Here is a 288358-nt window from a genome sequence, read left to right as displayed (position 1 = left end):
CATCGATGGAGGAAATGAAACAGAGACGTTGAGTCACTTCCCTGAGGTCACACAGCCATAAGAGGCTGAAGTGAGACTCAACGTGACACACGGAAGCTGCTGCTCTAAAACATGCTTTGCTTTAAAGATGTTTCATTTTTACTGACTTTGAAATTCTGAAAAGTGCTAAGTTCCCCTGGGTCCAAAAGGAAAAAAAATAAAGAAAAAGGGCAATGAACGAATCTGCATTCCCTCTCCTTCCCAGCTCCTCTGCTCGACCCCCACCTCCATAGGTAACACTTAGCCATTCAGTGGTAACTGCAGAGAAGCTAATGATGCAAAGAGGTATATACTATACGCTGTTTGAACCTTGCTTTACTCAGCTAATAAAGCTCAGAGACGGTTCCTCCCTGTTGCTGAGGGCTGCAGAGTAAAGTATTCCCATTATACGGACGGTGCCAGTTTCTTTAATCAGCTCCTGCTCATGGGGGTTTAGGCTGTTTTCACTCCTTCGCTTTTAGAAACAATGTTGCGAAGGATAACCTTGCACAAAAATAAGGTCCCACAAGTCTCCGTTTATCTCTAGGACTGCTGCTGGGCTGCAGCCCAGCTGGGACAGAGGGTTTCTGCATTTGTAATTCGGACAGATACTGCCAAAAGACCAAGTTCCAAAGTCCCAACCCCAAAACCCTGGGGAGCCAAAACCCAGGGCGGGGGAGCGGAGAGCTGGAGAAGTACCGCCTCCTGGGGGCGGGGTCTGGGGGCGGAGCCAGGCCAGGGGTGGGGCCTGGAGGGCGAAAGACCGCCTCCCCGCGCTGACTGGCTCCCCTAGTCCCGCCACCATCTCACCATCTCAGCAGTTCCGCAGCTCCGCAGCTCACCCCACCTGCTTCCTCTAAATTTTCCCGTGATGGCTTAACTGTCATGCTAGCACGTGGCCTTAAACGCACACGATGAGACAGCACACAGGAGACAAGACAGAGACACACACAGGACAGCAAGACAGAGGGGGCGAGTGCCAGGTTGTGTTAAAAATGAGCCAAATGGGAAAACATGCCCGGAAAGGGAAGCCTTCACCATCCTGTGCGTCCCCCACCCAGGCACACCATGCAATGGGGCAAGGCGTCATTGACTGGACTTTCCCTGATGAGCTGAACTGTTAAACAAGACACCGAGCTGCCTGACCCATACCTTGGGCACTTTCTAATCAGGAGGGCATTCGTGGCAGCTCGTCCCTGGGCCAGGACCCCGTGCAAAGGGTTTCACATGCATTATCCGGGTGAAGCCTCCAGCCACCCATGAGGTCAGTTCTATTATTACCCTCATTCTCCATCCTCCAAAAGAGGACACAGGTGAGGTAATCACCAAGCCCCACGCTCCACAGAAAGTATGTTTGGATCATCATGGCCATAGATCATTAGCAGGACATTTGAAGGGGCTGGGTAATGGGGCTACAAATATTTATTTGGAGCACAATCTTAAGGCAGATCAAATTCCCATCCAGACACCCACCTCCTGCTGCAATAGCTCTGGGGACCAGGAAGGCTTGGTGAGTGAGCGGACAGAATATCCCAGCTCTTCTTTTATGATAGGCACCGATTTATTATTTGATCAAAGTAATGCATGCCTATGGCAGGAAAGTTGGAACATATGGGGAGAAAATGAAATGGATCCATAAACCCACCACCCAGCGGGAGCCTCTGCTAACGTCATGGGACAGCAGCTGCCAGTCTGTTTTCACCACGTGCATACGTGATAATACGTTCATGGGAGTAGAACACATGTGCAGAAAAGAACACGGTTCAGAAACGTAGAGCTTTCCGAATTTTCAGAGCACCACCTCCCCTGTAACAAGCATCCAGATGGAGAGACACACCATGACTATGCATGAGTTTTCTAAACAAAATCAGGATCCTATGGTGTTGTGGCTTGAATTATGTTCCCCAGAAAGCAATGCTGCCGTCCTGACTCTGGGCACCTTATTTGGAAATCGGGTTTTTAAGGATTGTTGCAAACTCCAGAAGCTAGAAGAGACAAGAAGGGCTTCTTCCTCGAGTCTTCAGAGGGGAGCACAGGCCCTGCCAACACTTTGATGTCAGACTCTGAGCCTGCAGAGTTCTGCGAGAATCAATTTCCATTGTTTGAAGCCCTGCTGCTTTGGTCAATTTGTCATGGCAGCCTAAGGAGACGAACACGTATGGGGTTTGATATTGTTTCTGGTTATGAAAGTCCTAGGAGTTCACCACTTCTCACCTGAGCACCTGCTCCAGCTCCTGGACTGACAATCTAAGAACGTCACCTGCAGCTGGCTGTCCGGTGCGGACATCTTGGATGATGTCCCCACCAAAAGCCCTTCGGTGGCTCCTCAGTGTCCCCATGGCCTGGCTCCTGCACCCTCCAACTTCATTTTATACCTTGCTTCCTGTCCAGCCGCGTGGGCCATCTTTGGTCCCTTCTCCGTTCTGTTGGCTGCCACAGGGCCTTAGTACGTGCTGTGCCATCTGCCACAGATGCCCCCATTCTCCCTTGACCTGCACCCTGCTCATCTTCACCCTCCAGATCTAAACTCTTTCCTGCCCCCTACATCATGTACCCTTGTAACCCTAGAGATCTTGTGACTTCTCCTCACGGTGTTTGAGGGAGGGGCTTCCAGGACACTCAGCTAGCTTCCCTAGCTACCAGAGAGGACACCCCCTCCTTCATCTTCCACTGGCCCTGGGTCCCCGGTACCCCTTCTAAATGTCTCCTACATCTCACCCCCCCACCCCATCAGGCCACCTCTTGGCATTATGGGAGCGTCCCTCGGCCCTCTCGCACACTCTGCTAAGAACTCTGTGTTAGACACACCCTGCCCTCTTACTACAGGGTCCACGGTGAGGTTAGGGCTTCAAGTTTTCCCAAGTACCACCAGTGGGGACTTGTTTTAAGTTACCTAAGTCACAAGGTCACTGTCAGGCTCTGGGACCAGATAGGATGGACTATAAAATGCTCAATGGGCACCATGAACATTTGGAGTTTTGTCTGGAAACCCAAAGGCCTGGGGTGGGAACACAGAGCTGAACACATCATCTGTAGTGTGTTTAGGGTTCAAGTTTGCCCCGGGTTCATATCCCTAGAAAGGCAGTAAAGGGTGGCGTACTTGGCAGAGGTGGAGGGGAAGCCCTGGTCCTGGGGAGTACACAGCCATGTGTGGTCTGCGATCTCCTCTCCCTCTGTCTAGGGAGGCAACGCTCCCAAGAACAGATTGTCAGGGCTGGTTTCCCAAGCGGAGAGGCAAGGGCCGCCTCCCTGCTAACAAGATCGGGCAGCCCGGAGAGGGAGGCACTCCAGCGGCAAGTCTGTGCCCGTCTTGGGCAGGGCCCCAGTGGAGTAGAGCAAAGCTCAGCCCACGTCTGCTCATCCCTGTGCCTCCCCAGGGAAGGCTGCGCCCAGCAGGGCCGAGAGCAGCGTCAGCACTCAGTAAATACCTTGCGGATGGCTGACTGCCCGGCTGGGCTGAAGTATGGCTGGCTGGTCGAGCGGATGGACAGAAGGACAGAGACATGGATGGATGAATGGACGGGGAATGGATTAGTGAGGGTTGGATGGACGGACAGAGGAGTAGACACATGCATGAAGTCAAGAATGGGTGAGTGACATACAGACGGATGAACAGATGAATGGATGGATGGCTGGCTGGCTGATGAATGAGGGACAGATGGAGGTACAGACCGACAGACAAACGGATGACACTGTAAATCTTTAAGGACAGAGAAGGAGACTTTGCAGGTCCGAGCTGCACAGCAGGTGTGATGGCAACAGCCCAATCTTAAGGTAAGCCACAGCACCCGGCTGGCCGCCCACTGTGAAGAGTGATTTGGGCAACTCACACCTCGGGGACACGTGGACACTGTGCCCACACCCTCCCAGGCTTGGTGTGCGCTGCTGCTTCTGCCTAGACCACCCCCCAACTGCCACCCCCCAACTTTCTCCACCCCCCAACTGCCCAACTCCCGCTCGGTCCTTTTTTGGACTCTTCTGGGGCTTTCCTATCTCACAGAAGACCCCCGAGGGGCCCTCCTCTCTCTAACCAGGCTGGGACCAGCTCCCCCAGTGACCACGGCATCCCTCCCGGGATGCACAGACCACCCTATTTGGTGATGGTCCACTCACTCCCGACTCCCCCTGGGCTGTGGGTCCCTTGAGGGTGAAGAACACACCAGACCAGAGGAGGGCCTTCTGGTCCCCATTCCTGCAGCCACACAGGCCCTGGGAGCAGACCAGAAATACAACCCCCCACCTTGGTATTAAAAAACAAAATCAGAGTCACAGAAGAGATGCAGGAGCAAAAAAGAAAAATACAGAGCTTCCAACATGTAGCTCCAAAGAACGGATAAGCTCCATATTTATGTAAGGTATCACATGCAAAAAGAGCTGTCAGAGGAGTCAACTCTGTGAATCCCATCCTGAGAACCACCTTTCCTACGTGGGGAAAGGGGCCTGAGCCGAAGGGACTTGCCCAGGGTCATACCTGGTACTGGGCCTGGGGCGAGGGCTGGGACCCCAGGGCGGGGGCCTCGGCTACCGGTCCCCTCATCCGCTTTCTGGCCACGAAGTGGTTTTCAGGTTGGGAATCTGGGTGGTTGGCCAGGCCTGCCCACGTTGGGGAAGACTCATGCCCCAGCACAGAGGGGACAAGAAGGCTCAGAGAGCCTAAGTCACCCACCCGGACTCACACAGCTCACAGTCGGGTAAGAAGAGGCTGGCTGGAGAGATGGGCAGGCCTGGAAGACATCAGGCCAGGCAGAGACTTCTAGGGTCCCCCCCCCAAGCATCCCCCGGACCACGTGGGAACTGGGAAGCCTCAGATCGTGTGTGTCTCTCGAGTGGTGATAAGAACGGCCATGCCCATCACGTTAAATCCCACAGTCAGGCCCCAGGGCCAAGATGACCGAGCTAACAACAGAACACCGGCTCCATCCATCGGGGATGGAGAGAGGGAGGGGTTGACTGCTAAAGTCCTGGGGCAGACCCTGCCACCCCTCCTCTCCCCGGAGGCTCCCACCCCGGCCCCTCCTCCCCGACTCCTCTGGTCTGCTCCCTGCTCGCCTCCGACATTCAGCACCGATTTCTGCCTCCTCTGCCCTGACAAGGAAGGGTGTCAAGGCCACGGGCTTTGGAGCTGGAGGGGGCTGGGCTTGAACCCGGAGGCTCCCTGGGAGGGGCTCAACAGTCGTGAGGCGAGGGCAGGCTGCTCAGAATCTGCCCCCGCCGGCCCGGCTGAACTCCTGCTAGATGCTTCCCTTTCAAACCATAAGCCCGTACGGCCACTCCAGAAAAGAGCTGGTCCTTGTCTTAAGCACTGAACATAAATGCAGACATTTATCCTGAGTGGGCACTGACCCCAGATAAATGAAAACTCGTGTCCACACAAAAGTCCGTCGTGGACAGCCAAGACCTAGAAGCAGCCGACGCTCCCGCACCCCCCGCCCCCCAACAACAGACGACCGGTTAAGCAGACCGTGGTATGTCCCTGTCGGGGGTTACTACCCAGCCCTAAAAAGCAGGAAACTGGGGCGCCTGGGTGGCTCAGTGGGTTGAGGCCGCTGCCTTCGGCTCAGGTCATGATCTCAGGGTCCTGGGATCGAGTCCCGCATCCGACTCACTGCTCGGCAGGGAGCCTGCTTCCTCCTCTCTCTCTGCCTGCCTCTCTGCCTACTTGTGATCCCTCTCTGTCAAATAAATAAATAAAATCTTAAAAAAAAAAAAAAAAAAAAAGCAGGAAACTGCTAATCCACAGAACAACCCCGTTGGCTCTCATGGGCATGACGCTGTGTGCAGAAAAGCCAGCCTCCTGGAGACAGGCTATAGGATTTATAAAACATTCTGCTAGGACAAAATTAGAGCAAGGAGTCCAGACACCACTGCCAGCGGCTCGGGGACAAGGCGACAGGGGGACAGGGCGGCAGGTGGGACACCATAGGTGATCTTTACAGGGAGAGAGTAGCTCTGTTCCTGACCACGGTGGGGGTGCCCTGAATCTACACACGGGACAAAATGCCAGCCACACACACACACACACACACACACACACACACACATGCGTGCCTCTTACCAATGTCGACTCGCAGTTCTGATATCAGGGCGTAATCACGGGAGGTGGGACCATGGGCAGAAGCTGGGTGAAGGGTGGTCCATGGGACCACGCTGCATTCTCTTTGCAATTCCCTGTGACTCTATAATTATTTCCAAATTACATTTTTAAAAAATGACACACATGGTGTGATGTCTGCAATTTGCTTTCAAATACTCTAGCCCAGTGCGGGAGAGAGCAAGAGAGGGAACCCAGAAGGTGGGGAGAGACGGCTCAGCCTTGCCAGTGAGGACGCTGCAGGGCGGGGAAGCGGAATCACTGTCTGGTCTTCCTGACTTCCTGGCATTTTTGAAGCTTTCCATAGTAAAGATGGTAAAGGAAAAATGCTGATATGCATGGGCGGGGTCTACGTCTGCCCCCACGGCCGGGCGCAGGCGAGAACAAGGGGCACTGACTCACGGTCCGGCTGCAGCCCGGGAGCTCGGCCAGCCGGCTGTGTGTATACATGCTCACCAAAGGAAATAAATAACGCTTAACCACCATTGTGGAATTTGGCCACGCCAGGTCACACGTTTGTCAGGCCATCTGGAGGGCAGGGCAGGGCCAGAAGGGGTCCCGGTCTGTTTGGAACTCCTGGAGAGACAGAACTTTCTGGAAACTGGGATGGGGGGTGGAGATGGCTCCTAATGGGGTGTGTTGCGGGGGAGACTCCCAAGAAGAGGTTGGATCCACAGCACAGTTTCCCCAGGGGGTCCCAGGGTCTTGGGGCTTGGGGAAGGCTGGAGAGGGGCGTGGTCCCTCAGTGTGCCTGGGGGATGGGCGCGGCCGTGACTGTCTACCCCACCTCATCTCTTCAACGGCATTATGACTTCAGGAGACTTTTAAGTGATGCCTTGACCTTGAGGGAGGCCACTTCTTGCTCTGAACTTCACGGGTCCAGCGATGGCACGCATGGTAGTGTCCTGGTGAAGGTCAAGCGAGGTGGCCCCAGCCATGCACTAACCGGGCACGGCCCTGAGGACTTCACTGTGGGGCACCATCACCAACCCATCTGCCCAATGAGAAACCAAGTCCCAGAGAGCTTGAGAAACTTGCCCAAGGTCACAGGGACACGCGCAGGTAAGCTCAAGGATCCAGATGTGCAGGTAAGTTCAAGGCCCTCCGTCGACGTTATGATGACGATTTTAAGTTTTATGGCATGTTCGCCACTGAAGCAGGTGCTGGGAGGGAGAGAAAACGTCTCTCTGTTCCCATCCGAGGACCTGCCCACGCTCAGCCGGAGCTGGAAAAGTGAGGCCAGGCCCCACCGGCCAGTTCCCAGACCAGGCCAAAGAACGCAGCTCCTACTAGGAAGGGTCAGATTTGGCAAGCTGGGGTGGAGGGGCACAGACAGGGGGTCCCCAGCCTGGCCCACCACAGTGACTGGCTTCTCCATGTCACATGTCACAGAGGAGCCGGAAGGTGGGTGGCAGTGGGCCTTCAAAGCCAAGGGGGGGTGCTCCTGGCTGCCAAGCTCAGAAACAGTGCCCGTCCCTCATCACCAGGCTCTCAAGCCTCTACTTGCCCCTCTGTACAATGGGGCTAGGCGGGACCACCCAGGTATTTGGAGACTCGGCCAGTGCCCCTAACGCCCCCGAGCCATCCAGGACTCTCCTTCCCTCCTGATGCATTTCTTCCTCACAAAGAAGAAAAGAAGGCCACAGCACACAAGAACAAGAGGGCGGTGTGCAAGGAAGAGATGCACAGCTAGAAGCATCTAGAAGGGACTTCTCCAGCCCTGAGGCCGGTGGGGACAAGACTGTCGGCGCTCAGGGTGAGACCCACCTATGCTGGGGAAGGCGCGCTTCCCCCCTCCCTCTGTCCCCCCTCTGCAGGGGTGCAGGGGCTGATGCCTGCTTGGAAATTCCATCATAGGCCCTACAGTCTCCTGCTGAAAAGCCCTGAGGCCCTCCGGGTTCACGGGCACTGTCGGCCCGGGGCACTGAGTCACGGAGCACCTCTGTCAGTCGTTCATGACTAAGGAAGCCGGGTGCACGTAGGCAGCAGGCCAACGTAAGGAGAGGCCATGGGGACGATCACCCACGCGTCCTGAAGGAAGGCCCCAGGGCCAAGGGAGCCCCGGGTGGCGTGAAAAGCCTTCAATTATTGCTGATGACAACCTCCTGGCCAGCTTTATGGGGCAGTTAATGGGGAGTCCGATCCAGACAGTGAAGAGGTTCCTTGCGGGATGAAAGGTCAGCTGGAGGGGGGTGATGGGACAGGGATGGAGACGACTGGGAGAAAGAGACAAACCCACGGACCCGTCAGCATGAGAAATCCAGAAAGACCGGTCTGGGCCGGAGGCTGGCAGGTGCTGTCCTTCCGGCCCACACCCACCGCCGGCAGCCAAGGCTTGCCAGCACCCGCCGGTGGGGTGACCATGACACCCTGGGCTCCCGGCACATCTTGTCCCCTCCAAGCCCTACCCCAGCCTCAACGGCCCCCTCCCACAACACAGCCTCTCATTGCCCCCCCCGCTGGAAGCGTAGACTCCTATGCCCTTAGGGATCTGGTCAGAGATCCAGGAGTGCAGGAGGGCAGGTGCCCCCAGCCCCGGGCAGCCGTCACTCAGCTCCTGCTGGGGTTTGGTGTGCGGGAACGGGGGTCCAGGGCTGCCAGAGTTTTCTGTTGTGCCAGCAAGTCAGAAACCTAGATTATTTTTTAACCTTCATTTCTAAACATTGCAATTCCAAAATTACAGAGAGAAATCTAGGTGCTGTACGAGCCGCATGAAACTTGCCCATAACCTGCTCTGCCCTGGCCTCAGATGAAGTGGAAGCCTCGTGGACCCGCCTCTGGTCACCTTGCAAGGCTGCTCCCCTCAGGGAATCAGGACTGCGAACACCAGCGCCAGGATACAGCCAGGGGTTCCCAGCACCCCGCCCCCACCCCTCAGAAAAGCATCCCAGAACTCCCCAGGGTGAGGGGACTCAGTTCCCTGGGGCCCCGGAGAGCCTCTTTTCAAGTCATGCAGCACACACAGGGCTCAATTAACTGCTTTCCTCTATCCTAAGCCGCTGCTGATCCGATCAAAGCATCCAGAGAGACAACAAACATATGCACAGTAGTTCAAATCCCAACTCATCCCTGAGGCAAGTCGAACATGATGCAGCCCCCCCGGCAGCCTCTCTGAATTCCGCCCCCTCCTTCATCTCACTCCACAGCAGCCTCATGAACATTTCAGCTCCTGAATGTGCCAAACTCCCTCCTGCCTCAGGACCTTTGCACGTGCCATTCCCTTCACCTGGAAGGCTTTCGTAGCAGATCTTTCCATGACTTGAGTTGGGGCTGTATGTGGATGGGGGACACACATCTCCCAGGAGACCCCAACCATACTCCCTTATAAAGTGACACCTTCACTGGCTTCAAGCCACCCAGTCAGGCCAATATCACAGACTCTTCCATATCTCAGGGTCTTGGCCCAAGCAGCTCCCTCAGCCCAGGAAGCCAGTTTCCACTTTGTCCCAAGACCAGCTCCTTCTCAGACATTTCCTCCCTCGCCCTTTCCACTTCCCCTGCTGCTCCCATTCCAGTCCCTCTCCAAGTAGGATTAACCCCTCTGAACCCTGCCTCAATTCTCCCCTTCAGGCCTCAGTTCCAGAGTCACCTTCCTTCCCAAACTCTCCAGGGCAGGCCTCCCCAAGATGCCTTCCCGGTGATTCTCCAACCCTTTGCATTACTTCATTTTCTTCTGGAACCCACGGCTCCCTGACATGATCTTGTTAATGTGTCCCTTTCTCTGGTCTCCCCTGGCAGACTTGGACGAGAGCTCCACAAAGCCCGGGGCTTCAGCTGTCTCCTTCCTGCTACATCCCCAGGGCCCCTCAAGCGACCGGCCGTCAGCGGGCGCCAATAAATGCGTTATGTCCATGTCTCTTAAACAGGCATGCTCTTTGGAAGGCGTCCAGATTTTGGAAATTATTCTCATCTGAGGGGAAAGAAATACATCTCAGAAGCAAGAAAGTACCATGTCTGAAGGATATGCCTCTGGTACACTTGCATCCCACAAGGCCATTCCCGTGCTATCCACGGTTTGTGGGCACACTGTGCCCGGTGCCAGGCCTGGCTCTATGCTGTGACCCCACTTTCTGGGCCATTCCCTCGGCAGAGGCTGAATATGGAGCAGGAAGCAGGGACTCCCCCGCCAGCCGCCTGGGGCCCACGTCCAGCTGCACGGGCTCTGCTAACACTCTCGGGCAGCAGGTGGCATCTTCCTGATCTTTCGGACGAAGAACCTGGGCTCAGGGAGGCCCAAAGGGCTCACATCAGAATCATGGCTCAGTGAGCAGCTGTCTGTCCCCTGGGCTGTTATGGGGAAGAAGAAGCAGGGTCAGGAGAAATCAGCTGGAAGCCAAGAAGCCTCCACTTCAGGTCCCACCGGAGGCGGGGGAGAAGCTTCCGGTGGCCCTGCCTGGTTGGGGGGTGGTGCAGAGGACCCGCTGCAGTGTTTTCATCCACATGCACAAGCTGTGAATCAGCAGGGCCTGGCACAGGGACCGCTCAGCTTGCAGGCCCAGCCGCTAAGGGATGTAACCTCTGCCCTCAGGCCCTGGGAGGAGCTGCCTGCCTTTCTGGACAAGCCCCAAACTCAAGAGGCACTAGGAGGGTGAGTCTTTTCTTCTTGAGACCTCAAACGGCAGCGTCCCTCAGACAGAAAGAAAGGCATGAGGCACTGTCTGCAGAAACCAGAGATTTTGTGAATGACTTGAGCTAGGAGCAGGGAGGTAGATACATGGTGTCCAGCACCCCAGAAGGGCAGCTCGCCCATCTCTCAGTTGGCCTCAGACTTACCCCACCTATAAAGCAGCAACAGTATCAGTGGCTTCAAGCCATACAGCTGGGCGGACATCACGGCTCTTTCATACCCCAGGACCTTTGCACAGGCTGTACTCTCCCCCTAAAACACCTTCTCTGCCTTTGTGGACATTTCCCTCCTGAAATTCCCTGACCCCTCTCCAGCGCCCTTCCCTGGTAAGCTAGCCCCCATGTATCCAGTGTCAGCTCCTCTAAAAGTAGATCCCATTCAGCAGGCCATACCTCTGCACCCCTTGGCCACGTTCCTGACAAGGTTATGTGTGTTATGCCTATGATGGAAGGACAGCACATTGTATGGCGTATGGGGGATGGCACACCAGGGCTTCGTGCATCCCAAAGAGCCACCTCTCAGCCAACACCAAATCCATGGGCTGGGCCCCAGAGAGCCCCCTCCTTCCTCCCAGCCTTTACCTGGGGACCCATCCCCTAGAGTGACCCTCAGAGTGAAGCGCTAAGAGGGCTGACCCCTCTGCCCAGCCAGAGCTGACCCTCCTTTAAGACAGTCCTTGATCCAAAGGGTCTCCGTCCCATTTCTCTGTCTTCTGGATGCCACAGTCCGTCACCCGAGCTCGGCACAGGCCAGAGCCAAGGTGGAGAGGAGGGTTGGTGGAAACACCACTTTGTCACCTCCTGTCCCCCAAGGGTAGCACCGGGGCTCTCCGTACACCCAAAGGCAAACACCTGATGTCTGGACAGACTCCCACAGGGCGTGTGAAGGAAGGAGGGAGGAAGACCCACGGGTTGAGTGTCCAGAGGCTGAACAACAGCAAACCCCAAAATACACACTTCTCCGGAACTTACTGGATGCCAAGCCTTGCTCGAGGTCCCTTTTCCATTTTGTGGTTTCTTTTTAATATATATATTTTTTATTTTTGTGAGAGAGATAGAATGTGAGCTGGGCGCATGGGCAGAAGGAGAAGGAGAGGCAGGCTCCCCACTGAGCAGAGAGCCCGATGCGGGGCTCGATCCCAGGACCTAAGATCATGACCTGAGCCGAAGGCAGATGCCTAACCGACTGAGCCACCCAGGTGCCCCTCCATTTTGTGGTTCGTTCCCCAGGAGGCCTCAGAGAGACTCGGTGAGGAGGTGGCAGAGCTGGGACCCCAGAGCCCAGCAGTTCAAACTCTGTGTAAACTGGGTGACGGCTCCCACGCCCTCAGCCCTGAAGTCCTGCCAAGGAGACAAGAGAAGCTCCACACCTGGGCCAGGCTGAGGCCCACACAAGCATCGGGGAAACCCCGAGGGGAGCTGATGGAGACCCTAAGGGCTTCCCCAGAGGTCAATAGAGGGAATCTTCTCGGGGGGGGGGGGTGCCCACGGAGGGGCACCCCAGGCCCCAGACCCACATGAGGGCCACGGGAGCTGCTAGCCAAACTGGGTGGGTGTGGCTGAGTGGCGGGCACGGGGCCCAGCACACGGTCACGCTGACCTCCAAGGCAGGCCAGCTGGGAGTCAATCTTTCCAACCCCATCAGCAGAGTTTGGCTGCGGCTGCCGTGGGAAGCCTGAGGTAGAGGAGACTATGGGTTTTTGCTTCCAGCTGCTTCCAACAAGACCACATTTGCCAAACTTCATCTCTGGCTCCCCAGCTCTTTTGGCTCTACTATATTCCGATGTATTCTACCCACCATCACTTACCTAATACCTTTCATGATAGGGTCCCTTAAAATACACACACACACGTGTGTATTTCATTTGAGATGGAAGTGTTCTAGCACTCCCTGGTGAACTCCTAGTCCAAGAGGCTATTTATACTCACCCTCACAGTTTTACAGGAAAATAACTATAAAGATAAAACACAGCTCACCCATGTGCCCTCAAAGCATCTTACACTCACCAGAAGAACCCATGCTCCATTCTTTCCAACTTCTGAGAAAGAGGCTCAGTCACTCCCTGCTTAACGCACGGACCCCAGAGTCCTTGTTCCCAGGCTTTCCAAAAAAAAAAAAAAAGAAGAAGAAGAAGAAGAAGAAGGGGTGGAGTGTTCTGGAACATTCCTTTGACCTTCCATGCAGCCGGCATGAGATGTGGGGTTACAACCCTGAGTACCCCCATGTGTTCCTTGGGAAGAGACCTTGAAACCCCAGTCCAGCTGGTGTTAAGGTGTTGAGTAGAAAGAATTATGCCTGGATTAGAAGCCAGGGGCCCTGGGTTTGAGCTGCTGCCTGTGAGTAAGTCTGTGTAGGACTCTGAGCCTGTCCTTCCCCAAGTCTGGGCCAGCACAGCAAGCAGGACTAAACCTCCCAGAGGGGATTTTACCTCCCTAAAGCTCCAGGATGGCTGGCAGCTGGTCTTGGGCCTTCTATAAGGCACAACGATGACTAGCAGTGCCCTCCCCATTCCTAGACCAAGTGGGGAGTGTTTGCACGTCACCACTGAGGGGCACGGACAGCACCATTCATGCCCTGCCCCCCCTGGAAAAATCCCAAATGTTAACAGATTTGGAGCTGACACAACACTCAGGGGTTGGAGGGAGGACTGTGCAATCAGGACCACATTTAACAAATGAAAATACCAAAAGCCCAGTTAAATTTGAATTTCAGAACATGCTTTTAGTGTAGGTATATCCCATGCCATGTTTGGGATATACTTATACTAAAAAAATTTACTCCTTGTTCAGCTGAATAACTGGGTGTCTTATATTTTCTGTGGCAACCCTATTTAGGACTCTTCCAGTCCATTGTGGGAGGAAATTCTCCCCCATCCCAGGACACAGATCAAGAAGCAAGCCCCCTTGTTGGGGCTGCCCCCTCATATCCATGTGGGGGAAGGCAGCAGCCAGTGCACAAAGGAAGCCAGGAGGAAGGCTCAGGGAGCAGGGCTTTGCTGGGCCTGGTGGGGTGATCACTCACTTGCTGAGCATTCGTGGACCCTACATGACACCAAGCATGCTTTAAGTACATTAATTCTTTGTGTCTTTACAAGAAAGCAAGGTCAGGTAAGGAACTGAGGTCAGAGTCACTTGGTAACTGTCCGAAGCTGGACTCGAACCCAGGAGGCCTGGCTCCTGGTGGGGCGGGGGATGGAGGGAGCCCTTCGGCGTGCACTGCTCTTTGTTAAGGTCTTCATGCCCCTCACCTTGCCAGGAAGGGGTCGGAAAGGTGGTGACTACTAGTGATTAATACGTATTTAACCTAAACTTTATGGGTCTGGAAGGGTGCCCTGATACCCATTGAGTCTGGGACAGGAATGGCAGGAGCCTGAGGTTGCCTGTGGCTCCCCAAGGACGCCAGGCTAGGATGCCACACTCCCTGTCCTGGTCCCCTTCGCACCAGATTCTGCTCCTTTTAGGAATGGAGGAGTCGTGAAGTCAAATTACACAGTGGGGCCGTGCAACCCCACTGGGAATCCAGTCTGGCAAGGAGGGGGTGCAGGTCCCCATCTCCCTGCACCCCCCACGCCCTGCAGGCTGGGCAAGAAATCCTCGTCAGCCCTTGGGGGACACACACAGCCCTCCATCCCTGAGTCTCGCTGCCTCTGGGCTCACACTGCTATGTTTAAGGCAGCAACTTTAATGGTTGGGGCCAGGGAGTAGGAGGAGAATGGAGGCCTGGAAGCTCTAGGAGCTGATGGACCCCCGCCTGGCATTCTGTAGGTGACCCTGAACCCCAAAGTCTACTTTGACACCCTCTAGGGAGAGCCAGGGTCTAAGTCAGGGGTCTAATAAGGCAGGCTTGGAGGCTTGTGAGGTAGATAAGCCCAGGGTTCGGGAGGCCCCTCAGTGGAAGGGAGAAGGGCCAGGGTCAAAGGCTAGAGTACCTCCACCCTCCCTAGCAGGTGTCAGAAGAACAGACCCAGGCCCCTCCATTCTGACCATAATCCCAGGCCAGCTGGGGCCCAGAGACACCCGAGAGCCCTGAGGTTCCCTCCAGGCCCTCCCCAGTCACCCCAGCCAAGACCTCAGGCTCCAGAAAGAGCTGACTCAGCGGTCCAGGCAGAGACCCTGTGGGGTCTCGCCAGCGGGGGGCCTGTGCTGGAACCCAGAGATCCCAGATGCCTTCCTTTGACTTGGATCCAGAATATAAAAAGCATTCTCACAACTCAGTAATAAGATGACAAATAACCCGGTGGAAAAATGAGCAAAGTACTGGAGGAGACAGTTCTCCAGAACAGGTGCAAAAAAAGTTCAGCGAGCCCATGGAAAGATGCTGAGCTATGGGCATGGCCGCAAATGGGCAGCCCGTTTTGGGGGAGGTAGCGGTGAAAATGTCATACAACTAGACTGTGATGATGGCTGCATAACTCCGTGACTTTACAAACACGTGTGACTTTTATGGGGTGTCAAGTAGACCCCAAGAAAGCTTGTGAAAAAGGAGTCCCAGAGGCATCCGAAGAACCCCCCCCGTCCCCCCTCACCCCAGGCCAACCCCCTCTGTGTGCGTGACCCCCACGTGCTGCCTTTAAAGCGGGATAAGGGGACCTTCCTGGTGGCGTGGCCACAGGGAGGGGCCTGGCTGCCACCCCTCCTCCCAGACCCTCTAGAGGAGGACAGACCCGCAGGGAGGAGGCTGGCAGGGCAGCAGAGGGAAGGGTGAGGAGGGAGCACTGCTCTTTGGGGAACCAGCTCCTACCGATGCTGCCATAGTCATTCAGCCAGACGCTTAGGGCCTGGGTGTCATCGGAGGGGAGCGGTGCAGGGCGGGGAATGGGACCACCAGCAGCAGGAGCCCTCCTCGGCCCTTCCTCCCCCTGGGGCAGGAGTTCTCCATGTGGACCCTCCATTCCCAGGCTCCTGGAGCAGACAAGACCTCTACCCTTCATCCACGACGTGCCATAGGGCAGCAGGGCACCAAGCCCCCACTTGCTCAGCGATATGGGGCATGAACAGGGCAGAGCAGTGCAGAATGAGCCCAGACCCCAGAGTCAGACCTTCTGAGTTCCAATGCCAGCACGGCCACTACATGCTTGTCCAATACCCAGCAAATTCTGTCACTTCCCTGAGCCGAACTTTTTTTCTCCAAAAAGGGCCATAATACAAAAAAGAGGGCCTTCCTGGTAGACTACGGCGAGAATGAAGGGGGTAGACATGGAACTTTCCGGAATCCCTCTCTCTTTGCATCGATCGCCTCTGGACATAGGAGCTGGTGCACAGCAGGGCCCAGAGGCGGGACTGGAAGTGTAACAAGGCACAGATAGGTCTGACCGACCCCTGAAGTTGGAGAGCTGGACTGGGGAGGCGGGGGGACACGGGCTGCTTTTTGCTTTTCTCTACCCCGTGGAAAACTGGCCCCTCGTGTGAAATGGCCCGGAAAGCAGCTCCTCCAATCTGGCATTTCCTCCAACGGTAAAACCGAGGGTTGCCCCTGTGATCTTGCCATCCCGGTCCCGGCCCAAGAAAACTCACATCCACGCAAAAACTCGGACGGGCACGTCCCCTACAGCTTTACTCATAGGAGCCAAAAAGCGGAAACAAGTCAGATGTCCATCAACAGCTGAACAGATGGACCAGACAGTACATCCGTGCGTGGAATACTGTCCAGCCACGAGAGAAAGCGTCACGTCCTGAGACATGCCCCAGCCTGGGTGGATCCTGAGAACCTTACACCGAATCGAAGAAGCCAGCCAGAAAAGGCCACATACTCCGTGATTCTGTCCCATGGAAGTGTGCATAGGAAGATCTAGGAATCAGGGAGCAGAGGAGTTGGTTGTCTCCGGCTGTGCAGGGCGGGTAGGGGGCGGGAAGGAGGGGCGGAGCTAACCTGTACGGAGTTGTGTGCTTGTTTTCCTGAGACATTGAAAATGTTCTAATAGTGATTATAGGGCCGGCTGCATGTATCTGTGAGCTTACTAAGAACCAGCGAATTTTACTTTAAGTGGCTGAACTGTATAGTATGTGAATTACAGCGGACTTTCAAGGCCACTGGGCCCAACTCTGTCCCTAGAGACAGCAGACTGGGGCCCAAGGGGAAGCACTGTGCCCAGGGGCAGTCCAGCCTATTGGTTCAAAGGAAGAAGGCTGGGGGGCGGGGCATGTGCTTCCCCTGGGATGGGGGAGGTGCTGGGGAGACAGGAAGGGTAGGTGTCCCTTGGTTGAAGGCAGGTGCCCCGTCCCCACTCCAACCCTTCAAGCAGCCCAGGGTCCTTTGTCTCCGCCAAGATGAAGGGACAGGAGGCCACAGTGTAGATGCCTTACGTACAGAAGGTGGGGTCCCTCCCAGGCATGCCAGGTAACCCCCTCATTGTATAGAGGTCGAGAGAGACACGGAGGGGTGATAGGCCTCCCTGGGCCGAGGTCACAGAGCAGGCAGGACACAGCCCAGAGTGCAGCTGGGTCCGTGGGATCCCAGTTCTGCAGATAAGAGGGGCCCCCTGCTCCCAGGCTGGGAGCGGGGAGGGGACACTGGCCACAGGCTGCTGGAGAGGGAGGGGCAGGGACCTTCTCCGCTGAGCCACCGCCTTGAGCTCTAGGGGCCTCTGCATCTGGGCAAGAGCCCCAGCAGCCCTCTCTACCCCCTCGGGTCTCTCAAAACAGCCATGGGATTGGGGCCTGGGAGCCCACACCTCTCCTGTCCCCACCATCTCAGGGGTCGGAGGCCAGTCTTCTCTCTGCACTCATTCTCTCCACGGGTCCTGGGCCAGTTCCCCACGTTTAGATCCTGTCCCTGCCCAGTGCAGCTCTGGGTAGGTTGGAAGGAGTAGCCGGGGTGGCAAGGGGGGAGGCGGGGGTTGGATGGTTCCTCCTGTGACCTCCCCCGGTGCCTGTAGGGCTTGGGGTCACACCTCTCACCTCACAGGGATGATCCCATGAACCCATTCCCAGGACACATGTCAAGGTCCCTGCCAAGGAGTGAGGAGGAGGTGTGAGCTTGAAGGCAAAGTCTCCACAGTGGGGACATCATTTAATCAGGCCATTTAATCAGGGCAAATCATTTAATCAAGCTGCCTAACCCATCCCAGGGGCAAGAGAGGAGGTAGAGACCTCCAGACCCATCAGAGCTGCCCTTGACTCTGAACCCAAGAGCCCAGAGGGACTTTGTGGAAAATGGGGACACCTGTCAGATAGGCCTTTGCTGTCCCTCTTAGCCATTGCTTGCCTTGCATGGATCCATCTTACCAAACCAGACCCACCAGGCCACTCTGCTTAGCAAGCCCTCACTGGCTTCCCAGCACCTGGCACTGGGGACACCTCCCTCACCCTCACCCCTATTTCAGCTCTAGGGACTTGGCCCTGAACTCCCATACTCTGATGCCTCCTTGCTTCAACCTATGCTTTTCCCAACTGCTCTTTCCTCTTTTTTGCCCAGAACATTCTATCCAGTTATCACACCTCAGCTCCAACCCGATAGCAGTCACCCTTGATGGCCTTGGGGAAGGTGCCTTCATCATCTTTCTTTCTTTAGCCTGGAAGATCATGTCTGGACAGAGGTGTCAGCTGAATACATCATCTGAATGGCTTGGGTGCATGATTTAACTAGACCCTCACAATATGGATCCAGCATCCCGATTCCATAGTCCAGAGAAGAATTTAGAGACCACGTAACAGAGAGTAGGCAGTAACTCTAAGAATGTGACTCAACAGATCCATGGACTCAAACAGAGTCTGGAAAGAGACTCGGGACCTCAAAAGAATTTAGTTTGCAGGAGGGTGGCCTCTCCAAGCAGCCAGGAAGGGATTGATCGTGCCATCAGCCAGTCTGGAAACTGAACACAGTGAGATTTCTACTCCACTTAGAAACAGTCATCAATAATCCCTCCATTACTTAGAGACACATTGTCAAAGCTGAAAGAAAACAGACACACCAGTGACCATGAGCACACCTACTACTCAGGTCTTGGCTTCTACCTACCATCTCTTCTTAACTGAGCACTGGGGCTCTTTGGAGGAATGTTTGACTCCAGACGAACTTAGGCTATCTTGTACCCACAAGTGAGAAAGCCATCAAAGACAAGAAGAAACAAAATGGAGCTTTTGAACATCACAAAGAATTGGGACTATAATGAACTGTAATATATTCCGGAAATAAAAATACCTGTGTCTGCACTGAGCCTCAGTACTCACCGATCTGCTATTTGCAAACTTACCTACATGCTGAAATGTATTTGTAATCCCCAAATCAGGACACTACTTTCAGTCATTCTTGGATATGCATGGATTATACATTTGGGTCATTGGACTCCTGGGTTCCCAGCCGAGGTTGAACAAGGCAGCACTCTGCCTTCTTGCTATGGCTCTCACAGTGTGAGCAAAAGTCTTTTCTGTGGTCCTTTGAGTGCCATGCTTTTCACATTATTCTGGGGTGCTTAACATGGCCGTTGGGCTTAGGATATTGAAATTTTATTCTTGAGGGTAATAATGTATTCTTCTCCCACAGTACAGTGCACTGGGCAAATAGATGGGCTTCAGTCCAACTCCTGGTCAGAACATGGTGGCTATGATTCCCACCATGTTAGGCCAGGCCTTGTGCAGGGGGCATTGTGTGCCCAGCGTCCAGTTGCCCAGGTCTGCGCCTGCTGGCTGGCGATGGGTGACCACAGGGAATTGGCTTCACCTCTCTGCACCTATCTGTGATAGGATTGTCATGGTGATAAATCATAGTACCCAAATCCAATAGGACCATTTGAGGATTAAAGGAGCTAAGGCAGAGGAAGGGGTTAGTTTAGGTTGGCAGAGAGAAAGGGCTGGATACCATTATGGGTTTAGAGATGCAGAAAGAACAGGGCAGCTTGCCACAGGCTGCTTCTGACCAGCAACAGAAGGCAACAGGGCTAGGAAGTCCCCTTTTTAAGAGGGATGGGGCATATACACAGACATACACATACATGTGTATCTACATGAGGAATCTATCTCCGATTTATGGACAACCAGTTCTCGTTACTTAGTGGCAGATTCTGTATTTGTAAAACTGCCTACTCGTTAGAATTTATTCACAGCCCCAGAATCAATACTGGTCGTGCTTTGTGGTCCTTCATGGGCATGTACAGAATGGCAAGAAATCTGACTGCCCCCGTCCCCATGTGCACACACTCAGCCAAGGTTGAACAAAGCCACACACTGCCGTCTTGTTTCGGCTCTTACACTGTAAACAAATGTCTTTTCTGAGGTCTGTTCAGCGCCACGGTTTTTGCATTTTTGCATGTGTGCTTGTTGTCGGTGATTTCAGTATTCTAAATGGTCCCTAAATGCAGGGGGGACGTGCTGCCTAGTGTCCCTGGGTACAAGCAGGTGGAGATAAGCCTCGCGGAGAAAATCCTTGTTAGGTAAGTTTCATTCGGATGTAAGTGACAGTACCATTGGCGCAATTTTCACCAATCAACAATGTCTATTAACTAAGGTGAAGACGTTGTCTTTAAACAGAAACACACACGAGAACCGGGTTACGTATTGATCCGTCGACAAAAATGTAACCGGAGGCTCAGAGGAACCTAACCCGGTATAACCCCTAAGAGCAACAGCTCAGGGTTTGCTAACCCAGCGTTTGCAGGAAGCGGACGGACTATAAATACCGTGAGTAACAAGAACCAACTGTGTATGACTGACCGTTCCTATTATGCAGATGAGAGAACAGGCTTGGAAGAATTCACTCCCTTTCCAAGGTCACAGGGCTAGCTGTCCTCAGACGCAGGATTCGACCCCAGCTCTGCGGATGCCGAGTCTGCGGCCCCTCCCCCCAGAGCCCAGGCATCCGGAACCTTTAAGGGGTGGGTTCCACTTGACTGCTCAGCCGTGCTGCTGTCTCCATCTGGAAACACCTACAAGGTGTCGAGGGAGCCTTGTTCCCTGGCTCGGCCACCAAACAGGTGCCAATGAGGGTGGGGGGCAGCTGCTGGTTGGTGGAGATGCGCGTACCAGCAAAGGAGCCACATGGGGAGCAGTCACAGATCACTGACTCCCAGAGGGTGGCCGGGGGTTAAGGGAGGCTCAAAGAGGCTGGATCCGAACCCTGAGCTCCACGGGCTGGCTAGGACCTCAGCCCAGCTCCTCAGTGCCCCAAGTCCCTGGTCTATGCAAGTGGGGTTAACTGCACCTCTCTGAGGGGCCAAGAGGCATACCTGGGATGACAGCTCACCTTGTATCTTAGAGGCCAAATGATGCCCTGATTCAGGCGCACCTCTGAGTAAGCTTGGGGAGAGGTGCTGGCCTTCCCCCCGCCCCTGTCCATTTCACAGATCAGGGAGCCGAGGCTCAGTGCCTTGTGCCCACAATGCATAGCGCTGGGGTTCCAGCTCAGGATGCTTCCCACCGGGCCTCAGCACTCCTGCTGGACTCCCGTGGTGTGAACACAGGATGGGGAAGACACACTAGGGGCAGCAAGACCCTCCAGAGGACAGAGAAGATGATCGGAGGGGGCCTGAGTCTATCACAACCCCCCTTTTAATTTTGCCAGTTTCTTACTGGAGCCTAGAATACAGGGCTGGGCATGGCCTTGGAGGTAACCGTTCTGCAAATGCTTGCCCAACCCCTACCATGTCCTAGGCACTAGGCCGGACAGAGTGATGGTAAGTAGGGCTGCTGCCTCACTGCCTGTCCAATATAGTCTGTAAATCCCCATGTGCGGGGGGCTCTGAGGCCAAACAAGGACACTCCTTCCTTGCAAGTAGAGCATTAGAGCAGTTCTTTTTTTTTTTTTTTTTTTTTTTAAAGATTTTATTTATTTATCAGAGAGAGAGAGGGGGAGAGAGCGAACACAGGCAGACAGAATGGCAGGCAGAGGCAGAGGGAGAAGCAGGCTCCCCGCTGAGCAAGGAGCCCGATGTGGGACTCGATCCCAGGACGCTGGGATCATGACCTGAGCCGAAGGCAGCTGCTTAACCAACTGAGCCACCCAGGCGTCCCAATTAGAGCAGTTCTTACCTGCAGAATTAGCAGGCCACTGGGAGGAGACAGTTGCAGAAAGGTCATGGTTGAGGAGAATGTCTGCTAGTCACACAGCAGAGGGCAAATGAGAGGAGTCGGCCGAAGGTGTGCACATGTGAGAGGCGAAGGCATTTTCGAGAACAGGGCTCAGCAAGCTGCAGCCCCCAGGACACACCTGGCCCGCTTCCTGTTTTTTATAAATAAAGTTTTATTGGAACACAGTCCCACCCATTCATTTAAATGAGGCCTGGGACTGCTTTCTCTGTTGCAACGGGAGAGTTGAGTCATTTGTATAAAGACCATATGGCTCAAAGAGCTTGAAATATTTACTATGTGGCCCTTTCTGGAGAGAGCATGCTGATGCCTGTTTCAAAAGGTACTGGTGTGGTCAAGTGCCATTCTCTGCCATCTCTCCAGCACCTTAGCCTGGTGCCCAGCCCAGCAGAGACAGTTCTAAAGCAAGAGGAACCTGCTAATACATCGTTTTCTAGTTCTGTTCATGGGAGCTCTTTTCCAGCACAGATTCAAAAACACATCTTCCCAAGTCAGTAAGTGTCCAGCCCTTGTCAGAACAATGGGGGAGAGGGAAGGGCCCCCACCCAGCGTGGCCCTCACCTCCTTCTTGGCCTGCCTGTCCCCTGGTGTGGCCGATCTCCTGCCCTGCCCTTGGTGGCCTGGGGCTGTCCTGCAAGCCCAGCCAAGCCTGTGAATCATCAAGGACTGACTCACCCTCCGTCTAAAAATACATATTGTCTCATGTTGGCGGGCACGGCTTTGATCGCTGTTTGTACTCAATCTGGTCTTTCTCTGCTTGACTTTTGAGCTGTTTGCAGGCAAGGCCTGGATTTTCAACACTCTGGGTTCCCGGGGTCAGGTTCTGTCTGACCTGTGAGAGGAAGAGCTTGGGTCCTGGGTGCACATTCTGTGTGGTGAATCATTTCCTGTGTGACATTGGATACATTGCCCAACCTCTCTGAGCTCTCAGGGCATCATTTGTTGCCCGGATGAAACAAGAAAAGCAGGCACGGCCCACTTTTTTCTATCTGAGTCTGGGGAGAGGCAAGGACCTGCCCACTGACCCCAGGCTGGATTTTTCTCTGCCAGCGAAATCATTTCACATCATTTCAGCATCCAAGGAAATCAGGAACCTGAGCCGACACCAAGTCCTGGATCTCGGTGCCAAGCACTGGGGAAGCTCCAGTTACAGAAAACAAGTGGAAACCACAGGCCCTGGGCCGAAAGTGGAACTAATTTGGGAGGCAGCGAGGAACAGTGGAATATAACCCAGAGCCTGGGAGGCAGATCTCCCCTGAGCCAGGCCACTGTCCAGGTGGGGAGTCTGGGGCCCCTCGGAGTTCTCGACCTCGTCCCTGTGCGGAGGGCAGGGGAGAGAGCCGGGGCCGGGATAGGACCCCACCTCAGGATGGCTGGGTGGTGATTCAGAATGTGGGCCTCAGGCTGGAGCAACTTCGATCAGATCCTGGCTTCTCCCCTCCCCAGCGCTGTGTGACTGGGGGCCGGTGCCCTCCCCTCTCTGAGCCTCAGCTGCCACATCTGTGAAGTATAGGAACTAGGGGTGCCTCCGCCATAGGATCGCCATGCAGGAGGCTTAGCACGGTGCCTGGTACAAAGAAAGCCCTCAGTAACTTATAAACGTTGATACACAGCATGGGGGGAGGGGCCGGGGGAGGGGGCAAAGCCCGGCAGCATCCCCCCCCACACACACACATTTTATTTATTTGTCAGGGAGAGAAGAAAGACAGCGCGAGAGCACAAGCAGGGGGAGCAGCAGGCAGAGGGAGAAGCAAACCCCCTGCCCAGAAGAAAGCTGAACACGGGACTCGATCCCAGGACCCTGGGAGGAAGGCAGACACTTAACCGACTGAGCCACCCAGGCGTCCAGTAGAAAACAAGGCAGAGGGGCGCCTGGGTGGCTCAGTGGGTTAAGCCGCTGCCTTCGGCTCAGGTCATGATCTCAGGGTCCTGGGATCGAGTCCCACGTCGGGCTCTCTGCTCAGCAGGGAGCCTGCTTCCCGCTCTCTCTCTCTCTCTCTGCCAGTCTCTCTACCTACCTGTGATCTCTCTCTGTCAAATAAATAAATAAATAAAATCTTTAAAAAAAAAAAAAAAAAAAAAAAAAAAAAAAAAAGAAAACAAGGCAGAGCCAAACTCGCCCCCAAAAGAAAGTGAATAGGTAATGGTATAAAGTACGAGAAAATATATACTGGCCTCTACCCCCGTTTCTGGCACAGAGCTCCGGAAATCTAGTAACTTCCTAGGTGCTAAAAGCACCAGGAACATCTTCTTGGTTCTGGTGGAGCGACTCGGGGTGGGCTCCTGGATGTTAACAGCCTGGGAAGAAAAGCAGGTGCTTGGCCTGGGAGCCAGGGCAGGACTCGACTCTGGCAGGCGGGGGTCGGCAAGGGCGCTGAGCAGCCAACACCTGGGCAGAGGCCTGACTGTGAACTGGACACTATGGGAGGAGGAATGGGGGGCAGGTTCCAGATGAGGGGAGCAGCCCTGCAGAAACACTGAAGCAAGACACAACCACAGGAAGTTCAAAGGGCCAGGGTCGGGCCACATCGGGATTTTGCTTGATGTCAGCCATCCCCGGGGAGCAGATCGAGGGTTTTTGAATGGGGCCCCCGACCCCGGAGAAGGCCTTTCTCTAGAGCACAGGGCTGATGCAGGTGGCCCTCCATGGGCAGCCCCTCCCAAGGTCACGTGCAGGAACGGCCCCGCTTCCCCTAACTGGCAGGGCTATGGCCACAGACCACTTGAGGGCCTCCCGTGGCCCAAGATCAAGACTGAGCTGGGCTGGGAGGGGTCAGCTCGGGACAGTGGACTTGAGGAGCCTTGGGGGGATACCCTGACTCATCCTACAGAGGAGGAAAGGGAGACACAGAGAGGAGTCACACCGGGGTCACACGGTAAGTTAGTCTCATTGGTTCGTTCTTCTGTTCCTCCGCCCAGGAATCATTTGCTGAGCCCGTACAGTGTGCTCCGTCCTGGACGAGCACCAGGGAAAGGGAGGTGAAGGGCAGGACATGGTCCTTGTCCTAAAGCTGCCCACCCTCGAGAGATGAGAATGTGGCAACTGACAGAGCAGCCTGCTCCCCAAATCCCCCGCCACCCAAAGGGGTTCCAGCTTACCGCCTGCCCCTCCCCCGGCCTGCTGATTTGGGGGGTTTGTGTTTGGGGGCAAACAGGTCACACTTCCCCCCCTCACCCAGATGCACAGACATTGTCCCAGCCTCCTGTCTTGTCTCCAGAAGCCTGTCTCAAATGGGGCGGTGGCAGCGGAGACATAAAGCATCGGAGACAGAAGGACGGATGGAAGGACAGATCACAGCAGCAAGCCCCTCCCATTCACCCGCCTCACTCCTCCATTCCCGGACATCACCTAAGAGACTCTCCAGTAGGAGCCGGGCCCATCTCCAGTCCTCTCGGCGGTTGAGCCTCTGACTCTCTAAGAGCGGGGCAGCTGTCCCCGAGTGATGCCGACTTTGCTAGTGGAAGGGGCATTTAAGGCACAGGTGGAGAGGTTGGGAATGCACCAGAATGGATGCGGGCAGGTTGCACGAAGCCAGGTTGCCTGTCTCCTGAAAGCTTTATGAGTGGGGTGGCAGCAGGAGGTGGTGGGTGGGAGCCCCTATTCCCACACGTCTGTCTGAGCTGCCAGCCCTGACCGGGCGAGTCAGCACAGGGATGGACCGGCCCTGGGTGCAGGACATCTCCACGACGGTTCCAGCATGGACAGCACACACCTGCATCGGCACCATCTCCTCCTCCTCCCGCAACAAGGGACCTCCCTGGCTCCCACCTATTGCCACTGTCCATCTCTCTCTCAGCCCCAAGGTCCAACTTCAGGGGCAGCAGGAAGTTTCTGGGGGGAGTGACCATACTCATGTCCCTGGGACAAAGACTTCCCGGGACCTGGGAATTTTAGTGCTAAAACCAGGACAGTCCTGGGCAAACCAGGACCTTTGCTCACCCTAGCAACTGCCCTCTGGGGAGATCTGAGATATGGGGAAAGGGCTCCCGATTGCCAGATTACATCCCCTCCCTTCATTACGCTGCTGCCGGTGCCTAGAATTCTGCTGTGATCGAGTAAAACTTTCCAAAGACGCCCCTCCACGCTGGGTGATCAGGAAAAGGCCAACTAAAATAATGACATTCGATTTTTTACTCATGCGTTTGGCCCACATGAAACATTTGCTAACAGTAAGTATTGGCCTCCGTGTTGGGAAATGACCCTTCGTTCCGGAGGACAGGCGAGGCAGGCACATCTTCGCCCAGGCAGCTCCTCTTCTGGGGGTTTCCCCGGAAGAACGGGAAGAACATTTGCATCAGGAGAGGAGTAAAGGAATGCCCCCTGGGCGTTGGGTCCTGACACGTGGTTGAAATGGAGAGGCGAAATGAAAGCACCCAGACGCGTGGAGACCCATGTTGCAGGATTCCATTTACATGAAATACCCAGAATTAGGAAGTCCATAGAGACGGGAAGCAGAGGATGGGGTTGCCACGTGCCAGGGGGTAGAAGAGAATGAGGAGGGACTTCGTAGCAGGTATGGGGTTTCCTGGGGGGAGGGGGGTGCGGTGATGGAAATGTCCTGGAACTAGACAGAGGTGGTGGGTACACAGCATCATGAATGCAGTAAATACCACTGGACTGTTCACTTTCAAATGGCTAGGGTTTTTGTTTTCAGATTTATTTACTCATCTGAGAGTGAGACCAGGTGGTGGGGCAGAGCGAGAGGGGGAAAGAGAGAGCCTCAAGCAGACTCCCGGCTGAGTCTGGAGCCCAACACAGGGCTCGAACCCACGACCCTGAGATCGCGACCCGAGCTGAAATCAAGAGCGGGACACTTAACCCACTGAGTCACCCAGGCGCCCCTCCTAGTCTTCCTCGACACTGAGGCTAAGCCAATCGGCCCAAGGCCCCTGGCCAGGCCCTGGGAGCCCAGTGACCAGGAGATAACCAAAGAGCTGATGCTGAAGCGTCTCATGAGGAATTTGCAAGGGAAAGGATACGGTGTCTGGGATTTTCTTCAAATCCTCCAGGGGTGTGGGGTGGATAATGAGGACAGGGAAGAAAAGGATTGACGATGGAGAGGCCAGGCTCCGGGGAGCTCATCGCGTCACCCTCCCTGTTCGGTGCTGGCATGAGATTTCCCAAGTAAGAAGTCCAAACAATGTACCAAACGGTACCAAAATGCACCCAAAAAAAAGGACACAAAGATACGTGATCGAGGAATGGAGAGGACAGGCGGGAAATGGAGTGTAGGAAGGCATTAAACAAATCAACCACACAGGTCTGACAAGCGTCCTAACACGATGTTGGGGGAAAAGCAGCAAAACAAAGTTTTTTTGTTTTGTTTTGTTTTGTTTTGTTTTTAAAGCTTTCAGTGGGCCTCACTGTCTCCAGAACACCTCCACGGGGCTCAGCGCCCAAGGCACGCACCCTCCAGCTGGCCCCGACCCCAGCCCCGTGTTGTTGCCTCGGGGATAGGAGGGGGTCCTTCCTGGGGGAGTCTAGAGGCCTGGAGCTTGGGAGATGTTGCCTTCACCCCTTGGGGCTGGAAGGTCACTTTAGCGACTCCCAGATTTGGGGTGGGAGGGCACGGCCTGGTCAACCAACATTGCCCGGGGGCTGCCTCAGGCTCCAGGAGCAAGGCCCCTCTGTTTGCACAGGAGCCTCTCCATCCTGCGGGTCATTCATCACTGGTCCAGACACATTTCCTGAGTGCAAGGCCCTGTCCTGGGTGAGGGCTTATGTCCTCAATGGAACCCCTCCAGAGACAAATGATCTGACCAAGCACTCAGAGGGAACCAAACCCAGGACCCAGAGCAGCAAAGCTGGTCAACACCAGCCTGGTCGGCCGCGTGCTGACTCCCACTGAGGCCCAGAGGAGGCCAGGGCCTCTGCACAGGAGCGACCGCACATTCCAGAGCCCTCCCTGGGCCCCTGCCTGGCCGAGCAGCCCCTTGCCTGTCCTCGGTGAGCCCGCTGAGCCCCCCTGCCCTGAGAGGACACCTCATCAGAGGAAAAACAAGGGCAACAGAGAAAAGACAAGCATCTACTCCCCGGGGATCCAGGCTGTGGCTGTCATTCAGAGCCTGAATCTGGATACCTCGGGGAGCACCCAGGGTCAAGATCTGGGTCCGCACCAGTCTGGCCACCAACACAGCTGCCTTCTCCTTAAGCAAGGCCCGGGCCCAGGGACTTGCTCAGGCTCTCGGTTTGGCTACAACACTGGAGCCGTAATGACCCCCCCTTGACCCCCCGTGGGCGCGTAGGTGAGGAACCTCAAGTACAGAGAGCTTCAACAGCTTGCCCAATGTCCTGCAGAGCGAACCCCTGGCCACGACCTCTATCCAGAGAAGGTCATCAACCCTTCGGAGCCACTTTGCATATATTATCTTGTTGAAATCCCCAACCGCCGCAGGAAGGAAAAATTACCGTCTGCATTCTAGAGCAGGACACCAGACACTCGGTAAAACCAGAGACAACTCAGCGCAGGGTGTCGGGGGAGAACAGCAGGGACCCCCCAACTCGAGCAGCACCCAGCCTCCTGCCCTGGTCACCGTCCCCACAAACAGCGACTTAACCTAAGACCAATGTATTCTCTTACAGTTCTGAAGGCTGGAAGTCTCCAACGGAGGTGTGGGTACAGCCGCGCTCCGCCCAGGGCCTCCAAGGGAGAATTCTTTCCGAGCCCTTTCCAGCTTCTAGAAGCTCCCGCGTGGCTTGGCGGGAAGGGAGCGCCTGGCTCCATTTTCCAAACTCATTTTTCCAGCCTCTGGTTCTGTGTTCACCACCTCTCCGAGACCTCTCCTCCTGCCCTCCTGCCTCCTTGTCCAAGGACCCCGGGGATGACGTCCCGGAGCCACGGGGAGAATCCAGGTGTGTGTTCTTATCTCAAGACCCTTAATCACACCAGCCACCCGGCAACACCCCTTTGACCAGGTGCATTAACCTAGCCCCAGGTGCGGGGAATTAGAGAATCCACGAGGACCTTGGCAGATACTACCCCTCACACTTTTAAGGGCATAACAGATCCCTGGGAAATCTTGTTAAAATGCAGGTTCCGGCTCAAGAGGTCTGGAGTTCCAACAAGTAGCCCGCTGATGCTGATGCTGATGCTGTGGTCCAGAGGCCACACAGTCAGAATCTAGAAGGGTCTACAAGCATCCGTGTAAAGGGCCTGGTCATAGCCATTTTCAGTTTCACAGGTCCTCTAGTGTCTGTCGTGGCTACTCAGCTCTGCGGTCATAGGCCCAAGCAGCCATGCACCATAAAGGAATGGTCGTGGCCGCGTGCCAATAAAACTTTATTTACGGACGCTGAAACGTGAATTCCGTGTCGTTTTCACATGTCATGAAATGTGATTCCTCTTTTGCTTATTTTCAACCACTTAAAAATGCAAAAACCACTCTTTGTTTATGGTCCGTGCAAAGCCAGATGCCTGGCCAGATCTAGCCCATTAGCCATCATCTGCAGACCCTTGATCTGGAATGTTCGTTCCAGGAGGGTGTGGACTTCTGTCTTGTGTGCCTAGCACCAAACTGCTGCTCAAAACATAGTTGATGCTTGCGAGAGCAGTTCTCTCGTGTGGTCCCCATAGCTACTCGGCCCAGGTGATGGCTTTGCAGAGGATGTGGTGATGAGAGTGTTTTCTCTGGATTTATTGCTGGGGAGAACGGCACAGAGATGGGGTGTCCCAGGACACGCAGCTGGCCTCCTGAACGATCCAAAAGCACTCTGGCCCCATCTGTGGCCTCCCCGATGGCCAGCTCCGTGGGACAGCCTGCAGGCTATCTCCTGGGACGTTCTGCTCCCGGAAACAGCAGGTCAGGGGTCCTTCACACAGCCATTCCCTGAGCCAGGCTGCATGGAAGCTCTCGTCCGGGATGGAAAGGCAGCAAAAACCCCTCTCCCTTGTTTAGGACGAGCAAACACCCAGGCACTTCTGGCCCGGGAACCAGACTGAAGCTCCACCAGATCAGAGCCTGGTAAGCAGACTGCCTTCAGGGGTCAGGCTGGTAACGTCAACATGCGGCTGAGGTTGAAACCATAGGCGCCAAATGGCCGCATTGTCACAAGCAGTGACAGCTTCCAGTTGGGTGTCTTTTTAAAGCTCTCTGTGGCCAAGAGAACACATCAGCTCAAAAGCCACCAGGTATGTGGCCTCTCGATTTTACAGAGAGTGAACTCTCACCCCAGGACCTTTGCCCATGCTGTTTGCTCAGCCTGGAATGCTCTTCCTGGCCCATTAGTGACCTCCTTCTTGTACTTGGAGTCCCAGAGAGCCCTTCCCCCACAGGCACCTTACGTGTCCCTTATCACACTCACTACCTTACATTTTTGTGGGTGATGATTTGACCTACGTCTGTCTATTCTCATAATAGTTTCCTGCGGCCGCTGTATCAAATGACCATAATCGTGGTGGCCTCAAACAGTGGAAAGTTGTCTCTCACAGTTCCGGAGGCCAAAAGTCCAAGATGAAGGTGTCTGCCGGGCTGGTTCCTCTGGGAGGCTCTAGGGGAGAATCCATCCCATGACTCTCTCCGGGCTTTTGATGGTTCCTGCCAGTTCGTGAGTTTGTGGATGCATCACTCCAAACTCTGCCTGTCTCCTTCCCTCTGTTTCTCCTCTGTGTCTGTGTCGGCCTCAGATATCCCGCTCTGTTCCGAGAGCACAAGTCACTGGGCTTAGGGCTCATCCCTCCAGAAGGACCTCATCTAGGTTTCTTAAATTTGTTACATCTACAAAGATCCTATTTCCCAATAAGGTCGCATTCATAGCTGCCCGGCTTTGGGATGTGAGCCTATGTCGTGGGCCACTTGCTCAACCCTTTTTACCCTTCTACACTGGCAAGTCCATGAGGCCAGAGACCGTGTCCACCAGTATACCCCTGGGACCTACCAAAACAGTTTGGTAGCCTCACATACCTTCAGTGATCAACAGATACTTGTCAGAGGCAGGACTGGCTATGAAATCTATGGGGCCCGGTGCAAATGGAAACTCAGAGCATCTTTTTACAGAGGTAACAGGGATTTCAAGATGGCGACCGCAGAGCGTTCAGCCAAGCCCAGGGCCCTTCTGAGGGGGGACCCCGGTGGCACACCCATGAAGCCGGCCCTGACTAAATGAATGATGACAATGAGAGTCTCGAGTCACTCTGGAATGACTCATGAAATCCTCTGCAGCCCAAGGTCCAGGTATGGATCCCGACCTTCTGTCTGTTTTACAGGGAGCGAACCAAAGCCTGGGAAGTCAAGAATGTTCGAGATCAGATGGAATCAAGCTGGACCCAGTTCTTCCGACCCCGGATCCCTCTCCCACGTCACTGAATCTTTGGCAGGAATGTTCTCTGCTCAGCCCTCTTAATTGCGCCCAGCACCAGTCCTCACACAAGCCAAGGACACTTCAAACCATGTGCAATGAGAGCCCTGAAGGACCAGAAGAAAAAAAAAATTGTTGGAATTTTGCCCACAGTTAAAATTAGTCACAGGCTTGGCCTGAGCATCTGTGTCCATCAGAGCAACGTTGGATGGGTACTTACCCTGGAACCCCGTGCGTAAGGGCTACCTTAGCCCCATTTCACGGACATGAGGCTTGAGGGCCGGGTCAAGTGCCCCAAGGTCACTGCCATTGGCTTCCAGTTCCATCTGACTCTAGAAGCTGAGGTCAGTACCTCGCCGCTTACAACCCCTCGACAGTAATGCCAACACCTGAGTGTAAAACCCACGCGGCCCCTTACCCCATGTCTTAGGCAAGGAAACGAGGCACAGTGTGACTCATCGTGTGACTTGCCCAAGGTCACACGATCGGCAGGGGGCTGATTTAGAATTTAAACCCAACCCATGCCCTTCTGGGGTCCTCGCAGCTGGCTCACTGCTTGGCGACACCACTCACAAGGCTCACATGGGGTCACACGAGGCGGCAAACAAGGCAGATGCTACTCCCATCCGTAGGAGACACTGATCCAGTAGGCGGCGAGGGTCTGGGGGTCAGCCTTCCCCACAAGTGCCCCCTCCAAGGCGAGTCCAAGGCAGGGGTGGGGGCGCAGGATGAGGAAGCCCTTTGGGCCGTATGGACGCAGCTGTGAGCTTGGACAAACGGGGAGGGCTGACAGCCGGGGTTGGGGGGTGGGGGTTGGGCAGTGAGGGTGACCTTGGCCACCTCTGTCCCGAGGCAGTGGAGACACCGCCTACCCTTTGAAGTGGCCCCAGCTGCATACATAATGTGGCCTTTACTGCTGAAGTCTTTCATCAGCTGAGAATTTCTTCTCTGGAAAGGGGCCAGCTTCCCACTTGCAGTCTTGGGGGCTGGGATGAGAATGACGTCGCTCAGGAATAGCCCGGCCCAGGATTCCTTGGGACACTGGAACACAGGGTCGCAGCTGGAGTGGTGGCTCATTCTCTCCCAGCTCTGGAGGGAAGAATTCCTCCTCCTCCATGCAGCCCGTGGTGATTGCAGCAGCCCCTGGTCTGCCTATTGTCGGTTGGTGTTTCTCCCTGGGAGTGTCTGTGTCCACATTTTCCTCTAAGTATGAAGACACCAGTGCTCGGTCTTGGCGCCCATCCCAATCCAGCACGACCTCATCGGAACTGGATCACCCTTGCGAAGCCCCTCTTTCTGGGTCATATCCACAGGTTCCAGGTTGACATGAAGTTGTAGGGGCACACTCTTCAACCTAGTAGAATCCCCCCGGCCCCAGAAAGGGATACACCTGCACCATGCCTGGATGGTGGGTCAGACGCTGGGCCCCGGTCCCTGCCTTGGCCTCTGCTGTGGTGGGTGAACCGAGGCAGGAGGAGCAGTTGATCAAGGCCTGCCAGTGGCCAGGGCGGGAGCTGACGGTGAGGGACAGCACAATGGCGGTTAGTGTTACAGCCGCTGGCCTCCTTTTCTCCTCTTTGTGGCAACTGGAGGATTTGCCCTGTCCCTACTCGGGGCTCATGAACTCTCCAGAGAGAACACAACTCCTAGCACAGGGTAGCTGGGCCAATCAAAGCAGTACAGCCCATTGGACAAAGGAGTTGGCTCAGAACTGGATATAGAGCCCAATCAGCACCAAGGAGACTCAAACAGGGCTTCTGTTGAAACTTAACCCTTGGGCAGCTGAGAAGGTGGCAGCCCTCTTGGCACTATGAGGATGGAAGCTGCATTTATGTGAAACCACCTCAGAGAAACGTAGAGCCAACAGATGGGCTGTATTCCTCCCTCACCCCCTTCCTTCTCTTTTCTTTCTTTCTTTCCCTCTCTCTTTCTTTTAAGTAGGCTCCATGCCCAACATGGGACTTGAACTCACAACCCTGACATCAAGGGCTGCAAGCTCTACTGACTGAGCCAGCCGAGAACCCCAGCAGATAGGACTCCCGATGGCCCCGTCGAGTCCTTGGATCCAGCGATTCCTGAAGCCACATCTAAGCCTGCACCGGGGAAGAGAACAGAAGCGCGGTGTGAAAGCACCTTGAACCTCAGTATTGACGTAGAAACGAAGGTCTGGTGTGCTTGGGCAAGTTTCCCAAGGTTACTGTTCTCACTCTGTAGCAGGCACTGGTCTAGACAAAGTTGGGTCCCTGCTTAATGGGAACAAGACAAGGAACAAAGACAGTGTCAAGGAACAAGGCCACTTGGAGCATTTTAGTCCCCAGGCATACCCAGGAAGAAAGGACTCGAGAAGGGGGACTCAAGGCTGCTCCTGGACAGCAGAGGGACACCAGGGATAGAGCGGGGGGGGGGGCGGTGATAGAAAAGGACAGGCTGAAGAGAGGAACAGCCCCCCACCAAGACTGGGGAGGGGGCTGGGTTGGCAGAGGCCCCTGAGAGAACGGGGGTGGGGTAGAGTGAGGGCCCGTGGTACTAGGTACGCTCTGGTCCCCACAGTTGTTTCAGGAGCCATGGAGGGCTCCTGGTACTTAGAGTCGGAGCACAGAACGGTCTCAGTGTGGGTTCAAGACGAGAAGGCCCTTCCATGCATGATCAGGAAGTCCTGAGACTTCCTCCCAGTTATAAGGAGTGAGGGCAGGAGCCCCAGTACTAAACCGATGGCGGACCGAAACACATTCCACTTGATTGAGAGGAATAAAGGACTGACATTCCGTCCATGCTACCCAAGCCATCAATGGGTTCTATCACAACCCCAATGGCATCTTTTACAGAAATGGAAAAAATAATCATAAAAATTGTTTGGAACCACAACAGACTTCTAAGAGCCAAGGAATCCTGAGAAAGAACAAAGTGGGAAGCATCACCCTTCCTGATTTCAAACTATACTGCAAAGTCATAGGAATCAAAATATGTAACCAAAAAATATAATGCTGGCAAAAAAAAAAAGAGACATGTAGATTAATGGGACACACTCAAGGGCCCAGAAGTAAATCCTCCCGTATAAAATCAATGACTACTGGACAGGAATACTCAATGGGAAAAGGAAAGTCTCTTCCATAAACAGTGTTGAGAAAACCAGACATCCACATCCAAGAGAATGAAACAGAGCCTATCACACCACTCACAAAAATGAACTCAAAATGGATTAAAGGTTTAACCATAAGAACAGAAACCACAAAGCTCCATAGAAGAAAACACAGGGAAAACCCTCCTTGACACTGGTCTTGGCAATGATTTTTAAGACATGACCCCAGTGGGTTAAAGCCTCTGCCTTCGGTTCAGGTCATGATCTCAGGGTCCTGGGATCAAGCCCCACATCGGGCTCTCTGCTCAGCGGGGAGTCTGCTTCCTCCTCTCTCTCCCAGTCTACCTCTCTGACTAGTTGGAATCTCTATCAAATAAATAAATAAAATCTTAAAAAAAAAAAAAAAAAGACATGACCCCAAAGGCACAAGGAAGAAAAGCAAAAATTACGGAGTGGGACTACATCGGACTAAAAGCCTGCACAGTAGAGGAAGCACCAAACAAAATGAAAAGGCAGCCTATGGATGGGAGAAGATATTTGCAAATGACACATCTGAGGAGTGGTCATTATCCAAAATATATAAAGAGCTCCCATGACTGACTAAAACACAATCTGAGGTTAAAAATGGGCAGAGGGGCACCTGGGAGGCTCAGTCAGTTCAGCATCTGCCTTTGGCTCGGGTCAGGATCCCGGGGTCCTGGGATGGAGCCCCGCGTTGGGCTCCCTGCTCCGTGGGAAGTCTGCTTGTCTCCCTCCCTCTGCTCATTCTCCCACCTTGTGTCCTCTCTCTCTCTCTCAAATAAATAAATATTAAAAGATAAAGATGGGCAGAGGAACTGAATAAACATTTTTCCACAGAAGACCTACAAATGGCCATGAAAAATGGTCCATGAAAAGATGCTCGACATCACTGGGGCACCTGGGTGGCTCAGTGGGTTAAAGCCTCTGCCTTTGGCTCAGGTCATGATCTCAGGGTCCTGGGATCGAGCCCCCCATCAGGCTCCCTGCTCGGCGGGGAGCCTGCTTCCTCCCTCTCTCTCTCTCTGCCTACTCATGATCTCTGTCTGTCAAATAAATAAATAAAATCTTTAAAAAAAAAAAAAAAGGCTGCTCGACATCACTGATCGTCACGGAAATGCAGATCAAAACCACAATGAGATATCACCTTGCACCTGTCAGAATGTCTCCCGTCACAGAAGACCAGAGATAACAAGCGGTGGCCAAGGACGTAGAGAAAAGGAAACTCCTGCACGCTGTGGGTGGGAATGTGCGTCGGGAGGGGGGAGGGGCAGCATGGGAAAAACCGTGCAGGTTCCTCAAAAAATTAAAAATAAAGTTACCATAGGATCCAGCAATTTCATCTCTGGATATTTACTCATGGGAAGTGAAAGGGGGTATTGAAGACATGTTTGCACTCCTGTGCTCTCTGCAGCTCTCTGCACAGGAGCCCAGACAGGGACACAAAGTGTCTGTCAACAGGTGAACAGCTACAGAAGACGTGGTCTATGTCCACAGGACAGAATATTATTCAGCCATGAGAAAAGGCAATCCTGCTCTTTGCAACAACATAGATGAACCCTGAGGGCAGGATGCTAACTGAAGTAAGTCGGTCAGTGAGCCTCTGAAGACAATGAACTCACAGAAACAGAGTCGAATGGTGCGGAGTAGGGGCTGGGGGTAGGGGAACGGGGGAGATGTCAAAGGTTACACTTCCGATTATAAGAGGAACATGTTCTGGAGATGCAATGTACCACATGGCGATTATAATCAGTAACACTGTATTACATACTTAAAGTTGCTAAGAGAGTAGATCTTAAATGCTCTCAGTACAAAAAACAAAAGGTGACGTGTGACGCGATGGGGCGCCCTGCAGGTGGTCGAGAAGCCATGAGGGTCATCATTTTGCAACCTGTATGGGTATCAAATCAACACACGGTACACCTCAAGCTTCTACCATGTTCTGTGTCAATTCCATTTCAACAAAGTTGGAGCATTTCTGAAATAAAAAAGTTTTTTTTTTTTTTAAAAAGGACTGTGACATTTAAGAAGAGCACGTTGGTGGAGTGAAATGCCTTCATCTAAGTAATGTTGGCGGATCCCAGCGAGGAGGCTGCTGGCTACTCCGTGCCCGGCCTCTGGACCCTTCCATCTGCCTGTTCTGAGCGAGGAGTCAGCTTTAAACACACGCACAAAACACTTAGAACAATCCCTGCCTCACAGCACAGCCACATAAATGTCTGTCTTTATCGTCACTGTTATGGTTCTGTCTAGCACTTTGCAAGCCTCAGGTGAGAAGTCCTAGTTTTGGTAAAACATCAGCGCTTCCTCCTGGGACAAACATCTCTTAGAGTGCTGAACATTAGACAGAATAAGAAACCCAAGTCTTCTTCTAGATGTTTAAGGAGGAGAATGTAAAGATGCCTTGGTAAGTCCCTGAAATGTTCCCCCACTAACCTCCCTCCTTGGGCCACGGACTGAATGGACGCACGGCCTCCCCCTGCCCCACACTCCCTTGCTGTGTGCCGCTGCTTTTAGAAACCACATTCGGTGGCTACCCACTTCCTCCTGCAGTCCGCAAGCTGGTGCTTCCCTTAGAAACCGCTTCGGGCCCTCTTGCTTCACGTGGCCCATGCTGGGACCCACGCTGGGACCCACCGCATGAACAAGGTGAGTCATCACTTTCTCTCCCCACCAGATTCCCCGGAACAGCCCCAAGACAGCCATCCGCCCAGATCCCTACTACCTTGTAGTTAAGGCGGACTCCCAGGATGAAACCGAAGAGAGAAGAATATTCCAGCTTCACTGCAAACACATGACCACCCACGACACGGAGAGATGGGCAGGTGCAGAGCGTGGGCTGAGGGAAACCTGGCTGAGAGAAGGAAACTGTCCCCAGTGAATCCTGGTAAGCGTGGGGTCGCCCCGAAAGGGGCACACTTCGACCAATGACTTTCATATGTGCAGCTAAGTTAGCTCTGGGGGTTTAAGGCCACCTGCTGAGGTCTGAAAAGGGGAGGGCTAGGAAGTTGTCACCAGCTAAGTGCGGATGCCAGCGTCACAGGAACGCAAGGAAATGTTGCCGATGGACGACACAAGATCCCCATCGTTAGCCAGCAGCCAACTCACTATGTCTTTTGAGTATATCCAGTTCCTAATAGAGAATACAGTGGCGGAGCGCGGTGTGAAGGGAAAACAACCCCCAAGTACCAGTGTGCAACTCTGTCACTAAGCTGAAGAACAATTAGTTACTCATCGGGAAGACTCAAGCGAGACACATCTCCAGCTCGCGACTGCTTAATCAATGCTCCTGCTCTTTATCGGAGCGAAAGCGTTAATTTCCTCCTGAACACTCCTCTCCCACCCAAAGCCCCCCATGCACACGCGTGTGCACCCCCCACCCCGCCCTGCACTCATTCACACACAGTGCTTTCTGCTCAGTCCGCTCTGTCTTCCAAGAAGAGAGGGTGTTAAAACACCCCATGCGTCATTTTTTGGTGACAACTTCCTAAACTCGAGAGTGCTTGGTCTCCGCATGCTTAATCTCCTCGGTGCACTCCGGACTTCTTGAATTAGGTGCATGCGGAGACTGCAGCGGCAAGTCTCTGCCCATACAGCGCTCACGTCGGTTGAGTCCCTCTGCGTTTGATAGGCAAGAACCTGGTAAGCTTTTGCAACCTCACGCTCAAAACGTATTTCAGTCAATTTCTTAAATTTAAGAACATTTAAGAAATTTAAACTTAAGAAATTTAAGAAAATGTGAACACGGCATTAACTACGAATGGTGCCCCACATATGCACCCATCTGCCCCCCTCCTAGTGATTGGAAAGAGATCAGTGCTTTTATGAAATTCAAAGGACTGGTAAAGAAGATTTTTAATAATACAGCTGAGCCTTCTGTGCATCTTTTATTAAGTTCTTGTACACCCTGGTTCACTAGTAAAAATAACGAGCGAGAATATTGGCATATTTTATCTTCCATTATTATGGAAGGAGATTAAGGAAAAAAGTCTTGGGGCGGGGGGTGCCTGGGTGGCTCCGTGGGTTAAAGCCTCTGCTTTCAGCTCAGGTCATGATCTCAGGGTCCTGAGATCGAGCCCCGCATCATGCTCTCTGCATAGTGGGGAGCTTGTTTCCCCGCCTCTCTTGGCCTGCCTCTCTGCCTACTTGTGATCTCTGACAAATAAATAAATAAAATATTTTTTAAAAAGTCTTGGGATTTGTCCCTTTTCCCTCCCTCTCTCTCTCTCTCTCTCTCGAAAGGCCTTGGTCATTGGGAAACCATTGTGAAAAACGGAGATTTCATCTTATGTGAAATCATTTGGGAGTGCCCCTTCTTCCACAGTGGGAAAAAAAAAATCCTTACATCCTGGGGCTTATAATTTAAGAGGGGGTACTCAATTTTTGCCCTAGGTAGGTGCACACATTACCGTGGGATCCGGGGGGGGGAACTCTCTAGATTTTTCTCCCAGTTATATCCCCAGGCGCTGTAAGGACTTTAGGTCTGTCTAGACAGACAAGAGGAAAGGTCCTCCAGAGCCCAAAGGAAAACCAGTAAGAAATAGGTAGACGCTCATTCACTCAAAAACCACCTCACATTCCATAAACCTGACCTCTGTCCTCTTGGAGAGAGAAAATTGGGTTGACCTAGTGCATTTTTTTTTTTTTTCTAAATCGGAAACTCTATAAACGCTCCATATCCTGGGCTCTGCCCCAGCTGTAGCAGTGCAGAAAAATGGGAGAGCAGAAAGCTGTAATATCACTCTAGGGGGGTTCACACTGTAAAAGAGGGGAACTGGATTACGCCCCTTTCCCTCCGAAATCTTAGCACTCTGTGAGCCCACCAGCTGGCTTGGGGACCTTTGGTTTTGCAGGCATCATCATGCTACTGGCTGGATGTGGTGGAACTGGTGGGGGGCTGAACTGTGACGGGGAGAGCGAGCCAGGGAAAGTCACATAACAGACACAGCACAGCTCTAGATTCTAGATGGCAGCTCCTCACTGATCATGTCTCCTTCGGTACTTCCTCGGTGCTGGGTGATTGTAGACTTATACCTCATTTCATCCTCACTACAGTCCTGTGAGGTAGGCACAGGTGGCAGTGACTACTGATTCTTCCAACTCCATCTCCCCTTCCTTTGGACTCCTGGAACCCCGGGAACGTGTCTACTTGGGGAACTGTATGAGTTGGCTATTGCCGCATAACAAATAAGTCCAAAACTTAGCACTGAAAACTACATTTTGTGTTTGTGGGTCAGTTCTGTGGGCTCTCTAGACCAGGTAGCTCAAGAAGTTGCTGTCAAGGTGTCCACCAGGGCTGTAGTCATGTAAAGGTCCATCCAGGAGGATGTTCTTCCAAGCTCACTCATGAGACTGGTGGATTGAAGGCCTCTGGACCCCGCAACCTGTTGGCCAGAAGCATTGGTTCCTTGCCACATGGGCCTCTCCGTAGGACAGCTCACATGGCCGCTGGATTTCCTCAGAGAAAGAGAGGGCATCCAAGGCAGAAGCCACCATCTTTTTATAACCTAATCTCAGAAGTGACCTCCCATCACTTTGGCCAGAGTCTACTAATGAGAAGGAAGTTACAAGGTCTGGCTCACACCCAAAGGAAGAGGATCATACAAGGAAATGAACACCAGGAGGCAGGGATGATTGGGGCCATTTATATTTTAATTTATTTAGTTAATTAGGAGGCTCCACACCTACTGTGGAGCCCAACACAGGGCTTGAGCCCACCACCCTGAGATCAAGACCTGAGCTGAGATCAGGAGTCTGACATTTAACCAGCTGAGCCCCCCAGGAGACCAGAAAGTGGAAGTTTTATGGTGGACTTCTGGGGTGGCTTCTAAAAAGGTGAGTCGGGATGTATTTCCTCTTTCTTGCAGGCTGGAGCTCTGGCAGCCACCTTAGACCATGAGTTGACCTTTGCAATGGAAGCTAGCACAGAGAGACTGAAGGCGTCCAGGTCCATGATTTCACAGACCCATTCTACAAGCTTTGCCTGCCTGACTTGGATGTCCTTTTTGTCGGTTTGTTTGTTTTGTTTTTTGTATATATCCCTTTCCTCTTTTTTAAATAGGCTCCATGCCCAGTGTGGGGCTTGAACCCACGACCCCACAATCAAGAGTCAATGGCTCTACAAACTAAGCCAGTCAGGTGCCCCTATATCCTCATTCTTAATTAAATTTTTAAAAATCTGATTTGAGTTAAAATATGCATAACATAAAATTTCCCATCTTAGCTGTTTTTCAGTGTCTGGTGCAGGGGTATCAAATACATTCACACCGTTAAGCAGCTATCACCACCACCCATCCCCAGGACCCTTCTCATCTTACAAATCTGAACCTCTGTACCCACTGCATACTAACTTCCCATTTACCCTCTCCCTAGCCCCTCACATGTCTTTTACATGAGTGTCCCAAACCACAGCATTCAGACCTCCGTTGCGCACAACCGAACTGGTTCCCAACACTGAAGTATTATTACCCCCATTGTACAGAGCAGAAAACTGAGGTTCATAGGCACCTAGAACTTACAAGGCCCAACGCAAGTAACTAGTGGAGCCTGGGCTTGACTTCTATTTTGTTTCATGCCAAAACATGTCACTTTCCCAATGCTTCTAGAGAGGCATTGGCAGAGGGAAATCATCGGAAGTTCTTGCCCCATCTTCTAGACAGTTTGCACCCCGTGAAGTCAAACAGAAGACAGGAGTGGTGTGTGATCACAGTCCCTTTGCTAGGTGGCAAGCGGGAGTGGCTGGTTTTATGCGTCGTGTCCCCCGTCTCTCCTGCGGGGACACTCAGCAAGGAACACCATGGGCCGGGTTTGGTTGGTGTTTTGGGAGATGTTCCCAATTTCAGAAAAAGCGATAGAGAAGGCTGGAAAGAGCAAGAAGTCTGACCAACAGACGGTCCGTGTTTGAAGCCCGCGCCCCAGGCTGCGGGCCCTGTGCAATAACGCCCTCTTGGCTCAGGGAAAGACAGACTCAAAGGCTCAGAGGCACAAGGCCACGTCTTCTGGAGAAAATTCTCATCAGACCCCCACGAGAATCTGAGGGAAGGCTCTGGCTGACCGGGGGCACGCCCGAAGCAGGGAACTCCATTTCAAACCAACCCCAAGACCTGCCAGACAAAGCAGACTTCCGTCACCTCAGCATCCCCACGGCCTTTTCTTGGGTAAGAACTTTCTCCTCCTTTCTTTTGCTCCCCCAGAACACTCGCGCTGTTAATGAACCTTCCTGGATGGATGGGGAAGGTGGACTTGCCATCAGCCTATCAATGAGCTCTAGGTCGATGGGAGCTGCCCCAGGGGCTGAAAAGCCTTGACTTGCTCAAGCGAAGCTGCACCTGTCTGTTTTTACTCTTTGCATCCGTCCTCTGTGAGTCTGCACACCGGCAGGCTATTTTCACGGACTGTGGGGTCCTTCCTGTACCGAAATATTCCCCGTAGCGGTCAGGGCTCTCAAGACAGCAAAGGACAGACACATAGCTCTGTGTCTGAAGGGGGAGAGAAGGTGACTCAGTGATGGACCTCACTGGAAGGGAGAGGGTGGATCCCCGCATCAGGAGCAAATGGATCTAGGATCCCCATGACGCCGTCTATAGTCACTCTCAGACTGGGCTGTCCTTCTCCACTATTGCAAATGGGATTTCCCTGGACACAGGAAAACAGTTGCAGCCAACTCCAGTCACGTTCTTCCCGCGCAGGGCCCCAGACAGGCAGGGGACTCTTCCCAGGGACGCCACTTCACAGGGAGCGACTGACCCATCTCGGCGGCGGGGGGGCGGGGCACTCTACCTGGCAGGCTGGCAGGGCCAGGGTTGTGTGCCCACCTCCTGTGCCCAGCTAGGAGGGAGGGGAGCTGTGAAAGGTGGGTCCTACCAGAAGTACAGGACAGCTCAAAGAAATGGGGTGCTTCCAGGAAAAAAAAAATAAAGCAACCTGTTTCTGGGTCAGTCTAACACTGCCAATCTGGGGAGGAAGGTTTGGCACGCTTGCAAGTGCCCTTCCCACTCCGATTGGCTGCAGAAGGACCTCTCAACATGCTGCCACTCCTGAACCAGGCGGGGGGCTCACCCCTCCTATCCGCCTTTGTTTTTTGCATGGGGGATTTTTTTAAAATATTTTATTTATTTATTTGACAGAGATCATAAGGAGGCAGAGAGGCAGGCAGAGAGAGAGGAGGAAGCAGGCTCCCTGGGGAGCAGAGAGCCCAATGCAGGGCTCCATCCCAGGACGCTGGGATCATGACCTGAGCGGAAGGCAGAGGCTTTAAAACCCACTGATTCCCCCACCCCAGGTACCCCCCCACTTTTAAAAGATTTTATGTATTCATTTGAGAGAGGGAGAGCACAAGCAGGGGGAAGGGCAGAGGGAGAGTGAGAAGCAGACTCCCTGCTGAGCAGGGAGCCCCCTATGTGATGCAGGGCTCAATTCCAGGACCCCAGGATCATGACCTGAGCCAAAGGCAGACACTTAATGATGGAGCCGCCCAGGCGCCGCTGTCTGTGCGGGGATCTTAACCATCAGCTCTGCGTTTCCCTGGGACAGATCCTGCCATTCTGCCTGCAGGCTGCCCCAACTACGGCTGGGCTTTGTCTGTTGGCAGAGAGGGACCCCCCACCACCTTCCATCCAGTCCCCACCTAAGCCTTCCAACAGCTGTCCTGTGCCCTCTGAAGATAGAGGAGCTGCTTGTAAGCTGCTAAGTCCAGATGACATGCAACCTTTCCTCTCCCTCCAGTAACTCTAACACCAAGCCCCAGAGGCATATCCATGGCTCCTGGGCACGAGGAGAAAAGGGAGGAACGTGGAGACCCCATCCATCGCCTGTGGGCAGAAGGGGCAAGCAGGTCTGATTTGCCTGATGGATCCGGCTGAAGAGTCATGGGGTCTACACTCATTTATGGTTTTCCCCCCCAAACTGCTTGGGCCAAAAGGTAAAGTGCCCCTTTCTGGGGAGCCCTACTCTATCGTGACCCCGCATGAGTCGGCTGCTCCCAGCCACCTCAGCTGGCCAGGGGCCGGGGGGGGGGGGCAGGGGGATGTTGAGGACCACCCAGACGGCGCTCGGGCGTGGCTTCCCCAAGGTAATGGGCAGCTGATTGACCCTGACCGTGGTCACTGCCGCTCCCTCACTCTCCTAAGACAGTGGCCTCTGTGCCTAAGAGAGGAGCTGATGAGCATGGAGCACGGGGGCGGCGGCAGCGGGCTTCCAGGGTCAGGATGGACCTCAGGAATCCATCCTACCTCATTTCCTTCTTTCATGATCAGATCCTAATCCCAAGAGGCTGTAGGCTGGTGTTTTAAAGGAGGGTCTGCAGACCGCCTCCCTGAGCGGTCCTGCCTTTGATCCCTGCACGCTCTACCCTATCTTCTTAGCCTTGTCACCACCACCGCACACCCCCCCCCCCCCAGGCAAAGCGGAGAATGAACACAGCGAAGAGGTGCTGGTCCTGCAGACCCCGGGGCAGACGACAGCCCCATTGGGCATCCAGGCACTGACTTGAAACCTTCCGTGGATGGGCCCCGCGTTGCCCCCTCCCGGAACCACGGAGGACAGTGAAACCGCAGCTCTGCCCAAGACTTCACTTTTCAATGGGGAGCTTTTCTCGCTTTCTGTCCTTGGTGCCGGGGGGCCGGAGGGAAGCGGAGGGAGAGGGGCCGAGCCTTCCCAAGTCCCCACTACGGCCCCCTTCCTCTGTGGAGGGGCTTCCAGAATTGAGCCATTTCTCGGCCCACCGGTCTATTTTCTGCAGCAGGGCTGGCTGCCCCGTGCCAAGGCTTCTTACCACAAATAGAACCTCGGAAAGGGCTCGCTGGTTTCCTCTCACATTTCAGCCGGCTTCCATGGCCCCAACAGGGACTATCTGGCGTCTCTTCTGTTTTGCTGTGACTGCAGGCACCTCTCGAGGCTCTCCGTGGGGATGCCTCCAGGGCAGCCTGGCTTCTCCGCTCTGGCCTCGGGCACAGCCCACTGCTGCTCCCCGGAAGCTGGCAGGAAGCAGCCAGAGCGCCAGCGTGGGTTCCAAGCTGTAGGCTAAGCGCTCAGTCAGATGGTGAAGGACGAAGCACGGGTGTCTCCACTCGGTGTCCCTGTCCCCTCGGACCCCCGCCCTCCCAAGTGCCTCCAGCTCCCACCAGTCCTTGGAGATAGGATTGGAGAGCTCCTTGCGTGAAGTACCATAGAACTCAAGTGATCTACCACCGAGACACCCGCCAGGGGCTGTCTGCCATTGAGACACTCTAGAAGCCATCTCGCAAGAGGTAGTGGGACATAAACCATCACCCCACTAACCTGCTAGGGACCATCAACCAGGCCAGAGCGACATGTGCCCCAGACCGGCTTTGCTGTGTCAAAGCACAATGCTAACCAGAAGCAGGGGAAAGCCACTTCTTGAGGCACTCACTACAGAGCCTCAGAAGATTCCAGAACAAATGCAAACCCAATCATCTGAAAGGTTCCTTCTCTCAAGCCCTGGGGCCCTGGAGAGCTCAGTCTCTGGCTCATAGACTGGGTTCAAATTTTAGTTCTACCACTTACAAGCTGTGTGACCGTAGGCAGTTTAAGTGCACGAAGCCTTCCTTTTTCCCTCCCAGTGGAACAAAAGGAATAATAATAATAATAATAATAATACTGCACCTGGTACATAATAAACCTCTAAGTACTAATAACAAGTGCCTACAAGAGCCAGACCCTTAACGTGAGAGTAACATTTTCCACATGGTTCAATTATGCACCTAAAGATGCAAACCAGCTAAAAGATGATGACTTCTAACGTAAACAAGAGATGGAAGTGACCTTGCCCTTGGATAAGCTCCCAGCCCCCACTGATTTGGTTTATAAAGTGTGTGCATTTCCCTCACAGTTGACACAGCTTTCCCAAGATCCGTGGCTCCCAGACCTGAGCAGGCACCAGAAATAGCCAGAGGGCTTGTTTCCAGACGGCTGGAGTTTGTGACTCAGTAGGCCTGGGGTGAGGTCCAAGAATTTGCATTTCTAACAAGTTCTCAGGTGATGCAGATGCCCCTGGGAACACTGAGCTCCAAAGACCAGGGACCAGGGCAGGGCAGGTCTTCCCGCTCTGGGCCCCCCCAGGGCTTTGTAAGTGGAATGCTTGGCTGACACCCTAGGTGGGTGGGCGTTTTAGACACCACTGCATCCAATGTGGATGCCTTTGGTAGGATCCCCAAATGGAAATCGCTTTGTCCACACGTAGGCAGAGCCTGTATGATGCTTCTGCTCCCGGATGCTGTAATCTCCCTTCCAGGAAGCTGTCCCCTGAGACGTTGTCTAAGATACGGACAGAGTCTTAGGATCACCGGTGGCTTTGAGGAAGAGGAGGTGACAGGTCTGTGTAGAAGTCTCTATTCCTGGGGCGCCTGGGTGGCTCAGTGGGTTAAGCCGGTGCCTTCGGCTCGGGTCATGATCTCAGAGTCCTGGGATCGAGTCCCACATCGGGCTCTCTGCTGAGAGCCTGCTTCCCTCTCTCTCTCTCTGCCTGCCTCTCCATCTACTTGTGATTTCTCTCTGTCAAATAAATAAATAAAATCTTTAAAAAAAAAAAAAAAAAAAAAAGAAGTCTCTATTCCTGGAGCTGGGGATGGACAGGTTGCACCCCAGTGCCCTGACTCTGGGTGCACACAGGCCATGCATGGTGAGACGGCCACCCCGCATCCCTTGGCACGGGTACAGCCATCATTTCTTTATCCTTCTTCCCCGTGTCCTTATGCCCATCATAAGGACATAAGCCAGGGTCAAGCCTCGGCTAGGCACATGGGCACTGAAGTCAGACATCCTGGGGTTTAAATTCCAGCTCTGCCATGTCAGGGCAAGTTACCCAGCTGGCCTGGCCCTCGGTTTTATCTTCGGGGGAACATAAAGCACCTACCTACATGTCCAGACATCACGAAGCCCTTAGAAGAAAGGATGTTCCTCATACCCATGTCCCATTACTATCACAGAAAACCAGACTGGGGTAGGAAGAAAATTCACTTTGGAAAAGCCAGAAACGGAATCCTCGAGGAGGAGCGGACTTCATTTGAAATGCAAAGTTCTGGAGAGCAGGGCTTATGTGTTTCCAAGGAGGAGACTCTTGGTTCTTCCCGTGTAAGTGAATGATGGCAGCCAGATGGGCAAAGACCTGTTATCTGGGAGGGGTTGGCAGGGGTCCAGCCTGACCCACGGGAGACTGAAACTGAGCTGCCATCCTGGTCCTGGTGGGTAAGGTTGGGTCTGGGTGACCCCCCCGGGGCAGACCTGAGCCTCACAGTGGGCTGCCTCCCCTGTGTGGTTTCTCAAGCCCGGCTGCCTGTGGAAAGGCTTCCAAGTCTAAGTGGGAGGGAGCGGATGTTCAAGGTGGGGGTGGACAGCGAAGGCTCTGAGGCTCCATGAGGTGGGGGGGGGGTGCCTTAGTTCACTCCCCACTAAGAGCAGGTGCAGCTGGACCATGCAGAATGCTAGGGTTGGTAAAACCAAAACATTCCCAAGGAACCTCCATTTCCCCCATAGACATAGCCTTTGACCGCCGACACAGCCTAAGCCCCTGGGGCCACAATCATCTGTCAAGGTGACTTGTAGGCACGGCGCCCCATTCCACGAATGGAGGACCAGCTGCCGGGTCCGATCAGCCCTTCCTGAGTCAAAGGAACAGTGCTGGGTTTCCAGATCCTTCGGGCTGAGAATAAGGGGCTCCTGTGTGTGCATGAGTCACACACACACACACACACCGGCCAGGTTCTCTGGCTCCAAGCTTTCTGGTCTCGTATTTCCCTGCGTTCTCACTTAAAAGAAACAGGCAGGGAGGACGTTCAATCTTCTGTCCTCTGAAACACAATCTAAAGCACCCCCCCCCCAAATGGGGGGTACTATTTCTTTTAAATCATCCCTTCTTTTTTGACAGAAATGTCTTATCTAAACCATTTCCATCTTAAACGCCCCTCTCAGCTTTCTGGAATGTTCTCCGCAGGCACAGCCACACCGACCAGGTCCACTGTCCAGCCGAAAGGGAAGGCGCCAAGAGTCAAGCAACAGAAGACAAGACTGAACCACTCTCATCAGGGACCAGATGACTCAGGAGGACAGGGTGGCCCACAGCCCCGGGGAAACATGGCCTGGCCTCCACATATCCTATTTCCCCTCCTCGACAAAATCAGACGCATCGATTTCCCCCATGAATCATTGGGGGAAAAAAGATTTCAATTGAAGTCATGAAACTTAAGTTGAGAGATTAAAAAAAAAAAAAAATCATCCGAAAAGATGGCACTATTTTTAACACTCACTAGTTTCCCGGGTCAGGAGAGAGTGGCCTGGCCTCAGCAGGAACCAAGGGTCAGGGCATGTTCCCCTCCGCATCAAGGGAAGGGCACAAGCAGAAAGGATGGGCTCCTCTCTGTGCTGCTGTTCAGCCAGAGTTAAGAGCTCCCTTTAAAAGTACACACCCGGGGACGCCTGGGTGGCTCAGTTGGTTAAGACCCTGCCTTAAGCTCAGGTCATGATCCCAGGGTCCTGGGATCGAGTCCCACACCAGGCTCCTCTTCCAGCAGGGAGCCTGCTTCTCTCTCTGTCTCTGCCTGCCACTCAGCCTGCTTGTGCTCTTTCTATGACAAATAAATAAAATCTTAAAAAACAAAACAAAAACACACAAAAAAAGTACACACCCTGGGAAGCCTGAGTGGCTCAGTCAGTTAAGTGTCTGACATCTGCTCAGGTCATGATCTCGGGGTCGGGATCGAGCCCCGTGTTGGGCTCAGTGGAGAGGCTGCTTGAGGATTCTCTCTCCCCTCTGCTCTTCCCCCCCACTCTCCCTAAAATAAATAAGTAAATCTTATAAAAAATAAAATTAGAACAATAAAAGCACACACCCTAAGACCCACCCTTGCTATTAGGTCAACAGATTTTTGCGCCAAAGTCACCAAAGCAATCCAATTGGAAAGGTCTTCACAAATGGTTCTGGTGTAATGGATATCCACGTGGATTAAAGGGACTTCGACTTCTGCCTCACGCCTTACAAGCAAAAATTAGCTCAACGTAGATCACAGACTGACTCATGAGCCCCGGAACTCTAATGCTTCTACAAGAAACACGAAAGATACTCTGGGATAACATGGGAGTTTCTTAGAAAGGACAGAGATACAGCACGGCATCCCTATGGACAGGTCCCAAGAAGCAAGGAAAAAAATGCACAAAATAGACTTCATTAAAACTAAAATTCACAGGATGCCTGGGTGGCTCCGTCAGTTAAGGGTCTGCTTTCGGCTCAGGTCAAGTCCCCCATTGATGGTGGGGGGGGTCCCTGCTCAGTGGGGAGTCTGCTTATCCCTCTGCCTGCTGTTCCCTCTGCTCGTGTTTTCTGACAAATAAATACAATCTTAAAAAAAAAAAAAAAGAAAGAAAGAAAATTAAATTCTGCTCTGTGAAAAATACTGTTAAGAAAATAAGTTTCCAGGAGGTTGGATCCTGAATGTTTTCTCAACACCAAAAAAAAAAAAAAAAAAGTGATCCTGTGATGTGATGATCCTATTGGCTATCACTCTGGTGGTTATTTTGTTACAGTGTATGAGTTTATCAGGTTAACACACTGTACGTGTTAAACTTCCATCATGCTAAATGGCAACTGTAGCTCAATGAAGCCTAGAAGGAAAAGAAAAAAAGGCAGGTCACAGTGGGACTAAACATTTGCAAAGTCATTGTCAGACAAAGGCGTCTGAAAATATAATGAACATCCACAACTTAATAACAGAGACATAACCCAATAAAATGCAGGCAGGAGAAATGAACAGGTAATTTACAGATGCGTATGTACAAATGGCCAATGAGCATATCATCATCCATCATCACAGAAATGCAAAGAGAAACTGCAGTGCGATACAGTGTACACCCACCAGGAGGGCTACAGACCTACGGCACCAGTACTGGAACTCTCCTGTGTTGCTGGCGAGAGTGGAAACCATAGGACCACTTTAGAAAGAGACCTGGGAGTTTCTAGCATGTCCCCAGCAGGTATATTTACAGTAGCCCCATACTGGGAACAGCCCAAGTGTCCACCAGCTGGGAGAATGGATAAACAGACTGTGGTTTATGCACACGGGGACACCAAAAAAAAAAAAAAAGAGAGAGAGAGAGAACTTCTGACACACACAAGCATGAGTGAGTCTCAAAAACATCGTCCTGAGAGAAAGAGGCCTCACCAGAGAGCATGCACTTCATGATTCTATTTCCATGAAGTTCTAGAACAGGTCAGACTCATGAAGTGAAAAACATCCATGATGGCTGCCCCCGGAGGGTGGCAGTGGTGTTGGGGTTGACTGCAAAGACGCAGAAAAGAAATATTCTGGGGGGTGATGGTTTTGTTCTGTATCTTGATAGTTCAGTTGCATTTGTCAGAACTTCTTAATTGGTGCACTTAAGATTTAAGCATTTCACTATATATTTTATCGCCGTGGAGCGCCATCGACAAATACATATTAAACTCCGGCTAACAGCATGCATGCTTAAGTAGGTGGTAAGGGAGGGCGCCCATGTTTATGACTCCCTTAGAAATACATCACAAGGGGCGCCTGGGTGGTTCAGTGGGTTAAAGCCTCTGCCTTCGGCTCAGGTCATGATCCCAGGGTCCTGGGATGGAGTCCCGCATGGGGCTCTTTGCTCAGCAGAGAGCCTGCTTCACTTCCTCTCTCTCTGCCTACTTCAGATCTTTGTCTGTCAAATACATAAATAAAATCTTAAAAAAAAAAAAAAAGAAAAAGAAATACATCACAAGCTAGGCTGAAGTGATGAATGGAGAGATGGCTGATTAAGTAATGGTACAAATACGCAAAATGGGGGCTATGCAGTTGGGGGTGGGCTGGTAAATGGGTGCTCACTGTTCGCTGAACAATCCTTACAACTTCTCTGCATGTTTGAAACTTTTCACAATAAAATATTGGGGGGGGGAATATGAAGTGGTAAGAAAGGACAGAGCATAGCACCCAGTCTCCACACCGGCTCTGAATCAGAGGACCACAGTATGATTTTCAGGGAAACACTGAGGTCCCCACTTCTAAGCCCACCTCTGGGTTTGGCTCAGTGTGTAAGGAACCTGCAGTCACAGCCCCATCCTCAACATAAGCCCCTGGGCCTCCGTAGCAAAAAGCCGAAGCCCATCCTGGGGTTTTATGCCCAAAGAGGCATTCAGAGAGCGTGCGTGCGTGCGTGCGTGTGTGTGTGTGTATAGCGGATTGACGGCCAACCCACTTCAACCGTTTTGAGTCATTTCATCCAGCTGGGAAGAAAATAGGGGTGTGAACGTGGATGAGGGGTCCCCCAGGTAATCAATTCTAAGCCCAATCCCATGTGACTATGCCTGCATTCAGCTCCAGGTGACGGAGGATACAAATGGGGTTTCAGATCAAGAGCGTGATCTTCTGCCGTAACTGTGATTTACTGGGCACGTGTGTATGCTGGGCATTTCACGTGATCTCATTTGGTCCTTGCACCCTCCTGTGGGGCAGGTTTACCATCCTGGTTTCATGACCCAGGTCATGGAGGCTCGGAGAGCATGCGTAATGCGTAATGTGTCTGAGAAGCCCCAGCTGGAGCTGGGATGCCAAGAAGCCTCTTTTCCAGAAAGCCCTCTTCCCCCTCCCTCTCCCCTCCCTGGACCCGGAGACACAGGTACAACCTGTATGTGTCTAAGACGCCTTTTTTTTTTTTTAAAGATTTATTTATCTGACAGACAGAGATCACAAGTAGGCAGAGAGGCAGGCAGAGAGAGAGGAGGAAGCAGGCTTCCTGCTGAGCAGAGAGCCCGATGTGGAGCTTGATCCCAGGACCCCGAGATCCAGACCTGAGCCGAAAGCAGAAGCTTTAACCCACTGAGCCACCCGGGCGCCCCTAAGATGCTTTCTGACCAGGGAGAATTGGGCTTTGGGGGACAAGGTGGCATTTCATTCCCTGAGGGCAAGAGGCTCTCCCACGGCGACCCCGCACCGTGCAGAAGGTGGTGAACCACCAGAGACTCTGCGTTTCCACGCCCATTACAGCCCGCAGCGTGCTTTCCCTCTTGCTCGAGGTGTTAGGGTGTTGGACACCAGCTGTTTCTACCCGTAGGTTTCGGTGACTCAGCACCAGACCAGCAGCGCCCCTGCAACCCTTAGCCTCCGTCTGTCTCCATCTCCCTGAGCACCACCCCATGGAGTCTCGGAGCAGGGACAGCTCAGGAAGGGGTGGGAGCTGGTTCCCGAAGGGTTTGGCTTTGCAACTCTGCCACAGACTGCTAGGTCAGGGGAAGGAGGGGAACTGTTCAGAGGCTCGAAGCTGGGAAAAGTGAGTGTCTCACTCATCTGAATATGCAAGCCGCCACGGATCCCAAAGGGCTCCATTCCATCCACCATGACTGGATACGGACCCTCCTACGCGGTCATTTTCCACGGGGCTCAACCCCAGCCCCCGGCAGCTGACTCACTCATGAAGGTATAGGGTCAGAGGTTAAAAAAAAAGAAGAAACAAAAATTCATGAACATCAGGCTTCGTGACTTACCAGTGCTTTTTAGGGGTGATCTTTTGAGAGAAACATATCCATGTAAATTCATCATTCACTTACAAAAACAAGAAAAAGGAAAAAAAAACAGAATCCTACGAAAATTCCTTTAATTTTCATCTTTCGGAAATACATGTTTCATTTTTTATTTCCATGATACAAAAAATGTTCAGTATCTAACAATGATCTCTATAAAGCAGACCTACTGACAACAGATCCATGAAATTCTGTCGCTGTTGGGATCGATGTCAATAGAGGAAGGGCTGGTATGCATCTTCTGTGGTTTCAAGCACACGCACACACACGCATATGTGCCACTTCATCCCCAGACACACACACACACAGACACACACACACAGACACACACAGAGGACGAGCAGGTTGAGATGCGGGGGAGGGAGCGCCGCACTACATGTAAAAACAGAAGATAACTTTTCGTAATTCATACAGTCTGCCATGAGAAACTCACATCTTGGGGCAAAGGACTCTAAATAAATACGGCCCGAAGGCCAAGGCAGAGGTGACGCTCCCCTACAGGTGGACAGCGGGAGACTGTTTCCTTCTGGAAACAGTGGCTTGGGCGCTCCGTATTTTCCGGCAGATGCAGGGGGAAGCAGGCAGATGCGAGTGGGCTCTCCATCCATCGGGAGACGAGACGAGCCGCTGGCCAGGGAGGCCCCTGCATCCAAAGAGAGCCCCGCGGAGCGGGGAGGACTTCAACCCCAAACTCATGCTCATGACCACAGCGCCCGAGAATGTCGGTGTTTTGCCTGGTTCACAGCCGGCGTTTCCTGCCCGGTGGATTCTGAAACATGCGAATGTTCACGGTGGGGAAGGGCTTCACGCAAGCGACAAAGGATCGACGGGTGAATGTGCACATTCCTGAAAGCCTACCACCGCGCTGAGTGGCAGCAGACACTTTACATTAAAAGGGAAGAGAAGAGACATGGCCACAAAAATAAAAACTGGGTTTGTTTGTTTGTTTTTTTCCAGGACGCATACTTGGTTTCCAAGCCCTCCCATACCACGTTTTATTAAATTAAATACAGTATGGCTTCCGAATGTGCTGGCTGGTTTCGCCTCAGCCACAGCCCCAGCGGTGTGTTTCCCTCCGGCCTCGGTTACCACGTGTCGGGGACTTCGAAGAGCTTGGCCGGGCTGTCGGGGATGCCTCCTGGGGGCGGGAGGTGGACAAAACAAAATGCGGTGAGCACGGAGAGGATGGCAACCAGGGGACCGAGCAACCAGCGCGGAACAGAGTGCCAAGGCCAAGGGCCAGGCTGGGCAGAGCACGCCCACAGACGGACTCTGCCCATGGGCAGCAGGGCCCAGTGGGCCCCACAGAAATGTCCCACGGAGGATCAAAGACATGTCTCCCTGCTTGGATGTCTCCATTTACTTCCTGGGGGTTAAAATGTGGATGTGCTCCTATGTCTCGGGCGGGGTGGTGGGGGAACATCCTGTACTGGCCCCTAGCCACCACACTGGGCACCCAGTTCATTTCACTTTTTTTTTTTTTTTTAAATTAAGAAAGTTCTATGCCTAATGTGGGGCTTGCACTCATGACCCCAAGATCAAGAGTCACATGCTCCACCGACTGAGCCAGCCATGTGTCCCTCGGTTCGTTTAATCCTCATAAAAGCCCAGCGCAGTTTGGGGCACCTAGAGGGGTAGAGTCGGTTAAGTGTCCAACTCTTGGTTTCTACTCAAGTTGTGATCTCAGGGTCATGAGATTGAGTCCCACATCGTGCTCCGTGCTCAGCACAGAGTCTGCCTCAGATTCTCTCTTCCTGTCCCCTGCCCCTCCTGCTTGTGTGTGCATGCACTCTCTCTCTCAAATTAATAAGTTAAAAGAAAAAAGCCCGGCACAGTGGTATCACTACCTGCATTTTACAGATGCAGAACAGGCTCAGGGAGGCCAGATATGGTGACCAGCGTCACACCGCCAGCGCGAGGCTGACGGGAACGGGATCCTCCCACCGCATCCGGAGCCCTGCTGCATCCCGGGGCTCCAGGTTTCTCTGTGCTGGGTGCTCTGTACCAGCACCCAGAAGAGAAACCCAAGGGGCTGGTGGCCTTTTCAGAGAAGCTGACCAGTAGGAGGGTTCAGAAACCCCCCAAAGGGGCCCAAGAAGAAGCATGCAGCCATTTCAGAGTTCGGCAACACCCGCTAAGTGTTGATGGGTCTCTTTGGTGACAACAGTTTCACCCGGAAGCTGGAAGCCCTTCTGCTCCGTTCACGCCGTTCCCCGTATCAGCAGCGGTACAGTCGGGTCAGGGCCTGGACCAACCGTGTCCGGAGCTGAGCAGAGGGGAATTAAGTCAGGGAAGGGAGTGGCCACGATGGAAGCGTGACAGCCCAGGCGCTCCTGCATGGGTGGTGACGTGCATTACTTTTTACTTAAGCAGGGTTGGCCGGGAAAATCAGCAAAGCTAACCCCAGCTGCTCACACTCCAAGATTCCAAAAGGGGGGAGAGGGCTCGGCTGCTGCCTAAAATGGTAACTTTTAAAACTGGAGGAGGTGCAAGGTTCTGCAGAGTAGGAAATCACTCAGCCCAGAGTGGCCACCTCAATGGCAGGAATGTCTAAAGATAACTGGGTCTGAACACACGAAATAACATAGGATTTCAGCCAACACGAGAACTCCCATGGGTGATCACGGACTGAGACGAAGTCCAGACGGAGAGGACGAGGAGACTGGGGAAGGGACACTTGGGAGGCTTCTGTCCCGTGTCATACCGCTTTGTTGGCACTCCCAGCAAAGACTGAGATGGTTCTTGGGAAGTGAAGAGGGACACGAGATGCTCCCACGTGACAGACTCCTAGGATCCAGTTAGGTTATTAGAGAACGAAACACTAAGACACTCCCCTCTGCAGAGCGAGTAAATCCTGCAGATGGGCCGGGAAGAGACATCACAGGCCTGACCTTCTCAATCACACACATTCATACAATAGCTGATTGCTGGGGTGGGGGGTTGGGGGGGAGAAACACCCATAAGGGCATTTTTATAATCTACATATCAGAGAAACATCACAGCAGTCAATCAGCTGTTTTATAGGCTTTGTTTTGTCTTTTTTTTTTTTTTTTAAAGATTTATTTATTTATTTGAGAGGAAGAGAGAAAGAGAGCATGACTGGAGGGGGAATTGGGGCAGAGGCAGAAGCAGACTCCCCGCTGAGCACAGATGCGGGGCTCGATCCCAGGACCCCGGGATCATGACCTGAGCCAAAGGCAGATGCCCAACCGACTGAGCCACCCAGGCGCCCCACCAATTAGCCATTTTAAAGGTTAACAGCCACAATGCTGAGTGTGGGGAAGCGAAACAGATTCAAACTAGCTGTGAGGGAACTCAAATGAACAAAAAAGCTAAGCGGCTGAGAGCAAGTGCACTGTCATACTTATGGCAGCACCTGCTGTCCGCTGGATGGGACGGTGTGCGGGCGTGGCGGCCCCCCAGCAGATGCACAGGAAGTGACTCGGTGAAGAGCGGGTGAGAAACAGCGGAATGTGCAGAAGCTTTGGATAAGCAAGCCAGGCTCGGCCATTTGACTAGCTGTATGGCTTTGAACAACGTTCCCTGGCTCATCTCTCAGCGGCGTCGAGTACTACGTCCTGTTGTACATGCCTGTGGTGGTACGGCCGAGTCCCTGGCACATGGCAAGTTTGTTGTGGATGTCAGGTCCCTTCCTGTTAGCAGTAAGGTGGCCCAACACTGAACACGGTTGTTCTCCAGGAAGCTGACAGCCTGCTATCAAGATGATCCTGGTTTTCATTACTAAAATGTGCAGCTGCTGAGCAACAATGTGTCCAGAGGAACCAGAATGTTAAGAACCATCTAAAGGAGACCCAGACCAGAGGAAGCTGGAGGTCACTGCTGGTGTTCTTTCTAGCACTTTCCAGAAAGGGAGTGCTGCAGACTGAAGAGTCAGTCTCAAAGCTGGTGGATAAGGAGCTAGGTCTGTTTCAGGGAGCTTGAGGGCAAAGAATTATTCTGGAACAATTTTTCTTTTTAAACAAATATTTGAAGACGTCTGCTTCCTGTCAGGATGGATCTCAATGCGTACTTTGGAACATATGCGAAAATCACCTCAAAATGGACTGCACATCTCACTGTAAAATCTAAAACTTATAGAAGAAAACACAGGAGAAAATCTCTGTAAATCTGGAGTCAAGCAAAGATTTCTTAGATGTGATGCAAAGCCATAATCTGAAAAATGTTAAACTGGATTTCCGTAAAATTTTAAACTTCTACTATTTGAAAGTTACTATTAAGAAAGTGAAAAGAAAAGCAGAGTCTGGAAGAATGTGCAAAACACCCAAAAGGATTTGTATCCAGAATATACAAAGAACTCTCAAAACTCATGGAGAAGAAAACAACCTGATGAAAAAAATGGGCAAAAGATTCAAAAAGACGTTCCGCAAAGAAGAGATCTGGATGGGAAACAATCACACAAAAGATGCTTAGCATCATTAGTCATTAGGGAAACTCAAGTCAAAGCCCTATGAGACACCACTACAGGCCCAATGGAATGGCTAAAAGGGACCACTGGTACCAACACTGGTAAAGGTGCAGAGCCACCAGAAGCCTCGCCGGCCAACGGCGAGAATGCACCACAGTGCGGCCATCTTGGAAAACACTGAGCCCGTTTCTTAGAAGGGGAGACATGCACTTGCCATGTGACCCAGCAACTCCACTCTTTGGTATTTACCCCAAAGAAACAAAAACTTAGTTCATACAAAAACCTGTTGGCACATGCTTACAGCAGCTTGATTCTTAGTTGCTAAAAAGTGGTAACAACCTAAATGCCAATGGGCAAAATGGATAAAGAATGATACATCCATAAAACAGAACACTACTCAGCAGTAAGAAGGAACTGATACTGAAATAGCAAAATGAATTCTCAAATTATTAAGAAAGAAGCACATCAGTGGTTGCCAGGACCTAGGGGAGGGAGGAGGGATGGGGCGTCAGAGAATCTTCTGGAATGATGCAAATATTCTCTCTCTTGATCATAATAATGGTCATATGGCTGTACACATTTGCAAAAACTCATCAAATTGGGCACCCGAAAGCGACGACCTCCTGTAAGTAAACTATCTTAATAAAGCTGACCCTGCAAAAGACCAACAAAATTCTACTATAAAATATTATGCTGATAATAAAAATCTGACCAGGAGTTTTTTTTAAATGGAGAAAGAACAGGATACCAAACTGACTATGAGGTATGATGTCCATGATGTATAAAAATGACAAGAAGACTAAAAACACTTGTTACTGGATTATCAGCCAACCATGGGGTTTGATTTTCTTCTGTTTTTCTGCATTTTATAGGTCTTCAAAGTGAGCATGTTATCTTTATTAACAAAACGACAAAAGAAAGTAAAAAGTGGTCAACGCGAAAGGTGACCGTTGGGGCTTCTTTACCCTTCTTCTGTCCAGAGCTGAAAGGGACAGATTCTACGAGGGAAGACATTTCTGCCCTCTGGTAAATCCAGAACAGCGTCTCAAACACTGGAGATCTGCCATTGTATCATTTTCTGGAGTGGAAATCTGTAGTGAGAAAGATCCTGGGGGGAGCTACACAGACGTATTCAATTGGGAGATGCTCCAGCGGGCCCGGTGAAGGGGCGGTTTCCCACACCAAGAAGGCAGAGCTTCCCGGGGTGGAGGGCTGCCGGGGGAACAAGGACTGAGCAGCAGACTGGCCCACCACACAGCACAGAGGCCACACGGAGGCTGTCAGCCACATTTTAATTGAGGGCTTCGAAAGTTCCTTGGCTACACTTCCTGAGCCTGGATGGTCAGCAACTGCAGACTGCCGCTCAGGTCCTAAATTTTCATACTGTAACCTTAAGGATGGAAGCTTGAAAAGTTCAATGGATTCCTCAAGACTCCAATGATACTCCTGGTTCTTGGCAAACATTTTAAGGGCTGCTATGTTGTGTTTTCAGTGGAAGAAGGAAAAGACTTGTAGCAGCCTCTCTAGGACATGACACAAAAAATCACCAGGAATCGTTGGCATCTTGGGCACTTATCTGCCAAAGCTAACAGGGCATGAGAGAACTCTGGCTACTGGACCGTCTGACGATATTTTGAGATTGGGCAGTCTGGTCAGCGACAGGACACTGAAACACAATTCACTCATCAGCAAGAACGAGTGTGCTATGGACACCCGTCCAATAAACCCTGTCTGGGGAACATCACCTAGGGGTACTTCAGTGCAGCCCGAATGGCACACAGAACTCTGGTTCTTTACCTACAAGTAGAGAACGTACCTTGAATTCCCCCGAGGAAAAGTAGATAGCGCCACCAATTTAGCTAATCCTACTAAATAGAAAAGCAACTGGCTCGTGTTCTATGTTTGTAGCCTGGACACTGGACAGAAACAACACTTAGGAGAAAAATATTTGCTAAGTATATAATATGTACATAGTAAACTCCTAAAGAGAATGGTCGCTTGGGTCCCATGACTTCATCATGAGCAAGTCCAAGTTGGCAACTGTTTCCTGCTCTTGACCGGCTGCCAGAAAAGCCATCTTTATGTAAAGGGTCCTCCGCTTCTTCTAAAGTTTGGATCAATTTCACATACTGCACAGTGATACAACGTGGGGATTCCAGATCAGACCGCCCTCCCCAGTGCCCCCAGTACCAGTTATACCGGACTTCGCAAGTCTGAATTCTTTGGACCTGTTTCCTCTCCAGAAATTGGAAATACTGGTATCTATTCTTGATCGGGTTTTTATACGGAATAGACAGTAAAGGAGGCTCCTGGCACAATGCCTGCTACAGGATATAAACTAGGAACAGTCAGTCATTCCTTTTGCAATTTAAGTCATTCTGCTAGCTGAGAAGGGGTCTAGGACTGAGCTCTTAATGCATCTTCGATATTAAAATGTATAACTAAGACAGACGACACTGTTACGTGTGGGATTTACTGAGCACCAACTGTCCCCGGACTGCTACAATACACAATATTCTCTGGTCCGACTTTTTGCGACTTCCTCCTGGGAAAACAGAAACCTCCCTCCCAGGTCAAACAGTGTCTTTTCTATTTCTCATGCCTCCGCCAACCCAACACACCTTCATGAATCACCTGCGGCCCTGTCAAGAGACTCTGGCCAGGAGGAGAGCTCAGACAGGACGCCTGAGAACCTGTCTCTGCAGGTCAGACTTTCCCACGCCCTACCGAACTGTCCCAACAGATGGCTGCCAACACCCCAACTGGGGCGTCACAGCTCCTGGAACCCTCTGAACCCTTGAGTGCTTCATACAGACCCTACATAGGTCCAGACCTTTGTATTCTCACTCACTACAGGACCTTATGACAGTCAGCGAGCAGTCAAAACTGGTCAACGCCACAGGCTCAGAGCCTGGTTACCTCACCCGACATCCTGCCGGGAATAGTAGCGCTAAACACTTACAATAATACAGCCAAGAAGGACCTGTGAAACTTCTAGCTTTGTGCTGCTGCAAGGCCTCACCCGGTGAATGGTGCCCCAGAAGCACCATCCGCTCCACTCTCTGATTCAATTAAAAGCTGTCGAGATGTTTCTCTCTTTCTCTTTTAGCGGGACTGACAAAGAAGTACAAAATCTATCATTTTTTTTTTCTTTTTTAGCTCAAATCTTGAGGCCGTGACAGCTTTCCTGTCAATGGGAGGAAAATAAAAACCTATTTTAATGACAGTATTATACATTCGAACCCCCAAATAACTCACAGAAAGTTTTCACTTAGAATGATGAAAGTTATAAAAGGAGCTAATCTATTCAGGCAGTCTATTATTAGGTATTTTAATGTTAATACCTGTAAGATTATGCTGAGATAGAGGAGGGGGAAAATACCCTGTCATCTTGCGCCTGAGCTCTAACAGATAAGCTGAAAAATGCCGAAGAGACTGAGACAGGAAGGGAGGGAAGACAAGAGAAGACCCCACCCCCCAGCACGCCAGCCATGACCTCTAGAAGTCGTGCTGACATTGAGCGCGGAGGCTGGTCGAGCAGACACCATGCCACCGTGGTGAGAAGGTTATCCCAGGTGAAGACTAAGGGTGTCACAGAATGAAACCTTCCCCGGTGCCCCATTTAGGGAACGGAAGGGAAGCAAGTCAAGGAGAACACTGGGATTCAAGGAGGCAGCGGAGAGAGTCCAGGCTTCAAGCAAGCAGTTTGAGTTTTCAGTTAAAAGTTAAGCCTCAGCGTGGTGTATAAAAGCATATGCAATATTTTTGCTGCCTCTTTGGTTTCACTAGTAACAGTGAGATTCAGAAAACTCCCTGCCGTCAGATCGGGCCACATGTAAAAGGAAGAATTAATCTGAAACACAGTGAAGGCTTAGCTTGGGTATGAATCAAGTCCCGTGGCTTCCCTACACCTTCCTTTGATCTGACTGTTGGTTCTGCTCGCTGGGGAGACCAGCCTGCTGTGAGATAAAGGAGAGGGGCCCTCCAGGCGGGGTCAGCAGCCCTCTTATCCTGGGCAGACAGGCAGTGGCGGAACCGTGCAGGAGAACACCTGCTCTCTTGCAGGACAGACTGAAGGACTCTGTGACCTTGGGCAAGTCACGTTACCCTTCACGCCTGCAATCTCTTAACTGTGAAACAGACCTTGAGGACCGCCTCAGAACTTTAAAAGAAAGAACTCCCACCCAGTGTGACATGCCCCGCTGGCCCCGAGGGCTTTAACTGTTGTCCCCGACAGCTGTGGGAGCCGCTAGGTGACTGCTGGATCTCCCCGGCAGGGAACTGGTCCGGCCGACCATCGAGACCTTCCGTCATGTTGCAGTCCAGCAGTGCAGAGGGCCTGAGCACAGGGGATGAGTTTGGTCATGAGCCGCCTCCCCCCGTGCCATGGCATCTGGGTGATGGAGAGAGTGTGGGATTTGGCCTCGGGCAGGCCCAGACTTACCTTCTGGTGCTAGCTATATGGACCTACGCGTGTTTCTAAACCTCTCTGAGCCAGACACCTGCGTCCCTGAGACAGGATGATAATCCCCTACGTCAGGGCTTTTGTGAGAAGGGGAGGGTCCCCCTACAGCTCTTCGCACATACTAGGCTCTCAACAGGGTAGCTTCTGGTTTCCTTTGCTCCTTATGTAATTCTGCGTATGAGAGAGAAATCCGGGCTGCCTGGCAAAGTTTTGCTGGGAACGGTGAAAACGCTGCCACTGAAAATAACATGTGTAGGAGGAGGGCTCTGTGCAAATTTAAATGCACATTTAAGATACTAGACTACTTACACACATCAGCAAAACCTCTAAACCATGGAGGAAAGGGAGAGTATTACCAAAATGGAGTAACCATCTTTAACTGAGAAGGCCCCTGCCAAGCCCTCCTCTATCAAGAGACAGGGCTTTTTAGGGATTCCTTAAATTAAATGGATCCTAAAAAGCATCTGGTCCCGTGGAAAACTACAGCAGTCCCCCTCATCTGCGGGGGACACAGTCCAAAACACGCAGTGTGTGCCTGAAACTTCCGGTAGTACCAGCCCCCGCAGACTCCATGTTATTTCCGGTACATCCACAGCTGTGACAAGGCTGAATTGATAAATGGGGCACAGTAAGAGATGAACAAGCGCTAATAACCAGAGAGAACAATGACAACAAATGTACTGTCACAACAGTCGTCTGAACTGGTTTCTCTCAAAAAAAATCTTACTGTCCCGGACTCACCCTGCTTCTTGTGCTGATGTGAGATGATCAAGTGTCCTTGTGAGAAGACAAGTGAGGGTAATGACAAAGGCATGGTGATCTAGCCTTAGGCTACCAGTGACCTTCTGGTGATATGTATGACGGAAGGATCCCCTGCTTTCAGACTGTGGTTGACTCTGGGAAACCGTGGATAAAGGGGTTGATGGCAGGAGTGGGGGAGATTACTGGACATGGGCTTTGCCACCAACCGAAGCCCCGCCATCATTTCTCCCCCCAAACTATGAGTTTCTAGAGCATTAAAGAGTACACAACCCCAGAACTCTACTGAGTTCTTCTACAAACCTGCTGGTGAAAGGTCCTTCTTCATTCTTTTTAACTTCTTGGCCTTTTTCCTTCCCTCGGAGACGGGTTCTGCACAGGACTCTGTGGGCTCGAGCTCGGCGTCAGAAATCTCCCCCGATACTCTGGCCTCCAAGTCAGCTTCTGCTGGGCTGGGACTCAGGCTTCTCTTTTCTACCGTGCCGGTGGCTGTAAGACTAAAACACACACAATGGAATGACATGAAAGGTGTTGAGAGTAACAGAAACACTAGCCTATAGAATGTCTTCGCACTCTGAAGCTTGTTACCACTTAACCAGCAGCCAACAACCCGGGCGGCTGCCACCTGTACGTGACTGTTAAAGACCTAACTGTTAAAGACAGTTAAAGACCTTAAAGAACCGAAGTCTGAAGGTTTCCCGTGGCGACAAGCTTATTCAGAAGCAAGTTCTGTGTTATGTTTGTGTAGAGACACAGACGAATCTGAATTCTTCTCAGCGCTTCCAAGAACGAAATTTTTTTAAAGATTTTATTTATTTGAGAGAGAGAGAGCATTAGTGGGGGGCGGGGGAGGGGCAGAGGGAGAAGCTGACACCCTGCCGAGCAGGGAGCCCGATACGGGGCGCGATCCCAGGACACTGAGATCATGACCGGAGCTGAAGGCTGAGGCTTAACCCACTGTGCCACCCAGGTGCCCCTTGAAGCACCAAATTTTCAAGAAAATTCTTGGTTTCTGTTTTTGTGGAGCTACTACAGTAGAAGAGCAGACTAGAAGAGTAGAGCTGCCATAATAAAATAAGAGTTCTTGGTGGTACCGAAGCGGAAGACGGCACTGTTACCCTCACGACTGCCTAATGCACGCACAGCACAACAGACGAGTGCGTGAGCGTGTCAGCGATCACGTTGCTCGGCATCGGACTACACTGACAGGGCGTGGCCCACCTCCACAGAGTTCTCGTCTGTTCCAAAACGGTGACTTGTCAAATTTATAATTAAACCCGGCTTCACTTTGAAAGCTTCATAGGATGTGACATGTTGAATTAAATCCAATTACATGTCCTGATTTTTCCTTGAGGAAAAGTATGTTCCCTGAAATAGAACTTGATGAGAACAGAGACCGCGTGGCCAATGTGAGTCCTGTCTCCTCTAAATGGGTCCTATAAATAGATTTTTTAGGGTGGCCCCCAATTTATGAGAAACATCTAAAAATCAAGTCATTCCACCTAAGGGAGGCCATTCGAGTACAGCGAGGGGGCGGGGAGCGAGCGAGGGTATGCCCCTGATTAAGCCTCTTCTAAGGAAGTGCATACTTAAAATGTTACATATAAAAAAACACTCTGGCTTCCCAGTCATCCCAATTCCAATTCCTCCATGTAGTCCTGCACTCCCATCTCTGTTTTTTGTACCTGTTCACTCATGTGAAGAAAAAGAATAAACTGTTTTCCTGGTGGTTCTTAAAAGCCACAGGAGGCAGAACGCACGACTCTTACAGCTGGCTGGTCTGCCTCCACCTGTCCTCTTCACATGTATCATACAGACTTCTCCGAAGCATCTCTTTTATTGAGGGGACACAAGGAAAAGGGGAGAAAGAAGTAATATTTGGGGGACATTATTAAATATGCATATGAAAGTTTACTGTTTAAAAACTGATTACTACCTTCAAAAGGTTTTCTTTTTAAAAACATTTTATTGGGGCACCTGGGTGGCTCAGTGGGTTAAAGGCTCTGCCTTCGGTTCAGGTCATGACCTCAGGGTCCTGGGATCGAGCCCCGCATTGGGCTCTCTGCTTGGTGGGGAGCCTGCTTCCCTCTCTCTCTCCCTCTCTCTCTCTGCCTACTTGTGATCTCCATCTGTCAAATAAATAAATAAAATCTTTTAAAAAATTTAAAAAATAAATAAAAAATAAAAACATTGAATTTATTTGGGGGGACAAAGGGAGAGGGAGAGAGAGAGAATCTCAAGCAGACACAGGGCTCCCTCTCATGACTCTGAGCCAAAATCAAGAGCTGGGACATTTAACAGACAGAGCAACTCAGGCACCCTACCCTTAAAACAGTCCTCTTAAAGACAAAAATAATTTTGGCTGGTTTCTGAAAATCTGGAAAATTCAAAAAGTGTCAGAAAATAATAAGGACCCATTGTTCCACCACAAAAGGGGAACAGGCCTAAAAATCCCTCTGTGTTGTAAATCCTGGAGCCTGCTAGCCTCTAAGATGTAAATGTTTAATGAAAACTCAGTTGGGACTTCAAGAAAGACAAGGTCCAGAAATAGCCCCAACTGCATATAGAAATCTAGTGTACAATGAAGGTTGTATTTCACATTACTGGGACAAAGATGAACTTTAAAGAAATAGTGTCGGGATAACTGGAAAAGGATAAATTAGACCCCAAATTCCTCACTTGGTACAAAAGCATAAACACCAAACAGATCGGATATCTACATGCCCAGAATGAAAAATGGGTGAATTCCTCAAAAATCTGAGTGTACAAAAAGGCTTTCTCACTATGACTTGTAATTCAGACACAGTAAAAAAAAAAAAAAAAAAAAAAAAAAAAGTACCAATTTGATCTCCTAAACATTTTTTTTTTTTTTTTTTTGCACAGTGGTAAGATAAGCCAAGTCACAAGACGAATGAGAAACCAGGGAAAAGTATCTGTAGCGTAGATCATAGATAAAAGGTTAATGTCCCTGATACACAAATAACTCTCAAACTGGAGAGAGTCAGGGCAAAGCCACAAACTCACTGTTAGAGAGAGGAGTGTGGCCACATCTAACAAAACCCGGTATTTATTTACCTTTTGAGTCCACAGGCACACTTTTCGGAACATGAAAGACACAGGTCCACCAATGAACAAATACATACGCGCAGGTCATTCCCTGCAGCCTTCTCTGAAACTACAAAATATCGCCAAGCCAAAATAAAACGCCTAAATGTCGAGGTATCGGAAATTGGTTAAATAAACTGTGATACGTATAATCAGGGAAGTTATGAGCCATTATAAGAGAGAATGGAGACCTCAAAGATCAGACAGGGAATGACTTCTAGTAAAAAACAAATAAACCCACAAAAAAAAACAAGGTGGGAAAAAAGCAAAGTGCAAAAGAGCCATTTATAAACCCAGTGCTTGCACCTTCAGTAAGGAAGGGGGAAGAACTCAAATCCTGAGGTCTTCAGGGGTTTGCTTCTGTTGCTGAATGAGTGACGCCAATTCTGAAAATACCGAGATGTGTTTCAGTACCGAGCAAAGCCGTAAACACACGGATGTTGGAAGCCAGACACACCAATACTGGGGTGTGGGAAGAAAAGGAAGAACCCTGTGGAGATGAAATGAAATGGGAGACATACTCAAGATTTTAACATAAATAAGTATGTGTCTATGTGTGCACTCATGTTTGGGGGATGTATGTGTGTATATCCAAGCATTACCACCGAAAAGGGCGTAGAAGCAAAGAAACCTCAGTAGCAGTGAGCACATCTGGTGTCCACATCTTAATTTCTAATACCGTACTTTAAAAACAAACAAACAAAAAAACAAAACAAAACCCAGAGCTTCCAGAAGAACTGGCTGATTCCACAGCTGGGGTTACTGGAGGCCTGAGATGAGACTGGAACATCTTGCGATATGAGAAAGCAGGAAAGTGCTGAAGATGTGCAGAGGCGTGTTACAAGGACCGAGGCCCAGCTGGGAAGGGCTCTCACTGGCCAGGTATCAGAGCACCAAAGTAAGAGGCAGTAACAGGTTCTGAACTGAAGAAATAGGAATCCATGTGTTTACGTAACACAGGACACAAAGGGAGGGAGAGGGAGGAAGAAGAGCTCTTAGGCGGGATACTGACTCGGAACCAGTAATGGGGAAGAGAAATGGAGCTGTTAGCTGACCCCTCTGCAACCCTCCCATGAAGGATGGTTGAGGCAAACGCGCCGGCAGCTGCTCCACACGGGGGTTGTTCTGGTGGCGAGGAGGATATCTGCACGGTCTGGAAGTGTCTCCCCTCTCCCAGGGCCTGCACTGCAGTCAGGACTGTGGAGCTGAAATGTCACCATGAAGAAATATCAGACAAACCCAAATGGAAGATATCTTCCTGAAAAAGAGCGGTCGGGGAGGGGTTGGTGTTCCTCAACAGTGTCACCGTCCTAAGAGACTAAAGGGATATGAAAACTGGATGCAATACGTTATTATAGACTGGGCCTTATAATGGGGGGGGCAGTGATGCAGATAATACGAGATCAGATACTAAAATGTGGATATGAGCAGTAGAGCATCGTATCAATGGTAAATTACTATGGCTGGGTCACTGTACTACAGGTGTGTAAGGAAATATACTCTTACTTAGTGGACTGAGGGACAAAGGACCATGATTATTTAATTCCCTTTCAGGTGGTTCAGGGGGAAAAAGTCTGTTTGGGGTCAAACTAGGAGGTCACATGCAGAATTTTGCTACAAGCATAAGGAACTGATTATGCAGCCGGTGGAAATCAAATTCTTCTAGGGTGACTATCTCCATTAACTTCTTCTTTTCAGTAGGGAAGGGAAGAAAAAAAAGGTTGCTAAGGGGTGGTATTTACAAGTTCCTGCAAACACCTGTAAAACCACAAAAATCTGGCTGCCCCATGAAGTTTCCCTCTCTTTCTTTTAAATGAGGGCATTCTTTACATGCAATGAAATTTGCTCAATTTCTGGAATTGCATACAACCACGTAAACACCAGAACAGCCAAGACACAGAACGGTTCCCTTTAAGAAGATTCCTTGTGCCACTGTGCACTGAACTCTCTTGCCAGCAAACACGGATCTGCTTGCAGACACTATATTCTGCCTCTTCTAGAAAGTTCACACGAATGAAATTGTACAGTATTTAATCCTCCGTGTTTGCCTCTTTTACTTCACATGACGCCCTGGGAACCAGCCACACAGCTGGTGGTCCTGGTATTTTACCCCCATCACTGAGTTGTCGTATTTCCCGGTACGGCTATACCACGATTCATTTACTCGTTTACCAGTTGACGGACATTTGGGCTGCTTCCAATATTCTGCTATTGTCAATAATAACACTCTGAACATCTGCGTAAAGGCTTTTCTGAGTTTTATTTTATTTATTTATTTTTAAAGATTTTATTTATTTGACACAGAAAGAGAGATTTCAAGTAGGCAGAGAGGCAGGCACAGAGAGAGGGGGAAGCAGGCTCCCCACTGAGCAGAGAGCCCGATGCGGGGCTTGAACCCAGGGCCCTGAGATCAGGACCTGAGCTGAAGGCAGAGGCTTTAACCCACTGAGCCACCCAGGCGCCCTAAGATTTTTTTTTTTTTTTTTTTTTTTAAATCACGGTAAAATACACATCACAGAAAACTTGGCCATGTCAACCACTGCAAGCACACAGCTCAGCGCTGTTAAGTACACTTCCAACGTTGTGCAACCACCACGACTCTCCATCTCCAGGACCCTCTTCATCTTGCGAAACTGAAACCCTGTACCCATTAAACAGTAACTCCCCATTCTCCCTTCCCCCCAGCCCCTGGCAACCACCATTCTTTCTGCCTCTTTGATTCTTACTCGTCTGAGTATACTTACTGAAAAATATATTTACACTTACTAAGTATTACTTACTTACTCGTAGAAGTGGAACCACAGAGTATTGTCTCTGTTTGTGACTGGCTTATTTCATGTAGCACAACGTCAAGCAAGGTTCACTCATGTTGAAACAGGTGTCAGAAACACCTTCCCTTTTACGGCTGAATAATATTTCATCGTGCGGATATACCACATTTTGCTCATCCATTTACCTGGCAGTGGACACCTACCCTGCTTCCAGACTTCAGCTGTGAAAAATACTAATAGGAACAGGGTGCACAAACAACTCTCCAAGACCCTGCTTTCCATTCCTTTGGGCATATGCCAAGAAGTGGAATTGCTGAGTCACATGGTAAGTTTGCTTTTAGTTTTCGAGGTAGCCTCCTGCTATTTTCACAGCAACATTCCCACAAGAGCGTATGAGGCTCCCGTTTCTCCATATCCTCATTAACACTTGTTCTATTCTGGGTTTTTGATGGTAGCCATGCTAATGGCTGTAAGGTGTTATCTCATTGTGGTTTTGATATGCATTCCCCAGTGATCAGTGACGTGTAAGAATCTTTTCATGAGTTAATCGGCCATTCATTTATGTTCTTTAGAGATACAGCTAATGCAAGTTCTTTGCCCATTTTTGAATTGGGTTGGTTTTTGTTGTTTCTGTGGAGTTTTAGTTCCTCATACATTCTAGATAGTTATCCCTTATCAGATATAGAAGTTCATTTTGTATATGGTGTGAGGTAAGGGTCCAACTTCATTCTTTTGTGTGTGGATATTCCATTTACCCAACACCGTTTACTGGAAAGACGGTCCTTTCCCCATTGCACGGTTTTGCCATTCTTATTGAAAATGATCTGACAGTTCATGTGAAGGTTTATTTCTGGGTTCTCTATGCTATTCCATCCACTCTATATCTGTCTTGAGGTCAATAACACACTGTTTTGGTTACTGTAGTTTTTTTTTTTTTTCAAGATTTTATTTATTTATTTGGCAGACAGAGATCACAAGTAGGCAGAGAAGCAGGCAGAGAGAGAGGAGGAAGCAGGCTCCCCGCTGAGCAGAGAGCCCAAAGCTCCATCCCAAGATCCGAGCCAAAGGCAGAGGCTGGAACCCAATGAGCCACCCAGGTGCCCCTAGTTACTGTAGTTTTGCAGTAAGTTTTAAATCAGCAAGTGTTATTCATCCTCCTAACCAGTTTTTTTTTTTTTTTTTAAAGATTTTATTTATTTGACAGAGAGAGAGATCAAAAGTAGGCAGAGAGGCAGGCAGGAGAGGGAGAGGGGGAAGCAGGCTTCCTCCTGAGCAGGAGTCCAATGTGGGGCTTGATCCTAGGACCCTGAAACCATGACCTGAGCTGAAGGCAGAGGCTTAACTCACTGAGACACCCAGGTGCCCCCAAATCTGTTCTTTTTCAAGATTGTTTTAGCCATCTAGGATGCCTTGGGAATCCATAGGAATTTTAGGATGGATTTTTCTATGTCTGCAAAAAAATGTCACTGGGATTTTGACAGGAATTGCAGTGAATACATAGATCACTTTAGTCAGCCCTGTAATCTTGATAATATCAGGTTTTCAAATTCATGAACCTGGGGTAGGGGGTGTCTTTTCATTTATGTAGATCTTTCAATTCGTTCAGCAATGTTTTGTAGATGGTAGGAAAGAGCTCTCTCCATTCTTCTCTTCTTATAAGGGTACTAATCCCGACATAAGGCCCTCATCTTCATGGCCCCAGCTAACTCTGACTACCTCCCAAAGACCCCATCTCCTAATTCCATCAAATTGGGGATTAGGGATTAATATAAGAATTTGGGGGTGTGGGTGCCATGATTCAGACTGTAGCACAAGTCCACTAAAATTTTTTTTCTATTTTTTCTTCTAGAAATCTTAGAGTTCTAATTGTTACATTTAAGTCTACAGGTCATTTCAGGTTCATTATGTATATGGTGTGACTTAAGGGTAGAAGTTCAATTTTTGCATACCACTATGCAATTGTTTCAGGTTTATTTGTTTGTTTGTTTGTTTGAATTATTTATTTATTTTTTTGGAATTATTTACTGACAAAATTAACTTCGCCTATGCTTTTGTCAGGAATTTTTAAAATTTCCAAATTCCTGAAAGTTACTGATCTTCAAAACTTGAGACCAAGAAATCAGAATTCCTCAATTGTAAATTATTCTGTATTTTTCAGAGCACTTGACTTCACGTTTTTAAATAATGAGTTATAATCATAAACAATCAATCACTTTTCTGTGACAGGATTATATTTAAAGTTTCAGGGGTTAGTTCTGTAAAATATGATATAATAACAAGTATATGGTTATTATTATGAATCATACACTGCAACAAAATTATGTTATTTCAATAACATGCAAAAAATAATCTCTACTTAATATAGGCATTTGGTAAAAGAAAACATTAAAAGAATAAAACATTAGCACTGAATGACTGCCCAAAAAACATCATTTAAAAATTGTAAGATGGGGCACCTGGGTGTCTCAGTGAGTTAAGCCTCTGCCTTCAGCTCAGGTCATGATCTCAGGGTCCTGGGATCGAGTCCCACATTGGGCTCTCTGCTCAGTGGGGAGCCTACTTCCCCTTCTCTCTCTCTGCCTGCCTCTCCGCCTACTTATGATTTCCATCTGTCAAATAAATAAATAAATAAATCTTTAAAAAATAAAAATAAAAATTGGAAGAGGTTACAAATATTTAAAAGCTTTTTTTTTTAAAGATTATATTTATTTATATATTTTTGTAAATATATAAATGTCTGCAAAAAAATGTCACTGGGATTTTGACAGGAATTGCAGTGAATACATAGAGCCCAATGGAGGGCTGGAGCCCAGGACCCTAAGATCATGACCTGAGCCAAAGGCAGGGCTTTAACCCACTGAGCCACCCAGGTGCCTCTTAAAAATTATCCTCAAGTGAGATTTTAAAACACACAAGTATTAATTGCTTGGATTAAGTATTAATATTTGTCATAAGACAAATATTCCAGATGTAGAGAAGTTTCTTTCATGTTGTGCTAATGTTGGTCATATGGTTCTGAGTGTGTCCAAAGCAAATACAAGTTGGGCGTTAGACTACATATGGCCCCATATATGCTCATTTCCTCTTTGAGGGATGAACATATTTTGTCTGCTTGCCCTGATTTTGGTTTGGCTGTTAAAAATGATACTGCCTGTCCTAATTCAGATCTCAGATGAGCTGATTTCACATCAAAGTGTTCCAGGATCCTTGTTTACAGCCTGCCTTTGCATTTCTTCTGTGAAAGTAATTACAAAGAACTATAGCCTTAGGGCAAATAGCCAAACACGAAAACACCACTGGATTCTATTAAGATAACGTAATATCTGGGTATCCTAGCAAGGTTAACAGCACTATTACTACACAGAAACATGTTTCAGAACTGCCAATTGAAAGACTGCCCCCAAAACTTAGTATTTCTTGGAACGAGATTCGCTGGATTTTCATAAAGTGTACTAATATGTGTAAAGTCATTACTAAATCTGTGTTTACAAAAATGACCCATCAGGAGTGGCAGACAGGGGTACAAACATATATATTTAACAACCCGCCAGCAGCAAATAAGAAGGACAGATCTGGTCGTGGCCCCTTCGCTCCCATACCCTCTGTCCTGCTGACCGTAACCTTTGGACACCGATTCCGCTCTTCCTTTCAACGTCATGTCCATGGGTTCCTTTGAACTGGTAATACCTATGTTGGTGGTTAAACTTGAACACCCACAGATTTTCTTTCCCTTTATCCTGATTTCTGGACGGATTTTTTTCTCACATTTTGGAGTGACATAAAGATCCCTAGAAATGTCAGGAATGGATTCCTGCATGGGGACGCTGCTGGAAATCAAGGGATCACTAATGTGTGGTTGTGCTTGGGGCACTCAATCCTGTTTTCGTTATCTACTTATCTTTCCTGTGCGGGCACCACACTGTTATTATACCTGTAGCTTTACAGTATGTCTTAAAGACAGAGGCTAAGTCCTTCTGTCTGCTGGAGGGTTCACCCTGCTGGATAAAAGAGCCGCCTTTCATTTTAAACATTTTTAAAGATTTTATTCATTTATTTGACAGACAGAGCTCACAAGTAGGCGGAGAGGCAGGCAGAGAGAGAATGGGGGGAAGCAGTCTCCCTGCTGAGCAGAGAGCCCGATGCGGGGCTCCATCCCAGGACCCCGGAATCATAACCTGAGCCGAAGGCAGAAGCTTTAATCCACTGACCCACTCAGGCATCCCAGCCACCTTTCATTTTAAAGGGTTGCCCAGTTTAGAAAATTCTCGTTTGATACTTCCAGATGACCATTCTAAGCGGCATGTGGGCTTTTATTCCCATTTTACAGGCAAGGTCCCTCACCCTCAGTGACTTGTTCCCAGTCAAATAGCTGGTTGAGTAGACCTGAGACAGTCTTCCAGGTCCGGGTTCTTGGCACTGCTTCACGGCCTCTCCACCACCCAGTCCCATGTTCCAGGACCAGTTCTTCCTGTGAGGTCTTACCTCAAAAGACCCCCTCCGAAGGGCTTTCCCAGGCCCCCTGCAGAGACCAAGCATCCCTGATTCTCCAGCATTTATCCCTCTATTTTGTTTTCCTCCTATGACTCATCTCTGTCTGTACTTCTTACTCACTTCTTGTTTATTCTCTTCCTCTCTGCCACCAGAATGTTCGGCAAGAAAGGGATCTCGTGCTTCTTATGGGGGACGGGGCTTCTCAGGACCTGGCCAGGGGCCACCAAGTCAGTCAGGCCTCTGCAGTCAAGGTTTGTAGAGTGGATGGAATAGATGAAATCAGTGAATGCTTCCACCCCAAGAGCAATAATGCAAATGACAAACAGCAAACTGCTTATTTCCTCCTGAATTATATGTGCTATTAACAGGGTTTACATCCTAGTAGACAGTCAACTTCCCCGCAACCCTGCTAGATAAAGCTACGGGAAAGTAGGAATGTCCCTCTGTGTACAAACTACCTCACAAAGCAAAATGAACTGGAAAAATCTGGGGAAGTAGGAGCTAGAAAATGCATTTTTACTGTTTTCCCAAACTCGCATACTGAATTCAAATACCATGAGCATGACTGTTCTGTGTTTGCGGGCATGATATGGGTCGATAAGGGGAGGATGTTTGAGAGCCTATGCTCCATTCAGAAGGCAAGGCCGTGGAGACGGCTGATGAGCTGTGACTTTCATGTCTACCAAAGAATTTGAATTGAAAAGCAAAAATAGGATCAAATAAGGTATGCCTGTATGACAGCTACCCGGGAATAAAGGGTTATCTCTTGCGGAATGAGAGTCAGGGGAAGAGTAGGGAAAGAGAAGTCATGAGTATGTTGTGTAAGACTGTGGCTCTGGCCTAGGTATAAAGTTTATTTTTAAATATGAGATTGGCCTAAATAAAAGAAAAAATTGTTTCTGGGTTCCAAAAAATCAGTGACACTCGACTGGAACTTTTTGCGAGAACCCGATTTGAATCCGGCTAAACGATCCCCTATTGCTAACTCACGTTAATACAGGACAGCAAAGATAAATGTATGGTAAACATGAGAGAAATTAATACTAATTCCTAAATAAGGAACCTATACTCAACACAGAATTAGTTGAAGCTGAACTCAGAATATCTGAAATTTTCAGAGGCTAGGATGAAATTTACTTTTGCACTAAAATTTACTTTTGTCCCTGATGGAACGGATTTACTAAGCAAATCAGTAATGTAATAAAAACAAAACAACTCTTCCCACAGCAAAAGCCCAACTATTTCAGAAAATAAACTGCTTTTAAAAACTTTCCAGGAAGTTAAACACGACCAGTTGGACACACATATTTATCTGTAGAGGGATATAAATAACTTGACAAAGGCACAGAGAATAGGAGAGGCGGCATCAGAGGGCAGGATGTTAGCTCGTTTTGGAGACGACAAGTAGAAAGAAGAGTGCCAAAGGACTTTGCACAGAGGAGGAAACAGAAATCTAAGTGTTGTGTAAAAGTCTGATTCACCCAACAGAGCCCTGCAAAGTCTCAGCAAATAACAGGCCCCAGATTCCTGAAACAAGTAGGTGATAAGCACTGGGGCTACGTTAACAGGAGGAAGGGCTACACTAGGGTCCCCACACCCAATCTTGGGAAGCCAGGGGGCCAGCATTCCTCCAGGCCAGCAGCAGCTGGACAGGAGGTTTACTCTGTGGAGAAACTGACCCTCTCACCGAGGGACCAAGTCCGACAGTGAAGAGTAGGCCGAGTAGGGCAGTAAGAAGCAATGAACGCGGCAAGCAGCATATCCTACATACTGAGAATGGGGGCCTCCAGCTTCCTTTTGCCATTCAGGACCCAAAGCACCAGCAGTCAGGCTTACGTTCCCCAAGCTGCAAGTCAGAAAATCAATGTCTAAAAAACCTTGAACTCTTACAACTAATATCACACTTAATGCAGAATGTTTTTGTCCTAAGATAAGGAATAAGACACATATGCTGGCTCTCGCTATTTCTACTTAATACTGTACAAAAAGCCCTAGCCACAGCAATAAGACAAGAGAAAGAAATAAAATTTATATGGTCCACTGGACAGTGAGAAATACACTTGCCTTTACTTGCAGCATATGTGATTATCTAAACAGAAAGTACCAAATAGCTTATAAAAAGTATTAGAACTGGGATGCTCAGTCGGTTAAGCGTCTGCCTTCAGCTGAGGCCGTGAACGCAGAGTCCTGGGATTGAGTCCCACATTGGGCTCCCTGCTCAGCTGGGAGCCTGCTTTTCCCTCTCATGCTCTTCTTGCTTGTTTCACAGAGAGTGAAACTTACTCTAATAAGTAAAGTCTTTTAAAAAGAAGTTATTAGAATAAGTGAATTTAGTGAGGTTCAAGGATACATGATCAACACATACAAATCAACTGTATTTCTTTATGTCAGAAATGAACTGGAAATTGAACTTTAAAATATATGATTTATGGGACGCCTGGCTGGCTCAGCCTGAAAAGCATGAGGCTCTTGATCTCGGGGTCATGTGTATACCCCATGTTGGGTATACAAATTACTTTAAAAAAATAAATAAAATGACTTATAATAGCATCAAAAAGCAAAATACTTAGCGACAATTCTAATAAAGCATATGTCAATTTTACATGCCAAAAACTACAATAAACTGATGAGAAAAATCAAAGAAAACCTAAATAGGGGTAAAGTAACACCACGTACATCAGTTGGAAGATTCAATACAGTTATGATGTGAATTCTCTCCAAAATGGTCTACAAATGCAACATAATCCCAGTAAAGTCTTAGCAGGGTTTTAGTAGAGATCAACAAGTTAGCCCTAAACTTCGAAAAGTGAAAAACAAGGATGAAGGGTTTAACATCTGATTTCAAGACTCCCTATAAAGCTATAGTAATCAAGACAGTGAAGGGGTGCCTGGGTGGCTCAGTAGGTTAAAACCTCTGCCTACTTGTGATCTCTGTCTGTCAAATGAATAAATAAAATCTTAAAAAAAAAAAAAAAAAAAAGACAGTGTGGTACTGGTAATAGGACAGATGGAGGGGTTCCTGGGTGGCTCAGTCAGTTAAGCGGCTGCCTTTGGCTTGCATCATGGTCCCAGGGTTCTGGAACTGAGCCCCACATCAGGGTCCCTGCTCAGCGATGAGTCTGCTTCTCCCTCTCCCCATGTTATCTTGCTCACTTTTGCTCTCTCTCAAATAAATAAATAAATACATACATAAAATCTTAAAAAAAAAAATAAAAAAGGATAGATGTATAGACCAGTGGAAAAGAATGAGTCCAGAAAATGATCTACATATATATATATATATATATATATATATATGGCCACAGGTTTTTGACAAAGAAGTCAAAGTAATTCAACATAGAAAGGACAGTCTTTTCAAAATATGGTGCAGAACGAATGGATATCTATATACCAAAAAATGAATTTCAAATAGATCACATACCCAAACATAAAACAAAAATATTGTAAATGTGACAGGAAAAATAAGACAATCTTTCTGACTCTAGTTCAGGCAAAGAAAGATTTCTTAAGTATATCACAAAAAAGCACAAGCCATAAAGAAAATTAGAAGCCTCAGAGAAAATATATGTAATTACAAATTACCTCCTCCTCACCTCCTCACTCTACAGGGAAAAGACATCCGTAAGATGAGCCTCCACACCCAAAGCTTCTTATCCCTTTTTAGTCCATTTTTTTTTTTTTTAAGATTTTATTTATTTGACAGAGATCACAAGTAGGCAGAGAGGCAGGCAAACAGAGAGGAAGAAGCAGGCTCCCCGCTGAGCAGAGAACCGGATGCAGGCTCCATCCTAGGACCCTGGGATCATGACCTGAGCCAAAGGCAGAGGCTTTAATCCACTGAGCCACCCAGGGGCCCCTTTTTGGTTCATTCTTAAATAATGACGGACAGCTGAAAATAGTCAAAATATTTGAAGAAAATCTTCGACATAATATACAAAACCCTAAACAGACTAACACACAAAGAAAAACAAAACCCTGAGGAAACAGAGACAACATAAGGAGCTAAGAAAACTTTAAAAACTACAGGCAGTCTTTGCTTTGCACAAAGTATAGATACAAAAAAATGACTGGACATGCCTACTGTATTAGCAAGTCAATGGATAAACAGAAAAGCCAAGATGTAGCAATAGTTACATTACTTGGAGAAAGTATCAAAAGAAAGAGTTGAAAGAGGTTGCCTCTGAGGGACAGGATTACTGTAACTTTTTATTATAAAATTTGTCTATTATTTGGCTTTAAAAAATGAAGTTCATGTATTTCACTGAAAATATTCTAAAAGAAAAAAAAAAGTCAAGGACTTCACGAAGATCTGCGTAACACTGTGAAAAACCCTTATACCAGCAGTATATCAGTACTTGTCTGGTTTTGTTAAGTGGGCACACTCAGCTCTGTTAGACTCACTGGCCTCATGACTTCTGGGTAAGACCTGCTTTTCTGACTTCCGAGTTCTCCTCGCTGAAGAGTCAGGGAGGGTGCATAAGATCACCTCCAAGTGTCTTCCTGCTCTATGAGTATATGGCTTTATCAAGGAACACTTCTGCTCACACAGTTACATATGGGATGGATTTTCTTTTCTTTTCTTTTTAAAAACATTTTATTTATTTGACAGAGAGAGATCACAAGTAGGCAGAGAGGCAGGCAGAGAGAAAGAGGAGGAAGCAGGCTCCCTGCCGAGCAGTGAGTCGGATGCGGGACTTGATCCCAGGATGTCGTGAGCCAAAGGCAAAGGCTTAACCCACCGAGCCACCCAGGCGCCCCTGGGACGGATTTTCTAAAAAAATCTAGCTCAGGGTGTCTGGGTGGCCCAGTGGGTTGGGCCTCTGCCTTCTGGTCGGGTCGTGATCTCAGGGTCCTGGGATCGAGCCCCACATCAGGCTCTCTGCTCACCGGGGAGCCTGCTTCCCCCCTCTCTCTGCCTGCTTGTAATCTCTGTCTTTCAAATAGATAGATAGATAAATAAATAAATAAATAAATAAGAAAATTAAAAAAAAAATCTAGCTCATTTCTTCACCAATGCCCTATAATCTAGACTAGTTTTCAATTTACACTTCCATTCATCTGAATTGGTACATCAAGTAGAAATGACAGCTAAGAAAAAATTCAAAACCAGTTACCTAAACATTTATAGCATCAACATCTTAATCCTACATTTTTTTTTAAAGACATCTCATCTCTTTGAGAATTGCTATTTTTGGTGGTTTCTGTTTTTCTTATAAACCCACCAAATCCAACCTGAGAAGGAAAAGAAAAAAACAAAAAAACCCCATAATGTCAGCCGAGTTTTAGGCTCAAATTTGGAAGTGAGCTGTTTCACAGATGATGCAGAAGTACGTAGGTGGGGCTACCCGATTCACGAAGGACCCGACCCTTCCTTGCTATGTGGGCACTCACCTTTCTCAGCTGCCCACCATAGCCAAAATTATCCGAGCTAACAGAGACGGAGAAGCTGGAGATGAAAGAGGAAGATTAAAAAAAAAAAGAGAGAGAGAGAGAGAGAGATTTTCATGTGTCATTCGTTCCTGGCTTGTCTTTAGCAAAGCAATAGCCTGACTTTATGTTGTTCAAAAGGAAAAAAATCAGTCTTTAGGGACTTTCCCAATCAGAAACTCAGTAGGAAGATAAGTTCCCAGAGTGTTCCGAGTTCTCTGGTTCATTCATTTATTTACACCTGTCTCTGAGTGACGGTGGGGCTTCATTGTTAGATGCTAGAAAGCAAAGATGAATAAATAATACCGTTTCACTTTCTACGGGAGTTCTCAAGGCAGAGAATTCCCAAGGTTCTTCCCAGGTGGCATGGAAGGCCTCTCAGAAGGCTCTTCTGATGGTGGGGAAGGATCACAATTGGGCGTATGAGGAGGGAGCAGACACGCTGGGAACAGCACACATGGAAACTGGGATGAGAGAGGTGACCACCCGAATCCGGGTTCTGTCATTTACTGGTTTGGGGACTCCAGGCAGCTTCCTGTACTTCCACCGAGTCTCAGTCTCCCTAATTAAGAAACATGTTATTATAAGGATTAACAAAAAAAATGAAGCGCCAACCGCATAAATTACAGCGCCTGGCATGGCAGACTCCTGCATGCCAGCGCCTCCGCTGTTCCCTCCCTGGCCTGCTGGGGGCATGTTTCTGGAGAGGATGCCGATCCGAGTCATCAGAGGCAGGGGTCCAAATCCTTGGAAAGAGCCAGGCGAGGAGGAGAGACAGAGAGAAGGAAGAGTGTGAACGGGAGGCACAAGCAGCCTGTGTGGGTTATATGGGCTAGCCCCGAGCTGCAAGGCAAGGGCAAGGGCAAGGGCAAGGAGGGAGGTTTTCCAGCGGCCTCCCCAGGGCGCATGAAGCCATCCACTGCCACTTATGCATGGGTGCCTGGGACCTGCAGACCAGCAGAATCCAGCCCAAATGCCCTGCTCTGCTGGAAATGCACACAAGGCTTCTGGAAGACACGGTTCCATTTTTTTCTCCATCATCCTAAAAACTTCAAATATACAGAAAAGTTTAAAGAAGAGCATGGTAAATGTCCATTTAGCTACCACTTAGGTTCTAGAATGAGTTCTAGTTTGGGATTGAAGATTTGAAAATGTACAGCCCATTTTAGCTCTTTTGCATCTGGGAGAAGGGCCACAAAAGGGAGGACGTGAGCGCTTCCATCTGGCACGCGTCCATCCGGCTCTGGCACGCGTCCATCCGGCTGCCGCAAGACCCGCCGTGCCACTGAACAAAACGGAATCTGCTTCAGAGACCCCTGCGTGGACAAAAGGCAGCACCTCGAGTCTGCAGACAGCATTTACACAAAGAAGCACCTACCAGCACAATGACAAACCCGGTTCTGGGCCACAGCATCCATTCTTCATCCTTACACCCGACCCCCCCCCCCCAAGTAAATACCAACCTCCTCTTGCTTTGGCTCGCTGAGGATGGACTAGCGCAAGTAAAGAGTATACAGTGACAAAAAAGTATCAGAAAAACGTTACAAATTTCTACCTCTAAGCCATAGATCTAGACAATGTTACACATGTCATAGTTGATTTCAGCTAAAACTACCACAGAAAATACAGAAAGAATCCTAACTGCGTAACTCCACCAGGAAATCTGTTTTCCTACAGTTAACGGACATGTAAAAAAAGTAGCACCTCAGTGTGCTACCTAAGTGTGCGGAGGGCAAATTCAATCGTTAGCACCATTAAAAAAAATTACACTCTTCCGTGAAGGTAAGTACGAATAATAAAACCCGTTCTTACAAACACAGATAATTACTTTTAATTATGGTGGATTAAAGAAATAATGGGAAAATACAAAAAGAAAACATTAATTCTCAACTATCACGGCCGTGAGGACAGGTGAATGCATTTCAAGACATCAGAAGTCATCTAAGTGCCAGGTGCTACTCAATGGAGCTTTCATGTTATTTAAAATAAAATCTTTTTTTTTTTTTTTAAAGATTGTATTTATTTATTTGACAGAGATCACAAGTAGGCAGAGAGGCAGGCAGAGAGAGAGGAAGGGAAGCGGGCTCCCCGCTGAGCAGAGAGCCCAATGCAGAGCTCAATCCCAGCAACCTGGGATCATGACCTGAGCCGAAGGCAGAGGCTTTAATCCATTGAGCCACCCAGGTGCCCCTAAAATAAAATCTGCTTTCAAGTTTGAGGTAGAAGAAGGCTTTTCCACTTTCGCTCTGGGGCTTCTGTCGGTTTCTGCAGCATTGTCACTCCAACCTCTGGATCTGTTCAAGCAGACCCTCGTCTAAGACTCGATCCATCTGGGTGCCAGACATGGCAGCCCATCCAACACATGGAGACAGGAAGGCCAGATCTCAGGAGCATAGTCCGCTCAATTTACCAACCTCTCATTCCACCTTGAGCACTTCTACGTCTACAGACATATTTAAATCAAGTCTAAAAGAGATTAGTAACTGGAAATTATGAACTCATCCACTCTTTTTCTTGGTAATCTGTCATTTTCTATTCACATTTTTGAAGTAGTCTACGTCTGTCACCGGCACCCTCCCTCTCCTGGTTAAGAAAGGCTTTGAGTCAAACTCTGCTCTAAGGAGCTCCTGGGTGGCTCAGTTAGTTAAGCGTCTGACTTGTGGTTTTGGCTCAGGTCCTGAGATGGAGCCCCACATCCTGCTCCGTGCTCAGTGGGGAGCCTGCTTGAGACACTCTCTCCCTTTGCCCCTCCCCTCAAAAAAAAAAGAAAGTTCTACTATAAAAAACGTATTCTGAGTAGCCTTCATCTTCTGAAAAAAATTTTAAATTTTATTTATTTGAGGAAGAGAGAGGGGGCATGAGCGAGGGAAGGGGACAGGGAGAGAGGGAGAAGCAGAATTCCTGTTGAGCAGGGAGCCCGACACAGGGCTCGGTCCCAGGATCCTGAGATCATGACCTGAGCCGAAGGCAAAAACTTAACCAAGTCACCCAGGCGCCCCCCCCCCCCAATTTTTTAATTGTGGGGAAGATAACACATAACAAAATTTACCATCTTGATCCTCTTAAATGAGTTTAGTGGTGTTAAATACATGCACACAGCACTGCAACCAAGCTCTAGCACCCTGTCCATCTGGCAAAACAGAAACTCTACACCTATTGACCAACAGCCCCTCACTGCCTCCTGCCGCCAGCCCATGGTGTGTCCGTACCCATGTGCGAGCAGGCGTCAGAACTTCCTTCTCTCTGAAGCTATTTCCACTGTATGTGTCAACCACACTTTGTTTATCCAAGTTCCCTGCACCTCTTTTTTTTTCTTTTTTTTTTTTAAAAGATTTTATTTATTTATTTGACAGACAGAAATCACAAGTAGGCAGAGAGACAGAGGGAAGCAGGCTCTGCTGAGCAAAGAGCCTGATATGGGGCTCGATCACAGAACTCTGGGAGTCATGACCTGAGCCGAAGGCAGTGGCTTTAACCCACTGAGCCACCCAGGTGCCCCCTTGCACCTCTTTTTATATGATTCTCAGGAATCCTACTGACCTACCTCCCGTGAGAGAAAAGCAGGGGGTCCTGACCTGCGGGCCCATGAGAAGTCCGAGGGCAGAGACAAGCTAGATCAGGGCATCTCTCCCTGACCCTGGCCAGGTAGATGGGACAAGGGACACCTGTTAGGAGTTGCTCCTGTATCTTGGTTTAAAAGGGTTTATGTCTTTCGGGACATTCTGTGGTAAATCTAATTCACCTGGTTAATTATTCCGTTTTATTAATAACTACATAACTTTTCAAATTCTGCATTTTATATCAGCCATACTCTAGCTCACTGTTCATTCCAGGATCTTAAAATACTCCCTTCAGACCAGAACGATCCTTTCTTCCAACTGTTCAGATGTGGAAAGGAGTTAAGTGGGAGGGCTGAGTGGAGGACCGTGATCATTTGTCCTTAGTTATTGCAAAAAATCACTTTGAACAGATGTTAGAGGTCTCCACCACCTTCGCAATCTGAAATTAGCACAACCCTCAGAAGATACTTAGGCCCGGCCAGAATCGGCACAGCGGAGGGGAAGGCAGCCGATGCGCAGGAAGAGCTCTGTCTATGGCCGTGTCAGCCCCGTGATTTGCAGCAAGACAAGTCCCCCCTTCCTGAGCTGGCCTCTGAGCCAAACAGAACTAAGACTAAGAATGCCAGCTAAGCCCCCTGCGGTTCTTCCTCAGTCCCTTGTGAGGACAGAGAATCACTAGCCCTCTTGCGATGGCATCTCAGGATCTCGACCATGGTTCCTATTGCCTTTCCCTGCAGCTGCGGTCCCAGGCTGAGCACATTTAACCTGTGACCATCTATTCTCCCCGTGAGGTCCTCTGCCTCTGGACTCGCTGCAGAGCCTCTCCTTAACATTAACTCATCAACCGATCAAAGCCCAAGACCACGGGGCACCTGGGGGGCTCTATCGGTGAAGTGTCTGTCTTCAGCTCAGATCATGATCCCAGAGTCCTGGGATCGAGCCCCACATGGGGCTCCCTGCTCAGCGGGAAGCCTGCTTCTCCCTCTCCCTCTCCAACATGTCCATATTCTCTCAAATAAATAAATAAAATCTTAAAAACAAAACAAAACAAAGCACAGCCTAAGACTGGATTCTACTAAGGGGATGACCAGTGTTGAGCACACCAGAGGATGGCACTTCCGAGTTTCTGATATTGGCCTGTACATCCCAGTATCATTTCTGTTTTTTGGATTTAAAAAAAATTTTTTTTAAGTTAACCATTTTACATTGGTGATGCATGGGACTAGACATCTAAATCCTCGCCCACAAAAAGGTAAGGTTGAAATTCAGAGATTTTAAACTTAGGGTTTCTTTAACACAGGTTTTTTGTTTTTATTTTTGTTTTCAAGAAAACATAATTCTTTAAAATGAGACAGCGTCTCTCTCAAACACGCAAGCTCACAGGTAGCTGTGCCATGTCCAGAAGAGGCAACTTCATGCAGGGGCTGTGGATCCCTAACACCCATAAGTAAGAATTCTGGGCAACTCTAGCTAAATTATTCAGCTTCCCTGAGACTCAACTTTCTCATCCTTAAATTAGGAATATCACCAAAGGCTTCACCGCATCATTAGATTTTCTAAAAAAACATGTAAAGCAACTAGCACAGTGCCTGGAATAAAGAATCTGCTTAAAAAATAGGGGCACTGTCTCGCTTTTCACGTTGCTCCAGAAAGCAGGCAGTGTGTCTGTGAGTTTTACGCCTGCAGACTGGCGGCACAGAGGTGGTGATGGGAAGGTGGGAGAAGGTCAAGGAATGATCCCCTCAACAAGACGATGGGTCGTGAATTAGTTTTTCACAACACATCTGACATACGATATTTGTGAATTTCTCCAGGAGGTGGATCACTGAAACTAGGATGACCCACCCAGACCTTGCCGGTTAGTACATTTTATTAAGAGGTTCAAGAACACTAAAACCACCTGCCATATGAAGAATCATATTTCACCAGAAGCAAAGTAAGAGCAGCTTCTGAGGCACGAGGCCTAATGAAAAACAGAGAGTAGAGAAAAGGATGTGTGGTCCATTCCCATCTACCTAACAGGAGGGGAGGGCATACATATGTAGTTGCTGCGTAAATTTGTAAAAATGGAAGGACTGACTAAAAACCAATAAACCTGGTTGCCTCAAGGGAGGGAGGGACCAAGCTGGAGGAGGCAGGGAGAGAAGCTTTGGAGATCTGACTCTGGAACCACACAAATGGTCTATGTAATTACACAGCAAAACTGACTTGAAAAAAGACAATCCCTAAAGTTAAAAATGAAACAAAGTTAAATGTTTACTGAGTTGGTAGCTTAACTATACAAAGAGGAATTATTTCAAGTGACTTTAATAGTTTATTTTTTTTTTTTTTTTTTTTTTTTTATTTTTTATTTAAGATTATTTATTTATCAGAGAGAGAGAGGAGCGAGAGCAAGCACAGGCAGACAGAGTGGCAGGTAGAGGCAGAGGGAGAAGCAGGCTCCCTGCCAAGCAAGGAGCCCGATGCGGGACTCGATCCCAGGACGCTGGGATCATGACCTGGGCTGAAGGCAGCTGCTTAACCAACTGAGCCACCCAGGCGTCCCTCAAGTGACTTTAAAATCAAGTTATTTTGACTGTTCATCCCTACTCCAGGGGAAAAAATTACTGCAAAACAGTTATTTTCAATAATTACATTATTTATAAGGATACGGTCATAGTTATTCTGAAATTATTATCCATAGTGGTATAAAGCAAATAAATACTTACTTTAATATCATTAAGTAATTAAAAATTACATTACATTAAAATTACATTAAAAATTTCAGTGTTAAGAAAAAAAGAAACTAAAAGTAGTTAAGTACGTCCTGCAGTCTAACTAGAATTGGAAATATCAGTATAAACTAAGGTCTTTCTTTTATGATTTTATTTATTTGACAGGGGGAGAGAGAGAGAGAGAGAGAGAGAATGTGCGAGCACACAGCACGGGGAGCAGAAATCAGAGGGAGAAGCTGATCAGGGAGTCCGACACGCGGCTTGACCACGATCATGACCCGAGCTGAGGGCAGAGCTTCACTGACTGAGCCACCCACACGCCCCAGGATAAACTAATTTTAAAAAGAAAAAAGAAGGAAGGAAAGAAGAAAGAAGTCCTTGCTAGCCCTTTAAATTAAAAAACTATAAATAACAATGAATTCAGCATCCATAAACACAGATTATAGATTAGATAATAGAACCCAGATTATAGATTCTAAATACCATGACCCATCAAAAGGAACTGGCCCTTTAGAGAAATGGCTAACTCCACAAATAAGGTAGGAAATGTAGAGAAGAGCCTGGAATAAATACCAGAAGTTAAAGAGGCTCTTAGAGACGACTGGAACTGTCTCAAAGGACTCAAGAGTCAACTCAAGAGTCAACTCCAATTGTTCCCACTGCTCAGAAACAAGATAATTAGAGCATCAAAAAGAAGAACCCCATAAGTGTACTAAAACATAAATATATATATATATATATATATATATATATATATAAAACATAAACATATATATATATATATATATATATTAAAAACCTCATGATTTAAACAAAACAAAATCTCATTGCTCACTTTCAAAGGGGACAGGAAACTAATTATTCTGGAAGCTGGTTTTTAAAAGATGTGTGTTGAGGGGAGAGATTAAAGAATTTATTCTGCTTTTTCCGTACAAACTGTATCTCTGGGTGACTAAAGAGATGAGGAGAAACTCAATGAGATGCAGGAGGAAATGTACATCACCATCTATGAAATATTCTTGCCATTACTTTAGCCCTGAATCTGATCAAGTTTACAGATCTTGCTACCAGTTAATGACAAATATAGCAGTCAGGGAACATGCGGAACAAACTTAAAACAATGGTCTGGAATATGGAAAATCCTACAGAGCTAACAGCCTAGTTTCTGAAGCACGGTGGGGGTTGTGGGAGAACCCAGTGAGAGAGGGAATTCACAGATCTAGAGAGATGAGATGCATCAACAAAACGTAACATATGAATTGTGTGGAAACTAGAGCTCGAACAAAACAACTATTTTTTTTTTTTAAGTGTGAGCAGGAAATCTGAATACCAGCTATCTGATATTAAGGAGTCATTGTTAATTTTTTCTTTTGTTAGTGGCACTGCAGTTCTGTTTTTAAGTGACTGTTTATCTTTTAGATACATACGTGCAGAGACCTATGGCTGAAAGCATATGCCAATCATACGTGCAGAGACCTATGGCTGAAAGCATATGCCATCGGTGATTTGCTTCAAGGTCATGTGAAGGGAGGAGAGAAAGAGTACTAATGAAATAGGACTGGCCACTCGGTGACAGGTGGCAGACACACTGTGAGAGCTCACTAGCTAGGACTTTGTTGTATTATTTTCCCTACTTTCGTATATATTTGAGATTTTTCTATAACGAAAGCTTTGGGATCTTTTAAGCAGAAATCCAAAAGGCCTCTCTTCTGCTTCCTGAGATATTGCTTTTAAATGAAAAGATACAAGCTCTTCAAGGTTTTCTTAGGTGGTGTGGTGACTAGAGTCAAGAAAATTGTCCCCTATGTGGTATGCACCTAGCTGCAATGTGAGTAACATCTCCCTGGAAGACAGACCTGGGAAAATGCATAGGGGAGACGTGGTAGAAAGAACAGGGCTCCGCAGATAATTCTGGTATCAAATCCATGTCTTCGCCAAGAACGGTTTAATCTCCCTGAGCCTCTGGGAGATGCAGACAAGTCTCACCTCCCTGACAATTCTGCTGTGAGCATTGCAAGAGCTAAAACATGAAGGACCAGGGTGCACCTGGGTAGCTCAGTTGGTTAAGGGTCCGACTCTTGATTTCGGCCCAGGTCAGGGGATGGAGTCTTGTGTTGGGCTCCACACTCAGCATGGCGCCTGCTTAAGATTATCTTTCTCCCTCTGCCTCCCCCTCCTCCACCCACACTTGCTCGCTCTCTCTCAAAAAAACAAAAACAAAAACAAAAACATGAAGAACCTAGCCTAGAGCCTGCACTTAAAACTGGCACTTAAATATTTATTCACTCACCAATTCACCAAACATCAGAGGATCTAACTCTGGGTCAGACTCCAGGTTAGGGGTGAGAGATACAAAGACACAGAAACCGGGAAAGCAGATTAGCGATGACAGTGGGAGGAGCAATGTATTGAAGGTTCTGAACAGGTAAAAATTTTTGGACCTAGAATTCCATATCCAGCAACATTATCAATGAAGGTGAAATAGACACATTTTTATAGCATTTACTAACCATACACTACATATGCAAAAGAGGAAAGAAATCAAAGTCACCCAGGGAGAAGAAAAATACTTCCCTCAAAAAGAAAAAATTCCCCCACAAAAAAGGCTGGGGTATTTAGAAGATTCTCGGTTGGGTAGCGAAGTTTTAATGGCACAGGAGTACACTTTCTTCCCAATGGGCCCAACTGCATTTCCGCCATCATAACATTATACAAACTGGATACCTGCTGCCCCCTCCTAACACTGACTTCTCAAGAAGCACAAAAGAACAGATCCAGAAAGACAGTTAACAGTGTAACTAATCATGGTGAGAAGAGAAACAGAGAGAAACACAGTGTGGGCACTACATTTACACTTCTTTACAGAACTGACCCAGATATATTGGTCAAAGTTGACAAAACAAGAAATGTATAGCTTCCAGGAAAATGGTCACTAGAGCTGGAAGAAGAGTCAGAGAGGGAGGACCCAAGGTTCTCCCCCAACCCCTTCATTTTATATTCTCCTGTTTTAAAGATTACACGCATTTATCACTTTAGATTTTAAAGATTACGTGCATTTATCAGTTAAAAAGTGTCACGGGAAACACCTTCTCTGCTAAGATACATTTAACCCACAAGACGGACACTGAGTTTGCCAACACTTACGCTTCCCAAATACTGGAAAGTTTCTGAGGTGGCTGTGTTAGAGAATTTCACCAGTCCTTGCCAAGAACAGAGGCTCTCTCCAAGGAATATGTACACTGGAGAGACGTCCTGTGGTTAAGATAAAGACACAGAAGACAAGTTTGTTCCTAAGCTTCCTAAGCTATTGAATCCAGGAGCCAACAAGAGTGCCACAGCAGGGGCTCCCCCACCCCCACCCTCTCCGGAGAGGCACAGCACCAGCTAAAGCCGAATGGAAGGAACTGCTGGTGGCCAGAGAGGTGGGGTGGGGAGATGGACAAAAGGGTGAAGGGGATTAAGAAGTACAAACTCCCAGTGACAAATCAGTCAGAGCGACAGGACAGGACGGACAGCGTAGAGAATACAGGAATACTGGAATAGGGCTGCATGGTAACAGATGGTGACCACACCTAGCGTGGGGAGCCCTGAGTGATGTAGAGAACTGTTGGATCCCTGTATTGTTGTACACCTGAAATTAATATAATATTGTGTGACAACTCTGCAATTAAAAAAAAAAGTTAAAAAAAAAAGACAAAGCTGAATGAGGATTTCTGCAGCAACGTCACAGAGCCGGGGCCAAGAGAAAAGAAACAAGAGGGGTGCCTGAGGGGCTCAGTGGGTTAAAGCCTCTGCCTTTGGCTCAGGTCATGATCCCAGGGTCCTGGGATTAAGCCCCGCATCCGGCTCTCTGCTCCCCGCTTCCTCCTCTGACTACTCGAGATCTCTGTCAAACAAATAAACAAAAATCTTTTTTTTAAAAAAAGGAGAAAAGAAACAAGAGATGGTCAGCACGGAGCTTCCGAAGGCACTCCTCAGTCCCCCGGACAGCAAGCAGCCACCGGGGTGAAACGGGTGGCACTCAGGCTGCCGAGACAGTCTGAGACAGTGAGGGGCGGGGGAGAGATCTGAAAGCCAGAGGCAACCCCCTCATAATCCTCTCGAAGTCACAGAAACAGGATACAATGAAGGTGTAGACAGAGGACACAGGACAGAAAGGGCTGAGTCTGACTAAGTTCTGCCGCAGGCTGGTGGTTTCTAACTGCGTTGAAATCACGGGGAGAAGCAGCTTCTGAGACATTCTGGGATACAGAGGGCTGGTGGGGATTTAAGAGGCAGTACCCACTGAAGCGGTCAAGGATCTTTTCTTCATTTGGTTGCTGCTTTATTATTTCAGTGTCGTGTAAGGCTTTCGTGGGCTCACTTGTGACACTGGCTTACCTGATCGGATTTTTATCATGCACTCCTCATCTAAACTTCTCCAACCACAGGCATTTTCAAGACTCGCAGTGTTAGGTTGGGAGCAAACTACTTGCTACCTGAGGAGAGAAGCAAAGGGTCTCTAGCGATTCCAGCAGTTCCCTCCGTGTGCTCTGCCCTGTGTATGGTGTCAAAACATTTAGAATTTCAGAGCCAGAAGGGATCTTAGCGTTTCTTTTCCCAACAAAATGCCTCATTTAAGATGAGAGAACAGAGGCAGACACTGGGCTCTGGATGGGTGTTTACTGAAGGGAAGAGCGAATGAAGTCGTTTCCAAGGTACCACGAGAACCTGAGCTAGAACCCTTGTCTGCTCGCTGCCTGGGGTCAGTCCCCGGGCCTCGCCATGGCTTCTGCTGGGATGGCCTCTTTGTTTCCACAGGGGCAGCTCCCCTTTTTGCCAATGTGATATGCCCACTCAGTCACTCTGGGAAAGCACTAGCCTTCTACGACAGTCAGGTGGAATCTGGAAACCATAACTCCGATGTATGCTTTAGCGTCTCCTACATAAGCAGGAATTCCCAGGAGCGACAACATTGTCAAGGAAGGCCACAGTGGAGTCTCACAGACAGAAAACACGAGAAAGAAGACACCAACCATAGGGCTTTCCCCAACAGTTGAAAAAAGGCCAACTGTTAATAATCTGTAGACACGACTGACCAAAATCTCTTGAGGGCAAAATGACTTTAGAAAACTGTTTTCTTTAATTAGAGAACATTCTTTTTTTTTTTTTTTTTTTTTTTTTTTTAAGATTTTATTTATTTATTTGACAGAGAGAGATCACAAGTAGGCAGAGAGGCAGGCAGAGAGAGAGAGAGAGGAGGAAGCAGGTTCCCTGCTGAGTAGAGAGCCCTGTGCAGGACTCAATCCCAGGACCCTGACACCATGAGCCGAGCCAAAGGCAGAGGCCTAACCCACTGAGCCACCCAGGCGCCCTGAGAGCATTCTTAATAAGATGAAAATGGTAATACCACCTGTCTTTCAGGGAAGGTTTTAAGCTTCTGCCTATTTCTGGGGACTAAACACCTACTAGGGAGATTTTAAATATTTTAGCATCCACCGTAAGGAAGGATTCTTTGAACACCACGCTAACCTGTATTTATTCAGAATTCATGCCACCCAACCAAAGCTGCTCCTCAGGCAAATTTACGTCTGGCCCAGTTTCCCAGAATCTAAGCCCTAGTGTGGTCCAGTTATTGATTACAGGCTCCTTGAATATTCTGGACACCGAATCCATCACAGACAAGAAAAGAAGCATGTGCCACCATCCCAATGCAAACAGCGGAAGCAGGTGTCCATTTTTGCCCGCACAGCTCCCAGCCCTGGGGAGAAGCTCGACTGCGGCAGCAGCGCTCCCAGGGTCTCAGAGTCCATTCGCCAAAGCTGGGAGAGCGGAGGTTCCCGCAGCCTTCCCCAACCCCGAAATCTGCACCGTACCTCTAATGAGGAAGGCTTGCATGTTTGTGTTTATACTTCTGTCGTTTTCACCATAGTTCAGCCCCTTATTTTCTTCAGAAGTATTAATTGTTTAAAAAAAGAAAAGGAAAGGAGAGGAACCCAAAACAACAAGTTTACAGCATATGGAGAAGAAACACAGACAAAAGATCAGAAAGGATGGGAGGGAGGGGATGGAAAGAGACCACCGTCAGGGTCCCAGGTTGGCCAGGAGGGGTGCGATTTTCACTTGAAGATCTGCTGTGATACAGGAAAGGGGCACATGATCATTTCTAGAGCAGTGCCTGGACAGCAGAAATACGTGAACCACAAATGCCATTTAAAATTTTCTAGGAGCCACCATTTAAAAAGAAAAAAAGTGAAAAGGATCCAGTGAAGTTGATTTTAAAAATATTTTATTTAGCCTAATAGATCCATAATATTATCATTTCAACATGTCATCGATTCTTCAAAATCTGATGTGTATTTCAAATTGACAACACACATCAGTTTGGATAAGCCACACGCGAAGTACTCAACAGCCACAAGTGGCTGGTGGCTACCGTACTGGAAAGGGCAGTTCTGCACCTGGGGTACACCTGGGGTCAGCACATTGTTCTGTAAAGGGACAGAGAGTACACAGAGTTTTGTGGGTTTATGGTCTCTGTCCAACTACCCAAATCTGCCACTGTAAGGCAAAGCAGCTAGAGGCAAGATGTAAATTAAGAAGCATGGCTGTGTTCCAATAAAACTTTATAAAAATATATGGACCGGATCTGGCCAATGAGCTCTAGTTTGTCGGCCATTATTCTGGAGCAAGGACTAAAAAAACAACACAAAGAGGTAAAAGCAAAAAAGTCAACAGAGAAGATAAACAGGATGCTAACATATCAGCAAGTAATAACTCAAACACACGTCATTCAAAAGGCAACAGAAAAAAAGAAAAGAGGGACAAAACCCAAGCAGGAAAAATAGAAAACAAACCAAGATGGGAGGCAGACCTATCTGTATCATTCATTAGATTAAATGTAAAAGAAAGGGGTTGTCAGAATGAATAAAATAGCAAGACCCAAGTATATGCTGTTTATAAGAAACGTACTTTATAAAGACAAGTTACCAGTAAAAGGCTGAATAAAAATATAGTATGCAATCATCAAGGATAAGAAACAAGAGTGCCAATATTAATTACCAGACAAAATAAATACCAAAAAAGATTATTACTAGATATCAAGAGGAATACTCCATACTGATGAAAGGGGCAATTCATTAAGAATACACAGCAATCCCGGGGCGCCTGCATGGCTCAGTGGGTTAAAGCCTCTGCCTTTGGCTCAGGTCATGATCCCAGGGTCCTGGTATTGAGTCCAGCACAGGGCTCTCTGCTCAGCAGGGAGCCTGCTTCCTCCTCTCTCTCCCTGCCTCTCTGCTAACTTGTGATATCTGTCAAATAAATAAACAAAATCTTAAAAAAAAAAAAAAACAAAAACATAGCAATCCTTAATAGACACACACCTACCAAAAAAGCTGCAAAATACATGAAACAAGAAATTGATATAGTAAAATGGAAAAACAGATTTACAACCACAGCTGGAAATTTTAACCCCTGTCTCAGTCGGTGAAAGAAAAAGTAGAACCCCTCCCCCAACTCCCCCCAAAATCAGTAAGGATATAGATTTGAGCACCATGAACCAATGTAACCTGAAATGGCAATAATGAAATGTTATACCCATTCAAGTGCACGTGGAACATTCAGCAAGACAGACCATATACCGGGCCATAACATCAAGGTCAATAACGTCTTATCTTCCGGGTCAAACAAGAAAGCACAAGAAAAATTAGAAAATACCCTCTAACAGAAAATAGTAAAAAGACAACCTATCAAAATCTTAGGGATGCAGCTAAACAGTCCAAAGGAAAATTTATAGCTTTAAATGTTGTTTTTTTTTTTTGCTTTAAATGCTTTTATAGAAAAGAAATATATAAAATCAATGAGTTAAGTTCTCATGTTAAAAAGCTAGACAAAGAATAACATTAAAATACAAAACAAGAAATAATAAGAACAAGGATATAAATAAACGAAAAAAAAAAAGAAGACAAAAAAAAAAACAATAAAAAGCTGAGAGAATTTGAAAGAATGAACTGAATTAACTGATAAGCACCCAGCAAGGAAAAGAGCGAGTAAACACATATTACCAATAAGAGAAAATTTTAAAGGGACATAATTATAGATCCTACAGACATAAAAATTATAAGGTAACATTTTGAGCTAATAATTTTATGCTAACAAATTCCGCAATTTAAATGAAATGAAATATTCCTTGAAAAACACGAATTACTAGAAGTGATCCAAGAAGAAACAGAAAATCTACACAATCCTGTAACTATTATAGAAACTGAGTCCATAATCAAAATCATCTCACAAAAAACTTGTCTTCACTGGCAAACTCTACCAAAAACTTAAAACAAAAACAAAAACCACCCTATACACACTGCTGGAAAATAATAAAAGAGGAACGTTTTAACTATTTTTATGGGATCAGCATAAACCTGATAACCAAAACTTGAAAAATATTTAAAAAAAAGAAAAAATTCCAATCTAGTATTTCTCATGAACGAAAAGATATAAAAATACTTAACAAAACATTAACACATCAAGTCCAGAAGCACACAAGAAGGATAATACCTCAGGATAATCCAAGTAGGATTTTTAAGATTATTAAAGATTTAATTAAATTAAATTAATCAATTTTAATTGATTAATTTAATTTAATTTAAGATCATTAGGATTATTAAGGATAATCCAAGTAGGATTTCTCTCAGGAATACAAAATTATTAAGTGTTTAAAAACCAATTGATGGCATTCAAAATACTAACAAAATAAAGGACAAAAACCATACAACTTAAAAAGATACAGAAAGGGCATCTGAAAATATGTGACATCTATTCAAACTTTCAGTAATGGGAAATGGAAGGCAACTTCCTAAACCCAAGAGAGGACTAACGAGACGATCTAAGGCCCAAGTTTCTGGAGAAACACTGGACTTCCCCCTCTCTATTACTGGAAACAAGACAAGGTTATCTACCCTTCCCACTTCTATTTTTCAATAGACCAGAGGTGCTGGTCAGTGCAATCAAGCAAGAAAAAGAAAAAACATTCAGAACGAAAAGTAATAAAACTGTTGTTAATCTGTTGTTAATAGCATGCCAAAAGGATTGTGTGCCTAAAAAACCCTGTGGAATATTAAAAGAAAAAAAAAACTATCAGAATAAGTCAATTTTAAAAGGTTGCAGAATACAAAATTGATAAACAACAGTTAATTTGTCTATAGAGAAGCAGCAAACAATTTGAAGATGAAATTTAAGAAATTTACATTTACATTTACATTTAAGAAATTTATAATGGCAACAACAATGTAAAATATGTAAGAAGAACATTAACATTAGACTTTTGAGACTTCTACAGTAAAAACTACAGAACAGGATGAATGAAGAAAGAGGTAAGAGGACTGTAAAATTTGTGTGGAATACAAAGGATCTAGAATAGCCAAAACAATCTGACAAAGAATAACAATGTTGGAGGGTTTATGCTACCTGATTTTTAAGACTTACTATAAAGCCACAGAAATAAGAAAGTGTGGTATTGGCACAAGAACAGGAATAAAAATGATTGGACAGAACAGTCTAGAAATAGACCTACACATACATGGTCAATTTATTTTTGACAGAAATGCCAAGTCAATCCAATGAGGGAAGAGAAGTCTTTTTAACAAACGTTCCTGGAACAAGTGGATATCCATATTAAAAAAAAAAAAAAAAACTAAATCGTGACTCCTATCTCATTCCATATACAAAATTCATTTGAAATGGGTCATGATTTAAATGGAAAAACTAAAACTATAAACCTTCTGGAAGAAAACTGGTACAACCTTAGAGTAGGCTAAGATTGAACCATAAAAGAAAAAAAAAAAATCATAGACCTGACTCCATCAAAATTAAAAATATCTGCTCATCAAAATCACTAACGAGATGAATATGCAACCCCAGACTCAAAAAACACATTTGCAGCACATACATCTATCTGACAAAGGGCGTGTCTCCAGAATACATAAGAGAACTCCCACGGATCAACACTAAAAAGACAAAAACCCAATGAGAAAATGGGCAAGAGGTTTACACGGCCACCTCCAAAGGAAGATATGGAAATGGCCGGCCAGCACACAAAAAAGGTGATCAACATCATCAGCCACCAGAGAAATGCAAATTAAGACCACAATACACTACAATACTCATCTTGTGCTGTATACAACGGCTGAAATAAAAGAGAGAAAGCACTACACATTGGCAAGGACGCAGAGCAACCAGAATGTTCCCACCATACCAGTGGGGTATAAAATAGTACATCTGGTTTAGAGAACCGTTTGGACGTTCTTATAAAGTCTAACATACACACACTTACCCTGAAAACCAACAACGCTACTCTTAGGTACCGACTCAAGAGAAACAGAAACATATGGCCATAAGACACTTTTTATAGCAATGTTGGCAGTGACCATTACATGTTATAGCAATGTTTGTAGTGACCATTACATGTTATAGCAATGTTGGCAGTGACCATTACATGTTATAGCAATGTTTGTAGTGACCATTACATGTTATAGCAATGTTTGTAGTGACCATTACATGATAGTCTCAAACCAGAAACAACCCAAGTGTCTACCAGCAGGAGAGGAGGTCAGTGTTGTATATTTATACAGTGGAATACTACTGAACAATGAAATAATAAATTCCTGGTACACACAGTATCAAGGGTGGGTTTCAAAAAATGTTAAGTGAGGGGCGCCTTGGTGACTCTGTCGGTTGAGCGTCCGACGCTTGGTTTCGGTGCAGGTCATGATCTCAGGGTGGTGAGATCGAGCCCCAGGGCCCCATGACTGGCACAGAGTCTGCCTGAGATTCTTTTCCCCTCCCTTCCCCTCTGCACCTCCCCCAACTTGGGTGCTCGCTCTAGAATAAAGAAAATCTTTAAAAAAAAAAAAAAAAAGTTAAATGAAAGAAGCCAAACACAATACGATTCCCAATATGATTCCATTTTTTATAAATTCCAGGAATAATCAAAAGTAATACATAGTCACAGATATGAGAAATGGATGCTTAGGGCAGTAGAGGGTTGGGGTTGCTTGAAAAGGGCCACAAGGAAATTGGTCTATGTCCTGCTTTGGGTAGTGGATACATTGCTGCATAGAACTCTTTAAAACTCTGAACTAACATTTTAGATCTGTTCATTTTATTGTATAGCATGTCTTGATTATTAAGTAGGCTTCACAACCATCACAGAGCCCGATGAGGGGCCCGAACCCACGACCCTGGGATCACAACCCTAGCTGAGACCAACAGTCAGAAGCTTAACTGTCCCAGCCACACAGGCATCCCATATCTCAATTTTTTCAATCTCTAAAAAGCCATTTAAGGGGTGCCTGGGTGGTCCAGTGGGTTAAAGCCTCTGCCTTCAGCTCTGGTCATGGTCTCAGGATCCTGGGATCGAGCCCGCATCGGGCTCTCTGTTCAGCGGGGAGCCTGCTTCCTCCTGCCTCTCTGCCTACTTGTGATCTCTGTCAAATAAATAAATAAAATCTTAAAAACAAAAAAAAAGTAAATAAATAAAAGCCATTTAAAAAGCACAGAGGGCAATCTTTTTTTTTTTTTTAAAGATTTTATTTATTTATTTTGACAGAGAGAAATCACAAGTAGGCAGAGAGGCAGGCAGAGAGAGAGGAGGAAGCAGGCTCCCTGCTGAGCAGAGAGCCCGATGCGGGACTCGATCCCAGGACCCTGAGATCATGACCTGAGCCAAAGGCAGCGGCTTAACCACTGAGCCACCCAGGCGCCCCACAGAGGGCAATCTAAAACATTCACAGTGATTGCTTCTGGGTGATGGGATTTGGCTAATATTTTCTTCTGTCAGTTCACACTTTTCTAATCTTTATCACTTTCTGTAATGAACTTTCCCCCGTTTTCTATACCCTGTGGGTCTAACCCTGTAGAAGGAATCTGTGCAGCAGTAACTTCTGGTATGTTGTGGAAAGTGAGAAAAAAAGTCTTTCTCAAAAGTCAGATTTAGGACTTAAAATCCCGTGAGAAGCAGGAAGACAAACTATTACTGGAACAACTCTGCCCTTTTAATTCAACAGCTGAGAACTCTTACCTGTTGGTGTGGTAGTAGTGATTCTGCAGAGCGTAGGACATGGACTGAGTCTTTAATCGTTTTCTCTCAACCTCCTGCCAGGTATCTTCTGTCCACTTCCTCTTGATCTGCTTCTCCTCGTGTTTTTTCCCTACATATTCGGCATAGGTCTGGATCCGATAGCTTTCTGCATATTTGCTGGTATTGACAGCTACAAGGAAAAGAGGAAAAAAATCCGTATTAAAAAGTTTGGCCTAGGGGCCAAAAATGAAAATGAAAGCGGTTCTGACAGAGCTGACCACTGTGTCAGAAACTAAAGGTCTACCCTTGGTCTGTGCCCGGGGTTTTGCCCATGTGGTGTCTCATCCCGCAATTCCTCCATTTGCAGGGGAGGCAGTGCCTCAACTCACGAGAAAGTGGGGGCACAGAGGAGGAGTGGCAGTCACCGGCCAGCCCGTAGCTCAGCAGCAGGGCTGGGTGCAAACCCAACCTGCTCCGACCCTAAGGCCACCGCCCTTCTCGTCACTGCACCGGACCGCGAACTCCGCAAATTCAAGATATCGCCACCATACTTGAGGCTTACCTCTTTTCCTTCCGCTTTTAAAGGCTGCTAATTCTCTGTAATGTGCCTCTGGCTGGCAGGAGCATTTGAAAGCCGGAGCTTACTCCCTCCCTGGTGTTAATATTTCACCAAGGCCAGGTCAGTTTCCTTATAGTCTTTGCGGCCGGCTCCTTGGGAGACCCAGGGGCGGATGGGCAGCCATTCGCTGGTTCTGGCTCCTGCGGTTTGAACATACACTCTCCTACCCTGCCATCAGACCACCGGTTACTACCCACAGACCAGTGGTGAGACAGTGAGAGTCTAGCCGTGCTGGTCGGGGCCATGAGGAGCAGACTTGGTACCCGGGCAGCTGCCCAAGCACCATGGTGTCTAAAACAGTCTGTGTACCCACTCCCAGCAATGTTCTTGGTACAGAGTCGTTCTCCCTAAATACCATGTGGATGAGGGCATGGCAGAATACAGGCGGTGACAAGCCTGCAGCCCTTAAGCACATCAGTACGAGGCAAGGGACTCTCGTACTGCAGCAACCTTACATCAGAGGGCAAAACAATTAACTGCATGAGAAGCAGAAGCTCTATGGATCCAACACCTGACACTTTTCATCCTCGCTCCAAGTAGACCAGATCTGCCTAAAACTTCCAAGCACAACTGTGGTTCACAGCATGTCATGCCCTAAATGTTCAAGCCATCTAAGGAGCAAAACAGAACAACCGCCACCACAAAACAAGAAGAAAAAAAAAAACCTCTTCTCTTTAAAAAAAAAAAAAAAAAAAGACAAAGTTTTACTAAGAAGTTTGTGTAACTTTTCAAATATCCACTCTAGAGTTAGAGAGAGAAAAAATGGGGTGGGGGAACCCCAGCATATTACAGAACTTCCCCATTATACAAAGTTTCCCAAAGAAGGAGAGTGAGTTACTGAAATGTGAGCTCAAAGCAGCGAGCTCTGACTCACTCCCGAGGAGATAAACAGAAAAAGCATCCAGCTCTGGAGATGTGCGACTGACCCAAGTCGCTCCTCAGCTCAGAACCACAGAAACAGGATCCTTTCTCGAAATCTTACTCCTCGGGACTGCTACTTTTCTTGCTTTCAACGGTCCACATTTCTGATTTTCCCCATTCATATAACCAGACGTCAAGCACCCATGCTTCTGCCCGGCAAGTGCTCCCTGTCCCAGGGACCATGTTCGATATTCGGTAAAACAAGACAAGATTTCCATTCTCTTTAGCTTATCCCGTCACCCGCAAACTTCACGCAGAGGTGATTTTCCGTAAAGCATAGGACTGTCTGCAGGGCTAAACTATCAGTGCGATCCATAATGAGAACCCACAGATTCTACCATTATTATTTGGTGCTGATTGTTGGCAAAGGAGCATCTCCTGGATTTTCCTCTCGAAGAGCCAGTCTTCAGTCCAGCAGGTTTACTCTGCGGGCCGGCCCCAAAGGGATGACATCTGCAATAATCCCTCGCTCAAGTTTCCCTTGGACTCCCAAAGTAAAAGAGGAGGCTTGAATCAATATTCCCCATGAAAGCAAAGGTGATGATAGGGTCATAAAGGAGCCAGGATGATGTGTTTAACAGTATCCGGTTGTTTCCAATAATGGAGCTCGCAGCCCCACGGACGAAGTTACAAACAACTCCCTAACCACGGTGGGGAATGCATCCGAGCACATGTGGAATTAGGATCACTTAAAAGGGGAAACAAATAACAACCCGCTTTTCACCGCTGGCCTTCACATGGTAGTCATTCACCAGCATTCCTTCACGTCCCAGCAGCTCTGGAGCTCTCGGCCTTTAATCTGGAAGCCAAGCTCTGGCTCCAAGCCATCCCTCCTCGAATGGATGAATCAGCAAAATGAATTGGCTGTCAGCTGTGTCCTCCAGTGATTCCAGCTCGCCTGTCAGAAGCAGCATGTAGCAGGCTGCCTGGTAACACTAACCTTTTCCAAATTTGTCAGGCAGATGATTCAAAGCCATCATTCGGCCGTACCACTTGGTTAGAGCCTCTGGGGAAAGGCACATGCCGACGGCCCTCCGGGCTTCCAGGCAGGTGAGTGGGGGCAGCTCTCCTTCTGTGGCCTCTCCCACTCACGGCTTCCCCACGCCAGGTCTGTCCAACCCCCGACACACTCACCCATGACAACATTTCCTCTCCACAAGGTCCCCGTGAGAAAGGGACACTCTAATCACCACACAGATAAAGAGACTGAGATCAGGGAAGCTAGGCTGCTTGCCTAAAGTCTTACAGGTAAGCCACAAAGCCAGTTTGGAACCAAAATGTGATTTTTAAAAAAATATATAATACTGTCACGGGTCTGCCATATTTTTTTTTTTAAGATTTTATTCATTTATTCGACAGAGAGAGAGAGATCACAAGTAGGCAGAGAGGCGGGCAGAGAGACAGGGGGAAGCAGGCTCCCCGCTGAGCAGAGAGCCCTATGTGGGGCTCAATCCCAGGACCCCAAGATCATGACCCGAGCCCAAAGCAGAGGCTTAACCCACTGAGCCACCCAGGCACCCCTCTGCCATATTTTTAAAAATGTATTTACATGTTCATTTAGACTGACAATTATCTTCTAAGATAATTGAGAATTTTAAAGCATTACTTAAAATGTTTTACTTTCTTCTTTTTTTCCTAAAAATTAAGAACTTTCCATTACTGTGAGGCAAAGTCTCTCCAAATAAGTTGACAGAGATACATTATGATTATGGACACGATGACCTAAGATACAGATTCCTTCTTCAAATCACCTACAGATTGACAGTGATGCCAATAAAAAGAAATTCTGCATTTTAATAAAACATTGAAAAATTAAAAATGAAATTTAAAAAAATCTCGACAGAAAAGAGAGCAGGATTAGTAAGGAACTGGGGGAGGAGATCGACTGCAAAGGGGATAAGGGAATTATGGGGATGACGGAGCCATCCCTTATCTTCACTGTGGTTGTGGTCACATGTACAGAAATTATACCCCAATTATTCTGTGGAATTGGCAGTGTTAACTCCACAAGTTAAACAGAAGAACAAATGGGCCAACAATGGCCCAGACCTTTCCGAAAAAGACTAAAGAAGGGAGACGCTGCCTTGCTAAGCTATGAAAGCTTACTGTAAAGCTGGAGTAACAAAGACGGTGTAGCAACGGTACAGAGAGCCACGATCGGACTGACGAGAGAGAAGAATCTAGAAACAGACGTACGCATCTGTGAAACTTTTGATTTTTGACAGAGACAGCAAGACAGAGACTGTGGAAAAGGGAAAAGTTGGAAAAATTGTTTATCCATAGGAAAAAAAATGAAATTGGACTCTTAGTCACACCATACTGAAAAATCAACTCCAGATGGATGAAGAAGTAAAATGTCAAAAGCAAACTCTGAAAACTTGAAAAGAAAATATAAGCGAGTATCTTTCTGAGCTTGAAGTAGGAAAGAATCTGTGAAGATACAAAAAGTGTTAAGCGTTCAAAAAAGGTCAATTGGTATGACTCCATGAAATTAAAATTTTTGTCCATCAGCAGACACTTGAGAGTGAAGACAATCTAAGAACTGGAAGAAGATATTTGTTAACGCCTGGAACTGGTGAAGGATTAGCACCAGAATCCATAAAAACGCCTACAAAACAAGAAGAAAACCCACAACAACAAAAAAAATGGGCAAAGACATGAAAAGCATGCATAGTCATTTCATAGCAAAGGAAGCATATAATGCCAATAATTACATAAAGGGATGCTCAAGCTCAGGCAAAGACAAATTATGAGAACAATATCATTTTCTACTTTACTGGCAAAAAATTTAAAAGACTGCTAAGAGCAATGGCTGGGAAGATGTGAAGGAATGGGATTTCTACTGGTGTAACCACTGTGGAAAACAACTTCGCAATCTCACTTAATACTAAACATTCACACATCCTACCACCCAGCAGGTCCCCTCATGGACATATATTAATACATGAGTATTATAATGTACATATAACAACTTTGTTTTAAAGAACACAATGTTGACACTATTCGAGGAAGAAGGAAAGCAGCAGTCCAAATCTCTACCAGCAGATGAATGGAAAAACTGCTATATTTCCACAATGGAGTACTGTCTCACAGTAAACGTAAATGAACTACAGCAACATATAATAAAATGCAGAGATCTTAAGAATACGACAGTGAATGAGGAATGCAAGTCCCAGAAGTCTATTTGTAGTCTGACACTCTTTTTATTACGTTCTGGAACAAAAATCAAACAATATATCCACTATATCCAGGGAGGGTGGTGGTGGTGGTGGTGGTGGTGTAGTGTGTATGTGTGTGTGTGTGTCAGAGAGAGAGAAGAAAAAAGCAAAAAAATCATCAACACAACTTTCCCCTGGAAGGCAATCAGGAGGGTGAGAGGAGGAAAAGCAACAGACAGCCGTAATTTATCAGCAATAGTTTAGCTATTCAGTTGAGTAGTGGTTTCACAGATGTTCATTACATCTTAAACAAACAAATTCTTTAGGTTTTCTGTTGTTTATCCTGTCCAACTACTAAGGGCCGTTTCCGGTACAGACGGTCTACGCTGGAAGATGTCTGAAAGACGAGATAAGAGTCTCTCCAGGTTCAATGACCCCAGTGACACGGTGGTGCCTGCAAACCATGTGTGTGTGGCATGGGTGGGACTTCCTCCAGAAACAAGGCAAGTCAAGGCCGCCTGGCCCTCTGCAGGCTGAGATCAGTGGGGAGCGGTGGCAGCCGAGGCAGGGACACCCCCCAGCCCTGCGTGCACTGTCTGCAAAGGCCCCCTGCAGCCGACACGAGTCTCGGTGGTGCCAGATGCCGACGCTCAGAGCAGTCCAGCCCCTATAGGCAGGAGAAGCACTGACTGGAGACTTGCTCTGCCAGCCACGGGGTTATCCTGATGGCACAGGAGAAGACAGACCTATGTACCCAGCAGCAGGAATGTCCACAGGATGACCCAGAGGCCGAGGGCGGCCTCTGCCAGCTCTGTGGCCGCAGCCCTGCTCCTGGGGCGCCAGCGGGTGCTTTCTGGAAGATGCTTCTCCTTCCCCCTCCCACAGCCGTGGGTTAGGCCCCTGCACCCCATGCTGTCTCTTGGGGTTTTCAGCCCACGCCGGGGGAGGGAGGGTGCCTAATGCTTTGTGTGTGTGTATTTATCTAAATACGAGGTACTGAATACGAGTTTTGTCATGTTCCAGATTATTCTGATCAGGCTGGGCTGGTAACAGATTGAACACTTCTTCCCTTTTACCAGAGAGAGAACGGCAGCTTTGACCTTGGATTCTAGTGAAAGCCAACTTTAAAATCTTCAAAGGAAGGCGCTCAAAACAAAACAGAACATACTCCACTGTACAGGTCACTAGGAACATTCTCCCGTGCTGGTGACTACACACGCCCACCATGGATGGCAGACGGCAAGCAGAGCCCGGGGCGCTTGTGGGAAGGTCCAAGGGCAACACGCCGCAGCAGGGCTGCTCTCCTGTGGGTCCCAACAGGTCAGGGCGAGCTGGCCAGTCAGATGGCCTCTGCTTTCCCCTCTGCCATCGCCCCTTCCCCTCCTGAGCCTGGTCCTTTCTTAAGTCTCTCTGAGAAGGCGCCAGCCCGCTAGGGTGCTATCTGGCCCCTTAGGAGCAGGCCACCTCATTCCCCACACTGCCCCAACACGGCCCGCACTCTCTGAGGGCAGGACCCACGCCCAGCCATGCTCGTAGCTCTGGAGTTCTACCATGGATCTTTTGCAGGAGGTTAATCTAAGATTATGGTGGGAAAGGGAGCTGCTCAGAAGCACAGCTTTTGTATCTGTTGGCATCCTCTGGCCATGCAAGAGAGAAAGTTCAGAAACGCTTTGGTTAAGAAGTCTGTGTTGAAGCCTGAGCTAGTGCATGAGAGCTCTGGACTGCAAGCAAGGAGCTGGCATGGACTCTGAAGACAGGCTCTGCAGGGCAGGGACAAGCGGCACACGTGGCCGCGCCTGAGCCTCACCCGGATGCTGGGGAAGAAAGGCAGGAGCACCCCTGACAGCAGAGACTCGGAAAACTGGCCAGCCTGCCTCCATCACCCAGTGAGGACTCAGGACCCTGGTCCCCTCTTCTTCCTTCCATGCAGTGGGCCCTGCCCCAACAGAGGGTAATTATTTAAAAAAAAAAAAAAAAAAAATATATATATATATATATATATATATATATACACACACACACACACACACACATATATATACATACACACATATATATATTTTAAGATTTTATTTATTTATTCACTTGAGAGAGAGAGAATGAGAGAGAGAGAACAGGAGAAGGGGAGGGTCAGAGGGAGAAGCAGACTCCCTGCTGAGCAGAGAGCCCGATGTGGGACTCGATCCCACGACTCTAGGATCATGACCTGAGTTGAAGGCAGTCACTTTACCAACTGAGCCACCTAAGCACCCTAAGGATATTTTTCAAAATTAAATAAGTTCTACACCCAGCGTGGGGCTCGAACCCACAACCCCAAGGTCAAGAGTCGCATACTCGCTGAAAGAGCCAGCCAGGCGCCCCGAGGCGAATTATTTTTTTAAAAGCACTGCAGCTGAAAGAAAGAAAAGGAAGACACTGGAACGTGCTCCCCACCCCTGAGGATGGACAGACAGAAACACTGAGGGAAGAAGCAGAAGGCATGTGATCCCACCATCTCTGCCTCCCGGAGGTCTCCCCCAGAGCCTGACACACAGGATGCCATGGCACAGAGACATGAGAGCGCCACAGAGCCCCCTCCCCGGCACATCAAGGCTGGGGGCAGGTGGCGGCAGCCCCGCCTGTTGACAAGGCTGAGAAGAGGAAGTGCGTGTGACCCTGGTTCTGCCACCTGCAGGGCACACCCACGACGGCGTGACCCCCCCACATCCGTATCATCTCCACAATCAAAGACACGCTGCTCCCACCCTCATTTCACCTCCCAGTTCTCTAACGAAGGCTAAGGAAGTGGCAACGAAAACTCTCTCTACAAAGTGGATCAAGGCTGGTGTGCAGATAGGATGTTTACTTAAAGCCTATATTAAGAAAGAGAAGCAACAAAGCCAAGTGGGAAAACCAAAGGTTCCCAGGCCACAGGGGCCTGGGTTCAAATCCTGCCTCACCGGCCTCCATGGCTTCATTTCTTTATCCGTAAAATGGGCTTCTCTACTTGTTCTCTAAGGCTGCTAGGAAAAGTGGAGGGCGTGCATGCAAAGATTTTAGCACAGGGCCCAGCACATGGTAGGTGTCTAATTAATGAGGCTACTGCTGTTCGATCACAAAACCTATAGTTCAAACAGAAGTGTGCCTGAGCCAACAGAATACATTCCGCGGCTGACACAGAACCTTTGAGCTAGAAGTCACCTCACCTTGGTGAGCCCGAAGGGAGAGGGCCATGCATAACTCGAGTCTACCAGAGCTCACAGAATACCCCTGTCACGCAGACTGCAGATACAGTACAGCAAAACCTTTCCCATGCGAAAGCGCGGAGAGAAAATGGAAAACACGCAGACCAGTACGTCAACCATGCTCGACAAGTATAAAACCAAGAAGCCTTTAAGTATCCTATTTTCAGAAAAGTACGGAGCCAAAGTCAGTCGAATCGCTTTCAGGAACTCCAGGGACAACACCATCGTCAGCCTTACAGACGTTCATCTCAGTCATTCATTCAACAAACGCTGGGGCTCGGTAATGTGCAGGGTATGGGGGCGGGGCAGAAGTAAAGGGACATCCTCTGCCCCGAAGAGGCCCACGGTCTAGAGGAGAAAAGGGGAGGGAACAGACTGGAAGCGATCACCAGGCAGGCCAGAACCCAGGCATGGTGCTTTTAACATGAGCAGGGGCAGGAAGGAAGGACAAGCCCGAACTAGCAAAAGGGGGACTGTGAGGGAGGGGTTGCCAGAGAGGCTCTGAGCAGCCCCGAGGCCTATGCCAACCACCCTAGACGTCACTGAGGAACACTGCTCCCACTAACCAGCCTGGTGGTGCATTTGTTCTCTTTTCAGAGTTCCTGGCTGAAAAGTCGATGAGAAGTAAATAAAGCCACCATTTACTGAGTACTTACTGTCTGGAAGAACTATGCTAACTGCTTTACAACAAACAAAGGTACTTAGATCTCACTTGGTCGTTTATTCGTCCATCCGTTAGTTTATGAATACAGACACTGACAGATTAAATTCTCATCTGTTCATTCATTCATCTGTCCATTCATGGGGGAACAAACACGCCATCCTCAAGCCTCGGCAACGGGGGCCGTGAGGGTGGGTCAGAGACACAGGCCCTGTGTTCCAGGGAGAGGGCAGTGTACAGAGCGCCACACATGGGCTGAGGGTTGGAACTGGAGAGGCGCTCTGGGGGCTCCCCGAAGAGCCGGTCAAGCCCAGGACCCAGGGACCCATTCCCCAAGGAAAAGATCTTCCCTGAGATCTGAAAGGTGGGAGAGTGCTGGGGGTGGGGGCTGGGCTCCAGGTAGAAGGAACAAGAAGTAACCAATGTCTGAGTGAGGAAGTAGGACCAACATGGCAGAGACTGAAAAGGGGGTCGGAGGAGCCCTTGGTGAAGCCAGAGTCAAGGTCACAATACAGAAGGCCCATGGCCATGCAGTGTGCGGTGGGAGCCACCGCCGGCTGTTCAGTCAGGGGGAGGACATGATCTGACACGTGTTCCTCCAAGGCCACGTCCCTGAAGACGGAGACGGAGACGGCCCAGAGTAAGAGAAGTCCTGAAAGAACTCCAGGGAAGGCCAACAGTTAGTCACCGTGCACATGGGGATGAGCAGGCATGGGTGCCTGGGAAGCCACGGGCTGAGGAGGCGGGGGACTGATCTAGAAAGGACGGTGCCATGGAATTCAAGGAGAGGGAACAGGCCGATGTACTGAGTGGCGGGAAAGAGGAGGGGAGAGGCTGCTGGCTTTATGGCACAGAAATTACGGGAACCTTAGCAAGAGGAGGTCCGTGGTGTGAGACCACTGCGGGACAAGAGTGAGAGGGGACACGGCACAGGTGGCACATGCACAGCACTCGACTTTGCAGAAGGAAAGACCACCAGGGGCAAAGGCGAACCGGGATCTGGGGAGTTTTTTGGAAAGGTGGGAGGGATGGGGCAGGTTTCCGCACTGTCGGGAAGAAGTCCATGGGTGAGCAGAAAGGATAAGGGGCAGCGCGGGGCCCTGGAGAGGAGATGGGGCCCGGAGCACGTGGGCGGATCCACTTCTCAGAAAAAAGAGTTGTGGGTGCAGAGCCTGCTGGATGTGGGGGTAGGAAGTTACCCCTGGAAGCTGGCTGTTTCCTGGGCAGGAGGACTGGGTCTTCCTGAGAGCCCCGGGGCTGGAGACTGGGAGAGCAGGGGACGAACGGGCCACGGGCCAGTTCCCGACGAGGACCCAGCCAGAGAGAGCGGCCTTCTGTGCAATGTTACCCATGCGCCGCGCTGCTTCTCCGCAAAACAACCCCACAAGTTGGGCAGTAAATTCTATTTTTACAGGCCTCCCTGACTTTGATGCCATGCTTCTGACTATTTTAACCTACCCCTCAAGGCCATCAGCAAAGCAGCTGCTCTAAACCAAAGCCAAACACATACACAAAAGAAGGTCTCAAGGACTGACAGAGTTCCTTAAAAGATGGTGTTGTGATGTGCAGAAGAAAAGAAGGAATTTTAGGATGGGTCCAACAGGAGCAGACAGACTTCCAACAGTTTAGAAGTGAGTTACCTTGGGGCGCCTGGGTGGCTCAGTGGGTTAAGCCTCTACCTTTGGCCCGGGTCATGATCCCAGGGGCCGGGGATCGAGTCCCGCATGGGGCTCTCTGCTCAGCGGGGAGCCTGCTTCTCCTCATCTCACTCTCTGTCTCTCTGCCTATTTGTGATCTCTCTCTCTGTCAAATAAATAAATATAATCTTTAAAAAAAAAAAAAAAAAGAAGTGAGTTACCTTGAAGTGGGGAGGAGAGAGAGAGAGAGAGAAAACGTCCCCCCCTTTTTATTTAAGACAAAATGCACAACTGAAAAAAAGAATTGGGAAGCAGTCCCAAACTTACTAGTCCCCCGTGAACCTGACAGACAGTGTCAAGCCCTAAGTAATTTATACCATTCTTCATACTTCCTGGGAGAAAATCAAGATTGAGGTCTCAACTACACAGGAACAATTTAAAGTAAAATCAAAGACCTCCTAGATTCTGCAGAACAGCAGATCCGAAGCGGCAGATCCTAAAGGTCAAGAACACTGAATAAATCCCACTCGAGGGGAGACAACCCGAAGGTCCGTGCGTGAGTTTTGCTATTACATAACAGCATCCTTAAGGTCTGCCCACATCGATGAGGAAGAAGGACAAGTGAAAAAGAATCACGGTTTACAGCACGGTTACGCTATGCAAAGCGCATTATTAGCTCTCACCCTAATATGTTATCCTATATCCTGTATTATCTTAGTATCTTCACGGGCTTGCACACACGCTCTCTCAGCTCTAATCCTACCTCCACAGAATAGCCCCACTGTGAATACGACAAAACGGGGCCCTAGACGAGTGCCTTGCCTGACGTCACAGTGCTAGCTAGACCGTGGACATGGCCAGATTCAAGGCGCTGCGGGTACGCCACCACTGAGGGAGAGCCTTTTGGGCTCTAACGGTAGCGTACCACGTGCAAGGGGTTTCACACTACAAGAGCATCACCAAACAATTCCCACCTGTTCTACCCGCAACCCACTCTGAGGTCTTCTGCTCTGTTCCTTTCTACCTTCTTTGTTCCTACTGGTGTCCACCAGCCTTGAGTTCCCGACCCACGAACGGGCCCTGACCCGAAGCCTGAAACACGCCACGGCTCGCTGACACCCACCATTCAACGTGGCATTTCAGTGCGACAATGCGCTTTGTGTTCTAAAAGGTTAATCCACAAAAGAACTTTTAGGACACAACGGAGTCCCCAGCCAGAGCCTCCATGTAACTGAACCGCAGCATGCGAGGAGAGGCTGGATCCGCAATCAGAGTGTAGCAGGTTCTTTGATCCGGACAAGTTCTCCCCAGCAACACTCGGGATGCCAAAGTGGGACACGCACCCGGTAAAAAGGGACACCGTGTATGCACCGTTGACGCTGCTTCTGGTGGCTGGTTGAGCTGTCACTGAAGCATTAAATCTGTCACAATATTAGTGCTAGGGTGATCAAGTATCAGTGCTCCATCCTTTCTGGACTTCCCACGGCCACTGTTGCAAAGACAGTGCAGCTACATTTTCAGACTGAAAAGTTTCAACCGGGAAAAGCTTAAAGTCCTCTTGTTTATGAGCCGACCAGAGGATGCGGGTGAAGTGGTGCAGCAGTATTTACACTTTCATTAACGGTCTCTGCTGGATGTTTGGAAGCAGTTCTCATTTGATAAAGGAATTTACTTAAACCTCCTGACTCAGCTTATTCATTAACCAAGCGAAACCCCGAGGGGAGGAAGGGACCTGGAGAGAGAGAGAGAGAGAGAGAGAGAGAGAGAGAGACACAGACCCTTATCAGCCAGGCAAGGCCGGGCTATCGCACCTGCAAGGTGAGTCATTCCCCCCGGGAGGGGGGGTGTCAGCCTCCCAAAGCAGCCTCTCCCAACCTCGGAAGGGAGTCACCGGATTCCGCAGAAACCTTGGCTGCCTCTGTGCTCGGTTCCCTCCTGTTGCCCTGATCACCGCCGCTCTGGCGCTCTGGGGACGACGGGGTGATGCTACCCTGTGACCCAGAACCCCCTCCCCAGCTCTGCCTTTTGTCTCCTCCTTTCTCCACCCCTGCAACGTACCTTAAGATTCGGAACATTATGAAATCGACTCGCCTCTTCAGTGCCCCCAGGACACCCCACACAGGATCTGTCACCCCCAGAAAGCTTCCCAAAATGCCAACAAGCCTCGCTTAACATTCAGGCCAGCCACCTCCAGGCCTCCTGGCCCTGTGATGACCCTTTGTAGAGGGAGGATCACTTCCTAAGGAAAGGAAGGAAATCTTGCCTTGGGACAACGAAGCACGTTTGTTGTAAACGGCAAAGCCTCACTTTAGAAAAGATGTCTCCAAAAAGAATCACACACAGTAATTAAAGTTAAGTCTCATTTTCCACCTCAATTTGACTCTTTACTTTGCTGAGATGTGCCCAACGACTAATTTATGTCACTGGTAGGGCCCATCTCGAGGCTACACACTGAAACCCTGAGGATTACTAAACATGCCAAAAGGGCCACACGAAACTGAACGAGGGTTATTTTGATTTTGATTTCAGTCTCGGCTTTTAAAATGGTCCTTCTCTTCCTGCATCATTTCCCTCCCTTTATGTTACTCCATCTCCTCCCCACAGACTTCAGGATTTTAGGGGGACTGTTCACCTCTTGATTTTCTATTTGAGTCTCGTTCCCTGTTACATGGGAGGCTGGGGCCACCAAGGCTCCGTGGTCAGAACAGACAGGGTCCGGGTCTGTCAGGAGCTGCTGAAGCCGACTCGGTGACATTTCTCTCGAGTCAGGCAAATCTGTCTATACACCAGAGAGCTAGCGGGAGAAGGAACGAAAGGAGAGAGAGGATGAGAGGGCCAGAAGGACGGGGAGATGGAGGGGGCGGGGAGAGCAGCTTCCCCCCATCTGGTAAGTGCTTTCAGGAGGTGGCGCCGCCCCAAATCCAGAGAAGTAACGAGTTCGTCACTGCTCCTGAACACTTACAGAACCTGTGAAATTTTCCTGCTAGCAGGAGAAAAAGGCGGATTTTTTTCTTAAGTGATATTGGCACTGTAAGCTTTCCTGCCTCGAGTTGCTAATATCTCTTAAGTTGTTCTAAATACTCATTTCGTTTTCTATATCCTGAGGAGAAAGTAATGTAGATCATTTTGTCTATTTGGACGACCAGTGCAAAATCAAACTGGTCAGATAATGTAATCAAGTCTTACATTTATTTATTTGACAGACAGAGATCACAAGTAGGCAGAGAGGCAGGCAGAGAGAGAGGAAGGGAAGCAGGCTCTCTCCCGAGCAGCGAGCCTGATGCGGGGGCTCACTCGATCCCAGGACCCTGGGATCATGACCTGAGCTGAAAGCAGAAGCTTTAACCTACTGAGCCACCCAGGCACCCCCAAGTCTTACATTTAAAAACATTTACATGGGGACACCTGGGGAGGGGTGTCAGTTGTTAAGCCTCTGCCTGGCTCAGGTCCTGATCCCTGCATCCAGGGATGGAGCCCCATATCAGGCTTCCTGCCCAGCAGGATCCCACTCCCCGTGCTTCTGTTCCCTCTCTCGCTGTCTCTCTCTCTCTCAAATAAATAAATAAAATCTTAAAAAAAAAAAATAAGAACATGCACATGAATAAAAATAAAAGAAAAAAGAAACAAAATGACTACTTATTTAAATAAATAATAAAATAAGTTACATGAAAAAATTAATAGAATGGCAGGTATCATGACCTCACTACGCATCAAAGCATTTTGGAATGTTCTGTAATGTTTTATCTTAAATTTCCCAACGACCCAAGGATTCTCCTGTAACGTCAAAATACTTGACACAAATTAGGAAATTGAAGAACAACTTCGGAAAGTCATATATCCGTACAGAACATGGAATGCTGGACAACGTAGCATCCATGGATTTTAAAAAGCACTTGGGGGGCACCTCAGTCCTTTCAGCATCCAAGTCTTGGTTTTTGGCTCAGGTTGTGATCTCAGGGTTGGGAGATGGAGCCCCACGTCGGGCTCCATACTCTGTGCAGCTCTATTCTGAGATTCTCTTCCTTCCTCCTTCTCCTCCCCCCTCTGCTCCTCCCCCTGCTCTTTGCATGTGCTCTAAAATTAAAGAAAAATACAGTAAAGTCCTTTAAAAATAAATACATAAAAGTACTCGACACATTCGCTTTTCCCTAGAAAAACAGCACCATCCTTTAAATCATAACTGATGTCCCACCACTCATGTGTCTAGCACCGCCGCCGTCTCCAGTTAAAACGTGTCAACTCAAGTATGTTTGTGTAGTGGCTGAATTTACTTAACCCACTTTTCCGTAAAACTACTTTATGATTTTAATAAAGAAAAAGAGGACTGTGTATTAGCAGCTTCCCTGGGACTCACGTGGAAAGCTCCACGGAGCCCATTCTTCCCAGCAAGCTCGTGGACAGTGCCTGGGGCCGGGCTGGGGCAGCAGTTAGAGGCCTCCGGCCACAGGGGAAGAACAAGCCAGACTTGCTTCTAAGGCTACGAACGGATTCGTCAGCATCAGTCCCACAGCAAGACGGTGCACAGCTCTACGGCAGACTCAGGGTAACAGTACACAGGCCTGAATCACAATGATGTCATGCTGACTACCATTTAAAAAAAAAAAAAAAGAAAGAAAAAAGAAGAGAAGAGAGAAAAGAAAAGAACATGCTTTCAATAACTAACTCCCACTCGAGACTTGATTTGGGAGTCAAACTGCCGAGCTTCTACTTTCAAGTGATAAAAGAGAACGGAAGAGACGGTGAACGTTATAACGCAGGCAGAGGCAAGAAAACTGAAGAAGTCGGCCTACATAGAGCCCAGGGCATCTCCTACTCCACCCTGAGCCACTGGTCAAGGCAAGGGCCGAGACAGGGCTTCTGGGTAGAGCAGGTAGAAAACAATCCCCACCGACTCACATGGCACATTTCATGAGAATCCTCAAAGGAGGGGGTTGGAATGCTGCGTGCGTGCCCTCCGCAGCTCACAACTGGTCTCCTCCCCCTGTACACACTCTCCCCACAAACCCGCTCCCTGGGGAGCATGTCAGGTGGCCTGGGAGTCACAGGCGAGGAGCAGAAGGCACACTGATGGGGGCACGTTCTGTCTCTGGCTCAAGCCAGCGCGCCCCTGGCATTCACTGTGGCTGCCGGAGAGCTGGGGCCCACCCTGTCCTTGGTTCCCTGGATGCCTTGACTGAATGCTGTTCGGGTTATTTAAGGATGGGGGGGGGGGAGGCGGGAAAAAAGTGTGATAGCTTCATGAGTTAAAAGATTTTAATGAAACGGTATGAGCCAAGTGGCCCCAGTCATTCTGGGGAGGGACAGTCATCGCAGGCCTGCAGAACCGCCATGTCCCCTCCCTGGACCACTATTCCTTCTCTTGGAGCTGGGGTGCTCTCCACACTGGCTGCAGGGCGAGCATCCAGCACTGGTGGGTTGCAACAGTGTGCATGTGTGTGGGGAGACTAGAGGGGAAAACTGCATTTGTCCATATGACCCTGGAAAATGTCCTCTGGAAGGTGCTGCCTCGGCATCCCTCGTGGCTGTGCCTCCCGCCCAGTTGGGACACGCTGTGTTCCTTCCTCTCGCACACACCAGAGGCAGAAGGCGGTTTGCACGGGAGGCCCACGCTACTGAACACACAAGCATGAGCCCACAAGGTCTTCCATTGGCAGGGGGCTCACCACGGCCAGAACACGAGGTCTGGCAGTCACCTGCGGAAGGAGATCCGTATCTCCCGTTCCATCTCCGACTCACTTAGGTGCACTTTCACTGACTGGAGGGACAAGCAAAACCAGTCCCGCTACCGAAAGAGTAACTCCTCCAAATGAGTACGTTTGAATCCACTCGAGCTGAAAAATGGCAATGATGCAACTGCGACTGGAACCCAGGGACTGTACGATCCACGCCTTGGGCCTGTCTTCCCATCACACACACACCCAGGCCGGTTCTCGGAAGACAAGGGGCCGTGCTTCAGTCATTTCGCGTCACCAGTGAGTGACATTTCTGCAGGAGATGGTATCTAACAGGGCTAGTTCCCGTGGTTTCTCGACAGCCCTGCGCCCACAATCATGGCAAGCCACTGAATAAGCAGCACTGGACTTCTAGGGCATGGACTTGACTACTGGAGATCGGGGAGGAAACGTCAAATAATTAATCTGATCATTTAAAACATTTTAATATTAAAATAAAAGAGATGTATTATAGAGTGGAATTTTTAAAATTTGTGAGAATGGTTTAAATAAAACAGGGGACTGCACAGAATTTCCAATGCCTCCTTTCTCTCTCCTTCCACCCCACCCCGGTCCCCAACGCCCTTGAGCGGTCTACCTGCTCTCCTTTGGTGTTAAGGGTATTTAGTGGAAGTTCAGAGATTTAATAATGTTCTCCCGCAAAGGCCCTCTGTAATACATATTAGCTGAATGAATGACCAATTCTCTTTTCTGGGAGAGTGAGAACATCAGAAGGAGGAAGAAACCCTCACTTTCTCTTCTTGGCAGCAAGGAGCTGAATGTAATGTACACACAGAGGAGTTTACACAAGACAATTTGTACTCTAGATTCGTAAACGACATTCACGGAGTTCTAAGGAGTTCTCTACGGTTAGAAGCAGTTGCGGAAAGAGCTGACTGGTACAAGAAAAGGGTAATGCAGTATCTGTTTTTCCAGCAAAAAAGCCAGAAATGGATGTACCGTGGATAAGCAAGGAGAGGCAGGGGCAGCCCACGCTGTGAGGGTGTGCTTTCACAGTTCCAATCAGTCTGACTACAAGGGGTTCTAACCCACAGGTGTGTGGATACGATGGGAAGGTGGGAATCCTTGTCCTACAAGCTCACACCCTGGCCCCCACTGACTTGACCGGTGTTCCTGGGCTGGGGGTAAGGTCCCCCAGCATCAGTCAGCTCCCGTGACCGGTCTGGACCAGGGCCTGGGAGAACTGGGGGCAGCTGGGGCCCTGTGCACCAGAGGGGCAGTGAGCACGTGCTGAGCCTATGTCCCACGCAGGGCACCCTCACGGTCTAGAGGGGAAAACTGAAACCTGCTGACTGACTTGCCCAAAGCCTGGGAGCTTCTACGTGGAGAGGAAGTGCATTCAGTCACTCTACCAACCGAGGAAAATGATGTCAGCGAAGCGGCCGCACACTGGCCACCTACGCTTACTTTTCTCGGAAGCAGGGAACACAGGGCGACGCTATCAGTTCCTTCTTGTGCTTTCTTCAGCAGACAGTCCACAGGCTGTCAGGGAATGTTCTGACTACATGAGAAGGGGGTTAGAGACACTCATATCCTTTGACCTAGCAATTCCTCTTTTAGGAAACTAGTCCATGAGAACAATTTGAAATGAGAACTGATTTTTTTTTTTTTTTTTGCACGAAGAGGTCTAGAGATCAAAATGTACACACGTACATTTTAAAAACCACAGGGGTGCCTGGCTGGCTCATTCGGTAGAGCATGAGACTCTTGATCTCAGGGTTGTAGGTCCGGACCCCACACTGGGTATAGAGAGTACATAAAAATAAAATCTTAAAGAAAAAAAAAACAACACAAAACCATAAACAAACCTAAATGTTTTACCGTAGGGTAACAGCTAAGTAATCTGGTATTCACAGTCACTAAAAATTATGCCTTTCAAGGGGATAATAACCAAACAATAGATGATCAGTAAATCCTCTGGCTAGTTTCTGGACAAAGTAACTTGAATACCTAGTTCACAAGTTATGACACTGATGCACTTGTACAAGTAGAGGCTGATCATCTAGTATATGTGAGCTGCTACTTAAGACATTGAAAATCTATTTAGAATAAAAATCTCTGTCGTGTTCTATGGGTATGTTCACTTTGAGATAGTTCACTGAAAGGTACATTTATGTCAAATGCACTTTTCTATATGTACGTTAAACCTCAATTTAAAAAAAAAAAAAAAAAGGTCAAATCTTGACTCCCCGGAGTTTACATTCCAGAGGAGGACACAGACGCTAAATCAAAAACCGAAAATACACGATGTCTGCGTAGCGCTATGGAGAATGAGCAAATAAAGATACAGAACACCCAGGTAAAGCTGAATTTCAAATAAGCACCAGAGCATTTTTTAGTGTTAGTATGTTCCACACACTATTTGGGACACATTTATGCAAAATCTGGCAAGCCTGTTTACCGACAAGTGTCTTTAGAGCAAAACTCCTTCCTGTTGGAGTAAATAACTTCATGCTTCAAGGAAGACACAAAAAGGAGAAACTGTAAGAGAATAAACCAATTGCTGTGACTATGGAAAAATGCAAAGCTCTGGGGTGGCAAAACCGACTTACGTGAAGAACTACACAACAAACTGCGGCAACTGTTCGCAAAAACAAAACTGAGAATTAATCTCTTTAGGTGTCCACTTCTTCTGGGCAGTGAAGGGGGAAAATCATACATGTGTTTCACATTGTTATGAACATTTTAGAATAGCACCTAGGACCTAATAACGAATGGCTCACTAAATACTGAGAATAAATAATACTCATAATAAAAGTATACTTACAAATCAGTAAGAACACACAATTCACAAAATAAGAACCAATGAAGCGTCTCACAATAAGTTTAGCGCTGCTTTGACAATGTTTACACTGAAATGAGTGACATCCTCCCATGGTTAAGACCCCCAGGCGCCTACTAATCACAAAGGGGGAAAGCTGTAGGGGAGAAAGGGAGGTCACCCTTTACCCTACTCATCTAACAAAACACCAGTAACTGTTTAACAAACGGAGGTCACATGCCTCTGGACGTGATGTGCTGAGAACACATCACCTACATAGAGGCACTCCCACCGAAAGTACTTCCTCTAAATCTCATCATGGGACAGACAATGCACACAGAAGGACCCTGCAAAACAATGGGCCTAAGCTCTTCAAAAATTGTCCATGTCATGAAAAACAAAAACAGCCTGGGGACTGTTCTAGATTGAAGAACACTGAAGGGCGGTGGAGACAAAATGCATGATTTTTACTGGATCTTGGATCAAAAATAAAAATAAAAAACCATTAAGAGACATCAACTAGGACATTTGAGGAAATTTAACTATGGCCTGAACATGAGACCAAACCACTACCACAAATATCCTACAACAGAGAATATATATACACATGCTGATATATGTATATGTTATGAATGTTTGTGCAATGTGCATGTACACACGTGTGTGCACGTCTGTGTGTGCACATGGAGTGAGGGGGAGATAGAGCAGATATGAGAAAGTTGCTATCTTATCTACAGGTTTGAAATTTTTCAAAACAAAGTTGGAGAAAATGATAAAACAAAATGCACGAGGTCCATTTGTAAAGAAAAAGAAAACAAAGAAAATGTATCTTCCCTCAGTAATCAAAGAACTGCTGATAACATTAAAAAAATAAATAACACTGTATGGATTATAAACTGATACAATCTTTGCACAGGGCAATCTGACAATATGAGAAATTCTGATTTTAAAACTTTTTTTTACAACAAAAAATCATGGGGCTTCTGAGTGGTTAAGTTGGTTAAGCATCTGACTCTTGATCTCAGCTCGGGTTTTGATCACAGGGTCATGAGTTCAAGCCCCATGTTGAAAAAAAAGAAAAGAAAAAAAAGGAAAAAAAATATGTCATAGACAGGCCAAGTGAAATTCCAGAGAACTGTAATTCTGCATTTGGAGTTCCTCCTTCACACAACATTCTTGTGCCCAAAGAGGTTCTGAGAGTGTTAATTACAGCATGATAACTGAAATAAAACCTAAAAATTCTATAACAGTACTGTTGGGTAAATTATAGTATATTGACCTGATGACTTATTTAACTAATGCAGCCAGTTTTCACAGAGTTAAAATAACTTGAAAAAACTTTTCACAACTATTAATGAAAAAAGCAAAGCCTAAAGTTCTGTCCAAAGTATGGTTATACCCACACAAGATAAAGAGGCAAAATATGGGAAGAAAATAGGCCAGAAGGTCATCGTGATTATTTCTAAGTGACTACTTTTTTTTTATTCTGTGGGTTTGTTGTGTGTCTCTCCTCAGTTTTCTACAATGAGCATGTATTCATTTTATTTTTTAAAGTATTTTTAAAAATAAAAAGATAAAAAAATCGGCACTCTTAGACCTGAAACAGTGAAATTTTTGTTTCTGTCGTTACCCAGTCAGATGATCTGAAAGCTGAGTGCAGGGAACACAGGCTCATATTCCTACAGTGCTGTCCTCTGTGATAACTAGGAGAGAGCCCTATTTAAAAAGAAAACTTTTTAACTAACCGTGGTACAGCAAAGTTTCTGAAAATTATAGAGGAAGGTTATGAGTTATAAATAAGTTTACACATATCATTACTAATAACGCTGAAATGCTATACTCAAAAGGACTGATTTAATGCCAGCCAAGACCAAAATAAATGCAGTCCTCAGATTTTATTTAATTAATTTGATGTCTGGCTATAGCTCAACCGCAAAAATCCTGATCGAGGCACAACCAAAATTCCACAATTCGTTTCATTTATGACTACCAGCTTAAGAGATCACAGAGTGAATGGAAATCCCACTCTCATTTCTGAATGTATGCCCATCAACATTTTAAACTGACAATTTCTAACTTCTGAGAGAATTTAAAAATGACTCTTGGAGTAAACTGTTCTGAGAATAGGAAAATTATCTGGGGAATCCAGGAGGTAAAAATTCCAAAGAATAAGCTAAATTACAAATAAGTAAAAATTACTCTGAAATAATTACAATAAAACTTGTAATAAAACAAACCACGTAGTGGACTTGGCCCTCCTGAGCCTCACCTCTCGAGAAAGCCATCTTCCACTGAGAAGGAAACCTCTCCTGGCAGGCCATAAACTGCCAAAGAAACAGTAAACAACGTGTCAACCCAACTGTTTGACCTCACAGATTAGCCCCGGATGTGGGAACTACACAAGGACACCAGCAGAGAGATGGGCTCAGACTTCCAGCCCGCACCTAGGGAACGCCCCCATCAGGCTAGCCATGCTGCCATCCCACAGAAAGAATGAACAGTATGCACCTAAGAGTTACTGAAAGGGAGGGGGGGGGGTGGAGAAAAGGGGAAGAAAAGGCTCTATTCAAAAAATGTGATTTAATGCATTATTTAGTAACTTTTTCCTGGGTTAGAAGAGATTATTTGGATCTGTTGTCACGAATGGTAAAGCAATAATGTAACTTTCAATCCACTTTCATGGCAGTGAATATTTGGGGGACGGCAATTTTAAACCCTTAACCCCACCCATCGCGTAAGAGCTATCAAACAGATATCAAATTATACACGCTGATCATTATTGTTATGATTTAAAGCTCACAAACATGAAGCTTGGTCAAATATCGTCAATATCAAAGAGCACTTGAAAAGCATTTTTATTTATAATATTAACTATACCATTGAAGTGTTAGGATAAAATGTATTAAAACAAATTACAGAGAATCTTACAGCTAGAGCAAACAAATAAAAAGCTTACAGAAGCTAGCATTTCAGGCAGAAACCGGTTTCACATGAAAAAGTGGCTTTTTTAACCCTTGGCAGGGGTATATGTATTTTTCTATTCCTGAAGGAATAGAGATTCTGGCAGTGAATTTCCGTAGTAAGGAAGAATATGGTTAAGCATCCTTGTTACTTCTGACCCCCTAAGAAATGGGCTTCACTACTCTCCAGAGTTAAGACACACAACTAATCACACTAATATATTCCTGAATTTTCTTTCAGCTGAAAAGTCTAAGTCCTCATCCAGAGCCAATAACGTAACAGAAACACCCCAACAAAACAATGACAAGAAAAACTGGTAGAAACATTTCTATTCAGAGGAGATTCCCAGAAATTCAACGATTTCTAATTTAGCCTACTTGGTGCTGCCACAGGACATTTCAACCATCTCTGATGCCTAAGACTCTTCCCTAGAGCAGAGAAGCAGCAGCAGAGGGCTGGGGATATGTTAATTTGTGAGGAAAAGAAAAGGTCAGGGCCATTTCCAAACTGGGGGTAATAATGGGTTTCACCAAACAAATTTCAACAAAAAACTGCAGAAAAACAGATATTCTCCTAAAACTATAAAATGTCACCCAGAGTAACTCTTAATGCATATACCATAGCCAATTGTGTTTCTATCATTTTCACAAATTCTAGAAGAAAATGAAGGCTGGGAAAACTATCTACTTAGGGATAATTAAGTCCCTGTATAGAACCACAAATGAAGTAGGGATTTATGGACATTCACTTTTTAAAAGCACAAGAAGATTAATCTGTATGATATGAAGAAGAGGAAAAAAGATGATCAAGGCAAGCAAATACGGCTTAGTTAAAATGACAAAGGAGGAAACCCAAACCTACTGTTGGACTCAGTTTCTTTCTTTCTTTCTTTCTGTCTTTTTTTTTTAATAGATCCTTTTTCTCCCCCTTCTGGTTTTATTGATGTAATTGACATATAACATTGTATATGTTTAAGGTTTCTTAATCTATCATTCTGCTTTTCCAAAGACCACAGGAGGTCACCACTGCATTTGAAGCCTTGGGTCTCCAAGGACCATCCCAGAGGAGGACCACAGCATGCCCCGCAGTTACCACTCCTCCCTCTGAGACTTAACTAGGCAGACAATGCTTATCATCTAGCCAAGCTTGCTTGTCTGTTATGATAAACCAGGAAGAAGGAAAGCCGAGAGAAGAAAATAATCTATACATAGGGCAGATGAGGTAGAAAAGAACTGTACCACAAAGGAAAAAAATCTATTCGTCAATTTCAAAAGTTCTGAACTCCACCCAATTGGGAGGTTGGGCAATAAAGGTAGTTTCTGGATCACCGCCCATGTCAAAAATCAGATCACAGGTTCTTACTCTTATTTTATCCCCCAATCTATACAAGAATTTCCTTTGAACTCTACAATGGTCTTCCCTTAGTTTAACAAAAAATTTAAATATTCACTGCAGCTCTCAGGCAATAAGCACAGAGCTTGCTTATCTCCACGAGTTAACACAGGGTGATAAGTCCAAGGTCCTACTATCTTTTAAAGGTCAAGGATGAGATAGCTTTGCCTGTTCTAGCAACATGGTCTATACCCCTAACACCCGGCTCAGAAATGAATGCTGTTGTTCACAAAGGAGGAGGGAAAGAGAGTCCAGTCACATTAATACAAATATATTCCCGTTGCTAAAAAAAATCCCAAGCCACATACTATTTGATAGTTCATTAAAAAAAAAAAAAAAATTCTGGTCTAGCAGCAGATGAAATACATTAGTCAGAGAGGGCAGCTAATAAACACATCACACGTAACATCAGCTTGAATCAATGCACTGAAATCAAAACAAAGATGAGATCGAGACTTCTCGGCTCTTCTCTGCCACTGTAGTTACTACATTTAACAGATTCAAGTTGAGATCCATGGACCCGAAGAGTTAAATGCATCTAAAAACTAATCCTGAAAAACCTTCAGGGTCTTAAAAAAAAAAGCGATTTTCTTTTTTCCTTTTGGAACGCATAAATTTAAAAGCCATTAACTGTGTACAAAACCCAGTAAGACAAATAATTTTGTCTCCCACTCTGTAGGTAAGAGCGACCCTTCAGCGGGGCCAGGCCTGTGCTGAGCGGTCACTAGTCGTCCTCTCAATCATCTTCACTAATCCTCCGAGGCCTGGGACAAAGCAGATACTGGGAATGGGGCATCCCTGATGTGCTACAGGTGGGTAAAGATTCTAGAGCAAAGATTCTAGAATGGATTCTGTCATTAATCATTATAATTCAGTGCAGGATGTCCTATAAAATCCTGTATTTACTACACACCTTGTGATAGACCCTACGGTCTAAGTTATGACCCAACTTACACGGCTGTGACTGATACCTGTTTGAGGTAGTTCAGAAAGAGCAAAACCAATAGTTTGGCCTCAAGGCACCGCTTGGTGTGGCCCTGCCCAGCGGACCGCTCCCGTGCTTCACTCGCCTTCTTCTCGTTCTGTTGAACTGAACATGGCAGCCTTGCTCTCTCTGGCCACTGAGCCTTTGAAAAAGGTGCTCTGTCTTTCTAGAACACCCCTCCCCAAAGTCACAAACCTCGTACTCAACTGTTCCTTCACTGTTGAGCTCGAAATTCTATTTCTCAGAGAAGCCCACCCCGAGTACCCTGGAGTAGCTCTGGGTCTCCTGCTCTGCTCTCTCATACAGCACTTTCCACACGTTGACTAATTTAATTTCTCCTCTCCCACTGGACCAAAAATACTCCGTGAGGTTGGGGCAAGTGTCGCTCACCTCTGTAGCCTCAGCGGCTAGGCCAGTGTCCAGCATATACGCACTCATTCAGTAAATCTCTGCATGCTTAGTGTGTCGGGTGCTGTTCTAGGCTCCGGGGAACTTCCATGAGACTTAGATTCTATTAAGGGGAAACAGATGGGGGGGAAAGGGGTCTAGACAAAATGAAAAACCGAACAGTCATGGTGGTAAGTCATGGTAAGGCAAGGAAGGGGGCAGGGATGGAAGTTACTTTTTTTTTTTTTTAAATAAGAGACTCTTTTTTTTTTTTCTTTTTAAAGAGTTTATTTATTCATTTGACAGACAGAGACTACAAGTAGGCAGAGAGGCAGGTAGGGGTGGGGGGGCGGAGCAGGCTTCCGCTGAGCAAAGAGCCCAATGTGGGGCTCGATCCCAGGACCCCGAGACGAAGGCAGAGGTTTTAACCCACTGAGCCACCCAGGCGCCCTGAAGAGTTACTTTTAAATGGAGTGAGGCAAGGCGAAGCATCACAAGGAATTTCTGAGCCATGATTTACAGGAGGTGAGGTCAAAGTGTGAATTACCACACGTCGAGAGAAAGAGCCGGGTGGAGGAAGGAGCCAGTGGAAAGGCCTACAGCAGAAGTGCGCCTGGGATAAGCACAGTGGACACTCAGTAATCTGTTCTATATGAATGAAATGGCTCAAAAAGAGCTACATGAAGCTGGGGTGTCTGGATGGCTCAGCTGTTCAGCGTCTGCCTTGGATTCCGGTCATAAGCCCAGGGTTCTGGGATCCAGTCCCGCCTCGGGCTCCTTGCTCAGCGGGGAGCCTGCTTTTCCCTCTCCCTCTGCCTGCTGTTCCCCCTGCTCGTGCTCTCTCTTGCTCACTCTCTGTCAAATACATGCGTATAAAAACGTATTAAAAAAAAAAAAAGAGCCACGTTAGGTCAAACCGTTAACTATCACAGCTGCCAAGGTGAAGCGAAGTCTTCATCACAGAACTCTTCTGCTGGTAGTAACATGCCATGTGGTCCACGGAACTACTGTCCTTACAGAAGACATTTGAGGGGACCCTATCCCCTCAAAACTGTGTCACTGTGTTGGTCGAATTCTAAAACACATACATGCTCCTGACTCTCACGGCTCAGACATAAGCATTTCATACATAACCTGAACCCATGTAAGTGCAGACGTCCGCTTCCTCTGTAAACATGGTTTCCTCTGTAAACCATGTCCCCATGAAATGGCTGTAAGTCACCTGAGGTAGCGAATTCTAAGGTACACTTCCCTGCCGTTAGATCACTGGGATTGACAACCGAGCTCAAATATGTGTACAAGAACGTATTTTATTGCCAATTTAATGTTTCTTCAGGGGGTTTTTTATAGTAAAAAGAAAAAGAAAGTAGAGCCAAAATGAGTAACAGAGAGGATTGTGTTCAAATCCCATGGGAAGTTATTATAAAGAAGCAGCAGAAAAATTATCCTTATAGTCAGTGAAAGCGCGCCAGAAAGGCCTGCAAAAGACATGAAAACTGTACCTAATATTTTGAAAGGAACTGAAGGAGTTTAAGAGCATGATATAATACGTAAGGACACAATCACAAGCAGAAAAACTCAGAAATGAGGAGATAGTACTCAAAAGAACAGAACTCGGGAAAGAATTAGAGAAGAAATGCTTTCATAAGTGAAGGCTAAATCAGAACACAAAAATGAGTGAATGCAGAATGTCTCAGAAGAGAGAAGATGAAAAGGAGGAAAGATCTTAAACCAAAAAGAAACACAGAGATTAAATATGATACAGAAGAAATGTGACACAGAAGACAGTTTAAAAAAAAAAAAAAAAAAAGACAGACCCTAATGGGTTTAAGTTCACACAGACAGAAACAAAAGCAATGGTAAAGAACAATGCTCAAAATTAGAATTTAAGACAACTTTGCTAAAGGAACCGGAAAAAAAGACTCAGTATTTACAGCACAGGGAAAAAACAGACCGCACACCGGGGAAAACAGATCCCAGACAACTAGACTGGAAAAACACATTCTAATAAAACTAGTGGACATTAAAGCAAAAAATCTCCTAGGCACCCAGACACAAAGAATAAGTCATTTAAAAGAGGAAAAAAAAAAAATCAGCTTGCCCTGAGCTCTGTGAACAGCACGTCACCCCGGAAGTAAACGGAATACCATGCTTAAAATACTAAGGGAAGAATATCTGAACCAGTGCTTTTTTGTATACAAATATGCATCTAACTAAACTGGCTTTCAAGTATAAAAGCTATAGACAAACCAACATGCAAGAATTCTGCGACATTGTTCCCAAAAGCCACACCAGAGAACAAGCTTCGCACAAGCACACTGAAGGAGCATCGTCGTAGGTACATGCGACATTGTGTGGGCGCGACACGGAGAGTCACCTGTAAAGCTAAAACTGATCGATGGTTATGGGGGACAGAGTGTCACGCAGAATGGCTGTTGGCTCTGCCCGTGCAGATGCCGTCCGGGTACTAGGAAAAGACAAGGGGAAAGCGAGGGAGGCCATGAGGGCAGAAAACGAGCACTGTCTTCCTTGCACTTGGTGTTGGTGAGTAAAAGGGTATTTCTTCAGATCAGATGCAGGGAAGAGTGAAGGCAGGAAAAATAACAGATTAGTAGCTCATTTCAATATCGCTCACAGTAGGAAACTAATAGGCAATGACTAAAAATAGGCCAGATAGGGGCACCCGGGTGGCTCAGATGGTTAAGCATCTGCCTTCGGCTCAAGTCATGATTCCAGGGTCCTGGGATCGAGCCCCACGTTGGGCTCTCCGCTCATGGGGGAGCCTGCTTTTCCCTCTCCCTCTGCCCCTCCCCCTGCTTGTGTTTCCTCTCTGTCAAATAAATAAAATCCTTAAAAGGTAAAATAAAATAAAATAAAAATAGGCCAGACAGAAATATTACATAGTATTATTGCAGCAGAAGGCAAAATGGCCAAAAATTCTGCCTTCTTTTTACGTGCACCCTTTGCATATGGCTTTCCTGCTCTTTCCTTCAAGAGTGTATTGTGCCTGGGTGGCTCGGTCAATCATTAAGCATTTGCCTTCAGCTCAGGTTATGATCTCAGGGTCCTGGGACCGAGCCCCTTGTTGGGCCGAGCCGGAAATAAATAAATAAAATCTTAATTAAAAAAAAAAAAAAAAGAGTGCATTTACTTCTCCCTTTGAATCCAAAACTGTCATGTGACCCGCTTTGGTTAAAGGTATATTAACAAGAACAGTGCACACAAAGGAAACTAACAGATGATAAAACAAGGAGGCAGCTACGGAAACACAGTGGGATTAGAATATGGTAGCCCTCAGAACAAAGATGTTAAGCTGGGCTAAACACATACACACACATACCCCCCCCCAAACAAAATCTGAAAACACAGTAATTAAAGGAGAAAGAATAAATAAAACAGACCATATAGAGAAAGACTATCCCTATAAAAGCTTGTGCATATACATATATGATAAATAATGACAGAATTGAGGAGGTTTTTAAAATAGCTATCAGATTGTACATCCCTCAAAGGAAACACTCTAAGCTAAAAAGAAATGAAAAAAAAAATTAAACTGTCACACTGCTGGTAACTGCATTGGTTTGGTTATTCTGAAACTGCTGGGAATGTATTATGGGAAAATGAAAATGAATAATTATATGGTATTCTATTTCTACCATTCCCAGTATCACTGAGAACCAAGATTCTTGGTATAGGAAAAAGAAGATATATATATGTAAGACAGACAGAGGTTAAATAAAAAACTTGTAGTCCTAATATTGAATAAGAAATAGCAGTTTGAACTCATGATGTATGATCTGAAGGAGGGAGAACAACAAAGAGAAAATAGATTTTCTTAGCTCTATCAAAGGCTCAGAAACAATAACCAACTCAGTACCGTGACGTGAACACTCGAACACCCAGACTGTGGTCTTGAAACAGTATTTTCATGAAAAGCAACCAGAGCTCCCTGGAGAAGTGCTGATTCCAGGTCTATAACAGAAAATGTCCAATGAGCCTTGGATCATGTTATCATACCACAGGACAAGTAAAAAGGACTCAGCCATCCTACAGAGGCTCTCCCTTGCAAAGCTGAGACCACCGGATCATCATCAAGGGTCAAAACGGCCACTGAGGGGCGCCTGGGTGGCTCAGTGGGTTAAAGCCTCTGCCTTCTGCTCAGGTCATGATCCCAGGGTCCTGGGATCGAGCCCCACATCAGGCTCTCTGCTCGGCAGGGAGCCTGCTTCTCCGTCTCTCTCTCTGCCTGCTTCTCTCCCTACTTGTGATCTCTGTCTGTCAAATAAATAAATAAAATCTTAAAAAAAAAAAAAAAAAGGCCACTGATGACATCGCACTGAAGATACTGACAAGCCGTACAGCCATGAGTTCATAACGATACTAAAACAACTTACTGGTCACCCTTGAGAATTCTAGTAAATTGACCAACTTTTTCAAGAAGCAATAAATGAAAGGAAAGAATCAAATATATACTCTGCTTTTCCTATCCTCATTGCAAGTCACAGAGAAGTCAGAGCTTCTCTCTACAGATGCATTCCAACAAACAGGACAGAAATAGAAAAGGAATGCTGGAGTTACAACATTGCCATATACCGACCCCTAATGAAGTAACGGGTCTAGGTTGAAGAGGAGGACACGAGAATACGTAACACAACACAAGGGGATGCAATCGGTAAAATGAGGACTACAGGAGCCTTCAGACAAATGACCCTGTTTTGTTTTGTTTTTTTCAACAAATGAAGAGGAAGACTCTGTAAGAGAGACCTGTAGATTTAAGTGACACAAGAGACATTTCAACAATCAGCATGTGTGGCCCTTACATGGATTTTTTTTTTTAAAGATTTTATTTATTTATTTGACAGACAGAGATCACAAGTAGGCAGAGAGGCAGGCAGAGAGAGAGAAGGAAGCAGGCTCCCTGCTGAGCAGACAGCCCAATGTGGGGCTCGATCCTAGGACCCTGGGATCATGACCTGAGCCGAAGGCAGAGGCTTTAACCCACTAAGCCGCCCAGACGCCCCCCTTACAAGGATCTTGACTCAAACAGAAAAAGTCATGTTTGTAAGATAACTGGACATTTTAACAGTAAGTGAATATTTGAGGATATTAAGATAGAACTTATTTTTTAAGAGCAATAATACTGTGCCTATGTTTAAAAAAAGAATCTGTCTTGGCAGCATACACAATGGAAAAAAAATATATATATATATTTTTTTAAACCAGTGATTACGATATGGTATCTAGAACATGCTTCAAAGTAAGACAAAAAGGGAGCGAGTGGGGGCGCCTGGGTGGCTCAGTGGGTTAAGGCCTCTGCCTTCAGCTCAGGTCATGATCCCAGTGTCCTGGGATCGAGCCCCACATCGGGCTGTCTGCTCCGCAGAGAGCCTGCTTCCTCCTCTCTCTCTCTGCCTGCCTCTCTGCCTACTTGTGATCTCTGTCTGTCAAATAAATAAATAAAATCTTTAAATTAAAAAAAAAAAAAACAAGGGAGAGAGTGGGTATTAGCAGAGACAGAGACAGAACAGGACTGGCCGTGGTAGTGACTGAAGAGCGAGGGGTGAGGGTACAGAAGGATTCATTATGATACTGTTTGTTTTTTTTTTAAGATTTTATTTATTTGACAGAGACACAGCAGCAGAGGGAGAGGGAGAAGCAGGCTTCCCCCTGAGCAGGGAGCCTGATGCAGAGCTTGATCCCAGGACCCTAGGATCATAACCTGAGCCAAAGGCAGACGCTTAACGACTGAGCCACCGATGTGCCCCGTATTGTTCTGTCTTTGCTGGGTTATCTTTAAAAGTTTTCTGCAATTAAAAAGCTCACCCAGACAACCAGACCACAGGAGCTTGCGTCAGAGAGCCTAGAAGAATTTTCTACAGCCCAAGACTCACCATGGTATTGGCCTCTCCAGTAACAATGCTGCAATGCATTTCCCTTCAGTTTTCCAGTCTAGTTCCCCAAAGAGCTTAATTAACTAAGGTAAAAGATTTGTCAAAACGTCATTTTCGCTCCTTAGCTCTCCCAAGAGCTGTTAGAACAACACACTTTGGCAAACCAAAGCATTCCCTTTTCTTTTTCACATGAAAAAGGAAAATAGAGCACTTGATGTGCAATACGCTAAATTCCTCCCCCAACCTCCGCTGCCAGAATAATCCAGGCAAGGCCTGAGCATCAGCTAAGACACCCCGACCAGAATCTGGCTCCCCTGGAACATGAGCACTTGTGGGACGTAGGAGCTCAAGTAATAGATGGGGAGTCACCACATTCCCCAAATTGAGCTTTTGCAGCTGTTTTTTGAGAGCAAACCAGGGTCGCCAAACAATTCGGTGGCCTGCGGGTCCCATCCCCTGTCGATGCTCCAGCACAACAAACATGCGATGTGCAGCAAAGCCTGGACAGAGTCACATGTCAGTTAAGGGAGCACATGGAGCGACGGACCCTTCATGCACAGTCACAGAGAAATCCTGCTGTTTTCCGTGTGGAATTTCTGTTAAATATGACATAGGGGCAAAGGTAAAGTCGTCCAGCAGGAGAGAGCGAGAAAAGCCCGACACCAACATTGTAAGATCTACGGCCACGGACGCCACTTACACTTCAGAAAGAACCAGGGAGAACTCGGCCGGGTGCTGGCGACGAGGCGGATGGAGCTAAGACACCACCAGGCAGTTTCCTCCCGCCAGGAATACACAGGAGAGTCAGAGAAAGGAAACTAGCACCTTTCCTCCCACCCCAAATGTAGAGCTGAGCTAAAAGTAAAGAAAAAGAAATCCTTAGGGGGTCAGAAATCAGAGAACTTAAAGCCCAGGGTGAAGGAGAGAAGCAGCAGAGGCGGTGCTGGGGGGCCGAGACCTGGGAAGCAGCCCCAACACCCCGAAGCTACACTAAGGTCCAGATGTGCACAGGCGTGCAAGGGGCAGAAGGCTGGACCCAGAGCCCCACATCGAGCTGGGCACGCAGAAGAGCTGCCTTCTCCAAGGGAAGGCTGGGGAGGGAGAGGGAGAGGGTTTCGTCTCCTGGAGTCAAAGAACAAATCTCGGGGACAAAGGAGAGTGGGTAAAGCTGGGTTTTAATCTGCAAGGATATAGGAGGAAAAAAAAAAAAGAAGGCTCTCAGGAGTGGGGGGGGGGGGGTCCCCAACAGGGCTGCCAACATGTGCCTCCAGTAACAAACAGTCTCTTAATTAGAACTAACCAGGAAGCCTGCAATCTTATCATTCCTGCGGCGGTTTGGTTTGGGTAAGGACTGGTGATAACATCTTTAATGGCTTACTTCTTTCTAGGGTCTGGTTATTCTTTGTTGGTCACAGGTGACTGTCATAAAAAAAGACCACCTCCCCCCCAACCCCAACATACACACCTAGGGTAGGGTGGTCTGGTGTGCTCCCTTATCTCTAGTTTCTTTACATCTCCACATTTTTGGGATTTCTGTGAGCTTGATTCTGAAGCCCCCTACCGGCTCTCTCCCTACTTGACCCGTCTGTCCCTTACTCAAGGGGACAAAGGAACTCACTAAGAGGCCCAGAGAGGTGGCAACCAAGTCTGACCCTGCCAAAGACTGCAGCTGGGAAGAGAGGCGTCGTTGGTAAGAGAAACTGTACCAAGCCTGCTCCACAAGTGGGTGTTAAGAAAAAGAACCAAGCACAGTAAATAGTAAAGATAGATTGACCAAACCCTCCATTTAAAAGACAGATGTTCTCAAACTGAAGAGATGCAAATTTTAATCTGTCATTCACAAAAGACACATCCAGAGCAACTCAGAACGGTTCAAAGTAATATGAGAATGGACAATACCAGCCAAAAAAGAAAAACTTGGTAGCAACAAGTTATCTCAGACAAAACTGACCTCTGGGCAAAAACCAAAACGACAAATCACCAATGAGAACAGCATTCAGCTACCCAAAGCCAACCCTGAGAGAATTACAAGGAAAAACCAACCGTGTCGAAACCACAGTAGGAGTTAAAAAAGACAAACAAGAACAAAAACCCAACTGTACATTTAGAGATCAAGCAAACAAAAGCAATCAGTAAATAAATAAAAGAATAGAACTACATTATTTAACAAGATGGCTCTCCTGGACATACGGAACCCTAGACTTCCCAAGTAGAAAAATGACACTTTCTTTCCAAACACTCTGGGAATTTTTGTTAAAGCGAACCAGTTGGGGCGCCTGAGTGGCTCAAGGGGTTGAGCCTCTGCCTTCGCCTCGGGTTGTGATCTCAGGGTCCTGGGATGGAGCCCCGCATGGGGCTCTCTGCTCAGCGGGGAGCCTTCTTCCCCCCCCCCCCGACCCCCCCGCCTGCCTCTCAGCCTACTAGTGATCTCTGTGTCAAACAAATAAGATCTTAAAAATAAATAAATAAATAAGAACGAACCAGGTCATAAAGCAAGACTCAGCTAATACCACAGACCATCCTAACCACCTTCTCTGACATGATGTGAACAGAGCCAGCAACTCCGGGGTGAGGGCTGGGGTACAAATTAGAATAATTTTCACTTTCTCTGAGCACAGAGAAGCCTACCTTCCAGCTAACCTAAAATGAATATTGTATCTATGTATCGAGGTAACCGCTACAGGGAAGGCTAGATACTCACACCGAACAAGGAATTATTATGACACAGTATCAAAGGCAGAGCAGCTAACCACAGGAGGGAAACAAAACCAGCCCGGCCCCAGGCTCTCCTGGGAGTGCTGCTGGATTAAGGTAACAAAGAAGAAAATCATTCAGGGGAGCCCAGAGACCGACCTCTGGAGCTGGTTCTAACCTGTGAGTTTTATTTAAATTCTCTTTTTTCTCAGCCTAAGACACAGGAAACATTTCAGGAGCTGTTGTTTCCCCAAGGCAACTACCTAGTTAAGAATTCTTTGTTTTGTTTTTCCTTATCAGTAAGCACTCAAAAAAGAGCTGAGGCCTGAAGGCAAACCAGTCTATTATCATAGCTGAGGTCCATCACTGGCCGTTTAGATAATCAAGATTCATTACCAGGTACACCTTCTTGTCCAAACATGAATTATGAAAAAAGATCTTTATTCCTAGAGGCAGCTGTTCACTGCTGCTGCTAAATTACAGCATTAAGAGCCTTCGATTTATCAAGATAAGAAGCCGAAGATCAAGCTCTAACAATCACTTTTCAAAACACTAGCAAGCAAGGCAGGGGGAAAAGTTCCCTTTATTCAAATGAGAAATCCAATGGAAATTTAGAGAGAAGTCTTTACATTCACTTAAAATACTTTACGGAAAACATTTTCTCTCCACTTACATGTAATTTCCTGAACATTATTCCCTTAAAATGTCTCTGAAGCAATATTAAAACTGATTATCAACTGGTTGTAAAAATTTCTCCAAGCGGGGAACATCAGCAAAGTATAGTCATCGGTGCCATTCAGATCCTGGCCTGTGATCGTGATGTTTATCTTTCCTTATTAGAATCCATTAAATCTTTCTATTACCAGATACCATGATTGTATCCTATGTATAGAGAATACATATATATTATGTATTCTTTAAAATATATCCTTTATTTATATATAAATAAATATAACCCAATGTGGTCTACGTGATGACAAGGAAGAAAGATCTAATTACACGAACAAGGATGTAAAGGAGACTTTAAACAATGACAGATTTTAAAAACAGTCTATGATAGGTATTTTTCAGAACAAATACTAACAATTTTTTTAAAACCAGCACATGGGGGGGCTTGAAGTATTTCCCTGTTTCTACTGTCTGACGTTATCCAGAATACTTAAGAGATAATCTCCTCACAGAATTTCAGTTTGAAGACCTCTGAAGAAAGCATCCAGATTAAGCTCCTATACCACTCTAACTACAGATGAGGAAGGAAATGCACCAATGGATAAAGGCTGTTCTCCACCAAGAAATGAAACAGATGACACCCTCCCCTCTGAAAGATAAGGATGTGTCTGGGAAAGTCTGGCTTGAGGTTGGCCAAGGCCTGTCAGTGTCCGTACTTAATACTGATAATGGTTCCATCAACGCTGCGGTCACAAAAGAGGCACCCCTCCCCTTCCGAGACAGAAAGGCAGGGCACCCAGTCATTCTCAGATGGAGGTCAGGTGCTCACACACCCCGTTCAAAGGGAAGTCAGTGCGGCCATCTCTGTGGAAACAGCTTCCAGGCACATGAGTGAAGGAGGTGGTGAGCCGGCTGGGTGATCACCGCAGTAGAGGACGGTCCAGCTCGGTGGGTCCAGCACACTCGAAACTGTCCCTCTTCAACATCCACCTGTTAAGGGGTCCTGCAGGTCAAAGGACAGGTCAGAGCTGTGCCGTGATTCCTAGCATTTGATTAGCTCGACAGACCTAAAAACAACGCTTTCCTTAAAACGTAGGCTCCACTAGCGAAAGCCTTCTGGCTGAGAAGAATAAAAGAATCCTCGACTACTATTTGCTCTTAGTCCATCTCCGCTCTTTCCTTTTTCAAGAGACAAGGTGCCAGTTAAAATGAGGCTGAAACGAAGAGCCTGGCCAGGTAAACCTCAGATTCCCAGTTTTCCCAAGCCTCACCATGTGATGGAAACATTAAGATAGAAGCTGATGACCAGAGGGTTGATAACAAGAGAAAGAAATACAGACAACACCATCTTTGATTAAAGTCAAATTCAAGGCACAAGAATTAAAAGCAGAGATGTTCAAGATACAATCGGCTGTAACAAATCTCGATCCTTTAGCTAGACAACTATCATTTTTCTAAAATGATTAGTCATAATAAACTGAGGATATGGCTCCATGTTCTCATGTCCCCCAAGAAAGACTCTTTGTCTTCTCCATTCACCTCCCTGTCTGCAGACGCTCCAAGTGGTGTGCGAGCCACCCGCCAGGCTGCGTCACTAGGACAGCCCAGTGCTGCTGACGGACAAGAGCCCCATGGCTTTCTAGAAGCTCTACAACAGGTATCTGTCCTTGAATCACAAACAAAACGCAGGCAGCCCTGAGGCCTCTGGGCCGAACCCCCTGAAGGAGAAAGGCAGACAGAAAGGAACAAACAGTTGTGTCTCTGAAGTCCGGCTCCTGCGGAAAACCAGGGTTAGAGACGCGAGCCACATTTTCTTCAAGCCATCAACACGCACTCCTGCTGCATGTGTGCTCCCGTTTCATGATACCTTATTGGATATTCACTGTTGGTTCGTTACTGATGAATTTGCCAACAACAGCACTGTTAACTCGTGCATGGACAAAGTGTATTTGACACCGGTGCGTTCTCCATAAGGCACATCAGTCTTCTGGTGCTCAGGAACATGGGACAGCATTTGGGCACCGTGCTAGGGTGATGGTGGGGGTGATAGTGGGGTAGGGGTGGGGGTGGGGGGCTGCTGCAAAAGGCACAAAACCATGGAAACCGTGGTCCTACAAATTCCGTGAAAGGGCACTTGTTCACAGCCTGAGAGCTGTGCCGTGAAGGCAGAGCGTCACCTTGGCCTTGCTCCACCTCAACTGGGCAGTGTGTGCGTCGGGCGGCTCAGACGCTCGGCCTTCTGCGCATGTCCGTGAGTGACCGCAGAAGCTCCGTGAGTGCTGATTTTGAGGTTACGAAAACATTTTAACGAGTAGGTAAATGCACAAATGCAGAATCTGTGCAGAACGAGGACTGCCTGTACTTTCAAGACCATTCCCAAACCAGATTCCCAAACCGAGTCTGAGAATAGACCCACAGACCCTACCTTAGAGCAATCTTACAGACTTCTCTGTGTCTACGAATCCGTAATCCTCCCATGACTGATGATGCTTCCCCCGTTAACAGAAAGCTGCCCCCATAAGGAGTGAAGTGGACCGACCGAGAAGGCTCGGAGGGAGACCCCTAACGGCAAGAAAAAGAGGAGAATTAGAACGGCAGCCCAGCTGTTGGGAGCCATGGGCAAGAAAAGGGCAGACGGCTGAAAATCACTGTGGCAACGGGTCTGGTCTTTTGTTCGGTCGGCATGGGCAGGAGATTTCAACTGGAAGCCACTTACAGCAACAAGCATGGCCTCCCCCCGAGGTCCACGTGCAAACACCAAGAGGTTTTGTACCCAGTCTCCACAACGCTGCAACGCATACTTTAAGTAAAATCAAGGGAGCAATATTATTTTAATGGCTGATTTTCTGAAAGGGGGGACAGAGGGAAGAAGTGAACACTGACTGAGCAGCTAGACCCAGGCACTGTGCTGAGAACATTACCTTTACGACCTCCATCCATTGTTCCCAGCCCCGAGCAGCAGATTTTCCCAGCGGCTGAAGGCTCAGAGAGGTTAACTCAGGCACCCAAGATCACACAGCTTTACTCCAAGTCTGTCATACCATCTGGGGTTCTTTCAAGTGGTTAAAACAAACTGAGAGATTGGCTCAGGTAGTTCAACTTGGTTGAACTGTCCATTAAGCACTGAATTGTGCACAGTATTTCTTAGAAACATCATGAGTCTTCCTCTAGATACTTAGATCTTTTCCAAAAAAGAATAGGAAGAAATGTTTTCTGGGATGCCTGGATGGCTCAGTCAGCTAAGCCACCGCCTTCGGCTCAGGTCATGATCCTAGGGTTCTGGGATGGAGTCCCACATCGGGCTCCTTGCTCAGCCGGGAGCCTGCTTTTCTCTCTCTGCCTCTGCCTGCCACCCTGCCTGCTTGTACACACATTCTCTCTCTGAAAAAAAAAATAAATAAATAAAATCTTAAAAAAAAAAATGCTTTCTGTCTATGGAAATGCCTCTCATCTCTATTCGTAAGTCTTCAAACCAAACCACGGGAGACTGCGTAGGTTGGAGGAGATAATGGTGAGGAGGTGACCTCCAGCTGACCCATGGGCTGGCTCCCCCCAATCAGAGGATCTGCACTCACCCCCTTCCCTGCCTACTGTTCCCACAGCGGGAGCTGTTCCAAGGACACAGCCTTCAGACAGGAAAGTGGTGTGGAGACCATCTGGGCAGTCCATGGGACTGAACCCCATGGAGGCCTCAACATAAACTCTGAAGACTCTGGCCAGCAGGTGCAAGCCTGAGACAGGCCTCGGATGGAAGTCCCCTTGCTTTATTAAACCTGCTGCCTCCCGGCCTGGAGGGGTCAGACTCCTTCTGAGGTCTCCCCTTGTCCTCTGAACACGGGAGACAGTGTAGGAACCAATACGGCACCGAGTAGATGTGATCCTCCTGCCTTCCCAGCAGTGCCACTATACCCCTGAGCGAGCAGCCTAACCAAGGCTAACCTGGTGGCGGGTCTCCCCCGCCCCGGATTCTGAAGCTTTGATCCCACAAATGTCCCCTGTTGCCTGTCCAGTGACACACTGCACGGGGCTACGCCGTGAACACCACAGCCTCAACGTGCGCACGTTACTTGGCGTGAATGAGCATTTAAATGACAAGTGTGACTTGAGGGAAAGGGGGCTTGGCTGCCGACACGACAGCACCACCTTCTGGCTGATGGCATGCTAGTTAAGACACAGAAAGTCACTGCCGCAGTTTAAAAGCACTTGAACTGTTCGGTCATTAATCCAGAAGGGCGGCAAAGGAGAAAATTCAGTTTTTTCACAGAATCCGAACAACGTTTGTGGTAAGTAAACTCCCTCAGAGACCAACCCCAGAACATAAAAAATGTTAATGGGAGGTCACTCCTGAGTGTCATTCTGCTTCTGGACACGATACAGTCACACCCAGCCTCTCAGCTCTCCCGACTGCGGAACCTGTCAGGCCCGCCCAAAGAAATGCCTTATCAGGGCCCCCGCATTCACACCCATACCCTACTGGGCGTGTAAGAGAGGCCTTCCGCAGCTCACACACCACGGGAACCAAAGCCCTCTGCATCCGACCCTTTCCAACGACATCTTCCCCGGGTAGGGGACGGCAAGTGGGGGCATCAGGCTCTCTTGGGTCCTAACAAGCTGAGGGAAAGACGGGAGCGCTCACGATGACTCAGCATCTGCACGTTTCCCCCCAAGTACAGGACTCCTTAGAGAGATGGTGCTAGAGATGGATCTCGGGCCTGAGGTACACTGGGTTTCAGACCACAGCTGCTGCCACAGCTTAAGGGTCCAGACCAGGAGACCCCATCAGTGGAGAGACAGGACGGCCACAAGGAGCCTCAGCACTCTCAACGATGTCCCAGGCTCTGCTGCCAGAAGGGACCCCCAAAGTCAGTTTCCAGGCCTGCTCTCTTCAATGCCAAAGCCTTACCCCCTGGTCAAAAAGGGGCTGGGGACGCCAGCTGCTTCCTGACTTTACTCGTCAGATATGATACCTGTGCTCCTTCCATGAGGAGGCCCGCGCAAACAGGGACGGACAGCATGGTGGGATGTTCGAGCAGATTATCCCCTTCTTGGAGAGAGCATGGAAATCTCCTGGCCAGGGGAGATGTAATGTGAGGGAATGAGCATTCTTCCCAGGGGCCGGCCACATGAAATCTCCCACTGCGAATTGCTCTAGAGAAAGGAAGCACCTGAGGATCAAGGTCTTTGTCAGAGCTATGCCCACTGCCTCCCATATACTACTAACACCTGCCACGGTGCTCAGCATACATGGAAGTTTCCTAAAGCCCATGAGTTCAAACCTTCGTGGCCACAGCCTACAACGAGACGTTTTTATTACAACCTGGGGCACAAACACGTACATCCGTGTGCACAGATCTATACCTGAAAAAGGTTACATGCAAAAAAGCAAGCCTGCCTTCAATATACAGGACTCACTCGGAAAGTTTCTAACTCTGTCCTTTTATAAAAATGCTGGTCATACTCACTAACATGATCTCACAACCCGCTGACAGAGTCAACTACCGTCTGACGAACACTGGCGGACACTGTCGCCAACATCCACTCGGATTCCTACTTCTCGTGCCCACATGCCTGGCTCTCTTCCCCGCCCTCTCTCATGGACCACACCAAGATCTCTCCTCCAAGCCTCCCCAGCCCGCACCAAACATCTTCCCAGATACCAAGGATGTGAAATTACCACCGCAGCCATTCCCCACCAGCCTGGTCTACTGAGTGAGGGAAAGCGCGTGGGACAAGATTTGGCTCAGGCCCCTGAACATGAAAACACCTGCCATCTGCATTCTTTCAACTGGTCATTTACCCCCTACCTTGACTCGCTTCAGCCACGTTTAGCTGCTTATCAAAAGATGGGTCCGTCAAGCAGAATTTCTTTTTTTATGATCTTGTTTGTCAAGGGATAATTTTCATGAATGCTAAATTAGGAACTGAAGTGCACTGTCACCAATTCTTGGAAGCCGATGGCCCATTTATTACTCCATGTAGCATTTATAGATGTGACAGGTTCCCAGATAAATTCAATTTGGCCCCAGTCTCTCAGAGAAGGCTACGAGCTAGAGTAAATGCAAAACCAACCTTCTAGACTTTTAAAAATAAATAGAAGTTGTTCGAATATGTCCATCTATTTTTGCCTTGGTGCTATAATGCCACTGGGCGACTATGGAAGAGAGCCACGGGGCTGGGGGAGGGGGGAAACTCGGACAACAACCCAGCTTTCCAAAGGCTGCTCCTTGTTTGGTCCACAATCTTGACACTCAATACCTGGAAATTCTTTCAAAAGCCCCATACTTCTAAAAGAAAAGTAGTTAAATGTAATATTTTATTTTTGAAAACGTCATTTAATTAAAAAAAAACCCGCCATACCAATATTACAGCAAGGTTTATGCAGAGGATGAAATTCAAACTCCTCTTTTTAACACACAAATTCTGTGTTTCTACCGTCTAACCACACACACCCCCGCCCCAACCACACGGACCCTCTGCTCCAGTCCTACCAAAGGATGTACTATTGGTCCCTCTCTTCACCAGGGCTTTCTCAGCCTTCCTCCACCAGGCCACCTCCTGGGATCAGCACAGGCATCACCTCCTCCAGGAAGCCTCCTGGGCTGACCCTTCTCTGCATCTTCATGCCAGTCTGGGTGGGTTCTCCCTCCCTCATCACAGCACCGAGCGTGTGCTGTCCAGATACCCGTCTGCATCGTTAGACCATGAATTCCTTGAGTGCAAAGACTATTATTTTGTCTCTATTCCCCATCTAAATTTAGTCCTTCGGTTTCTTCAGCAGGAGACAGACAAATATTTATGCGAAGCTTAACACTGCAGATTTCAAAAGAGAACCATCTTGTTAAAAACCTTGCAAAATCCCTTCATAATTATTCTCTTCTCTGTTGTTACTATAAATACACTGAACACAGACACTTAAAGGTACCTAGCAATATACAGTGATAAGTCAGTAAGGCTTACACACCATGTAAAACACAATTACAAAAATGCACCCCTAAATGTGACCCTGCTCATGCTTCAAAGATACAAACTTACTTCGGGAATTAACAATTACTAAAATCAGTGGGTGTCCTACATGCAGCTCATATTTCTTTAAGCTATATAATATGCTGTCATGATTTATTTCCCTTCTATTAACCTCTATGATAACAATACAGGATTTGTGTAGGGGGAAGAAAACCCCAGTTTCAAAGTTTTATTCTACTGTGTCGTCTTTTCTAGGTTCCTTTTCTCAGTACTACAGCAGTTTGCTCCCTGGCATTTGATGCAACGGGAAAACAAATCAGTTTCCTGCATTTCTCCAATTAACGTGGGAGGACAAAGGGCAATCCCACTAGTTAGGCAGTGTGATTTGTTCTAAGTTATTTTAAGCAATGTTTGCTTTTTATAATCCTCCGACATGAAAAATGCCAAGTAATGCCTAGATATACTGACGTGGGGTGTAGAAGTTCAGGCAAAATCATCATCTGAAGTGCTAGGGTCACCACAACCATCAATTATAAGTTACCCAACACTCCGGTGGTCTAGCATTTTCTGGCATTTTTGCTAAACTTAACAAAGTGACATCCATCCTGTTACTAAAGTGATATTTGGGCTTCTTTCCAGGACAAAAGAGGGCAGGTTGCAAAAGTACCCAGCGCTGGAAATCTTATCATTAAAGAGCATGTTTCAAAACTGTTTCAAATTCACCCTTTCAGAAACAGGAGATTTAAACCAAGAAGTTGAAGAAGGAAAATCCAAAGAAACGAATTCCAGGAATTTCATGATTAGAGATAAGATACCGCAAAATAACCACAGTCAGTCATAAAAGAAGTTTCAAAGGCAAGACATTTTCTTTTGCTCTGCTCTTGCACATACAAAAAAGCAAGTAATAACGTTTTCATCTTAAATTTAAATACTTTAACCCCTAGGTAATACCTGTCACTCTACAAACTAACTAACTAACTAAATAAATGGGGGGGCCACAATAAACTAAAACTACCTATAATCCCACCACCCCAAGAGATTCACTGGTAATGTTTTTAGTAACAAAATATTATTTCTAATTAGCCACTGAGAACCCCCAAATCATTTCACTTCTACTACTTCCAATTTGCTCAAACCAGATTTATTTCTTTTTTTTTTTTTAAAGATTTTATTTGTTTATTTGACAGACAGAGCTCACAAGTAGGCAGAGAGGCAGGCAGAGAGAGAGGGGGAAGCAGGCTCCCCACTGAGCAGAGTCCAATGCGGGGCTCCATCCCAGGACCCTGAGATCATGACCTGAGCCAAAGGTATAGGCTTAACCCGCTGAGCCACCGAGGCGCCCCGATTTATTTCATTCTTTTTTAAAAATTTTTATTTATTTTTATTTTTTAAAGATTTTTATTTATTTATTTGACAGAGGGAGATCACAAGTAAGCAGAGAGGCAGGCAGAGAGAGGAGGAAGCAGGCTCCGCGCGGAGCAGAGCCCAATGCAGGGCTCGATCCCAGGACCCTGGGATCATGACCTGAGCCGAAGGCAGAGGCTTTAACCCACCGAGCCACCCAGGCACCCTGATTTATTTCATTCTTAAAAACAGATTGTAAAACACAGAATCGTGGATGAGGAAACAAGGCAAGCGTGTGAAGACAGACACAGCTAACCTACTTAATCAGCCAGTTCACTCTTTCCGGTGACAGAAACGACATCAAATGGCCCTGGAAGCCTCCAGAATAAGAATCAGAGACATAACGTTTACACTGAGCCCTCAAAAGTTAGTCATCAGGGGCCTGGAAGCAATCAGGCAGATCCAGGTCAGCCTTCAGTCTCCCACTGCCACCCACATTCCAAAAATTTACCGAGAGCGAACTACGACTGTGGTACTAAATCAGGCACAATGGTCCTTGCTTTCCAGAGTGTTCTGCATAACCCTAAACAGTATACACAATGAAAATATCAGCAATCAAACCTACCACTGCATTCCAGGATACACAAGATTATCTGAGTGCACATGGAGACACATATATTTGTGGTCATACAGATTCAGTATGTCTATGTAAAGGTGCCAATATAATTAATTTGTTAAAACATCAGTGAAAAATCTCAGGGGGCTTTCTGAGTGACGCTAACAAATGATTCTAAAGCTCAATCAGAAGAATAAATAAAAGCTTATTTTGGAACCGGAATCAAGAGTCCTAAAACTGCTTAAATTAAATGCCCACAAAGAGAACTGTTAAAAGAACCGTAAAACAATATACAAAGTATACATTAGCTTAGATGAAATATATACTTAAATACCACAACAGAAAGGTAAACCTCCAATATTACTGCAATTATCTTCATTAGTAAAGAGAGGGGCATGGGATAATATTTTTAGTTTTCTGTAGTTTAAAATTTTTCTAGTAACAAAAATAAATCATCACTGTTTAATAAGAAAAAAATAAGTTGTTTTTAGTTTTTTTTTCAAGATTATTTGAATCTAATGATTTTGCTTCTTCAGAATTTTTTTTTTTTAAATGAAAGATACAAAGACTAAGTAAGGTACACAGATGCTCTTTAAGGAATTTAGGGCGCCTGGGTGGCTCAACCAGTTAAGTGTCTGACGTTGGCTCAGGTTGATCCCAGGGTCCTGGGATGGAGCCCCATGTTGGGGGAGGCAGGGGGGTGGGGTGCCCTGCTCAGCTGGAGGCCTGTTTCTCCCTCTCCCTCTTCCCCTCCCTCCTGCTTGTACTCTCTCGCTGTCAAATAAATAAAATCTTTTTTTAAAATGTAAAAAAAAAAAAGAATTTGAAATAATAAACTCTTGTCATCCCAAACGGATATAAATGCAATGCATCCATTAAAAGAAAACTCTCCCAGAAAACCGTGTGACAGCACGAGAAATGCTCATGACCTAATATTAACTAAAAAATCATATCCAAAAATGCATCTGAAGTCAGATTCCAACTGATATTAAAAAGTCATGGGTGGCTCAGTGGGTTGAGTCTTTGCATTCAGCTCGGGTCATGATCTCGGGGTCCTGGGATCAAGCCCCGCATCTGGCTCCCTGCTCAGCTGGGGGGGGGGGGCTGCTTCCCTCACCGGCCCCCCGCCTGCCTCTCTACCTACCTGTGATCTCTCTGTCAAATAAACAAATACAATCTTTAAAAAAAAAGTCATGAAAATACTTATCTCTACAAAATAAAACAAATAAAAAAGAAATATGAGTCAAAATACTACTAATATTGATGTCTAGGTTGTGAGACCATGATTGAATTGTTTTCTTCATATTTTCAAGTATCACATTTTCAATAATGAACTTGATTTAGTCTAAATCTGGGGGCAGGAGAACAGAACATGAGCAGTTTGCTATGAATGATACAACAATTAAATATGACAGATCTGCTGAATATTCTGACAGTGCAACACAAAGCTGACATTCTTAGATCCAGAAAACACAGCCTATAGAACACAAACATCAAACCCAACGCCCTGGACCAGAAACAAATTAACGGAACACAAAAGGTCAGCCTCCAGAGCACAAACACGCCATTTCTTTTTCTTTTTTAAGATTTTATTTACTTATGTGACAGAGAGAGAGATCACAAGTAGGCAAAGAGGCAGGCAAACAGGGGGGTGGGGGGGGGCAGACTTCCTGCTGAGCAGAGAGCCAGATGCAGGACTTGATCCCAGGACCCTGAGATCTAGACCTGAGCTGAAGGCAGAGGCTTAACCAACTGAACCTCCATTTCTTTTTCCTGGCTAGGTTCTCACTGCCACAGAACTCATTTTGTCACTGCTGCTTTAGCGGTGGTAATTACATTAAGAACATGGGAAGCCGTATCTGAAGTCAGGAAGCTTTCTGCCCCATTCTCATACCAGCTCATGCTCTAAAGAACACTAATTAGGGGGAGTCCAAGTTATTGTTATTCTCAAAAAAATCTGCCTGATACAGATTTCATAGGACAGATGTGTAACACTGCTAATTCTCAAGATAAAACACACAGGGGAATTAGGAAAACAAGAAGGCTCTTAATACTGTTAAAATTTTCCACAGTGCTTTTTGTGGATTAAGTGACTTAGAGGAGTTTAAAAAAAAAAAAGAAAAAAGTCAGCTGCTTTAAGTTTTCATCAAAAGATACATACACAAAACACAGACATTTACATGTTTCATTAATAATTATTTTCCTTATCAATAAGCCACTACTATAAAAACCTTGTGTATATAAGAACAAATACATTGTTTCCAGGATGCAGCACTTATGGCATGAAAATCCTGTATCATTTAAACACACAAGTAAGTTATCAGCCCCTTCCTCTAAAACAAGCTTATTTCATAGAACCCTTATAAAGTCCTGTCACAGTTGAACTCATTTATCCATTGCTATATTTATAATCAAGGTAATTTTTGTAAACCAACACTATGCAAGGTTTAAGATTAGGAAAATAAACATGAAAAGAAAAAAACATTCATTTTTGGTTCTTTCTCGAGTGTTTTGTACATTTCCTCTTTGACAAAGATAAATATACAGTAATGCACTAGCCAACTATGAAAAAGACCACAAATAGAAACAAAGATATCAAATGCTTGGTCTGGATTTTGTCTATTGCTATGTATGCCTACCCAAAAGGAACTGAAACTGAAGTCAATTTTAATTGGCTAAAAGAGGTAAGTCACATGGTTTGGTTTGGTTTTTAATGCATTAACATGATATTTTCTTAAAATGTTATTTAATGAACAGAAAGAGGTAGTTTAAGCATGCTATAATATGGCAGAAGTGTTACATCAAAAGCAGATACTGTAAGAGCCACAACTGGAAAGCACAGGTAAAGCTGTTCTGCCTCCAGGATTGGAAAGATAAGCTAACAGGTCAACTTTTCTGTTGATAATAACTATAATCTCGGGGGGGGGGGTGCAAAAATGAAAACAAAAACAAGTATCTGAGGACTCTGAAATATGGACAGAAACAGGTATATTTTGCAAAGGAGTTAAAAATTGGAGGAAGCTGGGGTACCTGGGTGGCTCAGTGGGTTAAACCTGTCTTCAGCTCGGGTCATGATCTTGGGGTCCTGGGATCAAGCCCCGCTTCAGGCTCTCTGCTCAGCAGGGAGTCTGCCCACCCCCTGCCCCCGTCTATCTCTCTGCCTACTTGTCATCTGTCAAATAAATAAGTAAAAAAAAAAAAAAAAAAACTGGAGGAAGCAAGCTGACATGAAGTAAATTTCCTAGGGTCTTTTTGTGTGACTATGCCCTAAGGGGAAACTGAAGTGACAGGGGCATGGGGCAACAACTGTAAAAGTCCTATGTCTTTCTGGTAGAAGGAACCAGAAGCATGAGGCAACCAGTGGCAATAGAGTGGGAAAGGAATCCTAGGACAGAAGAAACCAGAAAATGGCAACTCTGAATTTGGTGCATAGACTCAGCCCATGTGTCTGGGTGACCCTTTACTTAACCGTGCCCATGGCAGACCAAAAGCAGTCTGAGCTCTGATCTGAGTCCCCTCCCACTGCAGACATGCAAGAGTTTGCAGTCTGAGTTTAAGTAAGTTAAATGCTTGCTAAAACTTAAACAAAAATACTAACACTCTTCTGCGGGAATAGAAGTGATTGCAGGGTGTCCACAAAAGAACATTCACAACGTCCAGGAAACAACCCCAAGTTATTTGACACATGAAGAGCCAAGAGAACAGGACGCAGTCTCAAGACAAAAGTGATCAACAGGTGCCAACACCTTGGTAATGCAGATGTGGGAATTATTAGACAAAGACTTTAAACAGGCGATTCTAACTATGTTCACTGAGGTAAAAAACAAATAAATAAATAAAATCTTTATTTTCAAAAAAAGAAAGAAAAAAGATCTCCTACATATAGGTAACTGGAGCCCCCAGGACAAGAGGCAAGAGAATACAGGACAGGAAAAATATATTTGAGTAATGTCTCAAAACTTTCTAATCTGGTGAAAGACATAAATTTACAGATTCAAGAGGTGCCTGGCATGAAATGTGAAAACAGCTCAGTCCATAGAACATCTGACTTTTGATCTTGGTTGTGAATTTGAACCCCATGATGGGTGAAGAGATTACTTTAAAAAATATATATAAAATCTTTAAAAAAAATTTTTAAATTAAATGTACAGATTCAAGAAGTTCTGTCAACCCCAAGAGGACAATTACAAAGAAAGCCATGCCAAAGTCCATCATAGTGGAATTGCTGAAAACCAATGATCCAACGACAAAGAGAAAAATCTTGAATACCCACATTTCTCTATGGCAACAAGGAGGCAAATGACTGTAGACTTCTCATGAGAAACCATGGAGACCAGAAGATAGAGGAACATATTTAAAATGCTAAGAGAGAAATCCAGAATTCTATTTAGCCAGCTAAAACATCCTACATGGATGACGGCAAAATAAAGACATATTTCAGATAAAGGACAACTAAGACAATCAGCCTGCCACTACTCCAGCACTGTAATAAATACTGATGGAAGCTCTGTAGGCTGAAGTGAGATGATACTCAAAAGAAACTTGGGTCTTCAGGAATGAATGAAGACAATACCTAAAATGAAAAATGTCAGGGTAAGGAGAAAAGAATTCAGCCTTTTAATCTCCTAAAATACACAGGACTGTTTAGAACAAAATTATAACACCACTTCGTAGGATTTATCAGGTATGCACATATTACATATATGCCAATACAGCATGAAAACCAATGGGGATCGGAATAAATGGCCTTATATGCATCCTAGGTTTCCCCATTGTATGTCAAGTGGTATAATATGAACTCTAAGTAGACTGTGAAAAGTTACAGACGGTTGTTAAAATTTCTAAAGCAACCACTAAAAAATATTGCAAGGAGATGGCATTAAAAAGGCAAGAGAGAAATTAAAATGGGATTCTTTAAAAATTTCAAATAATCCAAAAGAGGACAGGAGAGAGAAAAATGAACAAAAACAGACGGAACAAAGAACGAGCTTTAAAATGACAAAAGCATGTAAATAATCACCATACACACACACACACACACACACACACACAGAGGTAAATTGACAGTACTAGGAAAGAAAAGGAGGCGGAAACAAAAAACACAAAAAGGCCAGGGGTGCCTGGGTATCTAACTTAGCAATAATGGAATTACAACATGTAATTTGTGGGATGCACCTACAGCAGTGCTTAAAGAATAATTTGCAGCTTTAAATGTTTGTATGAGAAACAAAAAAAAAAAAGGTGAAAATCAATGAGTAGGAAGAGTCCTGGCTACATCCAGAACACTAGTTGGCCGGGAGTGCTGGTGCACCAGAGACGAGAAGGTACAACTGAAAGTAAGAAATGGGGAAGACTTGGGGCCCCTGGGTGGCTCAGTGGGTTAAGCCTCTGCCTTCGGCTCAGGTCATGATCTCAGGGTCCTGGGATCGAGTCCCGCATCGGGCTCTCTGCTCAGCAGGGAGTCTGCTTCCCTCTCTCTCTCTCTCTTTCTCTCTGCCTGCCTCTCCATCTACTTGTGATCTCTCTCTGTCAAATAAAATCTTTAAAAAAAAAAAAAAAAGAAAAAGAAATGGGGAAGACTTGCCAACTGTTAGAATGCTGAATGTCTTCCCAGCTGGAAAGAGGTGGAAGCTTCATGGGCTCAAGGTGTTTAAGTACACACTTGACCAATCAGAGACTGAGTGCTAAGCTGTACTGACCCAGGGGCAATCTCTAGAAGGCCCAGGATAAAAAAATTCTACAAAGAATTTTTTTTTTTAAGCTGACTCCATGCTAAGTGTGGAACCCCACATGGGGCTTGAACTCACGACTGTGAGATCAAGAACTGAGCGCAGATCATCAAGAGCAGGACTCTTAGCCAACTGAGTCACTCGGGCACCCCTGGAAAAAATTTTAAAAATCAATCACGGATGGTTCTACCTCTAGAAGTGGGAAGAAGAAAGGCGAAGTAAACCCAAAGCAAATAAAAGGAAGGAAGGGGGGTGTGCATGACTGGCTCAGCTGGAGAAGTACACTGTGTACCTTTTCATTTTGGGGTTGTGAGTTTGGGCTCCACGTTGGGTACAGAGTTAAATAAACTTAAAAAAAGGCGGGGTGGGGGGGCGATGCCTGGATGGCGCAGTGAGTTCAACAGCCGACTCTTGGTTTCGGCTCAGGTCAGGATCTCAGGGTTGTGAAATCCCGCCTGTATCGGGCTCCAGGCTCACTGTAAAGTCTGCCGGAGATTCTCTCTCCCATTCCCTATGCTCATAAGAGACTTTCTTGCTAAAATAAATAAACGTTTTTCAAAAAAAGAAAGGGAAAAAGAAAAAAAAATGGAAACCCAATAAATGAACAAAAACAAACAATACAGAAAATGAACCAAACCAAAAGCTGGTTCTTTGCAAAGACCATCAAAATCAGTAACCCACAGGGGCGCCTGGGTGGCTCAGTTGGTAAAGCGCCCGCCTTCAGCTCAGATCATGATCCTGGGGTCCTGGGATCGACCCCCCACAGCGGGCTCCCTGCTCAGCAGGGAGTCTGGTTCTCCCTCCCCCCTGTCCCTCCCCCATTTGTGGATGCTCACGGGTGGGCTCTCTCTCTTTCTCATATAAATAAATAAATAAAATTAAATTTAAAATATCAGTAACTCCCAACTACTGTGATGAAGGAAAAATGAGAACACAAATCACCAGTATCACATGTGAAGTAAGCAGTTATCACTACAAATTCTGCAGACATCAAACGGAAAAATGCACAGATAAAGTTTAAAGTTGTAAGCACTTTTAACAAAACAGCGCTGAACAATCGCCTTGAGTCATAACCACAACTTAATACTCATCTGTTCAGCACGAATAAAAGCTGTGCTTCTAAAAGTACAATTTAATATAAACACAAGCACAGCACCGTACCCTAGACTGAAGTGAAGCACGTCGCTCCCTCCGTGCCCACACATCGTCCTGAACAGGTTCCTCAGGCAGCATTATTGGGAATTTCTACAACTACCTGAATTTGTGCTGCCTTTACAAAATAATTGTCAGGTTTCTACCTCTTCTGAAGTGCCTCTATCAATCTCTGCTTTTTTAAAACTCTGGTAGTATGCTGCAATTTCCAGCTTTCAAAAGAAATGAAAAGGTTATTTTTCTCGAGCTATTCATATGAAAATTTCTAATACATTTAGGACACTCTAAAACACTCAATGACTAAACATTGAGAGTATGACTAGAAGGTCCTCTGACTTCTAAAAAATATTGCTGGGGCCCCTCTCCTATTTAATAAAGCTAAGTTAGGAATACAAATCTTAAAAATGAAGGAGCTATGCAGATGTGACCCTTAGAGATGATTTCTTGGACACCTGGGTGAGTCAGCTAGTTAAGTGTCTGCCTTTGGCTCAGGTCGTGATCCTGGGGTCCCGGGAGCGAGCCCCACATTGGGCTCCCTGCTCAGCGGGAAGTCTGCTTCTCCCTTTTCCTCTGCCCATGCCCCCTAATTGCTTTTTTCCCCCCCTCTAATAAATAAATCAAATCTTAAAAAAAAAAAAAAAAAGGCTGGGGCGCCTGGGTGGTTCAGTGGATTAAGCCTCTGCCTTCTTCTCAGGTCATGATCTTGGGGTCCGGGGATCGAGCCCCACATCAGGCTCTCTGCTCAGCGGGAAGCCTGCTTTCCCCCTTTCTGCCCACCTCTGCCTACTTGTGATCTCTCTCTCTGTCAAATAAATAAATAAAATCTTAAAAAAAAAAAAAGGTGATTCTTACTTCGCTACTTTGAGGAAAATTCTCAAACAGTGAGACTAGGTGATGTTCTCCATGGTCATGTACTATCTTATCTGAAAGGTTACAAGGGAACAATGCTGAATGCATGGCTGGTATGGGCTATCACCATCTGAACACCCCAAGGCCACAGGAGCTCTCGCCTCAGCCTTGGCAAACAAAGAAACCAGCAAACCAAATGGCACTAAGCAGAAGTTTTATTTTAAATTAAATTTTTTATTTAAATTTAACTTAACATAAACTGTATGATCAGTTTCAGAGAAGGGTTTTAATAGTATAGCAAGGTTCCCTAGAAAAAGAGAACTTTCCTATTCAAGATTCTGAAAGTGGTTTTTAAAAAATCTTGATTAAACTTAGTACTATCAAAAGACAAAGACAGGTGTCAGGTACTTACATGTAAATCAAAAATTAGTCTGTAACAGCGCCAAAGAAGCCATTACAAGCTCCTATATAAATAGGCACTTAATGATTTTTCCAGTGTTACATTATTGATCTAACAGGCCCTTCGTTTCCACTGAAATGAATAAGTAATTTGTTTAAGAGAACATTAATAAGGTTTGTAGCACTTTAGATATGCAGGGTCTCTCTCATCATTAGAATTACCACTATCAAAAACAGATTTTCCGGGGCGCCTGAGTGGCTCAGTGGTTTGGGGTGCTGCCTTCGGCTCGGGTCATGATCTCAGGGTCCTGGGATCGAGCCCCGAGTCGAGCTCCCTCCTCCGCGGGAAGCCTGCTTCCCCCGCCCCTCTCTGCCTGCCTCTCTGCCTACTTGTGATCTCTGTCTGTCAAATAAATAAATAAAATCTTTAAAAAAAAAAAAAAAAAAAACAGATTTTCCACTGTCTTTCAATGAAACATCTGCAAAATTTTAGAAATCACGGCAAAAGACCAAAGACATCAGATATATTCATCCTATACATGAAGGCGTTTCTAAGTCCTAACAACCTTGACTATGACTTACTCATTTCAGTGAACATTTACCGTCCTCGCTCGTGTCAGCCGCTACTCGGAGCACTGAGAACACACCCGTGAGCTAGACGTCTGGCCCCTGCTCTCAGAGAGTTTACAGTCTACCAGGGAAGAGAGGCAAACAGGGTGTGTCGGCAAAGGACGTCAGGACAGCAAAGAAAATGGGACCCAATCCCCTGCACAGGGAACTAGTGGGGGGGGGGGGCACAACCAGAGAAATGAGTGTGTAAGCTGAGATGGGGAGGGAAGTGGGACGGCGCCCAGCTCTGAGGGAAGAGGAGGGCAGAAATCTAAGGTGGCATAAGGCAAAGAGAAGTAGGGTCACAGGCACAGCACGCACAAATGGCCAGGGATTTATACACACAGTTGTCTTTTGGGGGTGCCTGGGTGGCTCCGTCGGTTAAGCATCTGCCTTTGGCTCAGGTCATGAGCCGGGGCTCAGCGGGGAGTCTGCTTCTCCCTCTCCTTCTGCCCCTCCACTCCACCCACCCCCAGAGGTATACGCTCTCGCTCTCCAAAAAAAAAAAGTGACTTTTGTGTAAGCGATGACGGCGGAAACTCAGACTTGACCAGTAATGCTGCATGTATCGTATCGGGAGACAAGAGTCATCTATTTCATCTCGGAGGAAAAAGGTAGAAAGGTCACGATTTCATCCCAGCCTCTTTGCCATGCTACCCACTCCAGCCAGGCTGCCTTCCCCGCACTAGAGAAGGAGTCAGGGGGGAATATGATGGACTCAATCACGCCTTCAGGGGAATGTCACATGCAGGCCAACAATCACACGGCAGGGCCCCTGTGGCAACGTGATTCTGCAGCGCAGCTCCCGGATTTCAGGTGTCACGGAGTGAGACACTGAGCTGGAAACTACGGGTAAGGAGCCTTTCGGTTCCAAGTGAGGGAGCTATCGTCACAGGACAGTGAATGTGGTCTGGCAGCAACATGAAAAGAAGCAATGACCCCCACACACATCAACACAGAATTATACTCGGACATGCAAGCAGGCACCACCAGCTAGGGTCGTACAGGTTTCCAAGCACTTTTACACACTCTCATTTGTACAGGAGCTTGGAGGCCCTAGCATTTGTCAAGCCCCTGCTTGTGAAGGGCCAGCTCCCTGCTGGGCACTTAACGTTTGCGACTGCATTTCACAAAGTAACCATCACCGCCTCCACCTCTCAGCCAGAAGCCTGTGGCTTGGATAGTTTACGTAATCTGTCAGAAGGCACACGGTGGGCAGGTGGTGGAGGCGAGCTTAGGCCCCGGGGCAGTCTGGCTTCCAGGCCCATGCCATCTCCTTCCAACCCAAGGCAGAGTTTCAATGCCACCCACGTGTGACCAGCAGGAAGGCCAAAGGGTGAGGCTGAGTGGAGGAGGTGGGACTGGACCTCCAGCCAGGAGTTCCAGTTCTGTGCCCTTGCGGCTGGCCACAGGGCCTCTTGCCGAGCTCTTGGTCGCAGAGTCCCTTGCCCCTCCCTGAAGTTATTGTTGGCTCTGTAATAATCAGTCCCTCTGGGTGCCATCTCATCGGTCTTTCCAAGGATCGTAGGGGAGTGGATCAGAGAAATAAGCAGATAATGAAACATTTAACTAGAGACATCACTCACGTAACACCAATTCTTGGTGTCATGTCCTCCCCAAAGTATATCTCACGCTGAAATCCACTATTAAGTAACCATCATAAAAGTTCAAACTAGACCAAACTAGACTAGATTATATATATATATAATCTCATGTAATTCTAATAATAATCCCAGTAAGTACTATCATCCTCAGTTTCAGAGATAAGCAGAAGCATCTCTAGGTTAAATAACCTGCCCAAGGTCACACAACTATGTAGTATAGCAGCATGATTCCAGAGCTTAAGCTTTTCATCACAACACAGCCTATATTCCTGCAATGGTCACAGAATTAAGAACAAACACCAAAATACTCTGATCTGAATGTGTATATATGTGGAAGCTTTCATATATAATTACTCATATAGTTACATTCTCAGAATTACATAATTTTAGTATGTTATACTACTACTACTAATAAAAAGATAATACATAATAAAAAGATTTAGTATGTGATACTAATAATAATAATAAAAAGAAAAAAATTAAGGGGCTCCTGGGTGCCTCAGTCGGTTAAGCATCTGCCAATGGCTCAGGTCATGGTTCCATGACCTGAAACTGGGCTCGAGCCCTGTGTTGGGCTCGCTGGCCAGTGGGGAGTCTGCTTCTCCCTCTCCTTGTGCCCCTCCCCCCTCACTCATGCTATCTTGCTCGCTCACAAATAAATGAATAAAATCTTTAAAAAAATTAGACATATCACTTTACAATGTTATCCCTCCTACACTATTAAGTACCAGAGAAACTTGAAATCTATTTGAATAAGTGGCTGAACATCACATATTTTATTCAGTAACTTTTCAACTTAAGGAAATAGAACATTTTGAGATGGTTAATGACAAAAGTACGCAGGGTCCAGTAAGACATGTGGTGCTCCATCTTTCTACCATCCTATTTATTTTTTTTAAAGCTCTTATTTATTTATTAGTTAGAGTGAGAGAGAAAGAGAGCACAAGCAGGCAGAGTAGCAGGCAGAGGCAGAAGGAGAAGCAGGCTCCCCGCGGAGCAAGGAGCCCGATGTGGGACTCGATCCCAGGACACTGGGATCATGACCTGAGCTGAAGGTAGCCGCTTAACCGACTGAGCCACCCAGGCATCCCTTTACCATCCTATTTTAAAAGCAAATAACATATCCCAGTTTATTTATTTGTAAAACAAGTATTCGATATAAGTGTAATGAAATGAATAGACCCCACAAACTTCTAAGTAAATGGGAGAAGCGTGGAGATGAGTGAACGGTGGATACAGGTATCACCTTCTGGTGTTCCCCATTCCTCTCAATTTGCTATTTCTTTCTTTCCTTTTTTTGTTTTTTTAAAGATTTTTATTTATTTATTTGACAGACAGAGATCACAAGTAGGCAGAGAGGCAGGAGAGAGAGAGGAGGAAGCAGGCTCCCCGCTGAGCAGAGAGCCCAACTTGGGGCTTGATCCCAGGACCCCGGGATCATGACCTGAGCTGAAGGCAAAGGCTTTAACCCACGGAGCCACCCAGGTGCCCCTCAATTTGCTATTTCTAATTCTCAAAGCAAACCTGCAACTTGAGTGCAATGAGATGGGAACAGAAAAGAGGTAAGTGAAGAAACATATTACATAGTGTATCTAATGAATTAATAAATTTGTCTTTTTTCCTCACCTACACATGATACTCACTAATTTTCTCCTTTATTTTAGAGACAGCTCTAAAGACAGCAGGCAGCAATGCCTGTGAATCAGCTGAGCGAACTCACAGTATAAAAGGGCGAGCTCCCACTTTAATTAATACACAAAGCAAATGTCCAAAGCACTTACCAATCTGTACTTGTTCGGGCTGGCTGAGAGAAACAAAGGCTGATGTGTCATCGATCCAGGATATCTGAATGTTACCTGCAGTGTTGAAATAAAAATAAAGGGAACATCTGACCAAGTATATCACTATCAGACTTCATCTGCACATCTGATATATTTCAGAATATGTGTCAAATTTAAACAGAGATGAGGTGCTGGTTTAAAATTTGATCAAAATCTCAGCATTAAGCATAAAGCTTTAAAGAAGCTTTAAAAATGTGTTTTAAAAATAAAAGAAAGATCCTTCTGGATTAAATCCTGGGGCACTTGATATTTCAGCCCAATCTCGTGCCAGAGCTGGCAATTTCTTTCCTATCAAGATCACAACAGGGGTGCTTGGGTGGCTCAGTCAGTTAAGCATCCAACTCTTGGTTTCGGTTCAGGCCCTGATCTCATGGGTCGTGAGCCCCATGCTGAGCCCCACAATGACTGGGCTTTGCACTCAGTGGGAGTCTGCTTGGACATTCTCTCCCTCTGCCCCTTCCTGTTTGCACACTCATGCTCTCTCGCTCAAATAAATAGATAAATCTTCTAAAAACACATCTTTCTAAATTTTTAGAGACACAAACTCTTAAAATCATGAACGAGAAACATAAAAGGAATCAATGTAGCAAAAAGTACGAAAAATTCCACACTGATGTCAAGGCCAGGTGAGGAAAATAGGCAGCAGAAGAGGACAAAGGAAAAGAAGGCAGCAAAGAGAGAAAACTAAGATGGGCTGAAACAGAAAAGCCACTGAGAAGGGCAGAAAGCAGTCTAGTGAAACAGAACGATTTTCACATGAAGGGACAAATCCTCAAGCAAGGCTAACAAGCTGCAGACAGAACAGAACAGAGCATGGGAAGGAGTGGGTGGTGGGGCAGAAAACCAAAGGGAAAGCAGACGCCTAATTGTTTGACTACTGCTCTTCTTGAAAAAACACGGGAAGACTGGCATTATTAAAAATGGGTAAACAGGGGCGCCTGGGTGGCTCAGTGGGTTAAAGCCTCTGCCTTCGGCTCCGGTCATGATCTTGAGGTCCTGGGACCGAGCCCCCTGTTGGGGGAGCCTGCTCTGCTCGGCGGGGAGCCTGCTTCTGTTTCCTCCTCTCTGCCTAGTTCTCTGCCTACTTGTGATCTTTGTCTGTCAAATAACTAAATAAAATCTTTAAAAAAAAAATGGGTAAACATCAATGGAATTTATTAGTGAAAAAATGTTTCAATTCCTAAAAAGATTTCCAAGGCTACGAATGCTTACAAACTGCTGTCTCATTGTCACAGGATAATAACTCAATTCCTGCTGCACAGCAAGGTGCCATAATGACTTTCTCCATTACAAAAGTCACTCCTCTACCTTGTGTGTTTTAGATATATAGTAACAGTGAATGTGCCCTAAATAGTTACTATGTGCCACATACTATTCTAAATGCCTTCATGAATCAGCTCATTTAATCCTCATGAAATGCTTATTGCCATCATCATCGTCATTGTCACCAATGAGGACACAAAGGAACAGAGAGGCTACTTGTCTGATATCATACAACTGATTCTTTTTAATTAAAATGAAAACAAAATTCTATTCAGAGCATCCTACTTAATTTAGCCAATTAAAGGCTGACTACATAAGGGTAAGAACTTAATAATACAAAATGAGAAAAAAAACAGCAACAACATCAAAAGCTCTCAAAAGAAATGAGCTGTGAAATTCAACTGCATCTCTAGATCTGTATTTAAATTAAAAAGCAGGACTAGAATTTCAAAAGTTGTTGAGACTGTCTGCAAAGACCAGGATAACTTTCCTGAAACATACCCGCTTTCACTTACTTTTCTTTTTTTTTTTTAAAGATTTTATTTATTTATTCGACAGAGAGAGATCACAAGTAGGCAGAGAGGCAGGCAGAGAGAGAGAGAGGAGGAAGCAGGCTCCCTGCTGAGCAGAGAGCCCGATGCGGGACTCGATCCCAGGACCTTGGGATCATGACCTGAGCCGAAGGCAGCGGCTTAACCCACTGAGCCACCCAGGCGCCCCTCACTTACTTTTCTAAAAATTGTCTGTAAAGTGTTTTACTTATGAAAGCTAATAAATATATGCTTATTTTAGAAAATACAGAAAAGTTGGGGCACCTGGATAGCTCAGTGGGTTAAGTTCTTGATTTCGGCTCAGGTCATTATCTCAGGGCCATGAGATTGAGCCCTTCGCCAGGCTCTGAGCTGGACACAAAGTCTCCTTAATAGGCTCTTCCTCTCCCGCTGCCCCTCCCCTCCTCTTTCTTTCTCTCTCTGTCTCTCTTTCCCTCCCTCCCTAAAAAATAAAAATACAAAAAAGCATAGAGAGGAAGAAAAAAAAAAACCTATCTAAAACAATCAGTGATAATAGCATGAGGCTTCCTTTCAGTCTGATTTCTATACAAAGAGTTAAAAAAAAAAATCAGTTATACAGAACTCTACTTTGTTTCTGCTTTTTACACTAAATGTTAAAACAAAAACACTTTACCATCTTTTAATAAACTCTTCAAATATTTTTTAAATGGCTACATACTAGCCTGTTGAGGCGGCCCATAAACATTTACTAAATAGTCTTATTATTGGCTGTTTGTGCTGCCTTTACTTTCTCCAAGAATTTCTAAAGAGAACAGCTTGAGTACTTCATTTGTTAAAATAAACAGGCACTGCTGAAGACTTATAGTCTGAAAGACTTTATAAACGCTAATCAGAAGATGGTTCATCTCAACCTATCACCTGACCTGATAAAAAGGAATTAGAAGAACTGCCCTACCGCATACATAACTCATCTCTTGGTCCTCTCAAACATCTGCGTTCCTCTACTTGGACTAGTCAATGTCAAGCAGTGACCGCCTGCCCTTATGAAAAAAATCATCTCTCCGAATTTTATCTTAAAAACGATTTATCCTCAGCCTAGGTCTATTTTCCATGGTCGGCAGTAAGGGCAGTCATAGTACTAGTATCCTGGTTTCCGTGGAGTAATAACAGCACTCCAGTGTGGGGTGCTGTCGAAAGTTCTTCACATCATGTTAGTACAAAGATACCAACATACCAAACCCTGAAACATTCCAGGAGTGAAACTAAATCCTTGCACAGTAATATTCATTCATCCAAGGTGAAGCTGTCATTCAGTATACCTATCGCCACCCGGACAGACCAAAAACATAGCAAAATCCCAAAACCACATAAGGACTTAAGAGTTACTTACCAAAGGCACTGAAAAGTTGGTAAAGGTCGCTGGTTTTCCACTCTTTGGGGAAGGTCACATGGAGAACATGATCCCGTTTCGGTTGCACTATGGGACAAATTTTGGATAAGAGTGAAAAGTGAAAAATACACCAGGGGTTCTTTAATGAAACTATCCCCCAGCTAACTTGAGGAATTGCTAGGAATGACTCATGATTACAAAACGAAACCTCTCAATGTATTTCGAGTTAGCTTCCACTGGGGCTCTGATACTTTATAGAACCCACAACGGGTTGAACCCTGACAATTCTACATGGACCATCTTTGCTCATGAAGTTCTCATGAAAATTATTTCAAGGTGGGGATGGGCAGAAAGGCTGCTTTGTTGAAGACATTTCATGAAACACTTAACTTTCTGCTATTACTCTAGTGGTCCACGTGTTTATTCAGCGCACCATCCAAATCCAATGGACTGAGTTTAAGGAGCGGGGCAGTCCTGAGTCACAGTCTCATGTTCTAATCTCAGACCTGCCACTGAACGATGCATCTCAGAGCAAGAGACCCAACCGCTCTAGCCACTCATAGCTATGTATCGGAAACGATGATATTTAGCTTGCAGAACTGTTGCAAGAGGAGTGCATCAAAACAGATGTCTGATCTCAGGGGGAGGGGGGAGACATTTGTGTGGTCCGCTTATCACGGCGATGGCTGTTACCAACAGGCACGGCTCACCTGTTTCTATACCCCTCTGGCATGGATTTTAAGGCAAATAAACCAAGGCTAGAAAGAAAGTAATGGAAAAGAGTGGGACAGCAAGGAGGAGAAAATAGGAAATAATTCAAAGCAGCAGCAATCACCTCCCAGACAGGCCTTCCAAGATTTTCAATGAAAAAGAGAGGAAAAAAACCCAAAAACCCACCATATATATATATATATATATATAATATATATTATATTATATATGTATATACGTACATATATATATGCAAATAGCCAGAAACTAGAGAACTTATGGTTACTGACAGAGCTAGCCATCTCAAAATTTGTTATGCATATTTATTGGAAATTATGAATCTAGAGTTCGAGTGAAAACGAACTAATGAAGAGAAGATATATATTCTTTTAAAATTCAACTCATGCATAAACTGGAAAATATAAGTAAAGAGATGAGTTAATCAAGACCCAAGGGTACCATTAACTTAAGCATACTATTCATATCAACCACAAAATCACTGCCTGTTTTTAAGTGAATGAAGCTCTTTCTTCAGTAATACTTTTCTTGTTATCCCTTCCAGACCACACACTTCAATGTGCAGATGCCATGAGAAAATAAAAATTCACTCACAGTCTGGGCCTTCCAAGTTTAGATAGGGGATATCCATGACTCTCATAAGAAATAGCCTACAAAAAGGAAAGAAAAACAGGCGATGGGTAAATTTCTATTAAAAACCTGATACAGGCATCTATTAAATTCTTTACTGATGGTTCTTATTTATATCACTCCATTCCTGAAATCATTTGAAAAAGCTCTTACGATTCTCCACAAAGATCTTTTTCTAGAGAACTAAATGTTATAAACAGGAAAAAAAAAAAAAAACAACCAATCTTTGGTATTCTGAAAACCTACAAAAGTTCCTGGCAGTCAACAGCTAATGAATGAAATGAGTAATCAGAGTCAAAAGAAAGTCTTCTTCAGGTCTGCTCATTAGTCAAGGGAGACAGAGAGAAAACAAATGTTACAGAATACTAACCATCTTTCTGACTTCTGAACTGTTCCCACAAATTATAAAGGGAACCCCTATGATTGCTGTTTTGTGAGCTGAGAATGATAGCACAGACACCTTTTTTTTTTTTTTAACTGAAGTGGAAAGTCACCGGATAAATACCAATCTCATTGGGTGAATTACACAGTCTGAAATAAGTGACTGACCATCTCAGAAGCTCATGCTATTACTGTCGTTTAAAACATATTAGAAGCACAAAACAAAACAATGTTTGGTAAAGAAAGCTATTGCACTAATATAAAACATACATCAGTCACTTTTTGTATACCCTCCAAAGAAAAAGCTACAGAAGCTCTTAAAAGGAGGACGTGTAAATTACAACTCTGTAATGCCATTCAATTTTATTTTTTTTTAATTTGCAAGATTATGGACAAAGTATCAGGCATTCTGTTGTTTGCAAGATGATTTTAATACGTTTTACTCAGATGACAATACAGAGTACGTTTCTCGTAGAGACTGCATTATACAGCAAATTAAAATGGTAGTAAGAGCCCAACAAGCAATTAGTTTGGCTTCACTGACCCACAATTAAGGCACATTATTACCAGGCACTCAGAAGCCAAGCAGGGCATGCTCTAGTTTACAAACGGAATCATCAGCGTAAATAACAGTGTTCGGTTAATGCCAGAAAAAAACGAAGTCATGGTACTCTGTGGTTTAAGAATTGTTGCCTGGCCTACAATTTAATCAACCAAATCCTAAGGCTAAGAAACCAATTTTATTTTTAGTTCACTAATTTACGCTCAAGCATACTATTCTGGTTCTGGGATCCATTGTACCCAATTCAATCATTAATACTGGTGATGCCAGAAGACACTAAGACCTACAGAGCACCCAGCACCAAGGAGTTTCTCAGCAATGACAGCTACAACTACTACTGCCAACCAGAACCTGTGAAGTTATTCCTGGGTGAGAAGGCTCACCCTTTTGATGCTTCACAAAATTTTCAATTTTCCATTTAGTAAATTTAGAGACTGTCCCCCAATTCTAAAAACCAAGTAAATAAAAACCCTTAATTTAAAAGTTAATGGAACATATCGAGCACCATAAAAATAATTTAATTTTTTTACCGTAACCTCAACAGAGGAATAAAAGCTGAATCGACAAGTTCATTGCTATACCGTCAAATCCCCCCGCAAATCAAAATGGACCTCAAGATTCAGTAAGATGATTGGGGGCTGGGGCGGGCAGTAAATTATAGTTCATCATCTCAAAAGAGCATTACACAGGGGCGCCTGGGTGGCTCAGAGGGTTAAAGCCTCTGCCTTTGGCTTGGGTCATGATCTCAGGGTCCTGGGATTGAGCCCTGTATCTGGCTCTCTGCTCAGCAGGGAGCCTGCTTCCTCCTCTCTCTCTCTCTCTCTGTCTGCCTCTCTGCCTACTTGTGATCTCTGTCAAATAAATAAATAAAATCTTTTTTAAAAAGAGCATTAAACAATCCAAGTTAACTATGAAAACTTCAAAGTATTTTAGGATTTTTGTTCTACTTCTGTAAAAGTGATATTGGAATCTTTTTTTTTCTTTTTTTTTTTTTTTTTAGTTTTTATTTAAATTCCAGTTAGTTAACATACAGTGTTATATTGGTTTCGGGTGTACAATTTAGTGGTTCAGCACTTCCACACATCACCCAGTGCTCATCACCAGTGCACCCCTTAACCCCCATCCCGTTTCACCCACCCGCCCCCTCTGCCTGCCCCCACTCTGGTGACCATCAGTTTGTTCTCTAGAGTTAAGAATGTGTTTATTAGGGTGCCTGGGTGGCTCATTGGGTTAAAGCCGTTGCCTTCGGCTCAGGTCATGGTCTCAGGGTCCTGGGATCAAGTCCCACATCGGGCTTTCTGCTCAGCAGGGAGCCTGCTTCCTCCTCTCTCTCTCTCTCTCTCTCTGCCTGCCTCTCCATCTACTTGTGATCTCTCTCTGTCAAATAAATAAATAAAATCTTAAAAAAAAAAAAAAAAGAATGTGTTTATTAGTTTGCCTCTCTTTTTCTCCCCTAAGCTGCTTGTTTCTTAAACTCCACATACAGGTGAAATCATATGGTGTTTGTCTTTCTCTTACTGACCTCATTTAGCATAATACTCTCTAGCTCTCTCGTGGGAATGCAAACGGGCGCAGCCACTCTGGGGAACAGTATGGAGGTGCCTCAAAAAGTTAAAAACAGCACTGCCCTATGATCTGGCACTACTAGGTATTTACCCCAAAACTCCAAAACTACTAATTCGAAGGGGTTCATGCACCCCGATGTTTATAGCAGCATTATCCATGATAGCCAAGTTATGGAGAGAGCCCAAATGTCCATTAACAGAGGCGTGGATAAAGAAGATCTGGTGTATGTGTACACACACACACACACACACACACACATACACACATATATGTATACACACACACACACATACATATACACAGTGGAGTATTACTCAGCCATAAAAAAGAATGAAATCTTGCCATTTGGAACGGCATAAATGGAGCTAGAGTGTATTATGGTAAGCGAAATAAGCCAGTCAGACAAAGACAAATACCGTATGATTTAACTTATATGTGGAATTTAAGAAGCAAAACACGCGAGTGAAGGAAAATGAGAGAGAGACACAAACCAAGAAACAGACTCTTAACTCTAGAGAACACATGGATGGGGGGGAAGGGGGAGGAAGAGGGACAGGGGGGCCGGGCATTAAGGAGCTCACTTGTGACAGGCACTGGGTGAGACATGAAAGGTGAGTCACTCTACTGTACGCCCGAAACTAGTGTTATACTATAGGTTAACTGGAATTTAAATAAAAACTTTTTTAAAAGTCCCAAATTTTATACTACAAATATAGTTTTGTAAAATATTTCTCATTAAACTAAGAAATAAAAATACCCCTCCATCCCCATTAAAACCAAAAAAAAAAGCCAAAGATTTTGGAAAACTGAGCTTTGTTTTTTAAAATTCCTCTTACTATTACTTTTTAAACTGAAAAAAAGAAAATAGGGCCACCTGGGTGGCTCACTTGATTAAGCACCCAAGTCTTGGTTTCGACTCAGAGCATGATGTCAGGGATGGGAGATCGAGCCCAGAGCCAGGCTCCGCACTCCACAGAGTCTGCCTGAGATTCTCGCTCTCCTTCTGCCCCTCACCCTGCTGATGCGTGCTTGCTCTCTCCCTTCCTCTCTCCCTCTCAAATACATATTTTTTAAAAATAAAGAAAGAAAAGAAAGGCCACCAGAACGGAGAGGTCCAGGGGAAACACAGATACCCTCAGAGACGCACAACTAAACATGCCCGTTAAATCAATCTTGTGTGTCCTGTGCACTATCTCACCTGCCACGGGCAGAGCGATATAAGGTAAAATCACATGTCCAAGGACGCAATTGCTTGACTTCTTTTTAAAATACAGTTTTATTTCTAAAATCATGGGACCTCACTAGTAAACTGAGAAAATCTGTTGTCTTATAAACAGCACTAAGAATTACACTTTTGGGGGTGGCTGGGTGGCTCAGTGGTTTAAAACCTCTGCCTTCAGCTCAGATCATGATCCCAGGGTCCTGGGATCAAGCCCCACATTGGGCTCCCTGCTGAGCAGGGAGCCTGCCTCCCCTCCTCTCTCTCTGTTTGCCTCTCTGCCTACTTGTGATCTCTCTGTCAAATAAATAAATAAAATCTTTAAAAAAAAAAAAAAAAAAAGAATTACACTTTTAAAAGGAGAACTCCCGGGCACCTGGGTGGCTCAGTGGATTAAGCCGCTGCCTTCAGCTCAGGTCATGATCTCAAGGTTCTGGGATCGAGCCCCGCATCGGGCTCTCTGCTCGGCGGGGAGCCTGCTTCCCTCTCTCTCTCTGCCTGCCTCTCTGCCTGCTTGTCATCTCTCTCTCTGTCAAATAAATAAATAAAATCTTTTTTAAAAAATTAAAAAAATAAAAGAAGAACTCCCCAACTGAACTCACCATATCAAGTGTCTCGAAACTTTTTTTGAAGGGTATCTTTTGGCGCCCAACACACAGACAATTTGTTTTCTAAGATTTCATCTGAATTTCACCACTGACCAAAATAAGTAAAAATCTGTTCTTAGCTAAAAGACTCAATAGATTTTTTCTTTTAAAGTTAGTTAATTCCACACTATCTTCTTTGCTTGCTCAACGCTTTCACTAAATAGAAACCCCTTTCAAATAAATTATTAATAGCACTGCTCACTCCTCCCCAATGCCTCCATGTCTGGGCTTTAGAGAGAAATGAATAGTCCTGAGCCCTGGGGGAACACGCAGACCAACTCTGTGTGTGACTTGGCAGCCTGCGCCTCTGGAGAAAGCCCTGCAATTGGGAAACCGACCCTAAAGTTGTAGCTGGGCGTCACTGGAATGGAACCAAAGTCAACTCCCCATTGGCTTCCCACCCCAGGGCCAGGGCTGTCTGGAAGCCGCAGCTCTGGGCACATCCCTGCCCTTCTGAAGCAAAGTTGCATTTCTTTATATGCATGCCTCCTACAGACTGGCTGTCAGAAGGCCGACACCTCCCTGAGAGGTTCTGATCAAAGACCTCACACAGGGATCATCTGTGCGACAATGTCCACCCGCACCCAAGAGGGAACGATCTGGGCAAGCAGGGAGGCTGGAAACACACGGGAGAAAGGTACGGAAGCGTGCTTTTGCACAAGCCTTCAACTGCAGTTATTAGAGACATGTGGACCAATACTTGCACCAAATGGTATTTCTGTTGTAGTAAAGATCCCAGATGGCCCTGATTCAGTGGCGACGTGACAGGGTGGGAGTCTTGCCACCTTCCCGCCAGCCTTCTTGATGAAGTATTATTTCAGCACTTATTGGCTAAAAGGGTTGACACTAACTCTGTCGAAGATGAAGATTTAAACTTGTATTTGATACAGTTGCCAATTTTACACCAAGAATCTCGCCTAAGAAACCATAAATTCCAGTTCACATTCTAGACACCGCGAAACAAAGTTTACCCTTTTGGGCATCAATCAGGTTTTTAGTTTCTACAACCATATGACTGATGATGCTGTTAATCTCCGTTACCGAACATGTCTGGAAAGATCCAACAGTAAAGCACAGCAAACCCTTGAGCTCATCGGACTGGGTAACATCAGGTCAGCGTCTTGAATGGGTAGCTCCCCAGCATGAGCTGTGCACAGTGCCTTTATCTCCCACATGCTGCGTGGCACTCACAAAAAGCCACCTGCCAATGTCCTTTCCAGACCTGGGCAGCATGACACTGTGGCCTAGACTGTGTGAGAAGGCTTGCTGGCCACTGAAGAATTCCATCCCAGATAGAAAACTTCTTAGGAGCCCAGACTCTTGAGCCCTTATCAAAAGGCCCAGATCAACAACATCGGCACCACCGGGGAACCTGTTAGAAATGCAGATTCCCAGGCCCTACCTGAGATGTGGGGACTCAGACACTCTGGGGACTGAGAATCAGAGAGTGAGCAGAACGTGAAAAGAGTATGTTCAATGTTGTGCTGCCGTTAATAACGATTCATTAATCAACCTGCATAATAATGACCAAGATGTTGTGCCAACTTCCCCAAAAAGCATTAGTCTTAATGATTTGTTTACACTGAATGAGTCTGGCTTAGAAGAACACAAAATTATCCAAATAGCAAGGACTACCTCAGAATCCAGGAAGCAATAAGTGAAGTCTTCTACTGCTCCCTGAAACTAGGAGCTCAACTGTGGCAAGCAATTAGCTTCTCTGCAAGAGATAAATTGGGCGAAATCACTGCTGACTACTTTTGTTCTCGTTTTTAAGAAGACAGAGAAAAAAGATTACTAATACCACTCTTTTGGCAACTCATTGCCAAAGTCCAACCTGGCTCTGGGAATTGGTCACAAATGATCACCTCTAGCATCACACGTTAAACTTCAGCACTAATGCAGCACCAGAGACCAGCAAACCCTTGCGTAAATAACACCTACGACACTAATGAAAACACCTCTCACCTTATCAGGTGAGAACTGTCTGACCTTACCAGCAAGTTTCAGACACTGATTCTGGCAACCACAAAGCACACGGGGCTGTTCTAAGAACTACACTAAGATCAAAGGTCATTCTCTGGTGACACAACAGCTTGCCTTGGACTGTGCCTTATCTGAACCATCCCCCAGTTGTCTAGCGAATAAGAACCGATTGCACAAGGATGCCAGTGTTAACCCATTTTATGCAGCTAAGCTTAAAAAACAAAGAAGGCAAAAGTGATATTCAAAAATGCACACCCAGTAAGTCCCAAAGGTGATTCAGGAACACTGCTCACGAGAGGCTCAGATCTCTGGGAACGGAAAAGATCCTTACAGTTCTTTAAGATTCTGCATTATCACATCTATGTACGTTATCAGTGATTCTACTCGGAAATGAAAGAAAATACTTAATTCTGTTCTCACAGCAGCATGCCTTCCGGTGCTATGTTCGGAGGTAGAGAAAGAAAGCGAATCAGAGTGGTGTGTCAATGGTCACTTTTTAAAAAAGCAACTAGCAAAAAAATGGTCATGCCCATTTGTAGTGCGGGGAAGTGCTTATGGACCAGCGGTCCAACCAAAAAGGTTAGGTTTTAAGTGGATCACGCGATAGCCACCCGACAAACCACTGAACACCACCCCACATGACGCTGGCCACTAGTTTTAACGTCTTTCAAAAATTTACTATTGCCTTTTTCTAAGTTACAAAATGATAGAACTAGTATACTCTCAATCAGTAAATGAATTATATTGATGTTAATTAGTAAATGAAACAGATAGAGAAAACACACTGCTAGGGCATTCATTAAAATGAAGGGATTTGGGGATGCCTGGGTGGCTCAGTGGGTTAAAGTCTCTGCCTTCGGCTCAGGTCATGATCTCAGGGTCCTGCAATTGAGCCCTGCATTGGGCTCCCTGCTCAGCAGGGAGCCTGCTTCCCCCTCTCTCTCTGCCTGCCTCTCTGCCTACTTGTGATCTCTCTCTATCAAATAAATAAAATCTTAAAAAAAAATAAAATAAAATGAAGGGATTTTGTGGGGGGTGGCGGCTAGGGGAATTACGAGTGGGTATTTTGTTTCAATCAGAAAAAAGTGCATATATGGGTGTGTGTGTGTGTGTGTGTGTGTATACCTATAGATAGGTATCATATATAGATACCTATATATATCTATATATATATATATACCTAGATACATATTTTTTTAAGTATGAAGTTCCTGATTAAAATAACAATATTTATCATGATATGTTCAGCTTCTTTGACCCTCTGGTGTCTGCAGGACAGGTAGATAAGTACTAGCCTCATCGTACCAGGAACTTTCGAGAAAGCAGGTTTTTCCAAGTTCAGTGGGTTACCTTTGGTCAGCAAAGAAGCAGAGAGACAGGATACAGACCCAAAGCCTCTCACTACTAGCTCTACACTAATGCCCCCCACCACCTTCTGCTGGGTGCGTCTCACATGTGGCTTTTAACCTGAGCTGTTTCCAAAGCCTCGATGTGAAATGGCGAGGCTGGAGTCCCAGCAGAAGCAGAGACAAGTCAGGGAAAAGTCAGCTTTTTAGTCTTCAATCAGCACCCAAGCCCCTAGTGGGTATAAGTGAAGCAAGAGCTTACGATACAAGCTTCCAGAAACATTTTTTGGGGGCGGGGAATGCTCTAAGGGCTGGCTGAATGATAGCAGAGCCCAGACACGCAACATGAGGCTGCCGTGTGAGCAAGAGCCTTGGGTAGGGTGAAATTTCAAGGCAATGGGAATGATAGGCAGCAAGCAAGGCCGAGCTGTGCGAAGTGAAAAGGACCTTCCCACATTTGCAGTGCAAAAGGAGCTGCTACCCTGGGGTGTCAGGGCATTGGGCTTCCTAGGCACACCGGCCCCACACACTGTGATCGCCCTCAGGAAACCAGCGAATTGGCACATCCCAAGTTGGGGGAGACCTACAGGGGCCTGAATACAAGAGCGTGTCTTAGGTGATGTCAGACCTGGACACACAGAGCCAGACCTGAGTGATCTGGAAGGATTTCTAAAGTCACGGCAAGTCTGCATAAAGAACAGCACTGCGGGGGCGCCTGGGTAGCTCAGTGGGTTAAGCCGCTGCCTTCGGCTCAGGTCATGATCTCAGGGTCCTGGGATCGAGTCCTGCATCGGGCTCTCTGCTCAGCAGGGAGCCTGCTTCCTCCTCTCTCTCTCTCTCTCTGCCTGCCTCTCTGCCTACTTGTAATCTCTGTCTGTCAAATAAAATAAATAAAATCTTTAAAAAAAAAAATAAAAAAAAATAAAAAAAAAATTAAAAAAAAAAATTAAAAAAAAAAAGAACAGCACTGCGTATCTGGTCTCTTTCCCTGGCCAAAAGAAAAACCTGAAGCCACACCAGACTCTTCCGTCTTCCTCCTAGAAATGCACTTTTTCATTCAATGAGCAAAAATTTGCATTTGTTCACCTGCTTTCTTCTGGATGACACTTCTGTTCCTAAAAAGCTTTATCTCAAAAAAAAAAAAAAATTTATCTCAAAAAAAAAGAGAGAGAGAAATTTCGAAATAAAACTGCATTCTTCTCACACCACTGAAGCCTGGGATACAGAGACGTGCAGTAAAATCTCATCTGAACAGAATTTGAGCAGTGAATTAATTCAAGGCTCACCCCAAGTCCCAAGCCTTCCAAAGGAAAATTGAAACCTTTAACGACTGCCAGCCCTACTGTACTTGCAAATGGTCTTGGTGTTTCCTTCAGGGCACAGCAGTAAAAGCACTTCATAAGAACCTTGTATGCAAGGGTTCATCATTATACATATTTATGTGCTATAAAAAGCTAATTTTATCATCCAGGGTAAGAAGCATGCAGACATCTCTCACAAAACAAGCTCATTTATTCTGCTCACTAAAGCACTTGTGTAAAATACGAAGGCAACCACTGGCTGGAGGGGACTTACTGTGGCATTGGTTATTTTAATATCACTCAGGCGGGGGGCACACAGCTTTCAATGAAGTCACTTGATGTTTTGACAAATAGAGCGTTACCCGACATCTGTCCTGAAGCCAACCTATGGCCTTTCTTAAACAGATACAACATTAGAAACAAGGAGGGGAGGAGAAGAGGAAGGAAAAAAAAAAGAAAGAAAAAACCAGCAGCTCATTTGAACAATCCCCATCAAATGAACCGTATCAAATTACATCAAATAAAAATGTTAAACTAAGCATTATACAAAGGCAATGATGCCTGCACAGCCCGTGAAACAGCAGAGTATAAAGTGTCAGGGGAAACCAGCCCCTCATAATCCCGTGGATAGAGTCAACATCTTTCATGACCATGAGCTCAAGACAAAAACCAAGGAAAAGGAAATCTTTCAAAGATACTAGCATGGTCTCTTCAGAAAATGTGCAACCCACCGCAGAACTCTCTCTATAGAAACTCTGTGCTGGAGGGAGGGGGGAGAAACCACTCCCAGTCGAGGACTGACCTGGCTTATCCCTGATTCTGCCATTTCTGAGACCCCTGGCAAACAGTCTTAGATTTTAAATGGGGACATTATTGGGGCACCCACTTGGTAGAGGGCATAACTCTTCATCTCGGGATTATGAGTTCAATCCCCACGTCGGGTGTAGAGATCACTTAAAAATAAGATCTGCAAGGGGTGCCTGGCTGGCTCAGTAGTTTGAGCCTCTGCCTTTGGCACAGGTCATGATCTCAGCGATCCTGGGATCGAGCCCCACATCCGGCTCTCTGCTCAGCAGGGAGCCTGCTTCCCCATCCCACCCCACCCCTGCCTGCCTCTCTACCTACTTGTGTTCTCTCTGTCAAATAAATAAAGAAAATCTTAAAAAAAAAAAAAAAGATAAGATCTGCAAATGGGGACATTATTATTTATCTCTGAGGGTTGCTGGCAGCAATCATAGTACATGCAAGGAAATGACGTAGGTAACTCACTGAAGAGTGGAAAGCTTTCAGTAGCGAAGCTTCTGGCGTGCGGTGCTACCTAACTGGTACTACGGCTAGTATCAGATTTTCAGTATCACCATATGCTGGGGACGCTTAAATCGTATGAATGAAATGTTAAATGGTCTCGGAAATAACTTGCCTGGTTTTTCCCAGCCAGAGCCAAAGCAAGGTGAGGAATACCTAAGAACGCAGACTTTACCACTAACAGCCGATAGCCCCCGGGACTAGCAAGCTGGCAAGATGGGTCCGTCGTCTGTGCCCTTAGAGATTTCTTTAAAAAGAAGGCTTCTGGGGAGCCTGGGTGGCTCAGTGGGTTAAAGCCTCTACCTTCAGCTCAGGTCATGATCTCGGGGTCCTGGCATGGGGCCCCGCATCGGGCTCTCTGCTCAGCAGAGAGTCTGCTTCCTCCTCCTCTCTCTCTGCCTGCCTCTCTGCCTACTTGTGATCTCTGTCTGTCAAATAAAACAAATAAAATCTTTTTAAATAAATAAATAAAATAAAAAGAAGCCTTCTGAAAAAGCCACAGACACGGTTCACCTGATACAAGTCTGGCAATCCGGACCACAAGGAAGAAATCAGACGAGCAATACCAACTTGAGGCCAGCACCCTCTACCCAAAGAAGTCAGGACCCCAGTCTTAAGAAGCCAGACGGAAGGCCTGAGCATCATTCATTGGGCCCTGGACTCATCTGTCTTTTGCCTTTCTGAGAACCAGTGTATTACAGAACTTTCAGGGTAACCAAACCAAGTCGATTCTTGGAGAGTCCTTCTATCCTAGTAACTTGGGGAACCTAAAGTGAAGCGAACATGACTTGGGCTAAGACAAAGGGCTCTGGTTTGGGTATGTGAGGATGAAATACCTCCTGTGCACTGGGGCAAAATACATTCTGCACACTGTGGAGAAACCTTCTAGAAAGTGGGAGGCTGCTCTAAGCATTCGCAATGCTGTGATTTTACTCCCCATGGCGCTGGACTCCAAGATTTGCACAATCCCGAGAAGGCTGAAAATGGACTCTACATTTTGTAAGAGGCATACTTCTTGGCTATGATTGAAAAATAACGTCCGTAAGAGCACCACAGTCCACTTCTAACCGGGGCAGAATGAGTGGCAGACGATGCTCCCTAGCCCTGGCACAAATCCATTTGGGGCAGAAGCGCAAGGGCAAAGGGCGTTACCCCTTCATTCAAAAACCACAGATGCAAATGCAGAATTAAAGGGTAACACTACCATGCTGTTGGCCAAGCCAGCCGGTCAGCCATGGAGGGTCCCACAGTCACCACCACCACTACTGTCTGCCTGCATCCTGCCTCCCTGAGCCCTCGGTTCTGGGATCCCCAGGGGCTCCTGTGGCCAGAGGCATACACACAGCACAGCTGCTCCCAATGGCACATGAACGGAGGAGACCATGCCCTTCCCTTCACTGCTTTTCCAGCATCTAAGGCTCAAGACACGTGAGCGTGACCCACACTTGGGCAGAGAGTCTGTTCTTCCCATTCATGACCAAACCTTGCGGCAAGACCTTTTTTCATTAAGATACAAAAACAGGCAGAGTTTTCTTAAGAGGATTCCAGGATGCTGTTTCTCTATACAAAGGATTTTAGTGCCATCCTGCATGTCTGCCTCTTTCCTGCTCACAGCACAGAGACTGCCACCCAAGAAAATCCAGCTAAGTACACAAGGCCCGCTCTGCAACTCTACCACTACCCCCAGTGCCCGGAAAAACGAGAATTACGTTACTTTCTTGGAAGTTCACTGTGGGGAAAGCTACAGCAGCAACTCCGCTCCCCATCAGGCCACACTCTGTGCTGGGGGCCTTCTCGATGCTTCTCTCCAAGCTGAGGTCAAGCCTCCCAGGGGGCCATTTATGCTCTTCCTTTCATAGATGGGGCAACCCAGCTTCAGAAAGGATGATGGTCCCACTGAGGGGCTCGACGGCCCAGCCCGCAGCCTCTGCTCTATCCAGCACGCTTCTGCAGCCCTGTAAACAAGCAAACCCCGGCCAAGGTCCAGGCATGGACTCACAAGCAAACCCCGGCCGAGATCCAGGCATGGACTCACATGCACACATTACGAGGCTTCCGTGCCTAAGAAGCAATCTAAACCTCAGATGGTGAATAAACAGAGAAGAAAAATGCTCTGCGTATTTGCAAAGTATCAGTCATTCTCACAGACTGAGATCTCCTGGAAGCAGTGAGTTGCTCAAAAGGGAACAGTTCACAGAAGGACAAATGCAGAGAGGCTGGAAAGTAGATCAGAGGTTCCCAGGAGCTGAGGGGAGGCAGGAGCAAAGACTTCGTGCTTCATGGTTACAGGACTGCTGCCCGGAGTGAGCAAGAAGTTCTGAGAACAGAATGATGATGTTGGCAGAAATATTGTGAATGTCAGTAGCGCCACTGAATCGCAGACTTAAAAATGTTTAAGGGACACCTGGGTGGCTCAGTTGGTTAAGTATCTGACTCTTGATTTTGGCTTAGGTCATGATCTCAGGGTCATGAGATCAAGTCCTGTGTAGGGCTCTACATTGGGCAAGGAGCCTGCTTAAGATTCTCTCTCTCCCTCCCCCTGCCGCCCTCCATGTACTCTCTCCCTCTCAAATAAATAAGCAAATCTTTAAAAAAAAAAAAAAAATGTTTAAGGGGCATCTGGGTGGCTCAGTGGGTTAAGCCTCTGCCTTTGGCTTGGGTCATGATCTCAGGGTCCTGGGATCGAGTCCCACATCAGGCTCTCTGCTCGGCGGGGAGCCTGCTTTCCCCTCTCTCTCTGCCTGCCTCTCTGCTTACTTGTGATCTCTCTCTGTGTGAAATAAATAAAAGCTTTTATAAATAAATAAATAAATAAATAAATGTTTAAAATGGCAAATTGCAGGCTACACATGTTTTATGATAATTTTTTCTAAAGTAATAACTCCATACACCAAAAACTGTTGAACTGTACATTTTAACTGCGTGATTTGGTATGTGAATTTATATCCTCATAAAGTGGTTAAAAAAATAAAAATAAACAGCTTCCCACAGGTTACAAAGTAAATGCCATTTCTTTCCTCTCCTGTCAGTAAAAATTTACACCTCGAAGTGCTACAATGGCACAAACACTGAGAATCGACCACATGCCTCCAAGGGCAAAACCAGCAAGTGGAGAAAACCCATGCAAACCTTCTCCCTGGACACCACTGAGTTACACGGGGCCTTTCCTCCTCCCCTTCCCTTTTCGGATCAAGGCCCCTGATTGAATGCGAGGTCCCACCTTCAGGGTGTGTGCGGTACAAAAGGTATAATGAGGGATGCCTGGGTGGCTCAGTCAGTTTAGTGTGTCAGACTCTTGGTTTCAGCTCAGGTCATGCACTCAGGGTCATGAGATCGAGCCCCAATGTCAGCTCCGCACAGCGTTTGCTTGGGATTCTCTCCCCCTCTCCCTTTGCCCCTCCTTCCCTGCCCCTAAAAATAAACGGATGAATAAAATCTTAAAAAAAAAAAAAAGGTATGATTATAGGGCGTCTTCTATGAAAGCAGAACAGGCCTCCATGTGCTCCCTGCATCTGGTCAGAGACACACAGTGTCCAAGCAGAAACGTCCCCACGGCAGTGACTGCAGCAGCGGGCTGACCAAGAGCCACCATGTGCCAGGCATTTTACATACACGCTCGCCTCTTACCCTCACTACACCCCTATCAAATGGGTATGAACGATCTCCATTTACAGACAAGGAATGTGAGATACAGAGAGGGTAAGGAACTTGCCCGAGATCGCACAGATGTAAGAAGTGGGGCTGGGATTCAAAGCCAGATGCCTGATTGCAGAGACCACAACTACGCTACACTACACAACAGCCCAGAGTGCAGCAATTCTACTGGAGAAGCTAATTAAGTGATCTAAAAATTTTACATGCAAATAGAACCAGTTCCACTGACTTCTGTGACATCCCCCGCTGCGCCTCCCCAATGGCATAAACTGTGTTGTAACTCTTGCTTACGCGGGGGTGTCGCAGGTCTCACAGTGGGGAAAATCACTGTAATAATGCAGAGGACTTTATACCCAACCTGAATGGTCCGTAAAAACACATTTGACCCTCACCCAGGATGCTAAAAGCCGACAGCAAACACTGGGAATCAGAACAGATTAGCCTCATCCTCCTGTTATTCCAGCACCTTCTGTATAAGGGAAGGACCAGCAGGACAGAAGATAAGCAGGGTCTGCACTTCCAGAGTTCTGGGACAACTCGCTGGCGACCTGGCACTCCACGCCACTCCGCATGAATGGCGGCTGCCTGTCAAGGGAGCAAATGAGCTTTGCTCTTCCCATTATCACCACAAGGGCCGGGAAGAAAGGAGGTATTCTGCTTACCTATAATCTTTCAGTCTGAAATTTCTCTGATGTCAAATAGGACCCACAGGCATATATTACTGTAAAGGAGAACAACTTGCTACCAGCATGTGATGGCTTTCCGTGGAGGAAAAGGGAAAAAACATGGTGCTTTATTTCAGGTGTCAAAATGATCCCTCTGCCTCTACACTGATCATGGTTACCTGTTCCTACACAACCTTCTGTAAATTGCTGTATTCATCTGAATGACACAACCTTGACAGACGCTCCAAAGCAAGGCCAGCTGGGTCCCTTACGTCCCAAGGGAACACGCTCCATCAGCACCTGATTTCTCATCAGCAAACACTAAGAGGTGGGTACAGGCAAAAGTGAACACTTAACACGGGCTCCAATTTTATACCCACATGGTAACAAATTTTCTTCTTGATCATGAAACTAGAAACACAGAAATACATTCCACTACCACATCGACTTTTCGAACCTGTTGGCATGTTAAATTCTCTTCCATTTCAAGAAAGGGAAGTAATAAATACTGGGCGATGTCCTTTGGCATCTCATGTGAGATCTGCAATTTCTAAGGGAGGTGAATAATTTAATCTCCATTTTATAGAGGACGAAACCATTTGTCCAAGAGTGTATCACTCCTTTTGATGGCTTGTCTCCTCGTCTCCGTTGCAGAGACAAGAAGGCCTAGATTCCTACAGGAATCCCGTTCCTATACAGGACACTTGTGCCAAAACCAAGACCGCCATCATCTAGGGTGAACAGCAGACAATTCTTCCTTTTTCATTCCCTTACTTACAGAGATTAGCCAAAGTAAGAGACTTGCTCATTTCCTTCCTCTTTCTAAGAAGTGAGGTAAACAGAAAATAACCTTCCCAAAAACCTTCAGAAAAGGTTATCTACAAGAGAGTTCAACGTGTCTTGCCAACACAGATGACTATTAATAAAACATAAGGTAAAAGCCTGATTCTGTGCTTTTCTGTGGTATGAAAAAAAGTGAAAGCGGAGTATTTTTAGCCCTTCCCAGCCTAACAGGATTTGACTGAAGGATCTTCTCTTAAGTCTGGTTTTCCATGCATTGATCAACACTGACCAAGGTTACAAGAGAAGGCAAATCACTTCCTGCCCAAACTGCCTACAACACAAACGAAGGGCACACTGCACACAGACAGTCACTGGCAGGGGTCTGATCAGGATCTCCATGGCTCGGCTTCCTTACGACTTTCCTTCTGATTCCAACAAAGGGAGGAGAAATGCAGGAAGCACCCAGGCAGCATGCGGAAAAATGGCAGCATGAGAAATCCTCCCAGGACAAGCTTCTAGGTAAGTATGGCTCAGAAAGCACCTTCTACTCCATGCGGTCTTTGCAGATCACTCAACGGCCAGCTGTCTCAGGGATCTCTCAATAAAACTTCCCCAAAAAGGCATCATTAAGGCAGCCAAATGCCAATTCAGAACAATGCAGAAAGAGGTGGGGTTTTAACTTCCCCCTCAAGGTTTACTTTCTAAACATAAATCTGGTGAGAGAGGAACAAGAAGTTATTTGCATATGTAGGCAGTTTGATTTCCACCCAAATTTATGTTAGGGCTATGCATCTTTGGTTCAGCTCTTTCTGAGAAAAGCCTGGTGCCAAACAAACTCTCAGAGAAATTTACAGACTTTTCTAAAAATCAACCACTTGAGATAATGTGGATGGCCCTTTCTGAATGTTTCTCTACAAGGGTAATCTTGAAAAAAAAAAAATGACAAAGTCAAGGTTAAGGTCATACATCAAACCTGCATGGAAGTTAAATGAGGTCAGTATTAACACAGAAAGAGATGTCGAAAGGAGCAAGTGCTTTTCCCACTTCCTAAATGGGCTGAGAAGGGATGACCGCATTTCATAATGTTTTTTACGTCAAATCCCTATGTTGTACACCTGAAACTAATACAATGCTGCATATCAATTATTTTTCAAAGAAAAAAGAAGGAACAATTGTACTTGACCAAGCTATTCCAATATAGAATTAAAATACTTCTTATTTTGCATTTCAAATCCTGCTGGACTTTTTTCCTTCAGAGACGAAGAAAATATTCTTCCTTTACAGATGGAAGAAAAAATGGAGCAAAAACTCAAGAATTTTCAGGGCGAAATCACAGGATTCCTGAATCTTCAACTATATTTGGTATGCATCTAGGTTTCAGGGGAAAAAAAAAAACCAAACCATGAATGAATATTCCCAACCCAAAATGAAACTACATGTTTACCGTCCAGTTCTTTTGAATGGTCTTAAACATTATTAGCAATAATATACTGGTCTATTAATACATAAAGTCTTTCTTAAGCTTTTTTTTTTTTTTTAAGATTTTATTTATTTATTTGACAGAGAGAGAGAGAGATCACAAGTAGGCAGAGAGAGAGGGGGAAGCAAGCTCCCTGCTGAGCAGAGAGCCGGATGTGGGGCTCGATCCCAGGACCCTGGGATCACGACCCGAGCCAAAGGTAGAGGTTTAACCCACTGAGCCACCCAGGTGCCCCTAAGCTTCTTAATTAAAGCTAATTTTGATTGCTCTTCATGTTGGTCACCCAGGTTAATGACAAACTAAAGTGCATCCTATTATCTAACCCAAATTATATCCATCACCTTATTTTATAAGGACTTGATTTTAGTGGAGAAGCAGGCTTGCTGTTTTAAGTATTTAAAAATAAGGGGCGCATGGGTGGCTCCATAGAAAAAACACATGACTCTTAATCTCAGCGTCACAAGTTCAAGCCCCATGTTATATGTGGAGCCTAGCTAAAAATTAAAAAAATAAAAAATAAATATTTAAAAATGAGTAAGTTTGTCCCAGCTGAAAAATACTGCTGTGCAATGGACTTAGCATCCTGAACATAAAAATGCAAGGAGTGGCCATGATCCAAACAAAATTTAGGGTCACCTGCACATTCCATGGTCTATGACATAAGCTGCCCTTCCAGAGATTTACAAAGATAAACAGTCTCCCCAAAATAAAAGTGAAAAGCTAAGAAAATCCTGTTTTACCCATAAGGAAATGGGCAGACAGCAAGGATTCAACTGTTAGCTTCTAAAATTAATTTTCCGGGGAGCCTAGGTGGCTCAGTGGGTTAAAGTCTCTGCCTTCAGCTCAGGTCATGATCCCAAGATCCTGGGATCGAGCCCCTCATCAGGCTCTCTGCTCAGCAGGGAGCCTGCCTCCTCCTCTCTCTCTGCCTGCCTCTCTGCCTACTTGTGATCTCTGTCTGTCAAATAAATAAATAAAATCTTAAAAAAAAATAAAATTAGTAAAATTAATTTTCCATGCCAAAAAAAATTCAAATTCATTTCCTTATCATGATAATGTATAGAATACATTATGCTATAATGTATTCTATATGTATACTATAATGTATAGAATTGTTGCATTACTATTTTGTGCACTTGTAATAGGACGCTGTATGTTAACTATATGGAATTTTAAAAAACTTAATAAAAAATTCAACTGTATTTTCAATATATACTACATTGTTTTCTGTTTCTCTCTGAAAGATGTTTTGAAGGTCAAACACATTTAGCTCTGAACTTCAACAGAAAAGAACAAAGATTAAAAAAAAAAAAAGAAGAAGAAGCCAAAGTGTGATAAAACTTACTAACTCAGACTATACAAATTCCAAACCTGTAGGAATCCAGATGTTTGGAATTAACATCTGTCTCTGCAGCATGTCACCTAAGTACAAGCACTGTGATACTGGTATTTACATAGACATCCAAAGGAGACAGTGTTCTTACCCAGTAATGCACTGATAGGATTGTAAAGTGTTGCATATAATGTAAGGAAATGATGTAACCAGGCCAACGCTGAAATGGTTCTTTCTCCCAGCAGTAATGACCCATGTGGGCTGCCTTGTTCTGTCTGGCTCCCCCAGAATCTCCTAGAACCAATCCTGTTAAAAGAGCTGGCGTAAAGAAGGTTTAGGGCTCTGGCACAGAGCCCAACTGTGGCCAGCTTGAGGATCACATCTATAACTTTCGTCTCAACCGTGCCAAGAAAGCACAAACCACACTTTGAAGTAATCATCTTGAGAGTCTTTGAAAATGCTCTGAACTTAGACATCTCCCTAAATCACACAGACTTCTTGCAATGATGAGTACATAAGTAAGCTTTTACTTCACCGGATCCATTCAGATGAAAGCTTGGGATAAAAGGACAATCAAAACTTCTCCATAGATTATCTTAAAAGCCATTTGTGTAGCCAACATCTTCTTAAAAAGAGTATTATTTAATGAGATAATAACGCAAGTATAAATAATAACCTCATGTGTAAAATATGTTAGCAGTGTTCGGTCCAACTACGTACGTACACACACACACACACACAAACACGCACACATGCACACTCACACAGTCTCTCTTGCAGGTAATTTAAATGCCAAAACTACCAGTTCTTTGTCTTGGAAAAGATACACTAACTTTGGCATTCTTTTCTTTTCTGTATTTCTTTTTTAGGCAATATATTTAATAAATTATTTCCCAGAAGGTCAATTTCTGTTTTCGAAAAACATCTGAGTCACTTGAGATGAGAACCACTTTATCTAAAAATGCACTGCATCATCCTTACCTGACATCCCAGATACTGGGCTCTTAAACAGTGAGAACATGGGCACTGGGGCCCTGATTACTTACTTGTTAAAAAAAGGTTCAATGAGTTTTGATCTGGCAGACACATGAATTTTTGGAGGGCTAAGAAAAGAACCTAATGAAGAAAAGAAGCAGAGTATTACACAGAGTCAAGGAGACAAAGCCTGAAAGTTCAGACAACGACCTATGTAATCAACAGCGCGGTTCAGAAGGGTTAGAGGCACTCAGTAAGGGCTGGATGCCACACCAGGTAAGAGTCAATGGGGCCTCCTGTGCCCTCTCCATGCCCCACCCCAGGCCCCTCCAAAGCTGACCTCCAGCCCTCCCACTTCTATATGGGTGAGCGGACCCCAGGGAAATGGAAGACAGGCAAGATCCACCCCAGCCCACGGTGTGTTTGGTGGAAACAGGTACGGCGGGTACCTAGGTAGTTCGCCATGGAGATGAAGCACAGCCCTGTGATATAAGCATCATAGCCGGCCTCGTGGAGCTGCTCCGTAGCTGTGTCGTAACTTGGAAAACCTTCCGCACTTTCTAAGGAGGAGAAAGAAAAAAGAGTTTTCCTAAGGATATCACAAATCGTGAAGACAGGCAGGTACACCACCCTACCCAGTCCAGATGGCATTGGTATGTGCCGCAGAAGAATCCTCGACAAGCAGGAAAAGGCTACCTCCTTCTTTATTCTCTCTGCACAAGACCTTGCAGTGTGAGATAAAAGGGTCACTGAAAATGAGGGCTTGGGTCTAGACTAAAGAAATGGCTCAGTGACATCATCAAAGACCCAGCCACAGGCCTCCTGTCAGCACAGTGGTGGGCACTATTTACGATCATGCATAACTTGCCCTATGAGAGATGACCCCTCTTCTGACCGCTTTCTGAAGTCCCAAGGAGCTTCTTCCCTGAGGACACGGGGACATAACAAGTATTTCAGTCATGACTAATGACAGCATGGAGTTGTACGTCCCACTGAGTCTGAATCTGTGTTCCACCATTTACCTGCTACGTGATCCTGGGCAAGTCACTTCTCCTCTGGGCCTCCACTTTGGCAGAATGGAGACAAAAACCAATCCCCCTGCCACGGAGCTTTTAGGAGGATCAAATGATCTGACGCCAGGAACGCTCTCACGTGGTGCTGGGCACGTGGTCCATGCTCAGTCACTGGTAACCATCAAGACCTAGACCTCCCTTCCAAAAGGCAAAAGGCCCTTCAATATTGGCAGCTCAATTCAACATTGCCCTCTGCTCTTTCCGAGCTATTGGATCTAAAGATGGAGGCACAACGAACTCCAAAGATAGATCAGAACTTACTGTCACGCTGCCATGGAACATGGGGCCACTTCACAGGAGAGAGCATTTTACAACAGGATTCTTACATCACACTGACACACACTGCCAGGTACCAGACTATTACATGGAAAGAATGGGATAAAACGGTAACTCCTAGGGGTGCTTGGTTTCGGCTTAGGTCATGATCGCAGAGTCATGAGCTCGAGCCTGGCCTCCAGCTCTGCGCTCACTGCAAGGTCTGCTTGAGATTCTCTTTCTCTCCCTCTACCCCTCCTGCTCGTGCTCTCTAAAATAAATAAATAAATCTCAAAAACAAAAAAAAACTGTAACTCATAAATATTTCCTAGAACCGTTCTGGAAATGAATATCAAAAACACTATAACAGAACCAAAAGCATGAATGGGAATTAAGAATAAAAAGACTGTAACTATTCTTATGTGACTATAAGGCTCTTTAGGCAAGAATTTGTTAACCCCATATTAAATATTAGACTCCAAGCTTTAAAAAAGTCTTTTAACATGATAGCCAAGAAAGTAATATCCTCTACTCCACCACCAGCTGAAACACTATTTCCAAAATCAATTATTTCCATCATACCGTTACAGAGAAGGTCTAGGCTTTCTTCCCTCACCCTCACTCCTTTTCTTAATTCCTTTTTTGGACTATTACCCAGAAAGGCAAGCAAATAGCTGTAATCTTGGCTGCTTTAGTACCTTCCATTGTCAATTTCCAAACCATCAGTCCAATTATCAATGTCTTCAGAAGTCTGCAGGCTGCAGCTAATGGAATGCTAATTACAGCGTCAGCAGCAAAATGAAGCGTATAGGAACCAAGGAAGAGACACGTGGCAGGTTCACTGAACACCTGGGACCCAGGGGCCCAGGGACCAGGACATGGTAACACATCTCTGCCCCAAGAAACATTCTCCCTACTCTGCTTCTCCTCACTGATGCTGTCCCACAGCTAAGCCACCTCTGATGGGAGGCAAGGCTGGAGACTCCCCTTCCTCATCCGGAAACCCAGGTCTTGGGCTTTTCTGAGACAAAAGTGTATTCTCAACCTCTGGCAATTAATCACCGATTCTTTGTCTCCACTTAAACAATGCACTACAGAAAAGAAAGACATCAAATTTTGGGAGAATTCCAAGCATTAGGAAATTAAAGCCCTGAAGCTTTAATTGCTAAACTTCTCAATGAATGGGCTACCCCACCCAAATCTATAAACATAAAACATACATAAGATTACGAGACCAGGGGCGCCTGGGTGGCTCAGTGGGTTAAAGCCTCTGCCTTCAGCTCAGGTCATGATCCCAGGGTACTGAGATCGGCCTGCATCGGGCTCCCTGCTCGGCGGGGTCGGTGGTAGGGGGCTGCTTCCTCCTCTCTCCCTCTGCTTGTCTCTCTGCCTACTTGTGATCTCTGTCTATCAGATAAATAAATAAAATCTTTAAAAAAAAAAAAAGATTATGAGACCATCTCTATTCAGAAAGCAGTAATTCAATACAGGGCATGAGCAAGTTAACTCCGCCAAAATCTGTAGCTGTGTGTATGTCTAGAACAGGTTCCCCCTTTCTTCTATGATACCCCTGATCACAAGCCCTGGGGGCACTATTGGGATCACTTTATTTTCTTACCAACTTTAGGAGGGTTGAAAGGCGTCTCTTTTAACCGCTTTTCCAATTCTGCGAGAGATGTGTTGTTAATGATATCCTGCAAACCAGGAAGCAGAGAATTACGAGTTTTAATCATCTCAGCATAACATACAGGAGAGATTCACTGAATGTCAGGACCGGGGGAAAAAAAAAAAAAGTATATCTAGCTTTGTTCCTTTGCGTTCTTTAAAGAAATACAAGAATCATGGTTTCGTCAGCATGAAAGAGAGACAGCAAGGGTCAGGTTCGACGTGCAGGAAATATCACCATAGCATAGGTTTTTGGGAGAGGTGTCAACTACCTACAGGACTTGGGCCAGAAAGGTGTGCTGTTCTGGCACTCAGTTCACTCAGTGAGGTGAAGTCACTTCACAAAATAGCAAATGATTTCACTTTTACCTGAGTTTTCCTGATTAGAAAATATGACCAAAAATCAAGAAAATAAATATATAAATCAAGAAAATAAAAACCAAAATATATAAAATCAAGAAAATGAAGTCTGTACACGTGTAACCTATTCAGAAATGCATTTTATATATATGTATACAGAAATATACGTGTGTGTATTGTTTTTTCTTTTTCTTTCTTTCTTTTTTTTTTTTTTTTTTAAGTAAGATCTGTGCCCAGCATGAGGCTTGAACTCCTGACCCGGAGATCAAGAGTCACATGCTCTACCGACTGACCTAGCAAGGTACCCCACTCCAACCCCCCCAAAATACATTATATATTTTAATATTAAAAATGTTTACATTCAAACACAGTATAGAGGAGAAAAAAAGTAATTCCAACACCCAAAGACAAGCACTAATCATATTTCTATATATTTATCTCTACTCTTTTCCTCATTTTTTTTTTTCTTTTTTGGACGTATTTGAAAATAACATTTCAATTAGACCAGAATTCCAAGCTCCTAGTACCAATTCAGAACAATTCAAAACAGATTATCACTGAGAGCTCCAATTTAAAGAATTACCTTAAAAGGTTGTGTGCTGGCCATCAATTTTGTATCCAAGAGTCTGGAAACAAAAGAAATGTTAATAAGGAAAACACAATACACAACAGTGTCCAGAATATTATTTTTTACTCAAATGAAGAGACAGCCTCTGGTCCTAAAAGCTGACAAGAGAACTAAGCATGTGAGCCACTGTCACCCAGCACTAAGGCCACTGCTACGTCAGATAGGCTCAGTCCTCACAACCCTCTTCATCGAGAGGCTCTATCGTGCTCAGAGCACAAGTTCTAGAACTGCTTGTACCCCGGGCTACATCAATTCCAAGGGGAAGGCGAAGATCTTTGGAAGTTTTTCCACAGTTCAAATACTGCGTAGGTCTAGTTCCCCAAGTTCCTAGCTACTATACTACCCAGATTTGCACAAGATAAACTCTTGGAAGCTCAAATCTACATTTGGTAGTTTCACGCTATTGTTATTTCTTAGAATTCTGTTTCAGAGATTCGAATAATGAAAAAAAAAAAGGAGACAGATACTAGTATGAAAACTCTTGCCTTTGACATGAATGTGAACAGGAGAGATAACAGGGCCGAATTAGGCCAGACGTAAGAGCAACAGCTCTGTGGCCACACCTCCCCGTCTTCAGATGGGTCCTCAAACACAGATCCTAGCTCTGGAGGCCCCACGTGGCTGACACGTGACTCACCAGACATGCGACAGAGCAGAAGTACCCTGACACCTTAACCATGGGAGCCACTATCAGGTTAAGGTACCAACTTAGAGATGAGGGGAAAAGTCGCCAGCCGGGCAGTTCTCGACTGGCCACAGGACACTGTCAACTGGTCACGTGAGTGGGACAGGGCCCATCCGGCAGACAAGAGGGACAAGAGTCCACTCAGGAGGACTGCACGCACTCTTCAGAGATCTGGGTGTGGGGGGAGGAAAAAGCCGGGTGCTCTCAGTTCAAATTCTGGTTTTTAATGCAATAAAATTGATCATGAGCTATAAAAGCAAGCAATCACAGTTGGCCCTAGAAACCATTAACCAGCTATTAGCAGCTGGATTGTAATCATCTTCAGGTAATTACTATTATCACTATTTATTACCTGTTTGTATCTTCTACAGCAGGAGAACTCTTTTGAGTGAAGGATAATGAATCCCCAAAGAAAGCTTACCTAGGGAAAACACACGTTGTCATCTCCTTAAATTCATTTAGGTCCTAAAAGAAAAACACACAGACAATGACTTGCTGTGATTTTACAAATACAGTCACAATACTGAAAATACACATAAATATTTCAAGCACCATAGCTCTCTTCTCAAACTGTGATACCTCACACAGGCCCTTTAGGCTCAACTGTCAGATCTGCTCCTAGGTAATAATCACTTTCCGAAAATCGTCACAATGTCCCCATGGGGAATCGTATGATCTGACATAAAACTTTTGCATAACCATAACAGAAAAAATTGAGCATGTTATGCCTGAAACAGAGGAAGGGGGCAAAGTTTCTAATATATGTAGAAAGCTTCCAGTAATAGTTCTATCAAATGAAGCCGTCAAAACAATGAGGCTAGCAGAGTTATGTAAGTAAAATGGTTTATACAGAAAATGGACCTACTGTAAATTAGGCTATACCTTCACTGAGAACATCTCCGAAATGCTAGTTAAAATGGCCATTAAAACACCGATTTTCCAACATGTACAAAGCATGCTTTAACTACTTAGAAAACTGCTAAAGAAACACCAGTAACAAGTGCTTAAATTAGACAATTCATTTCCCAGTTTATTTTGATCAGGAAGTCTAAAGCCGAAATGAGATGGATCTAATTTTGAATGAACTCATTTCCATACATAATTGCCACAGCAGACTGAGTAGTCACACTCCTGACCCTTTGTAACTACGCTTCTCTTCAGCGTTATTCATGCTTCACAGCAAACTGCCATTTCCAATTAGCTTTCCAAGCCTGTAAATACAGGCCGTATTTAACCAGTTTGGAATATTTACCAGCTTTTCAATGGCTATCATTAAATTGACAGACAATACATGAACAAGTGGTTTCAGGGCTGAGGTCGAACAAAAATCCAAGAACGGGGGCGCCTGGGTGGCTCAGTGGGTTAAAGCCTCTGCCTTCGGCTCAAATCATGATCCCAGGGTCCTGGGATCCAGCTCTGTGTCAGGCTCTCTGCTCAACAGGAAGCCTGCTTCCCCCCTCTCTCTGCCTGCCTCTCTGTCTACTTGTGATCTCTGTCTGTCAAATAAATAAGTAAAAATCTTAAAAAAAATAAAAGGTTACACTGCTTGTCTGAGGAGCTAATCACCTAGAAGAAAGGGCAGGATGAAGAAAACACATATGCTCAAAAGCTATACCGCTTTGTGGGAGTTCAGAGAAGGAAAAAAAGCAGCTCCTGGGCAAGGCAGCAGACAGGGAAACCTTCGGGAAAGAGGCATGCACCAGACCTTGGTAAAGCTGTACACAGGCAAAGGAGGAGGAAAGCTGGAGACAATTCAGAGAGGAGAAAATGGTATACCAAAGCCACAGACAGGCAAAAGCACAAAGCAGTCCCAGGAACAAATGAGCCAGTCTTGCTGGGAGTAAGGAGGGTTTTAAGTGACTAGAAGATACAGAGCTGTTGGGCCAGATCATAGAAATCTTGCCATGCCAGGCTAAAAAGAATCAGCTGTAGAGAAAAGCAAAGAACATGGGATTAGGTTCAGAATTTTGAGCAGGGTCAGTGATGTGAACAGAACCATGTGTCAGAAGATTATAAAACTGGCACCAACAGGGGCGCCTGGGTGGCTCAGTGGGTTAAAGCCTCTGCCTTCGGCTCAAATCATGATCCCAGGGTCCTGGGATCAAGCCCTGAATTGGGCTCTCTGCTCCGTGGGGAGCCTGCTTCCTCCTCTCTCTCTGCCTGCCTCTCTGCCTACTTGTGATCTCTGTCTGTCAAATAAATAAATAAAATCTTAAAAAAAAAAACAAAAAACTGGCACAATCAGAAGATACTCATTTGTTAAATCAATATTTAATGCCCACTATGTGTCAAGCTCTGTTTGGTTAAACCAGTCACTTCCCTGGTTTAAAGGTCAAAAAATCATGAGAGGAGCTGCTATGCTTTGGTCTAATTGGCCAAAAGAAGTGGTTGACCTGAAGTAACCATCAGCTCTTTCCATCTGGACACTGCCCATTCACACCCATCATGTTCGAGACTCAGCACCAGGAAGTCTTTGAGTCCCAGAGGGCGTGATACCATTTTCCTGAGAAGCAATGACAACGTTGAGGTTGCGGAAACAGGGCAAGGGGAGCAAGAGACCCGCTGTAGCCCGAGCTGGGCTTTGTTGGGCTTTTCCAAAGAAAGTCATCAAGATCCCAATGGAACAATGTCTCATAAGAAAGGTGAAGTGGGGCGCCTGGGGGGCTTAGTGGGTTACGTGTCTGACTCTACATTTTGGCTCAAGCCATGATCTCAGGGCTTTGAGCCTGAGCCCCATGTCAGGCTCCACACTGGGCATGGGACCTGTCTAAGATTCTCTCTGCCCCTCCCCTCCCCTGCAAAAGAAAACAGAGAGAATAAAGGAGAGGGAAGACACGGTGATGGGAGGCAAGCAAGATGAGCCCAGGTGCATAGTTAGGGAGCAGAAGGGGAAGAGACAAGAAGAGAAAGTCTTTTCCTGAGGAGCCAAAGAGGCATGTGCCTTGGTGCCCTGAACCAGCCTGGCTCCAAGAGCAAAAAACCACCACGGTTAACGGAGATTCTAAGGGAGCAGCCTAGCAAGAGGTCACCACAAATGGTGCAGGACCCGATCTGGTTTAGTTAACCTGAAACACGGCTCACCTTCAATGGCCCCATTATGGCTAATGTTAGCAGCAGCACACTAGAAGCCCACACCTGTGGCCGGAAACCCCTGCCCGGCACTAACCGAAAAAAAAAAAATACTAGCGTCAAGTCGAAATAAATGTCCAACTCTGCTCTGGCAATGGCAGATCTGAAGATCCCTTACAACGGCTGATAAGTACCTCTCTTCAAAAAGGTACCCCTGAGCACATGAGACTCGCTCTGGGAACGTGCTGCATACGAGGGAACAGCACTCGGTACAGAATGCTTTCTCTGTAATAAGGAATTGTGGATTTTTTCTTTTATTTTTTCTCTTTTCAAGTTTTATTTTAATTCCAGCTAACACAGTGTTGTGTTAGTGTCACATGCACAACACAGTGATTCAACACTTGCGTACAACACCCGGAGCTCGTCACAAGGGCACTCCGTTCCACCACCTGTTCCCTCCTTCCTCCCCCCTCCCCCCCACCACCCCCAACCGTCAGTGTGTTCTCTGGAATTAAGCGTCTGTTTCTTGGTTTGTCTCTCTCTGGCCTTTTTTGCCCCCTTTACTCATTTGTTGTTCTTGTCTTCAACTCCACATGTAAGCGAAATCCTATGGGATTTGTCTTTGACTGACTTCTTTCATTTAGCCTAATATGCTCTAGTTCCATTCACGTCAAGTCGCTGCAAATGGCAAGAAATGGTGGATTTTTAACCCAGGCGGGCAGGCAGAGGTCACTTACCGCAGGCAGAGGGCAGTAGAACTGATGAACTGTGTGCATGACATCCAAGAGCATGTTGTGTCCAATAACGAGCTTTCCCTAAAGAAAGTCAGGGTTAAGCAGAAGACTTCTTGGCACAAAATTTTATTAGGGCTTGAGGGTGAAATGTAGGGCTCATAATCTATAAGGATTTTGTACTGAACTTACCTTTTGATATTAAAAAAAAAAACCACAACCAAAACCTGCAGGGGTGCCTGGGTGGCTCAGTGGGTTAAGCCTCTGCTTTCAGCTCAGGTCATGGTCTCAGAGTCCTGGGATCGAGCCCCAAGTTGGGCTCTCTGCTCAGCGGGGAGCCTGCCTCCTCCTCTCTCTCTGCCTGCCTCTTTGACTACTTGTAATCTCTATCAAATAAATAAATAAAATCTCAAAAAAAAAAAACGCAAATAAATGTTAGGGCTGGTTTTATTCCTCTTCAGTCTTAAGAGCGCACAATCCGTTCTGCAAAGTAAAAACCCCAATGACTTTGATTTCATTGATCGTCTCTGCTTTTTATTCATCTTATCATCCCCAAGAATCAGAAGGGGTAAAATTTTTATTGAAGGGCTCAAAAACTAAGTGAAAAGTCTAAGTTACCCTGAGCTGTTAAGAATTTGTGAATGGGCTCCAAATATCTACTCTAGAAGTATATTCCTTAAAACAATTCATTTATTTTTAAAAGACATATTCATGACAACAGGGAAAGGTAAAAATAATTAATTTCTCATTCTATTAAACAGAATGAATCCTTGTTCCCTTCAATCTATGTCAAAATTCACGGGGCATGTTCTTAAATACCATCTCCAGTGCAATTTATTGCTTTTCTACCAACTGAAGTACAATATGTGTTCAAGAAACCACTGCTTTGTGGTAAAAACTAGACTACCAAAATGGAACGTCGTCCTCACTTTAACCAGCCAGGTGACACCATTTTTAACAGAAAGTGACTGGCCGTCACAGCGGAGCTTCTGACTGTGTCCCAGGGCACCATCAGAGGGAAACTTCTCGATTCATAGGGCCAAATGTAATTCTTAGAAATGAATAGCTCTACACGAAATCTTCCAAATCCAACAGCCAAGCTGTCCTTTGGGCGTGGAAACACCACAGTCGTACCTCGTGCCAGATCTGGGCTTCTAAACACCATTATCCAATAAAAGGAACCAGGACTCCTTGGAGAACTCGTGGATTCTAGAACTGAGGCAGGGAAAATACCATGTGGTCTGAACATCTTGTGATGCCAGAGAATGAGGAGGTACTCAAAAAAGGATGGGGGCCGGGGCGCCTGGGTGGCTCAGCCGGTTAAGCATCTGACTCTTGATTTCGGCTCAGGTCATGATCTCAGGGTGGTGAGATCGAGCCCCACATGGCGCTCCACGCTGGCCATGGACTCTGTGTTTAAGATTCTTCCTCTCCCTCTGGCTCCTCCCTGACCCCCACCCGGTCCCCCACCAAAAAAACAAAATAAAAAAGGGGCTTGTCCAAAGAACACAGAAGCCAACCTAAAGAAGTTCCCATGGCCAAAGGTGGTACAATTTAAGCAACGAAAGAAACAAAATGCTAGACGATAATCTGCAGAATAAAATAAATTCCCCTGAGTCCATGCTCCTAAATATTGTTTTAAATGAATGAACAGGAAAGAAGGGACAGCTCTTCCTTACAGAAGAATTCCAAGAACAAGCGTAGAAAGAAAGAGGAAATACAAACTTGCCATTAAAACCCCAGAGTAATAACGGCTGTGGGCAAAATCACCAAGTTGCTGTATTACCGGTCAAGAGTCCAAAAAAACAGGCTTCCCATAGTCTCAAAGTATCTCCCCCAGTTTATTAACCACGAAGGGAATGTTACAGAACACAAATCCAGCGGACAGCATCTCCCCCAAGTGATCAAGGCCAAGATCAGGAGCTATCATTTCTGTGGCATTCTTGCCAGCACTGTATACCGCCAATCCAATCACAAGAAAAGATCGGACAAACCTACACTGATGGATCTTTGACAAAGTGACAATCAAGATTCTTTAAACACACTGAGATTATAGGGGTGCCTGAGTGGCTGAGTTGGTTCACCATGTGACTTTTTTTTTTTTCCCTCCACCATGTGAATCTTGATTTCGGCTCTGGTCACCATCTCAGGTAGTGGGATCAAGCCCGCATCTGTCTCTGTGCTTTGGCGCAGAGCCTGCTTGTCCCTGTCCCTCTGTTCCTCTCTGGCCCATGTGTGCTCGCTTTCTCTCTCTCTCTCTCTCTCTCTCCAATAAATAAATAAAATCTTTAACAACAAAAGCACTGAGATTACAACAGACAACAAAAGACTGCTGAAGACTAAGGAAAAGAAACAAGTAAATGCAACGTGGGGTCCTGGAAAGAACCATGAACTCAGTGGGGAAAGTGACGATGTTCCAATAAGACCTAGAGTCTGGTTCATAACATGGTATCAGCTTTCATCTCCTGGTTCTGATAACCGCAGGGTTACAGGAGGCATCCGAAGGGTAGCGAGGTGAGGGACCTAGGGAAACTCTGTACTGTTTCTGCGACTGCTGTGAGTGTAAAATTCATACTAAATGAAGTTTTTTAACATTATAGAAAACACAGATTTACTACTAAGAGAAGCAGGGAAAGACTGCGGTGTGACGTACATATTTGTGAGTACTGAGTATTCACTGGCTTTACAGACCCTGTGTCTGTGTTTATAAGGTATGTGACTTCTAAATTTTAAATGTCTGAGTCACTGATAAAGGGGACTTTTCCTGGTAGTATACTTTGTGATGTTAACCACCAACAGTCAACAATGTGTCGTGCACTGGTCTGTAGGAGACTGACAACACGGAGACGCACACAGCCAGCTAAGGCACCTGGGTATGAACCAGGCCAACAGAGCCAACTATCAGAACGGCCACGAGAGAGCTGAAGGCCAAGGGACACCCCACAGGTCTGTATTCAGGGCCAGCCTCGGTCAAATCAACCACTTCCCTGAAATCTCTGGCTGAGTGTGGATGATACAAGCAAATGTGACCAGAAACTCCTCCTTGCTTCTCTGGATACCAGAGTCTTAGCCACTTATGACCTGACTCATCCGACTTTCCATCCCGTTCTGGTTACTTCGTGGTCTTCTCTCACGGGGCTCTAGAACTGCTGTTCATTCCTAGTGGGGACAATGGCATGCCTCAAGATCTTCTGTTCTCACAAGCCTGCACATCACAGTGAGACAGCTACAGGAGGAACACGGAGGGAACCTCCACGACCTCCAAGTGTCCTACGTAGGAAGCTCAGCACTCAGGGGACAAGATGATTCCTTCTCTAGGGGGCACAATTCCTTCTCCCATGGCCAACTACTCTAGGAACAGAAAGTCTTAGCCTCCGGGCGGTTGAGCATCCCAGCGAGCTGTCTGACTCGAATGTGTAATCCACAAAGCACCAGCAGCCTGACCCAGTGTATCTACGCAAGATGTGGAGGCCTCTTTTCCAACAGGTTAGGGAACAAGCAAAAATGTCTGCCATACTGATCACAGAATGCTCTAGCATATTTACAAAATGATCAACACATTTTTAAAACTTATCAAATATCATCAAGGCTACCACACAGAAGATTCAGTTACATTTGTGCAGAAGAACTCAACATAATTATTTTTATCCTCTAGATTCTTCTAATTATGGAACAAAAACACCCTCAGTCAGATACCACATTATCTCCTACTATACTCCTTACTTGCTTATTCTACTTCCTAAGAATGGTTTTGAGAATAATAAAGGTTAGTTTCATGTAGCTGTATAAGGAAATCATAGTATAATCTTTCCACGTTTTATACAAAAAAACCTTTTTTAATTTTTTTATTTTTAAGTAATCTCTCCACCAAAGTGGGGCTCGAACTCACAACCCTCAGATCAAGAGTCACAGGCTCTACGAGCTGAGCCAGCCAGGTGCCCCTACGAGAAAACCTTCTGGAAAATGGTACAGATCCTATCGGCAATTATGATGTCACTGAGCACATTATAACCACGGTCTCCCTCCACACTAGGTAAACATTCTACACGTGGCCAAATGTGTAACTGGCAATGACGACTTAAGCGTTTCAACCTAAATGTTATGCTCAGGAATCTAGTTAAAAAGAAAAAGCCTGGGGGTGCCTGGGTGGCTCAGTCATTAAGCATCTGCCTTTGGCTCGGGTCATGATTCCAGGGTCCTGGGATCGAGCCCCACATCAGTCTCCCTCATGGCGAGGAGCCTGCTTCTCCCTCTCCCACTTCCCTCCTTATGCTTATGTTCCCTCCCTCACCATCTCTCTGTCAAATGATAAATAAATAAAAATCTTAAAAAAAAAAAAAGCCCGGTTCACTTACCGAATTGGCAATGGCGTGGATGACTCTAGAAAACCCCACAGCATCATTCAGTTCTTCCTGATTTAGAGAAACAAACCAAGACAACTACTGACCTACAGATATTCCTTATTTGAACAGGTTAAAGCGTAGCCCCCCGAAACACTTTAGTGTTATCCTGAGTTAGACAGCTTTAGTTTCCCCGTTCTGTCTTCATCATCCCAAAGAACTGCCTCTGAAATAACCTATGTACACACCTTTCTTCTGTTTTTAAATGTGGAATGAGCAAGTCCCAAATTATTCATTAGTTACTAAAATAACGGTACCGAGGGTTTACCCATCACTTCGCATCATCTGCTGGAATTTCCAAGTCCCCCAAGTGGCCTTAAAAACACAAACTCTTCGGAGCTGCCACCTGCTGGCCAAATTCAATACTGCAGTAAATTCGGAGGGAGCCCATCCAGCAGTGGGCTGGCTGATCCAATCAAGCATTGTCATAAAGCCTGGCTTTCTTCCTTGCCAAATGCATTTCCGTACATTTAAAACATAGCATTCTGAGACTCAGCCCTACCCAGTTTCTTCTCTCCTTTCCTCCCAGTGATGTCCTAAGAGGCTCAATTTCTCTATCTGGACACCCTGTCCTCAGCGCTATGCTGGATGCACCTGCTGTCCCTTCCTGTCTCATCAGAGCTCTGTTACTGGAGACTTCTCTCCGCTCGCTAGCTCCTTGCAGCCCTCTGCTCTCTGGGCTCGCCCTCAGTGAAACTGCTCATCTCTGCAAACTACTCCCAAGGCTAACAAGTGATGGCGGGCATAGGGAGAAACTGGCACACTCGTTCCCTGGTGGTGAGAATGTAAAGGGATTCGGTCGCTATGGAAAACGGTACGGCAGCGCCCCCAAAAATTAAATACAGAATTTCCCTATGACCCAGCGATTTCATGTCTGGGTATATACGCGGGAGAACTGAAAACAGGGACTCCAAGAGATACCGCACACCCATGATCAGAGGAGCATTATTCACAAGAACCAAAAGGCAGAAGGACCAAGTGTCCATGACAGATGGATGAAGAAAACGTGGTCTCCACAGGCAGTGGACTACTAGTCAGCTTAAAAAGGAAGGGAATTCTGACACCTGCTACTGCACGGCTGAACCTGGAGGACGGTGTGCTGAATGAACTAAGCCAGCCCCTGAAAGACAAATGCTGGATGATTCCACTCACATGAGGTGCCTAGAGTGGTCTGACTCAGAGAGACAAAGTAGAAGGGTGGATGGCAGGGGCTGGTGGGGGAGACAGTATTTAAGGGGATGAGAACGGTTACAGGGAAGGACGGGGTGCCTACACAAGGGGAAAGCACTTAACACTATAGAACTGTGCACTTCGAAACAGGAGAGTAAATTTTCTGTTATGTGTACTTTCCCACAATTAAAACTTTTTAATTTTTAAGAATATGTTTTTTTAAAAAACTTTATAATCCTATGCAAATGTCTGAATGACATGTTTTAGGACTTTCTCCCAGATAGACTGTTAACTCTTAGGAAAAGCCATGAATCATTCATTCTGGGGCGCCCTGGGTGGCTCAGGTGGTTAAGCATCTGCCTTCGGCTCCAGGGCATGATCGCGGGGTCCTGGGATCGAGCCCCGCGTCGGGCTCCCTGCTCAGCGGTGCGTCCGCTTCTCCCTCTCCTCCTCCCTCCTGCTCGGTGCTAACTTGCTATCTCGCTTTCCCTCTCAAATAAATAAATAAATAATTTGTTCTCATGCCCTCTGCACCTACCATAATGCTTGAACACACGGTGAATACACTAGAAACGGCGAATAAGTAATTTCACCCTAACTCCTACGCCAGAATGTTCATTGTTCCTTGTAACCAGAAGATCCTTCTTGCCAGGTGGGTTAGCCGTTGAATTCCTGGAAGGATGAGTGCTGCGCTGGGGTCGCTGCTAAGTATCTCAGTTCCCTGGGGTCTCAGATTTCTGTCTTGTTCTCCCCTCTGTCCTCTGGGTTGGAACTAGCTCTCAAAACCATTATTAAACTTTTACTGCCACACTTAAAAATCATTATTATTTAAAAAAAAAATAAGGAAAACTATTCCCAAGGCTAAACCCAGTGGCCACATCTCCGTTTTTATCCTTAACTTCTTCTCTGCTCACATTCCCCTCTTCAACACTCTCCTCCCTTGGCTGCTGGTCACAAGACCCTCTGGGTACATTTTCCTACTCCTGCTTATCATTTAAATGCCAGATTCCCTCAGGAACCCAGCCCAGACCATCTAATCCTGGTTCTTCGGCACACTGTAGGTGCTCCAGCCCGGTGCTGGTCTCCGGACCGATGACAGCCACACCTAGCCCTCACCTCACCTTCTCTCCTGCGTGCCAGAAGGACAAGCCCGCTGATAGGACACCCACTCACGGACATCCCAAGACATCTACAATGTCATCAGGTCAAAAACAGAAGGTAAAGTCCTTGTCCAAGGACTTGTCCAAGGGGACACCTATGCCGTGGTACCTGGTGACTTAGCACGTTTCCACACAGGCAAAGGCCTGAGTCCCGACCCGTCTCTGTGCTGGTGGAACACCCCGGAAGAGCAGGTAGGAGGCTGGCACGAGGGTTTCTCACACCTTCCAGGTTCTGATGAGGCCTGGGGTTGTCTGCCCCCACCCTCTGCAGAAGAGAGCTATGGCACAGAATAGGACTCAGCTGTCCTCTATAATGTGCTCCTTGGTAATGGGGTACACACAACTCACACTGCAGTCTCCTGGCCCCTCTGGTCTCCGTGCTGTCATTTTGGTGGTTGGGACCAATGCGGCCAGTACCTCTGGCTGCTCTTCCTTCTCCTGCCCAAGTACTAACCAGGCCCGACCCCGCTTAGCTTCCGAGATCAGAGGGCATCAGGCGCGGTTAGGGAGGGATGGCCACAGACTGCTCTTCCTTCTCTGTGTAAGTAATATGTTGTCTAAATCCAGCAGTGGCTTTCCACATCCTCCTGACTCAGTCAGTCAGAGGTGGCCCTGCCTTATGCATGTGGGAGCTCTTGGCCTCCTCTGCCTGTGTCCCCCTACCAGGATCACGCTGGCCCAACCCCGTCTGAAACCAGTCTACCCAGTGGCTCAGATTCCTGGCTTGACTGTCTTTTTTCCCTTCTACTTTCACCACTCATACCCAATCCCAAATTCCACTGATTCTACCTTCTAAACCTCTCCTGGGTCCACCTACATGGCTCCGCACTATCCTATCCCAGCGAGGTCAGTCCACAGCATAACTGGTCCCCCCCCGCCTCCAGTCCTCCTCCCTGGGATCCGTTCTCCGGACCACAACCAGGGTGACGATGCTCCAACAACGCAAATACCATGTCATCCTAATCTGTCGCATCACCAGTTTCAGAGTTTGTTTTAGGGAAATCAGCAACCGTGCCCAGAGCTACACACAGCAGCATTAGCTAACAGGCGTGCGGTTCAGGGACATACAATCCGAATGATGACCAAGACGACGGTTTCTTCGAGACTGATTCACGGTCAGACTCACTTTGGTGGCTTTAACCTTAAGTTTCCTTGTTCTGTTCTAGGTGTTTCTGCCAACTCAATTCTGCTACGGTAGGACACTATTCGTGACGCTAAATGTGACACGGGACCTACAAACACAGGTCCTAAGGCCTAAGTCAGTATCAAGGTGTCGCTTCTCACCCAAAGGACATGAACGTGACTCAGTCACCTGTTCCTTAGCGAGTTTCTGCTGCTCCCTCCTCTTACGCTCCTCTTCATCTACTTTGCTGATGACGATGTAGCGCTCTTTCTGAAAGACATAAAGCAGACGTACACCTTTCCAGAGGAAACCTGACCTCAAACAACTCAGATTCAGCTGACATTCAAAGTTACACATTTTGCCAGCACACCGCCTTCCTGGGCTAACCCAATGAAAATATTTTGAAACGCCGCCGAAAGCTGAGTTGATGTGTTACAAAACAAAATCCTGCCTCAGCGCATGCATGACGTTTGCTCGTGTCTTATTAACTCACCCCAACAGAGGTCACCTCCAAGTATAACAGACTGTGAGAATAAGATACGTTTCACGATGAACACTAAGAAATTATGCTGCATGTGAACGTGAATTTCTGAACAGGTGGCTTTAAATTAAATTTCTGTGTATTTCACTGACGTAAGAAAAAAAAAATCCTGGCTTTCCCATCAGAAAACCAGTCCCTTCTTTCTCATGTTTTCCATTTTGTATCAATTAAGCACATCACATGCTGTGTCCGAGTCTGAGACTTATCTTCTAGCAAGATTTTTCAAATAACTTCATCTCTTATTTCATTGGACATCTGACTCAGGAGCAACTGCGTAATTCTACAGTTCTGCATTTTTGCTCCTGGAACCCACCCTCAGCCTCCCATGGCCCATCAGGGGCCCATGAGGACACGTCAGGAGAATGTGCTAGAGCGATGCCTATGCTTATGCCCCAGATTCTATGAATTTCACGAGCCCACCAAACAGGAAGCCTTTTTTTTTTTTCATGCAGAGCACTACAGCTTTCTGCCATCATCAGAAGGCATACTAACGTCTGCATACATTCAAGTTTACAAAGCATGTTCATGTCCATGGACCCACTCGATCACCACAAAACAGGTGTGAAACAAGCACAGACAGTCACTGTCAGGCAGGTCCTCCAGAGTACAAATGAGGAAGACGAAGCTTCCCAAGGTGAACTGACTTGCCCAAAGCCACCCAGCTCACAGGAAGCAGAGCCAGGAGTCAATCCTGACTCTGAGCACGTTCAACGTCTCACTGCATGGGTTTGGTGCCCGATAGTTCTGGGAGTTACCTTTTCAGTTTCTAAAGTGTCAACGTGGATGCCTTTGGGATACCTAAAGAAGAGAGAGACAACAGGACATCACTAGAGGAGACAATGACAGCTAAAGCCCTAGGTATGTTCAAAGCAAATCTACAGCTATAGTTCAGTAAGCTTTATTAAATATAAAATAAATACTACTATGATGAAGACTTTATAGGAAGCCTAGTCCATAATACTCCAGCTTCCCAAGATTTCTCTATGTCTGCTTTTTAAAAGGCAGGAGTGTATCTGATTTCAAGTTAAATTTTTAGGACGAGAACATCTTCTGAGGTGTCACGCACCACATGACACAGTCAGCTCATTACCACACAAACTTGCTTCCGAACATAAGAACATTTACTTCCTAAGGGCAACTGTGAAGGCCATCTTAGGGGGCATACATAGAGAAGGTTTGAGAAAAGTTAACTGTGCCGTAGTTTGGCATGGTCGCTTGCAAGAGCCAAGGAGAGGAATCTGGAACCCACATGGAGTACACTGCAAGGGTAACATGACAGGAAAGGAGCCCATTCAGAGGACAATGGCCCTTTTCCTGTTTTGTTCAAGGTAAATTTCATGTATGTATCACTGATAGATTCTAATGGGAGAATAACGGCCCCAACGTCAAATACAAACATCCAACTGCTCATCACTCATGTTCAATTTTTGGCTAGAGATCCACCTGAAAATACAGACAGAGGGCCCTTGGGTGGCTCAGTGAAGTGTCCAACTCTTGATTTCAGCTCATGATCTCAAGGTCATAAGATCAAGTCCTGCGACGAGCTCCATGCTCAGCATGGAGTCTGCTTGAGATTCTCTCAGTCACCCTCTGCCCCTCTGCCCCTCTGTCCCACCCCCTCATGTGCACACACATACACATGCTCCCCCCCCTGCAAAAAATAAAAAAAAGAAAATACAGAGAAACCACCAGAAACACCTCCAGAAAAACACCTGCACAAGATCATGGATGAGAATTCAGGGGATCCAGAGACCTCCTAAAACCCACCTATGGTCCAACCCCTGCTTTAGAAAGAGCACTCATCAGGGCGCCTGGATGGCTCAGTGGGTTAAAACCTCTGCCTTCAGCTTGGGTCATGATCCCAAGGTCCTGGGATTGAGCCCCACATCCCGCTCTCTGCTCAGTGGGGAACCTGCTTCTTCCTCTCTCTCTCTCTCTCTCTCTCTCTCCCAAGGTCCTGGGATTGAGCCCCACATCCCGCTCTCTGCTCAGTGGGGAACCTGCTTCTTCCTCTCTCTCTCTCTCTCTCTCTCTCTCTCTCTCTCTGCCTGCCTCTCTGCCTACTTGTGATCTCTACCAAATAAATAATTAAAATCTCTAAAAAAAACCCCAAAAAACAACAAACAAACAAAAAAAAAAAACCCACTCATCTACCTGTTTTCTAGATCTTAAAACCCCATCTGTATCATATACCTTTGAAGACCACGACACCATACATCCAACTTAATGGACTTCAGGCCAAAGTGACAAAAGAAAATTTTAAAGGCTTAAAAGCACATGCTAAGAAATAACAGCAAAGGAAATTAGCAGGTATGTAAGGAACTTAAGAAGTAGGGGGAAGTAGCGCAATAAAGCAGGGCCCAGGAGCGTGACACGGTCCGATGACCAAGAGCTGCACAATCTTAAAAGTGACAAGAGAGCTAAAAGATTGTATACAGTTTTCGATCCTGGGCCCCTCACAGAGCTCTTACTCATAATATAAACACTTACTTCCAGCTCAAAGTCTGATAAATCAGTTTCCTTTGGAACCTGTAAGAAGAAAAGAGAAGGTCCTGATTTGGGCTCATTAAAAGAAAATCCTAGCTGAGCACTGGTTGGGAAAGACATTTAATTTTTCAAAGTGAGTCCATGAGAAGTGACAGGTGATATGCCGACAAAATACATGCCGGCTATCTGAGGTGGCAGGAGCCCTTGTCACCTGTGTTCATCAGAATCTTCTTTATTATTATTATTATTATTATTATTATTATTATCATCATCCCATTTACCCAAGAGGTAAAAGATCTCATCCAACCACAGTATCACTTCTCGTGGCTGTCCAGTGACATTTAAGAGACACATGCATTAAAACACTTTTGTGGGGCACCTGGGTGGCTCAGTGGGTTGAGCCTCTGCCTTCGGCTTGGGTCGCAGTCTCAGGGTCCTGGGATCAAGCCCCACATCGGGCTCTCTGCTCAGCAGGGAGCCTGCTTCCCCCACCCCCACCTCTGCCTGCCTCTCTGCCTACTGATGATCTCACTGTCTGTCAAATAAAATAAATAAAATTTAAAAAAAAAACAAAATACTTTTGGAAAGCTAGTCACAAAGTAAAAGGGAAGTAAGGCGTTTGAGTCACTGCCTCTTTTGAACACTGATTGCTGTTTGCTGCCGAGAGAAATCAGAAGGACAGAAGCAGGCTGACAGTGAATGCTTCCCTTTAAGCTGTCAGGTATTAACCATTCTTCAAGGCTAAAGTAATTATACCACTCTGGGGCTTGACTTAAAGCCAAAGAGGCACAAGGGTTTTCTCAACCCTCTGAGAATAGGACAAGCTGTTCATTCAGTGTCTCAATACACCATTGTCCCCACTATGTTAATGCTAAAGTTAGTGCTTACATCCTGGGAACATACAAATAATAACAAGACTATGAATGTACGTTTCAAAGACCAAAACGGAGCACATGCCAGAAATCATCCACCTCTCCAAAAAAAGAATGCATGAAAACATTCAGGGCAACTAACCCAGTACATGGCTCTAAATCCAAGTTCTTGTTTTCTTCACTTTGTAGTAAATCTTCTATTTTCTCTCTGCGGAATTAGAATGAAAACATCACCATCAGTATCTTTAAGGAATGAAGTCATAGACCAACAGAATATAACCATACTCAGAAGCAATCTCACTGTAAGGACATAGGTCAGGGTAACTTTACCCACTCAGGTTATAAGTTTTTAGCTACACTGAACAAGTTATACATGGTTCCCCATAGAAATACTTTATTTGGGGATTGCCTGGGGCCACGCAGTTGGTTAAGCACCCAACTCTTGGTCACAGGTCATGGTCTCAGGGTTGTGAGATTGAGCCCTGCGGTGTGGGGCTCCCTGCTCAGCTCAGAGTCTGCTTGTGACTCTCTCTCCCTCCCCCTCTGCCCCTCCTGCACATGCTGTCTCTCTCCCTCTCTCCTCCTTGTTCTCTCTTTATTTTTTTTAAATTTTATTTATTTATTTATTTGACAAAGAGAGATCACAAATAGGCAAAGAGACAGGCAGAGAGAGGGGGAGAAGCAGGCTCCCTGCTGAGCAGAGAGCTCGATGTGGGGCTCGATCCCAGGACCCTGAGATCATGACGCAACCCGAAGGCAGAGGCTTAATCCGCTGAGCCACCCGGGCACACCTCTTTCTCTCTTTAAAACTAAATAAATCTTTTAAAAAAAACATTTTATTTGGACCCATAGTCTTTTTGTTGTTGTTATTCATGAGTTAGGGAAACTTCTCAAGGATTCATCAAAACAAGTGGTTTAAATTTTTACCTTTCTAAGGGAGGGGGGTAGGGGGTTGGGCAAAATGGGTGAAGCGGGGAGGGAGATACAGGCCTCCAGTTAAGAAATAAGTAAGTCACAGGGGAAGGCGGTGGGAGGATGGGGTACCTGAGTAGTGGACAGTAAGGAGGGCACATGATGTCATGGGCACTGGGTGTCATAGGAGACTGATAAATCACTGATCTCTACTTCTGAAACCAATAATACACTATATGTTAACCAAATTTAAATTTAAAAAAATAAAACCAAAAAAATGAAATAAGTGTCACGCAAATAAAAAGCAGAGCGTTAGAGGAGTACCACCAATGGCCCAGGACAGATGGGAGCTACACGTGCAAACACTGCGCAACGTATAAACCGTCAAATCACTTTTGTACACCTGAAACTCATGTAACATTGTGTGTCAACTACACTCAAGGAAAATGAAGTCACTATATTAATTTTTACTTTTCTAATAAAGCAGTTATACCAAAAACCCAAGAAAACCAGACACTCCTCCAATGGCTGGTGTGCTAGTCAGAAACTTCATTCAAAAAACAAAACAAAACAGGGGCGCTTGGGTGGCTCAGTGGGTTAAAGCCTCTGCTTTTGGCTCAGGTCATGATCCCAGGGTCCCAGGATCGAGCCCTGCTCTCTGCTCCACGGGGAGCCTGCTTCCTCCCCTCTCTCTGCCTGCCTCTCTGCCTACTTGTGATCGCTGTCAAATAAATAAATAAAATCTTTAAAAAACAAAACAAAACAAAACAAAAACATGGATGTGTTGCAAATATCCAAATGGGCCTGTTTTGTTCCTCTGCCTTCAGGGAAACTAGCTGATGTTTATGGGGCCCTCCGTCCTATATATAGGGGGTATGCCCACTGGCCAAGAGAGTCTCTTGCCCAAGACACGTGGGAAGTCTAAGTACAATACATAAAATTCTATTTTACAATGTGCTGTGATTACACAAATTCAGGTATGACACAATGAAATCCTGCCATCCCCTCTATCACCCCTGCGTGTGCTATGTGTGCGCAGCCCAAGCTTAAAATACAGATGCTGGGGGACGCCTGGGTGGCTCAGTCAGCTGGGCGTCTGCCTTTTGCTAGGGTCATGATCTCAGGGTCCTGGGGTCGAGCCCCACCATCGAGCTCCCTGCTCAGCAGTCTGTTTCTCCCTCTGCGCCTCCCAACAATTCATGCTCTCTCTCTCTCTCTCTCAAATAAATAAATAAAATCATTTAAAAAAACACAGCTGTCAGTTTGGCACCAGCATTCATTTACATAATGCACATCTGGCTTCTGTTCTGGAACTTACACCACTTGGTCGATGAACTTCTTCTGGTCCTCAGGAATTGTCACAGGACATTTGGAAGTGTTTGGAGATACGTAAGACAGCGCTCCTGCGCCATTGGACTGCAGACGTTTTTCATCATACTGCTCTCTTAACTGCCTTTCTTCTTCCTGATTTAAATACGGAATTCCTAAGTGTAATTTTAAAAAGAATGCATTAGCAGAGGTAACTAAACATAAAAATTTTAACATATAAATTCTTGAACCAACCAGTCAATCTAAAACACTCAGGAAAGACTGAATATATGTAACTATATCCCCAAAAAATCAAGAGAAAAAGCAAATGATTTTGAAATAACGCCTGTCTGTTCATTTGCTCCCGTCATTCATTCTTCTGCCAGCAAACGCTTATTGGGTACTTCTACCCGGCCAGGCGCTGTCTCGGGCACAAGGGGTCTCAAGGGGTGAAAGGAGACGCATTGTGCCCTGCAGTGAAGGGAAAGACCTTTGACAAGATGATCAGACAAGGTCACTGCGAGGGAAGACCCCAAGGATAAGAATGCCTCAGGCGGGCAAAGAGTCAGGGGAGGAGTATTTCAGGCAAGGAAACAAGTATAAACACGCAGAGGACGGAAGGGTGCAGGCTGCTCCCGAAACAGCAAGCACGCTGGCGCGCCCAGAACACAGTGAGCAGGAGAACAGCACAATGTCCGCATGGAGAGGACAGTGCAAGACTGCCCAGGCCTTTACAGGCCAGGATAAGAATTAATTCTATCCTGAGTACCTGGGTGGCTCAGTCGGTTAAGTGTCTGCCTTCGGCTCGGGTCAGGATCCCAGGGTCCTGGGATCAAGTCCTTCCTAGAGCTCCCTGCTCAGCGGGGAGTCTGCTTCTCCCTCTGCCCCGCCCCCTGCTTTTACACACACTCTCTCTTCTCTCTTGCAAAAATAAATAAATAAAATCTTTAAAAAGAATTTGTTTTCTTTTAAGAGCAATGGAATGCCGCTAGAAGGTTTTAGGCAAGATAATTACATTATCCGCTTCTCCTTTGTAAGAGATCACTTAGACTCCTCTGAGGGTTGAAGTAGGGAAGTCAGTTGAAAGCAACTGTCCAGGCAAGAGATAACTGCTTCCATCAGAGGTCAGTAAACTTTCTCGTAAGGGGGGAACACACAGTAACTGTTTCAGGCTTGTGGGCCTCACGGGGAGCGCTGCTACAACCAGTCAACTCTGTTCTTCCAACACGAAAACAGCCATACACATAGGGTAAAAGAACAGATGTGGCTTTATTTACAAGACGACCTTATTTACAAAGTAGGCAGTGGGTCATGCTTTGTGACCCAGCTTAGACTACAGAGACTAGAGGGAGAGGAACCTGCAGATATTACTGGAAGGAGGGATAAAGGGAAGAGAGAGATCCAAAACGACCCCGGGCTATTAGGTGTTAAGCAGCATCAGACAGCAGGTCACTTACGGAGGGGAACACTGGGTAAAGGACAGTTTGGGGCCCAAGGAGTGAAAATCCAAAGTTATCTCCTGGATATGTAAATCAGCTAAGGGCATACATAAATTAAGCATGGTAGATAGAAACTTAACATTCAGGAGAAAGGTACTGAGACCCCCATTTAGGGATCATCACGATAATGGGAACCATTAAAAGTCATGGGACACTAATGAACTTTTCCCAACGATGGAACTGGAAAATCATGACTGTCAACAATACTCATCATTCCATGCAAGAAGCATCGGGAGTTGTTAAAATTAATTGGTAACAAAGGTTATCAACACTATTAATGCCAACAGCTGCAAGACACAAACGTCCTTGGTATCACTGAACAGAATACTTAAAAATGGTTAAGATGGGGGTGCCTGGGTGGCTCAGTGGGTTAAAGCCTCTGCCTTTGGCTCAGGTCATGATCCCAGGGTCCTGGGATAGAGGCCCACATTGGGCTCTCTGCTCGGCAGGGAGCCTGCTTCCCTTCCTCTCTCTCTGCCTGCCTCTCTGCCTACCTGTCAAATAAATAAATAAAATCTCAAAAAAAAAAAAAAAAAAAAACGGTTAAGATGCTAAGTGGTATGTGTGTTTCCACAATGGAAAAAACAAGTTAACATCACGTGTAACGAGACGAAGTCAGCAAGAAGGACCAGAGGTAGTGCTGTCAGTGTGAAAAATGCGGGAGGCGGGCACAGTTAGCGGTGATAAGACCCATGACAGGTAGTAAAGGACAGAGATGGCGGAGGGGACACAGGAGCCAAGACTGCTGTGCACCTGGTCAAGAAGCAGACAAGACAGAGCGTTTGCTGGTCATCCCTGTGGATGCTGATGTTACCCCCAACAAGGAGGGAGGTAGGAGCAGACAGAAGACAGCACGCCAAAGCCAAGGCTGTCCTGAATGCCACACCCATGAAATGGGCAGAAAGAGGAGTGACGGAAGCGGTGGCACGCCGAACATCCCTGCCAACAGGGGCTCCTGGGAAGAGGGAACCCAAGCAGCTAGCAAGTAGCATGAGGGAACAAGGAGACCAACGGACACCTGGGGATGAGTCTGGTCATGATAAATGTGGGAATCCTGACTCGGTTGTGACGAAAATATTCCAAGGTCTGGCTCCAAAACAAGGAGAATGAGGCACACTCCAATTTGGATGTTTCTCTCCTTTCATGGAAATAAAACCATCAGGCTGGAAGCTAAACATGCTTAGAGGCTGGTTAAACTAGTTCCTTTGAAAGATTTCTACACTTAGTCCAATATAGCGCTCTTACGACATTTGCAATTTGTATCCTTTTTGTTTTTTTAAGTAGGCTCCACACCCAGCATGGGGCCCAACGTGGGGCTTGAAATCCTGACCCTAAGATCAAGCCCTGAGCTGAGATCAAGTGTCGGATGCTTAACTGACTGAGCCCCCAAGGTGCCCCTTTGATCTTGTATTTTACAATAGCTTTCAGAATCAAGTATGTGGCAAAAAGAAAAAATTTTTTAAAACACCCAAATTGTGGTACCCAGCTGGTTCACTCCCAATGTTAAGCAGTTTGGGCTGCAAAATTCTTTTTTTTCCAGTGTTTCCAAAAATCACAATCATCCATAAAAACTAAGACGCCGTACCATTGAGACAATTAAAAAACACCACGGCATGGGTTCTAAAGGGCTCGAAAGACAGTCTTGCTGAGAGGCAGAGAATATTTTGAGTCTATGTTCTACCACTTTCGTTGAGAAAAATCTCCCTTCTGAACTCACTCAATGATTCTGCCTTCACGGCGGAAAAGAATACAATTTGTGAGGATAATTAAAAGTAGTTACTGACCTTAGAGCAGCAGGTGCTTAAAACAGCGGGGAAAACCAGAGGCTTTCTGAAACATTTTTCAGGCAATAAAGGAAGGAAAAGCACTCTGGCGGGGACTTTAACACCAGAAATTGCCTCATGAATATTATGGTCATTTCCCTGACCCAGCCAAGGGCTTGCACTCTGCCCCGGGGATTTGAAATGAATGAGACGCAGTCCCTTTCCTCGCCCACCTGTCACACAACCCAGTCAGCTGTCGTGACCATGCTGTCTATGCAGACTTTCTTTCTCCGGTGAGAAACCACCTCCAATTATGAAGCAAGCGTCACCTGAGAAAGGGAGCTTTTCATGAGAGCACTACTAGCATACAGCTCCTTTTTAAAGTACTCTGCCACCTGTCTCACTGAAGAAAACAGAGCAGTGCTCCCCACAGGTGGCCTGTGAGGGCCACAAAGTCGCACCAGTGGGAGAATAAAGTCCATTCAGTAAGATCAGGAGTTCGTGAGGCCTCGTTAGAGCGAAATGGAGTGGCCTCTACTCTTCTCGTTCAGTTCACGGTAGACAAGGCTACACATTTTAAAAGGCACAATAAAAGAGTTTTTTTTTTTTAATTCTAAGGCTGCACATGGTATACCAGGACTCTGCGATTCTGTCTCAGAGGGCAGGCCCAAAAAGATCATTCTCATCCAGACCCAAATTACAAGCTCTAGGGATAAGCCATAAATAATCTTACCATTGCGGAAAACTTTATTAAAATCAAATCCTTGGCTTGCTAGAAAGTCAATGCTTGAACTCTGAAACAAGAGGGAACAGAACACACATTTTGGTGATGTTGGCGGCAGTTAGGTGAACAGAAGCAGTGAGGTAACTCACACACGAAAACAAGGCAGACAGCCAAGGAAAGGGCATGCCAAAGGTCAGAAAATTAGGATTGCTACTCCAAGGCTGCCAAATGACCCATTCATTTAAGCTATCTAGGCTCTTCTCCTGTAGAGCTTATAAAACAAATATGCTTCGTTTCACGATAAAATTCTAATGGGTAAACACATCTTCTCCCATAAAGGCAGAAAACTACCAATCAGTGCACTGAAGAGGAAACTATAAAAAGAAATAAAATGTCCTGACAGCCTCTCACCACCAGTTCAAGTTTAAAGTAGCTCACATGGGCAAGTTGTAACACATCAACATCCACCCCAAGGGTGACTGTGAAAACCTAAAATCTTCACTGGCTGGACTTTACATCCAAGATCAAAAATAGAGAAAAGTTCTCAGGAACAACACTGATTACACAAATATATCTCAAACCCAGAGTGAGCCGAAATATAGACGTTGAAACAAACATTAAGAAAATACTACCATAAGGGCGCCTGGGTGGCTCAGTGGGTTAAGCATCTGTCTTCGGCTCCGGTCATGATCCCGGGGTCCTAGGATCAAGCCCTCTGCTCCTCCCTCTGCTGCTCATTCTCTCTCTCTCTAATAAAATATTTTAAAATCTACTCAAAATGGTGAATTTTGTTATGTATTTCTTACCATAATTTAAAAAAAAAAAAATCCTTAAACCCACAAAATCTATTTGGGTTTAGTATCCATTACCTTCTATTTGTCGCAAATGTAACATTTTCAGGATTTAAAAAGTGAGCAGAGCTATCTGGGAGAACAGTTTCAGGCAGCTATCAAAATTCCAAATGCATATGCCCAATGAGTCAGCAATTTCCCTTCTAGGAAATCTGTAAAAAACCCATTGGGGCACCTGGGTGACTCAGTGGGTTGAGCCTCTGCCTTTGGCTCGGGTCATGGTCTCGGGGTCCTGGGATTGAGCCCCGCATCGGCGTCTCTGCTTGGCGGTACCTGCCCCACCCGCCTACTTGTGATCTCTCTCTCTCTCTCTCTGTCAAATAAATAAATAAATAAAATCTTAAAAAAAAAAAAATCCTGTAGGGCACCTGGGTGGCTCAGTGGGTTAAGCATCTGCCTTCGGCTCAGGTCATGATTGCAGGGTCCTGGGATGGAGCCTCGTATTGCACTCCCTACTCAGTGGGAGGCCTGCTTCTCCTTCTCCCATTCCCCCTGCTTGTGTTCCCTCTGTCTCTCTCTTCTGTCAAATAAATAAAATGTTTTAAAAAAAGTTTTTAAATCCCATAAAAATATTCCTACATATATGTAGCTCCTGGCTGGTTCACTCAGGAGAGCATATAACTCTTGATCTCAGGGTTCTGAGTTCAAGTCCCGCATTGGACACAGAGCTTACTTTAAAAAAAAAAAGTCCTATATATATACCAAGATACACCTCACATGAATACTGACTGTAATACCATTTAAAATAGGGAACCTTTGGGACAACTGGGTGGCTCAATCAGTTAAGCACCTGACTCTTGGTTTCAGCTCAGGTCATGAGACTGAGTTCCATGTCAGACTCCATGCTAGGCACAAAGCCTGCTTAGGAGTCTCTCTCCCACTCTCTCTCTCTCTCTCCAAAAAAAAAGGAACCTTTGGAAAGCTTCTAAATTCCAATTAAAGTACATATATCCATACTGTGAAATATGAAGAAACCATGTTGAATGGAAAATACATGTTACATAAAATATGAATACCAAGATTCTATATTTTTTTTTATTTTTTTAAAGCTTTTATTCATTTATTTTACAGACAGAGATCACAAATAGGCAGAAAGGCAGGCTGAGAAAGAGGGGGGAAGCAGTCTCTCTGCCGAGCAGAGAGCCCAATGCGGGGCTCGATCCCAGGACCCTGGGTTCATGACCTGAGCCGAAGTCAGAGGCTTTAACCCACTGAGCCACCCAGGCACCCCATATATTTTTTTTTCAAAAAGCTAAAGTTAGGTATACATGCGCAGACCTATGGATATTGATGATCCCCAATTTAACAATGGTTCAATTTAGGATTTTTCCACTTCACGGTGGTACAAAAGCAATAAGCATTCAGAAGAAACTATAGTTCTATTTTTGATTTTGGATCTTTTCCGAGCTCGTGATCTATAGCATACTACATTCTCTCCTAACTCCGGGCAGTGGCAGAGGCTTTAACCCACTGAGCCACCCAGGCACCCCATATATATTTTTTTTTTAAAAAAGCTAAAGTTAGGTATACATGCGCAGACCTATGGATATTGATGATCCCCAATTTAACAATGGTTCAATTTAGGATTTTTCCACTTCACGGTGGTACAAAAGCAATAAGCATTCAGAAGAAACTATAGTTCTATTTTTGATTTTGGATCTTTTCCGAGCTCGTGATCTATAGCATACTACATTCTCTCCTAACTCCGGGCAGTAGCAGGTCCCGCTCAACCACGCGAACACAAGTGCTTGTAACCATTCTGTACCCATAAAAACATTCCTATTTTTCTCTTTAAAGATGTCATTTTTAACCCATCACGGGGCTCAAACTCACAACCCTGAGATCAAGAATTGCCTGGTCCAGACAGAGCCAGCCAGGCACACCAGCCAAGCAACCATCCTGTATTTCCCTCTAATATGGTATTCAATAAATGACATGAGATTTTTAACTTTACAAAATGGGCTTTATGGTAGATAATTTTGCCCAAGAGCAGGCTAATTTCAGTGTTCTGAGCATACTTAAGATAGGGCAGGCTACTCTATGATGTCTAGCAAGTCAGGGGTATTAAAAGCAGTCTTGACTTACAATGTTTCCAACTTACAATGGGTTTATTGGGACATGCCACCATCATAAGTGGAGGAAATCTGTGTATGTATACAAGTCATAAAAGTTGGGAAAAAGAAGGGGCGCCTGAGTGGCTCAACTGGTGTGCCTTTAGCTCAGGTAATGATCACAGGGTCCTGGGATAGAGCTCCATGTCGGGCTCCCTGCTCAGCAAGGAGTGTGCTTCTCCCTCCCCCTCTGTCCCTCCTGCCCGCTTGTGCTCCCTCTCTCTCTCACTCACACTCTCTCTTAAATAAATATCTTAAAAAAAAAAAAAAAAGGAAAAAGGAGAGAAATGGGGAAGGAAGTGGCACGAGGAAGAGGGTATTAAAAAAAATCTCATTTACTCTACAAACAGCAGCAATATTTTGATATTTCACAATCATTTATGTATTATCATCAATGAATTCAACATTTGATGCTCACCAAGAAAAAAAGAGAAGAAAAAGAGATAAAAACAGAGTAAATGCCTAAGACACAGAGAATAAACTGATAGTTGCTAGAGGGGAAATAGGGAAGGGGAGAAGGGAGTGGAAGTGTACAGACCGCCAGTCATGGAATGATGAAGTCATAGGAACCAAAGGTACAGTACAGGGAACACAATCATTAATATTTTCATAGTCTTGTACAGTGACAGGTAGTAGCTACACTTGTGAGCACAGCAGGGCAGAGATGTTGAATCACTATGTTGTATACCTGAAACTAATCTAATATGATCTATCAACTGTACTCATAAAAAATTTTTAAGTAATGTAAATGCCTCCCATCCCACGGGATGGGTACACTCCCTGGGAGTGTATGTGGTTCTTGGTCTGCCCATTCTTCCATAGCCTGCCTAGACTGTAAGCATCTCTACTGTGTGTACAGACACTTATTTTTCAAAGAGCTTATCGTGCTGCTATACTCCCAAACCCTACCTGTTTTAAGGATGGTAAGAGATTTCCAAGGTGATTTTTACCTAGACATGATTTTTGCCCCACTCTTTGACTTTAGAAGCTAACTTCTGTGCAAGATGCAAGTCTGCTGCAGTCCTAGAATTTTACTTTTTTAAAAGATTTTATTTATTTATTTGTCAGAGAGAAAGCCCGTGTGCACAAGCAGGGGGAGCGAGCGGCAGGCAGAGGGAGACGGAGAAGCAGGCTCCCTGATGAGCAAGGAGCTCAGTGTGGGACTTGATCCCAGGACCCTGGGATCATGACCTGAGCAGAAGGCACATGCTTAACCTACTGAGCCACCCAGATGTCCCAACAGTGCCAGAATTTTGAACAAAACAGAAATCATCTTGGATGGAAAAAAAAACAAAACAAAAATTCAAAGATAGTATCATTTACCTTATCCATATAATTCACAAATTTACATATTAAGTCTAAACCTTTTCTGTGACTTTGCTTTTCCAGACTAAAAAAATTGTAACATTTATCATTGTCCATTTTATTTATTTTTTTTTAAGATTTTATTTATTATTTGACAGACAGAGATCACAGGTAGGCAGTGAGGCAGGCAGAGAGAGAGGAGGAAGCAGGCTCCCTGCAGAGCAGAGAGCCCGATGTGGGGCTTGATCCCAGGACCCTGGGATCACGACCTGAGCTGAAGGCAGAGGCTTTAACCCACTGAGCCACCCAGGTGCCCCTTATTTCATTTAAGATTTTATTTTTTTATTTCTTCGAGAGAGAGAGAGCGAGCACGTGCATACACATGTGTACAAGTGGGGTGATGGGGGGAAGCAGAGGGAGAGGGACAAGCGAGTCCATGCTGAGTGTGGAGCCGGACTTGGCGCTCAATCTCACGACCCTGAGATCATGATCTGAGCTAAACTCAAGAGTAGGACCTTTTCCCAATGGAGCTACCCAGGTGCCCCCCCAATGTCCATTTTAGACATGAGTCTCTGGCCTGTTCGACTCTATCACATCTTTTTTGTGTGTTTTGTAAGGAGTAGTGGCAACTAGAATTGCATTAAATATTCCGATTGTGGCCACAGAATAGCTTCGTACGACCCAGAGTTCTTCCTATCCACTTCCAGTCTGCATCTGTAGCATCCGCCGCACTCGTGTTGGTATTTAGAACAAAGCATCATTCCTAAGGTGTCTCATTGCCAATGTCTGCTTTTGCCCAGCTGAGGCCCAGCTAATGATGTCATGGGACCCACTTAACATTTCTATCTTCTCCTGAGGTATTACTGGAAAACTTTATCCACACAAATTGCCAAACGGAGCTCAGTTTTTTCCTCAGTAAGAATCTACAAATACGGGCGCCTGGGTGGCTCAGCGGGTTAAGCCTCTGCCTTCGGCTCAGGTCATGATCTCAAGGTCCTGGGATCAAGTCCCGCATCGGGCTCTCTGCTCAGCGGGGAGCCTGCTTCCCTCTCTCTCTCTCTCTCTCTCTGCCTACTACTGATCTCTCTCTGTCAAATAAACGAATAAAAAAAAAAGAAAAGAAAAAAGAATCTACAAATACCATTTAATTAGTATCCCTGACAAAGATAATTGATAAAAGACTATTAACTGAATGCAGAATAAAGGCTTGCTTGCTTATTTAAGAAACCAGGTTACAAAACCAAAATTATCTTCACCTTTCCTCTACAGCCCCAGGCAGAGGATTAATTCCTAATTTCACTTGCCGTATTACAGAAAGAATTTAGCATGGTTCAGTCACTAGGAAGCTTACACTCCAGGCTTTCTTAACTGCATTCCTACTTACAAGCAGAGGGAAGGATGGCAAGACTCAAATGAACTAACTTTGCTGAGAGAGAAGCGAAGACACAAGATTATAAGGTAAAAAAGACCATCCCTTGTCTCTAATCACGCATGCACACACTACGCCACTCACTCGCATCCTCTTTATCCTTTATAACAGATTACTAAGAGAACAGAAAGAGGAAACTGATACTTACTGAGGTCTACCAAATGAACTGCAACTCTAAAGCCCAACCTCCCTGAATCCTTACCTTGATACAGAGAGCATGCCCTCTCCTCCTCGGGAGGAAACTACGGGCTCTCTTTCTTCACTGGAGAATGAGGGAAATGGAAATGAGCATACGACTTTAGCCCCTTCTGGGTTCTCTCTTTTTGAACAGGATGCATACATACTCTGTTTCTCTAGAAAAGAGAGCTCTACTCTTGGAGATGAGTACAAGGAGAATAGGAAGGGAAGAAGCCTGAAGGACCTGATCTGTAGGTTCAAACAAGGGTAAGATATTAAAAAAATCCCAAACAGAAACACATTACAAAGCCATGTTCCCCAAATCAGCTTTGCTTAATAATAAACCCTGGGTTCTGGTTTCTGTCTGCCTGTCTCTTGTTCTTACCCCTGATTCTAAAAGAAAGAAGAAAAGAGCAGTGTCATTAATTTGCCACCCTAAAACTCAAAGTCGGAGAGGTGAAATGGTTTGCTAAAAATCCAAAGTCTAAGACAGAACCAAACTTTAAGAAGAATTCTGGGGGTGCCTGGGTGGCTCAGTGGGTTAAAGCCTCTGCCCTTGACTTGGATCATGATCCTGAGGTCCTGGGATTGAGCCCCATATAGGGCTCTCTGCTCAGCAGGGAGACTGCCTCCCCCTCTCTCTCTGCCTGCCTCTCTGCCTACATGTGATCTCTGTCTGTCAAATAAATTTAAAAAAAAAAAAAATTCTGATTCCACATTTCCTCACTGCCCCATCAGCACTTCGTAACAGAAGAAAATCAATTATGCTACCAACCTGACAAACAAACTTGACATCTGGCGAGGATCTATTGAAGGGTTTTGGGAACACGTAGAAGTTGAATGACTTTGTTATATACCTGAGGGAAAGAAGACAAAAAGGAGACTTAGTGGGTTACACTACACCAGGGAAAAAAAAAAAAAATCCGCCATTTATTAAAACAACCTACTTTGAATCTGTGTGGTCATACTTAAACGTGCAAAGGCCAAACTGAAACAGCAAAAAGTCCATGGAATGCTGGAAAAGGGAAAGAAAACACCTGTCAAATCAGTGTTGTAAATGCAACGTGAGCAAAAGTACTCTGAGTCAGACGGGCTTTCTAACTACTCAATCTGACTTTTAGCAGAATACTTCCAATTACAAAAGATTAAAAATTACGTATCAGAAGTATTATTAATTTACTTACATTTCTTAATACTTTTCCCAATTAAGCACCTATCCACCAACCAGAGCATCACATTAGGCCTATTTCCAAATGATTAAAATAACCACACTGTATTCCCTACAAATCAAATTAACGCTAGAAATACTAAACCTTCCCCAAAATGTTTTCCCCAAACAATTATTTTTGCTGTTATTTTTAACATCACTAAAGTATCATTTCACAGCAGGAGCAGAGAAGTTAACGTACAAGTTTAATAACATTTCTTTATAATTCAACGTAAGGAAGACCAATGTGGGGCTGGGGGAGATGTTGGAGCACATCCACTTACCTTTTTAAGCTTCTGATACCTTTCTTCCGGAGTGTCAAAACCATTTGTCAATGCAGTTACTGAAGGTCCATCACTGATCCCTAATTTTAAAAAATGACATTTTTTTAACACTTATGTTAAACATCAGTCAACTATTCAACAGCGTCTAATTTCATATTCTTATGAATTATGATTAATTGGAAGAGCTCCCTACTTCACGTTTTCAAAATGAGAATTAATTTCACTGGCCACCAAGCTAAACACACTGTAATAATGAATTTAGAGATGTGAATGCTTTAATTTGATAATAGGCAGTGTTAATGTCTAAAACGGGCTTCAAGCCATAATAATGATTTAATAAAGCAATCTCCATCATTAAATAAGTTTTGCTGCCTTCAAAAGGATGAATGCATAACCAGACGATTTAGGAATCCTGAAGTATATTACTGTTTGGAATCCTGAAGTATATTATTGTTAGAGTACCAATCTTGATCAATAGTTTGGAGTAATATTTACACGACAAAGAATCTTCAAGGTCAAAAACCAAAATTACTTCTGCTGAAAACTGAGCTTCCCAGGGAACTGACTCCAACTAGAAACCTCGTGCTTAAAGGTCACTAGCATAGCGACCTGAGCATGGATTCCTTCAAAAAGGACTGAAGTTTTTTAAACACATAAAATCAGGTAGCAAAAGAGGCTATCTACACCAATTGTTCATACTGACTTCAACAACTCAGAAATTAGTTTTCTATCCAAAGGAAAAAAAAAAAGCTTTGCCATCGTTAAGTGTTGATACCAAGTTTTACACACACATACAAGACCCATGCTGAGGTAGGCAATGAACACCTCCCCCTAATGCATAAAGAAATGCCTTCATTTACCTACAAAAGCCTGACCCTAAAGTCAATCACAAGGGAAAAACAATCTATGAATCCACTTATATGAAGTGCCTAGCACAGTCAAACTCATAGAGACAGAAATAATAGCTGCCAGAGGCAACGGGAATGGAAAAATGGAGAGTTACTGCTGGTACAGAGCTTCAGTTCCAGGAAAATAAAAAAGTTCTAGAGATGGATGGAAGACGCTGTGAATGTGCTTCACGCCACTGACCTACAAAAACCACTTCCAGAGGGTTAAGATAGCAAATTTTATGTTATGCACATTTTACCAAACACCAAAAAAAGTCTGACCTTAACCCTACCACGTGCATGTCACAGTTTCAGGCAGCACCAAAACCGTGATCTCAATGTATAACCTTTCCGAGCTTGAACGATCACAAACCCACCGCACCTCTTCCACACCCTTGAAACGTCTAAGAGGAAACAGAAGACTCCTACAACGCCCAAGGCCACAAACTGGGAGGAGCGGCCAGCAGGCGGGAGGGCAGGGAGTCAGAAGCCTTAGCTGTATACCCTGCTAGCCCCCAGCTTGCAAGCGAGGGATACCTGAAAACTCCCCATCGATGGCGAAGAAGTCGGCCTCCTCTATGGCCTGGTACACTTTGTGAAGATTACTCTTAAAATCTGTGAAGAAACCGAGAAGCAGCTCAGAAACTGTGGCCTGGCTTTCTGCCCAAGAGGTCCTAACGGGAGAGGAAAGAAGGGCAGGGGTGATCCTGAGACCTCGGGCTGGAGGAGGGCAGGTCCTAGAGGGATTAAACAAGACGGAGAGTATCAAGTCCCAGACCCGTGCACGGTTGGAGGGGGGTCAAGCGCCCAGGACAAGCCCCGGGGGGTGCCCGGGCCACAGAAGCACACGAGCCACAGAGACACACGGCCTTGGGGGATGCCCGGGCAGGAGGACAAGGCCCCTAGGGGTGCACGGGACAGAGAGGGGCAGGGCTCCCAAAAGCTCACAGACTTAAGAGGAAGTAACCCCTGAGGGGCTGTTTCAATCCAGGCCCCGCCAAGCAAACCGGCCCTGGTCTGGGCCTAGCAAGCCGGGCGAGGGGGAGCCGTGGGGACTCGGGGAGGTGCACGGAGGACACGCACTGCTCCTGATTATCTCCATTCTGCAGAGTGGCCTGAACCCCGGCCCCGCCCGGGCCCGCCTCAGCCGTTCTACTCGCAAAGTTCCGCGGGGACCGCAACAGCAGCGGAGGCAGCGGCGGGGAAGACCACGGCGGCGACTTCCGGAAACAGCGCGCGCCGGCGCGCGTCACGTGAGCCTGCGTCAGCGGCGGGGGCGGAGCCAGGTTGGGGGGCTTTTCCCTCTTTCCAGGGACAGAGGCGGAGCGTGGTGGTGGGAATCCCCGGGATGCGGTCTAGCTGGCTCTGCCAGACGTGGGGACCGTAACTTCCGAAGAAATGTTCATGTCTTGACACCCAGTTGGTGAACAAATATTCCCTGGCAACATGGTGTGCCAGGCACTCTGAAACGGATGGGGATACGGGGATAAACAGAAGAGAAAGTCCCTGCCCCCTTGGAGCTTACCCGGGTAAAAGGGGAAAAAGTCAGGCAGGACTGAAACTTGGCACTTGGAAACACTATCAGCGCTGTGAAGACAAAGAGCCCGGTGCTGCAGTGAAAATAATTTAGGTGGGGGGGGGGGGGAGGGCGGTGAAGACGAATGGGAAGGAGGGTCATGTAAGAGAGGTGAGGAGCATGCAAACCTGAGACCTTTACCGCACTAGCCAAAGGGACTGGGGAGATCTTGCTGGTTTGGACGGTTGGGAGTATACGATTGATCCTCAGAGCGGTGCATCAACGGTGTTGATGCACAGTAGATGCTAAGTAAACGTAGGCTGAGTGAGTGAATTCACTTTCATCTTTCACAAAGATGTGAAGTTGTTTAGACTCTGAAGTTGTTTAGAAGACGGTCTGCCATTAATTACGTCTGGGATGTATTCAACCTTCCTAAACCTCAATTTTCTCATTCACTAAATAGGGCTGAAGATAAGTGGAGATAAAGTCTGAATTATGGAGTACTGTATAAATAAATGTTAAATATGATTAGAGTTCGGACTTGTCAAAATTCTCCTGCATTCACACCTCTTAGTTTGAGATTGAGTACAAATCCGTTTGTCTTTGGAAAAAAGGATAACCATTTTCCCGCAAAAGGAAGCATCAGGTACTCTAAAGAACACAGAAGAGTCTGGACATATTTTCTCCACCAATTCCCTCCACGAGTTCATTTCTTTTGCTTCATTCAATGGAAATTTACATATAGCTAATTATGTTCACTATCCCTAGTATGAACACCAGAGAGTGAGTGTGAATGCTAGAGTTCAGGTGGAATGGCAAAGAGGAAAATACAGATAGTCAAACTTCAGGCTTGAAATATCCTCTCTACCTTCTTGTTGCAGCTTAAGAAGTCTCATACAGAAAGTACTAGACACCTATGGCCACTTAAATTTGAATTTTAAGTAACTGAAATAATTTTAGATAATTTAAATAAGATCTATGTAATTTAGATAAATAATGAAACTTAATACAAAGCTATAGTAATCAAAACAGAGTGGTATTGGCATAAAAAAAGACCTAGAAACCAACGAAATAGAGACCCCCAAAATAAACCTTTGTGTAAATGGACGTATGATTTACAGCACATATGTAGAGATCATTCAATGCGAAGAGTCTTTTCAACAATAGTACTGGGAACACTGGATATCCACATGCAAAGAATGAAGCTGGATCCTTTATACCATATAAAAATTAACTCAAACTAGATCAAACATCTAAATGTAAGAGTTCATGAAAGTCTAAGATTGTCAGCATAAAACATAAGGCAAAAGCTTCATAATATTGGATTTGGCAATGATTTTTTAAAAATATGATACCCAAAGCACAGGCAACAACAACAACAACAAAAAAAACCAGATGAATGGGACTACAACAAAACTTAAAATATTCATGAATGAAAGGATTCTATCAACAAAGTAAAAAAATGGTATGTCTGGGTGGCTAAGTCAGTTAAGCAGCTGCCTTCTGCTCCAGTCATGACCCTGGGATCCTGGGATGGAGTCCTGCATTAAGCTTTCTGCTCAGCAGAGAGCCTGCTTCTCCCTCTCCCTCTGCCCCATCACCCTGCTTGTGCGCTCTCTCTCAAATAAATAAATGAAATCTTAAAAAAAAAAAAAAAAAGTAAAAAGTCAACCCATGGAATGGGAGAAATCATATATACATCTGATGAGGGGTTAATATCATTAATATATAAAGAACTCCCACAATTCAATGACCAAAAAATCTGATTAAAAAATAAACAAAGGACTTGTATAAACATTTCACCTCAGAAGGTATACAAATGACCAATAAACACGAAAATTTGCTCAACATCACTAATACAAATCAAAACCATTATTGAAGGGCACCTGGGCGGCTCAGTGGGTTAAAGCCTCTGCCTTCGGCTCAGGTCATGATCCCAGGGTCCTGTGATTGAGCCCCGCATCCGGCTCTCTGCTCCGCAGGGAGTCTGCTTCCCCCCTTTCTCTCTGCCTGCCTCTCTGCCTACTCGTGATCTCTGTCTGTGAAATAAATAAATAAAATCTTAAAAAAAAAAAAACCATATTGAGATAATCTTTCCCATCTCTTAGTTAAGAAGCTGAAATTCTTCCATGCTGTTGATGGGAGGGCAAACTGGTATAGCCGCTGTGGAAAACAGTATTGGGATTCCAAAAAATTAAAAATAGAATTATCCTATAATGCAGCAATTGCATTTCTGGGCATACACCAAAAAAATATTGAAAAGAGAAGCTTGGATGGGTATTTACACTCCTGTGTTCTTAGTAGCGTATTCATAATAACCAAAGGGAGGAAGCAACACAGTGCCCATCAACAGATGAGTAGGTAAACAAAAGGTCGTATATACTTAGAAGGGAATATTACTCAACCTTTAAAAGGAAGGAAATTCTGACACATGCTACAAGATAGATAAACTTTGAGGATATCATGCTAAATGAAATAAGTCAGTCACAAAAAGACAAAGTGTAATTCTACTCATATGACGTGCCTAGAGTTGTCAGATTCACAAAAATAGGAAGTAGAATGGTGGTTCTCAGAGGCTAGAGAGAAAGGCAGGTGGGTGGGGAGGATGGGTTGGTATTAAACGTTTAACAGGTATGGAGCTTCAGTATGGGAAGGTGAAAAAGTCCTGGAGATGGATGCTGGTGATAGTTGCACAACCATGTGAATGTACTTAATGCCACTGTACACTTAAAAATGGCTAAAATGGTAAATTTTATGTTATGTATCCTTTTTTTCTTTTTTTTTTTTTAAGGTTTTATTTATTTATTTGACAGAGAACACAAGTAGGCAGAGAGGCAGGTAAAGAGAGAGAGGAAGGGAAGCAGGCTCCCTGCTGAGCAGAGTCCTACCCCTGGCTGGATCCCAGGACCCTGGGATCATGACCTGAACCAAAGGCAGAGGCTTTAACCCACTGAGCCACCCAGGCGCCCCAAATTTTATGTTATGTATCTTTTACCAAACACACACACACGGTGACACCTAGTGCCAAATTATTCTCCAGAAAATGCGCTCACACTCTCCCAGCACTAGCACAGGACCAGTCTTTCAATTCTTTGCCAGTTTGATCTACAGAAAAATGTCATCCCAAATGACCAGTTTATCAATCTCCAGGCCAGTGGTTTAAAACAGATCATCAGCATGAATTCTCAATGGACCAAGATACTGGGAGGAAAACACGGTGGTAAAGTCATTTTATTTCCAGTTCTTAATAGTGCACATGAAACTCCAGCCAAGGTCCTGGGATTTTTCTGCATGAGATGCGGAGTCAAAAAAAAAAAAAAAAAAAAAAAGAATTATGGGGACCGCAGTGAGATCTTATAATATTGAATTTCTGGGTAAAGCTATTCCCTCCCGACACAGAAACAGCCTAGCGGACCGCCAAACTCTGAACCCAGCCTGACCCTCAGGCTGTTAACGCTAGGATTCTAAGTCTGGCCCTGGAGAGTAAAGGGCGGGACCAGAGATGGCACGCATGCGCCGAAGTCCTCGGCCCGGGCGTGGCCGCTCTAGGCAGCGGGGAGGTCGCGGGGTTGAGAGGGTTGGAAGAGTGCTGTTTCTCCTCTATGGTCTCAGGCCGGGGGCTCGCTTCTCCGCAGTCAGTCCTCGGCTACTTCCGGAAGTGAAGCGAACGCCTTCTCCGCTGCTTCCGCGGCGGTCCGGGAGGCGGCGGGTGGCCAGGTGGGCCGGGAAGGAGCCGAGGGGTAAGCCCCAGCGTGGCGGGGGAGGGAATGGGGAAGGCCCGGGCTCGATTTCGGGGCTGCGTGTGGAGGACGGCTATGGGAGACGGGTCCGAGGAGGTGCCCTGGGCTCCTCACCCGGGCCCGGGTCCTGGGTACCCGCGGTCCCGGCCACGAGGCGCGGATCCCCGGGTGGTCAACTCCCCCAGTCCCTTCACGAGGGCACCACGTCGGCATGGCCGGTCGCCGGGTCTCGCCTGCGTCCCCTCGAGGGTCAGGGTCGGAGCCGGCGACTCCAGGACCTCCCGGGGCGCGAGGCAGGGAGCATCGGCTTCCAGACACCGTGGAGGAAGGGGGGGACTTAGGGACGCCCACCCCTCGGGAGCCCCTGCCGCAGCCTCTGGCCGCGCGTCGGGAATTGATCAGGATCCTGATAGACTGAACTTCGGGTCCGATGGGCCAGGCAATTCCTGCCCCACAGCGAAGCGATTGCTCCCGTTAGAAAACAGGGTAACAGACGCGCACAAAAGGGAAAGTGAAACCCCAAAAGTCGCACTGGGGTTAAGCTAGAACCCAGCTCTTGTGATTCCGAGCTCACGGCTCCTAATGGAAACTTGTGCAAAAGGGAGTTTTCTTTAAAAGAAAAAAAAATAATAAAAGGGGGTACATGAGACTTAGATTGTGTCTGACTGAGGATCCTTGGCGGGGCAGGAGGCCTGTCATTACCCAGGGCGGCTGCCCCCCCCCCAACTTTGGTGGCGGGGGAAAAAGAGCCCAGACGCTGTCATGCCCTCAGCTGTCGCCGTTGGGTCCTCCCCGCTAAAGCCCATTGGTCGGTCCTTTGGAGGGTGGTCTTGATGTCATCCTCGGAAAGGCCAATAGGAAAAAGTTTTACTCTCTTCCCGGGGCACGTCCCAGAGCCGGCGCAGAGTGCACGTGCGGGAGTTAGGTTGTTTGGTTTGTTCTTGTGAGGACTGTTTTGTAAACAGCCAGTCTGGGTGTCTGATGTGTGTGTTCTGCGTTTCGCTGCCTGTCTCCGTAAACATGTCGGGGAAACTGTGCTCTAGGGCCCGGCGCTGACATTACTAACGTAGCTGGCGCTCAGTATGTGCTATTAGTAAAATCTTCTATTCAGTAGACTCTGAGTACCTATGGACAGTTTGTCATTTAAACCTCCTTCAGAGCAGATACTGGTATCTTGAACTTATGAATGGGAATGAAGAGGCTCAGGAAGAATAAATGTGAGCCGTTTGGAACCCACATCTCTCTATGCCTAAGAACATACCTTTTCAAGTATACAAGACTCTCCGTGGAAATTACAGTCTGGGAGGTGAAGAAACACACACAAATGAATGTTATGTTAATGCACAGAGGCAGAAAGGATTGATTTGACTGTGAGGAGAGTTACTCATTAAAGACTTTCAAGTGCCAGGGGATTTGGATCTTGTCATTTGAACACCTTCGACCCAGTGATGGTGTGGAGCTGCATTACAGAGGACCGGAACAGTGTGATACGGGAAAATGCCCAAGGAGCAGGAATTAAGAGATGGGACCAAAGTGTCGTCTGTGACTAGATGAGTAGTAGGAGATAGTTATCATAATAGTAATAGCTAATATTTATGTTGCACTTTTGTGCTGGGCACTATTCTGAGTGCCGTGCATATGTCCTTTTAATCCTATCAGCACCCCTTTCAGTAATGTGGTATTAATATCCCCATTTTACAGGGGCGCCTGGGTGGTTCAGTGGGTTAAAGCCTCTGCCTTCGGCTCAGGTCATGATCCCAGGGTCCTGGGATTGAGCCCCACATCGGGCTCTCTGCTCAGCAGGGAGCCTGCTTCCTCCTCTCTCTCTCTCTGCCTCTCTGCCTACTTGTGATCTCTGTCTGTCTGATAATAAATAAAATCTTTTTTAAAAATCCCCATTTTACAGATGAGGAAATTAAGGCACAGAGATTAAGTGACTTGCTGGATGTCACACTGTGAATTTGTGGAACTGGGATTTAAAACCAGTCATTCTGCCTCCAGTCTTTGTGCTCTTATTAAAAAGTTGTGTTTGGGCTCCTGGCTGGCTCAGTCCACAGAGCATGGGACTCTTAACCTCAGGATCAAGAGTTCAAGCCCCACCATGGGCATGAAGCCTGCTTTAAGGAAAAAAAAAAAAAAGTCATTAAAAAGTCGCATTGGTTTGTTGGCAGAACATAAAGATTCTCAAATGATAAGCTCAGAACTATGAGCTTGAGTTTTGATTCAGGCACTGGTCCAAGGAGAGATTGGAGAGAAGAGGAAATGAGATTGGAAGTGTTATTTAAACTTTATATTTTGCTCATACCTTACTCAGACCTTGTTTGAAGTATATATTTAGGTATATGCATTTATTTATTAGTATGTAACAGCTCTCTAGCCCCCGCTTCTGTGTATATAAGACTCTCCTAAGGAACTTGTTTACAATATATGTTCCTGGACCTCTCTCTCGGTTATCCTTATTCAGGTTCACCAAACTTCCAGGTGTTTTTTCAGAAGTTCTAAAGAAATTACTACCATAGGAGTTAGATACATGTTGATTTGATTTCCATCTAAAATATCCAGAACCTATCTTTGTGCTGGCTACTTCAGGAATGATGAGAGAATTCTGTAGCTTGATACCTGATCTTGAGCTCAGGATTTGATTGGAGAGGGAAAGACTACTCAAACTGATAATTGAAGTATGCTCACTAACCAGTGTTTTTTTTTTTTTTTTAATCACATTATTGGACTTCTTTGGCATTTAACACAGGACAGGTCATTGAGTATATGCCACAGAAACAAAAGCGTCTCATGGAAAGCCAGGACACCTGTCAGTATGTTCTCTTGCCCAGCACCGCTCAGGATCAGTAAATCATGCAGCCTCCAAGTCCAGGCAGCAAGTCAGCCTCCTGTGAGCTAGCTAGCTACCTTTCCCCTAGTAATTTCTGACTCCTTCCAAAAAGAAATCTTCTGGATGAGAGTCGATATGGTAAGAGCCCAGAAATGCTTCTCTTATAGTAATGAATGCCAGTTTCTGCAGGCTACAAGAAATACACATGATATTCTCTTTTTATTGCCGTTTCTGCCCCCGGCCTGCTTACATTTGGACACATTTCTTTTTATTTCATAGTCACCAGATGTGTGCAGTCACTCTCTTTGCATTTAAAATGTCTGTAGTATTCTGCCAGTGTTTATAGTGTGTCCCCAGAAGCACACCTATTTCGTTCTTTCTTTTTTTTAAGTTTGTTTATTTACTTAAGTGATCTCTACACCCAGCATGGGGCTGGACCTCATGATCCTGAACTCTGGAGTCACATGCTCTTCTGCCTGAGCAAGCCAGCGCCCCTCTCACCCTATTTCTGTTGTGACTGTTCCTGCTTATTTATCTCATGGAAACTCAAGCTCACCCTAACAGCCATAAGCTGGAGTTGATGTTCCAAAATGCAGTGTTGTCATAGCCTAGTTTATTTCCCTCAGTTTGGACTTCTCAGCTTTGTAGTAGCAGCATAAAGGAGCAAATTAGTCCTTTGAACCATTAACCATTACTAACTACTTTGTTGGAATAATGTAGTGTTATGAGGTCAGCCTTTAACTCAGACCATGATTCAGCACCTGGCTCTGCCCTATGTTAATGAGGCCTCCATTTTCTCATCTTTAAAATGGAGATGAGAGTAATAATTATCTCATAGGATTACCTTTCACATTATAGGGACTCGGTAAATATTAGCAGTTGTCATTATTGTTTGTTGCCACATAACATGTAATGAAAAGAAATAAATAGCCTAAGTAAAGGCCCATATGAAGCCAGAATGTTTCTATTCTTGCAGTGAGACGTCTTTGCGAAGAAATGATTGAGATCATATTTTCAGGCTGGAATTCCAATAAATTAGCTCTCCAAAGGATTATTCCTAAAACGTTAGGTATGTACTATCTTTAGAACTTTTTGTTGAATAAAGAGGTAATTATCTACCACGGAACAAAGTAGTTTGAAGATTATAACTTTTTAAAGATTTTATTTATTTATTTATTTGTCAGAGAGAGAGAAAGAGAGCAAATGCAGGTAGAGGCAGAGAAGCAGGCTCCCTGCTGAGCAAGGAGCCCAATGTGGGACTCAATCCTAGGACCCTGGGATCATGACCTGAGCCGAAAGCAGTAGCTTAACTGACTGAGCCACCCAGGTGTCCCTGAAGATTATAACTTTTAAGGAGTTAACAGTCATTAATGTGAAATCTTTATAAGCTAAGGGGAAAAATTCTCCACTTAAACTCAGAATCAATGGCTTCTTTTTTGATAAATCCAATGCAGATTACTGTATTAATTGCTGTTGGGGTGACTAAGGAATCCAATAGGTGACACCAGTAATGTCAGCTCCTTCCAGAGAGTAGCCCTCTAGATGAAGCCACAGAGGAGTACTTGAGCAAATCAAACAGTTGCCCCTCCATGGGAGCAGTAGCCAAGTTCCTTGCAGGTTCTTTAATCACTCAGAATAATTGGGAGATGGTTTATATCCAGCCCTTCTTCTTCCTTCATTGATTTTTCAGGCAACTATAGCATGTCGGTTAGGTGTTTCTTTGGGAAAACATAGAAAAGGTTACAGTGATAGAGATCTTGCAATTGCCCAAGTCGGCAGACTGTGATCATTGTTTCCTACCAGTTGTGCCAACAGACCAAGCCCATGGACATTTTAGAAAAGGTCAACTATACAGTTTGTTCATGTCATATTTTACATATTCATGTTTTCCAAAACTTTCTGCCATTTCTTGACACTGAAATTTTAGAGATGGTATTTTCCTCAGGAAGTAATAGCTTTGCAAGTGTTTTAAAAGTTCCATTGGTGAGCGCACCTAGGTCGCTCAGGTCATGATCTCAGGGTCTGGGGATCGAGTCCTGCATCAGGCTCTCTGCTCAGCGGGGAGCCTGCTTCCCTCTCTGTCTCTCTGCCTGCCTCTCTGCCTACTTGTGATCTGTCTCTGTCAAATAAATAAATACAATTTTTTTTAAAAAGTTCCATTGGTGAGATGTCAGAACAAGTTGTCGGTTATATGGCATGAGCCTGGGGACAACTTTTGAGATTCCTCCTCACCTACACTGTATGAGAAGTGTCCCACACCTGGATGGGGGAGAAGAGACCATGCCACCTCCTGACGGTGGCCGGGAGAAGCATGAGGCACAAACAAATCAGCTGCAAGAGAAAGGGAGCGGGGGATGACAGTAGAAAAGACTGTCGCCCCGAACAACTCCTCAGTCCCGTATTTTTTTTTTTTTTTATTTTTTTTTTAATTTTTTATTTTTTATAAACATATATTTTTATCCCCAGGGGTACAGGTCTGTGAATAACCAGGTTTACACACTTCACAGCACTCAACAAATCACATACCCTCCCCAATGTCCATAATCCCACCCCCTTCTCCCAAACCCCCTCCCCCCGGCAACCCTCAGTTTGTTTTGTGAGATTAAGAGTCACTTATGGTTTGTCTTCCTCCCAATCCCATCTTGTTTCATTTATTCTTCTTCTACCCACTTAAGCCTCCATGTTGCATCACCACTTCCTCATATCAGGGAGATCATATGATAGTTGTCTTTCTCTGCTTGACTTATTTCGCTAAGCATGATACGCTCTAGTTCCATCCATGTTGTTGCAAATGGCAAGATTTCATTTCTTTTGATGGCTGCATAGTATTCCATTGTGTATATATACCACATCTTCTTGATCCATTCATCTGTTGATGGACATCTAGGTTCTTTCCATAGTTTGGCTATTGTGGACATTGCTGCTATAAACATTCGGGTGCATGTGTCCCTTTGGATCACTACATTTGTATCTTTAGAGTAAATACCCAATAGTGCAATTGCTGGGTCATAGGGCAGTTCTATTTTCAACATTTTGAGGAACCTCCATGCTGTTTTCCAGAGTGGCTGCACCAGCTTGCATTCCCACCAACAGTGTAGGAGGGTTCCCCTTTCTCCGCATCCTCGCCAGCATCTGTCATTTCCTGACTTGTTGATTTTAGCCATTCTGACTGGTGTGAGGTGATATCTCATTGTGGTTTTGATTTGTATTTCCCTGATGCCGAGTGATATGGAGCACTTTTTCATGTGTCTGTTCGCCATCTGGATATCTTCTTTGCAGAAATGTCTGTTCATGTCTTCTGCCCATTTCTTGATTGGATTATTTGTTCTTTGGGTGTTGAGTTTGCTAAGTTCTTTATAGATTCTGGACACTAGTCCTTTATCTGATATGTCATTTGCAAATATCTTCTCCCATTCTGTCAGTTGTCTTTTGATTTTGTTAACTGTTTCCTTTGCTGTGCAAAAGCTTTTGATCTTGATGAAATCCCAGTAGTTCATTTTTTCCCTTGCTTCCCTTGCCTTTTGCGTTGTTCCTAGGAAGATGTTGCTGCGGCAGAGGTCGAAGAGGTTGCTGCCCGTGTTCTCCTCAAGGATTTTGATGGATTCCTTTCGTACATTGAGGTCCTTCATCCATTTTGAGTCTATTTTTGTGTGTGGTGTAAGGAAATGGTCCAATTTCATTTTTCTGCATGTGGCTGTCCAATTTTCCCAGCACCATTTATTGAAAAGGCTGTCTTTTTTCCATTGGACATTCTTTCCTGCTTTGTCGAAGATTAGTTGACCATAGATTTGAGGGTCTATTTCTGGGCTCTCTATTCTGTTCCATTGATCTATGTGTCTGTTTTTGTGCCAGTACCATGCTGTCTTGATGATGACAGCTTTGTAATAGAGCTTGAAGTCCGGAATTGTGATGCCACCAACGTTGGCTTTCTTTTTCAATATCCCTTTGGCTATTCGAGGTCTTTTCTGGTTCCATATAAATTTTAGAATTATTTGTTCCATTTCTTTGAAAAAGATGGATGGTACTTTGATAGGAATTGCATTAAATGTGTAGATTGCTTTAGGTAGCATAGACATTTTCACAATATTTATTCTTCCAATCCAGGAGCATGGAACATTTTTCCATTTCTTTGTGTCTTCCTCAATTTCTTTCATGAGTACTTTATAGTTTTCTGAGTATAGATTCTGTGTCTCTTTGGTTAGGTTTATTCCTAGGTATCTTATGGTTTTGGATGCAATTGTAAATGGGATTGACTCCTTAATATCTCTTTCTTCTGTCTTGCTGTTGGTGTAGAGAAATGCAACTGATTTCTGTGCATTGATTTTATATCCTGACACTTTACTGAATTCCTGTATAAGTTTTAGCAGTTTTGGAGTGGAGTCTTTTGGGTTTTCCACATATAGTATCATATCATCTGCGAAGAGTGATAATTTGACTTCTTCTTTGCCGATTTGGATGCCTTTAATTTCCTTTTGTTGTCTGATTGCTGAGGCTAGGACCTCTAGTACGATGTTGAATAGCAGTGGTGATAATGGACATCCCTGCCGTGTTCCTGACCTTAGCAGAAAAGCTTTCAGTTTTTCTCCATTGAGAATGATATTTGCGGTGGGTTTTTCATAGATGGCTTTGATGATATTGAGGTATGTGCCCTCTATCCCTACACTTTGAAGAGTTTTGATCAGGAAGGGATGTTGTACTTTGTCAAATGCTTTTTCAGCATCTATTGAGAGTATCATATGGTTCTTGTTCTTTCTTTTATTGATGTGTTGTATCACATTGACTGATTTGCGGATGTTGAACCAACCTTGCAGCCCTGGAATAAATCCCACTTGGTCGTGGTGAATAATCTTTTTAATGTACTGTTGAATCCTATTGGCTAGTATTTTGTTGAGTATTTTCGCATCTGTGTTCATCAAGGATATCGGTCTATAGCTCTCTTTTTTGGTGGGATCCTTGTCTGGTTTTGGGATCAAGGTGATGCTGGCTTCATAAAATGAGTTTGGAAGTTTTCCTTCCATTTCTATTTTTTGGAACAGTTTCAGGAGAATAGGAATTAGTTCTTCTTTAAATGTTTGGTAGAATTCCCCCGGGAAGCCATCTGGCCCTGGGCTTTTGTTTGTTTGGAGATTTTTAATGACTGTTTCAATCTCCTTACTGGTTATGGGTCTGTTCAGGCTTTCTATTTCTTCCTGGTTCAGTTGTGGTAGTTTATATGTTTCTAGGAATGCATCCATTTCTTCTAGATTGTCAAATTTATTGCCGTAGAGTTGCTCATAGTATGTTCTTATAATAGTTTGTATTTCTTTGGTGTTAGTTGTGATCTCTCCTCTTTCATTCATGATTTTATTTATTTGGGTCCTTTCTCTTTTCTTTTTGATAAGTCGGGCCAGGGGTTTATCAATTTTATTAATTCTTTCAAAGAACCAGCTCCTAGTTTCGTTGATTTGTTCTATTGTTTTTTTGGTTTCTATTTCATTGATTTCTGCTCTGATCTTTATGATTTCTCTTCTCCTGCTGGGCTTAGGGTTTCTTTCTTGTTCTTTCTCCAGATCCTTTAGGTGTAGGGTTAGGTTGTGTACCTGAGACCTTTCTTGTTTCTTGAGAAAGGCTTGTACCGCTATATATTTTCCTCTCAGGACTGCCTTTGTTGTGTCCCACAGATTTTGAACCGTTGTGTTTTCATTATCATTTGTTTCCATGATTTTTTTCAATTCTTCTTTAATTTCCCGGTTGACCCATTCATTCTTTAGAAGGATACTGTTTAGTCTCCATGTATTTGGGTTCTTTCCAAACTTCCTTTTGTGGTTGAGTTCTAGCTTTAGAGCATTGTGGTCTGAAAATATGCAGGGAATGATCCCAATCTTTTGATACCGGTTGAGTCCTGATTTAGGACCGAGGATGTGATCTATTCTGGAGAATGTTCCTCAGTCCCGTATTTTTTAGATAAAGACAATAATCAGCAAAGGAGCTGAGGAAGGCTATACATTAACCATATGCTGTGTAGATAAGCAAGAAGGAATAAGGTTATACATTGATTATAAGTCATAGATAAGCAAGGAGAAAAGCAGAATAGGTCTGGTCAAGCAGTATAAAATTTATAGTTGAGCAGGCCCCTTCAAAGGGCGCATCTAATTAGCCACAGGCGCTCTCCGGGGAAGGGGAGATAATGGGAAAATGTCCTGCCCTTGGCCGGTGGGGCATCCCCAGCTGCTCAGCTTCAAGGACACATACCGTACTCTCCTGCAGAGGCCTGTTGCCAGTACATGTTTTTCTTAAGGCCATATCTAAACATGCTTGATGGCTAATACGATTTCTTGTAAGTTATATTTTAAGTAACACATTGTTCTGAGGGACAGTTATAAGACCACATTTACCAAACACTTCCTGCGTGCTGCTGTCTCCTTCATGCTTAGGACAGCTTTGTGAGGTTGGTGGTGGTGACCCCATTCCTTATGTATGCTAACGGGAGACTTAGAGAGAATGACTAATTTTCCCACAATCCCATAGCTCACAAATAGTGAAGCTGCGATTCAGAACCTGTCTTCTGACTTTAAAACCAAAGTGTTCTGTTAAATGGTGCAAATAAACGTTAACTCTTTTTTTTTTATTAAGATTTTACTTATTTATTTGACAGAGAGAGAGATAACAAGTAGGCAGAGAAGCAGGCAGAGAGAGAGGGCGAAGCAGGCTCCCCGCTGAGCAGAGAGCCCCATGTGGTACTCAATCCCAGGACCCTGAGATCATGACCTGAGCCGAAGGCAGAGGCTTAACCCACTGAGCCACCCAGGTGCCCCTAAATATTAGCTCCTATGGGAAAAAGGAAATTACACTGATTCTTAGCACCAGGAAGTAAATAACCCCAAAATATTGAACCAGGTGTCTTAAAGGCCTGTACTAAATATGTGATACACAGACGAGCCCACAGGCTCTCACTGCATTCATTTTGACCTTGGTCTCTGAGGGTATGATGAGAATAAAGCCAACTTTAAATTTTCAGACTTGCCCTCAGATTTATCCAGAGCCTTTCACCTATGGAATCTATTGAACAGGGATATCTAGCCTCTGATTGTAAAGCAGAATAGAAGCGGTAATGTAGAAGAGGTTATGGAAGACCTCCGAGGCACTTTCTCAGCAATGATGATAAACAACCCGCCTGCGAATCAAGAGACAGGGAAGCTGTTTGCTGATAGAACTCCTTAAGCTTGCTAGCCTAAGACCAGTTAACCTAGAAACCTCATGTGCTTGTCCATAGACTCTGAAGGCATCAACTACGGGAGAGGTCACGAAATCACAGATAATTCACACAAATATGCCTTAGGTCAGGAAGTAAACAGAAATGAGGAATACAGATGGGTGAGGGGTAGCAAACCTGAGCAGATATGCCCTATCTGAAGGTTGCAGCTACCGAGTTACTCAGCTCAGGCTGAGTCTTGTCACTCCGTATGACGTCCCAATCTTGCCAGATCTTCTGACGTTTTTCAGCAGAAGCCAGGAGTCTGGATTTTTATGTGAAATCAGATTTTTTTTTTTTTTTAACACTGTACTAATTCAAGAGAAGGGAGAGAGGAGCAGGAAGGAAAAAGACAGTGAGGGAGAGAGGGAGGAAGGAGCAACACCATGTGAAAGCCTGTCCGAAGGCCAGATGTCACCACAGTGGAGTGGTGGCTGCCCATGTGGAGAGGGTTCCAGGACACAGAGAGTGGAAGCTCACGGCAGTAATACTGCCTTACCTTGGAAAGGCTCACCTGGGTTCATTAGAACCACTCTAGGAAGCAGAGGGCTGTAGAACATTTAAAACGTCTTTATCCCGGGGGTGGCTCAGTCGATTAAGTGTCCAACTCTTGATTTCAGCTCAGGCTGTGATCTCAGGGTTGTGAGATCAAGCCCCACTTCAGGCTCTGTGCTCAGCAGGGAACCTATTTGAGATTCTCTCCCTCTCCCTCTGCTCTTGTTTGTATTCTCTCTCCCCCCGCCCCCTCTCTCTCTCTCAGATAAATAAATCTTTAATGGGGCGCCTGGGTGGTTGGGCGTCTGCCTTCAGTTCAGGTCATGATCGCGGGGTCCTGGGATTGAGTCCCATGTTGGGCTCCTTGCTCAGCAGGGAATCTGCTTCTCCCTCTATCTCTGCCCACTGCTCATGCTCTCTCTCTCTCTCTCAAATAAATAAAATCTTTTAAATATAAGTCTTTATCCTGGGGCTCCTGAGTGGCTCAGTCGGTTAAACCTCTGACTGCTGGTTTTGGCTCAGGGTCAGGAGATGGAGCCCTGCTTGGGGCTTCACTCTCGGCAGGGAGTCTGCTTGGGATTCTCTTTTCTGTCTTCCTACCCCTCTCTTCCTTTCCACCACAGGGGTGTGCACGTGCACTCTCTCTCACACACAAAGAAATAAAATCTTTTAAAATGAAAACAAAAACAAAAAAACAAAAAAAAACACTTCTGTATGCTGGTGGTTAAACAGTAGGTTTTCACTTTCTTTGGATTTTTTTGATCCTCTTTGAGAACCTAATAAAAACTATAGATTTCCTTCAGGCAGGTGCCCATGTTACACACTCCTCTGCACAAATACATCCTGGCGTGTAATTTGAGAGCACACACACACCTCTTGACATGCCTCTGCAGCCATCAGTTCAAGACCCAGAATTTTTAAAAAATTTTATTTATTTAATTGACCGAGAGACAGAGAGAGCACATGACTGACTCCGAAATCCTGACCTGAGCCAAAGGCAGACACTTAACCAACTGAGCCACCCAGATGCCCCTCACCCATTGGCCTTTTAAAACTAGAAGGTAAAAGCTGGTCCTTACCTTATCAGCTCTGAAAGTTTATTTCTCACGAGAGGAAACAAACCACACAATGGCATCTAAAATGTATTTTTAAGTCATATTTTGAAGAGCTGAAATGGCCACTAACATGGTCTTGAGATAGTCTTTAACAAACTAGGAACTGCACAGACTTTGATTACCATGGAATCATAGTAATCGCTGTAGGAAGAACGCTAGTTTCAGCGTTAGTTTGCCCTCAATTCAACAGAGAAAGAGTATACATTTTAACCAAAGTAACTTGATCTTTTGCTATTTCTGTCTATCTGCTTTTGGGTTATTTCCATGAGGGAAAGCAGCACTTTCAGAGGAATAAGTACCTCTTAACCGATAACATGTAGTTCAGACACGAAAGTCCCAAGCTGTGGGGCCACACCCCTCCTGCCCTGACCATGATTAAAGGCCTCTGAGAAAACCAGTGTTCTTGAGGATGTTTTGGGCTGTTCTCTGTAAACTCGGCCCACAGCAGGCACTGTGAGAGGGTTTTGCTGTCTCTCTTTTTTTTTTTAACCTTTTATTTATTTATTTGACAGAGACAGTGAGAGAGGGAACACAAGCAGGGGGAGTGGAAAAGAAAGAAGCAGACTCCCTGCTGAGCAAGGAGCCCCATGCAGGGCTCAATCCCAGGACCCTGAGATCATGACCTAAGCCGAAGGCAGATACTTAATGACTCAGCCACCTAGGCATTTCTCTTTTATTTATTTTTTAAAAGATATATTTTGTTTATCTGAGAGAGAGCGAGTGCCCATGAGCAGGGGTTAGAGGCAGAAAGAAAGAGAGAAGCAGGCTCTCTGCTGAGCAGGGAGCCCGATGCAGGGCTCGGTTCCAAGACCCCAGGATCATAACCTGTGCCGAAGGCAGACGCTTAACAACTGAGCCACCCAGGTGCCCTGGGTTTTCTGGCTCTTTCTGAGTTCCTTCACAAGTAAGCATTAGAATGTCCCTGTTGCCTACTGTCTTCTCTCCCTGTCTCCAAGGCTCCAGAGAGGACTGAGGGAGGAGAGTCATTCCACTGTCCACCCCCTGTGCCCTGTTCCCGGGGATACACTTTGGTTTGTGTTTAAGCGTCACGTGAAATGACAGGTGTTAATTACCTAGTTCAGAATTAAGGGGGAAGAACGCCTGAGTTTGGAAAAGTCTGCGAAACTGCAAACAGAGACAGGTTTGAAATGACAGGTTGAATACCACAGAATTGAAGAGTACAGCAAGCCTCTGGGGCTGAGTCATTCTGAAGAGCTCTGGTTTCTGAATAAAAATTTTACTTCAGTAAAAAGTAAAACATTTTACTTCAGTTAAGCGTCTGCCTTTGGCTTGTGTCATGATCCTAGAGCCCTGGGATCGAGCCCTGCATCGGGCTCCCTGCTCAGCAGAGAGCCTGCTTCTCTCTTTCTTTCTGCCTCTACCCCCCACTCATGGGCACTCTCTCTCTCTCTCAGATAAACAAAATATATCTTTTAAAAAATAAATAAAGGAGAAGTGCCTAGGTGGCTGAGTCATTAAGTACCTGCCTTCGGCTTAGGTCATGATCTCAGGGTCCTGGAATCGAGCCCTGCATGGGGCTCCCTGCTCTTCAGGAAGCCTGCTTCTCCCTCTCCCGCTTCCCCTGCTTCTGTTCCCTCTCTCGCTGTGTCTGTCTCTGTGAAGTAAATAAATAAAATCTTTAAAATTTTTTTTTTAAAAACAAATAAATAAAAGGCTAATTGGTAAGAGATGAATTTCAAATATTGTCATTTTCTGCAAGTTACTCTGAAATGCATGCTTGGCCTCATTCTTAACTCCCAGCTACAGTTTTGTGTCTCCAGCTGCTTACTAGACAATTCTACTTGCAAGTCTTATCATCACGTCAAACTTAAGTTTTCTGAAATTCCACTTCTTTCTAAGATTGGCCCCATGTGCTCACAGTGACCCATTTCTATCACAAGTAGCTTTCTTCCCTAGCTCTGACACATAGGCAGCATCTTTGATCATTCCTTCTCTCTAGTCATCAGAGCCCATAAATTATTTTCTTTTTTCTTGAAGATTTTATTTTTTTAAGTTTATTTGATAGAAAGATCACAAGTAGGTAGAGAGAGGGGGAGGCAGGCTCCTCACCGAGCAGAGAGCCGGATGCGGGGCTCCATCCCAGGACCCTGAGATCATGACCTGAGCAGAGGCTTAACCCACTGAGCCACCCAGGTGCCCCATAAATTATTTTCTAAACATCTCTCAGCTACATTGATCCTTTATCACCTGTCATTCCTTTGCTGTTTTCATTTTTTGTCACCTTCGTCCCAGAAGTGATAAACATTTTACTTCTAAGCTATCCTAGTCTGGCCCTCCTTCCTCAGGGGATTTATCATCCTTAAGCACAGCTTTGCTGATCTCATTGCCCCAGAAACCTTTATGTGTTACTCTTGGCCCACCTGTCATTAACTAGGCACATAAGACCCGGAATCAGACCTGTAGCTCTGGGTCACTCGCGGCTCCCCATGGAGACTCTGACAGCAGTGCCCAAGTCAGGCCCCTCTTTTCTGAGCTCCTGTCCAGTCCTCACTGGGAGCCTCAGGATCTTTCCTCTGACCCTGAATCCAGATGAGATCCTAAATGTACGTAAAGGGCTACCCAATGCCTAGCTCGTAGGAGAGGCTCAATAAATGGCAGTGGTTCGGGGGCCTGGTTGGCTCTGTTGGTTAAGCGTCTGCCTTTGGCTCAGGTCATGATCTCAGGCACCTGAGATCGAGCCCCATGTCAGGCTCCTTGCTTGGCAGGAGTCTGCTTGTCCCTTTCCTTTGCCCCTCCGCACCCCGACTCATGCGCTCAATCTCTGTCTCTCAAATAAGTAAAACCTCTAAATAATAATAATAATGAGCAAATAAATAAATAGTATTGGATCAATTATTATTTCCTGGGATAATGTTCTCATGGTAGTTGTTTAATCAGCATTAGCCAGATAAAGGAACTACTTTAGCGCAATGATTCCTTTTTCTAAAAAACTGGATAAGATCTCCCACTTCCTTAACAAAATGAGGAGACAGCCCAAAGGAAAGCACTTAGGTATTTTTTTAATGTTCCTCAAAATACAAATAATAAATATGACTGATTATCAGAAATTATTTAATTTGTCATTAAGAATATTTATTTGAATTCTTCCTAAAAGAACAGTTTTGGGTTTTTTTTAAGATATTATTTTTAAGTAACCTCTACATTCAGCATGGGACTCTAATTCACAACCCCGAGATCGAGAGTCATATGCTACACCAACTGAGCCAGCCAGGCACCCCCCCAAAAAAGTTTGGGCCTCTACAGAAATTGTTCCCCTGTTTGCTGTTACTTATTATTGTGAATAGCATATTTGTTTAATTACTATATTTAAAAATTTTATGTTATATTTAATCTTCTAACTTTATCTTTACCTAATTATCTTTTTAATACTGATGAGGAATCTCTATTCCACTTTAACACTGAGTTTTAAATTCAGTTGTGTTTATTCTTTGAGTTGAAGGGGAAAAGATCCGAAGTGGACTCTGCCCTAAGCACCAGCTGTTGCTGGGTTCGGTCTCAGGACCTGAGATCATGACCTGAGCAGAAACCAAGAGTCAGTCGCTCCACTGACTGAACTACCCAGGTGCCCCCAGATTTGCTTAAAATTTAGTGCTCTGTGTAAGTATTACGCATCACTCTGTAAAACATGATACAGTTCCAGGCCCCTGGGTAACTTAATCACTTGGGCATCCAGCTCTGGGTTTTGGCTCAGGTCATGATCTCAGGGTCCTGGGATTGAGCCCAACGTCAGGCTCTCTGCTCGGCGGGGAGCCTGCTTCCCCCCTCTTTCTGCCTCTGCTTGCCTCTCTGCCTACTTGTGATTTCTCTCTCTCTCTTTTTTTTTTTTAGTTTTATTTATTTGCTTGGCAGGCAGAGATCACAAGTAGGCAGAGAGGCAGGCAGAGAGAGAGAGGAGGAAGCAGGCTCCCTGCAGAGCAGAAAGCCTGATGTGGGGCTTGATCCCAGGACCCTGGGATCATGACCTGAGCCGAAGGCAGAGCCTTTAACCCACTGAGCCACCCGGGCACCCTGTGATTCTCTCTCTGTCAAATAAATAAATAAAATCTTTTTAAAAATCATAAAAATAAATAAAATAAGTAAAAGGCCATATAGTTCTCATGGCTGTATTTGAAAAGCAGGTGAATTGCTACTTTACATGGTTTACTTACCACATGCCAGACTCTGGACAAGGCACTTCACTTGCCTTTTCATGTTTTATTCTTAAACCTTCTCCATGGGGCTAAATGCTATTACCACCCCCACTTAAACACGAGGAAGCTGAGTCTCCGAGAAGTCCAGTCCCCGCAGCTAGTGAATGGCAGAGGGCACAAGGCAGCCCAGCCCTGGAGCCAGTTTCATAACCACTGCACCCTGGAAAGTGGAAAGAGTCCTCTTTGCGTAACCACTGTGGGTGATTGACTTCCTTTGTCTTCACAGTATCCAGGTGGAGAAACCCTTACCCGCCAGCACCTCCACTGTTGTAATGCCAGGGACAGTGTGAATAATCATTTCCTCAGCGCCCATTGACACCATACACCATCCTTGCCACTTTACTTTCAAAGTCTCTGATGCTCACAAGAAGCCTTGAAGCTTTCTGTTAACCACCATTTCACCACTGAGAACACAGGGCTCAGAGAGCTCAAGTAACTTAAACATAGTCACAGAGCACGTGATCAGAGAGCTGGGATTCTACCTCCGTGGTGTTCTACACCATACTGCCTCTCCATAAAACAGTCTCCTAAGATCCACATAAGGAAGAGAAGAGCATGGTCTTTTGCTCTTTGCTTATCGGCAACATTACCATGTTCCTGTGGCGCCAAATTGGCCAAGTCCAGAGGGCGTGACATTTTCAGACTGATGTGGATTGAACCCCAGGGGAGTTGACCTGGCACAGGGCATTTCAGAAAACAAGGGTTCATTCACTTTTTTGGTACTATATCTGTGGGAGCCTCTGCAATCACATGTTTATGAAATAATTACCTAGCAAGAAGGAAGTTGTGTTGGTTTTTTTTGTTTTTGTTTTTTTTTTGTTTTTTGATAAAAAAAGGCTTTATTTACCTGAAGGACATCAGTTTTGGCCACCTCCAGACATTTTACTGGCCCAAAAAAGCTGTTGTTGTTTTGTTTTTTAATCATACATGTGAAAGGACTTGAGAAACTTAATTGGGAAAACTGAGGCCAGAGGAATTACATTTTTCTAAGTAAGTTAGTGGAAGAGAAGGATCTAGAACTCCCCACCGCCTCCCAAGTCCATCAAACTTTCCACTGCATTGTTTCACTTCACCTGATTTTCAGAAGTATGACAGAGCAGAAAGAAATTCAATGAGGTTTATTTGGTTTATAGAATGTGAATTTTTAGACATTGTATTGGTTACCTTTAAAAATTGGCTTTAGTGCGCCTGGGTGGCTCAGTGGATTAAAGCCTCTGCCTTCGACTCAGGTCATGATCTTAGAGTCCTGCAATCGAGTCCTGCATCTGGATCTCTGCTCGGCGGGGAGCCTGCTTCCCTCTCTCTCTCTCTGCCTACTTGTGATCTCTCTCTCTCTCTGTCAAAAAAATAAATTTTTTAAAAAATGTTTTAAAAATTGGCTTTAATAGAATGGCAATAATCTCAAACACCTGCTAAACTAGTTGTCCTAGTTCTGTTGTTGTCTTTTTTTTTTTTTTCTAGATTTAATGATGCTCTGCAACATTTTTCTGAGTCTGAAGCTTTCTGTGCCCGTGGATCTCAGAATTTGCTAAGAGATGGAGGAGCTTCCGCACAACGATCTGAACACAATGACCCACGAGAACGGTGACCCCCTCCAGAGCACCAGCCCTCAGATTTCCGTTAGTGAATTTTCTTGCCACTGCTGCTACGACATCCTGGTTAACCCCACCACCTTGAACTGTGGGCATAGCTTCTGCCGGCACTGCCTAGCTTTATGGTGGGCCTCTTCCAAGAAAACAGAGTGTCCGGAATGCAGAGAAAAATGGGAAGGTTTCCCCAAAGTCAATATTCTCCTCAGGTAATGCTCAGTCCATATCAGTGGCGCATCCATTTGCACAGTGTGTTTTCTCTTCATGGGAGCAGCCATGTTTGAGGGGGCCAGACGTGCAGAGCTGCCACCCACCCTCCCCACGCTGTGGTCGTCCTAGATCTAGAACAGTGTGAGTCAGGAGGCTCAAGGACTGCAGATCCAGAACTCCTTTCCTCACAGGGGACCATGACCTGTTACTGTTTATCACAAAGGGGGAAAAAAAATTCTGGGTATCAGACCATTGCTTGTAATCCTTTGTCATGTAACACTTTTTATTGATTTGTTTCCACCAAGGACACCCTAGGTCTAACAGAGAAAGTGGTATAACTGCACAGTTCTGTACAAATCACTGTGATGCTAATTTTCTTCATCTTTGACTAAACTCTGTTCCAGTGTTCATATCAGTAGCGGTAGCTTCTCATGCATAGTCTTGTAAACAAATGGCAAAACCTTTCAGATGGTAGGTTCTTTTCTGCTTCTGCCCATAATATTTATAATGTACCTGTGAGGTCTTGGAGGCTAAAATCCTTGCTCTCCTTCTCTTGCCTTCTTGCCACCAACAGAGTACCAGAAAGTTCCTTGAAAACATTAACCTAACATTCTCTTTTTCATCGGAGATACATTTACAAACAGTTTGCTCTCACGTGTCAGCCTGGTTTACCTGAAGGTTGATCTTAAATTGTAGGAAGATTCTCCGATTATGTGTAATTAAAAATGGGGAGCCCTATAGTAGGACTTAATGGCCTTCCTCTTACTACTCAACTCCACGTGTTTTCTCTTTGATGAATTAATTTTTAATAACATAAGCAATACATAGATACCCTCAATTGTTTGTATTCTTTTTAAAAATAAGTTAGAGTTATTACTGACAAAGTTAAATAAAGACCCCTTTGACCTCTCCTTCCCCATTTTACAATCCTTCCTTTCTTTTTTCCCCAGAGTCATTTCAGTTATGACTTAGTTATGATATCCTTCAGATTTTTAAAACTATTTTTATACGTATGTGAGCCAGTAGGAAATGCAAACATTTCCTCACATCAGTGGTGGTTCTGCAGTTTACTATTTTCATTCCACAATATGTATGTCTTAAACTTATCCATCTAGATACAAGTGATACCCAGTAAATTCATTTTTAAAACCATGTAGCATTCCATTCTGTGCAAACAGACCATGTTTTTATTTGACTATTTCTCTAACCACGGACCTGTAAGTTGTTTCTCATTTTTTGCTGTTACCAGCCTTCTTATCCATTCTTCTAAAGTGCTTGTAATTATCAAATATCAGCTGTTAGTTTGATTTTAACCTCTAAATATTATAAGATTTAGACAAACAACTGTCTTGTGACTTTTTTTTTTTTTTTTTACTATTCTCCATAGGGATGCCATTGAAAAATTATTTCCTGATGCCATTAAAAAGCGACATGAAGACATTCACCTGAATAATGACATAGTCCAGAGTCTTGCAGCCTTTCAGAAATACGGGCATGATCAGGTTCCTTTAGCTCCAAACACAGGCCGAGCAAATCCACAGAGAGGCGGGGGATTCTTCTCCGGGGTGCTCACCGCTTTAACTGGTGTGGCAGTAAGTTTATCAGTGTGTTTCTACACCCCCTGGCCCTCACAGTTTCCACTGAAGTCAGTCCGGTTGAAATTGATGGCGTACCTCGTGCAATGATTCAGTGCACGCATGAAGATCAGCCAGGTCATGTGATTCTTCGGGGCTGCTGTGTCCACACGTAGTCCCCCTCACATTCAGAGCTCAGTTATTGTTAGCTTTATTCCATTTCATGCTCTTCATAACCTCTGCAGTAGCCACCGTTATTACTCTCATTTTATCTCTTCATTTCTTTTTATTATTATTATCGTTATTTTTCACATAAGCTCCATGCCCAGCATGGGGCTTGAAGTCATGATCCCGAAAGCAAGAGTCACCTGCTCTACTGACTGAGCCAGCCAGGTGCCCCTGTTGTTCCCACTGTAGAGGTGAGGAGACCAGTGCAGGAAGGTATTATGCTGGGATGCGAGACCATGTCTATTTTGATGGTCCAGTGTCAAGCACAACACTTTACTAACACCCCATGGAGAGACAATCTTCTTTTCGGTTCCATGCAACAACAATTTAAAAGTTACACATTTTCCAGCAAAAAAGGCACATGATAAGTCCATTATCTTGGCCAAGATGTTGGGGTCAAGGGTGCAGTGCTGAGTTCTGTTCCCTCATGTCCTCACCCTGAGCAGTGAGAGCCCCCACCCCCCGCCCCAGGAGTTCTGCTCCCCGGCTCTCTTTGCTTCCTCATACAAGCGTGGCATCACTCCCACCGTGCTCAGCCCCTTCCCTCCCCTGCCCCACAGTGAGATGGAGAAGCCGTCCTCCCTGACCTTTCTGTGTGTTCCGGGCCCTCCCTCTTCTCCAGGTGGTCCTGCTCGTGTACCACTGGAGCAGCAGGGAATCTGAGCACGACCTCCTGGTGCACAAGGCTGTGGCCAAGTGGACAGCAGAAGAAGTTGTCCTCTGGCTGGAGCAGCTGGGCCCGTGGGCCTCTCTCTACAGAGACAGGTTTTTAGCGGAAAGAGTAAATGGAAGGTGAGAAGCAAGATATTCTGACATTTTTTTTTTAAGCTGCTTTATTGAGATATAATCCACAGACTATAACATTCACCTATTTAAAGTATGCAACTCATGGCATTCAGTACCTGCACGGATGGCTGCAGCCATCACCCCAATCTAGTTTTAGAACATTTCATCACCCCAAAAAGAAAGGTCTTCCTCTTGCCAGCAGTCCTCATAACACCCCCTCCTTCCCCGGCGACCACCGTTCTCCTCGCTGTCTTAACGGATTTGCCTGTTTAGACTATTTCCGATAAATGGAACCAGACACTATTCATGACCTTTTAGTTCTGGCTTTTTCACCTCGCAGAATATTTTCAAGGTTCATCCAAGTTGTCACAGGTGTCCATGCTTCGTGCATTTTTATGGCTGAGTAATATTCTGGTTTGCGCCTAACCCATTTTATGTGTCCCTCCTTCCATGGCTGGACACTTGGGTTGGCTCCGTTTGGGGGCTGTTACAAGCAGTGCCGCTGTGATCCTCGGTGTGCAGGTTTTTGTGTAGACCTGCCCTTTCAGTGCTCTCTTGGAGTGGAATTGCTGGGTCATGAAGTAAGCCCTTCTGTTTAACTTGCTGAGGAGCTGCCAAATTGTTTCTCCAAAGCAGCTAAGCCATTTTATGGTATGATATTTTGTTTGTTGCTTTGTGATTATAAAAGAAGCAGGTATTTACTAGTTCCTTAAAAATAAAGATGTAGAACTAGAAGGTATCGGAAGTGAAACAGCATCAGAATTCTACTCCTCGGGGAAGACCACCATTGTCATCTTTCTGGACATCTCAGATTTTTTTTCCATGTTTATAGAGAGGTACACATAAAGGTGTATTATTTATTTGTCTAAGCTGAAAGTATAATATACCAAGCAGACCTGTGTTTATATGTGTGTCTGTATATATGCATGTATGTGTATGTACTGGAGTCTGTTTTAAACTGATCTCTACCAGAACAGATCTGGGCTGTTTCCTTTTTCCCGTTCCAGGCAATTCCAAGCAATGTTGTAGGAAATGCTCTGATACAGGGAACTCCCATATCCAGTTGGCAGCCTGTGGGGAGGCCTGCCTCTGCCCATCAGCAGATCCCCTCGCCCTCACCCCCCTTCCAGAGCACTGTCCATCTTTATTGGAGTCTTTCCTTCCCCGGAGGGACTGTGTAAGGATAGTACTTAGCTCACCATGAAGTGCTAAGAGGGGCCACAATCTGCTTGTCCTGGCCGGCCGTCTACTCACTGCCCTCTGAAACTGTGTTTTCAGCGCTTGGGAAAACCAAATGCTCCCACTGTTTTTTGTAAGAATTAGCACCTCTCCCCAATTGTGGTTTAAAAAAAATTTTTTCCCCTACCTAGTTAATACATCCCTACCTTAATACATCTTCGCGTGATTGCCTGCCTTCCAGAGGATAGATTCCTAGAACTAGAATTTCTGGGTCAAAGCACATAAACCTTTCCAACTTTGATAAATGTTTCCAAATTCCCCACAAAAGGACACCAGCCTCCATCCCTCCACTGGTGTACCTGCGGGGCTCTGGTTAGGGGCGTGGTTAACAATGAGTGATTGTTGAGGTGAAGTCGTGTTTTTCGATGAAAGGGATCAGACGAGGGAGCTACCATCATTTGTCTTAAATCACTACCCCCCAAACAGCTACTCTCAAAATCAGAACATCTTATTGGATTTCCTTCCAATTTTTTTTTTCCCATAGATACACATTTTGAAAACCAGGGTAGTATGTGAGAGGTCAGCCTACATATCGGGCAAGGGGGCAGGAATCAGAGACGAGGTGCGAAAGAGACCAGGCTGTGCCTTGGCTGAGCCACTATATTCCTCCAAGCCATTTTTTCAGCCACAAAACAGCCATCATGCCACCTACTGGGCAGAATTGTTAAATGGATCAGTGATGACTTGCGCAGGTGGTTTCAGAATCACTAATTCAGGGGTTTGCTGTTACTACTGTTGTGTCTTATACTAAGTGAAGTGTCAGCTTACTCAAGGCTAAAGCATTTGTGCTGATAGGATGCAAGACTGACTGTGAGTTTGCATCCTGTACATAATCTCAAAAGCAATCTCCCCCTGCTGCTCCCCCTCCCCGACAGGTTGCTTTTAACCCTGACAGAGGAAGAATTTTCGAGGCCGCCATATACCATAGAAAACAGCAGCCACAGAAGAGCCATCCTCCTGGAACTGGAGCGTGTCAAAGCCCTAGGTGTGAAGCCCCCTCAAAATCTCTGGGAATATAAGGTGAACTCTTAATTTTTTTTAATCAAGAAAAATACAGAGAATAGCCTCTCTCTCATCTGCATGCCCACTGCTTAGGAAAACATCACAGCCACCCCTCAACCCCCCAGCTCCCCACCCTCCTGCCGCTGAGCCGGGGGTCCTTACTGGGCACGTTCCCCTACCTGTGTCAGGGCGTTGCGTATGCGGGTACAAGGAGTGTTGTTTCACGGGCCCCTCACCTTCACGGAAGGCCCATGAACTGAGCATTCCTTTTGCAAGTAGCTTTTACCTCTCTGGCCCCAGTTCACTCACTTTCTCTTTCAAGCACATGTTCGTTGAGGCCTTGTCCTGTCAGTGAACCTGGGGTTCTTTCCATGTTTGCTGTTAGAAACAGTCCTGCTCTGGAAATTCTTTGGACATTCTTATGCTTGATGTTACATACTGAGGAACGGGCTTGCTAGCTCCCAGGCAGTACACATCTCCAGCCATATGAGCTGCAGATAAGCTATTCTTCACCGTGCCTGTACCACAGAGAGGATTTCAGCAAATACTGGACCGTAAAACTAACACATTTTATTATAAAATAGATTTAGAGCCTAAAAAAGGCAGCATGGAGAAAAATAATTACAAATGGCCCATAAGTCCACGGGAAAGAATTCTCACTCATAATTAAAGAAGCGCAGACTGAAGTAAGTAGATGGTGTCGTTTTCACCTGTCTGGTCTTGTCAGGGATAAGAGCATCATAATCAAAGGAAAGAGACACTCGTGTGTTCTGTGCATCCTAAATCTGGTGCGGTCTCCGTGGAGAGGAGTTTATCAATAACTATTAAAATTTAAACCATACCTGTTTGTGACCTGTGGCGTCACTTCTTTGTGCTTAGAGCACAGGCAGCCTGGTCTGGGGGTCAAGGGCAGGGTGGCCACGCTCCTCACTGGGCTCCTCCAGGGCATGCTGGCTGTGGGCCAGCAGCAGGCACCTGGGCTCCATATGCCTATCTCCACCTCAGTAAGTGACTTCATAGAGTCACAGTGAGAACTGCTCTGAGTCCCCAAACATCGTTCAAGGAGACCCTTACCACCACATCGTTGGTAATAGCAGCACGTGGAAAACCAGTGAAGCTGGTTAAGTGAGGAGGGCACAGCCGTACGTGCAGCCATTACAGAAGAAGGTAGGGGCTGGGGGCTCCGGGTGTCCCAGTAAGGAACAGAGCCCACGTCACAATGTTAACTGCAAATACAGAAAAGCACATTGGAAAGTAGGCACATTTGTATGTATCTTTATGTTTGCGTATGCAGAGAATATTTGTGGGAGGATACACACACTGTTAATGTTTTCATTCTGGGGATTGAGACTTGGACAGAAGGGAGAATTTTATTTGTCAATACATTTCTGTGCCATTTGGAAAACGTTGTATTGACTATGTACACATAGTATTTTAAAACTAAAAAAACACTCGTTTCAGAATTTTTGAAGAATGGGCATAAAGATAGAAGGTTTGTTGCTTTTTGCATTACTGCTGACCCTTTATTTAAAATACATAAAAGTAATCTTAATATTAACCCATGGGAACGCAATTCTAGACCCAGGCAGAATCTTATCAGTTGGCTCCTTCAAGGCTGCCAGCACACACACCTCCCCCCCTCCCCAGATTTGGCCATTTGACAGTTCTCCAATGTGATAAGATTCTTCCAGCCGTAGTGTCCGGGTGCAATTCCTGTTCTCATTAGATATGGGAGAAACAGCTCCCCACTGAAGTGCTCTCATCATAACCCCCTTACAGGGTGGTGGCTTTGCCTTCCTTTCTGATAGGAAGTAGCCAAGCATGCGCACTGGTTCAGCACTCACACTGACCCCAGACCCACAAACAGGTCACCTGCTCACCTCCCTCTCCCTTGTACTAACCGTGATGTGGCTGGCCATACTCTTGACTTGATTTCGGGGACCATTTCTCCTTTAGATCTTGAATGCTGGACAAGAACAGTACTGGCCCCAAGGCAATTGGTTGGTGGGGGTGGTGAGGAATTAAAAAAGTCTTAAATAGTTTGTGATTTGTGACCCCCTCCAACAGACCACAGTGCAAAAACAAGTGTATAGTTTATCTGTGGTATTCACATTTCATGGGGAGGCAAGATTATGGGGGGGGGGGGAATGTTTTTAAAAGTCTCCTTAAAAGGGGATAATAATAAAAAAAAACAGTTTGGGAAACATTTTTGAATGATGAATTACATGTCTATTTCTCACCTACCTTAGGTTGCAGTGATATTTATTATGGAAAATTTCAAACATACATAAGAGTAGGATGACAGTACAGAACTGCCAAGTACCCTTCCCAGCTACGGCAACTTACAGTCATGTTTATTTCCGTGGTCCCCCCACCTACTCCCTCCCCTGACTTTTGAAAATCTAAGATACCTTATTTTTCAGAGGTAAATATTTCATTGTGAATCTCTAAAAAGTAAAGACCCCTTTAGAAACAAAACTGGGGACATCTGGGTGGGTCAATCACTTAAGCATCTGTCTTCAGCTCAGGTCATGATCCCAGGGTCCTAGATCAAGTTCTATGTCTGGGGCCCCCAGCTCAGCAGGGAGTCAGTTTCTCCCTCTCCCCTTACTCCCCCCCAACCCCTCAACTCGTGCTCTCTCTCACTCTCTGTCTCCCAAATAAATAAATATAATCTTTTTTTAAACTTTAAAAACAAAACTTAATTCCCTGCTATCAAATAACTTGTCAGTATTTAAATGTACTGCATACTTTTTTCTTCTAGTCCATTTGTTCGAAAAAAGGTCTACATTTGGTTATCGTGTCTCTCAAGTCTCTTGTAGTGTATGGATTCTCCCTCCCTCTTTTCGTTACCCTGCATTTATTTGTGGATGAAACGGGATAGTTTTGGCTGTAGTTTCCCCACATCTTGAATTTGGCTGATTGTCTCTCTGTGGTGTTGCCTGACGGGTTCTGCTGTCTCCTGCATATCCCATAATCCAGTAGTTAAATATGGAAGCTCGCATTGGTTTAGGTATTTGACAAGACTTCTTCCTATGTGGTGATGTCTTCTTCCATCAAGAGACTCATGATATCTGATTGTTTCTTTCTGACGGTGGCCGCCACCATGACCATTGATAATTTACTTGCAAAATGGTGATACTGTGATTCTCTCATTTCTTAATTTTTTTTATTGAGAGAGAGAGAGAGAAAGCACACGGTGGGGGCAGGGGGCAGAGGGAGAGAGAGGAAGAATCACAAGCAGACTCCCCGCTGAGCGTGAAGCCCGATGCAGGAGCTTGATCTCACAACCCTGAGATCAGGACCTGAGCTGAAACCAAGAGTTAGATGCTTAACCAACTGAGCTACCCAGGTGCCTCTAAAGTAAACATTTTTAAGGCTCTTTGATATGGTTTACAAAATTGTTTTCCAGAAAAGTTGGGTTTTACTGGCAGTGCCTAGGAGTACACATCTCAGCTCCGCACAACCCCTCCTACAAAAGCCATGGAGAAAGACTGGGTCTTTATTAAATGTAGCCCAGCATATTGATACTTGGACTCTTCTTGCCGTCCATCCATCCACTCATTCATTCATTCATTGTGAAAGGTTGATGGCAAAGGGTGTGAGACTGTGGAAGGAACACAGGTGGGGAGCTGGCCACCTCTGTTGTAACGGGGCCCTGTGCCTGCCTTGTCTTCTGCAGGCTGTGAACCCAGGCAGGTCCCTGTTCCTGCTGTATGCCCTCAAGAGCTCCCCGAGACTCGGTCTGCTGTACCTCTATCTATTTGACTACACGGACACCTTCCTACCCTTCATCCACACCATCTGCCCATTGCAAGAAGACAGTTCTGGGGAGGACATCATCACCAGGCTTCTGGTAGGTCTACAGAGCGCCATGAACAGAATTATTCTGCTGCTCCTCAGTGTGGTCTGGAATTGAAGATGAGACTGTAGCTGTCATGGAAGAGCCAGTAGCACCCAGCCTTCATTTTTTCTTGCAAGCAGGCACCCTGCAAGAGAACATAAAATAGACCCTCCCCGCTTCCAGAAGCTGGTTTTATTTACTGCATTACACACAGCAAGAGGGGCTACTCTCTGGACCTGAAATATTTAGAGGGGAAGAAACAGCATTGCTTTTGTTCTAAAAGAAGATAGCCTAGGTCTGGATTGCCCAAGGGTTAGATCTGCGGACCTTCCAGCTTGGCCACCTGTCTGTTAAGAGAATCCCCAAAGGATGATGGTTTATCCTCCCACAGGGCAGAGTAAGCATCCATCCCAGTGGCCTCAGGAAAGTAAGCAGCTGACCACAGGCCCCTGGCAGGGATAGTTGCCCACCTTGGCTGTCGTGTCTTCAGTTTAATCGACGGAGTCCTCCAGAATTGCTGGTGGATCCCAGTCAGTGATTTCGGTGTATCTGGTTGGTCATTTCAGATGATGTGCTTTGCATCGCTGCCCTCGGAGCAGTCCCTGTGATCTGTTGAAATCAAAAGTCACATGGTTATAGGAATCGTCATGTGATCCAGACCCATAAATATTAAAACAGGATTCCTAAATCTCCAAAGACCTTTTTTAAAATACTTGTCAAGCATCTCCCTAACTGACTTGAGCCTTGGATGTAGTTTAAAGCCTGCTGATAAGCCGCTATGCATAGTGTTTATCTCATTACCCCATTTCCTGCTGTTTACCTGTCCTCACTGCACTGCAAGCCAGAGGCCTCCCTACCGTTCCATTCTAACAGGCCCCAGCAACCCCTGTTCACTCAGCACACTCACTTTCTTCTCGCAATATGTAGTTTCTGTAAGCCTTCTGGATGCCTCTGTGAGTTGTTTAAATGCTCTGGTTAATCATTTGCTAATATCTGTAGTTAGGGCTTTTTATTTTCCCCAAAATTACTTTTTCAAAGTATATGTTTAATTTTCCCATGATCTGTTATCATTCCAAGGCAGCTAAGATGTCAGATTTATTATTTTTTTTTTTTAAAGATTTTATTTATTTGACAGAGAGAGATCACAAGTAGGCAGAGAGAGAAGAGGAAGCAGGCTCCCCGCTGAGCAGAGAGCCCGATGCGGGACTCGATCCCAGGACCCTGAGATCATGACCTGAGCCAACGGCAGCGGCTTAAACCACTGAGCCACCCAGGCACCCTCAAGATGTCAGATTTAGAAAATTGTCTGAGTTACCCATGCAGTGAGGAAGAAATTTTAAAACTGTCCTAATTTCAATTCATTGCAACCTCGTTATTTATAACTCGTGCTTGGATTTTTTACTTCCGGGTTTTCCCCGCATTCCATACATGTGAGGCATCTCTCTTCCGCTTCTTTGATAACATTTGTCCGATGTAAGATTAGTTACTACAAGGTGAGCTGAGGGTTGGGAATTTCCTGTTACGTTGTTGGGTATGTGGGGGTTTTCACAAATGTAAAGTTTTCTGTAAAAGTCAGTCCTCACAATTTTTTGTGTGTCCCCTTGTGCTTATTTTGATGTTATTTGAAAGGATCTTAGAGAGCCCACGTGGAAACAGTGGAGAGAATTCCTCGTCAAGTACTCCTTCCTTCCGTACCAGCTGATTGCCGAATTCGCGTGGGACTGGCTGGAGGTCCATTACTGGACGTCCCGGTTTCTCATCGTCAATGCCATGCTGCTCTCGGTTCTGGAGTTCTTCTCCTTTTGGAGGATCTGGTCAAGAAGTGAACTGAAGTGAGTGTGATTTTACAAGTTGGAGATGGTTGGAACAGCGGGCACTGAGAAAGACTTTTACCAAGTGGCGGAAGGGTCCTCTTTGAAGTAGTGGATGAACGGGAAACACTCCTTGGGCCCCAGTGTAGAAACACTGCTTAAAGCAGCGATTAGGAAACAGTCCTCACTTTCGGGGGTGGGGAGGTTTTCGTGGCGCTCACTATTCAAGAGTGTCTCCATGTGTCTTATCTCCGTGAAGTAACACACCGTGTACTTCTGGGGGTCGGGGTGTGCATGAAGGACCATAGTAAGGAATACGTACTTTATGGAAAGGGCACAGTGGTAGAGCATAAAGAGATCTGGTGAGGAAGTCATAGTCCTGAGTTCTAATCCTCCCACTGATCAGGACAGTAATCGCTTCTTGGGATTAATGCATGAAATGAGAGCCCTGGGCTAGCCATTCAGAGTCGGGACTCTTGGTTTCCTGTGATCGAAACCAGCCCGAATTGGCTTTCCCAGACTTCCTGCACAGCTGGACCCAGAGACCTAAACGCTGTCGTCAGGACTCACGCTCTCCCTCTCGCAGCCCTGCTCTCAGCTCTGTTGTTCACCCTCCGGCAGCTCTCTCTGCTTGGGGCCCGTGGTCACTCCGGGCACGGATCGGAGCAGCTTAGCAACCCCGCTGGAGGGAGCACACTTCTTTCCCCGCAGCACTTACAAGGGCTCCCGCTCCTTCGCTCTGACGGGCCCCGCCTGGGTCCCATGCCCACCCGGACCCATCACCAGTGCCGGGGCATGCCCTTGCCCACCAGCCAGGGGCTGCTTCAGCTCCACTGAGACCACATGGAAGAGACAGGGGCAGGCGGCACCAGAAGGAAAGCTCAGAAAGTGTTTCGTGGGGTGGGGGGGTAGCAGGTGGTTTCTGGGCAGGCAGAAGTAACACAGCCGCACGCCAGCATCCTCACAGCTTTAATCATCCCATGACCCACAGAGTTCTTGGCCTCGTGAGTCAGTAGCAGCCCTCTAAATAGTCCCCAGACCTGACAGGAACCTCCTGTTGATATATCAGGCTCACGGTTCATTGACACACACACACACACCCCCCACTCCCAGCCCCTAGCTCTCTGCTGGGCGCTGCAGATGTTTTGGTAAGGAAAACAGACAGTCTGGACTCTGCAGGCCTACAGCCTCACAGAAAAGACAGACATTAAACACATACAAGCGTGACTCAGCGCCCAAGCAGGTGGGGCTGTCCTGGGGGCAGGGGCGGGGGGTCCTCCCTCACTGTGGGGACCAGGGCCAGGCACAAGCCGCAGGCCCCATCCTGGGAGCTAACGATGCTTGGTCAGGCAGAGGCACGCCTCAGGCGTCAGGTCCGGGAAGGAAGCCTCTGCAGCTCCGGCAGCCGGGCTCCGTGCTGGGGGGAGGCCCGGGGCCCAAGCCCTTTGGCGCCATCGTTAGAAACGGCATCACGACCCCACCTCTCAGATGCTTCTCTTCTTTTCACAGGACTGTGCCTCAGAGGATGTGGAACCATTTTTGGAAAGTATCAACACAGGGGCTTTTTGTGGCCATGTTCTGGCCCCTCATTCCTCAGTTTGTTTGCAACTGTTTATTTTACTGGGCCCTGTACTTCAACCCAATTATTAACATCGATCTCGTGGTCAAGGAAGTCCGACGGCTGGAAACCCAGGTGTTGTGACTGGCACTGCCCAGGGCCTGAGGGACTCTTCCAGCCTCCTTGACATCGGAGCACTGATGCTCGAGCGGGAGGGTGGGGAGGGGGGAGCACACTTCCTATTTCTACGCCTCGTGAACAAGGTGCTGCTTTGTCTGTCAGAGGCTCCACCAGGTCCTCTCTCCCTCTGCCTGTGGCATCGTGGCAGCAGGAACTGACAGCCCAGAGCTCGGCCGACACAGCGGCATCACCTCCCAGCCAGCCGCCCTCCTCACAGAGACCAGGGAGGCCTGGTCCTCCGTGGCTCTCAAGGACCCGGGTCCCCACGCGTGCAGTGTGGTGACAGCAGAAGGCTGCCACGTCAGTGATCCCGCTGGACAAAGGCTCCCAGCGCGAGTTGCAGCCCAGGGCTGAGCCGGAGACCTGGCTTGTTGGGGCCAGGCCTGTCCCCTAAGGCGAATTTAGGAAAAAAAACGGGAGAAGATTTTGTCACAGGCGTAGACAGTTGCACATGAGCAATACAGAGGAAAAGCCCAAATCTGATGGACGATTCTGGATTATGAAAGAATTGCTAGAAGGTTTGTCAGAGTGAAGAGCACACTGGCATCAGATTTTCCACGAATAATCGCTGCGAGCCTGGATTCCTGTCGGGCAATAACAGAGTAACTCACGTGGGGCTGAGCTGCCTCGGTGCCACTTACAACGATTGTCGTGGGTTGGTTTGTTTTGTTTTCAGGAATTTAATATCCAGGATAATCCTTTTGTTCAAGGAAACGTTTTGTACATTGACCTCGCACTGTATGATCTTACTGTCCTGTTCTCATGTATAAAACAGCAAGTATAATTACACCAAGTGCTGTCATTGTAAATACGGATGAGATGAAGCAGGGCCTTTTCTTTCCTTCCAGTGTAAAGATAGCAGGTGTGGACGGGAGCCGCCCGGAGATCGGCCCCGCAGAGGTAAGCTTGCGCCCAGTGTTGTTTGATGACTCTATGAACCCTTCATTTATTCTTTGGACCTTTGGAAGATTTCCCTCAAACTTTGCACCTGAAAGTTTGAAGCAATCACTTGAAAGCAAAATAAAGATTTCTATATAGATAAAAGTCTATAGAAAAAAAGAACTGCTTTGAAAACGCATTGCCCCCTACAGCCTAGTGACCCCGAAGTCCCCCAGCCTGACGTGAGCGTGGCACCAACGAGCCACCCTCCGGTGCCTAACCCGAAAGGAGGGAGGATGTTTTCCTTCTTCCTGCGCTTGCTCATCAGGCCCCAGGCCTGCCTGACCTTCCCCGTGTCACAGCACAGCGGGTCTGGGGACACCACGCACCGTTTGCACATCCCTAGCCTGGTGCCTTGCACAGTTACTGTTCTCCTTTCCAGATGAGCACAAGGAGGCTGGCTGGCATCCGTAGGGCTGGGCCCAGGCCAGACGGCCAGACCAGCACCCCCGCCTGCACTCTGTGGGCTCGCAGCATCCCCACGTCCTCCCCACATCCTGCTTCAAGGATGAGTGAGTAATACCCATGTCCGCGCTGGGAGGGAGGAAGGGCTAAGACTGGGCCTCGAGCAGATGGGCTGGGCCAGACTCACTTCTTACCACCAGAGTGGGGACAGGCCCATCGAGAGAAGGGCTGCTGGCTGCCTGTCTCTGCCCTCAGACCCTCTCAATCATAGCGGGCTTGGGTACCACAGAAGGGGACGTTTATGGAAAATATTCAGGCCCTTTGCTACAAAAATTGCACTTCCGCCAAGTCTGGGGTCAGCAAGAATGCCTGTCCCCATTCAGGGTCCTTCTAGCTGGACTAAGAATCAAACTGACAAGAGACAGATCAACAGAAAAGCAAACTTAACGTTGTACATACAGAGAGTCCATGCAGGCATGGCTGTTCCAAAGACCGGCAAAACAAGGCCAGATGTCATCCTGAGCTAAGCTAGGGGTATGGGCCATCAGAGGAAAGGAATGTGGTTCACAAGGTGATAAGAGCAGATGTTTGGTAATGAGCTGTGTGCCCTGCCCGTGCAGATGGGCCACTCAGATAAAACAGCTCTGGTAATAACCCTCATTCTAGAACAGACCCCCAATTTAGATTTTTCTCAGTAGTTAAAGGAGGGACAAAAGTTTCTCTTGAGCCCGCAGGGTCTCTACTGCCTTCAGCTCAAAATAGTCTTCATGCCAGAGTGGCCCATCTTGATTGGGGTGGCCTGCCCTTGGGCGCGACACTGGGTTAAGGAACAATGAAAAGGGGGGGGGTGGAATGTGACAAAGATTTATTCACTAGCATCCTTGTCGTGTCAGTAACCGATAAAAACTGGAAATATCACCAATCCCCAAAAGTGGGCAATTTATAAAACAATATGTAGTACAGTTACTTAAAATGATGTTTCCAAAGGTTTTTGGTTTGTTTGTTTTTTTTTTTAATGACATGGGGGAAAAGCAAAATCCTATGCTATGGTCTCAATGGCATTTTTTATGCATCACAGAAAACTCTGATGATACCACACAGAGATGCTGAAAGTGGTTATTCTGGATTGTGGGAATAAGAGTGATATTTTTCCTCCTTTATATTTGTCTTTATCTTTTTAAGCATTGAGGATATACTACCTCTGTAACCAGGAAATTTAACCGTTAGGTGGAGTAGGATGGAGAATTCTTCCTTAAGCTCATAACTACCAAAATAGGGCTTCACAGAAGTGGGCATCTTTTTTTTTTTTTTCCTTAAGATTTTATTTATTTGAGAGAGAGACAGAGAATGCACGAGCAGGGAGAAGGAGCAGAGGGAAAGGAAGAAGCAGGCTCCTCCCAGAGCAGGGAGCCCAACCCAGGGCTCGATCCCAGGACCCTGAGATCATGATCTGAGCAGACAGCAGACGCATAACTGACTGAGCCCCCGCCCCACAGGTGCCCCATGAATGGGCGTCTTGTTTACTGCCTTTTCCAGGAACACAAAACAAGGCCAGGCACATGGTGGGTGTTGGTTCACGTGGCCCACCCGCTATCGGGAGCAGATTAGAGCATAAAGCTCAGCCCTTTTCATAAAGGGTGAACCTCAAATATGGTACCAAACCCAATACAGCCATAGGCATAGTTGTGGTTTTATAAAATAAGCACGGGACTTTTGACCTTAAACTGGAAGCCACACAGCCTTCAGCCCCAAGTTCCGGGAGAGAAAGCAAACATGGTTTGCAGCTTTCACACTTGGCCTCCGTTCCCTCCTGCAAAGAACTGAATGCAGCTGCTGTTGATGAGTGAAAAAAGTTTTTATTTCCTTATGTGAAAGAACATTCCAAGTTAGGCTAGTCAGTCACACTGGGGCGAGTCCTTCTCACATAAGAGCCGGGGGTAGAATAAGTACTTTAAGTTGTATTGAGTCTGGGCTAGGCAGTAAGCAATCTCCTTGTCACACTTGCACAAAAGCTCCTGGCATTTGTTCTCCGTGGGTCCTGGAAGAAGTGGGGAAACTGAGTTAGAGCAGGGCCTCGAAGACACCTGATAAACACTAGGGAAGCCAAGTAGTGGGAGGCAGGAAGGGTTGTAAGTTGCATCTACGTGCGGCTTGGCAATTCATGCGATCTCCGCCCTGGCAACTTGGGAAGGGAGGCGACGTTGGCCCCCGTTTATGGAAAAGGAAACCTGAAGTTGCCAGGGAAGTATTTTCAGATGGAAAAGACCAGAGTCTGTGCAACCTTCCGGCTTCTCTTCCGCATCAGTATAACACTACGTCCCCTGAGGATCTGTGCAGAGGAGGAGTAGGTGCCTGCAGTGCTCACTCTGCTACTTCCTAGCCGGGTGATCGTGCCTTCCGAGCCCGGTCCTCGCTGGAAACGGAGATTACAGAGAACCCCGTGTAGGGCGCCCAGCTTCGCAAGGGACAAGCACTCAGTCAAGGTCGGCTCCACCTGCGTCTTTCTGCCTTCCTTCTCCACGTCTCTCCCCCAAGCTCCTTCAAGAGTGTCTTCCATCTTTCCTTTCCAGCCTGAGCCTGCCTCCCAGAGACCCGGAGGCTGCCACTCCAAGGTCAGTCTCCTTGCACCTTGGTAGTGGTTAGAAAGATTTCCTGATCTTCAAGGCCTAGCCTACTGATCAAGAAGGTATAATGCCTGCAACAGCTTTGGAAATCCTGCCTAACCATGCCACCCAGTGCCTTTTAGTATGGGCTTTTAATGATTCAGATACATGTAAATATAAAACCCACTCACCACCGAATCCTTCCAAACTCCCGCCAGAGGCGCAGTGAAGCTCCAGCTTTGGAGTTGACCAGCGCGGTCATGGAGGTAGCAGCTCTGTGCTTTAAACACATAACTTCAACCCTTCTAGGTGTTTGCTCAGGGGGACACAGGGTCACTAATAGTCCCTGCTTCTAAGGGTTGCTGGGAGAATGAAAAGACACCCAGAGGTTAAAATGCAGGGCATACAGTAGACACTCCATGCCGTGGACACTCGGTAAGCTGGAGTTGACCTCCTTCCGCGGCCAGCTGCTCTTGAAGGATCCTCTCATGTTCCTTGTAGGGACCCCTGGGTGGCTCAGTGGGTTAAGCATCAACCCTCTGCCCAGGTTAGGATCTCAGGGGTCCTGGGATCGAGCCCCACATCGGGCCCTCTGCTCAGCAGGGAGCCTGCTTCCCTTCCTCTCTCTCTGCCTACTTGTCATCTCTGTCTGCCAAATAAATAAATAAAATCCTTAATAAATAATAAATAAATAAATAAAATTTTTAAAAAAATGTTCCTTGGAGACCCTCACAAGGTAAAGCATGAGAGCTTCCCAAACTCAGGTCCGTGGCAGCTTCAGGATCCTTCCTTTAAATCCCCTCATTTTAAAACTGTTATTATTTAAAACAGTTATTATCAATTATTTAAAATAAATAAATTATAATTATATTACATGGTATTAAATTCTAAAAAAAAAAATTAAAAATTAATTCTATCCTTGCCATAAATAGAAAACCAAAAATCTTGTACCATAAACTGGTGGAAAAACAAACCAAGTGAAAACACAACAAAAACCGGTGGGAGTGAATTTGTAACACTAAAGGCTGGTTAGATGCTCTTGCCTACCTAAAGGCTGTAAGCCCCAAATCGGGGTGTCTTGGTTAAACATGGAGATTAGCAAGTGCAAGAGAGGTTTAACCTCCCCAGTTGTCAGACCATCCCACAACCAAAGCTTCTTCCTCACCCCTAACTAGAAAAATTAACAGAGAACCGAAAGAGAACATCCTTATCGTGTAAATTCATCATGAAGCTTTCCACACGCCAACACCCCCAGATCCAAAAGCCTGTGTCTACACGCTCTACAAGATGCCTCAGTTATAATTCGTTACATCGATAACAAGAAGTCAGAACGACGGGTGCCAGTGTGTGTTTCATGCATTTCTGCAGAACTGGGAACTGAGCAAAAGCTCCATGGTCCCCATCTCACCCAACCCTCAGGGCTGTGCCACAGGCACCCCAAGCTTCCGGAGGAGAAATCCAAGTCCATCTCACCCAATCACACCTTGTGACCTATCTGCAGGAAGGGAATGGAGCACAGACTCAGGGGACGCGTCCACACATACGATTCCTGCTTGTTACACAGGGTTCTTTAATAGGGTTTTAATGACATGAGAAACAGTGTACGATCAGCAGAAAAATAAGGAGTACAAAACATACCTCCATATATATATTTTTTAAGATTTTATTTATTTATTTGACAGAGAGAGATCACAAGTAGGCAGAGAGGCAGGCAGAGAGAGAGAGAGGAGGAAGCAGACTCCCCGCCGAGCAGAGAGCCCGATGGGGGACTCGATCCCAGGACCCTGAGATCATGACCTGAGCCGAAGGCAGCGGCTTAACCCACTGAGCCACCCAGGCGCCCTTTAAATATCCAATTTTTAAAAAATATTTTATTTATTTATTTGTCAGAGAGAGAGCGAGTGAGAGCGAGCACAGGCAGACAGAGTGGAAGGCAGAGTCAGAGGGAGAAGCAGGCTCCCTGCAGAGCAAGGAGCCCGATGTGGGACTCGATCCCAGGACGCTGGGATCATGACCTGAGCCAAAGGCAGCCGCTCAACCAACTGAGCCACCCAGGCATCCCTCTCCATATATTATTTTTACACCTGATCCTAGCCAAAAGGCCGAGAAGCGATGCCTTGTGTTTTGTTAATGATGCGCTTGAAAATACGGGAAAAACACCAGGAGTTTAGTCAAGGGGTTGTCTGTATAGTATCAATGGAAGTTTTGTTTCCTGTAAAACTTACATTTTATAATCTCAGAGGTTTCTACTTCGAGCCCTATGATACTTTCCTCACAGAGAAAGCAATCTCAAAATTTGAAAGATCGCTATTTCAAGGCATAATTTAATATATCTGTTAGATTTAAAATGTCTGTACCGCCTAGTCTCAGTGCCAAAAAGAGATGACCTATGGGGGCCATAGTGGCCTTCGTGCCCCCTCATAGTCACCAGGTTCCCCCTTTACTCCCCAAGCATCTATAAATAAACACGATACACATTTTTTTTTTTCAGTGCCCTTGCCATGTAAATTCTCCTTCAAGAAAAGTCCCTGAGGGGCGCCTGGATGTCTCAGTCTATTGAGCGTCCGCCTTCAGCTCAGGTCATGATCCCAGGGTCTTCAGATCGAGTCCCGCATCAGGCTCCTCACTCAGCAGGGAGCCTGCTTCTCCCTCTGCTGGCAGCCCCCCCGGCTTGTGTTCTCTCTCTCTTTCTCTCTCACAAAATAAATAAAATCTTTAAAAAAAAAAAAAAAGGCAAAGTCCCTGAGCCAGCCCCCAAGCCCTTTCTGCATACAAATACTAGGAATGGCTCGAACTCACCATCAGACCCAGCAGTTCTAGGGCTTGATGCTAGAGAACCTCACGCAGGTGCCCAAGGATTTATGAGCCAATACGGGCTCTGCAAACACCAGCAGCGGTCGATGGGCAAGTGGTCAAAATAAAGTGCCTTCATGTCCCAAACCAGGTGTTCTCAACCGTGGGCATTTGGCAATGTCTAGAGACATTTTGGGTCATCACACTGTGCGGGGGGCGGGGGGGGTCCTGCTACTGGAGTCAAAATGTCAACAGTGTCAAGATTACAAAATTTTGCCATAGGTTATTATCTTGCCTTATTTTATTTTATTTTTTAAAAGATTTTATTTTTAAGTGATCTCTGTACCTAACGTTGGGCTTGAACTCACAACCCCGAGATTAAGAGTCACAGGCTCTACTGACCAAGTCAGCCAGGGCGCCCCTTATTATCCTGCTTGAAAAGAATGAGGTTGACCCCTATGTTCCAAGATGTCTAAGACACGATGTTAAGTGAAAAAAGTAAAATATAGGTAGTATAATCTGATATTATATGTATATATACACGTGTGTGTGTGTGTGTGTGTGTGTATTTACAGACATACAAATCTGGTAGAAGTGATGCCAACCTTAACAGAAACTAGTTAACTCCAGTGGGTGCAGTGTCACTATCTACATTAGAGTCTTTCTTTCTTTCTTTCTTTCTTTCTTTCTTTCTTTCTTTCTTTCTTTCTTTCTTTCTTTCTTTTTAAGATTGATTTATTTTAGAGAGAGTGTGGGGGGAGCAGCAGCAGGAGAGGAAGAGAGAGTTTCCTTGAGCAGACTCCCTGCTAAGCACGGGCCCTGCTGTGGGGCTCGATCTCACAACCCTGAGCCATGACTTGAGCTGAAACCAAGAGTAGGACGTTCAACCGACTAAGCCACACAGGCGCCCCCCCGCTGCCTTACAGTATCTCCTTAGCGTTTGAGTTTTTCACAACAAACACGTGTTGGGTTTGAAGGAGAACAAGCAGGTGGATGAATGGACAGATAGATGATGAGGGGTGGATAGATGGGTGACAGATAAAAAAAAAAATAACGCATAAAAATCAGTAACAGAACAAGACCATCCAGCAGCAAGCCCTCTGCCTGTAGATCTCCCCTGGACTGCCTCACAAGAGACACAGGGTACCCCTAGAGCAGCATGACCCCATGGACACCCGAGGAAGGAGCCACCCTGAAGCTCCAGGGTGGTCTTGTTCCCACAGAGCTGGCTGACTAAGGATAGGCTTGCTGGGACAAGTGCCCATGCCATCTCCTCTCCTGTCACTCGTCCTTCCGTATGTCCTCCCCAAGACTGCTACCACAGCCTCATAACCAGTGCCTGGCTTCCAATCTTGCTCCTTCCAGGATATGCTCCATACCGCAGTCAGAGGAATTCAGCTAAAATGCAAATCAGATCATGTCCTTCCTCCGTTCAAAACCCTGGCTCCCCATCTGGGCAGAATGCTTTCAACGCTGTGTACAGTCCAGACCCTATCGCACTGACATCATCACCCTTCACTCTCACCTAAATGACTCTGCCCCAGCCTCACCATCCTCCTTGAGCTTCTTGGACCACCCAGACATTCATTCCTGCCTCAGGACCTTTGCACTGGCTATTCCTACCACCTCTTTGCTTGGCTCCTCTCACATTCCCCAGGTCTCTGTTTCAATGGCATCTTATCACTGTTTCTCTGGCCCCAGGCCATTCTATATAAAAGAGTATCCCTGACCCTGCTCCCCTGCATTTTTTATTGAGGCAAAATACCCAAAACAAAATTTACCATTTTATTTTATTTTAAAGATTTTATTTATTTATTTGACAGACAGAGATCACAAGGAGGCAGAGAGGCAGGCAGAGAGAGAGAGGAGGAAGCAGGCTCCCTGCCAAGCAGAGAGCCCGATGCAAGACTCGATCCCGGGACCCCGAGATCATGACCTGAGCCAAAGGCAGCGGCCCAACCCACTGAGCCACCCAGGCACCCCCAAAATTTACCGTTTTAACATGCACAAGTCATTTAGTACCTTTAACATGCACAAGGCATTTAGTACCTTCACAACGGTGTGCAACCATCACTCCTATCTAATATATCCAAAATATTTCTATCTCTCCCAAAGAAAGTTCATACCCACTAAGAAGTCACTCCCCATTACCCTTCACCTGAGTCCCACTGATCTCTCTGGGCAACCACTAACCTGCTTTCCATCTCTATGGATTTGCCCATTCTGGACATTTCATAAAAATGGAGTCACACATTATGTGACCTTTTGCCAGAAGCTAGAGCTTCTTTCTCTTAGCCTCATGTTCTCAAGATTTATCCCACTGTAGGGGCGTCTGGGTGGCTCAGTGGGTTAAGCCTCTGCCTTTGGCTCAGGTCATGATCCCAGGGCCCTGGGATCGAGCCCCACATCGGGCTCTCTGCTCAGCCGGGAGCCTGCTTCCCTGCCTGCCTCTCTGCCTACTTGTGATCTCTGTCTATCAAATAAATAAATAAAATCTTAAAAAAAAAAAAAAAAAGATTTATTCCACTGTAGGTTTAGGTGGTGAAGGTGACCATACGTGAAGGTATGATGCTTCACCTGCTTTTTTCTAACACAGTACTTACAGCAGCAAAGAGCACAGACACTATATCCCACCCTCCTCCCTTTAGAAACAGAACCTTGCCCTCCGTCTTGCCAAAACCCTAGCATGGGGCCGGGCACAGAATAGATTCTCAATAATACGTGCTGGGAGAACGACAGGAAAGCCGGTCACCATTTCCGATCGTCATACAAACTCGGCATCTAAATTTCATTACTCTCATTTTACGGGTAAGGAAAGCAGAGCTCAGAGGGATTCAGTAACTTGTCCAAGGTCACAGCACTAAGCAGTCGGCGAGCCAGGATTCCAGCCCCAGATCAGCTGCTCTAACACCTGTACCTTCTTTGCACTCCAACCCTTCTCCCTGCACAAAAAAGTGTCTGTTTGTTTGTTTGTTTGTTTGGGAGAGACAGAGAGTGAAGGAGCGGGGAGTGGGGAGCAGAGGGAGAGAGAGAATCTCAGGCAGGTACCTCGCTCAGCACGGAGCCCGATCCGAGCTCGATCCCACGACCCTGAGATTATGACCTGAGCTGAAATCAAGAGCCGTCTTCTTAACTGACTGAGCCCTCTAGGTGCCCCAGAAAGTTTCTTTCAAAAGCAAGACGTGCCCCCCACCACTCCATAGCCTCAGGAACACAACTGCATCGTGTTATTCAAGAAAAATAAAAGCTTAAAAGGAAAAAACAGCCCCCATGGATTAAGCTTAAAATAAAGGTCTGACAGTAAATATTACCAGAGGCTTTACAAATTTTTTAATATATTTAAGTCAGGTCCATAAGTGGAAAATGGGGCGACACCTGTAATTAGGTAAACAGCTATGTTCGGAGTATCTCCAAACAGAAGAAGAGAGTATTTTTAGCCAAAGACAAATGCAGAAGAGATATTTTGGTTCTTTTCATTTGGTTCAGGGCGGGCCATTCTGTAAACAGGCATGAGCGCCACTAGCAGACACACCAAAAAACAGTTTACAGACATCGCTTTCACGTGCTTAGCGGCAAGGGGAACATGCGGGTTGAAGGGAAAAGGGAGAGCACTTTAACCAATTTCCCAGTTAAGCCCCATTTTACACCCTCTCTGCCCACCCTGGGGCTGGGCAGTCTGGGGACAGTCTGTGGACAGGGGGGTGTGCCCCGGAGAGGGCACATGACCACCACATTAAGTGAGTCCTTTCTTTCCCTGAGTTGCTTTCAGTTCCCCTGGCTTGAAATAAGAGGGCTGGACAAGTCAATGTGTGGGATACTTTCGGTCCTAAACATTGATATTATGTCTCTATATTAATTCAGCTTTGCTCTTCTACCAACTGCTACTTCATGCAAAGGAGATACAGGTAAGAGTCCACAAATCTCTAAGACCATCCTTCCAGTAACCCTTATATTGGCTTCCTTCCCTGCACATCAGGAGTAGCGGGTTTAATGGAAAGTCATGCCAGAACCTCCGTTCTCTCTAGTGGAGGTAATGGAGGTCAGAGAGAGGTTCAGATCAGGTTGGTAGCTGGAGGAGAAGGAAAGGGAAAGAGTAACAACCCAGTCCAATCTGTTTATCATGTTATAAACCCCCTTTTTTTCATCTTTGCAACACCCATCTTCAAGGTAAGGAAACTGAGGCACAGAGAAGTCATCCATCTAGGGCCATGTAACTCTCAACAAGGGTACCAAGACTATTCAGTGGGGCAAAATGAGTCTCAAATGGTGTTAGAACAACTGGATATACAAATGCAAAAGAATTAAGATGGATCCCTACCTCACACTATATACAAACACTAACTTGAAGTGGATCAATGACCTAAATGTAAGAGTTCAGGGGCGCCTGGGTGGCTCAGTTAGATAAGCATCTGCCCTCAGCTCAGGTCATGATCGCTGGGTCCTGGGATCAAGCTCTGCACTGGGCTCCCTGCTCAGCAGGGAGACCGCTTCTCCCTCTCCTGTTCTCTCTGATTGTTCTCTCTCCCTCTGTCAAATAAATAAGCAAAATCTTTTAAAAAAACAAACAAACAAATGTAAGAGTTCAAATTATAAACTGTTAGAAGAAAAAAGGAGACAGTGGATTCTTAGGACATCAAAAACACAATCAACAAAAGATAAAACAGATATGTGCATCCAAGATGTTATCAATACAATGCAAAGACAACCTACAAAATGGGAGAAAACATTTGCAAATCACAAATCTGATAAGGGTCTAGGATTTAAAATATATAAAGAACTCTTATAACTCAATAACAAAAAGACAACCCAATTAAAAATGTGCAACCTGGTGGGCTCAGTCGATAGAGCATGGGACTCTCAACCTCGGGGCTATGAGTTCAAGCCCCATGTCAGGCGTAGAGATCACTTAAAAATAAAAATGTTAAAAACATATGAACAGGGGCACCTGGATGGCTCAATGGGTTAAGCCTCTGCCTTCGGCTCAGGTCATGATCTCAGGGTCCTGGAATCGAGCCCCACATTGGGCGCTCTGCTCAGCGGGGAGACTACTTACCCCTCTCTCTGCCTGTCTCTCTGCCTACCTGTGATCTCTCTCTGTCAAATAAATCTTAAAAAAAAAAAAAAAAAGATTTACTTATGTTAGTGCTGAAGTGTATAGAACAGTCAGAATTCTTTGATTTAAAAAAAAAAAAAACATATGAACAAATAAAAAAATAAAAATGAGTAGAAGACTTGAATAGACATTTCTCCAAAGAAAACAAGCACATGAAAAGATGCTCAACATCATTAGCCATCAGGGAAACGCAAACTCAAACCAGGATGAGATACACTCAACACCCCCACTGAAAGCAAGGAAACAAAACAAACAGGAGATAACAAGTGTTGACAAAACTGTGGAGAAACTGGATCCCTCATACAAGACTTATGAGAACATGAAAGATGTGCGGCTTCAGTAAAAAAGTCTGATGGTTCCTCAGAAAGTAAAAAGATGACTCATAGTGATATTCCCCAAAGAAATGGAAACAGTGCTCAAACAAATACTCTCACAAATGTTCAGAGTAGCACTGTTCCCGGCCCTAAGCAGGTGCAAAAACCCAGTATAAACACTGTGGTCTATCCCTACAAAGGGAATGCTGCTCAGCCATAAAAAGGATTGACACTGAGGTACCTGGGTGGCTCAGTGGGTTAAAGCCTCTGCCTTTGGCTCAGGTCATGATCTCCGAGTCCTGGGATCGAGCCCTGCATCAGGCTCTCTGCTCAGCAGGGAGCCTGCTTCTTCCCACCCCCACACCTGCCTCTCTGCCTACTTGTGATCTCTGTCTGTCAAATAAATAAATAAGATCTTTAAAAGAAAAAAAAAGGAATGACGTTCAGCTGTGTGATACCACATGGATGAACTTTGAAAATAGGATGCTAAGTTAAAGAAGCCAGACGCCAAAGGCCACAGATTGTCTGAATTCATTTATAGGAAACATTATATATATTTTGTTTATGTGAATTATATACATAATGTTATATATAATATATTCTGTTATTATATGTAATGTAATATATGTAATATATAATATATAGTTATATATTATATGCATATTATATATGATATAGTCATATATCATATATATCATATCTCATATTATATATATTATATATAGTTATATATCATATATTATGTATATAACATATAGTATATATAGTTATATATCATATAGTGTTATATATAGTTATATATCATATATTATAGTTATGTAGTTATAATAGTTATATATTATATTACATGTAATAACAGAATAAATATAAATATAATAAATGACAGAATAAGTATAAATATAATAACAGAATAAATATATATTTATATATATAATTATATATGTATTATATATAATCATAGAATTCAGTTGAGATATATATTATATATAATGACAGAATTCAATATATATATGTGTGTATATAAAATTAGAATTGGTAGATCCATGGAGCTGGAAAACAAATTTGGTTGCCAGGTGCTGGCGGAAGGGGGATTGACTGCTTAGTAGGGTTTCTTCTAAGGGAGAGAGTGGGGTTGGAAGAAAATCTTTTGGAGCTAGACAGAGGTGGTGGATGACATTATGAATGTATTAAATATCACTAACATTTATACTGTAAATGTTTAATGTTGCCTTATGTTTATCTCTATTAAAAATAAGAAAGAAAGAAAAAGTTATGGGACCAGTTTCTGGGTCAGCAGCCTTACCTACCTAGTACCTATGCTATTACTTCCTATACTTACTTGTTTTCTAAGATTTTTTTTTAAGATTTATTTATTTATTTGAGAGAGAGTGAGAGCATGAGAGGGGAGAAGATCAGAGGGAGAAGCAGACTCCCCTTGGAGCTGGGAACCCGATGCGGGACTCGATCCTGGCACTCCAGGATCATGACCTGAGCCAAGGGCAGTCGCTTAACCAACTGAGCCACCCAGGTGCCCTAATACTTTTATTTTTAAGTAATCTTCACACCCAATGTGGGGCTCAAACCCAAGACCCCAGATCAAGAGTCACATACTTTACCAACTGAGCTAGCCAAGTGCCTCATTACTTCCTTTTCTTTCTTTTTTTTTTTTTTTAAAGATTTTATTTATTTATTTGACAGAGATCACAAGTAGGCAGAGTCAGGCAGAGAGAGAGAGGAAGGGAAGCAGGCCCCCTGCTGAGCAGAGAGCCCGATGCGGGACTCGATCCCAGGACCCTGAGATCATGACCTGAGCCGAAGGCAGCGGCTTAACCCACTGAGCCACCCAGGCACCCAGCCTTTTCTTTTTTTTTAAGAGAGAGAGCAAGTACACACCTATGAGTGGAGGAGGGGCAGAGAGAGAGAGAGGGAGAGGGAGCAAGAGAATCCCAAGCAGGGATTCACAGGGATTCATTCCACAACCAGCATGCGGAGCCAGACAAAGGGCTCGATCCCACAAACCTGAGACCACAACCTGAGCCAAAATCAGGAGTTGGGTGTTCAACCAACTGAGTCAACCAAGCACCCCATTTCCTACTTTTAAAATGGATTCAGCTTTTTTACTCATTTGAAAGGAACCTATACGCAGAAATTACTACCCATCAGAAGGTAATTTTTGTTTTTAAGATTTTATGTATTTATTTGACAGAGACACAGCGGCGAGAGAGAGAACACAAGCAGGAGGACTAGGGAAAGGAAAGCAGGCTTCCAGCCGAGCAGAGAGCCCCATGCGGGGCTTGATCTGAGGACCTGATCTCAGGGCAGATACTTAAGGACGGAGCCACCCAGCCACCCCCATCAGAAGGTAACCCTAAAAATACATGCATCAGTCCTTTTTTTTAGTACGTCATTTAAAAAACAAAACAAAACAGTAAGGTTAAAAAAAAAATCAGTGAGATCGCCCTGAGGGACACTTGATAGTTTCTTTTAAGACCTTATTTATTTATTTGAGAGAGAATGAGTGTGAGAGAGCACATGAATGGGAGAAGGGGCAGAGGGAGAGGGAGAAAAAGGCTCCCCATTGAGCAGGGAGCCCCATGGGAGACTTGATCCGAGGACCCTGGGATCATGACCTGAGCTAAAGGCAGTCATTTAGCCCACTGAGACACCCAGGCACTGCAACACTTAACATTTTTAATTGCTGTTTTATTTTTCTTTTAACTTCTGGAGTAGCTGGCCACCTAAACTGTACAATGACGTTAGGATGGATTTTGATACACTCTTCCTTATTAAATACATGCTGCTTGCTGGTAAAGACAGACACATAGATAAATGGGTAGGTAGACAGAGAGATAAATAGGAAGAATTTTTTTTTTTAATCGCAGAATTCAGTTGATGAACGGAAGTATTCTTGGATCTAAGCCTGCTGTCTCTGTTAAAAAAAAAAAAAAAAAAACCAGCAGGTGTTCCAGGGATGTTAAAGCTAAACTAGCACTGAACTGAGACTTTCTCCTCCACAGTTAGAAGGATTAAAAGAGAGGGGCACCTGGCTAGCTCAGTGGTTAAGTGTCTGCCTTCAGCTCGGGTCATAATGCCGGGGTCCAGGGACTGAGTCCAACATCTGCCTCCCTGCTCAGTGAGGGAGTCTGCTCCTCCCTCTCCCTCTGGCCCTCTTCCTGACCTCCTGCTTTTGCTGTCACTTTCTTCTCTCAAATAAATAAATAAAATCTTTAAAAAAGAAAAAAGAAATATTTATTTTCCATAATCAAATGAAGAGCACAAGGGAAGTGAAATATGATTGTCACTTGGCCTCAATGTGAGGCAATAGGGCATGGTGGGGACTGGGGCAGATGGGAGAGAGAGGCCCTGCCTATAACTGGCAGCCCCTCTAAGCTCCAGCCAGTGGTTGCTACCGGATCTGATGCTATTGGAGCTCCCAATTTTTTTTTTTTTAAGAAAACTGGACATTCAGAAATTCAGATTTTTTCATGTGACCTCTTTTGATTTTTCAAATACTGGCCCCAAACTGCTTTTCTAAACACTGTGCAGGTGAAGCAAGACATCTGCAGGACAAACATGGCCCAGGGGACACCAACCTGCCCTATTTTGAGAGATGAGGGCACAGCATTCCAGAGAGAGGAAGGGGTTTTCCTGGGGTCCCCAAATGGTAAGTGGTAGGATGTCTCTAGAACACGGGCTTGTTCCACTGGCTCAGCCTTAGGGAAGAAAAGCCAGTGAAATGAACACTCATATTACCAGCTCAGTCCAAGTTCTACATCCGCCCCCAACCCCAGCCCCAGCCCATGGCCTCTGGTCCTCCTAGTGCAGGACATTTGGGACTAGAGCCTCAGAACCATGGTGAAGGGGGAGGGGGGTGGTCATCAAACCACTCCACGGCGGAGTTGGCCTGCATCTTGAGAGGATCACACACACAGACACGGGCCCTTCTCACCAAGCTCTTTCCTTTCATTTTCTTTTGGTTCCTAACATTCTGTTGCAGAAAATTCTAAACACAGAGAAAAGCCGAATGAACCACGGAGAACATGTGTACACCTGCCTTGCCATGTCTACCACTGACGCTCCGCTTCACCTGTCCTCCCTCCGTCTGTCCACCCACCCGTCCATCTGTCCACCTTTTTTCATTTTCATTCATTCTGATGCCTGTCAGAGTAATTGGCAGAGATCGGGAACATCACCCTTACACAGCTCAGGCCGTGCACTCCTTTTCTAAGCTTTGACTCAAAAGTAATTCATGAAGACATTCTCTTTGTAAAGGAAGAAACATATTACAGGAACGTGAACTTGCCTACCGCCGCCCCTGCCTCAGTCCGATCTGGTGCCTGGGGATGACCACGGCCCTCTGCAGCGTGCCATGTGTCTCTACATACCTTTTTCTGAGCTTTGCAAGTATCTGCAGGTCTCGGTGAAAAGCAAGCATGCTACTATGTTGCAAGCTGCTGCTTTTTTTTTTTTTAACAGAAATTGTGCTTTGCTGGATACCTCACCCTCTGGTTTGCTTTTCCACTCAACACTTTCTCTGGGTCAGCCTGAGGTGCTACCTTATCCCTTTCTCTGGGCTGCAGAGTCGTCCACGGTAAGAACACATCACAGGTTTATCTATCCATACCCCCAGCTGATGGACATCAACATCGGTTATACCTGGTGTCCTTTCCTTGTTGGCTTTTGTCCTGATTTCTTTGTCTGTTTCTCTAAGTGCTCTGTGTTAAAGATCACTTAGAGTAGATAACCCCCTGGGGGGGCGGGGTGATCCCTGCAGGGCTGGGAGAGGTGGTGAGTTCCTGCAGCCAGGATGATGCCCGGGCCGCTGGGGGAGGGAGGTCGGGCCCTGCTGGGGACTCACCGCACACGATGCTCTGATTGACACACTGCCAGAAGTAACGCTCAGTCTTGGGTCTGCAGCCAGCCTGTTCCGCCTTCGTGTAGCAGCAGTCGTGCTGGTGACAGCACCTGTGGATGGTAGACAGGCAGACCATCAGGTGGGTGGAGGAACGGACCACAGGTAAATGAGGACACACAGGGAGCCAGCATCTTCTGGTCCAAGCTGGATCCCCAAGAATCCCCACCTCCCAGGGAAGTAATTTTGCTGACCCCGTTGTGTGGGGTCCCCTGGCCCCTGCCGGCCTCATTCTGTGTCTCTGAGCTCCAGCACACCTGCCTCCTCCTGGTGCCAGGAATGAGCAGAGCCCCACCTGCCTCTTGACTTTGACCTTGCATGGGACCAGCCCTCTGCCTGGGATGGCTTCCTGCCCATCCTTCCTCTCTCCAGGTGTCAGCCCCAATCCCAAGATGTCACCCAGCTCCCAACCTCCCCAGCCTATGACGGTCTCCTGATTACACCCTCTCATAGAACTGGGTTCCTTCCCTCCAGGACAGGTTTACAACGAGACTCTCATTTTAGGGAAAAGACGGATGAGCCTCTGTCCTCTGTACTGGCCAGAGCTCTGTGCGGACAGGACCATTTCTTGTCCACTCTAAACAGTGTCTCCAGTGTCCAGCCCAGGGTCTGCCACATAATAGGACATCAACCATAATAATAATAATGATAATTATTGATATATGTATGATTGATATATATATGATTGATATTGAAATATATGATAATTTGCTGTCGAGCCATTCTGAGAAACATCCACAAATCTCCCCAAACCTGCCCATCATTCATTCATTCACTGGCGCTGTCTCCATCCAGCCACTAGTCCCACTGTGTCCAGAGCCCTCAGTGGGACCCAGCAGGGAGAGGTCAGCCAGATGCGCTCTGCTCTCAAGGAGCCCCCAGTCTACTGATGGAGGCAGACCAGCCACCAGACACCAATCCGTGGTGTCCTCCATTTAATCTCTCCTGCTTCAGTGCCCTCATCTCTAAAATGAGATTGTTTTGAGGACTGAGAGGGATTCTCAAAACAGTTCCTGGTGCCTAGTAAGTCTGACCAACTCTATGTTATTTTTGCAGCCCAGGTAATTCATCCCAGGGCCAGGCTGGGGGGCAGCTGCCCCCCTCCCCTCCCCCGGGGTTTGTCCTCATTGGTCACATCACCCAGAGGACCCCTTGTCTGCAAGGTTGTACCATGCGCTTGGGATCATGCTAGTCCAAACAGAAACCTCAGTTGTGGGTATTCCCTTAAATAAGCCTTAACTACCCCAGGCGGTGGGGGACCTCCTAAGCCCGGGTCCAAGCACGCACTCACCAGTCGATGGCGTCACGGGGCTGGCCATGGCCTCCCAGACCACAGTAGCATCCATAGCTTATGTAGGACAGGGGGCTGCGGCTGCCAACACAGTTCATGGTCCCTGCCAGTTCTAGAAGCCCACGCCGGTGCACGTGTGACCTCTGGGAAGCTAGAGGGAAACAAAGGTCAGAGGCTGCAGGGCAGGGCTTGGGGAAAGGCTATAGTCCGAGAAGGGCTTGGATGACCGTTTGGGTTTGAATCGCAGATCTCCTACTTCCTCGCTGTGTGACCTCGGACAACTTACTCAACCTCTATGAGCTTTGGTTTCCTCATTTATAAAATAGGGAGAATGAAATGCCATCATGCATGTAAAGCCCCTGGCACATGACAAGCTCTAACTATTATTAATGTCTTCAAGGCAGCCCTGAAAGAGAAAACAAGTCACAGAGCCACAGCATCCAAACAATCACACCACGGGGCCTTTGCACAGGCTGGTCCCTCTTCCTGGAATGTCCTGATTTCCAGTCTCCTGCCCTTGTCTACTCCGGATGAAGTCAGACAGCTAGTTCCACATCAAATGTCTGTCCAGTTGCCTGTGCTGGGCACTGGGCATCAAAGATGAGCTAAACAGGGTGCCTGCCACCAAGGAAGGCTCCCCTGCAGGGTCTTTCCTGTCTGTATGTCTCCCCTGCCCCCCCAACATGCCCCTCCAGACTTTGGAGCAGGTCTTTTGTTTCTTCCTTTATTTTCACTGCCCAGGCATGGTTTCCTCCCACATAGAGAGGCCCTGAGGCTTGAGCCCAGCCACCTGTCTGGTTTCCCGGGCAGCTCTGACACACAGCAGTGCACAACAGGAGGGACTGGACCCTCCCCCCAATGTTTCACAGGTGAGGAAGAGGAGACTGAGGACGACCCCCACAGTCACACAGCCAACAAGAACCTGATCTGACTGGGGGGTTCTCACCCAGACTCTGACCTCCAGACCAGTGCACCTTCCTCTTCACCCAATAATGGCAAGGGAAGGAGGCCTGCCAGGGTGACTGAGCTGAGAGGCACCAATGGGGCCACTGCTTGGGGTCAGGGACCTCTAAACCCACTGTGACCGGGACATCAGATGATCCCAAAGGAACTCCTCCTTCTGGTGAAGGCCACAAATGAGTCTGGTCTCTGGCAGTGGTCAGTAAAACCAAACAGAGGGGCACCTGGGTCGCTCAGTGGGTAAGCCTCTGCCTTCGGCTCAGGTCATGGTCCAGGGTCCTGGGATGGAGCCCCACATCGGGCTCTCTGCTCAGCGGGGAGCCTGCTTCCTCCTCTCTCTCTTTGCCTGCCTCTCTAACTACTTGTGATCTCTGCCTGTGAAATAAATAAATAAATAAATCTTAAAAAAAAAAAACCAAAAAACAAACAGAGCAGCAGTAAAGAGTGCGATCACTTGAGCCTCACCCCCTACCAAACACCATGCTTCAAAATGGACGGGTGTCTCTTGTTGTCAACAGCATAGCCTCCTTGTCTTGTAGGCCGCTGTTATCCCCATTTACAGATGGGGAGACTGAGGCTTAGAGAAGCACAGGGCTGGCGTGACCCAGAGCAGAAACTCACACGGCAGCCTGCTGGATTCCTGGGTGTCCGCTCTCCATCTCTTGGGGCCGGAGGAGCCAAGCCAGGTCTGTACAGTGTGTCTCACCTCTTCATCTAAAACAAGTTTTCAGGGCCGCATGGGTGGCTCAGTTGATTAAACATCTGCCTTTGACTCAGGTCATGATCCCGGGGTCCTGGGATCGAGCCCCATGTTGTTGGGCTCTCTGCTCAATGTCCCTCTCCTTCTGCCTGTCACTCTCCCTGCTCGCGTGCTCTCTCTCTCTCACTGTCAAATAAATAAAACCTTTCCAAAAAAATTTTTTAAAACACGTTTGGATCACCCTGACTTTTTAGAAGAGTCCAGGCCAAAATTAACCCCATGGCTGTTTTTTTTTTTTTTTTTCTGGGTGGAAAAAGTACCATATTTGTGGGGGTGGGGGAATAGAGGTGAGTTAGATAGAGAGACAACATAGCGACCAGTTAAAAGTTTCTCCTTCCTCTCTGGGTGACCAGTCCTTGCCCTCCCTCCTGGCCAGGTGCTGCTCCCAGCTGCCCACACATCTGCCCGAAACCGCCCCCCAACCCCAGCACCCAGCGCCTAGCACCGTGGCTCCCACCACCGTCCAGATAAAGCTCAGGGGCCTCAGCCCAGATGCCCTGCATGAGTGGGCCCCTCCCCCCTTCCCAGATCCTCTCTCAGAACCCTCACGCAGATCCTGCTCATCATTAACTTCTCCTCCAGCCGAATTTCCCATCACAGACGCCCTGCAAGGAACATACCCTCACCCCATGTTCACCAGGCTCACCTGTCACCTCATTCTATAATCGGCCTTGCCTCCAGGGACTATAGGGGTCCTTACCACACTGTGCAGCTGTCTGCTTATGGAAGTGACCTTCTATTTATTTCTTTTAAAGATTGTATGTATTTATTTGACAGAGAGAGCGCACAAGCAGAGGGAGCGGCTGGCAGAGGGAGAGGGAGAAGCAGCCTCCCCACTGAGCAGACAGCCCGACGTGGGGCTCCATCCCAAGACCGTCGGATCATGCCCTGAGCTGAAGGCAGGTGCCTAACCGACCCAGGCACCCCTGGGAGAACTTCTCGACTGGGAGATCTTTGAGGGCAGATTTCTGGGGTGGACAGCTCCACAGAGTGGGCTTCCAAAAAAGGTCCCTTGATCTCCGGACCCACCAAGCCCCACGGGTCACTTCCCATCTGAGCATACTTGAAATGGGCCCAGTCCTAACTCCATGCTCCAAGCTGTCCCCCACCGTGACCTGACCACACTCTGGCCATCTCACAGTCCTGGGCACAGCCCTCGAGAGAGAACCAAGGCACGGGGCAGCCGTCCAGCGCTGAGTTTAGAACCAAGGAAAACACTCCCTCCGTGCCAACTTAGGTGAGGTAGGTCATTCTGGGGTCTGTTTGCTCTGTCTGCCCGCGACAGCCTCTGCTGGGGAGTGCCAAGGCTGTCCAGGCGTCCCGTGGCCTGAGTGTGTGTGTGTGTGTGTGTTCCCTCCAAGATACCTTTGCTGTGTCCCTGTGTGAGCCTGTCCATGAACCCTACACCTGCATGCCCAAGTGAGGGTGAAGGTGTTCTGTGTCTGCCTGTCTCCCTGCTCATGGGGCATCCCTATATTTTCCTGTGATTGGGTGTGTCTGTACACCCCAGAAACTGTCAGGTGCTGAGGAGACCTCTGCAAGGGTGATGGCCAAGGGCAGGTGAGAAAACCACTTTCAGTCCTTCACCTGCCCCTCCCAGGTGAACCCCTGATAGCCCTACCTTAGACCTCAGCGACAGGTGGAGTGAACGATCAGTTCACGGACCCCAGGCCCGCTGACTGGAGGGTGCCCTGGGAGGCGAGGGGACAGGGCTGGGGGACAGGCTTCCTGGAAACCTGGTAAGGAATGCATCCGTGGGCCGGGAGAGGAGCGCTAGGAGATCCTGGGGCCCCCGGGAGGGGAGGGGAGGAGGCTGAGGAGTTGGAGGGGCTGCAGAGGGACCGGAAGGCAGGGCTCCCGCTTCCTCCGGGGCCGCACTCCTCCCTCACTCACCGGCGTGTCCGGGTCCCAGCAGCAGCAGGAGCAGCAGCAGAGGTAGCATTGCGGGCGGGCTCAGAGGCAGCGGACCCATCCGACGGCTGCAGGTGCCGGCCGCTAAGGCGGCGGGTGTCCTCTCGGAGCCCCGCAACCCCCCTCCCCGCTGCCCCGCCCGGCCCCGCCTCCGGCCTCACCCAGCCCCCGGGCCCCGCGGGCAGGCGGGGCGAGCGCTCCCGGACCTCTGCCGCTGCCCCCCCTCCCCCGAATGCGCAATGGGCGCGCCGGAGCGGAGGGAGAATCCGGCTCCAGATGGGTCGGACTGGGAACTGAGGAGAATGGCAGAGGGAAGACGCGGGTCGGTCAAGGAGGAAACGTGCCACAAAGGTGCTCCGTGGACGGTGTCACCTGCAGCGCATTCCCGGGACTCACCTGGACGTCCGAAAGGAGCTCGACACTCGGGGGAGGGGGAGGAACTGAACTGGTCTTGAACATTTTAGTTTAGTTTAGTTTAGTTTAGTTTAGTGTTTTTTTTTTTTTTTTAAGATTTTATTTTATTAAGTAATCTCTACACCCAATATGGGGCTGGAACCTCCAACCCCAAGGTCACTCTACTGACTGAGCCAGGCAGGCGCCTCTTAAACATGTTAAACGCAGGAAACTTGGCGCTCCTGCTATCCCTCGAAATCAACCCTCTGCAGCTCCCCCAACCCCCACACCACCCTATTAGGGAAATTGAGGCGGTCAAAGATTGCCCCAAGACAGAGCTGGAATGGTGGGGGTTGGGGAGGAGGGGGAGGTTGAAGAGGTGTGGAAGCAAAGCCCACAGCCAATCGTCCTTCCGCCTCGGGCAGGCATCGCATCTGCATCTGCTTGTCTGCTCAAGGGCAGTAAGGCTGTAAGGATCAAAGTGACCCCGGGAGATACAGCAGAGCTGGAGCTCAGCACTGCAAAGAGATGTTTATACTCCTTGGTCCCTGATGCAAGCCCTATCCAGCTTGTCAGCAATTTCTGTTGATTTTGAGTTGTAACTACTTCTGAGAGTGGAACCCCCAACCCTTCCCACCTCCACAGGAAAACGCTGGTAGAGATAATAGTAACAAAGGTGATGTCATGGCTTACCAGCCATGGTGTGCTAAGGGCACCAGACACATATCTTATTATAACCTCAGACCTCTGATGGCCCCATGTCACAGGAAGAGACGGAGGATCAGAGAAGATAAGAATCCAGAATTAGGAGAGGGCAGATTCCAATGCCTTCTGGCATGGTGGTCAATCTTCTTGTGCCTCCTATGAAAACCTGAGTCATGGGGCCATCCAGGTGCCCCACACTGAGATCACTGTCCCACAGAACAGGTGTCAAGTCAAGGCTTGCCCACTCTCGGATCGTGGATTTCCAACTCTCCCCAACATAGGGTAGAAATAGACATTTCTTCTAAGGGTCTCCCATGAACGATGGGGGAATAAAATAACCCATGTCAATCCAGGAGAAATGCTTTTGCTTTCAAGGACTTTCCCAGTCGATACGCACAAAGGAAAACCCTCTGTTTGGTTGTCATGAAACTTTTCATGAAAGGTCCATTATAATTAACAAGTCAGGAAAGTCTGTTCTCAAGATCAGAACTGCTATACCCAAACTCTATCACTAGTTCTCCTCCATCATCTGCAAGGATCATTTACGTAGAATAATTTGCTCCCAATATGGCAGATGACTGAGGCATTGGGAACATCATCCAAGATACTAATGTCAGGGCACCGGGGTAGCTCAGTCGGGTAAACCTCTGACTCTTGCTGTCACCTCAGGTCATGATCTCAAGTCCTGAGATTGAGCTCTTAGTTTGGCTTTGTGCTTGGCGTGGAGCCTGCTTAAGATTCTCTTTCTCTCTCTCCCTCCCCCCACCCCAACTCATGCTCTATCTCCCTCTCAAAAATAAAAAGAGAGAGAGAGGGAGACATTACTAATATCATACTCTACTCAAATAAGATATTAAAAATAACCAAAATTTTCAAAAAAATAACCAAAATTATAAATCATGTGCAAAGGTGCCTCATTGGAATGTGATGAGAGATGAGGGGATATAACAGAAAGGAATGGAGTCTGAAATTGGTTCGTTTCCAAAGGGGGGCTATGCCTACCAAGGAACTGTACCCAAGTTCAGGGCTCAATCTAACCATATCCTTGGGTTTCATTCTGGTCTACTGGCGAAGGCTCTCTACAAACGTTTGGTAAGAAAAATGAGTTCTTCTTCTGTGTGACAGAAGTGGGTGTCTTCTAGAACTAGAAGGTAAAGTGACTCTACAACATAGAAGCATCTGAATTAAAAAAAAAAAAAAAGAAGAAGAAGAACAAGAACAAGAAGCGTCTGAATTTGGGAGCTTTCTCTAGCTTATGGGTCCCCCAAAAAGAGAACAGTGAATCCTCTGATCTAGCTACTCCTAGGGAATAGCTCTAAGACAATAAAATGCTTAGACAGGGTTTATATACAACATGGGTCACTAACGAAGAACCAAACCCTAGAAACAACCTAAGTTTTCAACAGTAAAATGGTGGTTTGGGGTGCCTGGCTGACTCCATCCATAGAACATGCTGCTCTTGATCTCAGGATTGTGAATTCAAGCCCCACATTGGGCTTAAAGCTCAGTTTTTAAAAAATATTTTAATTAAAATGATGAGATTTTCATATGACAGAATATGCATTCATTCTAATAGAGAATGTTCTTAAAGAATATTTAATGGGGGCGCCTGGGTGGTTCAGTTGGTTAAGCAACTGCCTTCGGCTCAGGTCATGATCCTGGAGTCCTGGGATCGAGTCCCGCATGGGGCTCCCTGCTCAGCGGGGAGCCTGCTTCCCCCTCTGACCCTCCCTGCTGCTTGTGCGCTCTCTCTCATTCTCTCTCTCTTTCTCAAATGAATTTTTAAAAGAAGAATATTTAATGGCCTTTTAAAAATACTGTTATAAGCAGAAAGCTACAGTATAATCCTACCTTTATAGTTAGAATGTAAAACTGAGTGAGAGCCGCGTATAAATGTGTCTTTACACACATACTTGGGGCTATCTGGAGGGAGAAGGAAAAAGAGATAGGAACGATGAATGAAAAGTATCAAAATGTAATACTGGTTATCTTTTTAAATTCCAGTGTAATTAACATACAGTGTTATATTAGTTTCAGATATACAATATAGTGATTCAGTAATTCTCTGCATTACTCAGTGCTCATCAGGATACGTGTACTCTTAATTCCCATCACCCATTTCACCCATTCCCCCTCCAAAATCCCCTCTGGTAACCATCAGTGTGTTCTCTGTGGTTAAGAGTCAGTTTTCTATTTGTCCATTTTTTATTGTGTGTGTGTGTTTGTTTTTTAAATTCCCTATAGCTATGAAGTCATATGGTATTTGTCCTTTTCTGATGATTTCCCTTAGCATCATATCCTCCAGCTTCATCCATGTTGTTGCAAATGACAAGATTTCCTTCTTTTCTACAGCTCAGTAATATTCCATCGTCTATATGTACTACATTTTTTAAATGATTTTATTTATTTATTTATTTGACAGAAAGAGATCACAAGTAGGCAGAGAGGCAGGCAGAGAGAGAGGGGGAAACCCCATATGGGGGACTAGATCCCAGGACCCTGAGATCATGACCTGAGCTGAAGGCAGAGGCTTAACCCACTGAGCCACCCTGGTGCCCCTATAGGTACCACATCTTTATCCATTCATCTATGGGTAGACACTTGGGTTGCTTCCCTATCTTGGCTATTGTAAATCATGTTGCAATAAACAGAGGGATGCAAATATCTTTTCAGATTAGTGCTTTCATACAGGGTAAATACCCAATAGTGTGATGACTGGATCATAGGACAGTTCTATTTTTTAATTCTTTTGAGGAAACTCCCTATTATCTGTCTCCTACAGTGGCTGCACCAGTTTGCATTCCTACCAAGGATCCCAAAAGGGTTCCTTTTTCTCCACATCCTCGCCAGCACTTGTTATTTCTTGTGTTTTTAATCTGATTATTTTCGGGTGGTGGAATGGCTTGAGTCTTACGTTTATCTCATTATTTTCCAAATTTCTATGAGAAGCTAAACTTTTGTGATTCCAAAGGGGAAAAAAATTAAAACAAAACCGTCCAATTCAATTCAGTAAAGCTTATCTCCCCAAATACTTTCTGGGTATTATTCTAAAAACACAAAGACACAGGCATAAAAATAAAAGATACTCATCAGTTTTGGGTTTCTGTTTTATGGTTTTTAAAAAGCCCTGTATTCCTGTGGTTACCAGAGGCTGAGGGAGGAAGAAGAATGAAGTTGTTGTTTAATGAATACATATGCACTTACCTTTTGACTCAGCAATCCAGTTCTACGAATCTACCGCAAAAATATGAAATGGCATATGCTCAGGGCTATTGATAGCAACACTTTTATAAGAGCAAAGTGATAGAAACAACACAAATGTCTATCAAGAGGGGAATGATATAGCTTCGCAATCTTAATAAAATTTAATCAAGATCAATATTTTTTTAAAAGAATTTATTTATTTATTTGACAGAGACACAGTGAGAGAAAAAACACAAGCAGGAGGTTTGGGAGAGGGAGAAGCAGGTTTCCCGCTGAGCAGAGAGCCTGATGCGGGGTTCAATTCCAGGACCCCAGGATCATGACCTGAGCCGAAGGCAGACACCCAACGACTGAGCCATCCAGGTACCTAGAACAGTATTCTTATTTATGTATTTATTTTTTAATTTTTAATTTTTTTAAAAAAAGTATTTTATGTATTTATTTGACAGAAAGAGATCCCAAGTAGGTGGAGAAACAGGCAGAGAGAGAGGGGGAAGCAGGCTGTCTGCTCAGCAGGGAGAGCAGAGAGCCTGATGTGGGGCTTAATCCCAGGACCCTAAGATCATGACCTGAGCCAAAGGCAGAGGCTTAACCCACTGAGCCACCCAGGTGCCCCTCAGTATTCTTTAAAAAAAAAAAAATTATTTATGTATTTGACAGAGAAAGAGAGCACACAAACAGGGGGGCTGCAGGCAGAGGGAGAAGAATCAGGCTCCCCACTGAGCAGGGAGCCTGAGGCGGGGCTCAATCCCAGGACCCTGAGATCCTGACTGGAGTGGAAGGCAGATACTTAACCCACTGAGCCACTCAAGCACCTCAAAAACAGTAAGGTTTTCTTGAAGTAGAGCTGTGTGCTTAGAGCTGAGTGATCTCCAGGATATATTGTCAAGTGAAAAAAAGCAGAGCGTAAAAATACTATGTAGGCTAGGCACTGTTTTAAGAAAAGGTGGAAGGAGGGGCGCCTGGGTGGCTCAGTGGGTTAAGCCTCTGCCTTTGGCTCAGGTCATGATCTCAGAGTCCCGTGATCGAGCCCCACATCGAGCTCTCTGCTCTCCCTGCTGAGCAGACCGCCTGCCTCCCCCCCTCTCTCTGCATGCCTCTCTGCCTACTTGTGATTTCTGTCAAATAAATAAATAGATAACATCTTTTTAAAAAAAGAAAAGGGGGAAAGATTATTTTTCCCACTCTGCACCTCAGGAGAGATGCGTGCAGACCTGCGGGTATCCGTGCTTGTCCTCTAACAAAAGTCATTGACATGATCTTCAGTCATTATTTCAGGACAGAAGTTCCATGAGGCTCAGCCACTCCCAAATGTTTCCCTCATCCTTGGCCTGGAAGGCAAGTTTCCATTTCGAAGTTAATGGATAAAACTTTAAAGAAGGGGACTAGGTATAGAGAAATGTTTACCATGCAGTTAAACTTACTTTTTCCGTGGACTTCTCCATTAAAAAATAAAGACGGACCTTTGTGGGGACGATCGGGGGAAGGAAGGAAGAGGTAAAGAAGGAAGGATAGAAATACATATATGTATGACTTTTCCTATATGTAAAAGTAACAATAACTAACTACTAATAAAAGTAACCAAAAACTAATAAAAGTGGTTACTTAGGAGTTGGGGGCGGGGTGCAGTGCCTGGGTGGCTCAGTCAGTTAAGTGTCTGTGATCTCAGCGTCGTGAGATGGAGCCCCAGACCGAGCCCGGAGTCTGCTTGAGATTCTCTCCCTCTCCCTCTCCTTCTCCCCCACCATGGTCATGCTCTCTCTCTCAAATAAATAAATAAAATCTTTTTTTTTAAATGGTAATCTAGGTTACCTTTGGGGGAGTGTGAAAACAGATTGCCCAAGTGGTAGAGAGTAGATCTCTTTATGTATTTTATGTATTCATATAAAAGCTTTATGTATTCATATAAAAGCTTTACATAGGGGCACTTGAGCAGCTCAGTCAGTTAAAAGCCCCACTCTTTTTTTTTTTTTAAGATTTTATTTATTTATTTGACAGAGATCACAAGTAGGCAGAGAGGCAGGCAGAGAGAGAGGGGGAAGCAGGCTCCCCATTGAGCAGACAGCCCAACTCGGGGCTCGATTTCAGGACCCTGAAATCATGACCTGAGCAGAAGGCAGAGGCTTAACCCACTGAGCCCCCCAGGTGCCCTAAAAGCCCCAATCTTAATATCAGCTCAGATCATGATCTCAGGGTCATGGGATGGACCCCAAATCGGGTTCAGCACTCAGCAGGAAGTCTGCTTGAGATTCTCTCTCTCTCTACACCCCCGTTTCTAAAATAAATAAATCTTTAAAAGATAAAAGTTGTCCATCATTTAGAAATAAAATTAAATTAAAAAGGACAATATTCCTAAAAAAATAAAAAACAAACAGAAACAAACGTGTCTATATAAATAGTTGGTAGATAACCACAAAGAGAGGAATTATTTCAAGAGACTTTAAAACACAGTATTTTGGGGCGCCGCCTGGGTAGCTCTGTGGGTTAAAGCCTCTGCTTTCGGCTCAGGTCATGATCCCAGGGTCATGGGATCGAGCGCCGCATAGGGCTCTCTGCTCAGCGGGGAGCCTGCTTCCTCCTCTCTCTCTGTCTGCCTCTCTGCCTACTTGTGATCTCTGTCAGATAAATAAATAAATCTTTAAAAACAAACAAAAAAAAACCAAAAAGGACCAGTTTTTTGACCGTACATCCTAAAGACAAAAATACCTACCCCCCCAAAAATCCTAGACTGTGTTCAGCAAGCTCATTGGTAATGGTCATGGTATGTAAATTTTTTAAAAAGATTTTATTTATTTATTCAACAGACAGAGATGACGAGTAGGCAGAGAGGCAGGCAGAGAGAAAGAAGAGGAAGCTGGCTCCCCGCCGAGCATGGAGTCCAATGCGGGGCTCGATCCCAGGACCCTGAGATCATGACCTGAGCCGAAGGCAGAGGCTTTAACCCACTGAGCCACCCAGGTGCCCCCGTGGTATGTAAATATTAAAACAAAGTGAATACAGGAAAGTTGGAATAAGGGAAAGACTGCCTCATCTTGATTAAGAAAATTTACTAGAAGTCTACAATTAACATCATACTTAATGGTGCGAAACTAGGAGTTTCCCTGCTAAGATCAAGAACAAAGGAGGGGCACCTGGGTGGCTCAGTGGGTTAAGCCTCTGTCTTCAGCTCAGGCATGATCCCAGGGTCCTGGGATCGAGCCCCGAATCAGGCTCTCGGCTCAACAGGGAGCCTGCTGCCCCTCTCTCTCTCTGCCTGCCTCTCTGCCTGCCTCTCTGCCTACTTGTGATCTCTGTCTGTCAAATAAATAAATAAAATCTTAAAAAAGAAGAAGAAGAAGAAATGTAACTGCCAGTGTGATGGCGTTTGGAGGTGGGAGCCCTTAGGATGTGATTAGGCCATAAGAGGGGAGCCCTCATAAATGCAATTACCGCCCTTATGAGAGACCCCGCAGAGCTCCCTCACCCCTTCCCCCATGAAAGGACACAGCAAGAAAGCAGCCATCTATGAGACAGGAATGGGACCTCACCAGAGGCAACATCTGTCTGCACCTTGAGCTCAAACTCCCCAGTCTACAAAACTATGAGAAATAAATTTCTGTTATTTATAAGCCACTCATTCTTTGGTGGTTTGCCGCAGCAGCCTGAACAGACTAAGGCACAAATGCAGTAAGACAAGAAAAAGAAATAAAAGGCATACTGATTGGGAAGGAGGAAATAAAACTGTCCTTGCCCAGAGATGACATAATTGTGTAGAAAATCCTGGAACTAATCACTAACGATTAGTTGCAGGATACAAGGTTAATATATATTCATCCACGGGGCACCTGGGTGCTCAGTGGGTTAGGTCTCTGCCTTCGGCTTGGGTCATGATCTCGGGGTCCTGGATTGGGCCCTGAGTCGGGCTCTCTGCTTTGGAGGGGAGCCTGCTTCCCCCCAACCTCTCTCTGCCTGCCTCTCTGCCTACTTGCGATCTCTCTCTCTGTCAAACAAATAGATAAAAAATCTTTAAAAAAATTTAAAAAATGCAACCGCTTTCCTGTATACCAGTGATGAACAAGTGGAATTTGAAATTAAAAACACAATGCCACTTACATTAGCACTATGGAAATGAAATATTTAGGTGTAAATCTTAGAAAATATGTACAGGGTCTCTATGAAGAATACTACAAAACTAATGAATGAATTTAAGAAATGGAGAGATATTCTGTGATCATGAACAGGAAGACTTAGTATTACCAAGATGTCAGCTTTTCCCAATTTGATCTATAGAGTCAATGCAATCCCAATCAAAATCCCAGCCAGTGGGGCACTTGGGTGACTCAACTTGAATGGTTGAATATCTGCCTTCGTCTCAGGTCATGAGCTCAGGTCCTGGGATCGAGCCCTGGGTTAGACTCCCCACTCAGCAAAGATTCTGCTTGTCCCTCCGCCCCTTCTCCCACCCATGCTCTCTCTCTCTCTCTCAGATTAATAAATAACATTTTTTTTAAAATCCCAGCAAGTTGTTGTGTGGATATCATGAAGTCATTCTAAAGTTTATGTGGCCGGGCAAAAAGACCCAGAATAGGCAACACGATATTAAAGGAGAAAAACAAAGTAAAAAAACTGACACTATCCAATTTCTAGACTTATATAAAGTTACAAGAGTCAAAACACTGTGACACTGGTGAAAGAAGAGACAAAAAGAGGGGGTTGACTGAGTGGCCCCGCTGGTTAACTGACCAACTCTTCATTTTGGCTCAGGTCATGATCTCAGGGTCCTGAGATGGAACCATGGGTTGGGCTCCACAATCAGCCTGGATTTTGCTCGAGATTCTCTCTTCCTTTCCCTCTTCCCCTCCTACTCATTCTCTCTCTCTCTCTCTCTCTCTAAAATAAATGAATAAGGGGCTGCCTGGGTGGCTCAGTGGGTTAGGCCTCTGCCTCTGGCTCGGGTCAGGATCTCAGGGTCCTGGGATCCAGTCCCGCATCGGGCTCTCTGCTAGGCAGGGAGCCTGCTCCTTCCTCTCTCTCTACTTGTGATCTCTCTCTGTCAAATAAATAAAATCTTTTAAAAATAAAATAAAATAAAACTTCAAAATACATATATGTTTTAAAATGCAAAAAAACCAGGAACCATCCCCCCAAATTCCATGCTTAACTCCCCTCCCCCACCTTCCAACACCTTCCTTCCCACACAGAAGCTTTCTAGTGACAGATGGAAACTAATCAAAACAGAGACACCAAGTGTGTACGCCCTATTTCTCTACAAATTTTCCAGACAGGCAACACTTCGATTTTCTTTTTCTCTTTTTGTTTCTTAAATCAGTTGAGAACCTCCTTTTGCCCAAACCTACACTTTACCACTGAAATGGGAACACTACTTCTACATAACTTACACTGATCTGAATTACTCCAAATTCAAGTCATTTTTTAAAAAGATTTTTTATTTATTTATTTGACAGAGAGACATCACAAGTAGGCAGAGAGGCAGGCAGAGAGAGAGAGAGGAGGAAGCAGGCTCCCTGCTGAGCAGAGAGCCCGATGCGGGACTCGATCCCAGGACCCTGAGATCATGACCTGAGCCAAAGGCAGCGGCTTAACCCACTGAGCCACCCAGGCGCCCTCAAGTCATTTTTTTTAAAAAAAGATTTTATTTATTTATTTGACAGAGAGAGAATGATCACAAGCAGGTAGAGAGGCAGGCAGAGAGAGAGGGGGAAGTGGGCTCCTTGCTGAGCAGAAGCCCGATGCAGGGCTCAATCCCAGGACCCTGAGATCAAGACCAGAACTGAAGGCAGAGGCTTAACTCATGGAGCCACCCAGGTTCCCCTCAAAATTCAAGTCTATACATAAATAATGTTGCTGATTCATGATACTATCCCACCCGGCATTAAACATATGAACATTCTGGTATATTTTTTATGCTGAAATGTCTGTGAATGGAATGCTTTTTTTTTTCTTCCAAGTAAGTCATTTTTTTTCAAATTTTGTGTATGAAATTATTTTTATAAAGAAAAAAGCATTTATTCTGGAAAGGATATATCCATCTCGTTCTTACAGATCTAAAGTTAAAACTACATTGGGGGAGATTTAAACAGGATTGCCGGATTTAGGAAATAAAAATACAGTATGCCCAGTTACAAAGGAACTTCAGATAAACAATGAAATTTTGTAGTACAAGTATGTCTTAGACAATCTTGGGGACAGAATTATCCCCCCAACTTTTTTGAACATTTATCCGAAGTTTCTGTTTAATTGGGTATCCTGTATTTAACCTAGCAAACTTCAAGGTGCATAAAAGTGTTTATTAAAATAAGAAGTGGTGGGCGCCTGGGTGGCTCAGTGGGTTAAGCTGCTGCCTTCGGCTCAGGTCATGATCTCAGGGTCCTGGGATCGAGTCCCACATCGGGCTCTCTGCTCAGCAGGGAGCCTGCTTCCCTCTCTCTCTCTCTCTCTCTGCCTGCCTCTCCATCTACTTGTGATTTCTGTCAAATAAATAAATAAAATCTTAAAAAAAAAAAAAAAGAAGTGGTATAAAATAACAGAACATTACTCAGCCATCAAAAAGAGTGAAATCTTGCCATTTACAACAACATGAATGGGTCCAGAGGGTACTAAGTGAAATAAGTCAGTCAGAAAAAGATAGATACCATATGATTTCACTCGTATGCAGAATTTAATAAGCAAAACAAATGAGCAAATAAATAAAGAACAAACAAAAGAGCAGATTTTTAAATAGAGAGAACACACTGGTGGTTTCCAGAGGGGAAGTAGGTCGGGGGATGGGTGAAATAGGTGATGGGGATTAAGGAAGACACTTGTCGCGATGAGCACACGGCAATGTATGGAATTGTTATATTATACACCCAAAACGAATATAGCACTACATTAATATACTGGCATTAAAATTAATAATAATAATGGTGATGATAATAATAATAAAGTGCTTCTTAAAACCTGGTTGGGGGCGCCTGGGTGGCTCAATTGTTAAGCCTCTGCCTTCGGCTCGGGTCATGATCCTGGGATTATGGGTTCGAGCCTGGCATCGGGCTCCATGCTCAGCGGGAAGCCTTCTTCTCCCTCTCCCACTCCCCCTGCTTGTGTTCCCCCTCTCGCCATCTTTCTCTCAGTCAAATAAATAAATAAAATATTTTTTTAAAAAAAGAAAGCTAGTTGCTGAACCCTACCTCCAGAGTTCCTGATTCAGTTGGTCTAAATGGACGTGGATGATTTACATTTCTCATAAGCGCCCCGTTGACAGTGATGCTGATCGTGAGGACCTTTGGAGAGTGAATGCAATCGCTGAGAAGGAACCTTCATTTAGAAGTACCATCGGCATCAAAACAGCATTATGTGAAATCAGATGAGGAGACAGGTGCGGTTTCTCACGGGCACAGACGTAGCATAAAATCGATGTGTTACTTTCTAATTGCGTACATATTTACCTTCGGATTGCTTTAGAGTATTGAGTTTAGCTGAGCGTTAGAACGACCTGGGAGATCTTGATATCTTCTTCTTTTTTAAAAATTTATTTGTTTGACAGACAGAGATCACAAGTAGGCAGAGAGGCAGGCAGACAGAGAGGAGGAAGCAGGCTCCCCGCTGAGCAGAGATTTTTTCCCCCGATTCGGGGCTCCATCCCAGGACCCTGGGATCATGACCTGAGCCAAAGGCAGAGGCTTTAACTCACCGAGCCACCTGGGCGCCCTTATCTTAATGTTTTCTGATGTAGGACGTGGCCTCTCGAAATTCTTATCAGTCAGGTGGTTTGGAACAGAGCAGAAGCACCTGTATTTTTTCTTAAAGCTCCTTAAGTGATTAATTCTTCTCGGCAACAGGATTGAGAACCACTGCCCCATAGTAACATATACTGCTCACAGGTCCTGTGCATGAGATCCTTCACTGCTTAAAGAAGAGCAGGAAGCCACAAGTTTCATTAGGGGAAAAAACACAGATCTGAGTTATCAACGTGGATGCTTCTCAAAATCCATGTTGTTGTAATTAATGACAATCCGTCCCACATATTCAAAAAGGTGAGAGGCGGATGGGAGGTGGCTGTTTCCTTTCTCTGCAGAAAGAGGAAGTTTCTGATGGTTCAAAGATACTGTTGCCTGTTTCTTTAAATATCTTCTAATTCTTTGCCTAACAGCAAAGAATTTTCATAACAGGTAAATGTAAGAAAAATTTCTTATAAAATGCCTTGGTGTTATTCAGGAGTTTGGGGTTGGTTTTTTTTTTCCCCCCACTTTTCCTTTGAAACAAAGGTTGCCTTCTTGTGAAGGGAAGATCCTTCTGCTTAGAAGGTATCGTAATGGGTGTTAGTTCTCAGAATATTCCGAACTTAAATAGTATTAGAGAAATACAGTGAGTGTCTTAACGGAGCCCTTTTTAGAAATGTATGAAAGGTTTGAATTTAGTTTATTTCACTTTTCCGGTGACTCAGAAGAAAGGTTATCAGAGACGTTAAAAACAGGTACGTTCTGGGCGCCCGAGTGGCTCAGTGGGCTGAGCCTCTGCCTTCAGCTCAGGTCATGATCCCATCGGGTTCTCTGCTCAGCGGGGAGCCTGCTTCCCCTCTCTCTCTGCCTGCCTCTGCCTACTTGTGATCTCTGTCTGTCAAATAAATAAAATTTAAAAAAAAATAGGTATGTTCTGAATTTATCAAAGGGGAAGGCTGTGCCAGGTGCCCTATTGTATAGGAGGTTGAAGTCAGTCCTTATAAAGGAGTATCTGGATTTTCTTCACAATAGAACCACTAGACAAGGCAGTCTTCCTCTGATCTTTCCTAAAGGCAATTTCGTTGCATTGTTCTTAAATGTCAGCAACACATAGCCTTTGGGGCTTAGATATTTTCCCCCCATGGTCCCATGCTGGAAATGAAGGCTTCTTTCAGAAAGTAATTTGGATTTATTAGTAAGTCTGGATTCTTCTACATAAAGATTATAAAAAGATAGGGTAATTCATGTTTTTTGAGTGACTCTCCAGTCCTCATTGTGATGGACACCTTGGTGCATTTCCTTCTAGACTGTTATGCGTGATGGGTTTTTCCTTTTTACTCTTGCACGTGTCCTGTTTTGCCAGTTTTCTTTCATGAAATTGTTTCGTAATAAACACCTAACAAAAGTACATACTTTTATTTTAATAAATGGCTAAAATCAAGCATTTTGTAGGGAAAATTAAACTATGAGGTAGTTTACAATTATCTTTCAGTATATTTTGCATCAATTTTTTTAAAAGATTTCAGTATATATGCTGCTGAAGCAAGCACATTTTAAAAGATTTTATTTACTTATTTGAGAGAGAGAGCATGCACAGGGGAGGGGCAAGGAAGAGGGAGAAGCAGACTCTCTGCTCAGTGGGAGCCCCCCTCCCCCTGCTCAATCCTGGGACCCCAGATATTATCACCAGAACCGTAGTCAGATGCTTAACTGAGCCACCTACATGCCTCTCACTTCGGCAAATTCAGAGCAGGTAAAACCAAATGAAAAGAGAAGGAACTACGACTACTAACTAAAAACAAAACAAAACAAAACCAAAGAACAGTAAATGTATATATTTCAGAAGCGCCTAACTGACTCAGTAGGGTGCATGACTCTTGTTCTCATGGTTGTGAGTTCAAGCCCCATGTTGGGTGAAGAACCCACTTAAAAAATAAGTAAATTTTTTAAAAAATTTCAAATTACTTGGGCACCTGGGTGGCTCAGTGGGTTAAGCCTCTGCCTTCGGCTCAGGTCATGATCTCAGGATCCTGGGATCGAGCCCCGCATTGGGCTCTCTGCTCGACGGGGAGCCTGCTTCCCTTCCTCTCTCTCTCTGCCTACCTCTCTGCCTACTTGTGATCTCTGTCTGTCAAATAAATAAATAAATAAATAAAATCTTTAAAAAATTTTTCAAATTACTTATTCAGTAACTAATTAGGATTTGTTCACAGCTTTTGGAAATGATTTCTTGAGGGGCACCTGGGTGGCTCAGTGGGTTAAAGTCTCTGCCTTTGGCTCAGGTCATGATCTCAGGATCCTGGGATTCTTGGCTTGGGTCGTGATTGTTCTCTCTGTCTCTCAAATGGATACAGTCTTTTAAAAAAAGAGAGAGAGATTGGAAAGAAAAGAGGTGACATTTTTCTGACTTTGATGTTTTTTGTTGTTGTTGTTGTTGTTTTTAGGCTACATATTCATGAAGCTGCTTCTGAGTCTTTGCTTTGAAAGCTTTTCTTTATCCCAGGTAAGTAAACTTGGAGATTTTTGGTTTTTAATGACTCTACCATCATTTTTCTGGATGTTTGTACAGGATTCTTGAAAACGCCATCTTCCCACCATGACTTGACTTTATTTCTCTGCTTCATCTGTAGAGTAATGTTTATCATTCTCGGGCTAAGCTCATGCGTTGCTAGGACGCTATTCCTGTTTGCTCCCTGTCATCCCTTCATCCATTTACCTGTGTCAACCTCTAGAGTTCCACCAATAAAACTTTATTGACAGATTTAAATAATGGTTGACCTCTCCCAGATGAGGCTGTTTGAAGGCAGGCTGATGAAGCTGATAGTGTACATTTCAGTGTGCAGGTGTTCAAAGACTTTGAAGCCCTGTCCTCGGATTCTAAATCTGATAAGCCTACCACATGTCTATACCACATTAGAAGGTTGCCCTCACCTTGTAGAATATTGGTAAAAACATCCTAGTGTGTCAAGGGTATAAACTTGAATGCGTATCATGATTTTGCAGAATTAGAGGAAATAAGTTTCTCGGTAGGTTGGACGTTTATCTCTGTTGAGTCTGTTGAAGGCCTTTCTCTCTACTGAAATAGGGGAAAAAAGGTGAAAGGCATTGGAGCAGTCATGCAATGACCGATCTTCAAGGATAACTGTAGGATCTAGAAGTCTTGGAGCGTTCTGTTGTGTGTTGTAATCATCTCCTTGAGAAAACTTGAGAGCTGCAAGAAAAGATAGGGCAGCTTATACCACAAAAGGGGTGTCTACAAGAGACAGCCTTGAGCTTCCTAAGCATGCCAATTTAATCCTCTCAGTTGCCAAATGAGGTGTGAATATTGTCACAATGAAGAAGTTGAGATCAGAGAGGGAACTTCTCCAAAAGAATGGGGTCAAATCCCTATGGCCTGATGTATACGCATGGCCCCACTAAATATCTATGCTATCTTGGCTGCCTCCCAGATTAAGAGCTAGACCCTTTCAGACATTGAGATCTTGAGAAATGCTGACATTTAAAGCAAGCTCAGAGCGATAAAGCATATAGACACTTTACCATGTGGAGTGATGACATATTACTAGATAGTCAATGATGGGACTATTGACTCCAATTGTTTGTCTTTTTTTTTTTTTTTTTTTAAGATTTTATTTGAAAGAGAGTGTGCTTGAGAGAAGGAGCATATGCCAGGGGAAGGGGAGAGCGAAGCCAAGGGAGAGAAGCATACTCCTTCCCAAGCAGGAAGCCCAACATGGGCTTGATCCCAGGACCCTGAGATCGTGACCTGAGCCTAAGGTAGACGCTTAACCGACTGAGCCACCCAGGCGTCCTTCCAGCTGAGAGGTCAACAATTATTTAAATCTGTCAAATCTGTTAAATTCAAATGGATTTCACTCTCTATAGATCATTTATGTTTTTTTTTTTTATAAAGTATGAAATGACCTGTCACATAGTGAAAATATTTCGGAATGACCTCCAAAGCTTGTTTCCTGTACTCCTTAGCATGCCTCAGGAAAACAGGATGTATCCCAGTTTCAAAAGGAGTTCACTGGGATTTCTTTTTTTTTTTTTTAATAGTTTGCATTTTAAAGATTTTATTTATTTATTTGACAGAGAGAAATCACAAGTAGATGGAGAGGCAGGCAGAGAGAGAGAGAGAGGGAAGCAGGCTCCCTGCTGAGCAGAGAACCCGATGCGGGACTCGATCCCAGGACCCTGAGATCATGACCTGAGCCGAAGGCAGCGGCTTAACCCACTGAGCCACCCAGGCGCCCTCACTGGGATTTCAAATAAATTCATGATAGCCACGTTGTCTAAAGCCACACAGGATTGAAGCTAGGCAGTCTCTTGTCTCAAGGACCTTTTGTGGAAGGTTCTACTAGACCTATTCTAGGTTAGCTACTAACCTATTCTAGGATGTCCTAGACCATTGTGTTCTTTTTCTTTTTTTTAACATTCTTAGTTTATTAATCCTCTCATGAAAAATCTGCACAATCACCACAGATAAAGCCACTGCAGCATCTTTACTCCTTCTGTTGTCCAATCTCCAGCTCACTTTTTGCCAGCACCAACATTGGCTTTCGCAGTCCCCCTGACTTTCTTCATTCTGTTCTTGCATTCTTTTCGCTGTTTTCTTGAAGTCTTTTTCTTCTCATACAGACCATGTCTTGCAAGTCTATGTTTGGGTTCATTTTTCTTTGCATAATCCAAGGAATCATAAATCATGCCAAAGCCAGTTGTCTTGCCACCACCAAAATGGGTTCTGAATCCAAATACAAATATGACATCTGGTGTGGTCTTGTACATTTTGGCTAGTTTTTCCCAAATTTCTGTCTTAGGTACTGTTGCCTTTCCAGGATGAAGGACATCAATAACCATTTGTTTGTGCTGAAGTAGTTGGTTGGTCATGAACTTCCTGGTCGGATAGTTACTGTGTCGTTCATGATGGCGGCTGAGCTTCCCATTGTGTTCTTTATACCATCCCCAGAAGACCAGATAGGATAGAACCCTAGTCTGACCTGTCATGCTCACGGAGTACAAGTGAACTTTTTATTGAAAACAATGTCCTTCCAGAATGAAAAATGCCTTAGTTAGACTTGAAACTGGATTTTTAATTCTCGGGCTCTTCTTCCTGCCATCACCAAAATTCCACCATGCCTGGGATCCTAGATGTTCCTAATTTAAACACAGTGTTACAAGAGATCTGACATTCAGAGAATTTCTTGATTTGGCACCATGAATTCATCGTTGTCTCTATGTTAGGATAGGTGCTATTCATGATTGGAATGGCTTTGTCAGCTGAAGATTGCACAGTTTTTCTCCTCTTACTAGTTCTTCGCTGGCTACTGTTACTCAACATAGGAATGCTATGGTGGAACAATGGAGAAGGTGAGTCAAAGACCAGCAAGACATGATGGTGTCTTCCCATAGAATGAACTCTTATGGGATTGGGAGGGAGACAAGCCATAAGTGACTCTTAATCTCACAAAACAAACTGAGGGTTGCTGGGGGGAGGGGGTTGGGAGAAGGGGGGTGGGGTTATGGACATTGGGGAGGGTATGTGCTTTGGTGAGTGCTGTGAAGTGTGTAAACCTGGCGATTCACAGACCTGTAACCCTGGGGATAAAAATATATGTTTATAAAAAATAAAAAATTTAAAAAAAAAAGAAAGAAAAAGAAAAAGAAAAAGAAAAAAAAAAGAATGAACTCTTAAAGAATCTAGCCACAGGAGTCTGAATGAGCCTGTTAGTCATTCTAGTGTGCAGAGCCTGGCCTCAAGTCTATCTTCTGTTTACTTTTCATAAGCGTGAAATTTTCGTTTTTAAGCGATAGCAACCAAAACTTTGCTTCCAAGTAGTTCCCTTTTATTCTCAGCAAAGCTTTTCTCGTGTTGAGGGCAGAGGGAAGATTCACCTTCATTCCACATTCTCTCCAAATACTAGTGATACAACAAAAGAACCAACAGAAGAGGTGGGTTCCGTGAGAAATTCTGCAGAACTCATTTGCTAGATCTCTCCCGAGTCTTGGAATTGATGCCCTCTAGAATAGCAAAGGTCCAAATTCACTTTTGGAAAGGTCCATTTCACTTTTCTTTCTTTTTTTTTTTTTTTAAGATTTTATTTATTTATTTGACAGACAGAGATTACAAGTAGGCAGAGAGTCGGCCAGGGGGTGGGAGGGGTGCAGGCTCCCCGCTGAGCAGAGACCCCCTATGTGGGGCTCGATCCCATGACCCTGAGATCATGACCTGAGCCGAAGGCAGAGGCTCAACCCACTGAGCCACCCAGGCGCCCCTCCCATTTCACCTTTAACCAACCCACCAGTTAACCATCCCATCAAGGATGACCCAGCTTTTAGAGCCCTTGCTACTTGGACCACCAACTAGGAAAACATGAAGAAATCAGTGCAGTAGTGGTGGATGAAACAGAGTGGGCAAGATGGGAATGTCTTCGTGTCCACTCTCAGGATTCTGAGATTGTATGTGCTGAAGCCTAAGGTCTTCGCCTCTTCCTCCCCAGGGTAGTTCCCCCGCCCCCCAACAGCCCAACCCTGTGGAGAAGAAAGCCTCAGAGCCAGTGCCTTTAGGACCAGTTAGACCTTCTCCAGTTCCTCTCCACCTGTGGTTCTCTGCTGGGGTGAGTCTGGTCTTGGCAATGTGTGGAGTCCCTTTGGGTGTCGCACCCTGGAAAGAGAAGGCAGGGAGGGGGCTAGTACAGGCATCTGCTGGGGGCAGAGCCCAGAGGGACTACTAACTGTCCTTTGGGGCAGAAGCCAGCCCTCCCACAGCAAAGAATCAAACCAGACCGTGATAGTCTGCTTGGGCTGCTATAAGAGATTGCAAACTGGGTGGCTTACACAACAGAAATGGGATTCTTACCTTTAGGAGGCTGGAAGACTACTATTGAGGTGCTCGTGGGTTCCATTTCTGGTGAGTACCTTCCCAGCTTGCAAATACCCACCTCCTCCCTGTGTCCTCACATGGCTGCGTCTCTGTGCATGTGAAGGAAGAAATCTCCAGTGTGTCCTCCTCTTCTTAGAGGAACACCGGCATTTTCCAATGAAGGATATGCCATCCTGAGGGCAAATCAAGAGGTAAGAAAGGTTAAGTGAGGTCCTATCTCCAAATAAAGTCGCCTTAGGAGTTAGGGCTTGAACTAAGAATTTTAGAAGGACATAATTCAGTCCATAACAAGGAAAAAACATCAGTAGTGGCAAAGTTGTGAAATCTGGCGCCCCGTGTTCTTCCTGGGTTCCATGCTGGGTCGTGTATGGAGACCAAGTCTGCTTGTGCAGGGAGCTGGAACCTCCGTGACTAAGAGGGGGTCGTGACCCCTTCTCAAATATCACTTATACCTAACTTCAACTAGGGAGAATAAGAAGGGTAAACTGAGGGGCGCCTTGGTGGCTTAGTGGGTTGAGCCTTTGCCTTTGGCTCAGGTCATGATTCTGGGGTCCTGGGATCGAGCTCCACAAGGGTGGGGGGGGGGTCTCTGCTCAGCGGGGAGCCTGCTTCCTTTCCTCTCTCTCTGCCTGCCTCTCTACCTACTTGTGGTCTCTGTCTGTCAAATAAATAAATAAAATCTTTTTTTTTAAAAAAGGAGGGGGGTAAACTGAGAGGCCCATGGGTGGCTCAGTCAAGCGTACACTTTCGGCTCAGGTCCTGATTCCCTGATCCTGGAATCAAGTCCTCCCTAAGGCTCCTTACTCAGCCGGGAGCCTGCTCTCCCTCTCCCTCGTCTGCCCATTCCCCCTGCTTGCGGTCTCTCTGTGTCAAATAAATGAAATCTAAAAAAAAAAAAAGGCCGGCGGGGGGGGGGGGGGGGCGCGTTGTAGGACATATGGATGGTGAGCAGAGTCAAAACTCACTCTGTTCATTATGTATCCTAGTCCTTTAGGGTCATTTGCAGACAGTAAAAATTGCAATGCCAATCATTTTAAGCCCAGGGTGTATCATGTAGAAACTAAGGTAGAAAGGAACGGTCTGATAGAAAAGATCATTCCAGGGATGCCTGGGTGGCTCAGTAGATTAGGTGTCTGGAACAGGACAGCTTTTATTCAACTTTGTACTAGTGCTTCTTGCAGTAACACAGTAAGGCAGAAAAAAAGGTCAGAGGTACAAGGATTAGAAAGGAAGAAACAAAATGACTTTTATTTACAGGTACAATGTTACTTAAAACTAGAATGCATTAACTGCTAACACTAAAGAGAAAGTACATTTAAAAATCTAGAATATATCTATTCCTCAGCAATATCTAATTTGAAAATGCAACAGAAATAATACATTATTGGGAAGAGTGAAAGTTGCCAGACCCTGAAATAAATCTAAGAAACCTGTGCAAGATCTCTATGGAAAAAAAAAATGTAAACATTGTGAAGAATTGAAATAGGGGCATCTGGATGGCTCAGTCTGATAAGTGGCCAACTCTTGATTTCAGCTCAGGTCATGATCTCAGGGTTTTGAGATCGAGCTCCAAGCTCTTTGGAGATTCTGTTTGGGATTTTCTCTCTCACGCTCCCCCCTCCCTCTATGCACACATGCATACTGTCTCTTCCCCCTCCTCAAATAAATAAATCTTTAAAAAATAATAATTGAAATAAATGGAGAGGGAGAATATGCCTATAGATGGGAAAACACAATAAAAAGATGACCCTTCTTCAAAAGCCACTATAGTCCCATCAAATCCTAACAGAGCTTTCCTCTGGAACTGGGCAAGTTGATAAAATTCATACTGAAATGTAAAGGAATGGAAATTAGTTTTACAATATAAAGCAATCTCATGCAAATGACATTATTTTAAGTCTTCTAATAGCCACATTTTAAAAAGTACAAGTATGGGGCACGCAGGTGACTAGTCCATTGAGCAACCAACCGACTCTTGATTTCCACTCAGGTCATGATCTCAGGGTCGTGAGATCGAGCCCCACGAAAGGCTGCACGCTCAGTGCGGAGTCTGCTTGTCCTTCTCTCTCTCTGCTTCTCCTCCTGCTCACTTTATCTCTCTCAAGTAAAAAAGTAAAATCATCAATAGATGGAATTAACTTTTATACATGTATTTGACCCTGTGCATGTAAAATATTTCAACACGCAATCAACAGGAAAATATATTGAGATATATTAGCTTTTCCATACCGAGTCTTCAACGTCCCGTGTGCATTTTTTGCTTAGGAAACAGGTCAACGGGGGCCAGCCCTATTTCAAACGCTCAAAAGCCACGTGTGGCTTGTGATTACCATATTGGGCGGTGCTGGAAAGAGAGCCCAGAAGGATGCCTGCATATATGGAAATGTAGTGCATGATAAAGGTAGTATTTCACATCAGTGACAAAACAACTAATAAAGCTTCTGGGATAAATGGAGCCTTGTAGCAACACTGTGAATGCCTCTCCTGTATTCCTCTAATGAATTCAGAGGTCCAATTTCCAACTGCAAACATGGGCTTTTCTCTGGCTAAGAGCTTTCCCGAGTCTCTGGAGACCATTTCGTCATCGGCACAGGGCATCAGTGTTTGCAAGAGGAACCTTCAGCGAATGACTGGCCATTTGGCAAATGAGTATCCCAGTTCCCTCACCCTGCTGTTGGCATAAATCGTACATTGATTCTCAGTGGGGGTGAAGCTCCAGTTGCCCAGAGAGACTACGGACATTCCCTTTATGAACTCTTCTGCTTTTCCTTGTTTCATTTCCCAGTCTCTCGACGAGGGTGTCTCCTTTTGCATCCCAAATAAATGACTTGCATTTGGATCCTTGGGTTTGCTTCTGTGGGAACCCAAAAGTAAGAGCCTACCCATTTGGAAAGACAAATACTTAATTCCTTTTCTCAAATTATGCAGAAAATAAATTCCAAATGGATTAAAGACTTAAAGCCTAGGAGCGCCGGGGTGGCTCAGTGGGTTAAACGTCTGCTATTGGCTCATGTCATGATCTTAAGGTTCTGGGATCGAGTCCCAATTCAGACTCCCTGGTCAGAAGGGAGGCTTCTCCCCCTTTACCCTCTGCCATCCCCCCTACTCTCGTGCTTTCTCTCTCTCTCTCTCAAATAAAATCTTTTTTTAAAAAAGACTTCAATCTAGAAATCACAATTACAAAATGTTGCAAAGACATTGTAAAAGATCATGCATTTATAATTAAAGAGCAGGGACCAATGACTCCTCAAGTGATACATGAAACCCAGAAAACATTAAAGGTAAAATGAAAAAAAGGTGGGTAGAAGATAACAGGCAACCCAGGAGTAATAAATATTTATATACAGTTGATCCCACAGAGACATAAAGAAAACATGAAGCTAAAAGATGAGATATACTGGGAGACGGGGAGAAAGAGAGGCGGGTATGCATGTTATAGGAACCATAAAAATGAATAATGCAAACAAAAACAAAAATGAGAAAACCTCTTACCAAGCAATCTGGACTTGGCAGTCAACATTTTCTTGGCCAAATAGAGAAAGACCACAGGCAGAAAGAAGGCAAGCAGAGATGGAAAGAGTGCTGGTGGCAGTAAGTCCAAGCCCAGACTCTGAGCCCGAGCACCTGCCCACCAGCGCTTCTGTCAATCCTGGGGGCTTC

At 46.1% G+C, this 288358-nt stretch overlaps 3 protein-coding genes, 1 long non-coding RNA gene and 1 pseudogene across 9 annotated transcripts; 2 read left to right on the top strand and 3 right to left on the bottom strand.

Moving 5' to 3' along the window:
• Window positions 1–6951: 6951 nt before the first annotated feature.
• LOC131819615 (uncharacterized) lies at window positions 6952–10273 on the top strand. Of its 3 annotated transcripts, none has more exons than XR_009349262.1 (3): window positions 6952–7171; window positions 7741–9011; window positions 9848–10273. It is a non-coding gene; the product is annotated as an uncharacterized LOC131819615 (long non-coding RNA). The 3 variants fall into 3 exon arrangements; XR_009349260.1 differs by having other exon boundaries at window positions 7738–9011; XR_009349261.1 differs by having other exon boundaries at window positions 6952–8286; window positions 8793–9011; window positions 9848–10266.
• A 41466-nt stretch (window positions 10274–51739) lies between these two features.
• PARN (poly(A)-specific ribonuclease) lies at window positions 51740–209901 on the bottom strand. 2 transcript variants are annotated; one of them, XM_059153980.1, is made up of 24 exons: window positions 209737–209901; window positions 209191–209268; window positions 207767–207846; window positions 207223–207290; window positions 207051–207132; window positions 200412–200472; window positions 196427–196592; window positions 194339–194404; window positions 193328–193366; window positions 191593–191635; window positions 190486–190566; window positions 186799–186855; window positions 182450–182527; window positions 179065–179108; window positions 177914–177956; window positions 176924–176999; window positions 174427–174537; window positions 174049–174118; window positions 154742–154797; window positions 153419–153505; window positions 150194–150268; window positions 95456–95645; window positions 61636–61829; window positions 51740–52820 (listed from the first exon to the last, which is right to left on the bottom strand). In XM_059153980.1, exons 1-24 carry the CDS (start codon window positions 209753–209755, stop codon window positions 52768–52770), a joined length of 1917 nt encoding a protein of 638 aa, XP_059009963.1. In that variant the 5' UTR covers window positions 209756–209901; the 3' UTR covers window positions 51740–52767. The 2 variants fall into 2 exon arrangements, with proteins under 2 accessions (XP_059009963.1, XP_059009964.1); XM_059153981.1 differs by lacking the exons at window positions 51740–52820; window positions 61636–61829; window positions 95456–95645 and adding an exon at window positions 129043–130150.
• Window positions 209902–213698: 3797 nt separating this feature from the next.
• On the top strand, window positions 213699–244856 carry BFAR (bifunctional apoptosis regulator). Of its 3 annotated transcripts, XM_059154663.1 has the most exons (9): window positions 213700–213909; window positions 217716–217808; window positions 231253–231589; window positions 232978–233182; window positions 234015–234184; window positions 236293–236437; window positions 240102–240275; window positions 241893–242095; window positions 243584–244856. In XM_059154663.1, exons 3-9 carry the CDS (start codon window positions 231327–231329, stop codon window positions 243774–243776), a joined length of 1353 nt encoding a protein of 450 aa, XP_059010646.1. In that variant the 5' UTR covers window positions 213700–213909; window positions 217716–217808; window positions 231253–231326; the 3' UTR covers window positions 243777–244856. The 3 variants fall into 3 exon arrangements, with proteins under 3 accessions (XP_059010647.1, XP_059010646.1, XP_059010645.1); XM_059154662.1 differs by lacking the exon at window positions 217716–217808; XM_059154664.1 differs by lacking the exons at window positions 217716–217808; window positions 232978–233182; window positions 234015–234184 and having other exon boundaries at window positions 213699–213909.
• Window positions 244857–246992: 2136 nt separating this feature from the next.
• On the bottom strand, window positions 246993–265924 carry LOC131819647 (group 10 secretory phospholipase A2-like). Its single transcript, XM_059154897.1, has 4 exons — window positions 265796–265924; window positions 262183–262333; window positions 260838–260944; window positions 246993–247194 (listed from the first exon to the last, which is right to left on the bottom strand). Exons 1-4 carry the CDS (start codon window positions 265872–265874, stop codon window positions 247052–247054), a joined length of 480 nt encoding a protein of 159 aa, XP_059010880.1. The 5' UTR covers window positions 265875–265924; the 3' UTR covers window positions 246993–247051.
• Window positions 265925–282235: 16311 nt separating this feature from the next.
• Window positions 282236–282740, bottom strand: LOC131819518 (small ribosomal subunit protein eS24-like; annotated as a pseudogene).
• Window positions 282741–288358: the final 5618 nt, after the last annotated feature.

Source organism: Mustela lutreola, chromosome 17, assembly GCF_030435805.1.
Source record: "Mustela lutreola isolate mMusLut2 chromosome 17, mMusLut2.pri, whole genome shotgun sequence".
In the NCBI taxonomy this organism is placed as follows: domain Eukaryota; kingdom Metazoa; phylum Chordata; class Mammalia; order Carnivora; family Mustelidae; genus Mustela; species Mustela lutreola.
This window is presented reverse-complemented; position numbering and strand designations above follow the sequence as displayed.

What these genes read in the sequence shown, in the direction of transcription:
- PARN (XM_059153980.1), bottom strand. An exon ending in CATCGATGGGGAGTTTTCAG is followed by an intron (nt 207,847 to 209,190) that starts GTATCCCTCGCT and finishes TTTTAAAATTAG; the next exon opens with GGATCAGTGATGGACCTTCA. An exon ending in CCAGCACACAACCTTTTAAG is followed by an intron (nt 177,000 to 177,913) that starts GTAATTCTTTAA and finishes CCTGGTTTGCAG; the next exon opens with GATATCATTAACAACACATC.
- BFAR (XM_059154662.1), top strand. Translation starts at nt 231,327, where the DNA reads ATGGAGGAGCTTCCGCACAACGATCTGAACACAATGACCCACGAGAAC. An exon ending in CCGCTTTAACTGGTGTGGCA is followed by an intron (nt 233,183 to 234,014) that starts GTAAGTTTATCA and finishes CCTCTTCTCCAG; the next exon opens with GTGGTCCTGCTCGTGTACCA. An exon ending in ACATCATCACCAGGCTTCTG is followed by an intron (nt 240,276 to 241,892) that starts GTAGGTCTACAG and finishes GTTATTTGAAAG; the next exon opens with GATCTTAGAGAGCCCACGTG.
- LOC131819647 (XM_059154897.1), bottom strand. Translation starts at nt 265,874, where the DNA reads ATGGGTCCGCTGCCTCTGAGCCCGCCCGCAATGCTACCTCTGCTGCTG. An exon ending in GCTGGGACCCGGACACGCCG is followed by an intron (nt 262,334 to 265,795) that starts GTGAGTGAGGGA and finishes GTTTCCCTCTAG; the next exon opens with CTTCCCAGAGGTCACACGTG. An exon ending in CAATCAGAGCATCGTGTGCG is followed by an intron (nt 247,195 to 260,837) that starts GTGAGTCCCCAG and finishes CACTTCTTCCAG; the next exon opens with GACCCACGGAGAACAAATGC.